The following is a 243,860-nucleotide window of genomic DNA, read 5'->3' as shown; positions in this document are numbered from 1 at the left end:
CAATTTTAAGCACCATGGCCAGGAAAGTCCTCTGACAGGTGACATGCGCATAGAGGCTGGAAGAATTTTAGTTTTAGTGGAGTAAATTAGTACATTTTTTTCCTTTGCTTGTAAAGTTTAGTTCTGTGATAAAGAGCCTCTTCTATACTTTTATATGGAAGAGGAGAAAATGCAAAATATCAGAAAAATAACAATTAGAGAAATAGTAATATATTTTACAGCACTATTTCCTCAAAGTACAAAGCAAAAAGAAACAAACAAAAAGGACTGGTGGTTGTTTTTTGGACTTATCTAGAAAATGAGCCAGGTTTTTTCAGAATACCTATTACTGCTTCTTCTCCATCAAGTTTTACTTGATGGTTGGACTTCATGATATTACATTGTTTAAGTGTCTGGATTTTTTGCTGTCTTTAAAAAGTACTGAAGTTTGTTTTGGCAGGCAGTTAAGTTACTTGCTTATCAACTTGATGGTTTTCAGGCTTGTTTTTTTTAAGTTCATTAGAGAGATTTTGGAGTATCCTTTACTCTGTACTTAGTTTAGCTTACTACCAAGGTGTGCCCGTTCTGGGTCTCTACTGAATACGCTGGGATGTTCAACAAGGTCTCTCCACTGTGGGCTGTCAGAACATGGAGGTCTCCTAGCCCTGTGCAAGTTCTTGGAGTTGTTCAGCTCAGCTTCCCTCCCTGGCTTTACCTGGCTTTATGGAGTTTAACCATAAATGTGCACAGCTTAGTGTTCAGTGGAAGACTCAAAAAGAATCCTTGTTCCAGTCTCTGCATCTCTTTCTCTGTGTAGCTCCCTTCTCTCTAGAACTTAGCCTCACAAATTCTAGGTACCTTAAGCTCGAATCTCTGTCTCCTCACTGTGGAGACTGCTGTGCTCTGCTTGGATCCCACTCCCTGCACTGTGGTCCAAAAAGTGCCTCCAGGCAGGAAGCTGGGGCAGTTGTAGGCACATCTTGTTTTGTTTCCCATTTCTCAGGGGTCAAAGTCTTATACTACCCGTGTCCAATATTTTGAAAACAGTCGTTTCCATACATTTTTGTCCTGTTTTTCTAGTTGTTTACAGCAGAAGTGCAAGTCTGGTACCACTTAGTCTGTCATTGCTGGAGGTTATTTACTTAGATTTTTTTTTCTACTATTCTTCTGTAGTAAGTAAAGGCAGAGATCTTGTCTCCATTTTTTATAAGTTAGATGACAGAGTTGCCAAGAGTGACTAAGAGGTTTGAGATCACACACTGAGTTGGCAGGATGGCAGGAACTGTGGACCACATTATCTGGCCCTGCCTCACTAAAACTACAGCCCGCCTGCAGACCTAAGCACCCCAGTGAGTGTTACTGGTTCCAACTGGCAGAGACAAAAGCAGCAGAGAAAAGAGAAGAGAAAACAGTAAAAAAGAAAAGTGGTAGAAGAATGGGGGTAGGAGAGAGCTCTACAGCTGTGTATCAGGAGAGAAATCTGGGGTTTGTTATAGTAACACCAAGAGCTGTATCAGATATCACTCACTGTCACCCATAATAATATAGAAATAATAGCCACCATTTACTGAGTTGAGATCCTTCAGTGTATTATCTCATTTTAATCTTCATTCTCTACCTAAAGAAGACTCTATTATCCCTATTTTATAGATCAGGAAACTGAGGCTTAGAAAGGCAAAAATTACCTCCCCACAGACACAGCTAATATTGCAGCAATGCTGAGATTTTGAACCCAGACCTGCAGACTCCAAAGCTCGTGCTCTTCATCGTAATGGTTTCACCAGCAGAGGTCGCCTTTCCCTGACTCATTTTTGCTGACTTGCCTAATATTTTTCCCCCTTTCACCTGATTCCACCCCTTCAGGAATACCATTCATTTTCTTCTGATTTTTAAAACCAATACATGCTAATTTTAGGACACTTTGAAAATACAGAACATTAGAAGGAAAAAAATCATCTATACTCTTACCTTTATCCATTATTTTCAATCTCAAACTTTGCTTGTTAACTGTAATGCTCACCTTTGTAACTGCTTTGTCTTCATTACATATAATAAGTACTCAATGAATGTTTATTGATTTCAGGCACCATAGCAACTCTATAAACTATTTAAATAGCAGGTAATTTGCTAAGAAAGTCACACGTTTGTGTTTATGCCTAAAGAACTACTGGATTCCAGTGGACACACATGGGGACCTGATAGTATTTTTCAGTGCCTCAGGTCTATGCCATGTTAAGTTTCATGGCCCTTACAGCTCCTTCCACCATGCTGTACCCATAGGTACTCAGCAGATACCCTTTGACTGATAGACCTTCAAAGATGGAAAGTAAATTCATAGTTGGTGAATAAATGCACTGTGCTAGCTCCTGGGGAGAAAGTGTGAACTAGATACAGTCTCTGCTGTCTTAGAATTTAAATTTACCCTTTAGTGATAGAAAACCCAAGCAACCCATTTCTGAAATGTCCAGATTAGAAGACATTTTCCCACAGTGATATATTTATCAGCAAACTCAGAGTTGTTTGTCACGGGTAGGTTTAAAAAAGAATGGCTGTGGAAGTCCAAGTAAAGTTCATAAAATAAAGAGAGGAAAATGTTACTGCAGGCTGATATTAAATGATCGCTTAGGCTGCTGTCATGCTGTCTCACAGGGGAAAGGTTTTATTTATGTCTCCTTTTGTCTTGTCTTCTTTTCATCTCTGGGTTTGATGGGTAAGCTTTAGCCTGGGCCTTTGATTTACCGTGTCCTGGAGAAAGGGACCAGGGATGACAAAGCCAGCCAGGCCATACCTAAGAACCTGATGTATTGTCCCAGATCCAGAGCCATCTGAGAGGCACATGGAGGATTTTAGCATCCTGCTGAGGGGGAGCCTGCTGGGAGGCAGCATCCTGAAAACCTTTATGAGAGAGTTTCCCAGTCCTACTTTGAAAGGCACAGTTTGCTCAGGTATTGGGTTATGGCAACAATCTGTAGTCCTTTGAAACATCTTTTACTATCAGAGTTTAATCAACTGAGAAAATAAGAAATTATGGGGACTTCTGGGTGGCTCATGGTTAAGAATCTGCCTGCCAATTCAGGGCACACGGTTCGAGCCCTGGTCTTGGAAGATCCTACATTCCCCTGAGCAACTAAGCCCGTGCGCCACAGCTACTGAAGCCCGCGTGCCTAGAGCCCGTGCTCCGCAGCAAGAGAAGCCACCGCAATGAGAAGCCCGCACACTGCAACGAAGAGTAGCCCCTGCTCGCCACAATTAGAGAAAGCCCGTGCACAGCAACAGAGACCCAGTGCAGACAAAAATAAACAAATAAAAATAAATAAATAAATTTATATAAAATAGACAACTAATAAGAACCTGCTGTATAAAAAATAAATAAAATAAAATTCAAAAAAAAATCTTGTGGAAGTCTGTGACCAACATTTCTTAACCTCTAAAATATAATTTGGTAAAAACTTTGTTGTAGCATACTGGGTATTGAGGGACAGTGATCTCAGTTATCTATTGGGAGTGATAAAAAATTACCCCAAAATTTAGCAGCTTAAAACAACAAACATTCATTACCTCACAGCTTCTGGGGGTCAAAAATCTGGGAGTGGCTTAGCTGGGGGCTTCTGACTCTAAGTCTCTCATGAGGTTTCAGTCAAGCCAAAGCCTTGACTGGAGCTGGAGGATCTGGTTCCAACAAGATTCACTCATGTCACTCCTGGCTGGAGTTTTCAGTTCTCCAGGCCCCTCCACAGGGCTGCTGAGTGTCCTCAAGACAAAGCAGGTGACTTCTCCCCAAGTGAGTTAAGAGAAAGAGAGAGAGAGGTGGAGGGTGCTCAAAACAGAAGCCACAGTGCCTTTTATAATCTAATATTGGAAGCAACAGACCATCACTTCTACCATGTTCTATGCGTCACACAGGCCTACCCCACTACAGCATGATAGGAGGCTATTCAAGAGTGTGAATACCAGGAGATGGGGATCATTAGGGGTCATCTTGGAGTCTTGGCAACCGTGTGGGCTATTGGTCAGGTGGTCATTTCATTTAAAAGTCCATCATGTTGGGTCAGGTGAATTGATGTTTACTGCTTCTGTTGTTCATCTTCTTGAGACATATAAAGTGAAAATCCAGAGCTGTGGGGCTGTGAATGTGTGTGTTCATGTGTGTGTCCTTAAATCCCAACAATGAGGCCAATTATATAGTTTCTTATCATACAGTAGGGCCAAAGAGCTGATACCTGAGAGGCACAGATTGATCACCAAGCAGACTTTTGGATTTGGATGAACAATCTCAACCTGAACAAGACCAGGGACCCAGTACAAGGGAAAAGCCCCTTCTCTTGTGTCCACTGAAGGGGGCACTGACCAGGCTCAAGGTGTGGGAAATCTGGAGGGAACCTATTTTCAGTGGAACATCCTGGGAACACCTTCTCAAAGCTATGGTGCCTTTTAGCCCTCATTTTCCAAAAAGGGAAAGAGAGATCCAGTACCAGGCTGCTGGTAGAGCCCTTCCTTTATTCTCCCCTATATGAGTTCCTGGTCTGGTCTTGAGCAAGTCACATGCTTGCTCTAGAACTTAAATTCTTCAACAGTAACAAAGTGGTTGTACTAGAAAGAAAGGTAATCAGCACAGGCCTTCCTTCCGGCTCAGTCATGTTGCAACTGCTGTTTCACCAGGTACTGATCCACTGAAGAGTTACCTGGGCATTCAGATGTGAAATCTACTGGTTTCTAAATGGCATTTTGTTTCCACTCAGAGACCTGTAACTAGCCAATCTTATGGCATGCAAGTGGAGGTACCTGACAGTACCCCAGTTTCTCCAATAACAAATAGAGGGAATTACCGAGGTCTCCCAGGCATTCTGAGCAGTGTGCAAATGATTTGCTTGTTTCCACTCAACGCTGCTTTTCTAAAGGTTCGTATTTGTTATAACGGTAATAGGTTAACATTGTAAAATACAAACAAACTTAAAGAAGAAAGCTTAGAAAGAAGAAACTCTAGGATGAAAAGGATGGAAAGAAGTTGGGATGGTCTTCAAATATATCTGATGACTTATTTTCTCATAACTGTTAACATCACTTAACTATGGTTGCTGGGTACATGGAGGTTTGCTGTTTTCAGTTTTGTATGTTTCCTGCTTGTTTGAGTATTTCATACATTTTTAAAAGCAATGCTGAGAAGAAAACCATCTCCTTTTAAAACCTGGTGATAATCCTTAATCATTGTCACCATTTTTGTGATTTACTTGTAGCTCTTTTTTTTTCTTTAACCAAATAAGGGTCATTCTCTATGTATAATTTTGCATGCTGCTTTTTTTCATTCTGTAGAATAGGTGCATAGAAGGTGGAATTACTGCATCAAAGGGCATGCACATTTCCAAATTTGTTACATAAGTACTGCTAACACTCCAAAAGCCTGTACCAAAAATGTCTGAGAGTGACTGTTTTCCCACATCCTTACTGATATGGGTGAAAAACAAGAACTCATTGTTCTAATTGGCATTTCTCTGATTACTAGTAAGGTTTGAGCATCATCCTATATAATTTTCTTAGATATTTTAATTTATTCTGTGAATTATCTGTCCATATCACTGGCTCTTTATTTTAAATTGGGTTATTTGCTTTTCTAAAAAATTATACCCTGCACTCATATTCTCCCATTGAGAATATTCTACCACATTTGCTTCATCATTCTCTTATTCATTTGAGAATTATATTATTTTTTCACTTAATCATTTGAGAGTAAGTGTAGACATAATGCTCCTTCACTCATAAATACTTTAGTACAGTGTGTACTTCCTAAAATGGGACATTCTCTTATACAACTACAGTACAATTATCAAAATCAGAAAAATCAACATTTATACAGAGCTCCACTGTGGATTATTCCACAGACCTGATTCAGTTTTTGCCAATTGTCTGTTTTCTTTAGACATTATACTATGAGCCTTTTCTGATATCATCTAAATTCAAAAATATCATTTTTAATTGCTGAAAAATATTGCATTATATAGATATGCCATAATTTATTAACCATTTTTGCCAGCTACTATTAATATTTTTACTCTTACAAATAATGTCACTGTGCACATCAGTGTCCCATGCTTTTCGTGTTGCATCCTGCTGACACACACCGGAGCTGGCAGCTCTGAGAAGGAACATGTTTATGGTGTGTGACAGGGGAGACCTGGCTCAACTCTACTGATCCCTTTAAATAATATCCAGACAGACCTCCTCCTCTTCCTTTCCCCACACTTTCTCCTTCCAGCTCCTTCTGCTCTTACTGCAGGATCATTTCAGATTCTGCTAGAAAACTCACTTTTTGCATTCCATTTTCTTTCAGCTGGTTGGGGTGTGGGTGTCCCGCACCTTTGAGTTTTATGGTCTATCTTGCCCATTGTGCTTTGTGTCTTCCAGACACTCCTCCAAGTTGTCATCCATTGGTGGTGCCCTCCTGGCCTTCCAGCATACAGTGGATGCATACATATGCACTTAGATATTCTGAGCCTGGCTACTGATGCTTTCTTTAGAATAGACTCTTGACAGCCAAATTACAGTGTCAAAGCATTTGAGTCCCATAGCCCGCTGGGAAAGTGACACTGCTTATCCTCCACCCAGCAAGCTGGGAGGGGGCTGGTCTACCTGCATCCTGGGTAACATCCACCTCTTCCACAGGGGTCTTACCCACCCGGTGACCTCACTGAGGATAGAGTATGGGTGCAAACTATCATCTCGGTTTTTTTTTGGTTTTTTTTTTTTTGGCTGCTTTGGGTCTTCGTTGCTGCACAGGCTTTCTCTAGTTGCGACGAGCGGGGGCTACTCTTCATTACGGTGCGCGGGCTTCTCATTGTGGTAGCTTCTCTTGTTGCGGAGCATGGAGCTCTAGGCACGTGGGCTTCAGTAGTTGAGGCACACGGGCTCCGTAGTTGTGGCTCGTGGGCTCTAGAGTGCAGGCTCAGTAGTTGTGGCACATGGGCTTAGTTGCTCCGTGGCATGTGGGATCTTCCTGAACCAGGGCTCAAACCCGTGTCCCCTGCATTAGCAGGTGGATTCTTAACCACTGCGCCACCAAGGGAGTCCCCATCTTGTTGTTTTAATTTGCATTTCTTTACCAATTAAATGCAAATTCTTTTTAACTTGTGGTATATAACATATAACATAAAATTTACCATATTAACCATTTTTTAAAATGTATAGTTTACTGGCAATAAGTACATTGTACCATCCAGGACTTTTTTTTTTTTTTTTTTTTTTTCCCAGTACGCGAGCCTCTCACTGTTGTGGCCTCTCCCGTTGCGGAGCACAGGCTCCGGACGCGTAGGCTCAGCGGCCATGATTCACGGGCCTAGCCGCTCCACGGCATGAGGGATCTTCCTGGACTGGGGCACGAACCTGTGCCCCCTGCATCGGCAGGCGGACTCTCAACCACTGCGCCACTAGGGAAGCCCATCCAGGACTTTTTATACCACCCAAATCCAGAATTTTTTTTATGTACTGTCCAAATCCAGAGCTTTTTCTTCTTCCCAATCTGAAACTCTGTACCTTTTAAACACTAACTCTCTATTTCCCTCACTCCCACCCCTGGCAACCACCATTCTACTTTCTGCCTCTATGGATGAAATGCAGTAATTGTTTCGTATGGATTGGCCATTCACGTTTTTTACCTATGAATTCTTTGTAAATGTCCTTAGCCTATTTTCCCTATTGGAACATAAGTATTTTTCTCACTAAGTAGGCAAGGTTCACTAGGGAAATTGAAAGCAAATGGATCAAATATTTTTAATTTTTTAAGTGTTGCTGAAGGATTAGTAGTTTTTCCCTGCCTGGTTTTGATTCCTCAGAGATTTGCCTTCTTTTGCCTTCTCCTGGCTGCTAAGTCAGATTCTCACAACTGTTTCCTCTTCTTAGAAATGGGCTCATCATTTTTTTTTTTACAGCTTTATTGAGGAATAAGTGACAATAATATAATTGTATATATTTAAAGTTTACAGTGTGATGGTTTGATATACTTATACACTGAAATGATTACCAAGATCAAAATAATTAACACATTCACTACATTACAGCATTAATTTAAATGTTATACACTGTATTATTTTGCTAAAACTAAATTGTAGCTCAGTTTACAACATGAGTAAACTCCGCAATGGGAATCAATCACCAAAAAAAAAAAGAGAGGGAGAGCGAGACAGAGAGAAAGAAAAAGAAACAAAGAAAAAGAATTGGGTTTGGCAGTTGGCAGTTCTCACGTGGGGAGCTGGGCTGCCCAGTGGGCTTTGGTGTCCCCATCGGACCATCGGCTGCTTGTTGCCTGGGTCTAGAGGAAGCAGGGTCATTTCGGCCTCTATTAAGGATCACCCTATGAGCAATAAACCTTGCTTCTTGCTTCTCATTTTACTGAGAAAATTCAAACAGCAGAAAAAGAACTCTCTCATCTCCTACCATCTGCCTCTGTCCCCAGAGGCCCATGTCTGTTACAGTGACTAAGTTTGTGCTCCTGTTTAAGGCCATTCTCTCCACTTGTACGCAATTCCCACTCCTCTCTCCTGGTCACGGACATCACACCTCCAATTATCTCCTCTCTCCTGCATTATTGATTTTCCCCTCTTGACTGGGTCATTCTTTCCAGCATAAAACCTCTCATCTTGAGAAAAAGAAATCCTCCCTTCACCCCATATTGCTCTTCGGCTACTGCCCCATTTCTCTGTTCCTTTTTATAGCAAAGGGCTGTGAAAGAGGAGTCTAGCTTGTCTGACACACTCTCTTCATTCTTCCTAATTTCTCTCCAACCCACTCAGTCGGGCTTTTGCCTCCCCTCCCCTACCTCCACACACTGCACCCCTGCTATTATTGTGTACTTGTGGTGCCTTTTGTCTCCCAGCTCCCATGGTCAGTTCTCAGTCCTCATCGTGTTTAACCAAACAGCACAGTTGATGCAGCTGGTCACCCCCTTCCTGGACACCTGTTCTTCACTTGGCTTCTGGGACACCCCTTCCTCTTGCTTCTCCCTCCTCTTCATTGGCTGCTCTTTCTCAGCTTCTTTTGTTGGGTTCTGGCTCTTCTAACTGATTTCCAACCCCTGGAGCATCTCAGGCTCAGACCTCAGGCCTCTTCCCTTCACCCTCTGCATCAGTCCCTCGGTGATCTCTTTTAACTTCTTTGATGTCAGCTCTCCCTGAGCACCAGACATGTACATTCAGCTACCTACTCAGTTGCTCTAGATGGCCATCTGATAAGCACCTCAAACTTAAGTTCAAATAGAACTCTTGATCCCCCTCAAACAAACAAACAACTCAGCCTCTCTTCTAATTTTCTTCTCTTCACCCAGTTCTTCAGGCCCCAAACCTATCCTCTGTGTCCAGCGCAAATAAGTCCCATAGGCTCTATCTCCAAGTTGTGTTCCAGGTATGGCAGTGTCTCACCACCTTCATCACTCCACCCAAGCCCAAGCTGCCATTTTGCACTAACTCTGTAGTAGCCTCCTAACTGGTCTCCAGTCACATTCTTGCCCTCTTTGATCTACTCTCCAGCAGCAGCCAGAGCAACCTCTTTGTAAACTTTCAGTTCTGCCACTTCACTCTCCTGCTTAAACCCCTCCAGTGTACTTAGGACACAATCCAAATCTCTTCCATTGGTCTCTGGGCTCCACGTGATCTGGCCCCTCCCTGCCTGGCTATGCCCCCTCCTCCTCACCCACTTCTCACCAGCCACACACAAGCTTATTCCCACCTCTGGGGTTTTGCACTTGCAGGTCCTTTAGCCTGGAATGTTCTTCCACTGGAACATTGTTTGTTCCCTCTCTTCCTTCAGATCTCTACTCAAATGTGACTCCCCAGAAGCCTTGTTGGCCTACCCCATCCAACCTGTCTTCCCCATCCGCATCATTCTCTATCGCCTTCCTCTACTTTATATTCATCATGGGATTTATCACTGTCTCTAGTTAAAGTCTCTATTTGTTTGTTTATTGTCTGTTTTACCAGTGGGAACATAAGCTCCATGAGAGCAAGCTGTTTGTTTCCCTTATTCACTGCTCTATCCTCAACATTTAGAATAATGCCTGACACATAACAGCTGCTCAAGAAATTTGTGTTAAACAATGAATGAATGAATTAATATTCCTCTTCCACCATAATTGAAGAACTATCGTTTAAACACTGCAGTAGAGATCTGGGATGAAATATTAACCTGTGTATCTACTTTTTGCCTTGATCTAAAGTTTTATTTCCCAAATGAAGCAGTAGCAATGTAGAATCTACAAGATTCAGCTCAAGTTACCATCTTGCACAAGGATCTAAAGCCTACAGCTATCTACTGTCTACTTTTACCCTTTAGTCAAGAGGACTAGAAGTGCTACTCTTTATGGTAGCTATCAAACATAGTTTAAAGTGGACTAGAATTTTGACTATGAATTTTACCCATGATCATGGTTTGAGTGAAGTGAACCTCTCCTTCTTGGAAAAAGGAGGGGGCTTAGGGAATTGAGTGAGCTGAAAGCAAATGGTAACAGGGAGAGAAATATTACCAGTCATTGGATAAATCATATTAAAAGAAATCTGGATTCAATGTTTTAAAATAGATCAGAAACATAAGAAATAGAACTAGTTAAAATTACATACATTTGTATATAAATTGACCATATCCAGGCTAAAAAATTTTATCTTTCCCAAACTGGCATTTTTAAGGGAAATATGTTCCCATGGAAGAATTTAATGATGAAATCTCCAGTTTTCTGCAATGTGGATTGAAGTCTGTGTCTTCCTAACTGCCACAGTCATCAGAGGCGTTAGCTTCCTTTTCAGAACCACCAGATTGCTTAGTGTGTTGAAAATGGGGAGCTAGTGCCCCTTGTGGGGTCCTTAAGGATGCTGTCAGCACAGCCGCACTTGGAGAAGCATACGAAGTGAGAGGGTTTATTATATTCACAGGTCCTAGAGGAGGGAGGCATGCAGGCTAGGCAGGGGGCCTCGTGGGAGGAGCACAGGAGGAACAGACTCAGCAAGAGGGTCAGGAGCTGAGAGAGAGTGAGCACCCAGGTTCAGGCACGATCCCCACACAAGCAAAAGGTGTGAAGGGATTTTTACTGGTGTGTTTGAATGTCACTCAGTCACAATCAGGGAAGGGCAAGAAGGGACCAGCCTCATCACACTGCGCATCTGGTCGCCTGGCGGGTGCTCACAGCCTCTGCTCAGGGGTGTTGAGATATCAAGAAAATAGGAGGTTTTAAAAATTGGCAATACACTCAGCTAAACCATATCCTTTTCAAAGTCCTTTATTGACTGTCTCCTGTTATACGGCAAATAGAGGGTGTCCTCCTATAAAACAAATTAGCAGTTTGAACCTGAAAGGATAAATATTCACAGTAGCGTAGGTTTTCTTGGCTCCTTTTAATATGAGTGTATGGAACAGTACTGATTAACAAATGTCATCTGCCAGCTGCCCCCTCTTGCAAAAAGAATTTAAGTGTACACACAGTCATGGCAACCTGCCCTGATGTCGAGGGAACAACCGCAGAAACGGACCATTCTCTGCAGCCCCCGTCTTTCCTGTACCTGGGACCCCACCTGAGGATGTTCAGGAAGAACAGAATAAGGCAGAGACCCTTCAGCACAGTCAGCAGCTAAGGTCAGCTATCGTCAGACACCCACCGTGCGGCTGCAACCCACCCCACCCCCCCGCGACATTTCTAAGAGCTCGTTGTTGCATTCCTCATTACAACCTTGCAGTGCACCGGGCAAATGAAAAATATACGAGTCTGGCTAGGGAGCATTTTCCCTTCCTCTCTTTCTCCTTAAGGAAAGGAAAGTTGTTGCTATGGAAGTTATTTGAGTTAAGGTAGTGAGTTGAGATGGTGAGATGCCGTTTAAAAGAAGTCACGGGACATGCCCTGCTGTAATTACACGTCACAGAGCCCTGTTGATTTCATGACTTTACCTGCTGCAGGAGACCCCACACAAACATTATTGACCAATATTTTCCTTACGGTGTAAGTTCATTCTGTGAACTGGTTATTATGCATCTGAGTGTGTTGGAAGCATGTTTTGCATTTTCTGGACCAGTAGGGGTTGTGATGTGAGTGCCCTCACAGGCTCCCCTGGGCTGGAGAAAGGAAGCGGCTGCCCGTGGAGCACAGGGCACTCGGCCGCACTATGTGAGTGGCCTGAGGCCCCTTTTCTTTGTCTTTGTTGGTTGTGAACTTGGATGCAGGTTATTTTTCTGTGCTGTTCAGGTTTTGCTTGTGGTTCTCTGTTGGTCTGTGATCAAGTCATTTATTCTTTTTAGATGGTAACAAAATATAATTAAACTTTATTGTCGAAGCTACTACAGGAAAAATTATCTAGTCTTGCCAGCTCTCACCACCATCCTCCTTTTTTTCCCATATTGAAATAACTATTTATGTGATATGTGTTTTGATAGTGTGAGGTTTCTTAGGAACATAATTATGGTTTTATGGTAAATCTGTGGGTTTTTTTGTTTCTGTTATTGGCCACACCTCGCAGCTTACAGGATCTCAGTTCCCCAACCAGGGGTTGAACCTGGGATCTCAGCAGTGAAAGCCCAGGATCCTAACCAGGGAATTCCCAACTGACTGTAATTTATTTGGACATAGTTTTTTTTTTTTTAGATTTCTGCACAAGATTCTACATTGTCACTAAGGCAGAGTTTGTATAGGGTAGCAAGGTTTTCTTCAAGTAGCCTTACTTCAGCAATCTACACAGATGGTTTTCCCCAGAGTTGTTGTCACCATTGCCTTGCCTCCTCCAAGATCTTGAATTCTGAAGGGCCCTTCTCTGCCCAGCCAGAGCGGTCAGGCTAGCACAGAGGTTTCAGGACATGACTCTGGTACTAGACTTCCCTGGGTTTAAATCTGAGCTTCACCACTTACTAGCTTGGGACCTTAATCAAGTCACTCATCCTCTCTGTGCCTCAGTTTCCTCATCTGTTCAACGGGATGCCTCATTAGGAAGCTGTAAGGGTTAAGTGAGTTTTGTTAGAGCCTGTGGCATAGTGCCTGGCACACGGCAGTTTTCACATAAGTGCTGTAGTCTGTGGCTAGTCTGGCATTCCACCTCCCCGATGACCCACTCTTCTCTGTCATCATGACCTTCCATCCCCCAGTTCCCTCCTTCTCCCACAGGCATCTCCCTCTCTGCATTTGCCTCTAATGCCTTCCTCAGCCACCTCCTGATTTCCTTGCTGCATGACTACATCAGTTCAGGTCTTGGTGGGGAACAGAGAACACAGTCCAACCAGGTAATTTGAGGGAAGCTTAATAAAGAGATTATGTACAAAGCTGTGAGCAAGAGTGAGAAAACCACAAGGGGAAGCATGGCCAGGGCCTGAGAGAGTGTGCTTCCAGGAGCTGTGGTGAGTGGGCTGCCTGACGGGAGTCGTGAGCTTGGAGGAGGGATGCAGTCATTCCCATGGCAACCACCCAGGAAGGGAGCCAGGGGAGTAGTCCCACCTTACCTTTCTCCCTCCTTGCATCTCCTGCAAGGCCTCTCTTTGGTTCTCAACCCCAAGAGAGAGGGCAGGGGTGCCCATCTGTGCAGTCCATGTGGTCAGCCTCCCAGGGCAGAGCAAGGTGGAGCCAGGTAAAGAGTGGATCTAGGTAAGAGGGTGGGTGGAAAATGTCTGCATAGTGCCCTGTGGTACCCCTGCTTTGCAGCCCCCACTCGGCCTTGAGTCATGGCCCCTTGTAGTCTGGCCCACACCCATCTCTCCACCCATAAGCCCTCCTGTCTCTGCCCTGGAATCCACCACTCTGGTCCCCTCCCCTGCCGCTCAGACAGTCTGCAGGCTGCCCATCAAACATGCCATGACCTGTGTACCACTTTAAGGTTTTTCATGCCCATTCCCTTTCCCAAGAGTGCCCTTCCCTCCTTCTAGGCCTGGAGAAGTGCTACATTTTCACAGGGTCCAGCCTGGATACCCTTGTTCTCTGCAGTCTTCCCCTGCCTTCAGTTAGATTCCCTCACAACTTCATTACAGTGCCTTTCATGTTGTGGTCTGGAGGGTTATTTGTGGGGCTGCTTCCTCTGTAGACTTGATCATCCACTCTTTGAAGAGAGACCTCACCATACTCAACTCTGTATTTATTTGTGGTTGAAATAAAAATAAGTGCCCCCCAAAAATAGTTATATTGAAACGACTAATGGAAAGATGCAGTAAATATTGATATCACTTACCTGGCTACAGATGGTGTTAGTTATGAATAATGGATTCAGCATATTTAACACTTGGTTGACACTTGGTATCACATGTCGTATGTAACTAAGTCACCCCCAACTGCCTCTCCCTAAAATATCCAGTATTTAGTTGCTGTCTGGGGCACCCTATATGTCACTTACTAGAATTTATCTGTGGAGTTATCTATTTCTTGTCTTACCTCCTCTTCTAGATCTTTAGCTCCATGAGGGCAGGGACCATAGCTGTGTTTTTCATCACAGAATCTCCAGACTGTAGAACAGTGTATGGTACATAATTGATCCTTCATAAATATTTGTTGAATGAATAAACATATTGGTCTGTGTCATGTCATAACCTCAGGAAGCCAGCAGAGTAGGGATTCTAGGTGCCATGGAAGGGCCCATGAAGTTCCTTTTCATGCCTTTCAAGTTATTCCTTACTGCTTTAAGGGGTCATTTCTTTATGACCCCACTCTCCCATCAGTAGAATAACCACCCTTTCTACTTGAATGGGAGTAGATCTTGTACCAAGGGCAAATTCTTTTTTCCTTCCATCTCCATAGGGGATATACTATTGGGGGAATTTTTTTCCCTGAAATTATTCTATTTCTCATTTCTCTTTCCTTATTGTGTTTATTTGTAGTTTCTTCATCTGATGGTGCCAAGCAAAATATATTTGATTGTTATTTGGATCATTTCAAACCTATTCAATAATATTGAAGATGTGTAATAAGCATTATTAGGTCTTATAATTGAAAATTGGCATCATTTTACATTATTCATTATTGTAATAGTCTAACCAGATTTTATTATGAATGAATGACTTCAGGGAGTTCTTTTTAAAGGTCACAAGTGATGTTTGATAACCTGAAAAAGATTACTTTTTGCAAACAGCAGCAACAACACAGCCTGAAAGCCTTAATTTGTTTCAGCCCTACCATTGCTCAATAATCTTGTCATCTGCTGTTTTTCTGAGGTTTAATATTATGAAAAAAATGTCCTGGAAAAGAAATTAAACTTGGAGTTTGAGATAACAGGGCTCATGTGAAGCTTATATACTGGAAATATTAAAAAAAAAAGACCCCGATCAAAAGCAAAACAAACAAAAAGCAATTAGTTTGGAGGGACTATCTAAGTAGGATTGTCTAAAGTGAAAACCTGAAAAAATTGGACAGATGGACTTCATAAATTTGGAAACTATTAACTCTGGAGCCACATTGTAACAGGTTTTTACTGACACATCTGTTACAAACTAATTGCCTCTTTTCTGCCTGATAACCGAAGTTTGGGTTTGGGGGTTTTGCAATAGAAGCAATTAAAAGCTCAACACTGTCATATTTTTCATTAATTTACCAGTGAGTCATTGGGTTTATACAGATAATTTGATTTATTTTGAAGATAATTGTAATTATAAGTTGTGTTTTACTAGACAACTTTTCCTTTATAATTTGCCTTTAATAACAATGTAATTTCTTCTGCCCTTCTTAGTTAACAGCCTTTTCTTTGGGAAAAAAATAAGCATAGGCAATGTCTATGAAGACAATATTTTTAAGGTAGATGAAAATAGAATGGTTTGGGGGCTCCCCATCTTTGGTGATAGATCAGATTTGGACCAGGCCTGATATAGGACTCCATCATTAGAGCCAGGAACAGGAAAAAGCAGAGATGGGCCCTTAATTCTCAGATAAGCTATGACACCTACTTGCAGGATTTCTAAAAACTGAACATTTGTGTACCCTGTATCCCATCAGTTAATGCACCCATATGTTCATGGAAAGGCATGCACTGAAATAGTCATAGCAGCACCAACTATAACATCCCTAAGTGGAAACCACCCACGTGCCCATGTTCAGTAGAATGGATAATTAAATGGTCATGTATTCATACAATGGTACACATACATCATTGAAGATGAACTAACTGCTACTCTCTACAACAACATGGATGAGTCTCACAAACAGAAGGTTGAGTGAAAGAAGGCAGATATCAAATGTATCTACTGTGTAATTCCATTTATATACACTATAAAAAAGACAAAGCAACCTAGGTGTTAGAAGTCAGAATGAGAGTAACACTTGGAAGGGTAGTAACTGGGAGGGGGCACAAGAAGGGCTTCTGGGGTTCTGGTGCTGTTCTGTTTCTTGATCTGGGTGCTGGTTATACCGGGTATGTTCAGTTTGTGAAGATTAATAGAGCTATGATTTAGGCACTTTCATATATATATAATTTATAAAAAGTTAAAAATATATCAATTTGAAAATATAACATTGCTATAATTTTCATGCCAGCTCATTAGAAATGGTAGAAGTTTACAGTGACACTTTGACAAAAGGTCCAGGCACACAAGCCCTGCATTGTCTTTAAACAGGACCATATTAATTAACTACCAAGAGAAAGCAGAGACACTTCAACCTAGCCTTGATCATTTTGTGGAGAACCACGGGAGTTTATCCAAATCCGCATTTCCTTTAGGAGCCAGGTCTGGGGTCCCAGTTCAGTGAACTCTTTATGGCATCTCTGACTCTGTTCTCTATAAGCTCTGAGTATAACTGTCATCAAAAGAACATGGTTTAGCATTTTATAGTGCTCTTGGTGTTTTATTTCTTTTGAGTCTTTCTTGACTGCAAGTTTGTTGAGGACAACACCCCCACCTTTCATTTCTCCATCCAGGGTCAGGCGTTTGGTGCACATTTAATAAATATTTGACAAATGACTGTTGTCCTTGAAGAAACAGGAAGATGAACAGAGACACTGCCTGAGACAGAGCAAGCATTTGCTTTTTTTTTTTTTTTTTTTTTGCGGTACGCGGGCCTCTCACTGTTGTGGCCTCTCCCGTTGCGGAGCACAGGCTCCGGACGCGCAGGCTCAGCGGCCATGGCTCACGGGCCCAGCCGCTCCGCGGCATGTGGGATCTTCCCGGACCGGGGCACGAACCCGTGTCCCCTGCATCGGCAGGCGGACTCTCAACCACTGCACCACCAGGGAAGCCCAGCATTTGCTTTTAAGTGGCAATAGTTGTGTCGCTTCCTTTGAGTTGTCTCAATTTGATTTCTCTAGTCCCTTTGATCTCTCTCTCTCTTTAAACATTTTCTTGTTTACATGTTTACTGTAGAAGATTGGAAAATATAAAAAAGCACAAGAAGAAAAAGATAAACACCCATAATCCTTCCACTCAGAGAGAAACTCTTACAATTTTGTTATATTTTCTTTTTCTTTTCTTACAATGCATTACTTTCATGTTCCTTGTCCTCCTCTCCCCCTATTGTTTTCTTTTTTTCATTTCGTAAGAGTAATGGAAGTGAGCCTAGGAGAGACTTCTCCACATTTTTGAAGGATTCTTGGGTAGAGTGGAAACTGCATGTGTTCCTGCCTTGGTTTCCTTTACTCTCCCTGTGTGAAGGGGGAGCTTAGATGGAGCTCTAGGCCGTAGAATAGTATTTCATGATATTTAACTGAAGCTTCTCTTATCCACTGCTTACATTTTTGAGATTAGCATGGCTGGTGGGTATATTATACTCCAAATCACTGAAAAGACTTAGAATTCTTCCAGCATAGAGCCATTCTGTTTACTAATAGTATTGTTCTCAGTCTCATCCTGAAAGCAGGATGAGATCTTTTAGATCTCTTAGACTTTAACATCTTTTAGACCGTAACATCCCATTAATCCTAGGTCTCTGCTCAAGAATCTTACAGAAGATCTGCTTCTCCAGGAGGAGGTTTCTGGGCAGCTGTCCAAGGCTGTGCTGTTCTTTACATTTCTGGAACAAGGTGGTCATTGCCTTCCTGCAGCAGTGCTATGTGGCTGATGGGTCTGTCCTCCTGTCACACCCGGAGCTCCCCATCTGTCGTGCCCTTGGGTGCACACACCTTACAGTGTTGTACTTTTGCTTTTTCCTCTTAAAGTAGTCCTAAAATAGGCTCCTCTGCTTCTCCTCTTCCTTTCTTCAGTTTTTTGCTCCAGATTCCTCTGAGTTTTGTCCCTAGTTTCTCTTTAGAGTCTTAAAGGATTTAAATGATACTCATTTAAATGAGATTTTTCATTGGTAAGAAGAAAAATCACCCCTGTAACCCTGAAAAACTGTTTCTCTTGATCTTTAAAATACCTTAATGGGAACATTGTTTGTTCAGCTCAGCTCTGGTTGGGGACCTCGTGACATCTGCATTATCTCTAGGCCTCTGCTTCACCATGTTATTATAAATGATTGTCCTGAACAGAGTCCATCTAATGCAGATCCTGTGCTGTGTGTGTGTGTGTGTGTGTGTGTGTGTGTGAGATATGAGAGAGAGATAGCGACAGAGAGAGAGAGAAATACACACACACATACACACACAGAATAGTTATATAAAAGCTAGCTGTACAAATAGTTATAGAAAAGAGAAAGAGGCTAAAGTTTGGATTTGCATCTTTATCATTTCCATTTTGTCTAAACCTTGGCCTATGTTCCGTTACCTGAGTGGTCCTATAATTCTCTTGCCTGGAACCCATTCATCTAAGAAGTGCCTGCTGTCCTTGGCATTGAGGAGACAAAACTTCACGTGTGTTTACATTTGATTCCCTTCATCTTTGTGACCCTTGGAATGCAGATATCTGCTTAAGCATGTGTTCATAGATGTGGTATTTATGCCCTCATTGTCAGGAACGCAGTGCCAGTTTTGGGGAAAGCAGATCGGGAGCTACCCTCTAAGCCCAAGCCTTCAGAAGGCCGGAACAGAGCTGCCTGCCAGGAGGAAGGTTTATGGTGGAGGCTTCCCGTACCCAGGGTGAGAGTTTCTCCTATCCTGTGAGTGCTTTTCTTCAAATATAACTTTCCAAAGTTAAAAAAAATTATTTTGATAGCGAAACTAATAGAGTGTAACTTTAGAAAAAGGGTCATTTCTATAATAATACAGGAAAAATAAATACAGGCTCATCCAACTAGGTTACATTCTAATTTGACTCATTATTTTAGTAAAATAGCTTTTTTTTAATGAAAAATAATCTATCGTCATTATGGGAAAAAAAAAATCTACAGAGTGTAGATGGATGAGAAGAGCAACAGTAATGAAAATGAGAATCAGTGTTTTCAGGGGCTTGGCCTGCTCCGCTTCCTTCCATCCTCCTCCAGGTGAGACACTATTGCACAAAGGCCTACGGTAAAAAGACCTGACTTATGCTTTTGACCCCACCATCTGGAACTTATTGGAAAACTGAGTCCCTTTTTCATGGAACACCTGCTACCATCTCTCAGGACACAGGAGGCGTTCTGCAGACTCAGTTTGGAAAATGAGAGAGGTTCAGTAGTCACACGGCTGGCCAGGGCCAGGGCCTGAGCTGGGGCCAGACACAGTTGCCTCCCTCTACCCTCCACCAGCTTTCCAGATTCTTCCCGCTACTTGTTGATGGTGTTTTGAGATTGTTCTTTAGCATTAAAATCTAGAGCAGTATATTAATTAATTCTGTCTCATTCGCTAAAACTACTTTCCCCAAGCTCGTGTTGGGCCCAGTGTCTCACTGTAGCTAGGACAGGGTCCCTGTCTCGAGGAAGCCACAATCAGATCTAAGAAAATAGCTGTGCACCGGCCTTCAGCAGGATGTGGAAGAGACACTGGGTGCCGTACACTGGACCCTGCGGGGCATGGGGTGAGCCAGTCAGCTCTGTCTGGGGACCTGCGGGGGCTTCATAGAGGAGGGGCCACAGGGACCCCAAGAAGCACTGGAGCCTCCAGGTGGAGAAAGCTGTCAAGGGGAGAGTCTGGACCGTGTTTGGCAGCCTGCGGGCGGCAGGGCTTTTAGCGGGGTGGCTGGTTGAGGAGCACAGATGGTGTTTAATGTCAGCTCTGAGTCACCCTTTGAAATTATACAGGTTCAAGGGGAAGGATCTGGAAATCCTCCAGCACATTATTTGACCTTCCACTCTCTCAATAACCATTTGGTGTCTAGCTCATAAGTGGAAGTTCTCTGCAAAATTGTGTCATACAGGAAAAGTCGCAGAATAATTTCAAGTAAAGAAGGTAGTTCTTATGCCTTAGCCTGTGAACCAGAGGGTTTATTCCCCTCCCCTTACAGTGCTTTTTACTAGTGTGTTGCCCACCCCCCAGCTTTGGCAGAGGCCTGGGTTCTGTGGATTCTCAATTCTTCCACCATCTCCGGAAATGACTGAATAAAGGTTAAATAAAACTTCGAAAGCAGGGCCAGAAGATACTCAGCTTTCGAATGTGATAGTGTTTGAGATGGAAAATTTATTTTCTGTCTAATTTTTTTTCTTGTTGCCTTGGCAACTGGTTGGTTTTTTTTTTTTAAGCTTTCGATTTTTCTCAACATGAACTGCTTCCTTTGATTTAGCTAAGATGTGTGGACAGATTTATATCTTATTCAGAGTCTCTAGTGTAAGTGTTTATGAGGTATAGATTTTTCATTTTTCACAATCTTCACAAGGTTGAACAAGGATAAACAATTTCACATAACTGTAAGCTTGCCTGATTAACCAAACAAAGGCAAGTTACCGTGATCTTTTTTGTCTGATGTCAAGTACCATAAACATGATTCAGATTTGTTTTTATAAACTGTCACTAAATATTTTGGTATTAGGCTTTTTAATGTCTCTGACAAGGTCTCTGTGAAAATTGTTTCCATAAATTATAAATGCACGTCGTTCCTTCTGTCTCCCCGTTGCTTCCTCTGCTCTAGCCACAGGGCCTCCTGGCTGGTCCTCATCCTTGCTAAACCTGTTTCTATCTCAGGGACTCTGCATTTGCCATTTCCTCTGCTGAAACCCGTCTGCCCCAGATATTCACACTGCTTCTTCCCTCGTTGCATTTAGGGCTTCCCAGTTAAATGCCATCTCCTCAAAGAGGACTGTCTGGACCTTTCTGTCTAAAACAGGATCCTCGTGCATCACTCCCTGGCCATTGTGGAGATGAGAGGATCCATCTCTGGAAAGCCTGAATGAAAATCAGTCACCCTATATGAAGTACACCAGCCACCAGTCTATAAGCCCTACCCATGGCAAGAGCTTCCAATTAGTGTTTTAATACCCCACCCTTAAATTATGAACTCATAGCCAAAGATCACCAGGTATTTGTGGAAATCCTCCATTGTAAAATGTAGAAACCAAGACTAATATGAAATAAAGAACTCAAAAGAGGGGCTTCCCTGGTGGCGCAGTGGTTGAGAGTCTGCCTGCCGATGCAGGGGACGCGGGTTCGTGCCCCAGTCCGGGAGGATCCCACATGCCGCGGAGAGGCTGGGCCCGTGAGCCATGGCCGCTGAGCCTGCGCGTCCGGAGCCTGTGCTCCGCAATGGGAGAGGCCGCAGCGGTGAGAGGCCCGCGTACCGTAAAAAAATAAATAAAAAAAAAAAAAAAAAAAAAAAGAACTCAAAAGAAACAGAGACAATGATGGAGCAGAAGAAATCTACAAAAAACAGAAGATGGCGGAAGAGTAAGACGCGGAGATCACGTTCCTCCCCACAGATACACCAGAAATACATCTACGCGTGGAACAACTCCTACAGAGCATCTACTGAACGCTGGCAGAAGACCTCAGACCTCCCAAAAGGCAAGAAACCCCCCACGTACCTGGGTAGGGCAAAAGAAAAAACTAAACAGAGACAAAAGGATAGGGACGGGTCCTGCACCAGCGGGAGAGAGCTGTGAAGGAGGAAAAGTGTCCACACACTAGGAAGCCCCTTCGCGGGTGGAGACTTCGGGAGGCGGAGTGGGGGAGCTTGGGAGCCGCGGAGGAGAGCACAGCAACAGGGGTGCGGAGGGCAAAGCGGGCAGATTCCAGCGCAGAGGATCGGGCCGACCGGAACTTGCCAGCCGAGAGGCTTGTCTGCTCGCCAGCCGGGGCGGGCGGGACTGGGAGCTGAGGCTCCGGCTTTTGTCGGAGCGCCGGGAGAGGACTGAGGTTGGCGGCGTGAACACAGCCTGCGGGGCGTTGGTGCACCGCGGCTGGCCGGGAGAGAGTCCGGGGAGAAGTCTGGAACTGCCGAAGAGGCAAGAGACTTTTACGTCCCTCTTTGTTTCCTGGTGCACGAGGAGAGGGGATTAAGAACGCTGCTTGAGAGAGCTCCAGGGACGGGCGCGAGCCGCGGCTAGGGGTGCGGAGCCCAGAGACGGACGTGGCTAGGGCCGCCCAGAGCGGCTAGGGCCGCTGCTGCCGCCACCGGGAGGCCTGTGTGCGAACACAGGTCACTGGCCACGCGCCCTTCCGGGGAGCCTGTGCAGCCCGCCACTGCCGGGTCCCGGGATCCAGGGACAACTCCCCCGGGAGAACGCACAGGCGCGCCTCAGGCTGCAACGTCTCGCCCGGCCTCTGCCGCCGCAGGCCCGCCCCACACTCCGTGCCCCTCCCTACCCCCGGGCCTGAGTGAGCCAGAGCCTCCGAATCAGCGGCTCCTTTAACCCCGTCCTGTCTGAGCAAAGAACAGACGCCCTCCGGCGACCTACACGCACAGGCGGGTCTAAATCCAAAGCTGAGCCCCTGGGAACTGTGAGAACAAAGAAGAGAAAGGGAAATCTCTCCCAGCAGCCTCAGAAGCAGCGGATTAAAGCTCCACAATCAACTTGATATACCCTGCATCTGTGGAATACCTGAATAGACAACCAATCATCCCAAATTAAGGAGCCCTGTGGATGAAAGGCTCTTGGGGCTGCAGCCAGGAGTCAGTGCTGTGCCTCTGAGGTGGGAGAGCCAACTTCAGGACACTGATCCACAAGAGACTTCCCAGCTGCACATAATATCAAACAGCAAAAATTTCCGAGAGATCTCCATCTCAACGCCAGCACCCAGCTTCACTCAACGACCAGCAAGCTACAGTGCTGGACATCCTATGCCAAACAACTAGCAAGACAGGAACACAACCCCACCCATTAGCAGAGAGGCGGCCCAAAATCATAATAAGTCTACAGACACCCCAAAACACACCACCAGACGTGGACCTGCACACCAGAAAGACAAGATCTAGCCTCATCCACCAGAACACAGGCACTAGTACCCTCCACCAGGAAGCCTACACAACCCACTGAACCAACCTTAGCCACTGGGGACAGACACAAAAAACAACAGGAACTACGAACCTTCAGCCTGCAAAAAAGGAGACCCCAAACACAGTAAGATAAGCAAAATGAAAAGACAGAAAAACACACCGCAGATGAAGGAGCAAGATAAAAACCCATCAGACCTAACAAATGAAGAGGAAATAGGCAGTCTACCTGAAAAAGAATTCAGAATAATGATAGTAAGGTTGATCCGAAATCTTGGAGATAGAATGGACAATAGAATGGACAAAATGCAAGAATCAGTTAACAAGGACCTAGAAGAACTAAAGATGAAACAAGCAACGATGAACAACACAATAAATGAAATTAAAAGTACTCTAGATGGGATCAATAGCAGAATAACTGAGGCAGAAGAACGGATAAGTGACCTGGAAGATAAAATAGTGGAAATAACTACTGCAGAGCAGAATAAAGAAAAAAGAATGAAAAGAACTGAGGACAGTCTCAGAGACCTCTGGGACAACATTAAACGTACCAACATTCGAATTATAGGGGTTCCAGAAGAAGAAGAGAAAAAGAAAGGGACTGAGAAAATATTTGAAGAGATTATAGTTGAAAACTTCCCTAATATGGGAAAGGAAATAGTTAATCAAGTCCAGGAAGCACAGAGAGTCCCATACAGGATAAATCCAAGGAGAAATACGCCAAGACACATATTAATCAAACTGTCAAAAATTAAATACAAAGAAAACATATTAAAAGCAGCAAGGGAAAAACAACAAATAACACACAAGGGAATCCCCATAAGGTTAACAGCTGATCTTTCAGCAGAAACTCTGCAAGCCAGAAGGGAGTGGCAGGACATATTGAAAGTGTTGAAGGAGAAAAACCTGCAACCAAGATTACTCTACCCAGCAAGGATCTCATTCAGATTTGATGGAGAAATTAAAACCTTTAGAGACAAGCAAAAGCTGAGAGAGTTCAGCACCACCAAACCAGCTCTACAACAACTGCTAAAGGAACTTCTCTAGGCAAGAAACACAAAAGAAGGAAAAGACCTACAATAACAAACCCAAAACAATTAAGAAAATGGGAATGGGAACACACATATTGATAATTACCTTAAATGTAAATGGACTAAATGCTCCCACCAAAAGACACAGATTGGCTGAATGGATACAAAAACAAGACCCATATATTTGCTGTCTACAAGAGACCCACTTCAGACCTAGAGACACATACAGACTGAAAGTAAGGGGATGGAAAAAGGTATTTCATGCAAATGGAAACCAAAAGAAAGCTGGAGTAGCAATTCTCATATCAGACAAAATAGACTTTAAAACAAAGACTATTAGAAGGGACAAAGAAGGACACTACATAATGATCAAGGGAGCGATCCAAGAGGAAGATATAACAATTGTAAATATTTATGCACCCAACATAGGTGCACCTCAATACATAAGGCAAATACTGACAACCATAAAAGGGGAAATCGACAGTAACACATTCATAGTAGGGGACTTTAACACCCCACTTTCACCAATGGACAGATCATCCAAAATGAAAATAAATAAGGAAACACAAGCTTTAAATGATACATTAAATGAGATGGAGTTAATTGATATTTATAGGACATTCCATCCAAAAACAACAGAATACACATTTTTCTCAAGTGCTCATGGAACATTCTCCAGGATAGATCATATCTTGGGTCACAAATCAAGCCTTGGTAAATTTAAGAAAATTGAAATTGTATCAAGTATCTTTTCCGACCACAACGCTATGAGACTCGATATCAATCACAGGAGAAGATCTGTAAAAAATACAAACACATGGAGGCTAAACAATACACTACTTAATAACGAAGTGATCACTGAAGAAATCAAAGGGGAAATCAAAAAATACCTAGAAACAAATGACAATGGAGACACGACGACTCAAAATCTATGGGATGCAGCAAAAGCAGTTCTAAGAGGGAAGTTTATAGCAATACAATCTTACCTTAAGAAACAGGAAACATCTCGAATAAACAACCTAACCTTGCACCTAAAGCAATTAGAGAAAGAAGAACAAAAAAACCCCAAAGTTAGCAGGAGGAAAGAAATCATAAAAATCAGATCAGAAATAAATGAAAAAGAAATGAAGGAAACGATAGCAAAGATCAATAAAACTAAAAGCTGGTTTTTTGAAAGGATAAACAAAATTGATAAACCATTAGCCAGACTCATCAAGAAAAAAAGGGAGAAGACTCAAATCAATAGAATTAGAAATGAAAAAGGAGAAGTAACGACTGACACTGCAGAAATACAAAAGATCATGAGAGATTACTACAAGCAACTCTATGCCAATAAAATGGACAACCTGGAAGAAATGGACAAATTCTTAGAAAGGCACAACCTGCCAAGACTGAATCAGGAAGAAATAGAAAATATGAACAGACCAATCACAAGCACTGAAATTGAAACTGTGATTAAAAATCTTCCAACAAACAAAAGCCCAGGACCAGATGGCTTCACAGGCGAATTCTATCAAACATTTAGAGAAGAGCTATCACCTATCCTTCTCAGACTCTTCCAGAATATAGCAGAGGGAGGAACACTCCCCAACTCATTCTACGAGGCCACCATCACCCTGATACCAAAACCAGACAAGGATGTCACAAAGAAAGAAAACTACAAGCCAATATCACTGATGAACATAGATGCAAAGATCCTCAACAAAATACTAGCAAACAGAATCCAACAGCACATTAAACGGATCATACACCATGATCAAGTGGGGTTTATTCCAGGAATGCAAGGATTCTTCAATATACGCAAATCAATCAACGTGATACACCATATTAACAAATTGAAGGAGAAAAACCATATGATCATCTCAATAGATGCAGAGAAAGCTTTTGACAAAATTCAACACCCATTTATGATAAAAACCCTGCAGAAAGTAGGCATAGAGGGAACTTTCCTCAACATAATAAAGGCCATATATGACAAACCCACAGCCAACATCGTCCTCAATGGTGAAAAACTGAAAGCATTTCCACTAAGATCAGGAACAAGACAAGGTTGCCCACTCTCACCACTCTTATTCAACATAGTTTTGGAAGTTTTAGCCAGAGCAATCAGAGAAGAAAAGGAAATAAAAGGAATCCAAATCGGAAAAGAAGAAGTAAAGCTGTCACTGTTTGCAGATGACATGATACTATACATACAGAACCCTAAAGATGCTACCAGAAAACTACTAGAGCTAATCAATGAATTTGGTAAAGTAGCAGGATACAAAATTAATGCACAGAAATCTCTGGCATTCCTATACACTAAGGATGAAAAATCTGAAAGTGAAATCAAGAAAACACTCCCATTTACCATTGCAACAAAAAGAATAAAATACCTAGGAATAAACCTACCTAAGGAGACAAAAGACCTGTATGCAGAAAATTATAAGACACTGATGAAAGAAATTAAAAATGATACAAATAGATGGAGAGATATACCATGTTCTTGGATTGGAAGAATCAACATTGTGAAAATGACTCTACTACCCAAAGCAATCTACAGATTCAATGCAATCCCTATGAAACTACCACTGGCATTTTTCACAGAACTAGAACAAAAAATCTCACAATTTGTATGGAAACACAAAAGACCCCGAATAGCCAAAGCAATTTTGAGAACGAAAAATGGAGCTGGAGGAATCAGGCTTCCTGACTTCAGACTATACTACAAAGCTACAGTAATCAAGACAGTATGGTACTGGCACAAAAACAGAAATATAGATCAATGGAACAGGATAGAAAGCCCAGAGATAAACCCACGCACATATGGTCACCTTATCTTTGACAAAGGAGGCAGAAATGTACAGTGGAGAAAGGACAGCCTATTCAATAAGTGGTGCTGGGAAAACTGGACAGCTACATGTAAAAGTATGAGATTAGATCACTCCCTAACACCATACACAAAAATAAGCTCAAAATGGATTAAAGTCCTAAATGTAAGGCCAGAAACTATCAAACTCTTAGAGGAAAACATAGGCAGAACACTCTATGACATAAATCACAGCAAGATCCTTTTTGACCCACCTCCTAGAGAAATGGAAATAAAAACAAAAGTAAACAAATGGGACCTAATGAAACTTCAAAGCTTTTGCGCAGCAAAGGAAACCATAAAGAAGACCAAAAGACAACCCTCAGAATGGGAGAAAATATTTGCAAATGAAGCAACTGACAAAGGATTAATCTCCAAAATTTATAAGCAGCTCATGCAGCTTAATAACAAAAGAACAAACAACCCAATCCAAAAATGGGCAGAAGACCTAAATAGACATTTCTCCAAAGAAGATATACAGACTGCCAACAAACACATGAAAGAATGGTCAACATCACTAATCATTAGAGAAATGCAAATCAAAACTACAATGAGATATCATCTCACACCAGTCAGAATGGCCATCATCAAAAAATCTAGAAACAATAAATGCTGGAGAGGGTGTGGAGAAAAGGGAACCCTCTTACACTGTTGGTGGGAATGTAAATTGATACAGCCACTGTGGAGAACAGTATGGAGGTTCCTTAAAAAGCTACAAATAGAACTACCATATGACCCAGCAATCCCACTACTGGGCATATACCCTGAGAAAACCATAATTCAAAAAGAGTCATGTACCAAAATGTTCATTGCAGCTCTATTTACAATAGCCCAGAGATGGAAACAACCTAAGTGTCCATCATCGGATGAATGGATAAAGAAGATGTGGCACATATATACAATGGAATATTACTCAGCCATAAAAAGAGACGAAATTGAGCTATTTGTAATGAGGTGGATAGACCTAGAGTCTGTCATACAGAGTGAAGTAAGTCAGAAAGAGAGAGACAAATACCGTATGCTAACACATATATATGGAATTTAAGAAAAAAAAAATGTCATGAAAAACCTAGGGGTGAAACAGGAATAAAGACACAGACTTACTAGAGAATGGACTTGAGGCTATGGGGAGGGGGAAGGGTAAACGGTGACAAAGCAATAAAGAGGCATGGACATGTATACACTACCAAACGTAAGGTAGATAGCTAGTGGGAAGCAGCCGCATAGCACAGGGAGATCAGCTCGGTGCTGTGTGATCGCCTGGAGGGGTGGGATAGGGAGGGTGGGAGGGAGGGTGACGCAAGCGGGAAGAGATATGGGAACATATGTATATATATAACTGATTCATTTTGTTGTGAAGCTGAAACTAACATACCATTGTAAAGCAATTATGCTCCAATAAAGATGTTTAAAAAAATAAATAAATAAATAAAATAAAATTTCTGGAAAGGAAAAAAAAAAGAAATCTACAAAAAACAAAACAAAAAGTGGGGCAGAGGAAGTCATCATAGAAATAATATAAAAAATTTAGGAGAGCAACAAAGGGGAGACCCGGGTCAACAGCCGTGGAGCAGGCCTGGAGCTGGAGGGTGGAGAGCTGCAGAGGCAAGTGCTCAGCAGGCTGGGGAACTGAAAGCCTGTTCTGCCAGGTGGACATGTGGACGTTACACTGAGAGGCTCTTGGGGGATGTGGGTAGAGTTAGGGATAGTTACAAAGCAAAGCAAGCAAATGCAAAAGAGAAATAACTATTAAGCACAGAAACAATAATATCGTACAATAAAGCAGTGATCAACTTTATATAGTTATAATAAGTTAAAAACCGAATGTTGATTTAATTTAAAAATGTGACATAATTGTATTTAGAGAACAGGGGAAGGTAAGTCTCTATGCACAGGGGCATGTGTAAGTGTATGTGATGAGGCCTAATGATATCAACATATAGTGTCTAAGACTGATAAGTTATCATACAGGACCATGGTCATTAGACATAAAAAGATTTTAAATCCAGGAGGAACAGCAAGTTGGAATGTAGACTCTGAGAAATGGGGAGGAGGATGGAGGAGGCAAGGAAGTATTGTGGGTTTTTTTTTTTAGTTTATTTATTTATTTATTTTTAGCTGCTTTGGGTCTTTGTTGCTGCGTGCGGGCTTTCTCTAGTTGCGGTGAGCGGGGCTACTCTTTGTTGCAGTGTGCGGGCTTCTCATCACAGTGGCTTCTCTTGTTGCGGAGCAACGGCTCTAGGCACACGGGCTTCAGTAGTTGCAGCACATGGGCTCAGTAGTTTTGGCTTGTGGGCTTAGAGCGCAGGCTCAGTAGTTGTGGCACACAGGCTTAGCTGCTCTGTGGCATGTGGGATCTTCCCGAAGCAAGGATCAAACCTGTGTCCCCTGCATTGGCAGGCGGATTATTAACCACTGCGCCACCAGGGATGGTCCAAAGTATTATTGCTCATTGTCAGACTTTTATCCTCATCTGACTTTTAAAAGCTCTGAGCACATATTACTTTTATAAACATAAAATTTAGTTAGGAATTATCAATAAAATATAAGTGTTGAGCAGTCCTACTTCTGTGCACGTCACTGATTCAGTCTGATGTACGTTTGATTAATAAATGAATTCAGTCCAGTATCTGGCTGATGTCTTTGGTGGGTAGGCTCATTTGTTTAACCAGATCCATTTGCACTTGCACATGGAGTAATTAATTCACACTCACTTTGTTGGAAGTCATGCTGAAAACATTTATCATTTCCTTCTGCACCGTGGAGATAGATTAGACTACAGCTCATGGTTATTGAGGCTGTGTGCTCATTAAAGATGGAGTATGTGTAACAAACTGAGCTTTTTAATCACTTTAGATTTAATGACGTACCTTTGCCATGTACTTAATCTTCAGCAAATATTTACCCTTCCCAAACTGACAGTTTTGTGATTTATAACTTGTCATGTCAGATGAAGCATTTCCTCTTTCCCCCACCCCAGAAGGGTCTCTGTTCCAAATTATAGTCTTTAAAAAGTAGCTGACACATTCTCCTCTGTGGGGAACTTTCAACATTTCCATCCTATGACTTGGAAGTGACCCTTCTCACTCCTCTCAGCCTTAGTCCGTACTTATTGATATATTTATTTTGGATACAGTTTAATGTTTTTATTCTGCTATCTGGGTCATTCTCATAGAGAGATGGATGGGTGGGTGAATAGATGGAGAGAGAGAGAGAGATAGGCAGACTGACAGATGGAACTGTGTTAAGGATGTGTGGAAATACAGTTCCAGATAACAGAGAATACACCACAGGTTTTAGTCTCAAGGTTTCCAGTCCATAAGAGCTGTATAATGGTCAGCTTTCCAAGCAGAAGCTAAACAACCATCATTCTACTGCATGCAATATAGTTTCTCAAAATTTTTGATGAAACTAGAATCAGTAAGATGTTCCATTAGAAAGTCCTAAATAACTTCAAGATACTTTTAAATGTTCTTTTAATTTGTACCATGGAAGTAATATGAGGAGCTGGAGTTGGAGGTGGTCATTGAAGCCTGAGTATGGATGTTTTCCATCACTAGTTGGTGCCATAACCTTTTTCAGCTTTCTCCCCTGCCCCCTCCCCACCCTGAAACACTTAAGAACACTTTCTAGACCAAAATTAAAATGCAAATAAATTAATGATATATTTTTGAATTTTGAAGATGAGAAACTACCAGACTTAAAATTCTAGAGGTGATGTCAGGATTAATAGGTATAGTAAATTAGAAGTTGCTCTTCTTTATAAGCAAAAAAGTTTGTATGTCAGGACTGGAAACCTCACACCCATGAGCCTGCCTGTGCACTGAATAATTATCATTTTCTCCAATGCCTTATTAGTCTTTGGGGCCACTTCCTGAGTTTGAATCCTGGCCCTGCCACTTACTAGCTATGTGTCTTTGACCAAGTTTCTTAATCTCTGTGCCTCAGTTTCATTATCTGTGAGTCTATTAATTAGCCCACTTAATGCCCATTCCTACCTCCTCCTAGCATCATTTCTTGTCTTACAGAGAGTGGCAGTTTTCATTTCTAGAACTTGTTGCAGCTAGTGTTCTGGATGTGAGTTAGATCTGCTAATCAAATGCATTCCCATAAACCTCTGAATTCAGGCTTAGATTATGTGGGAAGAGAGATGGGGCTGGGACCTTCATTTCTAGCTGGTGTGGATAATGGCAGAGGCAGCATGGTTCTGAAATTGGCAACTGTAGTAATAGCTTCCTGACTTGACAGGCAGCTTCCTGATTGAGAAGCTTGGAGCAGCATCTGTAGCAGCAGCTTCCTGGTTCTTTAGGTTCCAGCAGCCCCTTTGGCTGTTCAGTTCTACTTATTGATTTGAGGAGTAATTCCTAAAAGTTTAGCTTAGAGTCTGTCTCTGCAGTTCTCCTAACAGTGATGTGAATTATGTTATACTTCTTAATACCTCTCTTTCTGCTTAAGGTAGCCAAAGTGATTTATGTTGGCTGCAACTAAAGATCAGGAGCAGTAAACTTTGCTCACGGAGTTGTTGTGAGGAAAGATAAGGCATTTAAAGTGCTTAAAATATGTGGCATGCCTTTTTTTTTTTTTTTGGACATTCTTAGGGTTTTTTCTGGCCTCAATCAATGGTATACCTACAACCGTGAATAACATAGATATTTATTAGTTTGTTGGTTCATCATTCACTCATTCATACATTTATTGAAACAAATATTTGCGAATGGCTATTCTAATCAAGACATATTCCAGCTTTCTTAGGGCAGCTGATCCTAACTGAACATTAGATGAACATTAGAATCATCTGGGAATCTTTAAAAAAAAAAACTTAACGTCTATGCCACATTCAAGACTTATTGAAGACAGGGAGTGTGTGTGTGTGTGTGTGTGTGTGTGTGTGTGTGTGTGTTTGGTTTTTTTTTTTTTTTTTTTTTTGCGGTACGCGGGCCTCTCACTGCTGTGGCCTCCCCGTTGCGGAGCACAGGCTCCGGACGCGCAGGCTCAGCGGCCATGGCTCACGGGCCCAGCCGCAACGCGGCATGTGAGATCTTCCCGGACTGGGGCAGGAACCCGTGTCTCCTGCATCAGCAGGCGGACTCTCAACCACTGCGCCACCAGGGAAGCCCGTGTGTAGATATTTTTAACATTGAGATACAATTCTTATAAAGTGCACAAGTCTTATGTGTTACAGCTTGGTGGATTTTTACATATGTATACCCAATTATCTATGACCTAGGTCAGGGTATAGGAAAACAGAAATACGCATGGGGCTTCCCTGGTGGCGCAGTGGTTGAGAGTCCGCCTGTGGATACACGAGTTCGTGCCCCGGTCCGGGAAGATCCCACATGCCGCGGAGCGGCTAGGCCCGTGAGCCATGGCCGCTGAGCCTGCGCGTCCAGAGCCTGTTTTCCGCAATGGGAGAGGCCACAACAGTGAGAGGCCCGCGTACCGAAAAAAAAAAAAAAAGAAATATGCATGAAAGATTTATTGTGTGCATGGGGTTTGGGGGGCTCCTTTTAAAAGAGTTGAAGTTTCAAATGCATTTGAGGTTTTGCCACTCAGAGGTCAAAAAATTTTAGTTATCTGGAATGACCAGTATAACTAGGTCATTTTCCTCTTTTTCCTTCTTCATAGTCCCCTACAAATTTGTACCCCTTTCTAGGTTTATGCAAGAAAACGGTTTCATTTATATGTGAAATGAAATGAATTTAAGAAGGATCTTAGGTAACAAAAAATCAATAAGGCAGTAAATGTTACCGCTAATAAGTTTGTGAGTCATAACCTCTGTTCTGTTTATCTTCTTATGATTGGCATAGTTCATTGGCTAAAAGAAAGTTTGCTTTCTTAAAATTAAGCTATATTTCTTCTTTCATGTGATCTCTTCAAAGAGAGTGAATATCATGAGAGAGTAAAAATAATTATTTTCCTTTTTTTCCCAAAGAGTGTTTGGTCTGTAGGCCAATGTCTGCACAATTAATATTGCAATACTGAGGGCACTAGAGTAGCAGCATGAGCTGACTTAGGAAGATCAAGTTAGTAATTTTTGAAAAACATATGGAAACAGTTGATTACAGAGAGAAAATGACATCTGCAAAACATTAAAAGCATCTACATTTTTAATAAAACCAACTAGAACAACTTTGAAGTTGAATGATTTTGCATAATTAATTCATTACAGAATGAAACTTTTGGGAAACAAAATGTAGAATAAGCTACACTTTTAAGGTGATCACCTGTGATTTGGGATCAAAGTCTAGCATTGGAATACCATTTCAAGTATAGCTGAACTATATTAGTGAATCACCAAAAGGAATAGAAAACATGAAAATTCTATGTAGCTCGTTCCTCTGCCTTAAGATAAAACCTCCATAAATTGACTGAGGTGGTATGAATATTGTACATTTTAAGCACTCTTAGAGGATGAGCTTTGGATGTGAGGGAAGTCTGGCTATGACATTTATGATTTTGTTAAATGGCCAGTTAAATGTCTTAATTTCCTCATTTTTTCCTGAGTGGCCCTGGGTTGGCAGTTATTTTCTCTTAGAACTTTGAAGATATTATTTCACTGCCTTCTTGCTTGCATTGCTGCTATTGAGACATCAACAGTCAACTTAATTATCATTCATTTATAGGTAATCTGTCTTTTCTTTATGGCTGGTTTTAGGATTTTTATTTTTGCCTTTGATAATCTACAGTTTTATCTGGTACCTAGCCACAGAATTCTTTTTATTTATCCTGCTTGCAAAACACTGTGATTACTAAATTTGAGAATTCATGCTTTTATCAATTCTAAGAAATTCTCACTCATTAACTTATTGTCATTGCCTTTCCTACAGTCTCTCTATTATCTTTTTCTGAAATTCCCATTAGATGCACGTTAGAACATCTCACTTTGACTTACACATCTCAGTTTTGTTTTGTTTTGTTTTCTCCATCTCTGTTTCTGTGGTAAATTATGAGTAAATCTTCAAATCTGATTTCCATTTTCTAATTTTCTGTCCAGCAGTGTCTAATCTTCTGTTTTACCTATCTACTGAGGTATAAATACCTATTATTATAATTTGACATTTTTCTAAGCTTTTTTTCTCTTTTTCTAATTTACCTGTTTATTTTTTGTAGTCTCTTGTTCTTTAGTCAAACTTCTGAATCCCTATTTTATTTCGTTAACAAAAACACGTTTATTTTATATTCTATTAACTCCAATAATCTGTTTCTGTGAGTCTCATTCTAGTGCTGGTGCTTTTTCTTTACTCCCTCTCAACAAAGGTGCCTTGTTTAAATGGGTATTTTGTGAGTATTGTTTTCATTGTAAACTCATATTCCATGGAACTTTGTGTGTAGGGTTTCTTTTGAGATTTGGAGTGAGAGTACAATCTTCTAAAAATGGTTTGCATTTGCTTTCTCTAAACATATGAGAGCACATTAATCTGGAACCATATTAAAATAAATACCTGGCATAGAGGATTTTAGATCACAGAATAGTCTCAACTCAGGCCACAAATATATGTGAGGTTTGGCTCATGGTTATATTTCTGGAGAGATGGTTCTTTTTTTTCTCTCCACTCAGAGCAAAGCCAAGACAGACAAGTTTTTTTAGTGCAACCCTTTTCTTTATTTTTATTTTTTTTATTTTTTAAAAATATTTTTAGCCTCGCCACATGTCATGTGGGATCCTAGTTCCCCGACCAAGGATTGAACACATGCCCCCTGCAGTGGAAGCTTGGAGTCTTAACCACTGGACCACCAGGGAAGTTCCTACAACCCTTTCCAAGGCACATTTCTTTCTAGTCCATCTTTTCTCTAAGGGTGGAGCTACAGGGCTCTCGGCCTTGTGCAGTGAGTTTCCTTTCAAGCACCCCATCTGGCCATGACCTAGACTTTGTGTCCTGAATGCTGTGTGGCCATTAAAGCTGATATGCTAGGTTTAGGCACCAGCTCAGGATTCACTTACCTCTTGGAACACCCACTCTTGTTTTCCTTTTGGTCTCTGAGGACTTTCTTTACTTTATTCCAGCTTAGTCATGCACAGTAAGAGATTCTTAAAAAATATCTTAGCCAGCATTTTTAGATATTTGGTCACAGGGAGGATTTGTCGTATCCTTATAAAGGTGGAAATTTAAAATTCCATATTTGCACCCACTTCTAGCCCTTCTAGCTCATGTTTCCATGTTAGAAACATTTTCAACACAAATACATCCTAAACCCCTCACAGCCCATATTTTCTGTCATTCAGGCAGCCTTAGCTTTCACTTCTCTGCTGTTTATAGGCCTTTTCTGCATAGGTTGTATATTACTCTATTTAAAAATTTTGTTTATGGCTTTTTTCCCACTTCCACTGAGTTTTCTGTGTTCTCTGAGGTTATTTGTTACAGAAGAGAAGGTGCAAAGCTTTGCCTTTCTTCAGATTCAGCTGTTAGTGAGAGAAGGGAGAAGAGAGAAGGAAATTAAGAATTATCTACTATAATTGTTCTCATTGTATTTCCCAGTCTCATCTTGCCTTTTAAAATTTAACTCAGCACTACAATTCTGACTCAGCCAGCAGTCATTCTGTGAACCCAGATCTTTTCTTCCTAGTTTCTCAATCTTTTTTTTAATTTTTAATGTAACCTGTTTCTCTTTCATATGTATTTATTAACCTAAACTTTCCCTGAAGCTCTTCACTTGATCTCCATCTACTTCCAAAACAACCACCCCCACAGACTCCCTGGAGGTTGAGTCATTTCAGTCCCACCCACACTCTGGTGCTGGTGCTCCTTAGGGGGACAGATGAGGGCTCCACCAGCCTGGGCTTCTGTGTTTGACATGCCCACACGCTGAGGAATCTGCTGTTTCCACCCACAGTGGGATTGTGTTTGCTTTGCAGAGCATGCACTTGGGACCTCTCTGTAATCATAGTCCTACTGCTGTGAGATGGGCAATGTTCACTAATGATTCATCCCACTAACTCTGACACCAGGATGGAGCAGTAAGTAAAAGTGATGTTCCTTTCAGTCAGGAATGAATGCTTGTTCATCTAGACTTTGCTTATAATGTTAATTTATCACTGCAGAAAAGACCTACAGGAGCATTTACAATTCACTTTTTTAAATCCTGGATGCTGGGACTTCCCTGGCAGTCCAGTGGTTAAGACTTCGTGCTTCCAATGTAGGGGACTCAGGTTCAATCCCTGGTCAGGGAACTAAGATCCCACGTGCCGCATGGCGTGGCCAAAAAACAAAAAAATAGTTCTAGATGCTAAATGGCAAATAGTTTAATACCTACATGTAACAACTCTGCTTCTGGTACTACCCTTGTCACTGTGATAATTATAAAGTAGCTTATATTTGTTGAGCCCTTACTACATGCTAGGTTTTATACTAATAAATCATTTAATTCTTACAACAGTCCTATGAGGCAGAGCTATTATTCCCATTTTACAGATGAAGACATGGAGATTCAGAGATGTAAAGTAACTTGCCCATGGTCACATAGGCAGTAAGTGGCCATGGTAGGACTAAACTCAAGTCTTCTAAATACAAAGTCCACGCTCACCAACATCTTATCTGTCAGGACAAAAATATTCAGACTTCTAATCTATGACTATGAGCTTTTTTACAATAGTCAGAACTTAAATCCACATTAGCCTGTCCTTTAAGGTAGCAAATTTGAACATATATGTACATTGAAACCATGCTGCTTGCTATTGCATAGAACTGACTTTGGAATTCCTTTGTGAGAACTACTTTCAGAACCAGCATGCAAAACAAAAGAAAAGCAATTTCCTTTTGGAGATAAACCTTGCTTTTTAACCCATGCCCAGTTACCCTGCAGGATCACCTACATTATTTATCAGATTTCACTCCTAATGCCTCTTTTTTCCAAAAGGGTAATTCTGTCTTCTGTGGATGGAGATTTGCCACCAATGAGGACATCCAAAAGAAGTTTCCTTCAATTTGTTAATATGGTTGATTGTATAACATTGTATACATTGTATAACATTGTATACATTGTATAACAATGTATTACATTGATTGATTTGCGTATACTGAAGAATCCTTGCATTCCTGGGATAAACCCCACTTGATCATGGTGTATGATCCTTTTAGTGTGCTGTTGGATTAGCTAATTTCATCTCAATAGATGCAGAAAAAGCTTTCAACAAAATTCAACACCGATTTATAATAAAAACCCTCCAAAAAGTAGGCATAGAGGGAACTTACTTACCTCAACATAATAAGGAACATATATGACAAACCCACAGCCAACATGATTCTCAATGGTACAAAAATGAAACCATTTCCACTAAGATCAGGAACAAGACAAGGTTGAGCACTCTCACCATTATTATTCAACATAGTTTTGGAAGTTTTAGCCACAGCAATCAGAGAAGAAAAAGAAATTAAAAGAATCCAAATCAGAAAAGAAGAAGTAAAGCTGTCACTGTTTGCAGATGACGTGATACTATACATAGAGAATCCTAAAGATGCTACCAGAAAACTACTAGAGCTAATCAACGAATTTGGTAAAGTAGCAGGATACCAAAGTAATGCACAGAAATCTCTTGTATTCCTATACACTAATGATGAAAAATCTGAAAGAGAAATTAAGGAAACACTCCCATTTACCATTACAACAAAAAGAATAAAATACCTAGGAATAAACCTACCTAAGGAGACAAGAGACCTGTATGCAGAAAACTGTAAAACACTGATGAAAGAAATTAAAGATGATACCAAAAGATGGAGAGATATACCATGTTCACAGATTGGAAGAATCAACATTGTGAAAATGACTATACTACCCAAAGCAATCTACAGATTTAATGCAATCCCTATCAAACTACCAATGACATTTTTCACAGAACTAGAAAAAAAAAATTCACAATTTGTATGGAAACACAAAAGACCCCAAAACGCCAAAGCAATCTTGAGAAAGAAAAACGGAGCTGGAGGAATCAGGCTCCCTGACTTCAGACTATACTACAAAACTACAGTAATCAAGACAGTATGGTACTGGCACAAAAACAGAAATATAGATCAATGGAACAGGATAGAAAGCCCAGAGATAAACCCACACACATATGGTCACCTTATTTTTCATAAAGGAGGCAAGAATATACAATGGATAAAAGACAGCTTCTTCAATAAGTGGTGCTGGGAAAACTAGACAGCTACATGTAAAAGAATGAAATTAGAACACTCCCTAACACCATACACAAAAATAATCTCAAAATGGATTAAAGACCTAAATATAAGGCCAGACACTATAAAACTCTTAGAGGAAAACAGGCAGAACACTCTATGGCATACATCACAGCAAGATCCTTTTTGACCCACCTCCTAGAGAAATGAAATAAAAACAAAAATAAACAAGTGGGTCCTAATGAAACTTAAAAACTTTTGCACAGCAAAGGAAACCATAAACAAGATGAAAAGACAACCCTCAGAATAGGAGAAGATATTTGCTGATGAAGCAACTGATAAAGGATTAATCGCCAAAATTTACAAACAGCTCTTGCAGCTCAATATCAAAAAAAAAAACACCCAATCCAAAAATAGGCAGAAGACCTAAGTAGACATTTCTCCAAAGAAGATATACAGATTGCCAACAAACACATGGAAGGATGCTCAACATCACTAATCATTAGAGAAATGCAAATCAAAACTACAATGAGGTATCACCTCACACCAGTCAGAATGGCCATCATCAAAAAATCTACAAACAATAAATGCTGGAGAGGGTGTGGAGAAAAGGGAACTCTCCTGCACTACTGGTGGGAATGTAAATTGATACAGCCACTATGGAGAACAGTATGGAGGTTCCTTAAAAAACTAAAAATAAAACTACTGGACGACCCAGCAATCCCACTACTGGGCATATACCCTGAGAAAACCATAATTCAAAAAGAGTCATGCACCACAATGTTCACTGCAGCTCTATTTACAATAGCCAGGACATGGAAGCAACCTAAGTGTCCATCAACAGATGAATGGATAAAGAAGATGTGGCACATGTATACAGTTGAATATTACTCAGCAATAAAAAGAAACGAAATTGAGTTATTTGTAGTGAGGTGGCTGGACCTAGAGTCTGTCATACAGAGTGAAGTAAGTCAGAAAGAGAAAAACACATATATGTATGCTAACACATATATATGGAATCTAAAAAAAAAAAATGTTCTGAAGAACCTAGGGCCAGGACAGGAATAAAGATGCAGATGTAGAGAATGGACTTGAGGACACGGGGAAGGGGAAGGGTAAGCTGGGATGAAGTGAGAGAGTGGCATTGACTTATATACACTACCAAATATAAAATAGATAGCTGGTGGGAAGCAGCCACATAGCACGGGGAGATCAACTTGGTGCTTTGTGACCACGTAGAGGTGTGGGATAGGGAGGGTTGGAGGGAGACGCAAGAAGGAGATATGTGGATATATGTATATGTATAGCTGATTCACTTTGTTATAAAGCAGAAACTAACACACCATTGTAAAGCAATTATACTCCAATAAAGATGTTAAAAAAAATAAAGTTTCCAGAGCAAGCAAAGACACTTTCTAAGAGGCTCCAAAATGTTCTCAGCAACATCAACATTTTTAAAATAAGAGCTTGCCCCCCACTCCCCAGGGTGATTACTTTGAAGGGAGAACACTCAGCTATATATTTACATTCTGGTGTATTTGTTTCCAGTTCAGTCTGTCACTTCATAGATGTACTTAACTTTGATTTGATGTGGAGTGAAATCTGTTTACACAAATATGTGTCTAACAAAAATACTGCTATGTGTAGAGAAATATCAGACTTTCCTTGTCTGTCACTCTCAGAAAGTCTTACTGCTGGTGTCAACACTGGAACTGGCTCAGTTTTGACAGGAATTCTGTTTCTCTTTAAATCTTAAAAGTAGGAAATACTGGGGCTTCCCTGGTGGCGCAGTGTTTGAGAGTCCGCCTGCCGATGCCGGGTACACGGGTTCGTGCCTTGGTCCGGGAAGATCCCACATGATGCGGAGCCGCTAGGCCCGTGAGCCATGGCCGCTGAGCCTGCGCGTCCGGAGCCTGCGCTCCGGAACGGGAGAGGCCACAACAGTGAGAGGCCCGCGTACCACAAAAAAAAAAAAAAACTAGGAAATACTGACTTGTGGATTTGGACAGATTGTGAGTAGGCCCTCATTCTTCTTCAAGGAAAATGGATTGGGTTTCTGCTTCTCCAGCAAAGGGGAATGATCTTCTTGCTAAATATGTCTCCAGCAACACTTCAAGCATCATTTTTAAAGTGCTTACTTTTTTCTTACAGTGAAGGTTAAAGTTTCAAGCATGATCTTAATTAGCGGCTCACATTTAAATCAAGGCTGCTGAAGTAAACAGCCGTATTCAAAAATGGTAATGTTACCATAGCAACCCAAATCCAAATCATTTGCTTTTTCTGCTCACAATTGTTCCTTACTATCTAGGCCAGGATTTGAAGCAAATCTGCTGAAACATCCCATGTAAATGCGATTTTAAAAACCACCTGGGGGAAAAACACTTTAAAACACAGGCTTTAAATGTTACTGTGAAGCTCCTAATTTGCAATGGCTCCTGAAGGAGCTTAGGTCCCTTGTCTGATGGCCTCTCCTGGTCATCCCTTCTCAGGGCTCCTCGTACCCAGACATGGACGGGGTCAATGGATCACAGTTCTTTTTTTTAACAATCAGTGGATCACAGTTCTTTTTTTCTAACAATTTTTTAATTGAAAAAATTGATTTACAATGTTAATTTCTGTTGTACAGCAAAGTGATTCAGTTATACATATATATATATACATTTTAAAAATATTTTTTCCGTTATGGCTTATCTCAGGATATTAAATATAGTTCTCTGTGCTATACAGTAAGACCTTGTCGTTATCCATTCTATATGTAATAGTTTGCATCTGCTAACCCCAAACTCCCAGTTTATCCCTCCCCCACCCACCAGTCCCTTTGGCAACAAGTTTATTCTCTATGTCTGTGGGGACCACAGTTCTTGTTCCAACTGGAGCTAAACAGTTCTGGTCCAGAAAGTGAGAGAGTTGAACAAGGTAACTCCCCATGGATTTTCCAGCTGTGAAAGGGTCAGGTTCTCTGTCCCATTAAGTTGGGCTAATCCTCAGTCTCATAGTAAAAAAGGGAATTGTTATGCATTTCTAGGATCCAAGCCTGTGGTCTCTAAATGTCAATTATGAATCAGCTCGGGAGGCTCTTGAACCCCTTGCCTCACCAACCCCTCAGCAACGTGTAAAACCAGCAGCCATCCTCATTATGGCAAATGATAGTTACATGAAAATGATTTTAATTAAGAAAATTATTGAGCAGATTAACCTTTTTTTTGTGTTCTAGTTGCCAATCCCTGCATTAAATGACTCTGGAGACTTGGTCCTATCTTAATTTTCTTGCCTGGAAAATGAGACTCAATAAGCTGGATGTGATCCCTGCCCCTGGATCAGGCTTGGTGTATGACTTTATTATTAAATCAAGTAGAAACATAATATCACTTTTTGGTAGTGATAAGCTGACACCAAGAGAATTGTTTTGCTTTAGAAGGTTTGCCATTAAAACAAAAACAGAACTTGAGGCTTCTCATGAAGTCTTTATTTCATCCTCACATTTTTTTTGTTTAATCCCCTTCAGACTGGAAAAAAACTAGTCATGAGATTAATTGGAGAAAAGTCAGAGAAAGATATTGTTATCTTTATAATTCATTTTCTATGCCGTTAAAAAGAATATAGAAAAGAGACAAAAAACCAGAAAGAAAAATGGTAAAGAATATGAACAGGCAGTTCACAGTAAGGAAACTCAAGTGACCAATAAGTATATGAAGAGCAGCTCAGCCATGCAAGTAATCAGGGAAATGTGAACCCAATAATGAGATACCGCTGGAAATGTCTGACAATATCAGGGTTTGGCAAAGCTGTGGAGAAACAGGAAAATCTAGACAGTGCTGGTGGGACTGTAAATGCTGCAACCACTTTGGAGAGTGATCTGGCAGGATCTAGTGAAATTGAAAACACGTTTCCTTCAACTCAGCAATTCCACTCCTGTATGTATTTCCAGAGAAAGTCTCACAAGTGCTCAAGGGCTCACTAAGGCCTTGTTTGTGATAGTGAAAAATTAGGCACAACCTACATGTCCTTCAGCAAGAGAATGGATGAAAACTAATGCAGCCTGTCCCTACATTCATATATATATATATATATATATATATATATATATATATATATATATATATATATATATATCAATAATGGCTAGAAGTAAAACATCATAAGGTTGGGTGAAAAAAAGCAAAACTTTGTATATTGAAAATAAGATTAAAAAGATCATCACACATAAAGCAACACTCTGTCTTGCTTATGGATACATATATATGTAAGGTATAAAAATGGGCTGGAAGGAATCAATTTCTATGTAGGAATTTCTATTTCTATGTCAACTTTAATTGAATTGTTTAATTCTTCTTTAATAGGAAAAAGACTTGAAGCAAATATGACATATGTTAATTGTCAATCTGGAGTGGTGTGAACTTGGATATTATATAGATCCCTGTAATTTTCAGAACATTTTAATTTCTTTAGATAAAAACATAAAATGCCAAGGTAAAAGTAAGATAGCTTATGAATCAGACAGTAGAGATTGACCTTATTAATTGCCCTGGGCACCTACTATTAGGGCTGTTCACCTATCACACATATTTTTGTATTTTTCCAGCATTCATTTTATTTCTCACCAGTTGCCTTTTAGAGGTCTCTGTCCTCTGCCCATTGCATCTGTTCGTCATTAGGATGAAAGGTGACAGCATGGGTGATTCATCCAGTTTTTACTTTCAGATGTAAGTAAGTACAGACCTAGACTGTGGTTTCAAAAGCACCTGACCAGACCATCCATCCTTTGAGGTGTTAACTGGGATTAAATATCTTGATGTCCACACCTCCTTGGGCTCCCTTGTATGTGGTTTTTGTCCTTTAAAGGAACAGCTGCAAATTCTAAAGTGTATAAACCATCAGGCAAAAGGAGGCTTAAGCTGATTGATTTTTCTTATCATTAATTTTACATTATTAATAAGATAGGAAGTAAGTAACAGGGCTGGTGTTATACCTTAAGGGGAGGGGGACAGTCAGATGAAACCAGAAAGAGGAATCTAAGCAAGCTGCTGATGGGGTAGAGTGAACTGAGGCCCTTCACTTGCAGGGCAGTAATAAAAAGGTTCTTGGACAGCAGGGGGTAGGAGAAATACCAGGTATGAAAAAGAGGAGAAAGGAAAAGAGGATGGTCTTGGAGTACAGTAGAACAAATCCACAGAACGTTTAGCAAAAAAAAAGAAAGTCTGTAGGTACATTATTTATACCACAGACTGGGATTATTTCTGGCATCAAACTCAACCCCCCTGCCCCACCCCAGGTACGTGTGGTGGAACGTCTCACTGTTGACCAAGATATATCTGCCCCCTCCTTCAGCATCAGCTTATGTATGTAATTTATCATGATTCATGTATTCACACAGTGGATTGTGTAACCCAAGGCCCTTTAGAGAGTGAAAAAGGGTGCTATTAATAATTAATTGAGACAATAGGCACAAACTGGGGATTTCCTGGACAAACACCCCAGTCACGCTAGTGAATAGTGGTCACCCTAGTAATACACACATTTACATGTGCATTTGAAAGTAAAACTCATCAAATAAAACAAAGCATCAAAATTTTTAAAATGTATCTACCATGTGCTGGCCCTGGAGATACACCAGGTAACAAGAGAGACAAAAAACCTTGAGTAGGAGAAGATTGACAATAAACAAACAAATCATATATTATTAGGTACTAGTAGGTTTATATGGAAAGTATAAGGCAGACAAGGGAGATAAGGACAGCCAGGGTCTAGGGAGTGAAGGAAATGTAATTTTAAATAGTGTGCTCAAGGAAAGTATGGCAGACTGAATTATTGCTCACCAGTAATCTCTGCCTCTCCCTACAGGAGAATTTTTCTTCCTCATTCTTTTGAAATCAGGTTTGGCCATACAACTTAACATTGGCAATGATATGTGAACAGAAGTGACAGAGCTCTCCTGGTGACTGTCTGCTCCACCGTGCTCTTTTCCCTCTGCTATAGTCACTAAGCAATATTGAGGTAGTGGCTGCCCCAGTGGCCTGGCTTCCAGGGAAAGGGCAAGGATGATACAGATCCACTTGTAGTATGACACAGAGTGCAAGTAGTAAGAAACAATCCTTTGCTGTTTTATGAGGTTTGGGGCTTGCTTGTTAAGTAGTATACCCTAGCCCATCCTGACTAATATAGAAGGCCTCACTGAGAAGGTAACATCTGAGCAGAGAACTGAGGGTTGTACGGAAACCAACTGTGCAGATATGTGGAAAAGGCATGTTCCACAGGGAGGAACAGCAAGTGCAAAGGTTTTGAAGAGGGAACATTCTTGATACGTTCCAGGATCAGGAAAAAAGCCAGGATGCAGAGGTATCAGCATCCTGCAGCCTGTGGGGCTGGAGGTAGGACTTATTCTTGTCCATCCAGTGATCCTGTTCAATCCTCTATTCCTCCACAAAGTATGGAGTGGGGAGGCAGGAATGAGAGGCATAGGAGAGGATATGAAGGAAAGGTAGGTGAGATCTGGAGCAGGAAGATGCAGCCTAGCAGAGTGGTGCCCCACATCCTTGGACCACAAACCCTAATATACTAAAATTGGTAGCTCACCCATGTAGAGACCTTGGGAGGCCTCTGACTGCTGTCATGAAGAAGATGAGTCAGTGCATCCAAAGTGTGCCCTCCTCCCATTCACCTTGTTCTCATGCCCGTGACTTTTTCTTAGAGCCTCCAACAGACAAACCAAGGCAGCAGGGTCACCCTTAGGAGTGTGCCATGCAGTGCCCTGAGAAAGGGGCAGCTTCCCCTCCAAGCAACATAGAAGACCATACAAACCACATGTTCCTTCTTTCCTTGAATCCTGATAATTCACCATATTTTTATTGTCTTAGAGTAGATTTCTTTCAGCTGTGTACAGCCTTGAAGCCACAGATCCCCCCAATTAGCAGTTGCTGGTAAAAGAAAGTCTGGACAAATAGGCAGAGTGGGCGGCTATTGATGCTGCTGCCTGAAGGAGGCAGAGTTAAACGTCAAGCCCATTTAAAGGGAACCTGTTAAGGATGGAAGCTAAAATGTGCCGCAGAGGTCAAACCCCGCTGTGCACTTATCAGCCGCAGGAGTAGGCACAGAAGAGTCGCTGGAAGAAACCCCCATTAAATATCCGAGTTTCTGACGGCCAATGGCATTAATCTCAGAACACAGCCATTAATCTCAAATGCTCCATGCTAATTGACTGTCTCGGATTACTAAACTCAAATAACCTCTATAACTCCTCAAGATATAAAAATAGTTTTAGGTTTATAAGAATCTCAAATATCTATACGTTATCTCTTCTCTCCTTGGTCAAAAAAAAATTTAACAAATGGATGTTCTGGTGAATAGATGACCTGGAAGCAATGCATGCAAGAGCATTGTGGCGTCAAGCCCCATCCTTCTCTCTTCTTGCAAATCCTAAAGAAATCTATTCATGATGGAAAGCATATTGAAATAAAAAGGGAAATTCCACCCAATTTATATAATGCCAAAATCATTAGGACTGGGGCCCTTACTGAGAAAAAAAAAGCCATCTCAAGGTCTGAGAAGGAAGGAAAGCATGGTGCAAATAGGTGCCAGCAAGAAGGGCATTCACTATGCAGGGATCAGTAGCAAAGGTGCCTCGGGGAGCTCAAGGCAAATCAATCTATTACAATTCAGTGGGATTCAGCATTCACTTCCCACTCCTTCCAGAATCCTTTGAGCCAGTGTTGCTCTCTGGGGGTGGAGGGCACTACTGGCATTTGGGGGAAGGATGATTCTTTGATATATGGGACTGTTCTGTGCACTGTAGGATGTTTACATCCTTGATCCCACTCACTAAATGCAAGTAGCACTTTCCAATCACTGACAAAATAACGTCCCCAGTCTGTCCCTAGAGTAGAGTGCCCAGTTGAGAGCCCTACAGGTCTGAGCTCTAACAACAGGTAGAATAAAGTGGGGTTTGAATATAGCTGTGAGGATGCTCCACTGAGCAGGAACTGACCAAGTTATCAGAGATCCATCTTCTGTCCATGCGTAGGTGCATCAGGAAAAGAAGTGATTGGCTTTGTATACTGGTGAAGAAACATTTAATATGTTTGGGTAAATTTAAATATTTTTTTTCATGATATAATGTTTTTTATTTGTACTATAAATGTTAATTAGAAATTCTTTAATGAAACGTTTACCTTTTTTGGAGATGGGTCAAGGGAATGGTGGGTACAAATAGCTAAGAAATAGTATGAGCCAATGTAAAAATAAGGAGTTGTTTGAAAGCCAAAACTGATCCTTGAACTATCTGAGAAATGAAATATCAGGATCCCAATGTCAAGTGTGAGCCTCACTACTAACTAGCTGTGCAACTTTTTAAACCCCTGTATCTCTCTGCCTGTTTCTCATCTGTGAAATCATTGCAGCAGGTTTCTTTACACATAAATAAAAATCAAAGCAAAACAAAACCCTTCAACTGCAACAGCAACAGGATAGAGCTGACGGAAAAGTTCATGTCTTAGAGAACAAATGGATTACTTTATATTAGAATAAAAATATTTTAAAATGATTTGGATGCCTTCCTCCCAGGATGGAGTGAGGAAGACAGCCTAGATGCCTCAGAGCCTCATTCTTGGTTGGATTTACTCCACCAGGACCATGCTTCACACCCAGTGGGAGCACAGTAAATGCTGAGTGAGTGCTGACACCTGCTTTGTGCGGCATGCATGAATGGCAGTGCATTCCCTAGTAACTGAACAGCGTACAATAACTCTTAAGAATTTTTAGATTAAATTTACCCAAACATATTAAATGTTTAAATTTAACTTAAATGTTTTAAATTTAAATAATTTACCCAAACATTTAATATGCCCAAAAGGCCACAACAGCCACATAATTAGAGAGATGGCTTTGTAGTTGGAAGTAAAGCAAATTTTAAAAGGAAATCAAAGTCTGAAATGAACTGGAGGCAGTGTTCAAAAGAACTGATGTAGTAATTAACTCAATGCATATTGTCATTACTCTTCTGGAAAGGGGAAGGAGGGTTTCTTTGAAGATGAGCTGCTGTCTGCTTGACATTTGCATATAAAATAGAGGAGACAGGCCAGTTTTTTAGGTTCTTTCGTGGATACTGAATTTCAAAAATTAAATGAAATATAACAGTGAGACACAGATGAAAAATTTTAAATCTGCATATCAAAGTTATTGACCAGTTACTTAATAAGTACACGCCCTGCTACTTGGAGTGTCACTGCTGAGCTCTCCTTCTCTCTCCCACTCTTCCCATTGACATTTCTCAGCCTCTGGCTTCCTGCCTTACCCCCCAGGACCAGATCATCTGTGGGGAAGAAGGTGGGAAGGAACACCTCATCCTGCCATGGTGGGACCCTTCCCCTTCCCCTTTCCTCTCGCCTCTCTAATGGCAGTACATTCGTTAGGTGAGTACATTTGCCAAGCCCTGGACTAAGACTGTTTGGTTTGTTTTAATGTTCAAGTAGGCCACCCAAAGAAATTTTAACAATTATTCCTCCAGAGGTTTGTTTTAATTTTTTTTTTTTGAAACAATCTCAAACTCAGAAAACTTGCAAGTACAAGTAACATTTTTTTTCATGAATTATTTGAGAGTAAGCCACCAACCTGTTGCCCACCATCCTTGATTTTCCTACAAACAAGGACATTCTCCTACAAAGCTCAACGAAACCATCAAAATCAGGAAATTAACAGTGACACATTACTACCATCTCATCCCCAGACCCCATTCATGGGGCCCAAGAATGTTCTGTAGAGCAAAAGGAGCCAGAGGAAATCATGTGCTGCATTTAGTTGTCCTGTCTCTGTAGTCTCCTTCAGTCTGGAACAACTGCTTAGCCTTTCCTTGGTTTTCATGAACTTGGCACTTCTGAAGAGTACAGGCCATTTATTTCATAGAATGTCTCTTGATTTGGTTTTGTCTGCCGCTTCCCCATATTGGTTCAGGTGATGCACCTTTGGCAGGACTATCCGAGAAGTGATGCTGGGTCTTCCCATTACACCTGGTCAGGTGGCACATGATTTTGATTTGTCCCGTTACTGATGGTGCTCATTTAGATCACTTGTGGATGGTGATATTTGCCACGCTTCTCCACTATATTTAAAGTTATTCTTTCTCCCTTTGTAACTAATAAGTATCTTATGGGGAGGTACTCTGAGGCTGTAAGTATCCCATTCCTCTTCAAACTTTCAATTATTTTATGGATTCATGGTTTTCTGTTTTAATAAATGGGTTATAATCTGTTAACTCTCATTATTTTGATGCTCAAGTTGTTCTAGATTTGGCCAAGGGATCCCTTTTGAGCCAGCCTCAGCTCCCCCTTGCTGTGCCCCCATCATTCTTCGAGCATTAGAAAATGGTGAGATGTCCAGGCTCATCTTGTACTTTCCCATCACCAGCCTGGAATCAGCCATTCTTCAAGGTGGGCTAAGTGCTTTGCATATATTATCTTAGCTAATTCTCACAACATGAGAATCATGAGCTGATAACTGGTAGTGTCTCCATTTTGCACACCAGGTGACTGAGTCTCAGAGATGTTAAGTAACTTAGTGTTGCACAACTTGAATTTGGCAGAGCAGGGATTTGAACTTGGGTCTGCTTGACTTTGGAGACTGTGTTACAGATCACTCTGCTTTAGATGATCCCCAGCTTTCCACTCTGTCTATCCACATCACCTTCCACGTTGTAGAACCTATTGACCTATATGGATAAGAAAGTTGCTATTGGAAAGTGTGCTCAGCATTCCAAGTGAGGTGGCCAGGAAGTCCTCTCCTGCAGTTTCTCTGACACAAGAACTGGAAAGAGGCCAGCCTCTGCCTCCCTCACCCTATGCCCATCCAGGAGGCTGCAGTTCAGCAATGGGCTTGTTGGGAGGAACTTAGGCAGAACTAAGCAGAAGCTCTTGGCATAGCAGCAGCAAAGGAAATTTATTTTCCTTTTTTAAAAATTTTATTTTATTTTTTAGGCTTGAGGGGCCTGGGACATAAACTAGGCTTGCTGAAATCCAGTGTAATGGAAGCCATCCCTGCCACTGAATTGTTTAAAAAGCATGGTCGCTGTTGTCTGTCCCAGGAGCCTGTCTGGCCACTCTGTGAATTCTCTCTCCTTCTGCCTCCAGGCTGGGTCTTAGGCTGCTGAAGGTACAGCCAGCTGGTAGAGGGGGATAATGACAACCAGCCATGGAGTAGTTTAGTTTCTGCTTCTTCTTGCCACATGGCCTTGTTCATTAACCCTCCTGTTTCCACAGTTTCTGATTCTGGTCCCTTCCTAATAAGAGTGCACGTAGCCTTCTCCAAAGAGGCACTCCTCACTAATTCTGCTACATGCTGATCCTTCCCTTACTCTGCATTTGCCTTTGCATCCACACTGTCCCCAGTCAATGTCATCACATCTTTGTGTATTTATGTATATCCTGTGAGTATTTTCCAGTTGTTTGATGTCTAGAAGTATGTCTCCTCTTCCTAGTTAAGGTCTAACTATCTCAGGTGAAGAACATGGTCTTCAGCATCCTCTGTTTACCTTGTAGCAACTTGTAATGAATTACATTTATATCATCACCTTTCTGTAAATGTGTGTTGAGTCAATGAATGCTTGTCCACGTGTGGCCCTGCGTGTGTCTCACAGAACGTGTGTCCACATTTTTTTGGATACTCTAATGCTTTGGATTATACTTCTCCATTCCCTGTATTACCATAGAAGTTCTAGGCAAGAGATCATTTAGTAAAACTCCTGTTTTGTAGATGAGAAAGCCAAAGCTCAGAAAGGTGTCATATCTACCTGGTAGTAAAACTAGAGTCAAAACCCCAAATTCTGCCTCCTTTTCTAAAACTTCACCCACTGCATCATTCAACATTCTTCATCATTAGCAAGTACAAATATTTTTTATTATAACTACTTGTTGAATTAGCAAGGGTGGGGTGTGTGTGGAGTTAAAGTTGGTAATTTAATAAAGCTTATATCAGAGTGAAAAAAGGAAAATATACTTTGATTTAAAGTATGAAATTTTAAAGAATAAACCTGGTAGTTTTATAAGGAATTCTACAACTTGCAAATTAAAAAAATATACATATATATATATATATTTAAAGAACAAAGATATGATATTGTAAAGAATATGTAATGCTTTTTTTTTTTTTTTTTGTGGTACACGGGCCTCTCACTGTTGTGGCCTCTCCCGTTGTGGAGCACAGGCTCCGGACGCGCAAGCCCAGCGGCCAGGGCTCACAGGCCCAGCCGCTCCGCGGCACGTGGGATCTTCCCGGACCGGGGCACGAACCCGCGTCCCCTGCATCGGCAGGCGGACTCTCAACCACTGCGCCACCAGGGAAGCCCTGCAATGCTTTTTTATTAAGACTCACATAATAAGATCTAGTGTCAGAACTAATAACTATGGTGATTTCAGAGTAGTGTGTCTTAGGCTGCTCGGGCTGCCCTAACAAAGTACTGTAACCTGGGTGGCTCACACAACAGAAATGTATTTTCTCACAGTTCCAGAGGCTGAAAGTCTGAGATCAGGGTGCCACCATGGTCATGTTGTGGTTAGGACTGTCTTTCTGGCTTACAGAAGATCACTTTTTCATTGTGTCCTCACATGTTCACATGGCCTTTCCTTGGTTTTTTGCACATCTGGTGGGTAGTAGGAGGCAATAAGGAGAGAGAGGGGTCTCTTCCTCTTCTTATAAGGCCTTCAGTCCTATCTGATTAGGGCCACACCCTTATGACCTCATTTAACCTTAATAACCTCCTAAAAGCCCCATCTCCAATTATAGTCACATTAAGGATTAGGCCTTCAACATATGAATTTTGGAGGGACACAGTTTGTTCTATAGCATAATGATAAGCATAAATGGTATTTTAAAACATCTTCAACAAGCTCTAATATGAAATGAAAATAACTGTGATCTGTTGGCAACAGGATCACAGGTACTGCTGCTAATAAGTTTGTTGCCTACATTCATCATGGACGGAAATTCCTAATTTCAGGTAGAGGTTAATGAAAATAAGATAAGATTTTTCCCCCATACTAGTTCACAGCCACCCTGAATTTCTATATAAGGACTCCCAGGTTAAGAACCCCTGATACATGCAAGTATCTTACTTTGAGCAAACAAGTGGCATAATCCCAGGATAGTGGGAACAGGTTCTGAAATCAGCTGATTCTGTCCATTGCCAATTACCCAGGAATAGTGAGTGTGTTAAATTGAAAAGAAACATCATCTGCTCCTGCCTTGCTTTCTGATATTTTAAAATATGTGTTTGAGTATTGGAATGTGTTTTGTCTTGCAGACGCTAGTAACTTAAATACTGAACAAAATGATTCCTGGACCTCTGAGTACTCCTGGCTTGACCCTTCTGGGAAGGGCCCACCAGAGACAAACGCAGAGGATGCCGGACTTCGGAAATCTCTGGACACATTCTATGAAGTATTTGGCCATCCACAGCCAGCCTCTGGAAATTCACTCTCCACATCTGTCTACCAGTGCCTTTCTCAGAAAATCAATGAACTGAAGGGCAAGGAGAACCAAAAGTACACCCTCCGCAGTTTTCAAATGGCGCAGGTCATCTTCAACCGGGACGGCTGCTCCATCTTACAGAAGCATTCCAGGGATGCCCACTTTTACCCAACCAGAGAAGGAAGTGCGTCTCTGGAGGATGAAAAGCTGACCCCAGGACTTTCAAAAGAAATTATTCATTTCCTCTTGCAGCAGAACTTGAGGAAAGACCCATAACTGTTGCCTGGTGGTGAGAGCAAGCATATGGGGGGTAGCCCTGTGGCTGATACTGTTGGTGCATCACCCAGAACCCCTCAGGTGTCTTGCCAGCTCTGTGTGCCCAACCCCCAGCTAAGTGCTTTGCAGGCAAAGGCTGGCATCTGTGATCTGGTCCTGGAGCCAGTTCAGCCCAAATGGAGAGCCAGCAGTGTCTGGGGGTTTTATTGCCTCCATGGCCACCCCATCCTAAGGCTGGTGACCAACTGGTTTGCGAGTCTGAAAGTCCAGCTTCCTTGTCCCCAGGAAGGACATGCTCTGAGGCATGATTCAAGTTCCAGAGCTCTCCTCCTGATCAGGCCAAGGCTGGGGCTTCGCATGAAATCTCACTCTTGCCTGGCTCCTTCCTTCCCCTGTCCTTCTCTTACTCACTGGTGTCTCCTGGGAGCGTTTCCTTAATAAATCTCTTGCACCTGAACCCTTGACTCAGATTCTACTTCTGGAAGAAGCCGACCTAAGAGAATAGGCTTCCGTTCAATGAGGTTTTTTTCTTGTTTTTAATTTATTTATTTTATTTTTATTTATTTTTGGCTGTGTTGGGTCTTTCGTTGCTGCATGGGGTTTTTTCTCTAATTGCGGCGAGCGGGGGCTACTCTTTGTTGCGGTTCGCAGGCTTCTCATTGCGTTGTATTCTCTTGTTGTGGAGCATGGGCTCTAGGCACGCGGGCCTCAGTAGTTGTGGCACGCAGGCTCAGTAGTTGTGGCTCACGGGGTCTAGAGCGCAGGCTCAGTAGTTGTGGCGCATGGGCTTAGGTGCTCTGCGGCATGTGGGATTTTCCCGGACCAGGGCTCAAACCTGTGTCCCCTGCATTGGCGGGCGGATTCTTAACCACTGCACCACCAGGGAAGCCCTCAGTGAGTTTTTTTGAAGGGAACAAAGCCTTATGCTGAATCAAGTATAAGAATTTTACCAAATTGTAAAACTGTGGCCATGTGATTGGGAACGTATGTCCCCCAATAATACAAAGATTTAAATATGGTTCCAAAACGTGCATCACATCTTAATCATACCTTTGCCTCTCCAAAACCAGAGCTTCCTGTTTTATAACATTAACTGGGTATGGAAGGAACATTTGAGCCATCTAAAATAACAGCTAAGATTCGCACATTTTTTTTAAAAAAGGCTTTTCATCTCCACCAGATTGTAAACATGAAAGGTGAGAAAAAAAAAATGTGTACCACCCACCAAAGTATGTGTAAGATCACTTATGATAAGCTAGGCTGATGGATGCAAGCTTGTCAATTTGTGGTGGAAGAGAAAAAGGAATCCTTTGCCCAAGTGGACTCCTTCCTCTCATTATTTTTGTCTTCTGCCTGCCTGCTGCCAGCACCCTCTGTCACCCTCTGAATGGCTGGCCCCTCACCCCTGTCCTTCCCTTGCTTCGCCAGGGAGCAGCTTTATTTATTTATTTATTTTTAATTTAAAAAAAATTTTATTGGAGTATAGTTGATTTACAATGTTGTGTTAGTTTCAGGTGTACAACAAAGTGAATCAGTTATACATATACATATACTCCCTCTTTTTTAGATTCTTTTCCCATACAGGCCATTACAGAGTATTGAGTAGAGTTCCCTGTGCTGTATAGTAGTTCCTTTTTAGTTATCTATTTTATATATAGTAGTGTGTATATGTCAATCCCAATTTTCTAATTTATTCCTCCCCACCCTTACCCCCTGGTAACCATAAGTTTGTTTTCTACATCTGTAACTCTATTTCTGTTTTGTAGATAAGTTCATTTGTACCCTTTTTTTATATTTTTAATTTATTTTTAATTTTTTTATGTTTGGCTGCGTTGGGTCTTCATTGCTGCACTTGGGCTTTCTCTAGTTGAGGCGAGCTGGGGCTACTCTTCGTTGCGGTGCACAGGCTTCTCATTGGGGTGGCTTCTCTTGTTGTGGAGCATGGGCTCTAGGTGCACGGGCTTCAGTAGTTGTGGCACACGGACTTAGGTGCTCTGCGGCATGTGGGATCTTCCCGGACCAGGGATCAAACCTGTGTCCCCTGCATTGGCAGGCAGATTCTTAACCACCGTGCCACCAGGGAAGTCCCCTTACCCTTTTTTTAGATTCCACACATAAGTGATATCATATGATATTTGTCCTTCTCTGTCTAACTTCACTCAGTATGACAATCTCTAGGTCCATCCACGTTGCTGCAAATGGCATTATTTCATTCTTTTTTATGGAGTGCAGCTTTAAATAGCCTGAGCAGGCCTGTGCTGGCAGGTTCTCTGCTTCTCAGCTGTGTCCTGAATGTTCGTTTGAGATTTGTTTGGTAGAAGGACATCTCCTTGCACTGAGCTCCCTGAAATTGTAATCAGAAGCCTCGCACTAATCGCTGCGCTAATCCCTCTCTCGAAGGTCCTTCGAACAAATTGTACTGACAGAAAGGGCTCTATCACTTGACTGGGGAACAGTGAGAGAAGCTGGAAATACTGAAAAATTAGATTTTGAGAAACTCTGGATGAAATTTAATTGGCATAAGGCTCTGTAAGGTTTCCAGAAAGCAGATTATGCAAATAGATCAGCCTACATGTGTATGTTAAGAATGAGGGCACCCTCTCAGGCCAGGTCTCTTAGGGACTCTTGACTGGAGAGAGAAGCCCTTTTAAAAGTCAGGAATTACATAGTAAGGCTTCCAGCTTTGGATGATTAGAGGTAGGAAGAATATCCACCTCGAAGGGCAGGCACCACTGGAAGGAGACCTAACAGAAAGGAAAGAGGAAATGAACATGTCCTTGAGAAAACAAGACTCCAGATCTTCCTCTGACAAGCAATCATCTGCATTTTCTCCAATTCAATTGCCCCCCCCCCAATAATTTTGAAACCAGGGAGACTTATAATTGAAAATCTACAGGTTGAATTTTGAAGTTGCTAGTTTTATTGTTTATTGATGTGTAGCAAATCCATAGATGCCCTTGAATGCTGTAGTCTTTAGCATTATTCTGTCACCAAAATATTGGACTTTAGTTTCCATGGCTACCAACAGAAGGAAACTAGATTATTTTCTTCTGTTTTTGAAGGACAAAAGATACAAGCTATTTGAATTTCCATGCTGGGAAGCAGCAGCTTCTGTTTGGCAGTGAGATTTTAATATCAGCGAATTTGTAAACTTTATTAATATCAATGCTGTGGCTGTTCAGAAAAAAGGTAAACTCTGAAAGCAGAGTATTTAGAAGTCTAAAAACCAGAATCACCTTAAGGTAAAAAAAGACTGTGGTGTGTGTTTACTTGTTTCTGAGTAAGTGCTTGTGACAGGTCAGTACAAAATATTTGATTCCCTGCAATCTCACTCCTTAATTTGATCTTCATGCAGTTAGGATGGCATTTTCCATTTATCACTGTTTACCTTTAATGAAGACTAAGAGATAAGGATATTAAGGCTCTGGCCTCTGGCATCATTGTCTAATTCTGCCCTACAGATCACTTCACTGACATCATCCTCTGAACGTTCTATCTAAGATATCATCTGTGACCCATTTCAGAGATGTATGGGAGGATGGATTTGCTTGCAGGAACGTCAGAATTCTAAGGAAGAGAACTGCTACCAGTGTTTTAAGTCTGTGTAACTGTTATTCACTTCATTAATCTGTTTCTTTGCATGACCTATATATGTAATAGATTTTATTACCGGTAATTAGCACAAAACAATACAGTGATACTTTTAAAACTTTTAAAAACTTACTTTTTAAACTTTTTATTGGTTACAATCACACAGAAAAGTGTTTATAAGTGAACATCTTGAAGATTTTTGCAAACTGAACCCACCTGTTAACCAGCGTCCCGCTCAGGCAGCAGACACTATCAGCTAGCCCAGGCTGAGTGGAGATTTTCAAAGAACTGATCAGAATGGTTTGCTCAGATCAACGTTTCTCAAACCACTGGTTGTACACAAAAGAACTTTAGGTGCTAGATGGACAATGTTTATTTTCATTGTTATCTATTCATTTATAACTATAAAATATTATAACTACTATGTCTGATCTATGCTTTTACAGATATTACATAGGATGCACCTAATGTAAGTATGTAAAATTTTAAAATGAATTGAAGTAGTGAAAAATTAACTTAATAATAGTGTAGGTAACATTTAGATATATCAATAATTATGAAAGGTGGTATACTGGAAAATGATTAAAATTTGGAATACAATGGGGTAATCTATGGTAACTTCTGTGTTCTAATCTCTATTCTACCATCTCTCTCCTGGAATACTACAAGGAAGTTCCATCAGGTCAAGACACATCCACCTTTTCCATTCTCTTTACCCTGCAGCCATAGTGCAAATCATTTTATTTTATTTTTTAGCCATACCACGTGGCTTGTGGGATCTTATTTCCCTGACCAGGGATGGAATCTGGGCACCCCCACCCCAGCAGTGGAAGGGTGGAGTCCTAACCACTAGACCACCAGGGAATTCCCAGTGCAAATCCTTTTAAAAAGCAAAATATGCATCAATAGCTAGCAAATTAAAGAGAAGGAGCTAGCCTTGTCAAATGTGAAAATGTTTCTAACTCTACAGTGATTAAAGCAACTAGAAAAGAAAGATAGATGAAGAATAATAGTTCAGCCCATAAATAGATATAAATGTAGATGGAAACTGAATATATGATGAAGGTAGCATTTCAAATCCATGAGGAAAAGTGGATTTTTTAGCAAATGGTCTTAGCACATTTGGCTCCCCACCCTGGGGGAGGAAAGGAAAAAAGGTTAGATTCTTCACCTCACTCCTGATATCAAAATGAATTCCAGATGGATTAAAGATTTCAAAATTTAAAAATAAAATCATAAAAATGTTAGAATAAAAAATGAGTGTATACATATACATATATGGAAAGAGCTATCTAGATATCTTGGAATAGAGAAGATCTTTCTAAGAATGGCACAAAACCTGAAAATCCTAAAGGAAAAATGTGATAAATTTGACTTTTTAGAAATATTAAAATTCTGCAGGCAAAAAATATTTAAGGTCATAAACAAGATCAAAATGAGGAAAAATACTGGGAACACATGTAATAAAGAGACTTTTTTAATAAACAGAATTCTTACAAATTATTAGAAATAAACCAAATGAAAAACCTGACAAAGGATATGAACTGATAGTTAAGAAAAAAGTATATATAAATGGCTAATAAGCATAACAACCGTACTCAAACACGAAGAACTGCAATTTATGAGGTTAAATTTTAATTTATTTAAATAAGATACCCTTAGTTGTTTTGGGTTTGTCTGTTTTTGTTTCTTGATTTTTGTATTTTGGAGGTGGTAAAAAATTGGAAGGACTCTAGTTCTGGCAAGAGTACAGAGAGACAAGTGCTCTGATTGACTATCAAGGGGAAAGTAAAGTGGCAAAGCTTTTCTCAGGGCAATTTGGCAACTTCTATCAAAATGATGAAAGTCTACTTTCTTTGACCCAACAGCAGGGAACCAGACCTGGAAGGTCTCCTGCTGTCATGGAGTTTACCCTCTAGTGGGTGACGGAACAGGCAAGGTAACTTCAAATAGTGAGAGGTGCTTCGGGGCAATAAAAGGGATGTAGTAGTGCCTGGGGTGGGTGCTTAGACTGGGTGGTCTGAGAAGGACTCTGAAGAAGTGCCATTTGAACTAAGAGCTGCAAGGTTCCCCAGAGCCAGCCACATAGAGGCTGGAGCATCCAGGCAGAGGGAATGGCATGTGCGAAATCAGTGTGAAACAGCCTGGTATGAGCTCTGAGTGCCCAGATGGAAGAAGGTCCCTGGGGCTAGAGCACAGTCTGCAGAGGGCAGAGTGGTAGATGAGTTTCGTAAGCAGGGGGAGGCCTTTTAAGCCCAGATGAGGGATTAGAATTTTATTCTAAAGACAGTGGGACTTGAAGATTTTAAGCAAAATTAAGATAAGTTGCCATATTCATGGAAGTTTTTAAAATTAATTTATTTATTTGGCTGCATTGGGTCTTGGTTGCAGCATGTGGCATCCTTCCGTTGTGGCGCACGGGCTCTTCGTTGCGGTGCACAAGCTTCTCTAGTTGCAGCTCACGGGCTTCTCTCTAGTTGTGGCATGCAGGCACCAGAGCACACGGTCTCAGTAGTTGTGGCACGTGGGCTTAGTTGTCCCTCGGCATGTGGGATCTTAGTTCCCTAACCAGGGATCGAACCTGCATCCCCTGCACTGGAAGGCAGATTCTTAACCACTGGACCACCAGGGAAGTCCCCATGGGAATTTAGTCTGTGTTAAGGGCAACATTTCAAAACGCTGGTAAATGTTGAATCACCTAAATATTCTATAAATGGTGAGATCTCCACCTCACAATATACACAAAAATAAAGTCCAGATGATTAAAGATCTAAGTGCAAAAAAAAAAAAAAAACCTCTATAGAATTGCAGATGACAATAAAGATAAGTTTTTTAATAATCTTTGCATGAGAAAGCACTTCCTAAAACAGATAGCAATGCAAAACAATGAAAGACTGACAGTTATGACTACATAAAAGTAAAAAACTTTGAAAGATATCATAAATATGTGATAATGGTATTATGGTTTTGTAAAAAAAATAGAGATGTATACTGGAGGATTTAGGGTAAATGTCTTAATGTCTATAATTTTCTATTAAATAAAAAAAATTATAATACTTAAAATACTTTATCAGAAACAAGATAATGAAACAAATATGACAAAATGTTATCAGTTACCACATCTAGGTAATGAGTATACGGAGATTCACTAGTCTTTCTACTTTTCTATGTATGAAATCTTAATAATAGAAAAAAAAAGTTTATTTAAAAAAGAAGGAAAGAAAGGTTGAAAGACAAGAGACAGACTTGAGAAAAAATTTGCTCAGATATTAACAAACAAGAGTTTAATGTTGTAATATATGAAGAGTTTCTGTAAATAAATGCTAAAATGGCAAATGAATAGAAAGATGAACTAAGAGTATGAACAGGTACTTCACAGAAGAAATGCAAATTGTTAGTAAATATTGTGGGCAAAAAGCATTGCCTGGCATTTCAGTGAACAATGACTGTTGCAGCCATCACGCCCTCAGCCAAGGCAGCTGCCCTGATGGTGCACCCTGAGGGGAACTCAGTACAGAGAAAAACTAGATGCTGGCCCTTCATAGTTAAGGTGCATATCAAAGGAATAATTTCAATGAGCCCAGACTCTTGCATCTTCCCATACTAAAGCACTAAAATCATTAACTTGAAATGTCTGGTTTTGGGGATTAGCAGTAATCTTTTGATGTTCAACTACATGTTTTGTTTTGTGTTTTTCAGCAAAAACTCCTATATATCCTGGCTCCTCCCTTAGCTCTTTGGAACAGTTCCCCAGAGCTATCTGGGAGGCTGCCTTCCCAGGCTATAGTCCTCAGTAAGTTCCCTGAATAAAACATTAACTCGCAACTGTTAGGTTGTGCATTTTTTTCTCAGGGGACAGTATGAATAGCCGCTTGATGTAAGTTATCACAGAAGTGCAGTTTTTAGGGACTTCCCTGGTGGCACAGTGGTTAAGAATCCACCTGCCAATGCAGGGGACACAGGTTCCATCCCTGGTCTGGGAATATCCCACATTCCACAGAGCAACTAAGACTGTGAGCCACAACTACTGAGCCTGAGCTCTAGAGCCTGTGCACCAGAACTACTGAAGCCCATGCAGGGCAACTACTGAAGCCCGCGCGCCTAGAGCTCACGCTCCACAACAAGAGAAGCCACTGCAATGAGAAGCCCACACCTGCAACAAAGAGTAGTCCCTGCTCGCTGCAACTAGAGAAAGCCTGTGCACAGCAATGAAGACGCAATGCAGCCAAGAAAAAAGAAATGCAGTTTTTGGGCTTCCCTGGTGGCGCAGTGGTTGAGAGTCTGCTTGCCGATGCAGGGGACACGGGTTCGTGCCCCGGTCTGGGAAGATCCCACATGCCATGGAGCGGCTAGGCCCGTGAGCCATGGCCGCTGAGCCTGTGCGTCTGGAGCCTGTGCTCCGCAATGGGAGAGGCCACAGCAGTGAGCAAAAAAAAAAAAAAAAAAAAGAAATGCAGTTTTTACAAAGTGTTGCCATTTTAGAATATATATGATTGGTAAGAAATTGAAAAGATCAATCCCGTGAAGTGTTAACAAAGGTGTGGGGACATGGCAATCCAAAATGAAAGCATGTATTACCTTTGCAATGAAATAGATAACTGAAAAATTAAAAATATAGACCCAACCTTGCCACTTGCCTTCCATGCTTCTCGCTGCCCTTGGTCTAGCAGTTGGTCCTGCCCATCCCAGGGCTTCACCCTTACTCTCTTTGCTGCAGCCACAGTGGCTTCTCAGTTGCTCAACATGCCATCTCCTTAACCAACAGGTTTTGGGTAGGACTGTGGATGCCTTAATAAGTGTCAACCATCATTTCAAACACCCCTGTTACTGGCCCAATTTTACAGATGGGGAAACAGAGGCACAGAGAACTAATAGGTAGTGGAGGTGGTGTCAGAGCCCATACCTAACCCCAAGCTATCCTCTGCTCCCTGCTCCAGAATGCTGACCTTCCTCCCACCCCAGGGTCACCCACAGTGTGCCTTCCTCAGAGAAGCCTTCTGGGACAGCTCCCTCCCACCTTCCCTTATGGGAGGGGCTACCTTCCATAGGTGATGGATACAGCACAGAGCATCACCTTCATAACTTGATTACACCAAACAAATGTAACGATGTGGTACATGGTTTAAGTCTCTTCCCACCTCTCCATCTCCCACCCCCACCAAAGGAACATGAGCTGTATCTTGTTCACCCATGCCTAGCACGTCCAGGCTGGCAAACAGCGATACTTATTTATATTTATAAAATAAAATGTAGGAAATGTCTGTATTGTTTAGAGATGTGTACTGAAGGATTCAGCGGTAAAACATTTTGATGGTTGTAATTTACTTTAAAATACTTCAGTGGAAGCAAGATGAAGCAGATACGATCAATTTCATTCACATGTTGGTTTGTGTACATCCAAGTAAATGACAAGCCAGTTTGCTTTTGTCTGCATTTTTACTCAAAACATTTTTTTATTCCTTTCCTCTCTCTATTCCCATTCTCCCAGGTTACTTTGCAGTGGCTGACTCTCTCAGACTCTACTTTCTTTTCCAGGGGAAAACCACTTTCCCTATCTGTCAGAGAGCACAATCTCTATGAGCAAGTTTACATTCAGAGAAAGCCCATGTTTTTTGTTTTTTGTTTTTAATTTTTACTTTATACTGGAATATAGTTGACTTACCATCCACAATATATTTTTTAAAATGTATACAACTTAATAGAAAATTAAACAAACAACCCAATTAAAAAATGGAGAGAGGATCTGAATAGACATTTTTCCAAAGAAGACATACAAATGGCCAACAGGTACAGGAAAAGGTGCTCAACATCACTAATCATCAGGGAAATGCAAATCAAAACTACAATAAAATATCACCTCACACCTGTAAGAATGGCTATTATCAAAAAGACAAGAAATAACAAGTGTTGGCAAGGACGTGGAAAAAAGGGAACACTTATGTACTGCCAGAGGGAATGCAAATTAGTGCAGCCACCATGGAAAACAGTGAGGAGGTTCCTCAAAAAATTAAAACTAGAACTACTATATAACCCAGCAGTTCTACGTCTTGGTATCCAACCAAAGGAAACAAAATCCCTATCTTGAAAATATATCTATAACCCAGTGTTCAATGCAGCACCACCCACAAAGCCAAGACATGGAAACAACAAGAGTTCATCAAGAGATGAATGGGTTTTTTAAAATGTGGCATATATACAGTCAAATATTAGTCATAAAAAGAAGGAAATCCTGCCATTTGTGACAACATGGATGGATCTTGAGGGCATCACACTAAGTGAAGTCAGGCAGAGAAAGACAAATACCAATACTGTATGATCTCACTTATATGTGAAATCCAAAAAAAAAAAAAAACCCAGAAGTGAGACCAGAGCCTTAGATAGAGAACATATTGATGATTGCCAGAGGCAGTGGGTGAAATGGGTGAAGGTAGTCAAAAGCTACAAATTTCCAATTACAAAATAAGTCATGGGGATGTAACATACAACATGGTGAGCAGAGTTAATACTACTGTATTACATACTTGAAAGTTGCTGAGAGATCCTTTTTTTTTTTTTTTAACCAGTCATCTTTTATTGTTAATTTTCCATTAGGACATGAGAGGATTCAGGGCTGCCAGGCAAAGGTCATGGTCAGGAATGTAGAGTGTGCCCTCTTCAGTGGTAGTCATTTGGCTACTCATGTTTATGGAAGATTTCTTTTCTTTTTACCTTATTCCTTCATCTGCAGCATATTCCTCTGTCATCTCATTTTGTCTAATTTACTGTGTTTGTGGTCTCCCTTCTGCAGGCTGCAGGGTCATAGTTCCTCTTGCTTCTGGTCTCTGCCCCCAGTGGGTGAGATTGGTCCAAGGGCTTATGTAGGCTTCCTGGTGGGAGGGATTGGTGCCTGTGCTCTGGTGGGTGGAGCTGGGTCTTGTCCCTCTGGTGTGCAGGGCCGTGTCAAGGGGTGTGTTTTGAGGTGTCCATGAGCTTAGTACAACTTTAGGCTGATGGGTGATGGGTGGGGCTGTGTTCTTGTCTTGCTGGTTGTTTGGCATGAGGCGTCCTGCGCTGGAGCTTGCAGGCTGTTGGGTGGAGCTGGGTCTTGGTGCCGAGATGGGGACCTCCGGGAGAGCTCACGCCAATTAATATTCCCTGGGGCCAGGAATTCTCTGGTGGTCCAGCGGCCAGGACTGGCGCTCCCACCACAGGGGCTCAGATTTGACCCCCAGCTGGGGAACCAAGACCCAAAATCTGGGATTGTAGTTCCATGAGCAGAGATCGAACTCAGGCCCTAGCCAGTGAAAGTGTGGAGTCCTAACCGTGGGACTGCCAGGGAACTCACATGTTTAATTTCCTTGTAAGAATGGCAGTAGTTGAAAAGCACGTAAGCTGCCAGCACCATAGAAAGCCCAGCAACACTCCCCTTCTTCACGTTAAAATACTGTGGTAATACTGGTAATAACCTCTTTGAAATGCTCCAGCAATGTATTTAGGGATGAAATCCTGCATTAGTATCCAGTGTGGCAGCTCCCCTAATTTGACATCCAGGAACTTCTCCTTCAGTGGTACGACTGATGCCATCTTGGAGTCCTGGCTGTCTGCTCCAATATGAACTCTTCCGTGTTGAGCAAGGTTTGAGGCATAACTAAAGGCCTTCCCACATTCTTCATCTTCATAGAGTTTCTCACCACTATGAATTCTCTGATGCAGAAAGAGATGAACATTTTCCAGATATAAAAGTTTTTCTATCGCTGATTATTTTATAACTTGAATACAAATCTGTACTCCAGCTTCTTGTTTCTTCCCTCACAACCATCCAGGGTTCTTTCCCTGGCTCCAATAAAACAATTGTGTCTGGCTTATAAATGGGATGGCCCACTGAGACCAAGTTACTATAGTTCTCCATCATCACATCCCAGTACAACTTCTTCTGAACAGGGTCGAGAAATTCCCACTCATGCTGACAGAACTCTATGGCCACATCCCTGAATGTTATTGGTCCATGGGCCATGATTTTAGACCTTCCAGAGCTGATCAGTTCTCATGGTTCATTTACCAGAAAAACACAGTGTTCAGAAAACCCAAACTGTCCCTTGTGGGCTTGGGCTACCTCTGCACAGTCGTTTCTGTGGCGACCTATGCCAGTTTCTTGCTTGGGTGGAGAAAGTCCATGTTAAGGAGACCCAAATGACAGCCCCTTTGGGATAAATGATTCTCTCAGGAAATAGGCTTGTGGACCAGACTCAAGCCTGCTTACCTGCTTGCAACCCACTGGCCTTATTCTCTCATTGCTTTTTTCTTAAATACCTGAAAGCTGTGCATTGGAGAAAGTGGTTTTAACAGCAGCTGAAGCAAGAATTCTACAAATCCACCCAAGTGAATCCTTTCCAACTGCTGTCTCTCTGGGTAGTGCATTCACAGAAGACACAAGACTCAGGACCCCTCTGTCACTGTTATTTTTTCCTCGGCCTCCTTCAGCATTTGCAGCTTAATGTCAGATGCCTTAAGCACACTTTATTATTTTATGAGAATATAGTTCATGTGTATTCGAGCTGTGAAAGCGTTCTGGTTACCTTTGCCAGATACCCCTGGGATCCTGATTAATGCTTGCCCCACTGACTCTCTAGAAGGTGTGTGGCCCATTTGGGTATAAGGTGTGGAATTCTCAGATGCTCTGGTTCAAGAACTCCTGGCAGCAAGGATGCAGTGCCTAACCCTCCTGTGATTTTTCACATTCTCTCCCCACTGTCTTGTATCCTCAGCCTTCTCCCATTTCCTCTCACTTTTCCATCATGTATTTCCAGGTTTCCTTTATCTTAAAAAAAAGAATTACACACACACACACACACACACACACACACCCATACACACACACACACACACACACACACACACCCATACACACACAGCAAAAAAAGAACCCTTCATTTAATGATGCTAGCTCTGTCCAGCTCCTCTTCTTCCCTTTGCTTCCATCTTCTGGACCAAGGAAATAGCTAAGACACAGGTTGCTGGAATTTGGAAACAGAGAAGACCCTGAGATGGCTCTGCTGCTGTTCACCCCCAAGCATGTCACTTAACCTCTCTGGGCCTGAATTTACTTATCTGCAAATTGTGGATAATAGGTGATTGTTATGTCTCAAAGTCTTTATGAGGCTCTCATAAGTTAATGAATATTCAATATATGTTAATATAAAACATGCCTGAAAGCCCTTTGTAAATTATAGAGCACAGTGAAATTGTGAATTTGTAAGAATGGCAGTAATGTTCTGTGCTCACTAGTTCATCATCCCTTTCTAATCTGGCCTCTACCCTACTGCTGCTCAGTTGAAGCCCCTTTCAGCCATGACTGTGACTAGCACCCTCCCCCCTTGAAAGTAAGGCCATTTTTAATCACCCCCTCAAATCCCAGCGGAGGCTTTAATGTCCCATAGTAAGGAGTGGTTAGATAGATTATGGCATATCCACATTATGGACCACTATGCAGCTGTAAAAGAATGAGGAAGTTCTTTTTATTCTGATGTAGAAAGATCTCCAAACTCTATTATTAACTGGAAAACAAAAGCAAGGAGAAAAAGAGTCTATGCAGTAAATTACCATTTGTGTGGGGGAAATGGAGGCAAAAGAGAAATGTTTGTGGATGCGTAAAATATCTTTGGAGACATGCAGAAGAAACATAACTCTTGCTGCCTCTGTGAAGAAGAGCTGGGGAGCTGGGGAATCTATATCCAAAAGTACATCTATTAGCTTTGTAACAAACAGAAGACTGGTCCCCAAAGATGTCCATGACCTAATCCCTGAAACCTGGGAATATGTTACCTTATGTGGCAAAAAGGACTTTGCAGATATGATTGGTATGATTCAGTTAAGGATCTTGAAATGAAAAGGTCATCCTGGATTGTCCAGGTAGACCTGATATCATCACAAGTGCCCTTATATAGGGGAGGCAGGAGTTTGAGAGTCAGAGAAGGAGATGTGATGATGGAAGAAGAGGTCAAAGTGATGCCATTGCTGGAAGGGGACCACAGATAGCATTCTTTGGAAAGGCAAAGAATGGATTCTCCCCAGAGCCTCTGGAAGGAATGCAGCCCCAAGATAATATATTTGTGTTGTTTTAAGCCACTAAGGTTGTGGTAATTTATTACAGCAGCAGTCAGCAGCTAATACAGTGGCTTAAACAAACACATTTGCTCAAAATCCTGAGGCAGCTACCAGTTCCAGGAGAAGATGATATAGACTCATTTTTCCTGGCTCCTCCCCTCTAAAAACAGCCAAATGCCATGGAAAGAATTCGACAGACAATCCTACTCTGAAGGACTCTTAAAGATGGAAAGAAGAAAAAGGACTGGCTGGGGACCTCATGTCTTGAAGAACAACACCACGGTGAATTCTCTGAGTGTTCTTTTATCTTCCATAGATCCTGAGTACCAGCCAACCTGCAACCTGAAACCAACAACAGACAACAGATTTTAAAAAAAACAAAAACAATGGACAAAAAGAGAGAGAGAGAGCGAAAGAAAGAGCAAGAGAAAGCAAGCAAGAAAGAGACGGAAGGAAGGAAGGAAGGAAAGAAGGAGAGGAGGAAGGAAGAAAAGTCTGTTCTCTCTGGCTAAATGACCAGGAAAAGAGAATGATACCAAAGCCTTAGTGGGGAGACTCATACCCTGTGGTAGCAGCGGGACCAACCCGCTCACAGCAGCAGCAAGAAGCAGAAATGAATTTCCAACCCATCCCTCACCCCACAGTCACAGTCAGCAGCAGACTGATCTGCCCATAGTGGTGGTAACAGCAAAATGCAGGTTGGCCAACCCATCCCATGCCCTACCCTCCCACCCCAAACAACAGTCGACCCAATCTGCCCACATCGGTGGAAACAGAGAAACCCAGGAACCAAGCTCATCCACTGCCCCACACCAGATGACAACAGGCAAGTCCCTCCAAATTCACTAGTAGTGCCAGCAGGCTCAGTGTCTCCAGCCTTCTATGCAGTGACAGAAGGTAACCCAGGGCATCTCCCTTCATCTGCCTAATGACACCAAGCAGCCCAGGGAAGCACCTTTAACCCATGTAGGCATCATATGTAGGGATCCAGTTGGAGCTTAAGCAGAGCCAGAAGAACAAAGTGGATCAGAACAACATTGCAAGAGCTCAGAAAACTAAACTGTCATTGAAATGATAGCCTACAAAAGTAAGCCTTAAAAAAAAACTGAACAGAGTGGCTGCCCAGTAAAATAGAGGATTTATATAAGATCAAGAGTCTCCTAACATTATATGCAAAATGTCCAAATACTATTAAAAAAATCACTTGTCATACCAAGAAGCAGGAAAATCACAACTTGAATGAGAAAAGATAATCAACTGACACCACTAGTGAGATGAATCAGTTGTTGGAATTATCTGGCAAAGATTTTAAAGCAGCCACTCTAAAATGGTTTCAGCCAGCAATTATGAAATCCCCAGAAACATGAAAAAATAGAAAACCTCAGCAAAGAAATAGAAGTTACAAAAAAGAACCAAGTGAAAATTATAGAACTGAAAAGTACAACCACTAAAATAAAAAACTCACAGGATAGGCTTAATGGTAGATTGAAGATTACAAAAGATGGAATCACTGGACTTGAGGACTATTCAATCAAATTCACTCAATCTGAAAAACAGCTAAGAGAGATTAGGGAAAAAGAGGGACCTGTGGGACAGTAACAAAAGCTCTAACATATATATCATCAGAATCCCAGCAGGAGACAAGAGAGACTGTGGGACTAAACAAACATTCAAAGAAATAATGGCTGAAGTAATGGTGAAAGACAGAAACCTACAGATTCAAGAGCTAAATGAACCTGAAATAGGATAAATCTAAAAAACTCCTCGTCAAAACATATCATAATTAAACTTCTGAAAACTAAAGAAAAAAATCTTCAGAGCAACAAGAGAGAAATGATGCATTACTTACAGGCAAATATCAATTCAAATGACAGCAGATTTCTCATCTGAAATCATGGAGGTCAGAATGAAGTGGCACAACATTTTTCAAGCGCTGACAGAAAGAAACTAACAACCACATCTCTCCCGAGTTCCTGTCCTATAGTTCTAATTTCCCACAGGACATTCTACTCAGATGCAGCCTTGTCAACTTAAACAAAACATATAAAAAACCAAGTATATGTATCTGCTTTCCCGCAGGCTAATATTCTCATTTAATGTATCTAACTTGTCAATGGCATTAACAGTTTCTAAGTCACTTAGTCATGATGGAGTCATCATGACTTTAACCTCTAACACCTTTACTTCACTATAGCATGCAGTGGTGAAGAGCTGAGACGCAGCAGCCAAACTGCCTGGGTGTGATCTTGACTTTACCATTTATCAGTGTGTGTCCTTGGGCATGTGACTTAACCTTCCTGTGTCTCAGTTTCAGGAATAACAATAATACTAGTTCAGGGTGTTCAAATAAGTTCAGATTTGTATGGTATTAGAACAGCACCTGGCACATCACATAGTCTTGGGGGGATTTTTGGTGTTTTTTGGTTTTTTTTTTACTTAAAAGTCAAAGTTCTCACATCTGCCTTTTCTCTCTCTTCCCACTGCCATCACCTGCTCTACGCTTTCATCTCCTTAGGCCCTCGTCATGGTTCTCTCTGCTGCCAGACACTCCCACACACTGTTGCTACCATATTGGTCTTTCTAAATCCAGTCAGTGTTGGATCCCATCCTGTTCCCCACAGAAACCTCCCAAGCTCTTTAATACCAACAGGGTGAAGCAGAAACCCAGGTCTGTGTGATTCTAACCCTAGGATTCTTCCCTCTCCTTGGTTCTCTGACCTCATGCCCAAGCTCTATGGCCTCCAAGATATTCCTCCCTTCTCCAGCCCCACCCCCCACCCCCGGCTGTACCCAGCTACTCATTTATGCTTTAATCCTACACATCAGGACCATCCTCTATTAATATGTGTACATCTGCTTTCCCCAAATAGACAGAAAGTTCCTGAAGGCCAGAGGCACAGAGCAGTGCTGGGCAAATACTGACCATTACATGAACCTATTCTATAGTCGCACCTCTTGTTCAGCCTCCTGGTGGAGTCCGCTTGACAACTTCTTTCTCTTTCCTACAACTGAAACCATATAATTTTAAATGAGGAGCAAGGGGCAGGGGGTGGGAGGTGAACTTGTACGTTCTGAGAAACATCATGGCAGAAGGAACAGTCCAATTGTAGGCATCAGAGGCAACAGCACTGGCACTAACAAGCAGAATATCCAGTGAAGCTCATATAACTTCTCTGGCCCTCATTTCCATTTGCAAGATGAGGACATTAGCAAAGCTTGAAGTCCTCCTCAATCTCAAATGTTCCGTGACAAATCTCTGTGAGGGTGGATTCAGGAAACTGATTTTCAAATTGATTGATTGAGTGGTGTGTTGTTAGTGCATGGAGAGTTAAACCACTCTTCATAACAATTCAGTTCCTGAGTTTAGCCTATCAGCCAGGGTTTATTAGGGACCATTAACTCTGCAGTACCGTGGGTTGAGTGCTGTGGAGGAACAGAAGTGATATCTCACAGGATCCTTGGCCTCAAGGTGTTTATTATATAATCTGTTTATTATAATTATATAATAAAAGCTCACCAAGCTTATGATCCAGGAAATTACTTTGTTTACCTAAGATTTCTGTAAAATAAAGTTACATATGTTATGTAAGCTGTGTGAATTCTGTGTCATTTTTATATTATTTGAAATACACACATACATATATACTATATGTTTAGATATAAATATATGCATTGAAAATGTATGTATTTAAAATAGCTCCATTAACAGGCTGGGTGTTTAAAAACTATTTAATAAACCAAATGATGTAGATTTTCAAACCTTCACAAAAATAGAGAGAATTGTACTATGTGCCCATCACCTAGCTTCAACAGTCATCAACTTTCTGCCATTCTTTTTCATCTATCTCTACTCACCCCTGCCCCTCTTTGTGTGTGTGCTAAAGCAATTCTTCTTAAGCTATCAGTGGTGAAGAATCCTTCTGTTTAATTTCCAATCTGTCATGGACCACAGGCAGTTGGGCATGCAAGTTCAACAATACCCAACTGGGCTCTGCGCTGGTCAATGAGACAAGTCCACTCATAGCTGCTTGGATGCCATGACAATGCAAAGTGCTGTCACGGTTTCTAAACACTCATTGTCAATGTCTGCACTTACCACAGACTAATAGCACACAATTGGCAAACTGGCACTGATCCACAGACCACACTTTCAGTAATACTGTGCTACAATATTTTAAGGCAAATCCAAGACATTCTTTTATTTCATCCATAGATTCAGCATGTATGTCTAATGGATAAGGACTTGGGGAAAAAAACACACCACAATACCACTAATACCTCCAAGATAATCATCAATAACTCCTTAACATCATCTAATAGTCCATGTTCTTACAGTTTTAGCTGAATCAGGATTTAAACAAGGATCTACCATTGCTTTTGGCTGACATATCTCTTAAGCCTCTTTTAATCTATAATAGTCTCCCTTTCCTTCAAAAACTGTTTTGAACCACTCTCCAGATTGGTTTATCATTAACTACAAAAGTTTCCCTGATTCATAATGTTTCAAGTGGGTTTTCCCTGAAATTGTTATAGTGTGACCATGGGAAGGGCTTAAAAACAAATGACCTCTACTCTCCCAACCAAACTCCATGATCTATGCATGTTATGACCACACTGCCCACTCTCCAGACTGTTTTCATGGCTACAAAGTCATTCATATTACTGAGTACGTAAAAGTGTCAGTCACTCTCCCTGTCTTAACATCTCTGATTCTTTGTCTCCAGTGGGACCATTCATATAACAGACACCTGTGAACATTGTTAATTGAACTATGGGTTTCCTTTGCCTTGATATGCCCCAAACAATGTTTACCAGATACAATCATATGCACGATACAGAACTGAGATATTTGGGGACATATACATAGTATAGACTTGAGATACTCTTTGATTGTTTGATATGGGCCAGATTGGGTGATATGGGCAAAGCAAACCCAAACCACCACACAATGGCATTTATTTTTCCAGAAACCCTCTTCTTACCACTAAGGATACAGAAGTTCAAGTAGTTTTGTGTCTTCACTGTCCAACACTCCATGTAGAGTCATAGACTTTTAGAACAGGAAAGGAAACTTAACAATTATGCAATCAAGCCCCCTGCAGTGAAGGAGATAAGGCTCCTTTGACTAGTTATCTAGACATCTAGATGTCCCCTAGACAAGAGCTAGGTCTCTGACCTACAGGAGAGACTCTGTACACTTGGGGATATCACTCTCTGTGCCCCTCGGGGTTCTGGATGACACATAACAGGAGTAGACTCCAGCTAACTTTAGTAGAAGGATAATGGGGGCTAACAGAATTGACCAGAAGCCTGGATAACTAGGTTTTAAAGACAGGCAGGATCTGAGAGAGGCTGGGCCGCAGGAACACAGCTGAGGTCATGCTGCAGGGACAGCCTGATTTGAATGTCCCTAACCCTGGCCCTGATGCCTCTCTGGCCGATGGACACCACCACAGCTGAGGCCAAGAGCCCAAGTGCCTCTGCTGCCATGGAATTCTGAACTGTCCCTGAGTCTAAATTAAAAATCCAGGGTGGGAACACCTGAGTTGCTGAGGCTGGATAATGTGACTGTCCTCTTCAGCCAGGGGTCAGGGAAAGGGCCATCTGGCTTGGCTTGCTTCTACAGTAGGAAGTGAATCCTGCTTCCCACCATGACCCACATCATAGAGGAAAGAGCCTTAGGATGCTAATTATCCTCCCATGATAGCAGATGACACTTTATCTCCACGATTGAACTTCTGTTAGTGTAAGGACATAGACAACAGTAGTTATTTTAATTCTACGAAATATAGAGATATTTCCTACCACCTCCAGAAAATGGATTACATCCCCAGACAAACATCACTATTCTAAGTGCTGATTTTGCAAAGGATTTAACCTCATTGAAGGAGAAACAGTTTCTTTTGTGTCCTAGTAGTTCAGTGACTGTCTCCTGGCCTAATTTCTGGGGGAAAACTGAAGATCGATCTGTCCACCTGACTTTCACTCAGATGCTCAGTGTGAGCACAGTGACTTCCAAGGGCATTAAAACTTCTCCTACAAGGATTCCATTAGTGATTAGATTTGCATTTGAAAATATTTCATGTTGCTACATATCAGATTGGGGCAGAGATGAGCTGGAACATAGGAGGTTTGTTGAGGCAACAGCTAGGATTCTGTCACTGTTCTCTCAGTGTATTTCTGATGGCTCTCAAATTCTATAATGGAAGGTAGTATCGTGTGGGTACGTAATATGAAGCCAGAGCTGACACTGTGACAGCTGTTCCCAAAGGCAAAGAATTTTTTTGTTACCAGGAAAAGATGTCCTTGCATTTCCTGGGCTGAGGTAAGAGTGCTTGGCAGTCCCTGTCTTCTCTGTTTTCTGATCGTCTTAACACATTACAAGAGAGAAAATAATGAGCCAGAGGGATCTTCAAAGCATTTGTCCACTGCCTGTGTGTCTTAGTTTATGTTCCCTTAGAAGCAGACTCTGAGGCACAAGTTCAAGTGCAAGTAGTTTATTTGAGTAGGGGAGTGGGGAACTGAGACAGGAGGGACGGAAGCCAATAGGAGGTGCTTGCTTAAGGAAGATGCCACTGTGGACAATTGGAACTTAACCCTATTGGGGAACTCTGGGGGGCCAGTGCAGAATGTAAGCCTCAGTTATCCTGAACAAGGAGTTATGGAGCTGGGGTATAAAAACACCAATTCCACAGTGTTTGGTCGAAGGCTGCTGCTGGGAAGGCACTAACTCTCCGGCACTTCTGGCCTGCTGTGTGTCTAGGCAAAGCAAAACCAAACCACCAGAAAAAGCCCTCCGGCAGTTCGAAGTCAGGCTGCTATGCACAAAATGTCAAGGCCCAGGGTGATACGGGCAGGGTATCCTCAGCATCTGCTACACTGTGTTCTCTCATCCTCCAGACTAGTGGACAAACTTTCTGCTCCCCATCCATTCAGAGCCCAGAGTAAATCTTCCCAGAATCAACTGGTAGATGCACATCCTCTGCCTCCCCCAAACCAAATTTCCAATTGATACAGATTGCTTACTTCACTACTCATTGTTCAGTAGCTCTCCACCCATGTTACAGGGTCACTCTGTGGTTTAGTCCTCTTTCCTCCCTGTCTGGTAACACGCTAACAGCTCAGACCCTGACCACAGCCCTGGAATAACTGAATAAATCTCACTGACTGACTGACTCCAACCTCCATCCATTCAGTAACATCCTAGATGTTTGGAAATGCCACAGTCTACAGCCAATGCACTTTAGACAGGTCCCTGTCAGCTTTGATGTTTTGGAGAGATTTACTATTTGCTAAACATGGTAAGTTTGGGGTATATGATCTTGAGGGGATATAGTATTTCTCATCTCCAAAGGAAAAGATCAGTTTCTTTTAGGACTATGGATAGCATCAGTGTAAACTGTGGGCCAGCCAGCTGTGAGTTGACAACTTGGCGATGTCTGGGAAGAAAGGCTGGGGACCTCGGTGAGAGCAGAAACATTTACTCAGTTGTTGTCTGGTGTATGAACATCCTACCAAGATTCACTGAGTGAGTTGAAAGGCCATCTGAGGCTTGATGTATAATCTTATTTAATGAAGGGATAGCTTGAATTTGATGTCTTTCTGGTTTTCATCATTTTTTTTTTCTTCTTCCACCCTGATTATCAACCTTTAGTAAAGACTGGGAGATCTCAGTCAGTTGGCTCTAATGAAAAGGACCTTAATAGATCACCTGGGAAGTTTCTCTGCCTTCAGGCAACACTACACTAAACCATTCCTGACAGAAAGCTGCTTACCCTTGGTCTGAAAACTCTCCCAAAAGAGAGGTGGGAGAAATGCCATAGCCTCCCTGTTCTCGGTGTCTCTCCTTAATAAGCTCTGGGCTTATCCTTGCTTGAATTTCAGCTTCAAATTTTTAATAAATGTCATGGTGACCTTCTCAACACTACAAAGATTTATTCTGCAGAGTATCCCAAGTGACCTATGACCATCACAACTAAAATGATAGTATTTAAATATATGAAGTAAGTAGTTTTTCAGGAATTTAGTCTTCTAAGAAATCAATTAAAAACATAAGTAGGACTTGCTTTGAAATACATCAAGAAGTCAGATGAGGTGATGGATGGATGGATAGATGGTGTCTAGATGGATAGACATGAGATAAGTAAGGATAGTAAATGTTAATGGTAAAAGCTGGTAGGTATACAGCTCTTATTTGTAAATTTTTATTAAGAGACTTCCCTGGTGGTGCAGTGGTTAAGAATCTGCCTGCCAATGCAGGGAACACAGGTTCGATCCCTGGTCCAGGAAGGTCCCACATGCTGTGGAGCAACTAAGCCTGTGCGCCACAACTACTGAGCCCGCATGCCACAACCACTGAAGCCTGCACGCCTAGAGCCCGTGCTCCGCAACAAGAGAAGCCACCACAAATGAGAAGCCCACGCACCGCAACGAAGTGTAGCCCTCACTCGCCGCAACTAGAGAAAGCCCACGTGCAGCAATGAAGACCCAGTGCAACCAAAAATAAATAAATAAATAAAAACTTTTATCAAGTTTTCTGCATGTTTCAAATTTTTTCATAATAAAATGTTGGGAAAATATATGAAGGATATTTTTTAAGTGTATTAAATGTCTACCCACATACATTTGTTTATAAATTGGGGTTTTAAATTACCACAAACTTTCCTAAAGATAATCTTTTCTTAATAGAAAGCATACTTGAAATACTAAAGAGAACTCTATTGGCTCCTAAGTGGTAGAACTAGTTAAACAATCAACAGATCATTAATGAACACCTCCAAATTACTCTTGGAGATATGAATATATACCACCTTCAAAGAACTTAAATTCAAGTTGGGAAACTTACTTCTATATTGATCTGTCTAGATATCTATCTCATCACCTATACTTAATCTATGTCATCTGCATCATTAACACCTACATTTTCCTGCCCAGATCATAAAATTTATATTTATGCCATCTATCTATATCAAACACATCATCTACATCTATGTTTAGAGCTATATCATTCATATCTACTCTTACATCATCACCTACATCCATATTTATATACACTTTACCTACATCTGTGTTTACATCTATATCATCTACAGCTACATTTTCATGTTCATCATATGCATCATCTACACTGATGCTTAAATCTACATCAGTATCTACGTTGGCTACATCACTGGTTCTCAACCCAGGCAACTTTGCACCCAAGAGGCATTTAGCAACATCCAGAAACATTTTTGATTGTCACAACTTGTGGATGGGGGAGACAGTGCCCCTGGCAACTAGGACAATACCCAGAACAGCCCCTGACAGCAAAGAAATATCCAGCCCAAAATGTCAATAGTGCTGAGATTGAAAAAATTTAATCTACATCCATGTTTACAGCTATGCCATGCACATCTGCACCTATACTGAAATCTACTCTGTCTACATCTGTCTTTATATCTACAGCATTTACATCTATGTGATGGACAACAACATCTACAATACCTACATAAACCACATCATCTATATCAGCACCTGCATCTACGTAACCTACATCTTTTACATCTGCATCTACCTGTGCATCTAATTAGCAGCTCAGAGCATGTTTGTTACATTGGAATGAGTGATCCATTTAATCTAAAATTAAAATTTAATCTTAATTCTCCCCTCCTCTGACCATAAAGATTCTGATGAACCAATTCAAATGTGTGGAGTGGGGTGCAGTTTGGGGTTTCCCTAAACCACCAAGCAACTGTAAGACAGCAACTGGGAGTCTTACAAGTCAACTCAATTCTGACACTGTCAACCCAGAGATAGCATCAGATGCCATTGGTTGAGGGCTCAGTTCCACAAGACTGCCCTCCACTTCAGGTGCCAATCACAAGTCCAAGACTGACTGACTATAAATGAAGGGTTCCCATGACCCCCTCCTTGGATTTAATTAGCTTGCTAGAGTGGCTAACAAAACTCAGGAAAACAGTTTAGTCACTAGATCTCTGTTTTTTTACAAAGGATATTAAAAGACATGCATGAACTGCCAGATGAAAACATGCACAAGGCAAAGTCTCAGACAAAGGGGCTTCTGTTCTCATGGAGTTTGGGGCCCAGCATGATGGCACATGCAAGCACTTTGGTTCACCAACCAGGAAACTCTCCAAACCCCATCCTTTGGGATTTTTATGGAGGCTTCATTACATAGTCATGATTGATTAATGAATTCAACTTCCAGCCCCTCTCCCTTCCCCGGAGGTCAGGGGATGAGACTGAAAGTTCCAACTCTCCAATCATGTGGTTGGTTCCCCCAGCAACCAGCTCCCATCCTTAGGTGCTTTCAAAAGTCACCTTCTTAACATAAACTCAGTCAAAAGAGGCTTGTTCTGAATATCAAGGCAACTTTATCACTCTTAGGAAATTCCAAGGGTTTTAAGAGCTCTTTGCCAGAAACAGGGACAGAAACTAAATGTATATTTCTTGTCATGAATCACAATATCACAGGCCACATACAAAAACGTTACATCAGAATGAGTGGTCCATTTAATCTAAAATTAAAATTTAATTTTAATTCTTCCCTCCTCTAGCCACATACTAAAATGTGAGTGGAACAGAGCATGACCATTGTCGATGACACTTGCTAAAGTGTAAGAATTGTGAACTCTGCTGGCTTTGTCCTGGCTTCAAAGGACAACTTTGGCTCCTGATAGAAGAAGCCAAAGAGACTTCCATTTTGACTTGGATTGAGGTGAGAAGTTAAGCATGTGCTTGATGATTTTCATTCACGCCCTCTCTTTGCTTACCAGCCCTCAGGACCAGAGGGCATCTACTGCAGACACAATTGTCTCTACTATTGGGATAAAGAATAATTTACTCTCAAGAGAGCAGTCACTGCCCTTTGAGAATTTGATATGGTTGGATCACATCTTGCTCCACCTAAACTCATTTGGGCTGGAAAACATACAAGTTGGCACGTGGGAAGCCACAGATCTTGCAATTTCACCCTGGGTGCTTGGGCCTCAGCGTAGTTAAGAAACTGCTTATCCTACAACCAAACGGCAACTCAGGTTGCCACATTCTTTTAAGCCCCCATGGGCATATGAGCTGACTTGTCAGCCGTAGCAAAAGTAAAATGCTGTTTTAAATGAAATTGAGAACATGGGAGAGAAGACAAACAAAAGCAACTTTCTGTGGCTTCTTTAGCCTATGACATTTACTAAATATCTATGCTTCCGGTAGAAACACACACCTCTTGGAAACTGTTATTTGTCCTCCAGGAACAAGACTGACCCTGGGTAAAGTTTCAAAACAGATTCTCAGTAAACTTTTTGTATCCTCACTCATTGTAGTGTTTCTAAATTTTCAAAAAATATTAATTTTTAGAAACTGAAAGTGAAAAATTAGCAATTCTTTACTCATTATTATGGATTTCTTAAAATATTTCAATATATAAGAAACATACAGCTTAGCAGTATTTACAAAAAACTGTAGCCTATAGCAAATATCCAAACATTATAAATGCCAGTGAACATAATTGAATAGTTTTTAAAAATAATCTAACATTTGAATTTAACCCAGTAAATGCTACACAATGTCATAGTTTTAATGTTCTCAAAAGTAGACCACCCACCTTCCTATTGGTTGAATGTCCTCCCTAATAACGATTCCCACATTTGGTTGTTCATCAGTCATTCACTCAGCAGCATTCACTGAGCAGCCACAATGTACCAGGCCCTGTTCTAGGTGCCAGGAATAGAGTACAGAATGAAAAGGGCAAAAAACCCTGGCCTCATGGAGCTTGCAATCTAGTGGGAGATGTAGGCAGCAAACAAATAAGTAAAATAAATGTCTGTTTAACTAGCGGTAATAAGTACTTTGGAGAACAATAAATCTGGAGAAAGGATAAGGAAAGCTGGCCAAGTGGGAGAGGGGAGGTCTGGGAAGGCCTCACTGAAAAGGTGGCAATGAAGCCACAGAAAGTGCCAAGGATCTGAGGCAGAAGAATGCTTGGCATGTTTTAGGAGGAGCACAGAGGCCTGTGTGGCTGGAGCAGGGTGCATGAGAGGAGAAGTGAGAGGGGTAAAGGAAGCCAAATCATGAAAGGCCGGTTGTGAGTGAAATGGGAGCCACTGGAGCATTTTGAACAGAGCAGTGATATGACTAAACATTTCAGTCTCTGTCTGGCTGCTATATGGAGGATGGACTATAAAGAGACCAGAGTGGAGGCAGGGAGAGCAGTGAGGAGGCCATTCATTTAGCTAGCTGAGGGATGGTGGTGACTTGTAGTAGTGGTAGTGGTAGTTAGAGGTGGAAACCAGCAGTTAGATTCTGTACTTATTTTCAATTAAGAGTCTTCAGGATTTTCTAAAAGATCAGCTATTGGTGTGAGAGAATAGAGGAGTTGAGGATGACCCCAAGGCTTGTGGCAGAGCACCTGAAAATATGGAGACACCATTTACAGGAGTGAGGTCCCAAACTCTTAATCATACATTATATAATTTTGGGCTACAGTAGAGCTGGCTGAGGACAGGTCAAAGACGAATCAGAAATAAGACTAGTCATAAAAAGTCAGACTCCAGATTGAACCCAACCACATAGAAACGTGGCCTGATGCTAAACTCTGTGAATCTCTCCTAACAGAGGCTAAGAGGGGTCCTAAGATTCAGGCAAGGCTGAGCCCATAGGCACAGGGTAAAGTGTATTCGCTGTGGACAGTTGAAATCAGCAGAGGTAGTCAAGTGACACCCTGAGACAAAAACCTCCTTAACTCACTGAAGTTGGATCAAATGCCTTCAGGGGACAGAGATTTTAAAAGGCCTGCACCCTCCTCCCAGGAGTTCTGGAAAGGCTTCCCACCACCCACTTTGCAGTGTTCACAGAAATGTCCACTTCAGCAGCCCCACTCTCACCCCAAGAATATAATTATGGGAGTTATTGTTTCCGTGTGGAGCAAGAGCAGAGCTGGCCCACCAAGTGGGCCATAACTCACAGGTATGAGCTAAGAGATCCTGAGAAGGTCCCTAACTGAAGTGGGTCCCTGGGGAACCTCTCGCTGTGTGTGACATTGTACTCATGGATTCTCTCCCCTTGGAGGTCTCTAGGGACAGGTTGCTCTGAAATGCCTCCAGGAGTAATGTTGGCTTGGTTTGGAGCCTCCCAGCATTCATTAGCACTTTGTAATAGCACATTTTGTACAGATTACCACTTCACTTTTAGAACTGGTATGGTGGGATGTTAGCAGGTACTGAGACAGAAAGATGATGGAAGCTGGGTCATCTGGATGTTTACTCTAGAGCAGAATGACAAGGAGACAGAGCGTGGTCCCCAAGTTACTTCTTCCTCACCTCCCAAAGTTCTCTTGGTGTCTCCCTTTCGTCTAGAGGGCCCGGGAGAAATGGAAAAGAGAGTATGGAAACGAGAGGCTTGGGGGCCATTGACGGACTTGGCATTGCAATGCCTTCTCTGAGGCTTTCATTGCCTCTTTGTGCCCTTTTAAAATTTATTTATTTACTTATTTGGCTGAGCTGGGTCTTAGTTGTGGCATGTGGGATCTTCATTGCCACATGCAGGATCTTTAGCTGTGGCATGCGGGCTCTTAGTTGCAGCATGCGGGATCTAGTTCCCTGACCAGGGATTGAACCCAGGCCCCCTGCATTAGGAGCACAGAGTCTTAACCACTAGACCACCAGGGAAGTCCCTCTTTGTGCCCTTTTACCTCAAATCAAGAGGTAGCAGCATCCAAGAACACCCATGTGTGGGTTTACTTAGAGCAGGGGGTAGGAACTTGTGTGTATGACACTCTGTCTCTTACATACTCTTCTTGTTTTCTTTCCTGCTCTACATTCCCACTGTCAAAACAGTGTCCAGAGTATCACAATAAAACACTTACTTATTATGCAAACAAACCATTGCTCTAGCTTTGAAGAAATATTGTCTACCCATTTCATGGCGTTTTGGGTGAATTCAGGAGTGGGGGTAATTCAAGTTCACTTTTCAGTGACTCAACTATTTCCCTTGAAGCAACTGCTTTCCTTCGTGCTGCTCTGGCCTTTCTTCAACCTCTCCTTGGGCTATAGATTCAGTGGGGCCTTTTGGATGCCCCTTTACTTCCTCTTCCATCTCTAGGCTAGAAACTGGCCCAAGATTCAGGTCCGATGAACTCTGAGACTTTTGCTTTAGTCTGCAGGAGCCGGGTACCTCTTTGCCCCTTGGGACATATGCCTGCAAACGTTCTTTCTCCTTTCCTTAGTTAGCTATGAAGTCTGCCTTCACTTTACTTCTGGGGGGAAAAGACCAAATCCAGTAAGTCTTCCAATATTTATTTTCATATGTAATAGGATAATATGCCTTCTAAAAGACAAAAAAGTTGAGACTGGCCCATCCATTGGTAATTTAGTTTTAGGCAGTACTGAGTTTGTATGGCAGGATAATATTATTCGGTGCTGTTTTCTGAGCTTTGTGAGTGAATGCAAAAGAAAGGAAAGCAGCTAGGAAAGTGGGAGAAAGAGATGGAGAACAATCCTTTAATAAAACTGATAAGTGGCCCACTGTATATATACATGTTACCCAGAACAAAAATATGGGCAATTACAATCTTGGGAGGTTTCTGATTATGCATATTTACTTAATGGTAATGGCTCCTTGAGGACCATTATGAATTATTGAGAAATAAAATATTCATAGGTATAAAACTGTAATTAGCCTACATGGAGTTTTTCTGGAGTTTACATATACAGAATACATTTTTGTAAAGGAGAGGCCTGCCTGGGAGCTGGTATGCTCTAATCTTCGCCATAAATAATTTAAAATTCAGCACCACCAAAAGAATGCCTCCTCTCAGAGCAAAGAGTGCTTATTAAGTCCACCAGATCTCTCAGAATCACGAGATGGAACCAACTTACATTTCATGACTCCTGAGGATGAGCACAGAGAAAAAGGCCAGACAGAGTACACAAGGGAGACTTCAAAACAATCAGCACAGGACTGCTTCTGCTTTCCAGTATCAGACATGTTGGCCTGAAGTTACTGTGATTTCAAGGTCATGACCATTATTTCTGGCTTGTTGCTAGAAATTCCACAAATTGAGATACATACATTGGAATGAAACCAAACTTCAAAAATCCCTATGAAGAGTGTCATATAGAGAAGGAGTTTTCAGGAAAAGAGGAGAAATATGCCCCTGGACATCAAGGCATCAGAGATTGAAAGAGGTTGCTCCTAAGAGGTGGAAAGAACCCAACAGAACAGGATGCAGGTCTTGACATCTCTGCTACTCACTGCTTGGCACAAGTGCTGGAAGAGGGGAGGACCACACCATCTGTGTGTGCTTCCACTAGGGACCCCACTCAAACTCCTCAACATTCACACCCACATTCCTCCCCTGCTTCTGGGCTTGACAGAACTCCAAACTTCCTCTGATTTTTTGCATTAGTCCTATCTTAGGAGCTGTGATTTTTCTCCTTCACTCTCTACCTATCTGCTTTTATCTCTCAAGGACTCTTCATGATTTCTGGTCCTATTGGAGCATTTCCCCTTATACTACAGTACTCATATTTGTAAACAATATGCAAGCATTTTTCTATCCTATGTTACACATAACCCATTTGAACATGATGAACTTGGCAGGTACACTTAAGAAACAGCTTCAATCTTCTCTTACAACTGTCTGCAAGCATTTCTGTCAAAGCTCCTTTTCTGACCCTTGAACAATATCTCAGGCAAAACAGTAGCTTTTCATTAACTCTGGACTATTACAGTAGTCCAGACTTCTATTTTTCACCCAATTCAAAGCCCCTCTAACTCCCAGCTGCTGCCTGATCTGGAACAAGTCAAGTCATGGGGAAGAGGGAAGGGTTGGCCTCTCCTTTTGTTCCCTTGTTTCTTTCTTTCCTATCCTACCCCTCTCTTCAGTTCCTTCAGGTCTGGACCTGGAAGAGGAGGATGACAGAGATGGAGGAGGGTTCAGAGATGGCCAGTCATCTGTGGTCCTCTGTTGGTTTTCACTGCCCTCTATTGTGGCACACCTCCAGATGCTGGCTGGCCCTTTCACAAGGGACCTTTGTGGATTCTTTAGAGTACTCCGTGGGAACCTCTTCACTCCCCCAGTCTCTGACAAGAGTGATGCTCTCTGACCTCTCACAACACCTCTCAGCTACCATTATCAGCACATCTTGGGGATCCCCTTGCTCCTTCAAGCAGGGGCTTTTTGGGGTGACTTGAGACCAGTAGCATTCTGTGGAGGCCACTTAGCCCAGGGAAAACTCTGCACATGCAGATGTTCCAGCCACTGTCCTCTCCCCTCAACTTGCCATTGAGGCTGCTCCGGCTGATCTCCTGCCCACTTCCACCTTGCTCACTTCACTCTCAAACTCTTGGGGACACAAATTAAATTGTCTTGTGATCTCCTTCCCACTCTCTTCTATTGGCGTTGGAGCGAGTCTATGGGTTTCTGCAGCTCAGCAAGCATCTGGCAAGGAAATGAGGTATCAGTCTCCCTTCCTGCAGACAACTCCATAACAACTTTATGTTAGCTTCTTGCAGCCCCCAACTTGGCAGAGATAGGAAGAAGCATCATGAAACAGTACAGGGCTCCCTACAAACTCTCTTCAAAAAAGTTCTTTCTCCAACCAGTCCTTTTATAGTTTTGCATTTCTAGGTTTGTATCTGTAGTGTTCCCTTACACAGACCTGTGAGTAATACCCACTGTGCCAGTTTGGCCCCGTTAACAAGTCTTGTAGAAATGTGACTGGCTTCTCTCTTTGAAGCATGTGAGTACTTAAAACCCATGTTGCCTAGCTTTGAGGCTTCAGTCAAAAGTCAGACATAATAAGAAAAATTCTATTTAACATCCTGCTATATGTTTGTGAATGTATGTGTCATCGTTCAACTTTCCCAAAAAGCAGACCTTGAGACAAAGATTTGACTGTAAGTAATTTATCTGGAGATAATTCCAAGAAACAGCAGTGGGGAGTAGAGAAGAAAAACAGGAAAGAAAAGTCAGCCATAAAGAGCTTGCTATCAAGAAAATTTCCACTGTGTGTAACTAAGCTCAGTCTCGCTGGGAAATTCTCAGAGCCTATGTAGAATACATACCTCTGAGGGAGCTGTGAATCTGGGGTGTTTGTACACCTCATGTTCGGGTGAGGGCTGCTCCTGGGGGTCTTGATTCCTCAGCATTTCCAACTTGCCATTTGCACAGCTCTGTTTGCTCTGGTGACCAGAGAGAGATATCAGGCAAAGAAATGCAGATCTTGGCCATTGAAAATCAAGCCAGTGTGCTCCAAAATGGTAAGAATGAGGGAAATTAAGGAAATGGGCAGAAAACCAGTAGCATCTGCTGCAGTGTGTGTGTGTGTGTGTGTGTGTGTGTGTGTGTGTGTGTGTGTGTGTATGTTGGGAGGAGGAACATATGAGAGACCAGCAAGCAGCCTTCATTCTAGATCCTTACCATGTGATGTGTTGCTAACTATAATAGATTTTTCAAGCACCTAATGGTCTTATCAACCCATCAGACCCAAATCATAGTTATCTCCCCTAGTTCTCAATATCTATTTCTTGCTTTCTCTCCAGTATATAAACAAATAAGTGCACCTGTTCATCTAATTTTCTGCAAAACCCCAAACTGAAGAGGAAGATTCCCTGTTTTGTCACCCTGAATGGTTGTAGCTCTATCTCTTGACCTCTTTTTAATTTGGCTGTGTCGTGCAACATTCAGGATCTTAGTTCCCCAACCAGGGATCAAACCCGTGCCCTCTGCATTGGGAGCGAGGAATCTTAACCACTGGACCACCAGGGAAGTCCCATCTCTTGACCTCTTTTTAGAAATGTTAATTAATATCTTCTTGCAAGCTATATGGAGTTATATTACCCATAATTTAGTAGGTTAAAAAATAGTTTCTATCTTCTCTTAAGATGAAGATTTGATTTGTGATTTCTTAATTATGTCAAAGTGTATTAGGAATCTAACCTGACATAAGAAACCAGGTACTAAATGTATTGTAGGATCAAATTATCTAAGGAAAACTACTTATTGACATGGTCTTTATTAGGAAAAAACCTTAAAGTCACAGAGATAAATGTTTATCTTATTGGCCACAAACACAGAGAATTCTGTAGATGTACATCTGCAGGGCATCAGTTTCCATGGTAATGCCATTTTCCTGGCATGCCATGCTCTCTCACCCTCCTCTGTAGACCTGGAGTCTACCCTACACCTCTCCCATCTTTACTCTCTGACTAGTGAACTCTGCTAGAGCAGGGGGAGGAGTATATTTCCTTTAGCCATTAATGTTGGGATTAACCCTGTAATCTGCTATAGCCAGTGGAATATGTATCTACTACAGTGCTTGATAAGCATTTATATGTGCAAATGAAATGAATTCATAAATTTTGAGAGAAAAATCTAAATTCAGAACCTGTACTGCTAACCTGTGGTTTTGAACTACATGCCATTTTTTGGTCTGTTTGCTTCCTGATTCCTTCCTCTGTTCTGTATTGCTGGAGAGACTGGCCCTTGCAAACTAAATTTTACAGTCTTCCCTGTCAGTCTTTCCCAGGTATGTTCAGACACTAAGAGGTACTTGCACTGAAAGAAAGGAGAAGTTGGGTTTTTATCCCCCTTTCTTTTCTTGGGAGGAAGAGGATGCATCTCTAGCAGTGGCTGCTTCTCTTCTGTGGTTCTAGCTCCCTTCCTCCATGGCCCCATGGTCTTTGTAGCTTGTAAAGCTTCCCACTCCTACCAGGTGGTCCATGTTTCTGGGGTCCAGCGAAGATACATCCTTTCTTTACCCTACAACAATCTCTGGGTCTCCTCATTTTCTCCTATTTGCTTTTCAGCTTTTCTAATCCTTGAGTATTATTTCCTGTATTAAATTCCCTCTGGTAGTTTCATTTTCCTGACTGGGTCCTGATGGATTACCTATTTCAGGAGCCATGTGCAAAGCTATGTTTTTTTCTGAACCCTGGTTCCTAAGGGAGATATGCTTTCCTCCTTAATTCCTCTTTGAGAGCATTCCTGAGAAATGTTCTTCCCTATGGCTTCTTCTCTTTTCCTATAGTAATAGTATTCTGTACAACTTGAGATAAAATTATATCCAGAACAACATCAGCAATCAAAAAGCTAGGTCAGCCCACTATTCTAAAGATGTCATGTGTTCCCAAATTGATCCACAGATTAAAAATGTCAGCTGTTACCAAATTGATCTATAGAGTTGATGCAATTCCTATCAAAATCCTCAGAGTTTTTCATGAAAATTGAAAACTGATTCTAAAATTTATATGAAAATGCAAAGGGCCAAGAATAACCAATAACATCCTAAAGAAAAACAAGTTGAGAAGACCTTTTCCACCAGATATCAAGATTTATTTAAAAGCTATGGTGATAGAGAAAGTATGGTACTGCTCCAAGGATAAACAAATAGACCACCGAAATGGAATGGACTGATATTCTAGAACAGTCCAGACACATACCTGTACACATATGGACTCCAGGTTTTTTTCAAAGTTAAACTACAGAGCAGGTGGGAAATATGGTCATTTCAGGAAAAAAAAAAAAATTCCCAGAACACTTAGGTGGTGATATGGTTTTAAAAAAAATGACTATACCCCTATCTCATACCATGTTTATTCTAAAGCCCTGTTTCCTAAGGAAAATATTGATTTCCTCTGTCATCCTGCTTTGAGAGAATTCCTGAGAAATGTTCTTCCCAAAGGCTTCCCCCCCGCCTTCCTGTACATGCTGATCTGAAATAATAAAAAGATTATAAAATAATGAGAAAAAAGAAAAGTAAATCTGAATGTAGGAACTGGCTGTCGACCAACTGACAACAGTGAAAAGACATACACAGCCTCAAACACATGTTTCTAGATATGGAGGTTGGGGGGTGGTGCGGTGCGGGGGAGATGAGAAATAAGCTTGAACAATCTAAGCAGGACCTCGCTCCTCTCCCCCTGACTCATTTTAACTACCTCCCCTCACCCTTCCATCCCTTCTTCTGCCTAACTCCCCACCCCCGCTCAAGACCCAGAGCACCAAGGCGACTGGACTGGCGTAAATTTCTTCCTACTTGCGCCACCGCCCCGGGGCCGCCTCATGACGTCAGGGCTGAGCGAGGGGGCGCCGCCTCCTGGGTGCCCGCCCCTCCCGGCCCTGCGGCCCCGGCTTGCTCTTTAAAAGAGCGGGGCCTGCGCCAACCGCGCCACACCGCGGGGACCAAGATACAAGGCTATTTTCCCCGAGTATCTTCATCTCGCCTTCCGTCCACGTCTGCTCACCGTCAGCCGCCGCTCTCTTCTCCTGCGCAGATTCCGGCGAGCCGGGCCATGCAGCCTGCAGTGCTTCTCGGCCTCCTGGGAGCCACGATGATGGCGGGTGAGTGGGCACTGTGGGGAGTTCAGAACCGCGGACAGCGCCAGCCTCTGCCTCTCCGGCCGCTCTAGGCATCCTGACTGGCGGATACTGGAAGATGGGGAGGGTTGAGTGGATGGTGTCTCCCTCTTGCTTGAGGTTCTTACTTTCTTCTCTTCCCTGGGTATTTCCCTTCAACTCCCCGCCCCAACGTCTGACTTGGAAAAAGCCAGAGAGCTTCCTAGCCCAACCAAAAGAGTCTGTTTTAATCGATATAAAGAAGACGTGTCCGCGCCTCCAAGGAAACCCCACATTTTGTGCTCACTTCTAAAATGTCACATCCTCTTTACCTGTTTAGAGAGATACTGTGATAGTCTTATTCTGTATCTGTAATTAATTAATTAATCTGTGTTTGTTTGGCTTTTTAAAGCCAGATGACCACGGAGAGACAGGAATACATGTATTATATTAGTTGGCAACTGTATAATTTATTATTTTATTATTTAAACATGATTAGATAAAAGTAAGTCTCTTATGTATATATGTAGATAAGATATATCTTTTTTCTTAACACATTCATATATGTGTGTTCAGGTATATGTATGCACAGGTTTAGTGTAATATTTTTCTGTATTTTGTATTTCTGCCTCTGGGGAGAGGTAATTTCACATTCAAATTAATCCATCTTTAAGTTATAAATGGTAACTGCAAGAGATATTTTGACTTTTGTATTCCAGAAAAATAATGAGTATAAAATAACCACGAAAAATATTTTTAGAGTAGTAAAAAAAAAATCGTTTTAGTCAATTTGGGAGGATACAATTTTAAGTAGTAGATATTTGAGTGCCTCTTTATGTGTGGAAAATTGTGGGATTGATCTTTCAAACTACTCTGAATCTCAAAGAAATGATCTTTGGAGATTTGGGGAAAAAATGTGTGTGTGTGTGTGTGTGTGTGTGTGTGTGTGTGTGTGTGTGTGTGTGTGTTGAAGTAAAATCCATGAGTCCATTGAGAAGTAAATATGCCACCACCAGATTAAATTGGAGGGGTTCTTTTAGCTGTCTTAATGACCTCATAGAATATTGTTCTTATCTGAGATTGAGGTTCCTAACTAGAGTTGAGGCATCGCCATCCATGAATATGAGGGTTTCATTGACAGCAATTACGGGATCCCAAAGAGAAAATGAAAGCCACTGGTAATTTATTTTATTGCAAACTACATACATGCAGAATTTTCTAAAATTCTTGTCACTCTTACAAATTGCCTATAAATGTTCTCGATTTAATTAAAGGAAACCAAATGAATGTTTAGAGTCCTTCCTGGTCAAAAATATTTTCAGAAAGGAATTGCTTAACAAGATAAATCTGTGCTATACATTGTGCTATAGACCACAAAAACAATGTCTTTTATGAGACTTATTTAACTATAGTGGTAAAATATTTATGTCTCTTACGCAAGATAATATTTTAAGAAGGGTTTATATTTTAACAGCAACTAAAATCAAGATATTATATTCTTTAAAAATTTTTTTTACTGAGCTATAATTCACACACCATAAAATCCATACTTTTAAAGTGCATAATTCAGTGATTTTTAGTACATTCACAGATTATCACATTTCAGAACATTTTCATTGTGGTAGAAAGGAACTCCATATGCATTAGCAGTCATTCCCCATTCCCACCTCCCCCAAATGCTTGGATATTAGGTATGGTAGCCTTCAAGCAGAGTTTGTTCTTTAGCAAAATCACAGGAAACCTGCAGAAACCATCTGGCTCATTTCCTACCATTATGAGCTTCTGAAGGAGATCTACACCTTTCTACAGGAGTTGTTCACTCTAAAAATTAATATGAGTGAAGGAGCTACATGCTATTCATATATACTAGGTAAGATGGTTTCTGCATTCAAAAGCGTTAGCGGGGACTTCCCTGGTGGTGCAGTGGTTAAGAATCCGCCTGCCAATGCAGGGGACACGGGTTCGATCCCTGGTCCAGGAAGATCCCACATGCCGTGGAGCAACCAAGCCCGTGCGCCACAACTACTGAGCCTGCGCTCTAGAGCCCTTGAGCCACAACTACTGAGCCTGTGTGCCAGAACTACTGAAGCCCGTGCGCCTAGAGCCCGTGCTCTGCAACAGGAGAAGCTACCGCAATGAGAAGCCTGCAGACCGCAACGAAGAGTAGCCCCCGCTCGCCACAACTAGAGAAAGCCTGCACGCAGCAACAAAGACCCAACGCAGCCCAAAAAAAAAAAACAAAAAAACTACAGAGTTTGCGTACCATGTTATTTTATAGCTGTATTTTCATTCTGGGATGAAACCTTAGTTTGGTAGTCTTATGGAATATTAATACTTTGGAAGTTATTCTCAGATTTATCATATGATATTATTTGAAAATTTTTCTGCCATTTGACTACTTCACTTTTATCACAATTATTGGGTTTTCTTTTGTGCACCCTTAATGTTAACTTTTACAAAAATAAGTTAAACTACTTTAGGGGTATCAACATACCTTCGGTTATTACTTTGCTGCCACAGATTCTATTGGAAGAAATACAATGGAACTTAGATGTCTCACTAGATGCATAATATGCTTTCATAAGGAGACCTTAGTTCCTTTCCATCAAAAAGATGTCTGAAGAGCCTCAATTAGGAAAGAGAATTGTTCTGTAAAAACAAACATGAGCTACAAATTGTTCAGAGTCACAGAAGAAAAATATTCCTCTCCCCTCAAATCAAATGACTGTTACTACTTTAGCAATATCAGTAGTTAATAATAGCACCTATTAAACATTTGTGGAAAAAGAAAAGTTATTAGCAAGAAACTGCATTTACCAAAGAAAGTTTAGTAAAGCCAGAATTTTAAAAGGCACTTTCTAGTTTATGACAGAAGTAATTCTCTCAGTTATTTCTTTTCAGAGCATTTTACAGATCTCAGGTGGAAAGAGTAAGTGCCAAAGTGGGAATGTTCTCAAATAACAGCCATTTGGGGGATAAAATAATGGCCCAGCATATTGGACCCTGAGTACCAAAGGTGGCCATCCAGATCCTGTCTGAACTACATTTCAGGAAGATAGTGGGGACATACCTTGTTAATCACTTCTTAAATATTTTACCAGTGATTTTAACATGCTGCATAACTTTGGGCCTATTGAAACAATTGGAGTAGATCCCAGGCTGTGCTTTGAAAAGGAAAATTCAGTAAGGTGAGCAAATGAAATAGGAGTTTTATTTCTAGATTGAGCCCTATGATATGTAATTGATTGGGAGGAGGTAAAGAGATTGGAAAGCAAATATTTGGGGAGGAAAGGTCAGGTTGCTGGTAATAAGAAACAGCATTTGAGCAGCTTCCATCTCTGATGTCTGAGAGTTTTGCTCTTGCTCCAAGTAGCTCTTCACTTGTCTCAGAGACCTGGAAGAATCTTCTGCACTGAGCTCTCCAGCCATAATAGCAGTTTCTCTTCTAGGGAGTGTCAGGAGAACTGTAGAGATGGACCTATATGTAAATGCTTTGAGCTTCTCCAGTGGAAAGAGCTTAGACAAAACAAAGTCAAAGTGAAAGATAAAAGAATCAAAGCAACTTTGAAAAAGGAAAAAAAAAAAAAAAGCACTGTAAAATTAAAAACACCTGAAGCATTTCCTAAGATGACAAAGGCACTTCAATCACTGGTTGAAAATAAGCAGAATCTCATGAAATTTAATTTAAATAAATTAAAATTTATCTTTTTGCAATATCCTCATGAACTATTCATTAAACACCTATTTGCATATGATATTATAGATTCAACAATATCCTGGTAAAATTAGATACCTCCCATATTCTTTACATGGCTGCAGACAACATGGGGAAAGGGAAACAACACTGATACAGACACATAAGTGTGCTTGTCCAAGAAAAGGCTTGAGGGTAAAATGAGGTAATTAATTATATAAGATAATCATAACCACATTTTTGTAAATAAAGTGAGTTTCAGGGAGAATATTTTCTTGGGGACAGGAAAAGGCAAAGGGAATCACAGATCTTTACCCATTTTGAGTAGGCAGAGGGGTTGAGGAGGGCACCCCAGTTTCATTTAAACTAGGTTTATTTTAAACATTTTATTGACATATAATATATGTACAGAAAAATGCATATAGATCATAAGTATACAGCTTACAGAATTTTTCCCTCCTTAAGCGCAGCTGTGTAATCAGCACCCAGATCAAAAACAGAACATTGCCAGTATCCCAGAAGCTCCCCTTGTGTGGATTTATATTGGATATAAGATAGCATTCATTTTCAAATCATGTTTATGACATTGCTAGGGGAAACAGCTGTGTGTGTGTGTGCATGTGTGTGTGTGCGTGCAACTGGGGCAATTCTTGTCCCTGGGACAGACATCCGCAACTATCTCCACTCTGCTCAGCTCTGACTTTGCCCCTCCCTCCAAGTAACATGCTGGGGGTGGGGTGATTTTGTGAGTTTGGGGACACACAGCTTCCTAAAATCAACTCACTTCCCATTTGTTTTTTCTTTCAAAGCTGTCAGTTCTATGCCAGTGGACATCAGGAACCACAGTGAAGAAACGGTAAGTTGAAATGGAAGTCTAGAATCTAGACTTATATCTAGACTCTGGATTCTCCCACCCCTTATCTCATCAAACTAAACAAAATGAAAACCAAAAATAGACAAACAACAATGAGGAAATGGGAGCAAGTGATGTCCCTCCTTCCCTGGGCTTTTACCTCCTTCCTGGATGTTTTAGTGCCCCTGAGGATAGCTGTCATCACACTGTTTTCCTTTGAATCTGTTCAGAAATGGGTGTTTATTTCTTTTCTCTGGATAGTCTTGACCCAATGCCTTCTTGCATTGCTCTGTGGGGTGGCCTGGGAGGTTTCATTACAGTCCTATATGTAAGTCTACATTTCTGACCCAAGGGGTCTGCATCGGTACAGGTCACATAGCCAAGCCTCTTTTGACAGCAGCTCTGGCTTAAGTAGTCAGGCATCCCAGTGATACCAGCTTTGCCAGCCTGCTTTCCGGTTTCCCCCTAGGTGACTCGCTGCATCATCGAGGTCCTCTCAAATGCCTTGTCGAAGTCCAACACTCCACCCATCACCCCTGAGTGCCGACAAGTCCTGAAGAAGAGTAAGTATCCTCCACTTCAGGAGATCTTTGTCCCTTGAGTAGTTCTTTCTCTTGCTCCCTCTGTTTCGCCTTCCACTTTATCTCCATATGAACCAGGGGCATGATGCAGTGGGAAGACTACAGGCTAGATCAGTATCTGGGAAGATGACATATGGCTTCCAAACCTGCTCTGCCACTTAAACATATGGCTTCCAAACCCTGCTCTGCCACTTCATAGCCGTGTTACCATGGGGAAGACCCCTTGCCTCTCTGGGCTTATTTCCTCAAAGTAAAATGAGGGAGTTGAACTGAATGATAGTCTGTGAGCTGTCTATATAGTTCTTAAATTCCTTGGTTTGAGAGTTTGGAATTTTAAAACAGACTTTCATTTGGGTGGAGTGAGGTATGGGGAGTGCTCATTTGTGATTAGACAGGGAGGCGAAGTGTTCTGGAAGCAATGGAAGATGAAAGGATAGAAGGAGACAAAAATTATTCTTCTCTTTACCTTCTACTCTTCTGACAATGAGGAGCTAGAAGCTTGGAAAGGTGACTGGGAAACTTCTGGCCTGTTTACATGACAGATTGGTTAAGCCATTTTAATACATAGCTTGTTAGAATGAGAGGACTACCAAATGGTATCAGGAGTTCCAGCCCTGAGAACTGGAAGGGGTGGGGGTAGACTTAGAGCATCCAAGGAGTCAGAGCAATGCCCTTCTGGGTCTAGACTGGAATGTTCCTCTATACAAACAGCTTATGTTGAAAACAAAATTTAAACAGTGATATGAGCAGTATCCATTGGAAGTTGACATAAAGAGGTAAATTTTACAAAACTATGCATCTCTGGGACTTCCCTGGTGGTCCAGTGGTTAAGACTCTGTGCTCTCAGTGCAGGGGGCATGGGTTCGATCCCTGGTTGGGGAACTAAGATCCCGCATGCTGCACAGCATGGCCAAAACAAAAACAAAAACTATGCATCTCTTTTAGCATGAAGTCAAACTGATTCAAACAAATCCGAAAAGCTCTGTTCTCTTCAACACCTTTCTCTGCTTTTAAATTTTTAGTCAGGCTGAGAACAGTGGATTTTCTTTCTTCTTTTCACCTTCAAAATCTCCTATTGCAAGATAATACTCTCTTCCTGTCGCTGCACATGAGGTCCATGCATAAAATTATAACAAGTGTGAGTGACTAGCCAAAAGAGTAACCTGGGGGGACTCAATCCACTATTGGGGGCTTCAGGATAACCATAGTAGGTGTGGGGGCCTGAGACTGTAGGAGACCCATGCACAGTGGAAGGAAGCTTCTCTACCACTCCCAGCCTACATGCCTCTTTCATGAGCTTGTCAGAATGAGTTTATTAGCCATTGCAGGGAATGAGTGAGAGCAGGGTGGGTCTCCAGGCAGGGACTAAATGCTGCTACTTTGGGCAAACCCATCTCGTTATCTCCCTTCCCATTTCTTTGTTTACCAGACGGATGCAGAAGTTTTGGGTCTGTCATACTAGGTCATCAAAGAACCAAGATTGCTTAGGAAGAGTTGTTGATTGTAGGGCTTTGCTAACTGCCAAGATCAGATTCTTAGCTCTCAGGTAGGATTCTAGCCTCTGCTCATCACTGATTGTGCCCTGGGGTCTTTTGAGTCTCTTGAGAGAGCCCCAGGAAAACTGGTAAAAATCAAATGACCCATGTCTATCAGGACCTTGGAGACATCATACCCAGAGAGCCATTAAATACTGAGATCAGGGAGATTTGAGCTCCTCCGGGGTTGCAGACTCAAACACCAGCCAGGGCCAGGAAAATACGTAAGAGAAAGGAATAAAACAGGACAGGAAGTGACTCACGAACTGGAGGATACAGGCCACTTCTAAGGAGGAGTAGATTTTTCTCAGCTTGAAACCTATTGTGAGAGAAATATAGATTCTGTTACCAGATCTTGGGATTTTTCAAAAGAATTTAAAATTTGGATATCTAAGCAATATCTCCTAGTATTTAAGTATTGCCTCTGAATTCAAATTTACTAAAAATGTTATTTAGGCCAAATAGAATTCACCTTTGGGCTACCAGTTCATAACTTCTATCGACTAAAAAAAAAAAAAAAAAGAAGCACAACCTAAAATTTGAGATTTATATTTTATTCCATGGACATACTAAGGACTTAAGCCCAGGAGACAACCTCTCAGATACAGTCTGAGGGACTGTTTTGAAGAGGTAAGGGAGGAGGCAGGATATATAGGTGTTCTTGCAATAAAAACCAGATAGTCAGAACATTAAAATATTACAGTTAATTAAAGAAAACCAGACATCTTAAGTTAACAAATTTAGCACTTTTCTATGTATGGGAAGATGCAAGAGTCTGGGCTTACTGAAGTCATTCCTTTCATATGCACCTTAATTATCTTGTTTTTTCCATCCTGAATCCCCTCTGGGTACACAGTTAGGTGTGGCTGCAGTGCCTAGATGGCCAGGACACCCTTTGTTTACTGATTTGGCAGGCGACATTCTTTGTCCACACTTCTGTCCTATTCTGGTTTTCTCTCTCCTGCTGAAATGTCTTATGCTGGTCACAGGACTGGTGGAGCTTTCTGCCAACAAGTTGGATGAATTCCTTCATGTAGCCTCCCTCCCATCCCCAGCCCATCTCTGTCTCCACTCCCACTCTCTCCAGCACATCTCGGTTAGCACACGCTTACTGAGCAAACAAACATTTGGGGAGCAGGGAAGAATCATTGTTTCATGGCTTGAAGAGATCTTAGGGAATTCATAGTCCAATTTCTTAACAGGTATAACAATTTCTTTGATCAGGTCATCTCTGCAACATGATAGTTAGGGATGGAAGGTGCATTTTCTCCTTTTTACTTGAAGTAAGAGTGAGCTTCACACCTTGGTTTTACAGATTGACAAGACTGTATGCTGCTAATCACAGCCTTCCTCAGATCTCACCTGAGGGGACTTAAAGCTAAATTTAGGAGGAAGTGCTAAGCCTCAGGCAAGCTGCTACAAGCAGCACACATTTAACCTGGAAAAAATAAAAATGCTTCTCTTCTTGACCAGCAGGCAGTAGGAAAAGGGCCACACAGCCTCTGCCTCGGGAAGCTGAGATTCTGTCCAGATGACATCAGTATCTGCTCAAAGCCTCCCTGCTTACCTGTGCATACCTGGTCAGCCCTGCCTCAGTGCTGCACACACCACCACTGGCTCTTAAAAGGCAAAGGCACTGGTGAGGGGCCAGCCCTCAGGTGTCTGGGTGTGGAAGGTCAGGGACCTTTCAGTTGCCTCATAAAACATGAAAATATTATCATGCCAGGCTGGGCTTTTAAGCAGAGAGGAATAGACTGTCTGCTATTTCTTGGACATTTTTACAAAACAGACCATTTTTTTCTATTTTGCAAATATCAGTTCAAAATGACTCATCAAGAGCCATTCAATAGAAATATCATGTGAACCACAAATATAATTTCAAATTTTTCAGTAGCCACATTAAAAAAGTAGACAGGTGAAATTAATTTTAATAATATATTTAGTTTTGTCCAATTTATTTTATTCAATATACAATTTGTACATACAATATGTTTATAATACATATTATCTTGTACATCCAAAATATTATCATTCCAACATATAATCAATATGAAAATTTGAGGTATTTTACATTCTTGTTTTTCATCTGAAGTCTGAAATCTGGTGGTTTCTTACATTTACAACATGTCTCAGTCTGGACCAGCCACATTTCAAGTCCTCAGTAGCCACAAAGGTTTGGTGGCCCCCACCATGGATGGTGCAGACGTCAGCCTAGAGCTGTGAGCAGCCTTGGCTTCAGGTGTTCTATATGAACTCAGTGACATCAGTTGAAATCCAAGCCCTCCCAGCTAACAACTCAGACAGTGTTAACTGCATATCTTCTTTCACAGGATGCCCTTGAGTTAAGGAGGATTTAGTGAAGATGCTGTCAACATTTGGAAAAGATGAGAAAAAACAGCATTCAATTAAAATGTCGGTTATACTGTCTACTGTTGATTTGTGCAATACAAAGATAACTCAGTTTACTGAAGTTCATTCTCAACCTTTGAGAACATGTGGGGTGGATGGGACCTGAGTGAGGGAAGGACATGGTCCTTTCCACTGCTGTGCAGTTTTCTCAGGGAAGAAACAAACACCCTGCTTATCACCAATTACTAAGTTTTATTGTCACTTACTGCTAAGTTGCATCTACACAGTTGATTGGATAATAAAAATCTGGTAAACTAATTAAACACATTTTTAATCCTTTGTTGAATCTGATATTTCCCATTTTGGGCATTTAACTTCATTTAGCTGGATTCTAGTGGGAACCATTTACACAATGCTAACTTTTAAACCCCTACTTAGAGCAAACATGGAAATAATCGTCCTGAATTACACCTCTCTGAGCCTCAGTGTCTCTGTCCACAAAAAGAGGAGGTTGAAATACACAAATTCTAAGGTATCTTCTGGTTCTAAATTCTAGTATTTTATAAACCTATATTTGGATTTCAATTTGGTCATTGAAAGATGCTTGTTGGGTGTTATTAAAAAATAAATATGCAGAGAATTTATTATCAGATTTAAACACAGCTAAGGAGTTTTCATAACATTTCTTTCTTTCTTTTTTTTTAATATTTATTTATTTATTTGGCTGTGCTGGATCTTAGTTGCAGCGCATGGGATCTTGGTTGCAGCAGGCAGGATCTAGTTCCCTGACCAGGGATCGAACCCTGGCCCCCTGCACTGGGAGTGTGGAGTCTTAACCGCTGGACCACCAGGGAAGTCCCCATACCATTTCTTTTAAAAGTAATCTGAGTATATTCTTTATTAACTTAAAAAATTACCCAAGGACTTTCAGGATCTTTAGGATTTGTAGTGATCACTGAGGCTGTGCTTAGTGAACCACAAACAATTCTGAAGTATACTTACTCTTTTTTATTTTCATTATAGGTGGAAAACAGCTCAAAGATGAAGAGAAAAGTGAAAATGAAAACACAAGGTTTGAAGTGAGATTGTTAAGAGACCCAGCTGACGCCTCAGAAGCCCCCAGGACCTCCAGTAGGGAGGACGTAGGGGAGGAGGACGCCCAAGGCCAGACAGTGGCAGACACAGAGGGCGGTGGGCACAGCCGAGAGCGGGCAGGCGAGCCCCAAGGCAGCCAAGTGGCCAAAGAAGCAAAGGCACGCCATTCTGAGAAGAGCAAGGGACACGACAGGGAGGAAGAAGAGGCGGAGAAATATCAGAAAAGGGAGCGTGTGGAAGATGGCAGTGAGGAGAGACACCCTGGGGGGCCAGGAGAGGCACAAACTGCTCTTCCCAGCCACAGAAACCAGACTCCAGCTAAGAAAGAGGAGTTAGTGTCCAGATACGATACGCAGTCTGCAGGGGGCCTGGAGAAGTCGCACAGCCGGGAGAGGAGCAGCCAGGAGAGTGGAGAGGAGACCGGAAGCCAGGAGAATGGGCCCCGAGAACCGCAAAGCCACCCCGAGCGCCAGGAAGGACCTGAGGAGAGCGACGAGGATGTCAGCCCCGAGGCGGACAAGCGACGCTCGAGGCCAAGACACCACCATGGGAGGAGCAGGCCCGACAGGTCCTCTCAGGAAGGGAGTCCTCCCGCTGAGGGAAGGGGGTACTCCTCGGAGGAGCCACACGTGGGCACAGGCGGCTCAGGGGAAAAGAGAGCCCGCCATCCAACCCTTTCCAGGGCTTCGGAGGAAGAAGCCGAATACGGGGAGGAAGTGAGGAGTCACCTGGCTGCCCGGGCTCCCGGGGACCTGGAGGGGGCACGATATGGGGGCAAAGGAAGTGAAGAGCACCGGGCTCCCAGGCCTCGCAGTGAGGAGAGCCCAGAGGAGGAGGACAGGAGAAAAGGCCTCAGCCTAGAGCTGAATAGCATGGCGCACGGCTATGACGAGGAGAGCGAGGAAGAGAGAGGCCAGGAGGGGGGACCCCGCCACAGAGCCCGGGTAGGGGAGCCGGGAGCCTACTCCACTCTACACCAAACAGAAGAGAAACGATTCTTGGGTGAAGCGCACCACCGTGTTCAGGAAAGCCAGACGGACAAGGCGAGGCGGCATCCACCAGGCGAGGTGCGAAATTACCTCGACTATGATGAGGAAAGGGGTGAGGAAGGGGCCCGAGGGAAGTGGCCGCAGCTGGGGGACCCACAAGACGCTGAAGAGAACAGGGAAGAAGCGAGGCTTCGAGGCAAAGAGTATGCTCCCCCTCACATCACCGAAAAGGAGAGATTAGCGGAGCTTGTCAGTCCATACTACGACCCTCCCCAGTGGAAGAGCAGCCGGTTTGAGAGAAAAGACCACCTGGATGACAATTCTCTTGAGGGTGAAGAGGAGAACGGGCTGACCTTGAATGAGAAGAATTTCTTCCCAGAATACAACTATGACTGGTGGGAGAAAAAGCCCTTTGAGGAGGATGTAAACTGGGGGTATGAGAAGAGAAACCTGGCCCCCAAACTGGATCTGAAAAGGCAGTATGACAGAGTGGCCGAACTGGACCGGCTCCTTCACTACAGGAAGAAGTCAGCTGAGTTCCCGGACTTCTATGGCTCGGAGGAGCAGATGCACCGTCGCCACGCAGCAGAAAGTGAAGAGGAGAGAGCTGGCCAAGGAGTTCTGACAGAGGAAGAGGTATGCTGTGGGGCTTTTGCTTAAAACTAACTTCAGGTGGTTAATTTTAATATGTTATATACAAGACTATCTGATACTAGGGGGAGATATGGATGGGGATTAATCACCATGGGACTGTACGCCTAATAACAGAGCGGAGACAACCTCTGGGTTTGATTTCCACCTGGCATCTAGCCATTGTCCACAGACCTGTCCACTTCCTCCCACTGCAGTGCTGCAGTGCTTCTCAACCTCGGCGGCATGTTGTAATCCCCTGGAGAGCTTGAAAAATTACTGACATCTGGGACCCACACCCAGAGCTTCTGTTTGGTACTGGATGCTGCCTGGGCATCAGGATGTTTTAAAGCTCCCAGGTGGTTTCAATGTTCAGCGAAGGTTGAAAACCACTGGTCTAGTGTCTTCTCCTTGGTCATTTGACTTTTCATCACTATTTTCCAGGGTAGGAAAGAACAGGTGATACAGAAGTTAGTTGCTTAGTTCTATCTCTGTCACCTCTTGGCCTATAACAGTCAGACATCTACGTGTAGGAGAAGGAACATTACCAGAGCTTTACCTTCCTTAACAATGTTTTTTTTCCCCAATATTGATTATGTAGGTTGGTGCTTCTCAGGCTTGAATGTGCCTCAGAATCATGTGGGATTTCTAGCCTTAGAGTTTCTGATTCAGTAGGTAGGCCCCAGGTGGGGCCCAAGAACCTGTATTTCTGACGAGTTCCCTGGTGATACTGATGCTGCTGGTCAAGGAACCACACTTTGAAAACCACTGATGTCGGGTATCTCCTATAGCCTCTAACATATCAAAAATTCCCCCTTCTGTTCAGACTCCCTAGAACTGCAAAGAACTAAATTGATCTGGGACCTCATGCCTCTACTTTTCTGTATTTTCTAGGAAAAAGAACTTGAAAACTTGGCTGCGATGGATTTGGAACTACAGAAAATAGCTGAGAAATTCAGTGGTAACCGAAGGGGCTGATGGTCGTTGGAGCAAAGGGCAGATTTTAAAAGCAGCCTTCACATGATCTGTTTTCCACCACCTCACTGAAAGACCCCATTTATTTACCCAAAGGCAGAAAGTAGAATTTACTGTTCATCAAATGTTTGACATGATTGGAAATGTCCTTAATTTTTGCCAGAATGTTATTGAAAATATGAATAGCATGACTTGTAGCATATTCTTTATCAAATAATAGATATATTAACATGCTTGTGACAATGACTGTGCTACTGTCCTTGAAAAAATGTCTCAGTCTGAAGTAATAAAAGATTCACCTGAGGCCAAAAGTGTCATGTTCTCAGCTTCCTTTGGGCTAATAGGGAGGAGTGTGACTTTTAGATCCATTCTTCAAAGTAAATTCTAAAATATAGTACTAAGATTTGTTGGTTTGTTGGTGTTTGGATACAGAAATGAAAAAAAAAAAAAGGAAAAGAGCAAACATCTGAAATAAAAGAATGTGGAGGGGGCTTCCCTGGTGGCGCAGTGGTTAAGAATCCTCCTGTCAAGGCAGGGGACGCGGGTTCGAACCCTGGCCTGGGAAGATCCCACATGCCGCAGAGCAACTAAGCCTGTATGCCACAACTACTGAGCTCGCGTGCCTAGAGCCCGTGCTCCACAACAAGAGAAGCCACCACAATGAGAAGCCTGTGCACTGCAACGAAGAGTAGCCCCCACTCACGGCAACTAGAGAAAGCCCGCGCATAGCAACAAAGACCCAACACAGCCAAATAAATAAATAAATAAATAAATAAAAGAATGTGGAGGATATAAAGAGAAAGAGATCAGGAAAAGACATTGCTCCCCCAGGCTGGAGGAAGATTAAATAGGCTTGAAGAACCTGTTTCAAAAATTATTATAAGCCATTACTTTTAGAATCTGATTATCTGGAGAGCTCTGGGAATAGCTGGCCAAGGGTCATTTTTCAGGGCTGAGGAGAAAGCCTGGATAGTGGGAAGAACTCCAGACTGGGAATCACAACATCTGGGGTAGGCCAGACAGATCCTTGGACCTTCACGGCCTGTCTCATATCTGCTCTATAAGAAGACAGGGCTCTGACTCTAAGTAACTGTGTGACTTTGGGCAAGTTACTTTCCCTCTCTGGGCTTCAGATTCATCAGTAAAACAAGGATATCTGTTCCATTGGGTTGTTGTGAGGATGACTGAATTTAAGCAAAACACTCAGAGTAGTGCCCAGTGTAAGGCAATGGTGCAGAAAACAGTGGCTGCTACGATTTTTATGGCTGCAGTTTCTCACAGCAAGACCAACGGACAATAGCCCTTCTCCCTTCTTTTACTTGGCATTTCATTCCTCACAGATGGTGGCTTCTACTTGGTTGATTACTCCTGTTTTGGCAGTTCAGGTAAAGCATTGTCCTCTGGGCATCACCCATGGCTTTTATTCATCTGGAAGGCCTGGTTCTCCTCCTCTTAACTAAGTTAAGACTTGCCTGTGATAATTTAGCCAGATTCTTGTCAGGTTAACTCTTGGTGACACACTTCTCCAGGAGAGTGTCAGTTTATCATATGGAGAGCAAGCCAGTGTGATGAATCAGTGTGATGAATCTGACAGAAAATTGTTCTAAATCTGGGCACACACTTCTAAAAGGCTGCTTATTGTCTCTCTAGGTATTTTTTCCAGCCATGGGATCATGACGGGCTGCTCGCAAAGGTGAGTGGGAAGCGCTGGGGGTCATGGCTGCTGGAGGCAGTCCTCGTGGGACAAGGAGTTAGGATACAAATATCGTTCCGGTTTCTGGGGGCTGCCATAACAAAGTACCACAAACTGGGTAGTTTAAAACAATAGAATTTTACTCTCTCACAGTTCTGGAGCCCAGAAGTTCAAAATTAAGGTGTTGGCAGGGCTACACTCCCTCCAAAGTCAGTAGAAGAATGTCCTTCCTGCCTCTTCCAGCTTCTGGTGGCCCCAGGCGTTCCTTGGCTTGTGGCAGCATCATTCCAATCTCTGCCTCCATCTTCTCATGACCATCTTCTTTCTATGACCCTCTCCTCTTCACACAATGTTCCTTTTATATAGATACCAGTCATGCTGGATTAAGGGCCCACCCTACTCCAGTATGAGTAATTACCTCTGCATCAATCCTATTTCCTAATAAGGTCACATTTGGAGGAACTAGGGGTTGGAACTTCAACATATCTTTTTCTGGGGGCAAAATTCAACCCAAGCAGGCCAGCTCCCGCACCCCTCAGGTGGATTAACTCTGAGCCGCATATTCTGTGCCTCCTAGAACTCCCCAGGGGATTGAGCCCCAGGTGCCACAGGTGGCCTGCTCTCTAGTGCACCCTTTATGGGCTCTCTTTACCTCCCTGTCCTGCTCCTACTGGTGACCCTACTGGTGTTTCCTGGGATCACCTCCCAGATAAACCGATTGTCCTCAACTTCTCATCTCAGGGATTGCTTCTGGGAAAGCCCAACCTAAGAAACCATTCAACAGCAAGCTCAAACTCGTCTTATGGTAAATAATGTAACCACACGTTGTAATACATTGCAGTTATAATCTCTTGTGTTACTGTGTCTTGACAGAAGATACTGGGAAATGCTTAACACGTTACAATACATGCAAAGCAATATGTCTCTCCCCTTCTCTACTGCAGTCCAGTAGAAAACAAAATCATTTCCTAAATAAAGAGAATTCAAGGGGCTCAAAATGAATAGGGATTTACTTACTGGATGAGAGAAACACTGCAATGCATCAAATGCCAGCCTGGCAAGTCACACACACACTCACACACACACACACACGGTGGGCACTGCTCATGCGGAGAAGCTGCTGGCATATGGAGCACAGCTCTGTATGGTGCCCCAGGCTTGGAAATGGTTCACACAGCTTCCTCCTGGCCCACTGCCTGGTGAGGCCCTGTGCTCTAGCACAGCTTTTCATCTTAGTTTGCTGACACTTCAGGGCAGGGGAATGTGCAGGCATGAATGACCTATCAAAGTTGCAGGAGACACCCAAGAGAATCCCACCTGAGCTGTGGTGCCCAGCAGAGTGCAGTTAGGACCTCTGGGTGCCACCATTTCTTTGAGAAGGAGTCAAGGACTAACTGGGTTACTGTTTTTTCCCCCTTTAGTCAAAATAATATATGTTGATGGCAAAACATTGAGTGAGTGTTATGAGTTGAATTGTGTGCCTCAAAATGATATGTTGAAGTCCTAACCCCTGGCACCAGTGAATGTGACCTTATTTGGAAATAGAGCTTCTGCAGATGCGATCTATAATAGTTACGATGGGGTCATTAGGGTGGGCCCATATCCAATATGAAGAGGGAAATTTTGATACAGACACATACAGAGAAGAATGCCATGTGAAGACAGACATACAGGGAAGAAGTCCATGTGAAGACAGTGGCAGAGACTGGAATTATGCTGCCACCAGCCAAGAAATGCCTGGGGTCACCAGAAGCTGGAAGAGGCTAGGAAGGATTGCCCCCTAGAACTGTCAGGGGGAGTGTGGCCCTGCTGACACCTTGATTTGGAACTTCTGGCCTCTAGAATTGTGAAATAAATTTCTGTTTTAAGTCACCCACGTGTGGTACTTTGTTAGGGCACCCTATGTACCTGATATAATGAGAAACAAATGGCCTCTGCCCGTCCTCCCAAATCCTTCTGCAGATGCAGCCATCTATAGTTACTTTACAGTTTTTTTTCTTACTTGAGTATTTAATTGTCACAGTCTCTAATATTTTATCAAGTGATGGGACAGGAGGGGAGAAAGTGTCCTATCATTACAAAATGAAAATCCACAACATACCATTGTAACATATATATAATTGGGAGATCTCAGGTGCTAAATAATTAACTAAATGCAACAATTACTATTTTTAGCTCAGGAGCTAGTCACTTGGACACATAACAGGCCTCAATGAGAAAGTGAAGACCAAAAGGAAGCAGGATGAGCCACATGGACACCTGGGGAAGGACACTTCAGGCAGAGGGAACAGTAGATGCAAAGGCCCTGAAACAGGAATGTGGTTGGCACGTTTGAAGAAGAACAAGCAGGCAGCATGGGGGACAGTCATAGGGGATGAGGGTAGAGAGGGTGGAAGGGTCCAGATCATGCAGGGCTTTGTAGGTCCTGGTAAGGACTTTTGCTTTAGCTATCGGAGAGTTCTCTGGAGGACTGACATGATTTGCTTTACAGGATAAAAACACTGTGGCTGCTGGGTTGAGAGAAGGCTGTAGGGGAAGTGAGGGCAGAAACACAGAAACCAGCAAGAAGGCCACTGCAAAACATCCTGACGGGTCATCGTGATGGCTTGGACCAGGGTGGTGGCACTGGAGGTGGGGAAAAGTAGTCACACTCAGGATCTAGTTTGGAGGCAGATGACAGGGAGGGCCGATGGATTTGGTGTGGCAGGAGGGAAAGAGAGGCATCAAGGATGATTCCAAGGTTTCAGTCCTGAGCAACTGGGAAGAAGGGAGGTGGGGAAGGTTACAGGAGGGACTGGCTTAGAGGGGAGGTATGCGGAACTCAGGTTGGGATTTGTTAAGTTTGAGATGTGACTACACGCCCAGTGGAAGTGTTGAGTAGGTTGTATGGGCCTGGAGCTCAAGGAAGAGGGCGGCTAAAGACAGTGTGGGAGTCACCATCACAAAGATGGTGTATAAAGCCTCAAAATGGGGTGAGATCACCTAGTGTTATATAAATGAGCCAAAGATGGCCTCTGTATATCTGCCCCAAAGTTGTTTATTTCTTCACTGTAGGCTGAGAACTGTTAGCTCAAAAGCCTGTCAGTGCCAGACTCAAATTTTATACATCCATTCATTTTAAACATAGCCCAAAGGAGCACATTTTTGGACATTCAGGGCCCATCTGCTTTGCATACCTCTGCCAAACTATACTTAGCATCTGCTGGCCATTGATAAGATAGAGCCATGTGACTACAAGACAGACCTCAATCCTTATAAGCTGTGAGACTCCTGCCCCTTGGACCTCTCTGACTCAGTGACTCCCTGCCATGCCGAGCGGCATTACCTAGACACCAAAGGCACCACCCCAACTCCCCTCTCCCTGGGAGTTCTCTTGCCCTCCTCCCCTTGAGTAGCAACCCCCTTGGTGTAGCTTCTGGACAGATTCCTGCTATGAGGAACATCTCTCCCTCCCCGCCCTTGCAAACCTGTCAGAGCATTATCATCACCCAATAAAGTAGGTATGAGCTCCTGCCACCTCATGGTTCTATCTTTTTCTTTTATCAGTTCCCAAATCCCTTGAACATCCTACACCCAAGCAGCAAGTATAGACAAAAAAAAGGAAAAGGTGCAGTTGCTGAGCCCTGGGGCACACTGATATTTTCCTAAACATTCATCTCAGAGATGAAGAGGAACCAGCAACAGAGATGGAGGAAAAAAGGCTAAAAAGGAAGCAGGGAACCAGGAGAGGAAAACTGTCACACGGAGAGGAGTCAACTGCTGCCAATAGGTTTAGAGGACTGAGAAAGAGCTTTGGATTTCACTTTACATCTTTTTTTTTCCCTGTAAATTCACTTACTGCTTTAAAGTTTTTAACTGTTTCAGCAGTTACAGGAATTTTTTTTTAAATCAGAAAGAAAAATATTTACATTTTAAATACAAAAGAAAAATTTTATTCTTGGTTTACCTCTAAAACCCAACCACTTACATGCTCATGGTTTTGTTTTTTTTTTGTTTGGTTTTTTTTACTAACCTATTCTATCTATACAACGTGTGCATCCTGTGTGATTACTAAGCATTTATTACCCTTGGATTTTCTGTGTCAGGTTTACTTTGTTGTGGAGTTTCTTTAAAAAAGCTAAGTGAATTTGTCCAATAAAAAGTCTCACATTTTTTGGAAAACCAGTGATGCAACATTGTTTCCAGATCTGCCTCCAAAGCTGAACTTGGGTGTTGGTAGCTCTTTGAGAAGTTCAGATCCTTCACTGAATTCATTTAGCAATGATTCCTTGGTTAAATTATATTAGGTTATTAGAAAAGTCTTTCACTTTTCAACATTCTGGAAAGAGATTTCACTTAATGCTTCACCTTCTCAATTGCACTGTTAGGATTAAGGCTTATGGCATCAATAGTCCCTTTGGCAATACTAGTATGAAATCGAGGCAGCTTTGCAGAAAGATTCAAAAAGTCTTCTACCTTCAACTTAATAAACCTTCTTTCTCTATAATATTTCTGGAAAGCTGTATCAATTCCAGTAATGTTAGGGAAACCAAATTCTGCCATTTCCAGTTTCACTATCAAGTACTGAAGCATCCAGTAGAATCTTGTGTTTTTGTATCTACCTTAGTCAAGCTATACCCACTTCTACAAATGAGATTAATCCTGTATCTCCATATTCTTGGAGAGTTTGCAGTTCTCTCTCACAGATAATAGCATCCCAGTGCTCTTGAGTCCCCAGCCATTGGGACGAAGCCATCCCCTCTGGGACTGCCCCTCTGACTGTGCCTGGGGCCCCAGCGCCACTGCTCTGTTCGTTCCCACCACGCTCCGAAATGCTGCCCTCCTATTCCATTCATCGCTTCACTTAAATCTGTGGTCAGCACACTTTTCCTTAGAGGGCCAGATGGAACATATTTTAGGCTTCGAAGGCCATATGGTCTCTGTCACAACTATTCAGCTTGGCCATAGCAGAAAGCAGCCATGGACAGACAATACTTGAACAAATTAGCCTAGCTGTGTTCCAATAAAACTTCATTTATGGGCACTGCAATTTGAATTTCATGTAATTTTCACATATCACAAAATTATTCTTCTTTTGCCTCCATCCCAACATTTAAAAATGGAAAAAACTGTTTTTAGCTTTAGGCCATACAAAAAAACTGGCGGTGCACCAGATTGGGTCTGTGGGCTGTGGCTTGCTGACACTTGGTTTAAAGCAGGCATATTCTTTCTTATTTTTGTCTCCTCTATTCCTTGAGTCTGTCGCCTTACAGCTACTTTGTGTCACTCACAGGTGATGGAAAAGAACTGTGAGAGGCCACCTTACTTACACGTATTTGTTTGTGGAAAGTACTCCCAGAAAGCAAATAACTTTTCACTCTCACTTCCTCCGCCCTCTGGATTAATTTCTCTACTTTTCCAAGTGTGCTGGTTTAGAATGATAACAACATACAACATATTGAGGCCACCCACATTTTGAAACAAGTTTTCTTTAGTACCTTGTTAACTTTCTGGCAATGTGAAAATGAAATGTCTAAATCTTTCCAGTCCTGTTTTAATATCTCATTTAAATGCCAGAAGCCCAGGTTACTAATGAATTGTAAGAGGCAAAAATAAAAGGAGGGGGGAGTACATCACATTAATTTCCTATGCTTCGAAGATTTTGCACTTCCTCAGAAAGGGTCAAAAAACAGTGGGTGCCTAATAAATGTTAATGGGGGTAATTAACAGCTTATCAGTTGCTCTTCAGGTACTCACATTTCTTGCCATCTGACCTGTATTACATAAGGCCAAGAAAAATCTGTAATTTCTTTTACAAAAATTAATACTAGCCCAGAGGCAACATTCTATTTCTAGTAAAGATATCAGATGTAATTGGATCCTTTCTAGCACTAGTTAAATAGAGTCCAAAATCAGGACCATTTAGAACAACATGAATTTTAATAATCAGATTTTTAGGACATGCTTCTTAGTATTTACTATTGCTATTGTAATATTTACAATCAATGCTTTATTTTTTTAAATTAATTTTTATTGTAGCATAGTTGATTTACAATGTTGTGCCAGTTTCTGCTGCACAGCAAAGTGAACCAGTCACACATATACATATAAGCCACTCTTTTTTAGATTCTTTTCCCATATAGGTCACCACAGAGCACTGAGTAGAGTTCCCTGTGCCATAGAGTAGGTTCCTATTAGTCATCCACCTTATATATAGTAGTGTGCATGTCAGTCCCAATCTCCCAATTCACTCCCCCTTGCCATTTTCCCCCCTGGCAACCATGAGCTGGCCCCCTACGTCTGTGACTCTCTCTCTTGTCCTGCAAACAAGCTCACCTGTACCATTTTCTTAGATTCCACATACAAGCAACATCATATGATATTTGTCTTTCTCTGTCTGATTTATTTCACTCAGCATGACAATCTCCAACAACAAATGCTTTAAAACAAAATGTACACGCCCTTTTTCTTCAAAAGTTTATACATATTAAAAAAGAATATATTTTTGGCTTTTCCATATATAACCAATAAATGAATGATTACCCATTAAGATCTGGTTCATATGAGGGAATTCCCTGGTGGTCCAGTGGTTAGGGCTCCTAGCTTCCACTGCAGGGGGCCTGGGTTTGATCCCTGGTTGGTGAATTAAGATACCGCAAGCCACGCAGCGCGGCCAAAAAAACAAAAAACAAAAAACAAAAAACAAAAAAATCTGCTTCATATGAGAGGGGACCAAGATGGCAACATAGAAGGGTCCTGAACTCCCTCATCCCTCATTCGGATACAATGAATGTTCTCAACTTCATCCTTGCCACAGTACTGTACAGTTGAGAGGGAAATGCCAACCCCAACTCCCAGCCTCTCCCTGAGGGCCACAGGGTTTGGACCGCAACATAGCACCCCAACATTTAAGAGTCCCACTCAAGGAACCAACGGGCCTCCTAAAGACCTAGCTCTGAAAGCCAAGGCCATTTAGGTCCATGAGACCCACAGGACTGGAGCAAACAAAGTAGCAGTTCTTAATGGCAACCAAACACTTGCTGCTGTGGCCACCCCCCAGGGCTCAGTGCAGAAGTAGCAGAGAACAATACCCATCTCCCAGCCTTTCCCTGAGGGTGTGACTACACACTTTATAAGCTGCTGCTTGAGTGCTAGGCTTCAATTTAGCACACATTTAGGGACTGGCTGTGATCCAGGGCCACCGGAGTCTATGAGCACTTTCCCTACTTTCCACCTCTGGTTTGCCCCAACATTATCCGATTGCCAACCTCTCTGGAAGGAGCTTGTATGCATGTCTGGCATCCCAGCTGCCACCCAAGGAACAGAACCCCAAATCTAATAGCCAATGAGAACTGCATTCACGAGTCCCACAGGACTTTAGCAAAGAAGTTTTTATATGGGTGCAGGAGCACCCCCTGCAGCTATACATCTGGGTTCAGTGTAGAGGGAGCAGGCAAAAAATGCTCACCTCCCAGTTTCTCCCTGGAAAGGGCTTAACTACATACTTTCCCAGCTGCTGCCTGAGGATCCACTTCTAATCAGCCTGCATCTAGGTGCTGACAGCAATTCTACCCTTTGGGATATTGATGGGTCATGGCACACCCTCAATTATTGGGAGCCACTAAGAACAAAGTCAGGTGTACTTAACAGCTTATCAGTTACTCTTCAAGTAGCTTGGAGATCAGAAAGTCTTGAGAGACAACCAAGAGCTCAGATTGATGAGGTTTATCTCCTATATGAGATCATTCTGTCAAGACTGTGAGAGGTGGCTATTGTATCTAATGTGCAGGCACCAAGACTGAGAGTGAAAGAAAATAAACAGAGGAATATGTTCTAAACAAAAGAACACGCAAAATATCCAGAAACAGATCTTCATGAAAGAGATAAGTGATTTTACCTGATAGAGTTCAAAATAATGGTCATAAAGATGCCCACCAAGGTAAGGAGAGCAATTCATAAATAAAGTGAGAACTTCAAAACAGACAGAAAATATAACTACCAAACAGAATAATTGAATATTGAATAATACAATAACTAAACTGAAAAATTCAACAGAGGCAAACAGAAGAAAGGAGCAATGAACTCAAAGACAGTCCAGTGGAATTCATCCAGTCAGAGCAACAAAAAGAAAATAAGAATGAAAAAGAGTGAACATATCTTAGGAGACCTGAGATACCATCAAGTGGACCAACATACACATTATAGAGGTTCCAGGAGAAGAGAGAGAGAAAGGAGCAGAAAGCTTATTCAAAGAAATAATGGCTGAAAAGTTCCCTAACTTGGAGGAAAAAAAAAACAGACATCCAGATAAAGGAAACTCAAAGAGTACCAAATTAGATGAACCTATACTGACACACATTACGATTAAATTGTCAAAAGTTAAAGGCAAGGAGAGAGACTTAAAAGCAACAAGAGAAAAGCAACTTGTTACGTACAAGAGAACCCCCATAAGACTACAAGTAGATTTTTCAGCAGAAACTTTACAGGCCAGAAACAAGTGGGATGATATATTCAAAGTGCTGAAAGAAAAAACTGCCAACCAAGAATACTATATGCAGCAAAGTTGTCCTTCAGAATTGAAGGACAGAATTTTCCAAACAAACAAAAGCTGAAGTTTATCACCACTAGATCAGCCCTACAAGAAATGCTAAAGGGAGTTTTTCAAGCTGAAATGAAAGCTACTAATAAGCTATTTAGTAACATGAGAACATATGAAAGTATAAAATTCACTTACAAAGGTAAAATATAGAGTTAAATTCAGAATATGCTAATATTGTAATAGTGGTGGGTAAGTCACTTATAAAGACAAAAGTATTAAAATATAACTACAATAATTTATTAATGGACACACAACATGAAAAAGACAAAACATCAAAAATACAAAATGTAGGAGGAGTGTAAAAGCGTAGACTTTTTGTATGTGAATATATATCCAAAGAAAATGAAATCAGTATCTTGAAGAGATATTTGCACTCCCACGCTCATTGCAGCATTTTTCACAATAGACAAGATATGGAAACAACCTAAGTGTCCACCAACAGATGAATGGATAAAGATGTGGTATATATATACAATGGAATATTATTCAGCCACAAGAAAGAGGGAAATCCTGACACTTGTGACAACATGGATAGACTCTGAGGGCATGATGCTAAGTGAAATAAGCCAAATACTGTATGATGTCACTTATATGTGGAATCTAAAAAAATCAAACTCATAGAAACAAAGTAAAATGGTGACTGCCAGGGGCTGGGCGGTGGGGGAAATGGGGAGATACTGGTCACAAGGCACAAACTTTCAGTTATAAGATGAATACATTCTGGCGATTTAAGAATGTATACATTCTGGCGATTTAATGTAGAGCATAGTGATTATAATTAACCATAATTATATACTGGAAAGTTGCTAAGAGAGTACATTTTTAATGTTCTCGCCCCCAACCCAAATGGTATGTCACAGGTGGAGGTGTTAGCTAATTCTGCAATACAAAACTGCATAAAATCAACACTGAACACCTTAAATTTACACAATGTTATTATGTCAATTGCAACTCAATAAAACGTCATACAATTTTAATGTACCTTTATGCTAAAAAATCTTCTAACTGGCACCACTGTATATTTCCAAGTATCCTAATCCAGTGGAGAAGTAAGATGGACATTACATAATGATTTTGTCTTTACTTTTTGATGGCCACTCATTAAAGTGCTATTTCACATAGCTCTCCTGGTGACTGGATGTCTAGTAGTCATAGAATTACCCACTCATGTGCTCCAAAGGTGGATGTCCACTTTATAAACAAGACACTCTTGATATGTGTGTATACACAGAAGTGTTTCTCAAGGAGTGGGTTCCGGCCCAGCAGCACTAGTGTCACCTGGAAACTTAGAAATGCAAATTTCCCACCCCATTGCAGACTTAATACTTAGAAACTCGGTGGAGCCCAGCAATCAGTGTTTTAATAAGCCCCCCAGGGGATTCTGGTGCACACTAAATTTTCAAACCACTGAATTAAATCATCAGTACTCAAAGATGAAGTAAATTACATGAATGAGAAAACATTAACAAGTAAAGGTTAACTTTAAGTTAACCTGGTGCAAAAGTCCACAAGTCAACTCCAGGGGCAGCTATATGGGCGCACAGGTCCTTGGCAGTGCAGACCCCCACACTGAATGGAATGAGATGGGACTTGAAAACTGGTTGAGTTTCAAGTAGGAGATGGTTCTAACCACAGTGACCAGTGGAGACCAGCCACTACTGAATGTAGTCTGTGCATATATTGTGTTCTCTTCGACCAAACTTGACTGGTTGCATGTGAGTGACAACTGTTTGCAAGCACATGTTCAGTGACATGCCAATCCAGGCATGTTTTCTTACAAAGACCATGTGTCACAATCAGCTGAAAGCCAATGAATGCGGCATCACTGACAGCATCATTCATGTAAGTCAGATGGATCACAGTAGGAAATGCTTTTATTCTTTAAAAGCAATTGTTTTAAGAAAAAGGAATCAGAACTGTAGTTGTTGGTAAGGCCATTTTTAGAATAGTACATGCTATTAGGAAAAAGCAATTTTTTTTTTCTGAGATGCCCCTTGCTAGATGATTGCATCTATTCTATAACGACATGAACAATACACACGATGAGCATGTTTAGTGAGCAAGACTCAGACTCTCAATGGGCAAGAGCTGTGGCTTCCTCTAAACACTTTTCTTGGCTGCAGACGACCAAATAATTTAATTACACTTTTTCAGAGCTTAGAAAGGCTAACCACCTAGTCATGCCAGAGCTCAACAAACCAGCATTAATAATCACCAAAAAAAGGCACTTTAAAATACATTTGACAAGGAGTGACACTAATGCAATGAGGACTGGTCTAAGCCCTGCACTAAACTTTGTTAAAGTTCATATGGACAGTGTGTTCTGTCTCCATGTGGATGTGTGTGCACATATAAATATATGTATGTATGCGCATATACCAATATCCATATACATGCATCTATCTATCTCCGTAAGTCTCTGGGGAGGGAAAAAACCATTTCTGTTTCATTTAATAATACACAAAAATTCTAGTCACTTTATTTGGAACAAAGAATGAGAGGATTGGCAAATTAATTCAAAAAAGTACCCTACAACACCTTTCTACTGACAAAAACAGCAGTAAAATAAATACTCAGATCTTTTCTAGGTCATCAACTATTAAGATAATAAAATATAAAATTATTAAAAGTTTATTCCACTGGAGGGAAAAGGGTGGACATTTTTGGTACTGTAAGTCTCACACACATTCATATTGCTTAGGTTGAAGAGAACATAATGAACAGAGGAAATTTCTTCCACAAATTCCTTCGTTTCAGTACCCAAGTTTCACTGATGGTGTGTTATTCCACTTGGCTTAACATATAAACAAAGTTTTGTATAAATATATTTCTTTGATCTCTAAATTCTAAAGATATTTGCGCAGAGCACTAAAAGTACTTAGAGGATTTTTGTGAAATAAACACAACTGGCCATATACCAGTTTACTGCTTACCCCAGGCTTGGGTATTCTGGCTCGAGGTTTTGACAGACAGAACCAATCTGTGTCAGAGGTGGACAAAAGGCTTACTTGTCCTTCCCACGAACAGGGGTATAGACATGTTCTCATTCTTAGGATATGAAAACACAATTAGTAATGGCATTTAAAGTTTACTTACTAACTGCATAATGTCTGAGAACAAAAATCAAAGCAATTTTTGAAAGGTTGAGTCAGACTCTGGGCACTTCCGTTTTTTAGCTGCTGGCTCTTCAGTCTTGTGTGATTCTAAAGTGCTGGTGCTAGATTTGAGACTGGGGTCTGCTTTAAGGTTGTCCATGGCAACAGTGAAGCCTGAGAGAAGGTACCCCCCACCTCCGCTCATCAGTAGTTTGGGATGACTTCGATCTGGCAAAACCTAATCAAGACAGAAAGACAGACATTCATGTTTTCCTAAGCAGATAAAGCCACGTTAACAATACACATGCCAGAAATGAGAATTTAAACGACACAGATTCGCCTGAAGAGAGACCAATTTAATCAGACCAAGTCCTAAAGAGGTCCATCTTTCACATGACAGTGCAGATAAAAGCGTAGAAATTGGTTTAAGTGATTTTCTTTTGAAATATAAAACTGAAACCATTTCTCTTATACCTGAAGCAAGTTTCTGGTGGTGAAAGGGCAACTGGTTTGTGTAGTGCTCTGGGCCTGGTTTTTCACCCTCCTTTAATGGGCAATTTTTGCTCTGCGGTTCCTCGTCATCCTGGCTGAGACTTTCTCAGAGCAGCACTGCATGCTCTTCCTCCCCTCCTTCCTCCCACTTGTCACAGGCATCAGACCTGTATCATGGTCTGACAGCTCTCCCTGCCTAATCCTGCTCCCTCTTGTCTTATCTTTCACAGGCATTTCTCTTACACTTTTAATTCTATCTTCGCATATACGTTCCAGAGGACCTGAACTGACACAGAGCCCACCAGGAACTCTCGAACACTTGCTGCAAAGACATGCCAGCAGAAAGGAAAGGGTCACTTTCTTGTTAGCCTAGGGATTTTGCTATTATCAGTTATTCCCTCTACAGTGATCTCAAGGCCTTGGGGAAACACGAACCATAGTCGTTTGCATTTTAAATGTCTCTGGACTCGGGTATCTGAGTAATAGACCATGACGTGAAAAAAGAAAAAAGGGTCCGGAAAGGTCAGGGCACTTTCTCTGAGTTATAGACGTGAGACTCCACCATATCTATAGATAGAAACAGGGAGATCCCTATTTAACAGCTTCTGGTACTACTGTGCAGAGCCAGCGACCCAGGAGAGCAGCTCCCAGGGACTGGCTGTGAGAACACATACCTGGTAATTTCTGAGCCAGGTTTCAGACAGTCTGAGATTGATGACCCCTCCTCTTTCCCGCAGTTTTGTGTAGCATTCCAACAGAGGCTAAAGGCATAAACAGAGTTCTGTTAATAATTATTTTGAGGGTGCAATTTGAGAATCAACATTCAGATGCAAGAATTCCTGTCCACTCTGTTTCAGTATTACCTCTTTATATTGACAGTACACCACGAATGGCCTTGAAGGAGCCACAAAGTCCAGCAAAGACAGCAGCAGTGGAGTGGGATGGAAACGACTAGCTACAATTAAACTGCAAGGAAAATGTTAGACAAATTATTTCTCTATGTCCCCAAAGCAGAGCATAGGTTTTAAAATATCACGTATTTATTTGCATGACTCACACAAGGAAGCACTTTAAATACAACATTCTAGAGATTCCAACAATAAAATCACGAGCTATTACTTTCTAGGAAACACAAACTGGATTATAAACTCTCATGGTGACTGGCAACTCTATGCGGCCAACTTAGAGTTGGCAACTCTAATGACAGTCTTGATTTAAAAAAAAAAAATCTGGAAGAAAATCCAACATTGTAATACTGGCTTTGCAGATACCTGAATCTGCCTTTCCTGTCAGGTTTTCCTTAGCCCATGCCCTTAGTCAGTAACACATCAACTGGAATGCCCTCCAACCTGCACCTAGTGGGACTACACAGCCCAACTTGATGTGACATCATTGGAGAAATTTCAATTTCTTCTAAAACTTTGAAACCAGCATAATCAATTTCTCATCTCTGCCAGATGCAGCCTCCTTTCTTTAAAAACCCAAGACAGAATCATCATGTTTGCCCTCACTACAACCAAAATAGACAAGCAGACAGAGAATGCTAATCTGCTTGAAGCAGAGCCCACGAGCACCAAGATGTCTCCCATGTTCTTTCAGCAACACACCCGTCTGCGTTTCTTTCACTCAGCAGAGCAGCAGCCTCTAAATGTCTTTTCTTCTGCTCTTCTTGTCTCCTCTGCTTTTCCTGAATCTTCAAGAAGAAAAATAAGATACCAACATACTGAGGTCATTCAGTCGGGTTTATGGAAACACTGGTCTGTCAAAACATTTTAACAATATTTATCAACTTGGACTAAGGCAACAGAAGAAGATCATTTATAAGGAAGCTAAAAACACATAAGAGAGCCCTTTGGTTATAAAACCACCATGCAGCCACCTATACAATGCTTCTGTATCCTAAAGCTCCATCCCAAAGATTAAATCACACATGTGTACACTCACACACAGTTTTTATCTGTCTGTTTTGATATTTGTTATCTTGGGAGCTGATGCTCCAAAGCCAAATCAAATCTCAGGGCTTACATGAAGTTAAATGAAGCCTGAGGAAGATACTGAGGGTAGTGGGAACTCTTAACATTCTTACATAATCCTTTTTGCTTCCTCTCTCTTTAGGCTCCTTATAGTCTGGATCTTGAGAGACAATTTCCATTGTTTCTTGTTCTTCTGGGTGATTGCTCTCTGGGGCTTCTGGCATGCTGTCTTCGTTCTCTTGTTCTGAAGTCTGTTTTTCCTCCAGTGTGCCATTACTTTCTTCAACCGAAGCACTGTCTTTTGGCTCTGAAGATAACATCTCAGCAGAAAATGTTCCATTTAAAAGACTGTCCACTTGGTTGAGGGGGAATTCATAAAGACCACTGAGGAAAGATTTTGGAAATCCAAAACATGCTGTTGCTGCCCGAACAGGTCCACCTCCAGGGTACAGCTGAATAATGGAGCCAAAACCTGAACAGACAAAAGAAACAAATATCTGCTCAACGGAGGTGGCTCTAGACTATGCAACCCTCGGGGTACTACACAGTAAGGAGACTGAAGGTCTCTCTGCTTTACGCTGTTCAGAGGTTGAAGGTGATGCAGCTCCTCTGGGGTCCATCTGGAGTCCATGCATATTCCCAATGGGGGTAACAGAATTCCAAACAGGTACACAGGAAGTCTTAAAGAAGTGTACCCCCCTTGACACTACAGTAAAACCCTGTGATCATACAAATTTTGTATGTCACATGATTGGTGATTGGTTCTCAGCATCCCCCAAGTCCAATCTTTAAACAGGACAGTTAGAAGTTCTTATCTTCAACAGGGTCATAAAAAGGGCAGACAAATCAGGCTGTGTTGTACTCTTCTAGTACAGAATACATCCCTAGTATTCTTCCCACCCTATACTCTCAATTCAGGCCAATAAAATGAGCACCAACTATCCAAGAGTTTAACTGAAATCATGGTCCTGGAGGTCCTAGCCAGTCACAGGCTTCAGAACCATCCCCACTGACACAGAAGCTGGAAAGGACACTGTGTCGGGAGTGCCAGCACAGCTCAGGCTGGGAGATGTGGGCTATGGAGAAAGGTCCCAGAGACTGGAGCTGTGCAGGCACACCCAAGTCATTTCATTCGCTTCCAGTAACTCAAACTCACTTTCCATGAGTTTTGAGTTTTTTAGACCCCTCGACTCAAATCATGGTAGGGTTTTAATGAACTTGAAAACGTTAAATCTTACCTCCCATTCGTTCCATCATTGCACCCAGCACCAAGCCTGCACATGTTTCCATCACAATCATTTTATTGCCAGCACGGATATTTCCCAACGTCAGCATCTGGGCTAGCGTATCGTATCTCATGTGGCTAAGGAAAAAAAATGATTCATTCATTTATAGCTAAGCAAAGTCTGCTATTTTAATCATAATTTTTCAAGTTTTGTTTGTTTCATAAAAATGATGTTGATAAGATTATCGATTGCTTTGGAGGCAATAGTAAAAAAGGACTTACAATTTATGAAGTAGGAGGACACTTTATGCAGATGAGCAAGATTTTCATTTTACTTAAAATCATGACTTTCTTAAAGATACACTTTCCCCCAATTATACTTTTGAAAGGAAACAAAGCGTACTTAATTTTTCCAGGTTCTCTTGCATAATACATAACTGAAAGAATGCGGGTGGATGGCTTCACAACAGTAATCATGGCTTCATATCTGGGGGAAGGAAAAGCAGAACATCAATTTTAAAAAGCTAGTTTAAAAATATTTTATTTTTAATAATATATTTTATAAATCTATAAAAAGATTTTATATTTTCATCCTTTTAAAAACAAAAATTACTTACTTCTTTTTCTTCTTTTTTATATATTTATCTTGAGCAAATTCTGTCTTGTCTCGGAATGTTGTACTATTTTCAATTAATTGCTGAACTATTTCCTATAAGAAAAGGAGCAAGCAGATTTCCTGAAACTTTATTTTCACAGCACAGATAACTTCAAAGGTTTCTTACCCCAGAATGTATCCAAATGTCTGATTCTCCAGGCCCTTTTCCACAGAAGTCCAAATGGGTGAACTTTGTATTTTTATACTCTATCTAGAATTTGTATTAAAATGTAAGTACTTTAAACTCCATTTAAATCAAAGTAAAAGAACAGACATATACAATAAAGGAAGAAAAGAAGTAAAGAAAACTGTCAGTCCTGAAGACACTGGCTGAAAACATTACTGAAAATGAACAAACTTAAGCTCTGAGATGAACTAAGTTATCAAATTCCCTTTTGCTAACACTATTAGTAATGCTATTCACTTACATTCCTGCCTATAAGAAACAAAATCCTTGATATACTGAATTGCATATACACTTCAAGCTATTTTTAACAGAAGTGTACAGTATTTTTACATTTTACCTTAGGAGAAGTCTGCTTTAAAATGCAAGCAATTTCCTAAATACCAAATGAAAACAAAACAAAAAATCCTTTGAATTTTACCTCGCCTTTAATGCCTTTGTCCTTTAAAGCTTTTATGTCATCTTGAGTAAGTTTCTGAGATTTCCCATCATCAATTATATTTCGATTATCAGTGCCCGCTTCTTTGGTCTCTAAGGAAGAAAATTGCTCTATGACATGTATGATCTGAAATTATTTAAAAATCTTTCCTATTCTAAGTTCGTATCCACATCCAGCCCATCAGCCACTTAAATCTGGCCTTCCAGTTCCACTGCCCCCACCCCAATCCACTATCCTTTCTTGTCACGACTACTCCAAGCCACTCACTCATATTCTTGTTCCCACTCTTGTCCCCTTACAATCTACGTGACACCAAAGTTCTCTTTTTAAAATGCAAATTGGCTCATCTATTCCAACGCACAAAACCACAGTGGCTTCCAGTAGCAATTCAAAGACGACCCGCACGGTTGTTATATGACCTGGCCCCTGGCTACCTTTCCAGGGCTCATTTCTCAACCCCTGTACTCAGCCACATTGCCCTTCTTTCTGTTCCTTAGACACACAGCAGCATGGTCTCAATGCGAGGCTTTGGCACTTGCTGCTCCCTCTGTCTGGAATGCTCTGTGACACCTCCAAGTGGGTGGATCCTTTCCATCACTCAGGGCTGAGCTCACCATCTCAGCCAAGTTTCACATTTCAATCAGCCTTCAGTACACCTCCCTACTCTACCATCTGCACAGCACATATCACCATCTGAAATTATGCTGTTTGCTTATTTTTAGTGTTCCCCACTGCTAAATAAATTTTATGGGATAGTCTATCTAAGGAACTGCTGAAATTGCACTGCTTAATCATGTCTAGAACGTATCTGGTGCTTAATAAAAACATGAAGGTTGATTTAAAAGTATTTAATAAACTGGTTTGAACCAGAACTTCAATAGTGTTTTACTTATTTAATTTTAATAATTAAGTATTTTCATTTTATTAATATTTAAGCACATTTATTTTGATAAAAATTTAAGTATTTAATTTTAATAACAATAATACTAAAATTATGGGGTCGTTACTCTAACAGGCAAGGCACTGTTAAGAACTTCTCTGAGAGAAGACAACTACAGCTTGGGCATTAAATGTGTTTATGGCCCTATTTTACTGATGAGAATATAAAACTTAGAGAAACCAAATAACTAGGTCAAGGTTATAAAGTAAGTCATGAAGCTGGAACTTAAACCTAGTCAGTTGAATTCAAAGCCAGACCTATTATCCTTACCCTATATGCTAACTACCTCAAGAGCTGGTAACTTCTAGACACCAACAGGGCTCCACACCCACTCTTACAATGAAGCTGCAAGGATTCATGGCATCAAATACCTGGCCCAAGGTCGAAGAGCTGGTTAATGATGGGCAGGAGTCAGAACCCAGGTATCTCAAAGCCAAAGGCAGACCCTAATGCATTCCACCAAGCTACAGTTCTTAGATTATGAGTTTAGATTTCTTTGGGGACAGCCTGGGCTAGCATTCTAGAATTAATTCGAGTTGACAGGTTTCTGAGTAGCCAGCTCAAGAGCAACTATTTCATACATCCTAAGTAGTACAGTGCACCTGAAGTAGGCTCTTCCTTCTTCTTCTTAGGCTGAAGACTTCCTCCACTGGTCACTTCAAATGTGGTTCCATAACTATGGCCAATGACGTTATCCAGATAGAACCACTGTTTTTCAAAAGTTACTTTTCTGGGGAAGAAATGCAATCAATTAGCTGAATCTCATTTGTATTCAGTATAGGAAAGATTTATTCAATCTAGGTTATTTCATAATCAGTCTCCCTAAAGGATGATTAGCAGCATTATCTCTGACCATGAACCGACAAATGAACTAGAGAGGATTGGGTTGGGGTCAGAAACACAAAACACTGCACAAAATTAATAAAGAAGCCACAAAAACACTGAATTTGGAATGAGAAACAAGGACAGAAGACATTCCTCCTCTGAGGCATTGGTCTGGCTCCAATTTGCACTGTCTGACAGGATGTCCAAACTCGCAGACTTTGGATTTCCTGAGTAGCAAGACTGCCATGCCACTGAGACACACACTGTGACGCCTCTTGTAACTTACACAAGAAAATCTCAAAACTGAACAATCATTGAGATGACAGGGATTTAACAAATTCCCTGGCCTAACTGGCCATTTTCTTTGAAAATCATCCAGTAAAAGCAAATGATATTTACATAACATTATTGACAATCCACACATTTGTAAACAGTGCCTAACACTGATGAGGCTCTACTGAGGCCCAGGCAATCTTAGCTTTTCCCATTACCCAGATTTTTATCTTCTTAACAATGTAAAAGGGAAATCCCACAAAAACAAAAAACTTTCCTTTCAAAAGACAAAAACTAACACCCACTGAGTGTCGATCAGGGGTTAGGTAGTATGTGCCAGGTGTTTCATACTTCTTGATTTAATTCTCAACTAAGTAATCCTGGGACACAGCTCTTTCCAGGTGAGCAAACTTGAGACTGAGGGAAAAGTGTCTTGCCCAAGATTCAGTTACACAGTAGGAATTGGGATTCAAATCCAAGTCTGCCTGACTTAAAAGCCTGGTTCTTTCCACTGCACCACACGGTCTATCCAACAAAGAACAAATGGATCTCAGGAAGCCCTGCTTAGCTTCAGGACATGGCGCGTATCAACAGAACTCTGAATTCTGAAAGATGTACACTGGTTAATTTTCTTTATGCCCCATCCTACACCTTCTCTTTCTTTCTCTGTGCCCCAAGAGGCCAACCATGACAGAATGCACACACCACATCACACAGGCTCCCTTGCTGAAGGCTTCCCACAATTCTAGACCCTTGGATGCATCACCAGTCTCTACTGGTTCTCTAAACCTTGTCACATCTCTGTATGTGTATGTGTCACATCTTCATTAAGTCTCCTTACTTGAACCACCTGAGTGAATTTCTCCAAGATCCTAAGTATCCAGACAGGGCCAATTCTTGCTCGTTGCTGGGTCCTCAGTGATTAACACATAACAGACACTCTAAATATATGCTGACATGAATCGCCTCAGAGAAGATGAAACTCAGCTCAGCCCAGATGTGTACCCTCCCCCACCTCATCCTTTGAGTAGCCCAGTGCTAGCAAAACACTGTGTCTGAGCTGGGTTGGGTTTACCCCCTGGCAGCTGGTCTGATATGCAAAGAAGGGCGTGTCACTCAAACTGACTGGCCTGACAAGAGGTCACTGCCCTAGTCAGGAAAGTGGGACCCAGTCAGAAGGACATGGAGCCACACCTTCCTTGGGGAAGAGGGGGATGTGCAGAGTCTGCTCACAGAGGCAGGACTGCTTCTGCCTAACCAGATGAGTGCAGCCCCCAGGAAAGAGTGAAGGGAGATTCTGGCCTGCGATGTAGCTGAACTCAAAGGGTCATTTTCTAAACAAAATGGAAACTAATGCTATGGCTTCTGCCAAGAAAACTGATGAAAAGTGTTTCAAAATAAATGTCTAAAGAATACTTTTTAGAAATAAAGATGTTACTGTCTGTCTCCTTGGGAATGAAAAGCTCTTATCTAAAAAAGCACATTTGTAAGAAGCAAACTCAAACAACCACATCTCACGATCAAGCAACTTAAAAGGACAATAGTAGAAAGAAAAACCAAAGGTTCATCTGCACATGGAATCATTCATCGAACGTATAACCCTAAGGACTTCGCTGCACTGCTATACTTAAATTAAAAAGCTTAAATAATTAGTATTAGCACTTTACACATTTCTAATCAGAAATTCTGAAGAGAAAAGAGCACTGGTTTCAAGAATACAAAATAAAGTTGTGATGAGGGGGGCTCTGGGAGGCAAGAATGAGACTAGAGGGTGAAGGGTGGGTTCTGTGAGAAGACAGGAGAGAAGAACTCAAAACCTGGGGAAAGAACCACAGGACAGGGGGTGGGGTGGGGGCCTGGAGAGAGGGGCGGAGCACCTGAGGGCCAAGAATGGGAAAAGGACCCTGGAAAAAGTGAGATGCTTAAGATGGAGGGCCAGTATGAGATCACGGAGGGGAGTTCTGTAGGAAGACAGAAGGAGTGAGGGAGATCTCGAGGGCCAAGGATGGGATCCTGGGGGCAAAGGCCTCTGTGGGAAGATCCCAGAGGAGATAACGAGGGACAGGATTGGGAATCCAGAATGGATTGGGAATCCAGAATGGATTGGGAATCCAATAATGGTACCCTGGAGGGAGAGGGTGTCTAGAAGATGGGGGCGGAGAACCCCTAAGGCCAGCGACCCGACTTACTTTCTCCGCTGGACTTGCACTGCTTTAAACACGTCTTCCCGTTTCAGCACCACGAAGTCGCCGTCGCGGATGCGGTGGTCCCCGGGATGCGGTGGCCGTGGGCCCGGTTGCTCCTCAGAGCCCTCCATAACGCTCAGCCGGTCTCCGAGCTCCGCAGCGTCTCTCCAGTTCCCCGCGCTCTGCCCCTGGCCCTGGGCTGTAGCCGCTGGCAGCCTCACCTCCCACAAACCAAGACGACTCAAAGCCCTCTGACCGGCACCGCCCCCACGTGCTGCGCGCCGCTTCCGCTTTCCGATAAGAACCTCAGGACAGCTTCCGGGAGCCTCAGGGCTTCCGTCAGGCCGATCTCTTTGATTGGCTGCCCTCCGTCACGCCCCTCCGGTCTCGCCGCAGCTTCGGGCGGAAGTTGCGTCACAGAAGCGCCAAAAAAGAACTTGGAAAACTGGGATTTGGTTAGCCGTGCTGTTGTGGCGCCGTGCTCTAGACATTTTCCGGCTCCGCTGTGCGGCCTCGGTGGAGAAGCTGAGGTCCCCAAGCCGCTGCTACAGACGAGCTTCGATCCCGCGCGGGGACGTCAGGAGAGCTGAGGGTGAAGAGTCTGCGGGGCTTGGGCAGGGACACCTGTGGAGCTCGGACCGCGGAGTCTCCTCTCCGCCCCGTCGTGCTTCCCCCCGAGAGGAAGGGAGAACCAGCCCAGCCATGAACTAAGAGAGTTTTGGGACCTCCATCTTTTGCAAGTAAGAACTTAGTCTCGAGGAGACGTAAATGAAGTGAGGTATTTAACCAAGCATAGAAGCCCGACGGGTGGCGTTTACCCATTCTCCAGTCCTACCTCTTGCATTTATGTTGGAATTTTTACTAGTTGTTCTCACCATATTACCTCGTTTGAAAAAGATACGGCACGTAGCATTGTCGAAGGAGCACTTCAGGTTGGGAATGTGGAGATGAAGTTTGAGCTCAGTACTGTCAACAGACAAATTTGATCTTGATCAGTTCACTTAATTTCTCTGGTCTTCAGTTTCTTAACGTATGGTGTGGTCTAGATGATTACCAAAGCCCTGTTAGTGCCCATAACATGAACTTGTTATTAACTTATTTACTAATTTAAATCGCTTTAAATAAAGATGCGGATACGCTGTCTTGTAATGAATTGCACTACAGTCTATGGATATGTTCTTATTTATTTTTATTCTTAGGATATGAACTATTTTCTTTTATTGAGGTATAGTTGATTTATAATGTTATGTTAGTTACAGATGTACAACATAGTGATTCAATTTTTATAGGTTATACTTCATTTAAATTTTTTTTGGGGGGGGCTGTGTTGGGTCTTAGTTGCGGTGCGACGGCTCTTCGTTGTGGTGCGCAGGCTTCTCTCTAGTTGTGGCGTTCGTGTTTTCTCTTCTTTTCAGTTGGTGGCGCGCGGGTTCCAGAGCGTGTGGGCTGTGTAGTTCGTGGCATGCAGGCTCTCTAGTTGAGGTGTGTGAGCTCAGTAGTTGTGGCGTGGGGGCTTAGTTGCCCTGCGCCATGTGGAATCTTAGTTCCCTGACCAGGGATCGAACCCGCGTCCCCTGCCTTGGAAGGCAGATTCTTTACCACTGGGCCACCAGGGAAGTCCCTATTTTTAATTTCTTGAGGAAGCTCCACACTGTTTTCCATACTGGCTACACCAATTTACATTCCCACCAACAGTGTACTAGGGTTCCCTTTTCTCCACATCCTCCCCTACATTTATTATTTGTTGTGTTTTTGACGATAGCCATTATGACAGGTGTGAGGTGATATCTCAGTGTGGTTTTGATTTGCATTTCTCTGATGATTAACAATGTTGAGCATCTTTTCATGTGCCTCTTGGCCATCTCTAAGTCTTCTTTGGAAAAATGCCTGTTCAAGTCCTCTGTTCAGTTTTTGGATATTGAGTTGTACGAGTAAACTATTTTCTTCAGCAGACTTTATTTTTTAGAATAGTTGTAGGTTTACAACTATTGTTGTAAAAATTGCACAGAAAGTACAGAGTTCCCATATAGGTCCTCTTCCCTTCCCCCACCCCCATTTCCCCCATTATTAGCATATTGCATTAGTGTGATACATTTGTTGCAATTGATGGACCCAAATTGATACATTGTTATTAAAATCCATAGTTACATTAGGATTCACTCTTTTTGTTGTATAATTTCATGGAATTTGACAGATGCATGATTTCAATATCATACAGTATGGTTTCACTGCCCTGTGCTCTACTTATATGAATTATTTTAAAACCCATTTAAAAACTTTTTTAGGCTGTGTTGGGTCTTCGTTGCAGTGTGCAGGCATTCTCTAGTTGCAGCGACCGTTGTGGTGTGCAGGCTTCTCATTGCGGTGGCTTCTCTTGTAGAGCACAGGCTCTAGGTGCGTGGGCTTCACTACTTGTGGTGCACGGGCTCAGTAGTTGTGGCTTACGGGCTCCAGAGCGCAGGCTCAGTAGTTGTGGCACACAGGCTTAGTTGCTCCGCAGCAGGTGGGATCTTCCTGGACCAGGGCTTGAACTCGTGTCCCCTGCATTGGCAGGTGGACTCTCAACCACTGCGCTACCAGGGAAGCCCCTTAAAACCCATTTTAAAAGATCACATATATATTGATTTATTGCTTTTCAACCAGGAACTATTTTTATGGATTTGAGCTTAATAAAAATGAGTCTTGGGAATTCCCTGGTGGTCCAGTGGTTAGGACTCAGCGTTTTCACTGCTGTGGGCCCGGGTTCGATCCCTGATCAGGGAACTAAGATCCTGCAAGCTGCACGGTGTGGCAAAAAATAAAATAATTTTTTTTAAAATGAGTATCTCACCATGTACAAAGTAGAAAAAAGCAGGAAGGGATAATTAGCCCCAAAAATGATATTAACAAATATGGATATGCTTTCAGAAAAACTTTATTGCATTTTAACAAATTTATCTAAAAATTGCAAATAACCCATCTATCAGTATTGGCCTAGAAATGATCTTGCTTTCATTGTCGTTTTAACACAGTCATTCTAAATCTGGAAAATTAACTTCTTTTCCATTTTGGCCCCTACAGGACAAGAAAGGTTGAAACATGTATGTACCCATCCCACTCCTGTGCTTCCCCAGAAAGATCTGTCTTAGATACCTATGTAGGAATATCCAGGGAGTTCCCTGGTGGTCTAGTTGTTAGGATTTGGTCCTTTCACTGCCGTGGCCTGCGTCGGGAAACTGAAATCCCACAAGCCATGCAGTGTGGCCAAAATAAAAAAAATAAATTAATTTAAAAAAAAGGATATCCATGTATCCCTGATAAAAGTGGATATGGCACAGCTGGATTGTCTATATATAAGGAGCTATGATGATATATTCCTAATGTCACAGGTCAGGATAATGTTCAGACAGTGCTGCCCTGTAATAAGTCTCACCACACTACAGAGGTATCTTAGAGTTAATTACCTGTTTTATTTTCATTTCTATTGTGAGAGTTCCATGGAAACAGGTATGGTACCTTTTCTTATACCTTTTCTTATTTTTATCCCATGACAAATCCCATGACAAAAATAAGAAAAGGCATAAGCACTCAGTATACTTGGTTAAACATCTGTGGTAGGCCTTAAAAGGAGATGAGGATTAGAAGAATTACTGCAGAGTGTTTGGGGTTTGTACCATGCTGTGCAACATTGCTGATCTCAAACTAGAATATATATTAATTTTTCTTATTTTCTATGTTAATACATTTTTAGGAGCACTGTTTCTCCTACAGTTTTGATGAGGACTTCCTAATCTCTATCTTTTAAAAGACATGAATGGAGAGTACAGAGGCAGAGGATTTGGACGGGGAAGATTTCAAAGCTGGAAAAGAGGAAGAGGTGGTGGGAGCTTCTTAGGAAAATGGAGAGAACTAAAGCACAGACCTGACCTGAATAAAGCCACAGGAAAACATCCTGGTAGGGGAGGCCAACGGTAGTGCAATATTTTTTTCCTTCGTGAAGGAATCTGTTCGTGCCTGTCATGAAGAGCAGTTTAACTCAAATTTGTCTGTCTTTTATTTGACATTACCCTTAAGGTAATATTTGGATGTTAATATCCAAAATTCTTACTGAAATCTGTAACTTAGATATTCTGTTAATAACATGTCAGGGTCTCATTGTTATAAGGAGAAGCAAATAGGAAAAAAAAAATGTTCTGCTTCTATTAACCTAGTATTCTGTTTTTGTGGTTTTGTTTTTTTGTTTTTTCAGAACAAACCCCACAGTCTTTGCTACTACAATCAACGTTGGATCAATTCATACCATATAAAGGCTGGAAGCTTTATTTGTCAGAAGGTAGAGTTAAAAGTGCAAAAAGTACCATAAGTCTTATTTTCTTTAACATTTTTTGGATGCTACATCTCATATTACTGCTCATTTGGCTTATATATATATATATATATCTCCCCTCTTCTTTAATCTTAGTTCACTCAAACAATTGAATTATGTTTATGTTTCAAGAGCATAATTTTTTATTTTTCTATAAGTCAGAAAAACAAACCACACTAGGTATTTCAGAAAGAGGAGTTAATACAGGGAATTGGGTATACAGATAGAAGACTGAAAGAGCAAAAAGGGAACACTGAGGTAAACTCCCAGATAGTGTTAACTTTGGAAAGCAACAACCACCCTTTTGCCTAAGGGAACAAAAGATAAGTAGTGCTGAGGTTATCAGAACCTAAGAATTGAAAGGAGGAGCCACAGCATAGCTGTGGCTTTGACCTTTGAGGGGCACCCCACAAAGCTGTGCTTGGACCTCTGAAGGATATCTTTCAGAGCTGTGCTCAGACCACTGAGGTGAATTAAGCAGGTTGCTGCTGGTAATTCTGGCAGGAGAGTGGCATGGTTGGTGCTTAGAGCTGGAGGCCAGAACTTAGCTATCCTCTGTAGCTGGAGAGATGCTGAAAAGAATTGGAAACAAGAATAAATTCCTTCCTTCCTGCCACCTGCCAGTCTCTAAAGTTGCCTCTAATTGTCAGAATCTTACAGGAGTCTGGGAAGTTCCATGTGCAGATCTTGATCAAAGAATCACAAAGCTGAAAATAGAAGAATAGGCTTGGAATCAAGAGACAACAGCCAACACAGTTTGTGTAGAAACATAGTTAAGGAATCTCCTTTTTGTAATCCAGAACATCAGTTAACATCATACATCTGTCTGTATGGGTTTGGAGAATCATCTTTCCTGTGCTCTGATAGTATCATATGCTTGTTATGAGATATGGGTTTTGTGTTTATGTATATCTGTGTTTTTTTTACCCACTGGACCGTACTGCTTAAGGGCAAGGATCTTGCCCCATACCGGGCACTCAGTATTCATTTTGTGAATGAATGAAGTGCTTTACAAATGTTTGCTGTGTTGAGAGTCTGTTTTTCTCTGGTATATAGAAATGTTATGTTTCATAGTTGATGTATCTTTTGTTGCTTTAGGATACATTAGCCACCAACACCCACAGTGTTTCCCTAGCAGTTAGCTCAGAATACTAGAGAATACTAGAAGTGATCTTTGGACTGGTCCTAAAAATGGAGTTCACTAGTTGCCTTTGGCCAGTTGTACTTCCGAACTGCTTCATTGTACTGTTTCTCTGTGGGAGACCAATTCAAAAATGTTATAGAACTTTACAATGTGGAAGATAACTTTACAGTTTTGGGACCAGAGCCGAGTGGTAGTCTGCCTCTCCTGATCTCAGGAAGGGATTTGACAAATGGCTATTTGGGCTAGTAGGATTTTCTTTGCAAAGAAATAAGAGTTTAGGTAGTGTGCTAAGCTTTGGCTTTAAAAAATTTTTTTTAAACCTCAACGTATTTATTTATTTTTTAACGTCTTTGTTGGAGTATAGTTGCTTTACAACGTTGTGTTAGTTTCTGCTGTATAACAAACTGAATCAGCTATACGTATACATATATCACCATATCCCCTCCCTCTTACGTCTCCCTCCCACCCTCCCTATCCCACCCCTCTAGGTGGTCACAGAGCATGGAGCTGATCTCCCTGTGCTATGCGGCTTAAGTTTTTGCTTTATTATGTAAGCTGTTTGAACTAGTAGATCTTACTAGGTGTCACAGCTCAATGTAAAGATTTTCAGATATTGTTGCTTTTAGAGAGAGACACTTCCTATCTGCCTTTCAGATTATGCAGACCTAAACTTGTTTTAGAATCTTATGTTTACATTCTATACCAGTTCTTATCTAAATGTAATCAGAATGTACAGCAATTAGAAGTCATCTACCATGTATATAGTATTTCTTCTGTCTCATGAAAAATATGATTGTACATGTGTAATTTTTATTAGTGCTGATGCCATATTTGTTGGATTAGTTTACAGCGACAGCTCTCCTTTTATTGAGAAGATTCAAGCATTTGAAAATTTTTTTGCAAGGCGTATCGATTTATACGATAAGGTAAGGTTCTTGCATAACAAAGCTACTAGTCCACCTTTATGTGTCATCTTATTGAACAATGTATTTGAGGTGCTAGTGATTGTGATTATAGACATTGGACTGCCTTGGTCCAGCTGCTAGCTTCCCACTTACCAGCAATATGGACTTCGGTGAATTGCTTTCTTTTGTGTGTTTTCTCGTCTATCATTAGAGTATGAGAGTATTATTAATACCTACCACAAAGGGTTGTTAAGAGACATAAATAAGTTAATACATTTTAAATATTAGAACTGTGCTTGGCACAAAACTTATAGTACTTATTATCACCATATATATTTTTAATTTAATTTAATTTATTTTTTATATAGCAGGTTCTTATTAGTTATCTATTTTATACATATTAGTGTATACATGTCAATCCCAATCTCCCAATTCATCCCACCACCACCCCCACCCCCACCACCTTCCCTGCTTGGTGTCCATATGTTTGTTCTCTACATCTGTGTCTCTATTTCTGCCCTGCAAACTGGTTCATCTGTACCATTTTTCTGGGTTTCAAATGTATGCGTTAATATACGATATTTGTTTTTCTCTTTCTGACTTACTTTACTCTGTATGACAGTCTCTAAATTCATCCATGTCTCTACAAATGACCCAGTTTCATTCCTTTTTATGGCTGAGTAATATTCCATTGTATATATGTACCACATCTTCTTTATCCATTCATCTGTCAACAGGCATTTAGGTTACTTCCATGACCTGGCTATTGTAAATAGTGCTGCAGTGAACATTGGGGTGCATGTGTCTATTTGAATTATGGTTTTCTCTGGGTATATGCCCAGTAGTGGGATTGCTGGGTCATATGGTAATTCTATTTTATTTATTTATTTTTTTTTGCGTTACGTGGGCCTCTCACTGCTGTGGCCTCTCCCATTGCGGAGCACAGGCTCTGGACACGCAGGCTCAGTGGCCATGGCTCACGGGCCTAGCTGCTCCGTGGCATGTGGGATCTTCCCAGACTGGGACACAAACCCGTGTCCCCTGCATCGGCAGGCGGACTCTCAACCACTGCGCCACCAGGGAAGCCCTGGTAATTTTATTTTTAGTTTTTAAGCAACCTCCGTACTGTTCTCCATAGTGGCTGTATCAATTTACATTCCCACCAACAGTGCAAGAGGGTTCCCTTTTCTCCCCAGTCTCTCCAGCATTTGTTGTTTGTAGATTTTCTGATGATGCCCATTCTAACCGGTGTGAGGTGATACCTCACTGTAGTTTTGATTTGCATTTCTCTAATAATTAGTGATGTTGAGCAGCTTTTCACGTGCTTCTTGCCCATCTGTATGTCTTCTTTGGAGAAATGTCTATTTAGGTCTTATGCCCATTTTTTGATTAGGTTTATTTTTTTAATATTGAGCTGCATGAGCTGATATTATCACTATATTAACATTATATGCTTTCTCAAAGTATGTGATTGAATGCTCATATATGGTAAAAAAGCAATCATTATTTTCATACCGTAATATTTTGTAGGATGAAATAGAAAGAAAGGGAAGTATTTTGGTGGATTTTAAAGAACTGACAAAAGATGACGAAATAGCTAAATTGATACCAAATATAGCAAATGAATTAAGGGATACACCTGACAAAACCCTGGCTTGCATGGGTCTGGCAATACATCAGGTAAGTGTTGATTTTGTGAGACTTTTGTCAAAATTTTAAAGGAAGATTTCACAGTCACAGTACCTTCTCTAAAAGATTCTTAGTTTTTACCAACAGACCTTTGCTAGAAATGAAAGGTTGCTATCCTGTCAGAGGAAGACTTCATAGGCGTGGTGGGGTTTAGAGTGGGTCTTAAAGTGGTACTGAGGACTGGACATAGAGCAGAGGAGGTCAGGGTATCCAGGTGAGGGTTCATTAAAAAGATTCGTTGCAAAGATGTATACACTGCTAGTGACCCAAGGCTGGGAACCTTGGCTGTTGTCTTCAGACTCCTCTTGCTCATTAGTTCTTTTTTTTAATTAATTAATTAATTTATTTAGTTTTGGCTGTGTTGGGTCTTCTGTTCTGTGCACGGGCTTCCTCTAGTTGTGGTGAGCAGGGGCTACTCTTCGTTGCGGTGCGTGAACTTCTCACTGCGGTAGCTTCTCTTGTTGCGGAGCACAGGCTCTAGGCGCAAGGGCTTCAGTAGTTGTGGTGCACGGGCTCAGTACTTGTGGCTCACAGGCTCTAGAGCGCAGGTTCAGTAGTTGTGGCGCACAGGCTTAGTTGCTCCGCGGCGTGTGGGATCTTCCCAGACCAGGGCTTGAACCTGCGTCCCCTGCGTTGGCAGGTAGATTTTTAACCACTGTGCCACCAGGGAAGTCCCTCTCATTAGTTCTTCATGTCTAAATTACCACATCCTTTCACTTCTATTTCTAAAATATCTCTTAAATCCACCTCTTTTCCATCCTTACAGCCTCTGTCATAAGACTTCATTATCTTTCCTTAACTGTTGCCATACGTGGTAAAACACGATTTGTCCTTGGAAACTGTGGTGACTCTTTTCTGCCAAATGATATCCAAACCCTTTGTGTGGCATTGAAAGCCTTCCATAACCTGGTTCAACTTCCTCTCCCTGCTCTCCTGCCATCCAGCTAAACTAAGCTCCCTCTAGGATTCTTACACGTGCTGTCCATTTGGCATAGAATGCCCCTTGCCTCACATGTCCAAATGTCTTGGGCCTAACTCAGTTGTCACTCTGAAACCTTTCTCATGACCCCTTTTCAAAACTCACATGGTTTTTTTGTCTGTAAATCTTTATGGTAGCAATTATAGCTGCATATTTGCATCTCATTTTTTCAGACTGGCAGCATACTGCTTTGTACACAGGTAGATGTTAAATATTTATTTTACTTAATGTCAAATGCCAAGGAAGTAAATATTGGTTATTTCAAAAGTAATCTTTATTTTCTTTATCTTAATCACTGAATTTGGAGAAGTAGAAAATATTTTTTTTCCAGAATCCATCCAGAATATCTTTAAGGGGCTACTGTAAGGACTTTTAATACTAGGTTTAGTTGAGGCAGAAAGTAGCAGACAGGGATGCTGGAGTTTTCCAGCCCAAGGACAGCAGAACCCCAGGTAAAACATAACCCACTATAAAATAAGTAATCATAATAAAATATCAGAATTTTTTTTTTTTTTTTACGGTACGCGGGCCTCTCACTGTTGTGGCCTCTCCCGTTGTGGAGCACAGGCTCCGGACGCACAGGCTCAGCGGCCATGGCTCACGGGCCCAGCCGCTCTGCGGTATGTAGGATCTTCCCGGACTGGGGCACGAACCCGCGCCCCCTGCATTGGCAGGCGAACTCTCAACCACTGCACCACCAGGGAAGCCCTAAATATCAGAATTTTAAAGGGCAGTTAGAGTTCTGTTAATATGCTCTTCTGAACTGTTTATATTCTTAACTTCATATTCTCTATAAAAGAGTTCTGCTTCAAGAGGGTATCTTGTTTTCAAACTTTTGAGTAAATGTCTGTCTTGTCTAGGTGTTAACTAAGGATCTTGAAAGGCATGCAGCTGAGTTACAAGCCCAAGAAGGATTGTCTAGAAATGGGGAGACAATGGTAAATGTGCCACACATTCATACAAGGTGAGGAATTTTCTGGTATTGAAGTGTTATTCAGAAACAGGCATTAAAGACTATTTAAGAGTGAGAACCTTATTTTATAAAGCCAAAGAAATCAGTAAAAAGTATATGAGTTTCTTGCTAACTCATTGGTCATCACATCCAAGTGAACCTGCTGAATTTGAAGAGATCTTGATAGAAATAAGCTTTTTCTGCCTAAATAAGTTGATTTGTGAACCTGCAAATTTTTGTAAGCATTGATTTTGGATGTATGCTTATCAAGACCCTGCTATTTACATTTAATAATCCATGTGATACACTAAGTGGTGTGATTAAATTTTGTTAAAATTATTAGATTTCTATTAAACACAGAGAACAAATGGAATTTTTTCTTGAATTCAACTTTTTATTGTATTATAAGATTTTAAATTCTCATTAGAAGAGATGAATAAGGTAATCATCAAGGTTGTTTCTTTGTTTTTTTTTCCTTAGAATTTAAAAAAGACATTTCCTAACATTTCTTGAAAAAGAATTTGGAGACTCAGAAGTTGCTGAATTTGAGACTTTCCTTTTGGCATTATTTTTTTCCTTTTTCCCTAGAGAACAGCCAATGAGACAAGAGGAAAAGTGAAGATTTAACTTTTTTTTATTTTTAAGACTGATTTAATACTTGTAAAATTCCTGATATATATGGGGATGATATGGTTTGAGAATTCCATAGTTTCTTAAAGGGACTTGTGAAAATGCAGACAACCTCAGCTTTCTGCTCATTTTAAATGTATAGATAAATATGTTCCTGTTTTTGTTTTTAGGGTATACAACTATGAGCCCTTAACACAGCTCAAGAATGTCCGAGCAAATTACTATGGAAAATACATTGCTCTGAGAGGCACAGTGGTTCGCGTCAGTAATATAAAGCCTCTCTGTACCAAGATGGCTTTTCTTTGTGCTGCGTGTGGAGAAATTCAGAGTTTTTCTCTTCCAGATGGAAAATATAATCTTCCTACAAAGGTTATACCATGTTCTTTAACTACTTCCTTCTTTATCTTGGTAAAGAAGGCAAATCAATTTACAGAAAACATTTCCCAGTGTTTCTAAATACAGAGCTTATTTTTATTGTTTATTTTCAGTTTTTAAATTATAAAATACTTCAGGGTACAAAAAATAAACAAAACATCTCTATTCACCACTCAGAATTTACATTTTGCCAGCTCCAGCTGTATCTTGAAAGAGGTAAAGCATTACTGGTACAGCTTTTGTCTCTTTTTTACCCCTTGCTTGTACCATTCCCAGAGACAGTCATTATCCTGAAGTTAATTTGTATTCTTTCCGTTCATATTTTTATATTCTGGCTTAATAGGTACACATATTGTTTTCTTTCCTTTATTCTGCTGTTGGAAAGTGATGCATTCCTTTTTTAACTTTTTTTTAAAACTATAAATTTTAAAACTATAGAAAAGTGTAGAGAATAATGTAACTAATATCTGTGTACTACCATTATGGGTTGGCAAATATTTAGCTAATTTTTTTACAAAAAATATTAAGTGTTATAAAGGTAAAGTCTTTTTGTTTCCCTCCTCAGTTCCATTAACTTTGTTCCACCCCTAGAGCCACTATTCTGAAATCAGCATGTATTCCTCAAGTCTGCATTTTCATACTTGACTATATATGTAGGATTTGTTTTGTTTATGTTTACATAAATGATATACTGAATGTAACAAATTACAGCATTTTTTTCATTTGGTTATTTTGGAGTTCTACCTATCTTAATACATATCTAATTCTTTCATTTATTGTGTGGAGTAAATGAATAGCCACTGTTTATCCATAGTCTTGGCAGACATTGTGCTGTTTCCAGTTTTTCACAATTTCAAATAATGCTGCAGAGAACATTCTTGTACATGTCTCCTTAGCAGAGGAATTTCTCAGTTATATGCTATGCTTATTTTTAACATTTTTAGATGTTGCCAAAGTACTTTCCAGAATGTTGGTCCCAACTTACACCCCTGCTGGTGGTGTTAAGTGATTACCATTTCCCCATATTTTCATTAACACTTGGTATTGTTAGGTTTTTAAATTTTTGCCAAACTGATGGGTGTAAAATGGTATTTCATTTTTAATATGAATTTCTGTGATTTCTGTTATGTTTGAGCATCTTTTCACATCTTTATTGGCCATTCAGTTTCTTTATTGAATTTTCTGTTCATTTTTCTGTTTATACTATTGATAGGAGTTCTTTATGAATTCTAGATACTGAGCATTGATTTCTTACATTATAGATATTTTCTCCCAGTCTTTAGTTTATCTCTTAACTTTGTGGTACATTTTTTGCTTTAGAGTTTTATCAATACATTTTGACATGGTTAAATTGATCAGTCTTTTTCCTATGACTTTTACATTTTCTCCATGGCTTAAGAAGGCCTCCCTCACTCACTATTTATAAACATCTCTCTTACATTTTCTTTCAGTACTTTTAAGTCTTGTTTTTTCTATTTAGATCTTTGGTCCATCTGAAATTTAATTTTGTGAATGGCATAAAGCTAAGGATCTAATATTATTCTTTTAGGTGGAAAGCCAGTTGTCGCCATTTATTAATTAAGCCCTCTGTTTCTATTGATGTGTAATACATCATCTGTAGTACACTGTGCTCCTGTAGACATGTGAGTCTGTTTTATTTCACTGGTCCTGTACCAGGTCTACACAATCCTATTTACATTGACCTTATTAAAACTTTTGATAAGGTAGGAACACTTGCCATACCGATTCTTCTTTTCCAGAGTTGCCTTTATCATCCTTAGACTTTAATAAGTTTAACATTTAGTACATTTTTACTCACATTGAAATTCCTAAGGCTTCCTTCTCTTGTAGGAAGAACAGAGTATGTTAGATTCAGCTATTGGTTCTGAATAATCAATGGTGTTGGTAAATGGGTGTCACCTACTATTTGGGCTTAAGATTCAGGACTGCCTTTAGGTCAGAGAGGCCAGATTTTTTTTTTTTTTTTCCCCTTTGGCTCATTTTGTGGAATCTTAGTTCTCTGACCAGGGATTGAACCTGTGACCTCAGCAGTGAAAGCACAGTCTTAACAACTGGGCCTCCAGGGAATTCCCTGGAGAGGCCAGAATTTAAATCCTGATTTAAATTGGATATTTTCTGTAAACATTATTTTGTCAGGGTATTTCCATGCCCTCTAATACAGTAGGTAGTAACGCTGACTTCATTACTCATGTCTGAACTTCAGTGAATCAAAGTGATCAGAAAGACAGTTGTTCCAGCTGATCTCTGTTCCAGTCACTATTGCTGCATAACTAATCACCCTACAGCATAGTGGCTCAAAATAACAATAATCATTTTATTATTTCACATGGTGTCTGTGGGTCAGGAGTTTGGAAGAACTGGTTGGCTGGGTACTTCTGGCTCTTGATCTCTTAGGGAGCTGGAATAGCAAGTGACTGGACTCACTGGGCACTGGCCAGTATCTCTCTTCCACGTTGTCTTTCTGTGTGGTCTGGTTTTGGCTTCTTGCCCACAGTATGGCAGCTCAGGACACTCATTCTGCTCACATGACTGCCAATAGCTTCAAGAGACAGAGGTCCAGCTGACTGGCAGAAATGGCTTTGCCTCTTTTGAGGCAGCCTCAGAGGTCAGGCAGCATTACTTCTGTCACATTCGGTTGGTTACAAAGTGAGTCACAAGCCTGTCCACATCCCAGGAGGGGGAAATTAGACTCCAGCTCTTTATAGGGGAGTGGCAGGGTTCTAGAAAGGTTTGAAGGGTGATACAATTACAACCGTATTTGGAAAACACAGTCTGCCACAGTCTCTCTACTTATAAATGCATCTTGAGGTACAAACAGCAAACAAATGACTTACGAAAACTTGAACACAACTGACTTACATGTTGAGGACTGCCTGTGTGGTACAATAAACATTATACTATACAAGCAGTGCAAAAGGAGGTTAGATAGGAGAATTGGGGATTAAAGAAGACCCAGGAAAGGCTTTTGAAAAGGGGAGGATTGGAGCTGGGTATGTGGGACTGGATACAAGGAGATGTTCAAGGATTGGGAGACTACTTGGGCACAAAGGAAGGAATAAGTGCTTGGTGTGACAGGTGTGTAAAGAGACTTGCATACCCACAGCAGAAAGAATAAGAGCAGTCATCAAGTGGGACCAGCTGAAAAAGTGCCTCAAAAACAAAATCAATACAGAAGAAAATAGAAAGTCATTGCAGCTTTTAGTTCATCTTACTATAATACCATTCTGGGACCAACTTTTAAACCAATACTAAATGAAGCATTTTAACTTGAATTTTCCTGAGATATGATTGTAGTATATCAAAATTTAAGTGCGAATTAATCTTGTTGCAGTGTCCTGTGCCTGCATGTCGAGGGAAGTCATTTACTGCACTCCGAAGCTCTCCTCTCACAGTTACGATGGACTGGCAGTCAATCAAGTAAGCAATCAGACTATTAAATAAAAGGCAGGTTTTAGAGCCCTCATACTGCCAAGTAAATCTACAGTATTCCTGTATTATACTTTGATGCTTCTCTGTAGATTGTGATAAAGTATATAATAAAAGGTTTACTTGCTGCAGAGTTATGTGTTGGAGTGATAATTGTCTTCATTTGAGATTTGTTTTCTATCAGATTCCAGAAAGGATTTAACGTACAAGTATTATGTCATTTTGCTATTGAGAAATCATTTTATATCTCATTTATTTTACTCATTGAATTGGATGTATATATAAGCAAAGCTGTATGTTTCATTCCATAATGTGATATCCTAGAAATAATATTGTTATGAAGTTTTAAAATAGAGAATCCCTTAGAAATAGATACATTTCATTTTATGTTCACAATATCCATGAGGCATTTTCTATAGGTGATTAAAAAAAACTTTTTTTTTAAAGTCAGATAGTTTTCTCTATGTTTGTATATTTTTAACAATTTATTCCATTTTTTTCTGGCTGTAGTCCCATAACTCATCCCTAAATATAAAATAATGGGTAGTTTTGAAGTCAGGGTGCTATCCAGGAAACTTGGCTGAAACAAATGGTCTTTAAAAACTAAGAACATAGGGGAAAAGTGAAGTAGATTTCTACCAGGCCCTGTCCTAGCTTGACCTCCTAATGCCCTATAAAAACCAAGACCAATATATACAATAATTAACTGTGCACTATGCTGAGATCTTTACAGACACTCCATTTTATAAAAGATGAAATGTTTAAAACTCTTGAGTATGATCATGTGGGGGAGCCTGGTTTCCAGCCCATGTCTATAGCACTTTCACCACTGAAGGGGGTGGTGAGGGCCTCAAAGGTGCTATAAGGTTCACAGTATATGCATAGAAGATTCAGAGTGATTTAATTATTTGAACAAAATTTCTTTGTTTTCAGGTAAAAATAGACTAAAAATAGGCTTAAATATTTTAACTGGGTTTGAATGATCATCTCCTAATATTAGGAAATCAAACTTAGGGGTAGATGATTGAGAAAAGGAGGACATTTAAGTCCTTTTCTTGAGTTTTTAAAAGTAAGGTATTGCTCAGGTTCATTTTAAATGAGTTAGTTATAGTAAAACTTTGTTAATGCAATATTAGCTTACATAATTAATTGTCTTATTCTATTGCTCTGTAGGTACATAAAATGATTTTTTGCCCTAGAAGAAAGGCCTCCTTCCTGCCATATATAGTAAACTCAGTTTCAATTTTTTCTGAGCCTTAGCTTGGATGGCCATAAGGAATTAAGTAATTGTTTCTCAACTAGTGCATTGAAATGTTTGGATGAGTCAAGGTGACAGCTTTATTGTGTATATCAGAATCGAAGCCTTATAGTTGCAGCAGTCCCAGTTCTAGAAGTTCATCTGATGAAGACAGTCACAATATGTGCAGAAATAGCTCTCTGAAAGTATGTTTTCACAGTGTTGATAACCAAAAATGGAGAATAACCTAAACATCTGAAGAAAATATTATAAAAAGGATGATACTATGAACTATTGTGTAGCCACTAATTATGATGATGTAGGAGAGTGTTTTGAAATGACATCCAAAAATGTTTACAATGAATTTAGTGATAAAGCAGGTCACAGAATGTTCTCTACTGTACAATACTGACTTTATTAAAAAAAAAAAACACTGGTAAATACAAAAACATGTTAAGAGTATACTGTCTGGGAGGTCAGATGAAAGTAATTGTTATTTTTTTCTTTCTGTTTATCTGTGTTTTTAAATTTTTACAAAGGTGACACATAGAAATATGTGTTCTTTTAATAAGAAAAGTGTAAAAATATACTGTTTTTCTTTCTTTTTTTTGGGCTGCTTTGGGTCTTTGTTGCTGCATGCAGGCTTTCTCTAGTTCTGGCGAGTGGGGGCTACTCTTTGTTGCAGTGTGCCGGCTTCTTATTGCAGTGGCTTGTCTTGTTGTGGAGCACAGGCTCTAGGCATGCGGGCTTCAGTAGCTGTGGCTTGCAGGCTCTAGAGAGCAGGCTCAGTAGTTGTGGCGCACAGGCTTAGTTGCTCCACGGCACGTGGGATCTTCCCAGACCAGGGATCAAACCCGTGTCCCCTGCATTGGCAGGTGGATTCTTAACCACTGCGCCACCAGGGAAGTCCCAAAAAATATACTTTTTTAAAGCAAGGTGACCTTAGCATGTTGTGTCACTCTGACACTTCTCATTGCAGTTCGCCAGTGTTTAAATATGCATTGAGGGTGAAAGTAGTGGGTAACCATGGAGCAGGGTTTGTGCTTACTTTCATCATTTAAGTGATTAAATTAAAAAGTTTTAAAATAATGTGTATGTTTTTAAAAACTCAATCAGCATAGAAGGCCACAGTTCCCACAACTTCTTGTTGCCTTATACATAATTCTAGATAGCATTCTTATGTCTCTTCCTTCACTTTACTTATCCAGTCTGTGAGCTGAGAATGTTAGAGACATGGTACCTGCTGTCCCTTCTCCCTCTTCCACCTTTTTTCAGTATGATGTTACTTTTAAATTGTCAAGGTTTACTTCTGTTTTCTAATGAGAATTATCTTCCATGTTTTATTCATAGGTCATATCTAATGAAACCAACAAACAGCACTTACATTTTTATGATAACATAAATATTGTTCAACAGAGAATCAAGTCAGGTGATCAGATGCCAAGAGAAAGAAATGTAATTTGTGTCACTGGGTTGTTTTGTTTTGTTGGGGTTTTTTGCCCCTTAAAGGAAAATGATCCAAGCATCAAAATCAAAAAGGATTCTTTTCTTATACTCCACTGAGTTAGCCCATATTTTAATATGCTTCATATTTGGACTATAACTGTCGTTTAGCACTTTTCCTACTCTTCGTAATCTCTTTATCCATGGTGTTCTGAAAACGTCTGAGTCTATCTAACTGTGTCTTCATCTTGCTTGATACTGATTGGCCCTTTTCTTCTAGACTTGTCTTCAACTCTAGAATATCTATTTTCTATTTTCTCTCTTTGGGCTTCTTATCAGGTGTATCCATTCAATTGTTTGTCCTTCACCCTTTGTTTTCTTTATGCTCTTTTCTAGATTTCTTTGGCTTTTGCTTGTATCCTTTCTATAAGTGTTTGATTTTTATATACATATCTTTAATTTTTTGATCTCACACTTGTTTTCCAATAGTTTCTTTTTCATAGCAGCTCATTCTTGTTTTATGATGGTAACATTTTCTCAGAAACTCTTAAGTAGTTTTTTCTTTGTTTTTAATGCTTTTCTCCTTCTTTAATTATTGCCATTTCATCTTCAAATATCTGATGAGGAATGAGAAATTATTTGGAGTAGGTAGGATAAGTTTCCTTTGCTATTTTTTAGGTAGGAGCTTTTCTTCAAAAAGCCTCATCCCTAGATAGAGGGTAGGGTTTTGACAACCAGATTTTGCTTTATGAATGTTTTTTGAATTTGGCTTGGGCTCCTCAAATGCCAGAATGAGGAGGCTTATGCTGGAGCTCTGATATCCTCTCTCGGCACCTTAGTTCCCCTCACAGAGTAGATGGCTCTGTTTCCTTAAAACAGTGCTCTGGTTTTTGCCAGATGGGGAAGCCTGATGGCTTTCCTGGGATGCCCTCCTTCTTCTTCTACCCACCTATGCCCCCACCTTCCAAATAATTTCTGAACAGCTCTTCTGCGACTTGTCTTTCAGTTGATTATTCTGTTTTGTTTCAGCCATCTGCTCCCACTTGCCATTCCTGCCACCTCCAACTTACAAGCCTCTCTAGGGCTGAGAACATTGGCTCCCACTTCTCTTGTACCCTTGTAAATTTTTCCTGTGTGTATTCTGGAATTCATTTTATTTTATCCATCAGTACTTTCCCATTTGCTGTTTTATAAAATTTCATTAATATCTCTTATTTGATGATGGCACCTCTGCATGCCCCAAAACTTCTCTTCACTCTTTTAGTGACTGTTGTTTTGGTGGACACTTTAGAGGGAAGGTAGGCAAATGCATGTGCCCATTCTGCCATCTTTAATTGGAAATTGCTGAAGTAGTTTTAAATATACCATTGAACCTTTTCTTTTTTTTTTTAAACTAACTGCCCTTTATCTGTCTCAGCATCATGTGGACCCTGAATAGTTACTGTGTTGACCAAATAACCCAAAGTCAGTTTATGTACTGACTGAAAATTGTTTAACTTTTTAGAATCCAGGAGTCGATGTCTGATGATCAGCGAGAAGCAGGTCGGATTCCACGAACAATAGAATGTGAGCTTGTTCACGATCTTGTGGATAGCTGTGTCCCAGGAGACACAGTGACTATCACTGGAGTTGTCAAAGTCTCAAATGCTGAGGAAGGTGTGGTATAACTTTTCTTAATTCAATTGTCCCTCAATAGTTTGTCAGCATTCATCTTTTCCCTTTTTAAGATACTTCTGAATTTCCATTAATTTAAAGAACTTGATTCTTATATAGGTGAAACTTTTCCTCTAAAATAAAAGTTTATTTATAGCTCACCATGCCTTTCTTTTACAGTCTACTTGAATCTTTGTAGGGAAAATGAAAATACCAATTATTGTATATCATACTTTGAAATTTACAGGTTCTCGAAATAAGAATGACAAATGCATGTTCCTTTTGTACATTGAAGCAAATTCTGTTAGCAACAGCAAAGGACAGAAAACTAAGCCTTCCGAGGATGAGTATAAGCATGGAACATTGATGGAGTTCTCACTTAAGGACCTTTATGCCATCCAGGAGATTCAATCTGAAGAAAACCTGTTTAAACTCATTGTCAAGTATGTATGAGGTTATCTCAAGTTTTACTTTATCGTGTGCATGTTGGGGGTGCTCTTGGCTACCAATAACTGAAAACTAATCAAAATGTTTGCAAATTACAATTCATTAGACATCTTTAGACCTGTGCAGCCAAGTCATTGAAAGAAGGAGACTAAAGGGTGAACTGCATACATAATATTTAAAGAAGGGATAAAATTTCATTTTTTCAGTTCAATTCAAAGAATCAGAATAAATAAGGCCATATATGAATATATGAAGTATTATGTTGAATATAAAGAAGTATTTTACATTTGTCAATTGTATAAATAGGAACAAACAAAAAGGACAGAGTGGAAGAGATATAATCCAGCTAATCACCCATCTTTGTACAGCCCATAAGCTGAGTGGTTTTTACATTTTTTCATTGCTGAAAAAAATTAAAAAGAATATTTCATGACACACAAAACTACATGAAGTTCAAATTTTGCTATCCATAAGTAAACTTTTATTGGAACACAGCCACACTTGTTCATTTACATAGTATCTGACTGCTTTTGAGCTACAGGGGCAGAGTTGAGTAGATGCAATAGAGAATGGCTCACAGATATTTATGTGTTTGTACCTTTACAGATAAGTTTACTGATCTCTAGTTGAAACAATAAGGAAAATTTACTATATTACACAATCTAGTTACTCAACTGAAGAGTCATGGGACAGTGAATTACAAAGTCATTTCAACTACTTGTATGTAGGGTGTTGTTTGTTTACTTTTAAAAAGCAAGAAATAGATTCACATCGAAGTCACTTACTATTGATAAGTATTTCATAATATTTTTTTATTTCCGTGTTATTGCCCTGCAGTAGAGAAGAAGCAGTGTAGAGGCATTTTTGCTTTAGTGATTACGAGCCTTTTCTAGAAGATAAACCTGAGTTAGAATCTTGCTTCAGCCGCTTCCAATGTGATCTGGGGCATGTTAATTTCTCCTTCATTTTTATCTTCTTAAAGTAGAAATAATAATACCTGCCTCAGAATGTTGTTCTGAAGATTAAATGAGATTTCATTATGTACTTAACATAGTTAACACAATGTGCTGTTATTTTGAAGTATTTTGACAAATTTTTGGATAACTTTGAAGAAATAGGAGAAAATGTGAGAGACCGAATAGTAGCTGTACCAGAGGTAAAGAACTGAGGTTTTGAAGTGCATTGTATTAGAAAAATTGATCTTGTCACGCTTTTCTCTTCACCTAGGCTTTGGGCTCTAGGAGAATTTAACAGTTTTTCTTTCTGCCTTTAATATGTTAATTAGAAAGCTGGGAAAAGTATAGAGTTCCTCAGGAGTTCTTTGTCCTTAAACCCTTAGAGATGTCTTTTGAATAGATGGCCATCCAAACCCACCCTGGGAGAGAGGGTGCTCTGAGCTAGGGTGGCGATGTGATCTGGTGATAAATGTTGGGGTGGTGAGTGGTCTGTAGCAGGTGGCCAAGGAACACCCTGGTTGAGGACCAAAACACCTCTTTGATTGGTACCTCTTACCAGTTATAAATAAAAATGAACATTTGCAGTGGTCCTTCTTCTGTCATACTTAAGGAAGATAAGTTAGTATGAAAAACCTGGGTTTCCTTCCTACAGTTTGCTTTTACCTTTTAGTTCTAAGTTTGTGATTCCAACATCAAAACTTGAATTTTTCATGGTCCTCCATTTGTGAATCTTGCAGGGGTTGGCAAACTAGGCAGGCTGCTTGTTTTGGTAAAGTTTTTATTAGAGCACAGCCCCACCCATTTATTTACAAATTGTTGGCTTTGACAAAAGTTGGGTAGTTGTGACCCAGACAGTAAAACTGAAACTATTTACTTTCTGGCCCTTTAGGAAAAATGTCAACCCTTGCTAGATTAATTGAGGCCTATGAAAAGAGAATGGAGAAGACAATAGAAGGCTGTTTTAGTTTAGGTTCCTTCAGAAGCAATGATTTGCATAAATGTAGTTTCTTTGGGAGGTGATCCCCAGAAATACTGGGAGGAGAATGGGGAAGTGAGACAGAGAAGGGAGGGCAGTTAGTGTATGGTACCTTAATGGAGGCTTAATAAAGGCTTGATCCTTCTGAGGCCTCTGGGACACTTGACTATAGAGCTAGCCTCAGTATTTTTCCATCTAAGGGCCTAGATTTGGGGCTGCTCCTGAGAATATTAGACATCCGAGCACTTCTGGCCTGCCCAGCCTGCCTGCTGATGATGCTTCTGCAGCCACAGAAAGCCCTTTGGCAGACAGGTGCAGGTGCTTGGTAAGAGGCCAGCAGTGATCATGCAGGAGCACGCTGAACAATGATTGCCAAGGGGAAGTGGCAGGACACCAACTTCTGTGTTGACATGTATTAACAGGGATAATGATTCACAGTTAACTGATTATATCTCTTCCTCCCTGTCCTTTTTGTTCCTGTTTATATAATTGATAAATGGGAACTACTTCTTTATATTCAACATAATACTTTATATATTCATATATGGCCTTATTTATTCTGATTCTTTGAACTGAAATTTTATCCCTTTATTATGTACTCATTTCACCCTTTAGTCTCCTTCATTCAGTGACTTGGCTGCACAGGTCTAAAGATGTCTATTCATGTAAAATAGAATGTAATTTGATATCCTAAAGCCTAAAGTAGAAGACCATAATTATGATCTTTTTTTTTTTTTTTTTTTTTTTGTGGCGCTCCATGTGGCATGAGGGATCTTAGTTACCTGACCAGGGATAGAACCCTCGCCCCCTGCATTGGAAGCGTGGAGTCTTAACCACTGGACCACTAGGGAGGTCCCTATGATGCATTTTAAAGGCTAGTAATATAAATGCTTTACAAGTGTCCTGCCTCCCTTACACAGGCACACTTTTTCAAACATTCTTTCCTTTATAGATTCACCAAGAATTTTGATAAATTTACTGTTAGAATAAAATTTCTTGAGTTGTTTGAGGAGATGTAAATTTTTATTTTTTACTATTTTCTTTTGATGCTAAATAAAGCAAGTTAAGCAAATTGTAAAGTAGATCTTCTAGTGTATCACTGAAATGTAAGTTAGAATTTATAAGTCATATTCTGTTTTTCAGCTCGCTTTGCCCTGTCATTTTTGGTCATGAAGTAAGTACTTTACTTCCTCTTTGCTCAAAAATACATAAATTTGGCAAAAATAGTATATAGAGATATCACAAATAATAGTCATTTCTGTTGGACAGTTATTCATATTTTATTTATTTATTTAAAGCAATTAAGTTTAGTATTTTTCTTTAACATCTTTATTGGGGTATAATTGCTTTACAATGGTGTGTTAGTTTCTGCTTTATAACAAAGTGAATCAGTCATACATAAACATATGTTCCCATATGTCTTCCCTCTTGCGTCTCCCTCCCTCCCACCCTCCCTATCCCACCCCTCCAGGCTGTCACAAAGCACCGAGCCAATATCCCTGTGCCATGCGGCTGCTTCCCACTAGCTATCTACTTTACTGCGTTTGTTAGTGTGTATATGTCCATGACTCTCTCTCGCCCTGTCACAGCTCACCCTTCCCCCTCCCCATAACCTCAAGTCCGTTCTCTAAGAGGTCTGCGTCTTTATTCCTGCCTTACCCCTAGGTTCTTCATGACATTTTTTTTCTTAAATTCCATATATATGTGTTAGCATATGGTATTTGTCTTTTTCTTTCTGACTTACTTCACTCTGTATGACAGACTCTAGGTCTATCCACCTCATTACAAATAGCTCAATTTCGTTTCTTTTTATGGCTGAGTAATATTCCATTGTATATATGTGCCACATCTTCTTTATCCATTCATCCGATGATGGGCACTTAGGTTGTTTCCATCTCTGGGCTATTGTAAATAGAGCTGCAATGAACATTTTGGTACATGACTCTTTGAATTTTGGTTTTCTCAGGGTATATGCCCAGTAGTGGGATTGCTGGGTCATATGGTAGTTCTATTTGTAGTTTTTTAAGGAACCTCCATACTGTTCTCCATAGTGGCTGAACCAATTCACATTCCCACCAGCAGTGCAAGAGTGTTCCCTTTTCTCCACACCCTCTCCAGCATGTATTGTTTCTAGATTTTTTGATGATGGCCATTCTGACTGGTGTGAGATGATATCTCATTGTAGTTTTGATTTGCATTTCTCTAATGATTAATGATGTTGAGGATTCTTTCATGTGTTTGTTGGCAGTCTGTATATCTTCTTTGGAGAAATGTCTGTTTAGGTCTTCTGCCCATTTTTGGATTGGGTTGTTTGTTTTTTTGTTATTGAGCTGCATGAGCTGCTTGTAAATTTTGGAGATTAATCCTTTGTCGGTTGCTTCATTTGCAAATATTTTCTCCCTTTCTGAGGGCTGTCTTTTGGTCTTGTTTATAGTTTCCTTTGCTGTGCAAAAGCTTTGAAGTTTCATTAGGTCCCATTTGTTTATTTTTGTTTTTATTTCCATTTCTCTAGGAGGTGGGTCAGAAAGGATCTTGCTGTGATTTATGTCATAGAGTGTTCTGCCTATGTTTTCCTCTAAGAGTTTGATAGTTTCTTGCCTTACATTTAGGTCTTTAATCCATTTTGAGCTTATTTTTGTGTATGGTGTTAGGGAGTGATCTAATCTCATACTTTTACATGTACCTGTCCAGTTTTCCCAGCACCACTTATTGAAGAGGCTGTCCTTTCTCCACTGTACATTCCTGCCACCTTTATCAAAGATAAGGTGTCCATATATGCGTGGGTTTATCTCTGGGCTTTCTATCCTGTTCCATTGATCTATCTTTCTGTTTTTGTGCCAGTACCATACCGTCTTGATAACTGTAGCTTTGTAGAATAGTCTGAAGTCAGGGAGCCTGATCCCTCCAGTTCCTTTTTTCGTTCTCAAGATTGCTTTGGCTATTCGGGGTCTTTTGTGTTTCCATACAAATTGCAAAATTTTTTGTTCTAGTTCTGTGAAAAATGCCAGTGGTAGTTTGATAGGGATTGCATTGAATCTATAGATTGCTTTGGGTAGTAGAGTCATTTTCACAATGTTGATTCTTCCAATCCAAGAACATGGTATATCTCTCCATCTATTTGTATCATCTTTAATTTCTTTCATCAGTGTCTTATAATTTTCTGCATACAGGTCTTTTGTCTCCTTAGGTAGGTTTATTCCTAGATATTTTATTCTTTTTGTTGCAATGGTAAAGGGGAATGTTTTCTTGATTTCACTTTCAGATTTTTCATCATTAGTATATAGGAATGCCAGAGATTTCTGTGCATTAATTTTGTATCCTGCCACTTTACCAAATTCATTGATTAGCTCTAAGTATTTTTTTTTAATTAATTAATTTTCTTTGTCTCTGTTGGGTCTTCATTGATGTGCATGGGCTTTTCTCCGGTTGCGGCAAGCAGAGGCTACTCTTTGTTGCCGTGCGCGGGCTTCTCATTGCGGTGGCTTCTCCTGTTGCAGAGTGTGGGCTCTAGGTGCGCAGACTTCAGTAGTTGTGGCGTGTGGGCTCTGTAGTTGTTGCTTGCGGGCTCTGGAATGCAGGCTTATTAGTTGTGGCACACACGCTTAGTTGCTCCGTAGCATGTGGGATCTTCCCGGACCAGGGCTCAAACCTGTGTCCCCTGCATTGGCAGGTGGATTCTTAACCACTGTGCCACCAAGGAGGTCTCTCATATTTTAATATGAATCATTATATGAAAGATAAACTACAGTCCCTTGTAAGACAGAGCTGCTTACCAGTTAGAGTCAATAGGAATGACCTTTTTTTAAAGTGACTCTGGACACTGTAAATGTTAAAGCAGAAATTAACAAAGATTTCTCAGTTTTGTGGAATGGATTCAATGCCTGGCAAGGTAGGTCTTCACTCAGTGACTTTTAAGATAACCTGATTTTATATGCTTTCTAATTTAAGCTTTTTATTGTTTTTGTTTTTGTTTTGCGGTATGCGGGCCTCTCACCGTTGTGGCCTCTCCCGTTGCGGAGCACAGGCTCCGGACGCGCAGGCTCAGCGGCCATGGCTCACGGGCCCAGCCGCTCCACGGCATGTGGGATCTTCCTGGACCAGGGCACAAACCCATGTCCCCTGCATCGGCAGGCGGACTCACAACCACTGCGCCACCAGGGAAGCCCTAAGCTTTTTAATCATTTACATTAAAGAAGTTTATATTTTTAGACTTACTTTTCTTAGGAAAGGAAAAAAAAACAGAGTTCAATCATGCTTTAAAAAAAAAGAATCCACACACAAATGTTGTAAACATCGGAGGAGCACCCCTTTTGCTAGTCATCTTTATGTTTTTCTCACTTGTTTCTTCTCTCTCTTCCTTCACATCTGAGCTTGTTAAAGCAGGTTTGGCGTTAGCACTCTTTGGAGGAAGCCAGAAATATGTAGATGACAAAAACAGAATTCCAATTCGAGGAGACCCACATGTCCTTGTTGTTGGAGACCCAGGCTTGGGAAAGAGTCAGATGCTACAGGTAGGAAATCAGACATTTAGTATTTGACCTTTTGCTTATAAAATGCATGACTAATTCACAAGTGAATTTTCTTAAAACATACAGTGTTTGTGTTCCAGAGGGTATTATTTGTCAGGTAGTGTGAGTGAGTTGGGGTTTGTGTGAATAACATATAACTTGTATCTGGCCATCCTTTCAAATTGAGCCAGTCTCCTGTCACTCAGGCTGCACAAGCATGCTGCTCTGTTAAGATGTCAACTATTGTGAAATATTAACCATTTCCCTAACCCCCTTTTTTGTATCCAGCGTTGCTTTGCTAGTCTTTGTTGTTGTGACCTCACCTATGAAAAGAATAGTTCAAGAAAGTAAAGCAGGGTAAACCTGTTATCTCTTCATACAGCTACATAAACACTGTATTGGGCTTTAAGAATAGTCTGATAAAGGTAAGAGGTCTGTCCTATCCATCTCCACTGCTTCTTTCTGAGTCTAAAACAAGGAAACTTCTATGACCAGTCTGTTGTTGGTCCCCAAGATGATTTTGGCTGTGCCAATCAGAGCCTAGTAGTTCTCCCCTCCAGGGCTTATGCTGGCCCTAGAAAATGCAGCTGGTTGGAGTGCTTCTGGTTTCCTTGGAGTGATACCTGGTAAGCCAGCAATGCATATCACTATCACCTTTGGAGATTTTCGAAAATACCGTGGCCGTCCCCGGTATTAAGAATTAAGAATCTCTGGGTTAGGATCCTAGCATCTGCACGTTTATAAACACAGGTGATTCTGAAGTGCAGCCAGGATTGAAAACTCTTGATCTCATTGTATTATAAACCTACTGTCCTTCATGTCAGAGTCATTATTTATTCCCTATGGCTGAGCGTTAAATCACTTATCATTTTAATTCCTAATCTGATATTTATTTAATCCTGTGTTTCCCAGTTTTGTTCATTTTGGCCAATTGGGTCAACTTTTTTTTTTTAATTCTCTTCTGAACACATGCTATAAGCCTGACAACTGAGGCATAGAGTACCCAGTTATAGCTGAAACAGAGTTGATAGTAAAAATGAAAACAGTATATACTTAGGTAGAATATGCATGTAAAAGTGCATGTGGGGATCTGAATTGCATTTAAGTCTGCTAGCCCCACTAAGCCAAGGTTTTTAAAAATTAGGCTAACACTAACAGTTATGAGTTGTTTATATTTTTAAATTATGTTTTCCTTTGACCATTTAGCAAGCCATCATACTGTCAAACTAACAACTAAGGAATTACAAGTAACAAAAATAATGATAGCTACCATTTATTTAGCTAGGCACCGAAGCATCACTTGGGTTGTATGCTACGCAAGTCCAGAGCGCACTATTGACATAGATAGCAGTGTAAGTGCTGTCTCCTAAGGTTGTGGGGTGCACAGCTGTGTACAGCAGCCTTGCACAGGGCATGTATTGTATGCCAGGTACCAGGTTAAGTGCCTTGCATATACGATCTCATTTATTCCTCAAGGCAGTATGTGATAAAATATAAGGAAGCTGAGGCTCCGAGAGGTTCAAGAGCAGCACCACCAGTAGATGCATGGTAGAGCCAGGATTTAAACAGGTCTGTCTGACTCCAGAGATCCATACTTTTAGCTGTTGTGTCATTTAACTACTTTTCTGTCGTGCCGTATCTTATTTACTCAAAAGGTGAGCACTGTTGAGCCATTTTATTACCTGATGTTTAAAGAAGCATTGGAGTCTCTGAAACTAAACTTAGTACTTACATTTTTGCTATTTCAACTTGAAAATGAAGCATAAAATGGAATTGTGTAGAGTATTCACATGACCACAGACTTCAGAATCAGGCTGCCTGGGTTTGATTGAATCCTAACGTCACACCTTCATAGCTGTGTAAGTTACTCTTTTCAGACCTTAGTTTCTACATCAGTAATAGGAGTGTTACCTTCGTCTTACTGTGGTGGTGAAGATTGTACAGTAAAGCTCTTAGAAGAATACCTGGCATATAGCTAATATTTGTGAGCAACTACTATAGCTATTATTTCCCTTTTACTTTGGTTGATTCTCTTAAACTCTTTGTTTCATTAGGCAGTGTGCAATGTTGCTCCACGTGGCGTGTATGTTTGTGGTAATACCACAACCACCTCTGGTTTGACTGTAACTCTTTCAAAAGATAGTTCCTCTGGAGATTTTGCTTTGGAAGCTGGTGCCCTGGTACTTGGTGATCAAGGTAAGAGGCCAAAGCAAATAATAATTTTGGGGCTTTTTTTTTTTAAGCCCTTTCCTTTTCAGTTAATTTCTTTACAGTCTGTTCTAAGAGTCATTTGGACAACACCGTCCCAACCAGTGAGTTGAGAATGAGTGCCAGAAAAACTAGAAATGCACATCTCATCATTTTGTTTGTTTGTTTTTTTAGGATATGATGGATAGTTTATAACAAATCTAGTTGGAAGGCTCAGCAGGAAGAGATCGCCAGTTGGGCTTTGCTACCTAAATTTCTCTTTGTGATGCTTTAACCCGATTGGGAAAACATATTCCTGTGCATGTATCAGGCAGTGCCCAGGTTCCAGTCCAGCTGAGGTCATTCATTCCTTCCAGTTTGCCAGTGACATCACATTTCTAAATCTAGTACCTGTCAGCCATGTTTGACACAGCTGATCACTGCTGCCTCAGTGAATACTGTATCTCCTTGGTTTCAAGGACACTGCACTCTTCTGGTTTTCCTCTTACTTTTATTCACTGTTCAGTCTCAGTCTTTACTTGTTCTTCGTCTCCCCAACGTTTTAACTGGTTGGCTCCTCAGGATAACTTAGTTTTTGTACTATTTTCTTCTCAGTCTGTACTTACCTTCTTGATGATCTTATCTAGCTTCATAGCTCTTTACCTACTTATATCCTGAAATTTTCCAAATTTATGTTTCCTCCCCCTTGAACTCCAGGCACATATTTCCCCTTGCCTATGCAGTATCTCTACAGCTTTCTCAAACTTAGCGTGTCCAAAACCAAAATCTTGATCTTCCCCTTCAACCTATTCTTCTTACAGTGTTTCCCATCTTAGTAAATGACACTTCCATCCTTTTATTTGCTCATATCAGAAAACGTGAAGACATTCTTGACTTTTTCTCATACCTCACATCCAGTCTGTCAGCAAATCTTGTTGGCTCTACCTTCCAGATATAACCAGTATCCAACCACCTCTCCACTGCTGCTACCCCAATCCAAGACGCCATCATCTCTCACGTGGATTATTACTGTGATCTCCTAGTTGGCATACCTGTGACCACCTTTGCCCTTCCTATTGTTTTTAATAAGGCAGAGCAATCCCATTAAAACTTAGATCACATTATTCTTCTATTCAAAACCCTCCAGTGCCTTCCCATCTCACACAGTGAAAGCCCAAGTTTGATAGTGGCCCAGGCACCCTTTAATCACCTCTTTTGCCTCATTACCTGCTACTTTCCTCTTATTTCCTCTTCCCCAGCTACACTGGCCTCCTTGCTATACCTTGAATACCATCAGCACTCCAGGCACATCACATTCCTGCATCGCAGCCTTTGTACTTTGGAACCTTCTTACCCCAGATAGTCTGCAAGGCTTATTTCCTTTCCTCCTTCAAATTTTTGTTCAAAAGTCCTGACCCCAGCGAGGCCTTCCTTTAATACCACATTTTACACTGTAACCACCCCCACCACCACCACCAGCAGACCCTGTTCTCCTACCCTACTCTACCTTTCTTTCCAGAGCATTTCTTACCTTCTAATATACCATATGGTCTACTTTTTTAATTGTCTTCCTCCCAACACTGAATAGAATGTAACCTTCACAAGGACAGAGAATATTGTCTTCGCAGTGCTATATCCCGCATGCCTAGAACATAGTATTGATATGTAAAAAGCATTCAGTAAATATTTGATGAATGCATAAATTCAACAAACATATATCTGGTTATTATATAGCTCATTAGAAGTGACAGTATTTTTGCTAGGTTACCAGGTGAAGAAAATAATAAATAGGAAGAGGTTACTCATTATTAAGCTGTCAGACTTTCCATTAAATAGACGTTGAAGGTGATACAGGGTTTAGCTGTGCAGATAGCTAATGTGATTTAAGATGCACAGCGTTAAAAGTCCATGGCCGGGGCTTCCCTGGTGGCACAGTGGTTAAGAATCCGCCGGCCAATGCAGGGAACACGGCTTCGAGCCCTGGTCCAGGAAGATCCCACATGCCGCGGAGCAACTAAGCCCATGCACCACAACTACTGAGCCTGCGCTCTAGAGCCTGCGAGCCACAACTACTGAAGCCTGCGCTCCTAGAGCCCGTGCTCTGCAACAAGAGAAGCCACTGCAATGAGAAGCCTGTGAACTGCAACGAAGAGTAGCCCCCGCTTGCTGCAACCAGAGAAAAGCCCGCGTGCAGCAATGAAGACCCAACACAGCCAAAAATAATAAAATAAAGTTAAAAAAAAAAAAAAGCCGATGGCCTTCTCTTTCAAATCTATGTAGATGAGCCAAGCACTATGATGGTAAAAATATCACTGTTAAAATACAAAAGAATATTAGCCGAGACCAGATTCTAGAAACAAATAGAATCCTACTAAAAAATAGGATCCTACTAAAATCTTTACTGAAGACTTTCAGGGGAAAAAAAACGAGAAATAGAGCTGTTTTGTAATATTTCCCTTCTTCAATATCTAATGAAATGACCAAAAAGTTGTTTGAAAAAAAAGCAACAAGATATACCAATTGTAGCCAAACAAGAAAAAGAGTAAAATTTTCACAACTTAAACTATATGCTTTAAAACCAGGGGTTGGCAAAGTTTAGTGCACAAGTCAACCCACCCTTCAGCCTATTTTAGTGTAGTCCACAAGCTATTTTAAAGGATTGTAAAGGACAAACAAAAACCCAAGAATACGTGACAGACTATATGTGGCCCACAAAACATAAAAAATTTCATCTGCCCATTTATAGGAAAAGTTTGCCAGCTCCTGCGTTAAACTTTGAAAAGTGGCAAAGAGGTAGCCTGACTTTGTTCCTACCCTGTCCACACCTCTGAGGAACTGTACTAGTAATCTTGAGAATTTCCAATAATACCATCAATTCCAGAGAGTCCTGGACCTACTGATCATAAAGTAGATATAGAGACATTTAACCATAGCAAAGCCCTCAGGACATGACCACCAAATTGCTCATGGTATGGGGAGAAGTGGAGGAAAAATATTACAAGGTAATGTTAGAGGGCTTCCAGAAACCTGTGGTTTAGACGTAATATACCTGGCACATAAAATGTTTTATCGGGCTTCCCTGGTGGCGCAGTGGTTGAGAGTCCGCCTGCTGATGCGGGGGACACGGGTTCGTGCCCCGGTCCGGGAGGATTCCACATGCCGCGGAGTGGCTGGGCCCGTGAGCCATGGCCGCTGAGCCTGTGCTTCCGGAGCCTGTGCTCCGCAACGGGAGGGACCACAACAGTGAGAGGCCCGCGTACCGCAAAAAAAAAAAAAAAGTTTTATCTAGGATGGACCTAGGTACGATCATACTAAGTGACATAAGTCAGACAGAGAAGGAGACTTATCGTATGATCACTTATAGGTGGAATCTAAAAACTGATACTCCTTACCGCTGCTCCTCCCTGTTCAGTGGTGGGTCTTCATATGGTGTTTAAAGAGGTTAAGTGTACAGTTAACTCTACAGTTGTACAGTCAACACCTGGCATTGCTGAGAACTGCACTCTAGACAGATTCTGACTTTAGAGACTTTGTGTTCCTTCCCAAATCATGCTGTCCACTGTTCCCAAAGGACCCAGCTCAAATAGCACCTTTTTCTTGAAACCTTTCCAGATTCTCCTTCCTCTTTTAACTCCACCCCACCCCCAGAAAATTCATATGATTATGCATATATATTATAGTTGTTAAAATATACTATCTTAAATGTGTATATATATATTATCTGTTCAAATTTAAGCCTTTGAGCTTTTTGAGGGTCACTCTCATATCTTCATTTTTGTAACCCTCACCACATAGTGCCTTGCCCAAGGAAAATGCTAAATGACTAAATATTATATAACAGTTAAATAAGATAAATATTTTATTTGCTGTAAAACAAGCACAAAGTTTGTACTGTATGACATTTTATAATCTTAACTGTTGGAAACTAATGGAAATATGCTTTATTGTGGAATAATTTCTATCTTGTCAGGTTTGAAACTTGACGAAAGGAATATTTTTTGTCTGAATTATTTTACTGTGGTTGTAGGTATCTGTGGAATAGACGAATTTGATAAGATGGGGAATCAACATCAAGCCTTGTTAGAAGCCATGGAACAGCAATGTATTAGTCTCGCTAAGGCTGGCGTAGTTTGCAGCCTTCCTGCAAGAACTTCCATTATTGCTGCTGCCAATCCAGTAGGAGGACACTACAATAAAGCTAAAACAGTTTCTGAGAATTTAAAGTAAGCCTCTTCAAATATTTATACTTTAGTATATTGAATGCCTATAGATATGAAGAAGATAACTGAGGACATAAATGGAAAGTTCACAGAAGTTGCAAGTTTCCAATAAATGGACAAAAATGTATTAGAACACTGCACGTTAAAACAGTGAAGTGCTGGGACCTCCCTGGCAGTCCAATGGTTAAGACTCCACGCTCCCAATGCAGAGGGCACGGGTTCGATCCCTTATCAGGGAACTAAGATCCTGCATGCCACATGGCAAGCCCAAAATAAAATAAAAGAATAAAACAATGAAGTGCTATTGACATCTACCAGATTGGCAGATATTTTAAATATTAATCATTATTGGCAATGGGGTGGCGAAATGGGTTCTCACATACATAGTTTAGCATTTTGAAGGACAGCTTGACATGTTTATCACTATTTTAAATATATTCTGTTTGTTCCAGCCAATTCTTTTGGGAATTATACTCACAGAAATAGGCACAAGAGTGCACAAAGATATGTTGGCAGGGTGGGTCTTACGGCATTATTTATCACGCCAAAGATTGGAAATAACGTGAAGTGCCCCCATCGGTAGGGAAGTGCTTGAACTAGATAATAAGACTGTCCTGTGGAAAGTAGCAATTAGGAGAATGAAGGTAGCTTTGTATGTACTGTGATAGGGGAACATGTCTGTGCTTTATGGTTAAGTGACAGGAGCACATTACACACTTATCTGTATATGTGGATCCCACTTTTTTCCAAAACCAATGTTTATATCTGGGTGTGTGTATGCTTTCTCTTCTAATTTGTTCTGTACAGGTTGGACAAAATGTATGGGGAGGGGAAAATAGCCTCAAGTGATGCATAAGTGAGAAAAAGACAAAAAGATGCCTCATGTAAAAAATTGGAACTTTAAATTCTAGTGGGAAACAAAAAGCTAATTTTCTAATATTTAATAATAAATACTTTTATTGTAGGAATGGTACATAGTAAAAAACACAATTGTACTTTTAGATCCTGGGTATTTCTGTACTACCACCAAAAAAGCCGTCTGTTAGTGTTTCTTAATAAAATGACCAAGTCCTGTAATTGGAAAGATCAGAAAGATGTTATTGAACAAGGATCCAGGGAACTTGGATTCTGGTTTTTAGTGGTACCACTAGGATGTTGGTCCAATTCTTTAACCTCTCTGGATTTCAGTTTGTTGGTCTCAAATAAAGGAGTTATCTGGTTGGTAAATTTAGAAATGACTAAGTAAAACACAGCACTTTTACTATAATGATTAATAGACATATAAATGCCCCTTTAAGAAAAAGTGGTATTTTTGCTTCTAAATGGGCTTAGGTACTTTGAGAGACTCAATGTTTTGGTGAGACAGGAAATATAAAAGATTAAGAACTACTCATCCAGATAACCTTCCATGTATCATGTAGCATTCTAGCTTACAAGTTCAATGATCCTAAATCATAGGGAGTGATATAGAACATAGAGAAGAATTTAGTGGTTTTGCTGGTGTGAGAAAAGACTGCGTCCTCAACATACCGATATAGGTACATATAAGGCTGTGCACATGTGACCTGGTGTGTCTCTGGAGTTGGTGGGTATATTGAATCCAGAAGCTATTGCTTGTTTCTTTAACCTAAAGCTTCATTTTCTTTTTTTTAAGTTCTACCTGGAACTTGATTAGTAAGCAAGTGAGTAAACAGTTTTCTAGGTTTTCTGTTTGTTTTAATTCCGATCACTGTTTCTTCTTTCTTTCACACCTTTAGAATGGGGAGTGCCCTACTATCCAGATTTGATTTAGTCTTTATCCTGTTAGACACCCCAAATGAGGATCATGATCATTTACTCTCTGAACATGTGATTGCAATAAGGGCTGGAAAGCAGAGAGCTGTTAGCAGTGCCACAGTAGCTCGTATGAATAGTCAAGATTCAAATACTTCTATACTTGAAGTGGTTTCTGATAAACCACTATCAGAAAGACTAAAGGTATGCTTCTTCTTAATCATTCAGTTCAGTTTTGTTTGAATGTCAGAGTTCAGTGTGTTGCTTGTTGTAGAGCAGTAGTATGTAAACTTTCATAGCAAATACCTTTTATATTATAATACTAGAGTTTATATAAAGTTCAGTTGAAATAATCTGAGTCAACTAGACTGAGAGCTAGAACTACAGTGTTTGGCTTATTTGGTCTATTTATCTAAACAAGTTATTTTAGCAGAAAGATTTTATTTGCTACTTATCCTTGTAATCTTGGGCCTTTTTATCATGCTTTAGGTGGTTCCTGGAGAAACAATAGATCCAATTCCCCACCAGCTATTGAGAAAGTACATTGGTTATGCTCGGCAGTATGTCTCTCCAAGGCTATCCACAGAAGCTACTCAAATTCTTCAGGATTTTTACCTTGAGCTCCGGAAACAGAGCCAGCGGTTAAATAGCTCACCAATCACTACTAGGCAGCTGGAATCTTTGATTCGTCTAACAGAGGTTCGTTGATTTTAAGTTCACATTCTTTTGGCTTAAAAAGGAAGTAGAGGGTAATAAGATTTCTCTCAATTTTCTGTGTAATGATTTGCTTTTCTTCCTACTGAGAGACATTAGAAATGGGTAGATACATTTTTTTTAAAAGGGTTGTCATATACTTAACAATCAAAGTTTAACCACTTTTTTCGAAGCAGGACCAGTTACTTATGCAATGGGTTTTTTTTCCTTTAATGACACTTAGGAGACTTGAAGTTTGAAGATTGCTTAGGTTAACTAAGGATTTGGGAATTCAAAAGTGAGCATATAGGAACATGGAATGTGTCAAATATCTTAGGAGTATTTGATTTTATATACAACAGGTCTGTAAGTGCCTGTTTTTCTAACGGCAGTAACATCTATTCACAATTATGGAATGCTAAGAGAACTCTGGCAGTTAAAATTAACTGGATCAGAGTTTGAGCTTTTTTGCTCCTAGAATCTGAGTAACTCATCTTTGTTGTTTTAACAAATTAGTTAGGCATGATTTCCTGAAAGTACAAGGCAAGTCTATTTCATAATCAAATCTTCTAGAATGAGCATTCAGAAAGATGTTCAAAAAATTTTTATCTACTAAAATCTATTTTAGTAGATAACAATAGATTTTAAAATGAGTGATAATTTTCATACTCAAGTTTTCAGATAATTTTTTAAAATTGTGACTTTTCATACTACAGCCCCTCTTCCCAAAAAAGTTTTGTGTAAAATGAATAAATGAAATAAACTTAGACATATTATACCTGCTCAATCAGTGTTAAATATATTTATCTTTTGTTATCTGAAGATGGTTGTTTTCTTTAAAAGGCACGAGCAAGGTTGGAATTGAGAGAGGAAGCAACCAAAGAAGATGCTGAGGACATAGTTGAAATTATGAAATATAGGTAAGATTACATTTTAAATGCTGTTTTAAGTGAAATACCAGTCATCTTTCCATCTCAAATTATATATTTAACTGGGACAAGCAATATTATTTTTATTTAGCCCATTTGATCACTTATTTTCCTTGGAACAAATTGTACTTTACTGGTTTAAAATATTCCTGTGTAAATAATCTTTACATTAAAAAAAAAGGTTTTTTTGAATGGGTAATACATTCACATAGTTCTAAAATCAATTCAAAAACATACTTTGAGAAGGCTTGCCTCCATCCTGTTTACCATCCACCCTTCCTCTTTACCAGGACACCCATTACTTTCTTGTAAATAGCATATAACTTACTCTGTTCTGTACCTTTTTTTTTCAATTGAGATATAATTGACATATACCATTATTAGTTTCAGGTGTACAACATAATGATATTATATATATATGTGATATACGTATATCAAAATGATCACCACAGTAAGTCTAGGTAACATTCATCACTGCACAGTTACAATTTATTTTCTTGTGATGACAACTTTAAAGATCTCCTCTCTGGAGACTTCCCTGGTAGTCCAGTGGTTAAGACAGCTGCTAGTGCAAAGGGCGCAGGTTCCATCCCTGGTCAGGGAACTAAGATCCCACACGTTGCGTGGTGTGGCTAAAAAAAAAAAAAAAAGAATTGACAGCTTATAATTTTTTATTGCTGGCCCCAGAGTAACTAACTGCCTCATAATGAATAAAATTATTAACAATTAATGACTATCAATGCTTTCGACCAATTCCTAACATATTACCCTCTATATCTTAATATCTTACTGGTTTAGCATCACACAGCACTTGAACCATCAATTTTCTCTTTTACGTGACTCACTACTAGGGTTCGAGGGGTCTTGTAGGTGAAAATTTTACCAGGCTGGCTTCATTGTGCTGGAGACCCTCCAGTTGATCATTTATAAGCAAACAGATAGGAATTACTAGACTTTCTCATACAACATGCTGCCAGGGCTCAGTGTACCAGCACATGAAGTAAAGGAATGGCCACAAAAACCAGCTGCCTGCCTGACTTCTCGTAGGTCTAACTTCCTGGGAGACGAGACCAATAAGAAACTGAGAGTCCTAATAGAGATCCTTTTTTTCACTAGGAAAGTAAGTCACTGAACCCAACCAAAATTCTAGAAATCTTGGATTCTAAAATTTTTTCCTAATTGAAAACAAGCACCAACAACAGGGACTTCTCATTTAATGACAAGAAGCTGCCTCTTTGCTCACAATCTTGAGTGTGTGTATCTTTCTCTTTCTGTGCATTGTACCCTTAAGTGCTTCACCTTTGGAAGTGGAGCCAAGATTGCCGCTCCTGGTTTTCTTTTCTTTTTAATGCTCTCTCGCCCTTTCTTTGGGTTTTCTGGTGCCTGGCTCTACTGAAGAGTGTCATGTGCTTCTACTTCATAGACTGTTGGCAGTCAAGCAAATCAAGGGTCAGACTACCCCAGCCACTCTCCTTCACCTGTAGCATTTGGTTTTTGAGGCTTTACCCTTTGTCACTCTCCCAAGGCCTCAGACCCCAAACTTTGCCTCAAGCAGCCAATCTGGTGTTTCTCTACAGTAAATCCACAGGTCTGTGGACAACATGGATTAGTTCTCATATCTGAGCATTATACTTAAGCAAGGTATATTATGTTCTAATTGCCTTTTCAATAAAAATACTACAGTGCTCATTTATGAATAGTTATGCATGTCTGAATACTCATGTCAGACAGTATTTACATGGGCTTTTCCTTGTGGAACTTGTATTTGTTTCTACTTCTCAAAGTTGCCTTGCTGGTAAAACTGAATTAGCATCAGGCTGTCAGTTTTCTTCAGGGCTCCTGAAAAAAGAGTTCTCATTATTAAGTGTAAATAGCACCCACATGAGATTTCCAGTTTGTTTCCCTGAATTGCTTGAGTGTTTATTAACTTTTATAAAAATTTTCAGGGAAAAAAGAGGCTAGTTTGATTCCAAATGATTGGAGTTACCTGGCATTATTTCCATGGTAGAGATCAAGACCCAGTTAAACACGTTGAGACTAGATCGTGAATTACCTGCTTTGTGATACTTAACATGCTTTCTGTTCTCAGTCTAAACTCTGAGAGAAGGGACCTTATCTGTCGCATTTACCATGTACTCCCAGGGCCCAGACTGATGCCTAGCACACAGTAGGCCCTCAGTAAATGTACTGCATTAATGGTAAGGTTGATCTTAGTAATCATTTTTCATTCATTAAATCTTCCATTTGAGAGTTTCTTTTGTTTTTGTTTTGTTTTTTGGCTGCACTGTGTGGCATGTGGGATCTTAGTTCCCTGACCAGGGATGGAACATGTGCCACCTGCAGTGGAAGCATAGAGTCTTAACCCCTAGACCACCAGGGAAGTCCCCATTTCAGAGTTTCTGTCTCCTCAACTTTTGAATGTTTGCCCTTAACGTGGTTTGGAACCTGTAAAATTACATTTTAACTGGGAAGCAGAAGCCTAAATAATAAAAATCTAAACTGTGACAATACATCACAATTATCAGAGCACATAGCTATAAAAACCACATATTTATGGGCAACAGTTCACATAAGCTTTCTCTTAGAATTGGAAATAAACTAGGAAGCAGAAGAGAACAGAGCCACCTTCAAAGGTTAAGAGATCATTGTGAGAGTTTTTTCTATTTAAGGAAAGTAACTCATATTTTACATACTTTTCTTCAAATCACAGATATGCCACTCATTAGCTGTGTAACTTTGGCAAGTCACTTAACCCTCCAAGGCTTTGTTTCTTCATCTATAAAATGGGAATAAGAATAGTCCCTAAGTCTTAGGGTTGCTGGAAGGACTAAGTAGGATAGCACATGGTAAATAAATATAATTAAGGTAAATATTAGCTATTATAATTAACATAGTAGCCTAAAGCATTTGTGATAACTGTTTTATGAGAAATAAGTATATGGTAAATTATATGGTAAAGTAGTTAATCATAAATAAGATTATACTATATATCTAGGGGAAACACACATTCATCAAATTGTTTTATCAATTATTACAATCTTGGATGACTCATATTCCTATTTGTACAGTTCATTCTCTTTCATGTGAGCTCCTGTCTATTCAGGGAACAAAATGAAGCTGTGTTTTTAGTAACCCTTTAAACTCATTCCTGTGAGCTCCTTAAAGGCAGGGATTGCACCTATTTTGTTCACCACGATAAGCCTACTGCCTCGGAAGTGACCAATGTATATTTGATTAATTAATTCCTGATTAAATAACATCTTTGCCTATGAGCCTGGCTGTGAGACTACATATGTCTCATTTATAGGCAGAGAATTCAGGCAGGGAATCAGCAACAGGGCTGGCTAATTGTATGTCTAACCAGTACTATCAGACTTCTGACTAAAATTTACTGTCAAGTACATATTTCTTTCCTTAATGATACTGTGAAAATAGGAGGAAAGCAGCAGAGAGCTGGAGTAATAGGCATATCCTTTAATATCTATCATTACTGCAACTCAGCAGAACCTTTCTAGTTCATTATCCAGAGTATTTTTCAACACCTTTTATTTGCCAGGTGCTCCACTAGGAGCTGGAACACATCTTTACCAAGTGAAGCCTAAATTTAGTATATTTAGAATTTCTTTTTTCATGAATCAAAAAGCATGTTCCAGGACTTCTCTGGTGGCGCAGTGGTCGAGAGTCCTCCTGCCGATGCAGGGGACATGGGTTCGTGCCCCAGTCCGGGAGTATCTCACATGCCGCAGAGCGGCTGGGCCTGTGAGCCATGGCCGCTGAGCCTGCGCGTCCGGAGTGCTCCGCAGCTGGAAAAGCCACAGCAGTGAAAGGCCCGCGTACCGCAAAAAAAAAAAAGAATGTTCCAGGTATTTATATTGTAGCCTATCAACTTTGTATTTTTATGCATTTCTCTTTGCAAATATAGGGAGTTTCTTAAAAGTGGTAACTGTCCAAAATATTTTTATCCCCAAACTGTTAATACATAGTGAATTACACAGTGGCCACTCAATAAATAAACATGTTTAAATCTTTGTTATGTGAGCCTCAGGGCTACTTCCACAATTTTTTTTTGTTTGTTTTTTTTTGTTTTTGCGGTACGCGGGCCTCTCACTGTTGTGGCCTCTCCCGTTGCGGGGCACAGGCTCTGGACGCGCAGGCTCAGCGGCCATGGCTCACGGGCCCAGCCGCTCTGCGGCATGTGGGATCTTCCCGGAACGGGGCAGGAACCCGTGTCCCTCGCATCGGCAGGCGAACTCTCAATCACTGCGCCACCAGGGAAGCCCCATATTTTTCTTCTTATAACCTGGAGGCCTGGGACAAAAATTTCTTTAGCTGTGCCACACTGGGTAACTTTGTTTTTTCTTCCTTCCCATAAGCATGTTAGGAACTTACTCTGATGAATTTGGGAACCTAGATTTTGAACGATCCCAGCATGGTTCTGGAATGAGCAACAGGTCAACAGCAAAAAGATTTATTTCCGCTCTCAACAACATTGCTGAAAGAACTTACAATAATTTATTTCAATTTCATCAACTTCGGCAGATTGCCAAAGAGCTAAACATTCAGGTATGATAAACCAAATAATTAGTAAATCTTTTTATAATAATTTCAGGAGGCGTTTATTAATATAGTAGAATATTTAAATATTAAAAGATTTGGATTAAAAGAACAGAATAGGTGTCTTTGGAGTACTTAAAAATACAGGCTTGTTTTCTTTAAGATATAAAATTAGCTGCTCAGAGCTTCAGAAAAACAGTTTTTATCTAAAATTCATACCTACTAAAGAGTTTTCAACATCTTGATAGGGGAAAACATCATAGCAAGACTCAGTTTCCATGTTTTCCTGACAATCCTTGTGGGCAAGTCATCCTTATAAATCGTTGAACCTCAGTTTTCTCATTTGTTAAATAGACATGATTCCACCTGCTCTACCTACTTAAAAGTTTTAGTGAAAATAGGTGTAATAGCACTTTAAACACATAAAACAGTTTATACAGAAAATTGCTCACTCAATTGCAAAAGTTAGTCTGATTTTTGTTTTGAAGCTAAGCTAAAACAAATATAAAAGATTCTCTGCAAACTGGAGTTATTTATTTTTAAATGTACAGCCTGTAATCCTTTTTTTTTTTTTTAAGAAGATGTTGGGGGGCTTCCCTGGTGGCGCAGTGGTTGAGGGTCCGCCTGCTGATGCAGGGGACACGGATTCCTGCCCCGGTCCGGGAAGATCCCACATGCCGCGGAGCGGCTGGGCCCGTGAGCCATGGCCGCTGAGCCTGCGCGTCTGGAGCCTGTGCTCCGCAACAGGAGAGGCCACAACAGTGAGAGGCCCGCGTACCGCAAAAAAAAAAAAAAGAAGATGTTGGGGGTAGGAGTTTATTAATTAATTAATTTATTTTTGCTGTGTTGGGTCTTCGTTTCTGTGCGAGGGCTTTCTCTAGTTGTGGCAAGCCAGGGCCACTCTTCATCGCGGTGCGCGGGCCTCTCACTATCGCAGCCTCTATTGTTGCGGAGCACAGGCTCCAGACGCGCAGGCTCAGTAGTTGTGGCTCACGGGCCTAGTTGCTCCGCAACATGTGGGATCCTCCCAGATCAGGGCTCAAACCCGTGTCCCCTGCATTAGCAGGCAGATTCTTAACCACTGCGCCACCAGGGAAGCCCCACTGGAGTTATTTTTGACTAGCTAGGCATTATAGAATCCAAGATTTATATGTAGGCAGTTTTTTCTGTAAGAAGTACAAATAATTTTATTTGCATAAGAAACTTGACAATTGTATATTACTGTTTGAGAGATTCATTTTAAAAATCATATTTTTGTATATTACTTAATGAGCTAATAACTCTTTTGATATTTTCTTCCAGGTAGCTGATTTTGAAAGTTTTATTGGATCACTAAATGACCAAGGTTACCTCTTGAAAAAAGGCCCAAAGGTTTACCAGCTTCAAACTATGTAAAAGAGCTACCAAGCCAGGCCCTCCTGGGTTTATTATGAAGAATATGCACCCAAAAAAAAAAAAAAAAAAAAGTTATCTGAAAAATAACATCCCAAAAGTAATGCAATAGGAAAAGAGTGTTGAACTAATTTAAGAAGTGATAAAGTCATGTGTTAATTTTTTACTTCTCCAAAAGGCTAAAAATAAATTGTTTATATTTTATCTAAATGATGTAATTAGAAATTATTTATAGTTTTATTTTTGACCTGTCTTTCATTCTTATAAATATTTCATAGTCTTGCATATCACATGTGCATCTGGGTAAGCATTTACAAAGTTACATTTAAATGTTTAAATAATTCTTACACACAAAATTGAATATCTTTTAGAAATAAATTGAAACCAACTTTCAATTCCCAAAAAATTTGGAAATTTTTTTTTTCCTGCAGTACGCGGGCCTCTCACTGTTGTGGCCTCTCCCGTTGCGGAGCACAGGCTCCAGACGCACAGGTTCAGCAGCCATGGTTTACGGGCCCAGCCGCTCCGCGGCATATGGGATCTTCCCGGACCGGGGCACAAACTCGTGTCCTCTGCATCGACAGGTGGACTCTCAACCACTGCGCCACCAGGGAAGCCCATAGTTTGGAAATTTTTATATTGATTTTTTTTTGACTTTGGTTTATAACATTATATAAGTCTCATGTATATAATATTACAATTAGACTTCTGTATATACTACTGCAAGCTTACCAAAAGTCTAGTTTCCATCCTTATATTGACATACTAAGCTTAACATCTTAGCTACTGAAAAAAATTTTAAATAAATAGCTGTGCGAGACTAATAGTTTTTTCAAAGTATATTTTATTTATTTATTTATATTTTTTTTTAGTTGGTTTTTTTTGGCCATGCTGTGCATCTTGCGGGATCTTAGTTACCCTACCAGGGATCAAACTCATGCCCCCTGCAGTGGAAGCGTGGAGTCTTAACCACTGACCACTGGACTGCCAGGGATGTCTGTTGTGCAAGACTAATATTAAAACCTAGCAGCATCTGTTCCACTCTTCCACATTCCCTATTTTTCTGTTCAGTCTCAACTGTTCTCGCATTTACCTCCATTTTTCTAAAGGACACGCTAGTAATGCTAATTCTTTTTTTTTTTAATTGAAGTATAGCTGTTTTACAATGTTGTGTTAATTTCAGGTGTACAGCAAAGTGATTCGGTTATACATATATATGTATATATTCTTTTTTATTATTATATTCTTTTTTTCTATTCTTTTACATTATAGTATATTATAAGATACGAATATAGTTCCCTGTGCTATACAGTAAATTCTTGTTATCTATTTATAGTAATGCTCATTCTTGAGTTTTCAGTTTCAAAAATTATATTGACTTTTTACCTTAGAAGATAAGAACGTGGTTCTCTTAAATCCTTCTACATACATACATAAATACATACATACAGACTTCCCCATTTCTCTCCAATTTAGTTATATATCATAATTTTTAGTTAAATCTGTATTTGGCGTTAATCTTATTATGACTGTTGAATATATTCATCTCCTTTCTTGTACAAATTTTGTTTTCCTTAGAATTAATAATTTGTTTCTCAACCACTTAGCTTTGACCCCAAGGCTCCACTGTAAATCTGAATCTCCTCGCAGAATACACAGACAAATCAAATAGTCTATTTTAACTTCTTGGAGACATCTCTTTTGGAGTTCTCCAGCCTTTTCCATTCTGAACTACACATCTGTCATCATGAGATGTCTCATTTTCTCTCCCATTTCCTGGCTCCTATGTCTTTCTCTTTCTTGTTTTACTCCTTTATTTTGGTGGAATCCATTTTCTAGTAGCTTCCTGAGGAAGATTTTATAAGGCACATTCTATCCTTAGTCATGGATTGATAGTTTGGGCATAGAATTTTAGTTTGGAAATCATTTTCACTCAGAATTTTAGATATTACTCTGTTGCTTTTAGTTTTCAGTTTTTCTGTTTGGAAATCCAAAGCCATTCTGATTTTGATTCTTGGTATGTGACCTTTACTTTCTCTGACAGGCTATTTGTACCTTCCCTTTTCCATGGTGTTCTGAAATTTTATAGTGTTTAAAAACTCTATGCTGCTGGTTTCTTATGCCAAAAATGTTGGAGTTATCTTAACTCTCTCTCTTATCCCCTAATCAATCCATCAACAAATCCTCTCAGCACTATCTTCAAAATGCCTGAAATCTGATTACTTTTCTTTACTTCCAGTTCCACTATTCTGGCCCAAGCCATCATCTGTTGTTCAGCTTCATAAGGACAAGGACTTTGCTTTATTCACCACTACTGCCCTAGCATGTAAAACAGATTTTGACCACATACCCCTGTGAGGTAAACACACATGAAGTGGGTGATTATACCACTTATAAATAAGGACACAGAGTGATACAGAACTTAATCAGAGTGGTTAAGCAACTTGATTTAAGAATATAGAAAAAGAATAAGAGAATAAATGAGAAAGGAGTTTCTAGTTACAAGGAGGCATTCTCCTCTGTTTCTCTCTGGGAAGTTGCTCAAAAGCAATGAGGAAACTGAAGAACAAAAATATATAGTCCAGGGCTTCCCTGGTGGTGCAGTGGTTGAGAGTCCGCCTGTCGATGCAGGGGACACGGGTTCGTGCCCCGGTCCGGGAAGATCCCACATGGCCGCGGAGCGGCTGGGCCCCTGAGCCATGGCCGCTGAGCCTGCGCGTCCAGAGCCTGTGCTCTGCAACGGGAGAGGCCACAACAGTGAGAGGCCCGCGTGCCGCAAAAAAAAAAAAAATATATATATATATATATTTATATATATATATATATTTATATTTATATAGTTCATCTTCTGTGAACTAGGAAACAACTTGAGACCCAAACCCCAACACTAGGAAGGACTCTCAAGAGCTGTCAGGATGACCCAAGCAGCCTTGCATGAGGGAGGAGGCAGAGATGATGCTATGGCTGAAGATTTCCAAAGGAAGCAACGAGGTGTTTCTCAGAGTGTACTTTGCAAACCTCTTGGAGAAAAATGTAAAACCCCACCGTTGCAATAGTGTGAATATGGCATACAGATTGGCGGCAGCACCTTCTAAGGAGAGGTTAAATGAGAAGTTATACAGATGCCACTTTGAAGGAGAAAAAAAAATCTGGCTGTCCTCAGATTTCCCCAAAACAACACTCATCATTGAAACATGTAGAGCAATGCCCACAAAAAAAATTTTTTTTTTTTTTTTAAATTCTGGCTGCATTGGGTCTTTGTTGCTGCACGCAGGCTTTCTCTGGTTGCGGTGAGAGGTGGCTACTCTTCATTGCGGCGCACGGGCTTCATTGCAGTGGCTTCTCTTGTGGAGCACAGGCTCTAGGCACACGGGCTTCAGTAGTTGCAGCACGTGGGCTCAGTAGTTGTGGCTTGCGGGCTCTAGAGCGCAGGCTCAGTAGTTGTGGTGCACGGGCTTAGTTGCTCCGTGGCATGTGGGATCTTCCCGGACCAGGGCTCGAACCCGTGTCCCCTGCATTGGCAGGCGGATTCTTAACCACTGCGCCACCAGGGAAGCCCACAAAAACTTTTTAAAAATAATTTTATACCCAGATGTTTAGATCAGGTTTCTTAGTTGCAAACCAGGAGTCAACAAACTTTTTCTGTAAGGGGCCAGATAGGAAAAACTTTAGGCTTTCTGGGTCATATGACCTCTGTCACAGCTATTCAGCTCTGCCATTGTTACACTACATAAACAAATGAGTGTGGCTGTGTGCCAATAAAACTTTATTAATAGACACTGACATTTTAATTTCATAAAATTTTCATGTGTCTAGAATGATAATCTTTAATTTTTTTAATCCATTGAATAATGACAGATAGCGGGTCCAATTTGGCCCATGAACTGTGGTTTGCAGACTCTTGGTTGCAAACAGTAGAAACTGACTCACTTGATTAAGCAGAAAAAGGAGATTTTTGAAAGAATTTTCGTTAGCTCACAGGATTGTTGGAAGGCTGGTGAGTTAAGAGGATAAGCTTCAAGGAGCAATTTCTGAAATTGGCCTTAAGAGGAAGCTGCTACCACCCTACTGCCTCACAAGGCACATGTTGCCTTCATGTCCCATGGATGTCACTTCTGTACCAGGGACATGGGGAAACCAAAACACAACTTACAGCAAACTAGATGACTGGAAAATTAAAACCAAAAAAAAAAAAAAGGCAATGTACACTGAACGTTTAACTGTAGGACCAATAAATGTGATTATTGCCATAGAACAGAATGTAAATATTAAGTCCTGATTTTAAAAAAGGAAGGAAGGAAAAGGTAGATAGTAGTGTAAATATGATGTCTTTGTGGGATAGAGGGTTAAAAGGTATTTAAAGATGATAAATCTATTAATAGTATAAAAAGTACATTTCACAAAAGTCAGCACAGATAACATCAAAGTAAGGTGATAGACGAGAGAGAGAAGGAAGAGGAAATATACTACATAAATAGTATACACATCTACTATATGTTTATATAATATATACTTATGTAGTATAAATATACTATGTTAACATACATTGTTCAAAGAGGAAAATAACAGATACTGTTTAAAAGGTCAGATGTTAAAACTATTAGATGAAATTATAAACCTAAATTATCAGAAGAAACTCTTCTGTGTTTCTTAGATCCTCTGTTGTCTACTTGGCATCCATTAATCGCAAGGCCAAACTAATGTCCAAAGTTGTTTACATCTCTGCTGGGATCCAGCTTTCTCTGATTACAAACCTTCCAACAACAAATGCCAGTATCTATGTTTCACTTCTTGCCCAATAGGGGACATCCTCACCTCACCAGTTCCCACAACCACAGCAATAAACACTTAGGCTTCCCCCTTGCTCCCGCCTTCTGACCAGCCTTGATGCTAACCCCTGTGGCCCTTTGTGGTGTGGTATTGCCCACTTCTCTTGGAAAGTGTAAGTAATAAATTCTTTCAAAGGCAGTTGCCTCATGTCTCTTAGCTTACCATTCCTGATTAAAATAAATCCCAGGTACAAATTTTAGAACAGAAACATACAAAGCAAAACAAGAAAACATATCGTGGAAAGTTTTAGAAGTAAGAAAAGAGCCTAACATATTCATGACAGAAGTAAACCTAAACCTAAATATGTCAAATCAATAAACGCAAATGGGCTAAACTCGCCTATTGAAACAAAAGTCTTTCAGATGGGATCACAAACTCTTGTATGCAAGATGCACTTAAAGTCAACTAGAAAGTTGAAAATAAAAGTATGGAAAAAGGTGTACCAGGAAAATACAAACAGAAAGCAAGGGTGTCATCTTAATATAAAAGGAGACTGAAGTCAAGGCAAAGATTTATTAAACAAAGAATATTTTCTATAATTCTAGGCAGAGCAGTTCATAAAATTATATAATAATTATGGATATGTTGCAAATAGCGTTAGGAAGCAGAAACTATAAGAGAGACCAGGAAATGCAGAAGTCAAGTAGTAAGAGACTGGTTTACTTCTCTCAGTTCATGGTAGTCAAGTGGATAAAAATTAAGAATAAAGAAGACATTCTCTAATAACACCATATACAAAAATAAACTCAAAATGGATTAAAGACCTAAATATAAGACTGGAAACCATAAAACTCCTAGAAGAAAACACAGGCAGTACACTCTGACATAAATCGTAGTGGTATTTTTTTTTGGATCTGTTTCCTAAAGCAAAGGAAATAAAAGAACAAATAAATAAATGGGACCTAGGGACTTCCCTGGTGGTCCAGTAGTTAAGACTCCACACTCCCAATGCAGGTATCACAGGTTCAATCCCTGGTCAGGAAACTAAGATCCCGCATGTGGTGCAGTGTGGCCAAAAATATATATATATATAAATAATTAAATAAAAATAGGGACTTCCCTGGCAGCCCAGTTGTTGGGACTCCATGTTCCCAGTGCAGGGAGCGGGAATGCGGGTTCAATCCCTGATCAGGGAAATGGGATCCTGCATGCCCCATGGGGAGGCCAAAAATATATATGTATATATAATGGAATACTACCTAGCCATAAAAAAGAATGAAAATTTGCCATTTGCAACAAAATGGATGAACTTCGAGGATATTGAGCAGAATATCACTGTAGATTACAGTTGAGTGGAGGGTGGGGTATAGCTATTGGAGTCAGGTAATAAATAGATTTTGGGCCCAAGTCCATCTTACAGTGGACCAACGGGTCCCTGAACCTACCCTATAGTTACTTCAGTTCCTGAATGCCTAATTGGAGCAGACATACTTAACTTAAAAAATCTCCACTTGGCTCCCTAATTTGTGGATCAAGGCTATTCTGATAGGAAGGCCATATATTATTATCATAGTATCGTAAGGCCAAAATAGTAAACCAAAGGCAATGCTGCATTGCTGGAGGAATCACAGAGATTACTGCCACCATTTCTTTTGGAAGATAAAGTGCACTATTTAATTCATTTTATTATAGAAGATGTCTTAGAAAGACAGCAGTAGAATGTTTTAAATTACTCTAATTGCAGCTGCAATTCCACTTGTATCCTCTTTACTAGAGCAAATCAGCGTAGCCCCTAGAACTTGGCAGGAAACTATACATTTGGCAAATGCTATTTTCTCTCTCTCATTAATAAGAGAACACTGGCAGCAGTTTGCTTTCACCTGTCAAGAACAATATTTCTTCATTGTCTTATCTCAGGTCCGTGACAGCTATGACTCTCTGTCATAATTTAGTGTACAGAGACTTGGACCATCTCCCCATCCCATGGGATGCCAATTCTTGTCCATACACTGATGACATCATGCTGATAGAATGATAAGTGAGCAGACTATACTGGCTACCCTAGATACCTTGGCAGGTCATCCATACCATAACCTTGGAGGTAAATCCCACAAAAATTTAGGGGTCTGTCTCCTCAGTGAAGCTTCTGGATTCCAGTACTTAGGAGCATATCAGAATATACCCTGCAAAGTGAAAGACAAGTTGCTGTACTTTGCACCCCGTTACACTCTGAAAGAGTCACAATACTTGTCCTGCTTCTTTGGATTTTGGAAGCCAGATACAACACACTAGGTGTGCTACTTATACAATAAGTATAATCCATAATACTTTTAGTTTTGAGTGTGGCTCAGGGATACTGTGATTTATGAATTATATATTCATCCCTGTTTCTGGCACAGAGTTTCCCAACCTTTGGAATTTCCTGAGCAATAAGCAAAAAAATGGGAGCATTTTTTTTGTCATAATACTTGGTCTCTTGTCCTCAGTTCCCGAAATCACTTCAGAGCCATAAAAGTGAAATGGGTGTCTTATCACCTTTCCATCACTACGGGGTTTATGTTACTGAAGGGACTTTTGGAAAGCACCTAAGGGTTACTAGGGAAGCAACTACACAATCGGGGGTTGGAACTTTCAGTCCTACCCCCTGATTTCCAAAGAGGGGAGGGAGACTGGCGGTTGAATCAATGGCCAATGGCTAATGATTTAATCAATCACGACTATGTAATGAAGCCTATAAAAGTCCAAAAGGAGAGGGTTAGGGGCGCTTCTGGATTGGTGGACATGTGGAGATTTGGGGTGAGGACATGGAAGCTCCACATCCTTTCACCGTACCTTGCCCTATGCATCTCGTCCATCTGGCTGTCCCTGAGTTATATCCTTTTACAATAAACCAGTTATCTAGTGAGTAAATGGGTTTCTGGAGTTCTGTGAGCAGCTTTAGCTAATTATTCACACCCAAGGAAGGGATTTGAGGGAACCTCTGATTTATAGCCAACTAGAGGCACAGGTAACAACCTGGGCTTGGGATTTGTATCTGAGGTAGAGGGCAGTCTTATGGGACTTCACCTGTGGAATCTGATACTATCTCCAGGTTGATAGTGTCAGAATTGAGCCAAATTGTAGGATACCCAGCTGGTGTCCAGAGACTTGCTTGGTTGTGTGGGAAAATTCCACCCCCCACACTGGAATTTGATCCAGGACCCAAATAGGCTCAGAGCAAGAGTAGGCTCGCCAGTTGGTTCAGGCTGCAGTGCAAACATCTTAGTGATGTTGGTGCTGTAAGTTTCTGTGTCAGATTACTCGATGGAACCTGGTCCCGGCAGGTCCTCATAGGCCAATCACGACATAGGCCTCCAGAATTGGCAGAAGTCCTGGTTCTCTTCAGCCAATAACTACTCCTCCTCTTCAGAAACAGCTCCAAGCCCTCTACTGAGCCCTCATCTACTGGCCACAGGACACTAAGAGGTATTCTCCGATCCACCAAGCCGTAATGTTGAGTGGGTGTAGTGGCATTCATCATAAAGTGAAAGGGGTGTATGGAAGAACAGGCTTGAGTTGGTCCCAAAGGCCCAGTATGTTTTCAGGAATGTGACTCACACTCCCAGTGAGTCTGGTCCTGTCATACTGCTCTCTCCCTTCCATATCTGAGGCCTCACAGGGTAGTTCAGCTGAGAAAGAAACATTTTGAACCTGGCTTATAGGTGGTTCTGCATGACATCTGGCACTAGCCAAAAGTGGCGTGCTGCTATATTACAGAATCTCTAAGGAGAACACAGTGTTCTGAAGAACACTGGGAAAAGGATTTTTTCCCCAGTGGGCATAACTTCAAGCATACATCATGTGGCTTAGCCAGTCAGGATGTATAAGAAACAAGATGGTCAAGCCTGTGCTTAACTTAGAATAAAAGCAAAAATACATGAAATGGCTTACAATGCCTTTCATATCTTGCCCCATGTTCACACTCTAACCTCAACTCCTACTGCGCTCATTCCTCTCACTCACTCTGTTGCAGCCGCACTGGTCTCCTTGCTGGCCCTTGTACAAACCAGGCACATTCTACCAGAGAGTCTTTGCACATGCTGTTTCTCCTCTCTGATCTGCTTTTCAGTCAAAGGGCCACATGGGTCATCCCCTCAACTCCTTTGGGTCATTACTCAAGTATCACCTTCTTAGTGACATCTTCCCTGGACATTGTTTAAAATTGCACTTCCCCAACCCTATCTTCCATCTCTGTTTCTCTGTTGACAATCTAATATACTATATAGTTTATTCATCTTGTTTATGTCTGTTTCCTCATCCCACTAGAATGTAAGTTCCATGGGGATAGGAATTTTTAACTATTATCTTCACTGTTAAGTCCCCTTTTCCTATAATAGTACCTGGCACTGACAGGCACTCAATAAGTATTTGCTGAATGAATGAACATCAGTCTGGGGAAGAGGCTTGTGAATAAGTTTCTAAGAATGTACTCTGAGTCTGGGTGTACTCTGTACACCTGGGTCCACATGAATGCGCACCAAAGGAGCTTTGCAACTAAACAGATATCACCTATTCCGTGGATGTCAGCTAGTCTCTTTCTACAGCCACCTCAGCCCTTGGCCAATGAGTTCATGAACAAAGTGACCACGGGGCCTGGGGTTGCAGTTAGGCATGTGCTCAACAACATGAACTTCACCAAGACTGACCTAGACTATCACCATTGCTGAGGGTCTAAGTTGACAGCAGAGCAACTTATCTGAGACAACACAGTGCCAAACTTCAGGGGGATGAGCTTGCCACTTGGTGGCAGATCAATTACTTTGGGCCGCAAGAGGGCAGCAATTTGTTTTCTCTGGAAGAAGGGAGCTTATTTTGGATAGGTCTGCTCTTGCTGCCTTACTTCTTTCAGCAATGCCATATGTGAATTTATTAAACTTATTTACTGTCACGATATCCCACGTATTACTTCTCACTAAGGAAGTCATTTTACAACTGAAGAAGTAAGGCAATGGGTTGAAGTTCATGGGTACTGTCTTTACCATGTACCCCATCACCTAAGAGCATCTGGCCTGAGGGAACACTGCAATGGACAATGAAAAATCAGTTATGATGCCAGCTAGTTGATAATATCTAGCAAGTCTGGGGTACTGTCCTACAGGATGAATTATTTTCTCCAAGCCAGTGACCACTTTATGGTGCTGTTTCTTACACAGCCAGAACACATTGGTCTAGGAACCAAGGTCTAGGAACACCATGTCACTGTTACTTCTAATGATCCCTTCATAAAGTTTTTGCTTTGCATGCCCATAAAATTGGGCTTTACTAGCTAGAGGTCTTACTATCCAAAGGAGGAATACTTCTACCAGAAGACAGGACAATGAATCCATTGAACTGGATGTTGAAACTACCACCTAAACATTTTGGCTCTTGTGCCTATGATGTAGAAAACATAAAGAGGATTAGTGGGCTTCCACTTGATAATTAGGAGAAAACTGGGTCACTGATATAAATTGGGGCATGGAAGACATTTCCAGAACTTAGAGGGTCTTCTAGGGCAGTTCCTAATATGTTCACATCCACTAATAGAAGGTGGTAGAAACTATAGGCAGGATCATTATGGGCTCAGACACCTCAGGATGAAGCTTTGAGTCATCCTACCAGGTAGAGAATCCAGACCAGCTGAGATGCTGACCGAGTAAAAAGGGAATACAGAGTGGGAATGGAGAAAGGTAGTTCTAAATATTAACTGGAACCTCAAGACCAGTTGCAGAAAGAAGGCCTGTATTTGTACATTAAGCAACTTGCCTCCCCCCTTACTTCCCCTATTATTTGAAATAAAATGTATTGGTAGTAGTCAACTTGATAATTTAGTCCTTTGGATAGAGGTTATCAAGCAGAGTGTAGGAATAAACACCACACAGTGAGTGATAGATCTTTATAGCTTCCTTTTATAAAGAAGGGAAATATGTTTTTTACGTTGTCATGTTAAGTTGCCGTTGTTATACAGATGTTTATGAATGGGTAGAATGAACATGTATGCATAGTGACTAGCCAAAGAGATGAATGGTAGTAAATAAAGTGATTTTGATACCCGACACCCAATCCATCCTCCTAGTGTGCCTTCCTATAATACAGAGGTTGGAAAGCAAAGAAACGTTTCCCAAAGTTTTTTTTTTTTTTGGCTGTGCCGCGTGGCTTTTGGGATCTTAGTTTTCCCACCAGGGATGGAACCCCAGGCCCATGGCAGTGAAAGTACGGAGTCCTAACCACTGGACCGCCAGGGAATTCCCTCCCAAAGTCCTTTTGCCACTTGAATTCTGAGTGTGAATTGGAGTCCACTCATTAGATTTGGAAGGTAGAATTGGAGAGCCATCTTCCTCCTTCTTGCTGTTTTCTGCTGGCACATGTAGTTGAGGAGACATTTAATTTAACTTCTCTGCAGCAACATTCTAGCAGTTGTTAAGAGGCAGTTGTGTGATGTTGGCAGGCCCCAATTCTCCACCTTTCTTGTTGTGGGGGTAGAAGCTCCCCTGGCAAGCCAGGCCTGTAGTGTTTTTCTGGGAGTCAGCCCTGGAGACCCAGCATGCAGCCCATTCCTCCAGCCCTTCCAACAATATTACAATCATCTCTGTTTTACAATCCTTCTTTTTAATGTGCCGAGAATGGTCTGCATTTCCCGTAACTAAATCCTCACTGATATACCTTTATCCAAAGCACTCTACCCAGCTCACCTACTACATACTTAAAAAGTTATGAGGCAATATTAATTCATAAAAACTACATACTAGTTTTATTTGAAGTTATAGAGGTCAGTATCAGAAGAATTAAAAAAAGCTATACCAGGTTTGCTCTGGAGCATGGGCCTAGGGGTGGAAAGGTAGAGTGTACATATTTGTTTTCATCATCAGCTTTTCTACACAATGGAATTAGTTACCGTATATATATATATATATAACTATATATATATATAACTTGATAAGATAGACATAAAAATAAATGAAAAGGTTAAAAAAATTGAGTGAGATTTTGACATTTAACTTGAAACTATTTTTAATACACAGACTTGCAAAGTCACTGAATAATTCATTAAGACGAGAACCTTAGGCTTACTTCCATATACAAATAATAATTTCAACAGACTTCTTCTAGATATATTGAAAACACTGGATAGCCTGAAAACTTCTCTTTCTCAAAGAAGGTCTATTATCTAAAGTATTGAAAATGGCTCTCCTTCTCAGTCCTGAGAAGCACTGTATTCACAGGTTTGGCAGGCAAAATGTCATCCCCCCTCCGATGACATCCACATCCTAGTCCCCAAAATCTGTGAATATGTTAGGTTATACAGCAAAGGAAAATTAAGATTGTTAATCAGCTGGTCTTAAAATTGGGAGATTGATTATTCTGAATTATTTAGGTAGGCTCAACATAATCAGAAGGAATTTAAAAGTAGAAGAAGGAGGCAGATGGAGTCAGTCAGAGGAAGATGTGACTATGGAGAAAAGGCACAAAGAGAAGCAATCCTGATGGCTTTTTAGATGGAGGAAGAGGGGCATCAGGCAAGGAATGTGGGTGGCCTCTAGAATCTGGGAAAGGCAAGGAAACAGATGCTACCCAGAGCCTCTAGAAAGGACCATAGCCCTGTCAATGCCTTGATTTTAGCCCAGTGAGATCCGTGTTAGACTTCTGATCTTCAGACCTGTAAGATAATAGATTTGTGTTAAGGCACTAAGTTTGTGGTAAGGTGTTGCAATAGCAATAGGACAGCGATACAACATCGTATAAACAGTATTCTAGCAAAAGGAGCTGATATCTAGTCATGACACTGAAAACCAGCTGTAAAAAAAAAAAAGAGGCAAGTCATCCATTTGACTCTGAATGTTCGGAGAACCTCTCAGTGAAAAAGACTCTTAGCTAACATTTCGGTTGTGGAAGTTTTTCACATTTTGTCATTGACACCTTCACTGTGAGACAGTAAGAAAGATGCCTTTTTTGCTATAGTTTCTGTATCATCAGAGGTTACCCAAACAGCAGCTGGACTATGAGAGGTTCTCAGTGAAGGGTCTGGGATGAAGGACACACCCCTTCACCAAGGTGATGAATAAAGAAGAGTGAGGCACTGAAATTTCTTGGTTGCTAGGTTGACACCTTTAAAAGCTGAGGTGTTATCCCCATTTCTTCTCTGCTTAATATGTTAAATTAGGGGCCATAGAGAACAAGCACAAGATGTGAACGTGGCAAAGAGTTCACATCTGAACTCACAACCTGAGCTCTGAACACAGAAGTGTGAGTGAGCATTGCCCACAATGGTTATGACCATGAGGTTGGTGAGTGGGTCTCCTGGGCTATAGAAATCCCTTGAAATTTTACCAAAATTTGTATTGCTTATTTTTTATAGCTTTCATTGGATTATATAGGAAGTCTGCAAAACATTCCATGGAAGATGCTTTTGATCTTTTAGGGGCTGGAGTCCAGACAGCTTGCAATGTAAGCTCTCTGAGAACAGAGACATGTAGATTCCCTACAATCTAAACATGAGTGGTATAGAAGAATTTTCTAATTGTGGAAGAAAGGAAATAATATGTTTAGTTTAATTTGCTTCCTGGGAAATGGGCTTGGAATTGACAAAACATAGAAGAGGTGGCGGTAGCCAAATATCAGAGGGTGGTTTTAGTATCAGAAAACCTATTCCAAACTGTGGCTGATTTGTATACAAGTTGATATACTTTGGTAACAGCCAGTTTTACTGGGTAAAAATCTCAGTTTTAGTGAGTGGGTAAAGACTGAAGAATATTTCAAAAGGGATCTAGCCCTGTATTTTGTTCAAAATATAAGAAGAGTCATAGTTTAACTCAAATTTCGTCAAGAAACACAACTGTTTTCTCTACTAGTACTGAGCCTCTCAGCCCTACACCACCTTTTCCTAGATATGAACACGTGCTCCAGAATTAAAGTTATTAAACAACCTGATTTAACTGAAAAAAAAAAATTAATGCTGGGAATTCCCTGGTGATCCAGGGATTAGGACTTGGTGCTTTCACTGCCAGAGCCCAGGGTTCCATCCCTGGTCAGGGAATTAAGCTTCTGCAAGCTGCGCAGTACAGCCAAAAGAAAAAAAAAAATAATAATGCTGAGTTGTGTGGAGATGTGGCTTCTAAAAATATGAGGACTAACAAACTATTAAGTTTTCGAGGAATATGAGGTACGTATAGGAAATCAGTAGCTGAAGAATATTTATTACATTCAAAAACACTTTAAAAAACAAAATTCTCAAGTTTGTATTCACTTTGCAGGTATTATATAACCCCTTTAAAATTAACTAAAGTGCTGAGTATTCTATGGAGGAAAAAAATTATCTTGTGCTCACATTTGAAGGTTTCTCTCAGAAGTAAACCACTGAAAGAATCCACAGTATTGCTTTAAATTTTTTCCATTGGGGAGGGGGGTGTGAAGGTGTTTATCATCTTTCAAATTCAGTCACTTGTCCTGAAATGGATTGGATAGTTAGATGATAACATTAAAATAGGTCTCTCTAAGCTATAGAAAACAAGATTCTTAAATTTTTGACAAGGAGAAATGGAACAAAAAATAAAGCAAGTCATACACTAAATAATGTTAAAAATCCTGCTGTTACTTTAAAAATATTTTACTACTGGGAATTCCCTGGTGGTCCAGTGGTTAGGACTCGGTGCTTTCACTTCTGTGGGACCAGGTTCAATCCCTGGTCAGGGAACTAAGGTCCCACAGGATGTGTGGCACGGCCAAAAAAAAATTTTTTTTTATTACTAAGGGAAAATAGGACAAAAGTATTAAACCCAACTCTTTCACTTCCTTGTTTGTAGATAATGCCTGCCTATGTGACTGTTTTTACTTCCTTTGAAGCTTCCTACAAGAAATGAACCATTTATATGAGTTTTTATAAACTCTTAGCTAAAGACTTGTTCACATATTCTCAGAAAGGAATAATCAAAGGCTGGCACTAGAAATTGACAAAAAAAAGAATTTAGTTTAGATCTCTTAATAATTTAAAGAGCAATCTAAATTATAGAATTTATATAGAGTTCATCTCTGCAGGCCCTGAAGAGCTTGACCCTACCACTAATGCCCTCTCTTGGGTACACGTGTTTCAAATCTAAACCCGATCACTTTATTCCTTCCTGTTTAGACTGTTAGTTCATGTAGTTATTACAATGGTTTAAACCTGTACCTTATTTGTGTTACTAAGTATTCAAAATACCTTTGGGGTTAGGATGAGTAATTAAAGCTCACTCCTACAAAACTTAACTCTCCTTGATTCCTGAGGAGAGAAATAATTTCATTTTCCTGATTTGGCTTTAACTTCCAATTATTATTTATATAAGACCCATCCACTTGCAGAGCTATTTTCTTTGCACTATAATTATTTTCTTCTGGTCCCAGGAAACAGAAAGTGACTCAAGTTTATTGTATCCCAGATCGAACAACTTAATATAAGTAACAAACACTATACCTTATTGTATGTCTAATATAAGAAGAGGGTAAACATATCTCTATGTTTATCAATAGACTATTAACAGAAAATATTAACGAATAGATTTGGGATAGTTTTCTTTTCAAAAAGCTTATGCTTCAAATAGAAGTGACAAGTGGGAAAGAATGAGTGGGTTGCAGAATTTTCAAAAGCCTAAAACCAGGATCCAGGAATCTTTAGCAGAGGTAGGATGTGCCTATTTTCAGCACAGCCCGACCTGCACCGCTTTGCAACTAACCAAGGAAAGCCTGAGTGGCGAGACAATACTACCCTCTAGGGGCAACATTTTTACTTTCACAACTTCCACAGCAAAGGATCAATCAAAAGATAAGAAGCCATACACAGGGGCTTCCCTGGTGGCCCAGTGGTTGGGAATCCGCCTGGCAGTGCGGGGGACACGGATTCGAGCCCTGGTCCGGGAATATCCCACATGTCGTGGAGCAACTGTGTGCCACAGTTGCCACGGGCTGTGTTCCACAACTGCTGAGCCTGTGAGCCACAACTGAGCCCACATGCCACAGCTGGTGAGGCCCGTGTGCCTGGAGCCCGTGCTCCGCAACAGAAGAGGCCAACGCAATGAGAGGCCTGTGCACCGCAATGAAGAGTGGACCCCGCTCACCGCAACTAGAGAAAGCCCGCGTGCAGCAACAGAGACCAACACAGCCAAAAATAAATAAATAAATTTATTAAAAAAAAAAAAAAGCCATACACGGTATAGCTCCATAGCTCCGCTGTGACTGCACAGTAGATATTAGTAGCTATTGTTGTTAGCATTGATGCTTTCAAAGAAGTAACTTAAGCACACTGTCAACTGGCTAATTATTCAAGGTTATTTACAATCCTTTCTTTTCCTGTTTTGTTCTGTTAGAATTTACATGATTGACTACAGAAGTTGGGATAAGACACCTGACTAGTTTTTAAAAAAAATAATTCTAATAAAAAGGGTGAAGAGATAAAAATTGGAATTAATCTCAAGCAAGAGACTTAGGGCTCATAGACGGATACTTACTTGGATTCTTGTTACAGGCTTACTTTTCCAATTATTTTTTCCTAATTTTGGTAAAAAGTCCAGTGACAGAGATTCCCAATCCCTCAGACATATGAGCTGCCCACCTATTTAGTTAATCTTATTAGATAGAAATTAACTTATACAATTTATAAAACAGGGAATTAACTTATTATAAATCAAATACTAACCGTAGAACTTTTAGGTTTCCTCTGCCCCCTGCCCTCCCCTAGCTGAGTATGTTAGCAAATATGCTTCACTACTACTTTCTATGTGTATCCTAACAGCTTATATCTGGGATTGTTGTTTTACTGGGTTTCTGCATTTTCTCCACCCTTCATCCCAGATTAATCTGTTCATTTGTTGACAACTGTCATGTTCTAGAAAATGAGATCAAAGACTGATAGCTGCATGTTCTCCTGTCTTAAAATGTTAAGGAAATGGTCTGCTGGAAGCACTGTTACTTTTTAGTTCTATGTATTGAGCTGTCATTGACCTTTAGGCCAAAATGCCAGACACTTAACTGCCCTACTTTATAAAGACTTAGTAGTAATATCAGTAGTCCGTAGTAAAGCTGACTTTCTGTATTACATATATATACATATATATAATAGTTTCCTATATTTTATTTTATTAAACATTTTCCAGCTTTATTGAGATATAATTGACATATAACATTGTGTAAATTTAATATGATGATTTGATACATGTATATATTGGGAATTGTTTACCACAGTAAGGTTAGTTAACACCTCCATCACCACACATAATTATTTGTGTATGTGGTGAGAATATTTAAGCTCTACTCTCTGAGTAACTTTGAAGTATATAATACAGTACTGTTAACTATAGTCACCATGCTGTATATTAGTGCCCCAGAACTTATAACTGGAAATTTGTACCATTTAACCAACACCTCCCCATTTCCTAGTTTACTATATTTAAAGTGTGAGTTTTGTTTTAGTTGGGGGTTAATTTTTTCTCTAATTTTATATTGAAGTGAGAAACAGAAGAACATAATGAAATCACTACACAGACAACAGACAAAAGTTTTATTTTAAAAATTTACAGTTTAGTATAATGTAATTCCATACACAGAAATATACAAAAAATACATACGACTAAAATTGTATTTTAAACAGAAAACCATAAATTATATTTCATGGTTTAATTTCTGTGACTATTTTTTGCCTATGAGCCAAAAGGCTATCTCCAAACAATAAAGCAACTAAGTGAAGAGCTCAGGTGTTATTCTCGATGGTATCATTCTTGATGGCCCTGGATAAAACTAGATTACCATAAATTGATAGTACATAAATTGAATAAATAATTAAACATTAAATTAGAATTTAGAAAAAACAAGATTAAATACCATAAGGAATAGAAATAAAAACTATCAGAGCAAGAAATGAAAAAAACATGAAGAGAAAAGCAAGTAAGATCATGCCCTCATAGCAGGAGGCAGATGCAGCAGGACTGACAGCTTATGGAGCACAGAGAAGAAAAAATCCCAAGAGACAATGAGAAAGTGTCCTAAATTAGGAGAAGGTGGAAAGAGTGAGTAAACGGAAAGAGTAAACGCAGGTCCTTGAGTGTAAGGGATAAGAGACTGAAATACTGCCCACTCCCCCCTGACAGGATTATCCAGAAAGTCTATGTATCAGTTGTAGGTATTTGATTCCAATATCATTGTTTTTTAAAAGAATTATCCTTTTTACATTGCTAGTACAAACACTTAATTTTTCTCTCAATATCAGCATTTCAATATGTGTGCAAGAAGTTGAAGATTTCTTTTGATAAATACTCAGCTCTACAATGACGTTCAAATTCAATTGGTCTTTCCTAAGCTACCTGAACTAAGTTTAAGATCAACTTCAATGTGGGTCTGTCAGCACAGACACGGCTGAGGGGGATGGTGCAGAGGCCACAAGAACCATTCAAATTCACTGACATAGACTCTACAAGAAAACAGGTCTGCAACATTAATAAATATTAATAACAACAATATAGCAATAATCAATATAATTTATAACTTCTATATTAATCATTAATGTATAAAATTTGTCAGTTAATTAACGATTCTTATTTTGGATATTCCTCTAATAAACACGTTTCTTAACCTCTCTAAGCCTAAATTTCCTTATCTGTAAAAGTAAGATACTAATGGAACCCATCCGAGAGTTGCTGGGAAGATTAAACGGGATGATGCACTCTAGCCTGGCTACAGTAAACACTTTTTTCAGGTAAACGATCAGTAATTGCTAGTACTGACATTTTCTAACACCCATATTTTTGGGCATATGCAACGCTCAAAAGAGGGAAAAGAACAGAGAGCTAGTATTAAATACTTCTTCTGTATCAGACATTTTAGTAATATGTAAAACTCTCGCGATTGTGCCCAGAGCCGCGCATACCTCGGGTTTCCGGCCGGGGCGCGAGATGTCTTCCGCCCTCTCCCGGCCACAGCCGCCGCGCCGTAGTCCTGCCCTGCGCGTTCCTCTCCTCGCCTCCCCACGGAGCCCGGAGCCCGCCTGTGGGCGGACTGCGGCGCCGTGCCGGACCGCTACCCCGCAGCCCACTGGGCCTAACGGCACGTGACTCCCGCCACCTGCGCCGTCGCCGCCGGCGCTGGGAAGGCCAGCGGCGACGGTGTCGCAAAAGCGTCGCGACGGCGTCCGTTCTTGGCGGCCCAGGCCACTGGTATAACCGAACGTGCTGAGGTTTGAGAACCAGTATGGAGGCTGTCGAGGTTCTCCGATATTGCTGGGCTTCGATGGGGCAGCTACTCGCCGGTGCCCCGGGCTGCTGAGCTCTCGCCGCCTGCGTCCCCGCGGCTCGCCCGCAGGGCCATGCTGGCCTCGCGGGTGGCGCGCACCTCGTGGGGTGCCTTGCGCGTAGCCGTGTGGGCCCCGGGAGCGCGGCCGGGCAAGGGGCGCGCCCGCGGGGCCTTGCTGCCGCCAGTGCCGTGCTGCCTGGGGTGCCTGGCGGAGCGCTGGTGGCTGCGCCCGGCTGCGCTCGGCCTGCGGCTGCCTGGGGCCAGCCCGCGGGCCCACTGCTCGGGCGCGGGGAAGGCAGCCCCCGGGCCCGCAGTGCAAGAGGACGCCGCCACCGAGGCCCGGGGCGGCCGGTGGGGCCCGGCGAGCGCCGCCAGCCTGGTACGTACCGAGGAGAAGGCGGAGGGGCGACTCTGGGTCGGGGTCGACTGCTGCGGCGGCGCTCGGTCCCGAACGCAAATAACGTGCCGTGGCCGGTGAGGTCCGATGCTTCCGTTTCAGAACTTTTAAAGCGTTCCCCGAAGAGAAGTTATGGGCAGATCATTCGGTCGGGGTGAGTGTCAGGGGTACCAGCCGCGTCCTCCTGTCTCGGTGGTCAAGTTAGAGCCCTCTCCTTCCCGTCTATCCGCACCGGTAGCTGGACGCGCCTCTGGATATTGCATTGGTAAAAATACCCTTCACCTGTCTTATTAAAAGCCCATTTTAAATTTTTTGAAGCGAATCCCCAATGTTTAGGGCAAGTCTCTGGGCGTCTTCAGAATGATATACAGGCCTTTCTGTTTGCTTGTGCAGGTTTGGTTAACTATCATTTGACCTTTGGTGACTTTACATATTGTAGGATGAAGGATAGCTAAGTAATTTAAATCGTAATTAAAAGATCCTTTAACCTTTAATTATAGGAAAAGATTAAACCTCTCTTCCTGAGGTAACGGAGGAAAATATTTGTCTGCTTACCTGTTGAAATACTGACCAAACAGAAGACATGAGAGCATGAGTGTGGGAGAGCTTTTGATGTCATGTAGCAAGACTCATGCAATTATTACATCTTCAATTGTTATGTCTTCAGTGGGCCCCTGTGCTGCTTTCATCAGTTATACAGCATGGGTTGGGGTGGCTACATCCTGGCAGGAGTCTCGGCCACATTAATAGCTAGAGCATGTTGGGGTTTGAATGAATGCTGGATGCTTTGAGGTTGCCATATCCTGGCTGAAGTCCTTCCAAGAACGGCAGTAGTTGGTCGAGTATGCCACAGGTTATCTGGTTGGGTAATCTGAGATTAGCTCTCTTAATTTTAACTTAGAAACGTTCACAAATTTAATGATTATAAATTGAGGTATTTTATTTTAACTGAAATATGTGGAGCTAAAAGGAATCCCTTTAATTGTTCTAAGAACATTCAGTCTGGTTTATTAATTCACCAAATGAAATGCTCTGGCTGTTTACAACTGTGTCTTTAATTTTTCCCCATGGGCCTCTGAGTTTAATTTTGGGCCTCTGTATTCTGACCTTTTGCTTTGTTTTTCCTTTCTCTCAATCATGAACTGTACCTCCTCACCCCCCTCAATGAGGCACTGTAATGCTGGATCAGTATTTGACTTACTCTGTATTGCAGTATGGTCAACAGACTTTTTTTTTCCTCTGGACTCTGAAACACTTGGACCTTTGAACTTGAATTTGGAATATGTTCCAAGAATGATTCCATTTAATTAATATAATGTGGATTAGTTCAACAGAAGGTCCTTGAGTAGAGGTTTGGAGTGCTGCTTGTTTGGTGATTGTTTCCTGCAGAATTTGAATTTTTCTGTATCTTTAATGACAGTATTCTGCCACTGGGCCCCAATAACTTCATTATTCCTTCAAACTGAGGTGAACATTTCTTGCTGGGTTCTGTTTATAAACACAAACTTAGTATCTTTAGAGAACTGGCTTTTCTTACAGAATGGCTGAAGGTATTTTAAAAGAGGTATTTAGAAGTGGAAATGTCAAAATTAAGGTTCAGGCAAATAGGTTACTGATTGATAAAGAGGTTAAGTAGGGTTATCTTGTGAGGAGATAGTCCCATGGGGTAGAGCTGGCAGTCTTGACTCAGTGGAGAAAAAAAATCCGGCCTTTAGGGAATGACATTTTTCTCTGTATTATTTCTGTACCCTGTTCTGTGCAGTGTATCTTAGTTCCACTAGGCTGAGGCTTTTTAAAGTTGAAACACCCTCTCATGAAACAGACTTTGGCCAGGAAGGAATGGTTTTCAGAGCAGCTGCTGAGGTGCCCTTTTGTTGGTGCCAACTTCAAACACCTTGGCTCCAAATGAAGTTTCAAGGAATCATAAAGCCCCCACAGGGGAGCTGTGAAAGCCCTCAGCTTCTGGTTGGGGATCTTAACATTTCTGTGGCTATTTTGAACAAATTTACAAAATCTCTTTATTTCCTAAGTATCTCAATACCTTTTCCTTGTTCCATTTTCTTCTAGCAGTTCTCCAGTTTAGTGATGAGCTTATGGAATTAAATGTTTTATTCCTCTTCATTCGTATCTCCAACACTGTGTATGGCATTTAGCATTCTTTTGATGGGTATGTGTAGAGGAGTGAGGAGAGGTTATTTTGCAATAAATGTTTTTTAGCCAAAATGCCCATGGTTGATAATTCGGCTTTTTTCTGACACTTTCTAGACCGTTTGTCTACTTGAGGTATAAGATCTTCCTGAAGATCTTTTTTTTTAATTTTGTATAATGGGAAAGTAATTCTTTTTTAAAAAAAAATTTTATTGGATATAGTTGATTTACAGTGTTGTTGAATTTTCACTTTTAAAAGCAGTATGTTTTTAGTTTTGAATTCTGATGGTGAAGTAATACATTAAAGGCTTGACTTATATGATAGATAATACATGTTTATTCCTTCTCTCTTTAGTGAGAAAACCTACTCTATATACAACCAACATTTTAGTCTGTGATTTGGTATATGACATATCTTCATCTGCATTCTTAACAGTTTTAGATGTGTGTAAAAATAACGGAATGGATTTTAAAACTGAAAGTACTAATTTTAAGGTTTATGTAGCTTCTAACCTTTAAGTTGATGGAGTGTATTTTTCCAATGTATATAGTTATTTAAAGTATGAATTTATAGTATTTAAATTTTGTTGTCTTTATGTTTCAGTATGAAAACCCGTGGACAATCCCAAATATGTTGTCAATGACGAGAATTGGCTTGGCCCCAGTTTTGGGCTATTTGATTATTGAAGAAGATTTTAATATTGCACTAGGAGTTTTTGCTTTAGCTGGGCTAACTGATTTGGTAAGTTGTACCGGCACTCCCCCTGTTTTGCTCCCCTTCTAAATCCCAGGGTCTCTACTACACTGAAATAGCACAGACTCAGTCTGCTTTTCTTTGGAAGGAAATCCTCAAGATGAATTTCACCTAGTGCTTTGTGTAAAGGCTTGTCTTTAACATCTATATGGGACTCTGTTATTCTTTATATGATCTAAGGAAGGAAGTGGAGGTTGTAGGGAGGCATGGGAGAGGGAGCTCTTTACTCTTGGTTTTTAACTTCTTCATAGAAGAAAAAACCTTAGAAATTCTCAAAGGGCCAAGTACTTGCTTTAGGGATAGAAATAAAGGAGAGAAGCTGTGAGACTTTTTTTTACTTATATAGTAGAGAGAAATATCTGATCTGCAACAACAGTTGGTTTTACTGGTGGAGAGGGAAACAGTGGGCCAGTTGTTGTGACCAGGGAGCTTTCAGAGGCCGGATCTCTGCTCAGGTTTATGCTGGCAGGAGGCCATAGGCACCCCACAGATTTGGTCCTTGATTCCTTCTCTACACCCCTCTGACCACCTTCCAGAAGACCCTGCCCTAGGTGGGCATTAGACATCCTTCCTTCTTCCACTCTCCCAGCAGATGGACCAAGGAGAAAAGAGCACCTTGACACCACTGTGTCAGTTTATAGGGAGGGAAAGATTTATTCAGGTTATCTCCAATTAGAACTTGGAAAATAATTTTCTAACAGAAAGCCACACTATGTGTTATATAGGCTTTTGTGGACTGGCCAGTCATCATCATGTGTGACATTATTTGTATTTATCACCCACCCTGTTGCATAAAGGATTTGAAATGGCTTGTAAAACTATATGTCCTGCAAAAACACAATTGAAGGAAGTGGGGGAAAGGTAGAGGAAAGATTTTAAATCAGGACAAAAGCATGTAGAAATAGACATTATGTATATAAATTGTATATTCTTGTACAAGGTTGGTCTGAGATCCAAGTGAGTACCCAGACAGGCAATAATAATTTGGTGCCTCTTTAAACTGATGTATGTTTGAAAAGCTTTGCTCAGTATTCAGTGAGAATAAAGAGAAACTAATTTTCTGTTAATAAAAGTCACATAGCATCTTTCTTTGTAACATCAGCTGTTCCCTTTGAGGTTCATAGAAACAAAATTACACCTGCCCAGTAGCATTGTTGAGCAATACAGAGTTAGCTGAAAATTCTGCAGGATAAATAATGAGGACATTTGCACTGTTATATGGCATTTCTAAATATGCATCAAATACAGTTTCTTGAAGTGGTTACTGCCTCTTTTTCCCGAGTTTAGCTCCTGTTTGTCACAACTTCTCATTCTCACAATCTCTTCTTTTCTCCCTGCTTTTATCTGTGAAGCCTGAAGCCCTCCATTTATTAATATAGTCTCCAAGTCTGTCAAAGGCCATTATATTGATAATGGAATTTTTTTTTCATAATAGGCAAGATGTTTTTCAGTTACTGGATTTGCTCTTTTTTGGTTTGTAGGTTTTTTTAGTTGCCACATGAGATTGCAATATTCATCAAAAGGGAGAGGTCTCATTTACACTTTTCTAAATATGTAAGACAATGTGTACAGAAACCTGAGTTAACTGGCATCATATTACGTTTACTTCATGTAGGTTTTGATGCCTCTAGAATGGCTGCTGGGCAGATGGCTGGACTCATGGAGGGTTTAAGTAGGGGAATGTTGTATGTGGGAAATGGATTACAGGAATGCAAGAATAGAAGCAGAGAGGCTGGTTATGAGGCTTATAGTAATCTAGGGAAGAGGGTTGGGAAATATGTTTTGAAGATAGAGTTGATATGTTAATGGATTGGATATGTGGGGTGAGAGAAAGGAATTAAATAGGAGTGCTAGGCTGTTACTTTTTTCCTTTTCAACAAGCAGATGCATGGAGGTTTACATTTTCTGTGATGGTCAACACTCAGGGTAGGACAGGGTTTGTGGGAAAGAGTTGTTATGCCTGTTCAGATAGAGGTAACATTGGGTAGTTGAATACAGTAGTTTGGAGTTGGAGGAAATCATGGTTAGAGATAGATTTAAGAGTTATCATCATATAGATGGTCAAGTCTGGATGAAATCATCTAGGCTGTGGTAAAAGAAGAGAAGAGGTCAGAGAAAAGAACAATAATGGAGCAATGGAGAAGGAGCCAAAAAAGGACACTGAGAAGGAATAGCTGGTGAGAAAGAAAGAAAATTGGGCAATAAGGTGTCCCAGATGTTAAGTGAAGAAAGTGCTTTAATTGTGTTGGGGTCAAGTAAGCTAAGAATGTAGAATTCATTGGTGACTTTTATGGGTACAATCTCTAGAGGGTGGGGCAGTCAAAATGGGTTGGCGAGCATAAATGAGGTGATGCATGGCGAGCATAAATGACAATAGATGTCACATTGGGGAAGTTTTGCTTCATAGGGGGATAGAGAGATAGTCAAGGAAGGGTAGTTTATAAAGAGATACATACTGGGGAAATTTTTGTTGTTAATTAACTAATTAATTAAATGACTGGGTAGGAAGAGAGAGATTGATGATGCAGGGGAGGTGGGGAAAACTCAGAAGGTAAGAGGACTTGGGATCAGGGACCGCAGAGAGAATGTGCATGGACACTAGTAGGTGGTGGACTTGGAGGTGGGAATACAAGGGAGGACTGACACTCTGTTTCTGTTTTTTGAGCAAATATAGACATGGTCATGAGCTAGAGAGAGAGGCTTTGGGAAGGATGAGCAGACTATGAATAGGGAAGGTAAGCACAGTAAGCAGGTGTGGGTTTGCCAGGCAGTATTGAGTGCCCACAGGAGATTTGTGGTCATGAAAAAGTGAGATCAATCAGCCCATTTATGTGTTTTTCTTGATCAGTGTTCAGCTGCTTGGGTGCAGGCCTATAGTACATGGTAGTTGTATTTAAGCAGGGTTGAGGGAGAGTGGAGTAGGGAGTTATAGAGGTTTACAAAGAAGAGATGATGTTGATGACCTTGGAATCCAGTGTGAGTAGAGGAAAAATGAGGACAAGAGGGTGATGATGGTGATAAAATGGGAGGTTAAGTTCCCCGAGATCAGAAACTGAACTGACACCTGAATCTTCCAAGGCCCCAACTCCCAGTTCTAGGCACTTTCTGTTAGTGTTACCTATAGTATACTTAAGAAAATAGATATTTTCAGTTGAGGTAGTAATAGCTAGTAACTGCTTTTTTTGAGGATTTACTAAGCGCTGAGTGCTAAACAAGTATTAATCACATTATGTACTGAGACAACCCACCCTGCGAGGTAGGTAGCACTATCTCTGGTTTACAGATGAGGAAACTGAGGCTTAGGCCAAATAACTTGCCCAGAGTCACACAGTTAAGTGAGTGGGAGAGCCAGTGCTTGAACCACTTATGCTCTGCTACGAAGAGTAAGTTCTTAACCATTGTCCTGTACGACTGCTCTAAGTCATTGGAATACTTGAGATATGGAGGACTTATTTATCCTTTAAAATGTACCATGTTAAATTACGTCTAGATTAATTTGATCTTTTTCCTTGGAACTAGGACTGGAAAATTCAAATATTTGTTGAAGTTTGAAGTTAAATAAAATGAGTAAAAGCCGGGGTAGGGACTTGGAAAACCAGAAAATATCTGCCTCGTTTAATGAAAATAGGCAGTACTTGGTTTCAGTCAATTTTGTGGCCCCAGGGTGGCCAGATCTTCCCATTTCTCAAGTGAGCCTGGAGATCTGGATTTTTTTGAGTTAAGACTTTGAATATTTAAATATTGGCAACTAATTTATATTTAAAAAATCACTGGGCAGGTCAAACAAAACCAGCCTGCAGGCCTCTTTGGCCCCCTGGTAACCCAAGTATGACCTCTGCTTTAAAATATAATTTGTTTCCAAGAGTAGTGAATAAGTAATTTTCATATCAAAAATTTTAAGTAGGCCAGGTACAGAGGACTGAGTTTTGTATTCAAATACAGGTCATGCAATACAGTCAGACATGGAATTAACAGTGGCACTAGATAAAAAATATTGATAATAACAGTTAAAATAGAATAAAATAAAAATAATAACAGCTAAAACATAGGGAGTTGGGTCATATTATAGAAAAGTAGGTAGGAATGGAAGTTAGAAAATCTCGCAGTTAAACGGTAGTCCTTGCAAGTAAAAGCAGCTATTTTGGCTGTAGTGAAATAGCTCAGGGCTCAAGGGGTGGGGGATGGGAGGGGTGGGTTGGGGTGGGGTGCCTAGTCCAAGCTCTGTCAGTCCTGCTTTCTTTGAGTTTTATTTGGGTTCTTTACATCTCTAAATTTGTGTCTGGGTTCATCCCACAAAGGGGCATTGTGAAAACATTGCAAAATAGCTGAAGGCCTTGAGAAAGAAAAGTGAAAACTTTTTTCTGTAGAAAAGTGAAATCATTTTCTGACCAGTTGGTAATTTAAAAGTTAAGTGTATACCAGTAAAACAGAAGGTTTGGGGGTAAGAGACAGAAGAGGTTTTATCTACATTTTATGCAAGTATAGCGGTTATTCTGGTATCTCTTAACCTTCAAGATATCTACTCTGTACCTATTATGACATTTATTAAAAAAAAAAAAACTTCTATTTTCAGTTGGATGGATTTATTGCTCGAAACTGGGCCAATCAAAAATCAGCTTTGGGAAGTGCTCTTGATCCACTTGCTGATAAAATACTTATCAGCATCTTATATGTTAGCTTGACCTATGCAGATCTTATTCCAGGTAAGAACGCGTCATGCGTACTTTTAAATAGTACAGGGAAGAATCACATTTATCAGCTTAGGATTTCTCTTGATTGAGAGACAAATAATTTTTGTTCCAAAAATATGTTTTCAACTTTAAAGTGTTTCCCTAAATTTAAACTATTGAACTGTTTTGCTTTCCAAGCTATTTGTTTTACTTTAGAATTTATGACCTTGTATATACTATAGAATGCATTGTTTTCTTAGTAAAATTGTTTAAAATTAAACAAATATTTCAAAAAAATTGAGCTAATTCATATTATCCTAGAATCTTTTGAAACTATTATTTTCTTTGTGCCTAGCTTTTGAAAGCAATTTAAAATTTTCCTAAGTCTTATTATTTATTAAGTACAATTTAATAAGTGAGAGCTCTGAAATCCTAAAGATGTCTATAAAATTTCACATTGTTATTATTATTACTTAGATGGTATTACGCAATTTTAAATTATACACATAGTTTGTACATTGTCTGAATACTCTTTTTTTTAATTAATTATTTTTGGCTGCGTTGGGTCTTTGTTGCTGTGCGTGGGCTTTCTCTAGTTGTGGTGAGCTGGGGCTACTCTTTGTTGCAGTGTGCAGGCTTCTCATTTCAGTGGCTTCTCTTGTTGGGGAGCACGGGCTCTAGGTGCACGGCCTTCAGTAGTTGTGGCTCGTGGGCTGTAGAGTGCAGGCTCAGTAGTTGTGGTGCATGGGCTTAGTTGCTCCGTGGCACGTGGGATCTTCCCGACCAGGGCTCGAACCCGTGTCCCCTGCATTGGCAGGCGGATTCTCAACCACTGCACCACCAGGGAAGCCCCTGCATACTCTTTGTAACAAAATTTTATGATCTTTTGTATTTTGTATGTGCTTTTTGGTTGTTCATTTTCTACTTCCGCTGTGTTTCTCAGTTTTTAATCCTTTGGTTCAGATTAAACTGTTTATTTCCAAGAGTTAGAATCTGAGAACAAAGAAGCTGGTACTTGGTCCTTCAATACCATGTTATTACTGACATTTGATAGGAAGAAGTTTACTGGTGTTTCAGTCTAGTATAGTCTCCCAATCTAGAGATTCTTTTTCTCCTCTACCTTTAGGCTTGTTTTTTTTTTTTTAATAAATTTATTTATTTATTTTTATTTTTGGCTGCGTTGGGTCTTTGTTGCTGTGCGCGGGCTTTCTCTAGTTGCGGCGAGCGGGGGCTACTACTCTTCGTTGCGGTGTGGGGGCTTCTCATTGCGGTGGCTTCTCTAGAGCGCAGGCTCAGTAGTTGTGGCACATGGGCTTAGTTGCTCCACGGCATGTGGGATCTTCCCGGACCGGGGCACGAACCCGTGTCCCCTGCATCGGCAGGCGGACTCTCAACCACTGCGCCACCAGGGAAGCCCCGGCAAGCGGATTCTTAACCACTGCGCCACCAGGGAGGTCCCTACCTTTAGGCTTTTAAATCCACATACCAAATTTAAAAATGAATTAGACTACTGTTCATGTGCTTCTTTGAAAGTCAGAATTATGGTGTGTGAATGGTTGGGGGTATTGAAGGGGCAGGGGTATGCTATAAGTAATATAGATAATTTGTAGGAGAAAAGATCCTAAGGAGCATTCTGTTAACATTCACAATTAAAATTTGTGTGTGTGTGTGTGTGTGTGTGTCTGTGTGTATTTTCATGCTTCTCATTTTTCAGAGTTATTTTGTATTTTGTTGTATTGTTTTACAAAGGTTGGCCAGCCCAGGTATTTCCGTGGTGAACACAGAAATTGTTTCCAGGTTTTGGTATTATGGATATTGTTGATACAATTGATGTAGGTCGCTTTTGGAACTGCAACTTCCCTTAATTATCATTCTGGGAACTTCCATTGTCTCTCTTCTGTGTTGGGTTTGTTTTTCCAGGCTCCCATGGCTTCCTTGTTAGGGTCCTCCTTTTTGTGGAGTAGAATCTCCAGTTGTTTCCTAGCTAGGATGCAGCCTGGCAGCAAGGTTTTTAGAGGTGTACAATGTCTTTATTCTACAGACATCTAAAATGTATTTGTTCTACCCTCCATACTTGATTGGGGCATAATTTTCAATTGCAGGTTATTTTCACTCAGAATTTTCAAGACCCTGATTATAGATTTCCAGATTCCATCTTGCCGTTGAGAAGTCTCATGCCATTCTGATATCTTTTCCTTTACGTGTGATTATGTTTTGTATTAGAAAGCTTTTAAAATTTCTTTGCATAATTCCTAGTTGATGGTTTAAAAAATTCTCTCTCTTAAAAGTTAATTTTCTAACTGCTTCTTTGGACACCCAATTATCCCAGCACTTTTTATTGAAAATTCTATACTTTCCAGACTCACTGCCATGTTCATATATACATGGGTTATTTCTGGGTTGTCTAGTTTATTCCCCATTGATTTGTCTATCTTTGCACCAGTACCATCCCTAATTATTATTACTTTGCCAAAAGTCTTTTTTTTTTTAATTTATTTTATTATTTATTTATTTATTTTTGGCTGCGTTGGGTCTTTGTTGCTGTGCATGGGCTTTCTCTGGTTGCGGTAAGCGGAGGCTACTCTTCGTTGTGCGCAGGCTTCTCGTTGCAGAGCACGGGCTCTAGATGCACGGGCTTCAGTAGTTGTGGCACGTGGGCTCATTAGTTTTGGCTCATGGGTTCTGGAGCGCAGGCTCAGTAGTTGTGGCGCACGGGCTTAGTTGCTCAGCTGCATGTGGGATCTTCCCAGATGAGGGCTCGAACCCATGTCCCCTGCATTGGCAGGCGGATTCTTAACCACTGCGCCACCAGGCAAGTCCCCCAAAAGTCTTGATACATGATAGAGCACATTCTTCCACTTTGATATTCTTACCTGTTTTCATTTGTGTGTGAATTTTAGAATCAGCTTTCAAGTTCCCCAGAAAAACCTGTTGGGATTTTATTGGAGTTGCACTGAATTTACAGATTTATTTGGAAGAATTGGTATTTTTACAATATTGTCTTCCAATCCACATACATCTTGTATTTACTCTATTTAGGTCTGTTAAAATGTCAAAATGTTACAGTTTTCTCTAGAGAGGTAATAAAACTTTTTTATTAGATTTATTCCTAGGTGACTGATAGTTCTTGATGCTTTTGTAAATGGTAGCTTTTTTAATATTTCATTTTGTAGTAGCTGATGTTGATTGGATGAAATCAGTTCCATCTCTGACAGTGGTTTTTGTGTCTAGCAAAACTTGCTGAACTCTTATGCTAATAATATAAATGTATATTCTCTTGGATTTTCTGTATCCTTGATTATGTATTATCTATAATTAATGACAGTGTGTTTCTTCTTCTCCAGTCCTTTTACCTTTTTAAAAATTTGCCTCACAATAGTGCACAGTGCAATGTTGAATAGGAGTGGTATCTGTGTCTTATTTCCAGTCTAAGAAGGAAAGCTTTCAGTCTTTCAGTATTAAATATGACATTTCCTGTAGGGTTTTATAGATACCCCTTTTTCAGATTAAAGAAGTTCACTTCCACTGGCAGTTTGCGCAGAAATTTTTTTACATCGGATATGGAATTTTATGAAAATTTTTTTCTTCATGTATTATGATAGTCATATTTTTTCCCTTTAAGCTTAATGTGTGGTGAATTACGTTATTGATTTTCTAAGTTAAATGAACCTGATGACATTCCTGTTACAAATCTAACTTGGTCATGATATATTATGAAGATATTGCTATTTGGTTTACTGATATTTTGTTGAAGATTTCACATCTAGATTCAGAAGATTGGCCTGGAATTCTTTTCTACAAATACCCTTGTTAGGTTTTTTTTTTTTAATATTTATTTATTTGGCTGCGCTGGGTCTTAGTTGCAGCATGCGGCATCTTTAGTTGTGTCATGTGAATTCTTAGTTGCAGCATGTGGGATCTAGTTCCCTGACTAGGGATCGAACCCAGGCCCCCTGCATTGGGAGCGTGGAGTCTTAGCCACTGGACCACCAAGGAAGTCCCCTACCTTTGTTAGGTTTTAATATCAAGTTTATAATAATCTCATAAAATGAATTTAGGGAGTGCACACACACCCCACCCCATTCTTGGGAGATGTTTGTGTGAGATTGCAATTACTCCTTCTTGGAATGTTGGTAGAACTTGTTGAAGCCATTGAAGCCTGGAGTTTTCTTTGGGAAAAAGTTTTAAAATAGTTGATTCATTTTTTAAAAAAATGGTTACAGGGTGATTCAGTTTTTCTGGTTCATCTTTTGTCTGTTTTGTGAGTTGTGATGTTTTTCTAGGGACTTGTCCATTTCAGCTACATTTTAAAAAAATTTACCATAAGCTATTTATAGTATCCACATTAACGTTTTGATGTCTGTAGACTATGTAGCGATGTCCCCCTTTTCATCCTAATTATTAGTTATTTGTCCCTTTTTTTCTTTGACTTGTCTTGCCAGAGGTTTGTCTGTTTTATGAATCTTTTCAAAGAACCAACTTTGAACTTTGCCAAACTTCTCTGATATGTTTACTACTTCATTAAATCTTGCTCTTTTGTTGTTTCTGTCTCCTCCTTTGGTTTTTTTCTGCTGTTCTTTTTCTAAATTCTATAGATCAGTCCTGTCTAGTAGAAATATAATGGGAACCATAGATCTAATTTAAATTTTTCTAGTAGTTATGTTCAAAGTGAGAAGAAACAGGTGAAGTGTGTGTGTGTGCTTGCACTTCTGCTACAGTGGAGACTGAGTGCTCTGTGCATGCACTGCTGCCTGTGCCAGGCCACCCCCCATTTTAATAACATTTTATTTAACCCACTAGATGGAAAATATTGTCATTTCATTATATAATCAATAAAAAATCATTAATGAGATTGTTTTTTCATACTCTGTCTTCAAAAGCCAGTGTGCTGTTTGCACTTACAGCACCTCTCACTTCAGACTAGCCACATTTCAAGTGCTTTATCTTTACATGTTGCTCATGGCTATTGTATTGAACAACACAGCTGTAGATGAATGTTTAACTCGTTCCTTTTTTTGTTTGTTTTTTTGGCTGTGCCGTTGTGGGATCTTAGTTCTTCAACCAGGGATTGAACCTGTGCCCCCTGCAGTGGAAGCACGAAGTTGTAACCACTGGACCACCAGGGAATTCCCTCAGCTTTTCTTCTTTAAAGTTTGCATTTAAGGCTATATATTTCCTCTAAGTATCCCTTTCACTGTATCTCATATGTTGGTATTAGTGTTCTTGTCATTATCGAGTTCAAAGTAATCTGTTTCCATTATGATATTTCTTTGGCCTATGGTGTTAATAAAAATTTATTTCTTAATTTGTGGGATTTTCTAGGTATCTTTTTGTTATTGATTTCAAGCATAATTACCTTGTGTTCAGAGAACATGCTCTGTGATTTTAGCCCTTCAGCCCAGTATACAGTCAAATTTTATAAACATTTTATGCGTTTTTCAAATGAATATGTATTCTGCAGTCATTGGGTATGATGTTCTACATATGTCCATTTGGTCAATTTTTTTTTTTTTAAGTAAATTATTTCTTTATCTTGGGCTGTGTTGGGTCTTCATTGCTGCATGCAGCCTTTCTCTAGTTGTGGCGAGCAGGGGTTACTCTTCGTTGTGGTGCATGGGTTTCTCATTGCGGTAGCTTCTCTTTTTGCAGAGCATGGGTTCTAGGCACGTGGGCTTCAGTAGTTGTGGCATGAAGGCTCAGTAGTTGTGGCTTGTTCGTGGGCTCTAGAGCGCAGGCTCAGTAGTTTTGGTGCACAGGCTTAGTTGCTCCGCGGCATGTGGAACCTTCCTGGACCAGGGATTGAACCTGTGTCCCCTGCATTGGCAGGCAGATTCTTAACTACTGTGCCACCAGGGAAGTCCCTGGTCAAGTTTTTAATCCTGGTGGCTAAATCTCCTTCTTTACGGACTTATTTTTTACATTTGGTCTGCTTTTCTGTCAGTTACTGAGAGAGTAAAGTTTCCTGCTGTGTCCAATTTTCCATTATTTTTTCTTTTTAGCTCTGATTTTTGCTTCATGTCTTTTGAAGTCATGCTATTAATAAGTGCATATAAAGTAGAATTGTTATGTCTTTTTGGTGAATTGAATGATTTATTTTGAAGTGACCCTCTATATCTTTAGAAATGATTTTTGCCTTGAAGTCTCTCTCTCTCTCTCTTTTTTTTTTGACCACACCATCTGGCATGTGAGATCTTAGTTCCCTGACCAGGGATTGAACCTGTGGCCCCTGCAGTGGAAAGGCAGAGTCTTAAACCACTGGACTGCCAGGGAAGTTCCTGCCTTGAAGTCTCTTTTGTTGACTATTACTATAGCTACACTAGCTTACTTTTGGTCAGTGCTTACATGATAAACCAATCTTTTACTTTCAACTTGTCCACATCTTTATATTTTAGATATTCCTTAAAAATAACATATAGATAGATGGTTTTTCTTTACTTTATCTAGTCTAAAAATATTTTATCTTTCAGCTGGAACATTTAATCCATTTACTATGATTACTAGTATTTGTGTAGCAGTCTTCTATTTTATTTTGTGTTTTATTTGGCCTGTATGTTCTATTCTACTTTTGTCTATATTCTATATTCTATAATTATCACTGTTTTCCTGTACCAATTGGAAAGTTTTACACTCTGTTAACATTTAGCTAGTCTCAAAATTATAATTCATCTTTACCTTATCAAAGTTTAATGTTAACAAATCTATACATTTGGCCTTCTGTATCTGGGAGTTCTCCATCCACGGATTCAACCAACCTCAGATTGGGGGGAAGAAAATCTAGAAAGTTCCAACCAAACTTTGCTGCAAACTGGAAACTGAGGGTATTTACATTGTATTAGGTATTAAGTAATATAGAGATGACTTAAAGCATATGGGAAGGTGTGCATTGGTTATATGCAAATACTCCACCATTTTATATAAGGGACTTGAGAATTTGTGGATTTTGGTGTATGTTGGGGGAAGCAGGGTGGATCCTCAGACCAACCCCCCATGGATACCGAGGGATGCCTATATGCCTTCTGGGCACTGGAAGGGCCTTAGAATACTTTAACTCCATTTATTCCTTTCTCAATTTAGGTTATTCTCATACTTTAATTTTATTTATGTGTTCAACCCACATGATATTGTTTATTAAGTCAGTGTTCATTTAGATGTATCTTCATACTTTTTTCTGGTTTATGTTTGGTGTATTTCAGACCTTCCACCTGGAATCATTTTCCTTTTCTCTAAAGTATATCTTTAGAAATTCTATTAATACAGGTCTACTGGTGGTACATTCTTTTCTTTGTTTCTCTGAAAATATTTTTATGTTGCCTTTATTCTTTGTGCGAGGACATTTAAATTCTACTCTCTTAGCAGATTTTAATTATACAATGCAGTGTTACCAACTAGTCAGTGTGTTATACATTAGATCCTCAGACCTTATTCATCTTTTGTTTCATCTTAAAATTGAAAGTTTGTGTCTTTTTACCAGCCTCTTTCTATCTCTCTTTTTTTTTTTTTAGATTCTACATATAAGTGATATCACGCAGTATTTGTCTTTCTCTGTCTGATTTTGCTTTTATTCTTGAAGGATATTTTTGTTAGGTATAGAATTCTGGGCTGGTAGTTAATTTTCTTTCAGTACATTTAAAGTACCATGCAATTGTCTACTCACTTCCATTTTTGGTAATAAGAAATTGTTAACCCATTTCTTTTTCAAAGGTACTTTTACTCTGTCTGCTTTTAAGATTTACTCTTTCTCTTTGGTTTTCTGTAGTTTCACAATATTTGGTGTGATTTTCTTTTTTATTTATCCTGCTTGTGATTTGTTGGGCTTTTTAATCTGTGGATTGATATCTTTAATCAGTTCTAGAAAATTCTGAGCCACAATCTTCAAGTATTGTTGTCTGTGTTTCTCCTTCTTTTGGGACTGCAGTATACCTGTGTTAGATTTCACTGTATCCTTTAAGTGTCTGAGCCTCTTTTCTGCATGATACCTCATTTTATCTTTCTGCACTCCATTCTAGATGATTACTAATGAAGCTTGCTCTTTCATTTCACTAATTCTCTCTTCAGCTGTGCCAAATTCATTTAAGTCTTCTATTATATTTTCTAGTTATAAAATTTCTATTTCATTCTTCTGCAAACTTAGTAAATCAACTTTTATAGTTTGCAGTTCCCTGCTGAAATTTTCAATCTTGATTTTTGTATCCCTTTGAACATAGTAAGCTTTAGTTGTTTTATAAACACTGGTAATTCTGAAATATCTTTTGAGGGTCTCTTTCATGTGTCTGTTTCTATTGAGTCTCACTCATGGTATCTTATGTCTTTGGTTATTTTTGACTGTTTAGACACTGTACTAATATTTAAAAAATAATTTGGAGGAATATCTTGATGTGTAGGATGATGGCATCACTCTCCAGAGGAGATTTTTTGTTCAGTTCTGCCAGGTATCTAGGCATGCTAACAGTCTGGGACCACCTAGATGGCCAGATGATAAGACATTCTTTTTTAAGGCTTAGTTTGCATAGGGCCATCTCCTCTCCCAACCCTGTGGAAATAGTTGTTCAGATCCCAGCTTAAAGCTAGGAGGTGGTTTGTCACTGCCCAACCTGAGGGCTCTGGGCTTTGACTACTGTTTCCCCACCCTTTAAGGCGGCCAAAACCCCTATTCAGCTTTGTGGCTTACTTCCCTAGGGTTAGGGACAGTGGCTTTGAGTGGCTTTGAGTACCTAGGCTTATTTTCCTGAGTTCTCATTCTGATACTTTCTTAGCATCTTACAAGCTTTTCACTTTCAAGATTTTTTTGTTTAATGTTCTTCTTTAACTGTCTTAGCAGGAGAATTATTACCTACTCAGATATTAATGGAGCTGAACCTGAGGATCTTTTCATTTACCTATAGGTCTGAAATTTTGCAGTGTTATATGTTCTAGATCCTACTAGAGTTTGTAGTAAATCTTTCTTCCATTGTGCTGGGTACTAAGAAGGCCCCTTCAGTCTGAAAACTTATCCATCAGTTCTAAACATTTTTCCCTAGGTTCTTTTCTTACTGGAAACACTTTTTGTTCTCTTTCTGGGAAATTTCCCCAACTTTGTCATTTACCCCTTCTACTGACATTTTAGTTAATTTATTTATTTAATTAAAAAAATTGGTTTTTGGCTGTGCCACGTGGCATGTGGGATCTTAGTTCCCTGACCAGGGATTGAACCCTCAATCCCTGTAGTGGAAGCGTGCAATCTTAACCACTGGACTGCCAAGGAAGTCCCTCGATTGACATTTTTATTGCTATCATTTTTAATTTCCAAGAGGAAATAAAGAGCTCTTGTTCTGTATGTTCTTTCAAAACAAAACAAGGGGCTTCCCTGGTGGTGCAGTGGTTAAGAATCTGCCCGCCAATGCAAGGGACATGGGTTCGAGCCCTGGCCGGGGAAGATCCCACATGCCGCGGAGCAACTAAGCCCGTGTGCCACAACTACTGAACGTGCGCTCAAGAGCCTGCAAGCCACAACTACTGAGCCCATGTGCCACAACTACTGAAGCCTGTGTGCCTAGAGCCCATGCTACACAACAAGAGAATACACTGCAATGAGAAGCCTGTGCACTGCAACGAAGAGTAGCCCCCGCTCACTGCAACTAGAGAAAGCCCGTGCACAGCAGTGACAACCCAACACAACCAAAAAATAAATAAATAAAACAAATAAATAAAAAAATTTTTAAAAATGTCTTTTTCTTACTTCATAGGTGAGTATCATCATTTCAGGACATCTTCTATCTGTTTTTGTATGTGTGTTTGTGGGGGGGTGGTTTTAAACCCCTGTATTGTATCTATTTCTTTTCTTCTTTTTTTTTTTTCTGTTTGTTTTGGTCTCTCTTTCATGATGGAGACTTTGCTAAAATGTCTGGTGATTCTTGGCTGCTTACTTCATAAATGTTTAACTGGGTGCTCCCTGGGCATTGGTGGAATTTGTTGGGTGGTATACTACCCTCTAGGGTGAACAGACAGTGAGAGACAAGGCGTGGCCCTGAATTCTCAGTACCTTTAGCTCTATTTTGTAGGTAAGAGCTCTCCATTTGCTCCTTAGAGATTGCAGAGGTCCTGGTTTAGAGATTAACATGTAGAACAAGGGTTGGCAGACTTCTTCTGTAAAGGCCAGAATGGTAAATGTTTCTGACTTTATGGGCCATGTGGTCTTTGTTGTAACTACTCAAGTCTGCTATTGTAGTGTGAAAACAGCCATAGAAAATATATAACAAATGACTATGGCTGTGTGTTAACTTTATTATTTTCAATGCAAACTTCTACTATGTAAAAGTGACTTGATTTTATTATTTCCCTTTAACACTAATAAATTTGCCCATGATGTACTTCTTTGTTGCAGAAACTGTATTTCAGACAGAGTTAGCAAATAGGAAAACCTTGGAGCACTCCCTGACACATTTTACACCTCCCTAACACACTATCATACTCTAATAGACAAAGGAAAGCTGCTTTAGCCCTGGAAGAAAAGGGAAAGGAAGGCCAGGAGAGAAAGCAGGAACAGTTAGAAGATTCAAAAGCCAGGGAACTGGACAAAATTGCCCCCCAAATCACAGTAAGAACATGTATGTATACAGGCTCTCAGTTGGCAGAGGCTTTAGAGATCACCCAGTGCAGCCTGGTCCCAGTCTGGCTGTGCTTGTGAACCCCCAGGGAGCATTCACCTTTGCTTTTATGAAGCTTTCACGAGGTGATTCTGTGATGAGTAGTCAGTTTGGGGAACACTGGATTTTGTAAACAGTCCTGTCTTCCACCAGACTGTTAACAGATGGTAAACTGAGCCCAGAGATGCATTCTGCAGTAGTACTGACTAACTGGTGACCTTGGCCAGGTTTTATAATCTGCCTGAGGCTTGTTTTCAATATTTGTAAAACGGGGTAATGATGGTTCCCATATCATGGAGTTGATATGTAGATTAAATGACATAATATGTATAAAATACTTAAATGGTGCCAGATGCCCAATAAATGGTAATTTTAGTAGTTAATAGAACTAGAGCCCAAGGCTTTGCAGTGTATTGAATTGCTTCATCTGTTCTTCTGCAGAAACTTTATTTAGAATTAAATTATATTCTTTTTCCCCTGTGGTGATGAACTACAATAACAGGTGTTTATTTTCCTCTACTGTTGTGTTTACTGTATATAATCCACATGAGTTTGCTGCATTTTAAAATCTGATTTAAAAATAAATAAAATCTGATAGTTATTTGATTTTGCCAGCTGATTATTACTATAGAAAAGTTTGGTTTACAGGCACAAAAATCCTCCTAAAAATCATGACTGCCTTGTTTTGTTACTTGGTTCATACGGTCGAGTCTTCTTTGTGCTCCAAATGCCATGACTTGAGTGGATAAGCGTTTTCTCTTTGGAATCGTCTTGTCATTGAGTACTAGGCCAAGGATCAACACTTACATCACAGCCACAACCAGCAGAGATTTAAATTTTAAATCTGTAATTAATTACTGAGATTTTTCATAAGTTTCTGAACCAATAGAGGACCCTAAGTATGGCCTTAAAAGTAATTCACAAAGAACTGTTTGAAAGTATTATGGAAGGGATGTGCATGATTCTTTTATTTTAGTAATTGAAACAATTTGAAATGAGTGTTAGCCTCAAGATTTTTTCCTTTTTAAATAAATATTTTTTTCTAATAACATGACATATATTCATGGTTAAAACTTCCTTCAACGTGGAAGGATGTAAAATGAAACAGGACCTCTGCCCTCCCATTCTCATTCGACAAGGGAGCAGGAGTTCCTTGGGTATCCACTTAAAATGTCCTTCTGCTGGCACTGGGACCGTCCTGTAGGATCTTAGGAATAATGAGAAAACTATCAACAAGTTGAATTCATGTTTAACTAGAATTCATTGAATGAATGAGCAGAAGAAAAAATAGCAATTGCCTGGATAGGAACTGGCCAGGCAAAAATGAAGATATTTTGGCTCTCCACAAGTGGTACACATAGCAAATTTTACTGTTCATAAAATAATCTAGAATGCAGAAGCAAGCAGTCAGAGTTCTTAAAAGTCAGAAGGGCTTGAGTTAGGACTTCCCTGGTGGCACAGTGGTTAAGAATCCACCTGCCAATGCAGGGGACACGGGTTTGAGCCCTGGTCCCAGGAGATCCCACGTGCCACGGAGCAAGTAAGCTCATGCGCCACAACTACTGAGCCTGTGCTCTAGAGCCAGCGAGCCACAAATACTGAGCCCACGTGCCTAGAGCCCGTGCTCCACAACAAGAGAATCCACTGCAATGAGAAGCCTGTGCACCACAACAAAGAGTAGCCCCCGCTCGCCGCAACTAGAGAAAGCCCGCGTGAGCAATGAAGACCCGACACAGCCAAAAATAAATAAATAAATTTATTAAAAAAAAAAAAAAAGAATGCCTTGAGTCCCGGCATCCTTTCCAACCTTTTTACCATCTCATTCCGTGTAATTATAGTGAGCTTGGTGATCTTTTTTCTAAATTTACAAAGCTGGGAAGTAACAAAGGAAATAGGATTGAGTAGAGCTGACACTGATTAACTGCAATTTAAAAACGTATGCAAGGAAAAAAAAATACAGAAAGGGGTGAGAGGATCAACATTCTGAAATGTGACTTTAAAAGCCATAGTCTGTCTTTCACCTTGTTTTGAAGGCAGGTTAAAAAAACATAAAAATCAGTGGTTCACTGTAGGGACCCTAAACAGGCATCAATAAGTGTTTATTTTAAAATTTTTGCTTAGATGAAACACCAGTTTATGGTAAGGCTTCATTGTATGTATAATGTCTTAATAATTTTCAAAATCCCAATCAAAATTATTTTATATTTGATTTTCAGTTCCACTTACTTATATGATAATTTCAAGAGATGTAATGTTGATTGCTGCTGTTTTTTATATCAGATATCGAACTCTTCCAACACCGGTGAGTTTGTTTCAAAAAAATGTTCTTTTAGTATTACTGTAACTTAAGGCAAAAGAAAAAAATCATTATTGCATACTGAGTTTCACTTTATGGGAATAATTTATGACTATTATGTATTCAATCCATTTATTAGGAATTTAAAGAAAACAGACATAACTGTCATCTTGCTATTTGAATCACCCATTATGGTAGCTGTTCAGTGAAAATATGAATGATCAATTTTTAAAAGGATGTTTTTGTTATAAGTCAACATTGTTTTAGTTGATAGTCCATAAAACTCAGGCCAGCTAGCCCCATCCCTAGCAGCAAACTCTGTTTAGGAGTGTTTTGTATAACTAAGCACCCTTCCCTGTCTAATTTAGCTTCTACTATGGATTATCTAGAACTGGTTTTTAAAATCACAGTTTTATGAGCATGGAGTGGTTTGTTCACACATTTGTTCATTGGTTCTACAAATATTTGAGCACATAAGCATAGCATAGCTTATAGCCACCTCATGAACATAACAACCTCATCTTTTGATTCCCAGCCTGGTGAAAATGGCAGTATTTTATTCATTTTGGTTCTTTTTAGCCTATAAAGAAAACAGTGATGAGGGAGATTTGTTGAATCTATTTAGTAGAAAGACATAGTTAAGCAGACTTTATGATAGTTATTGTGTTAGAAATTTATAGAAATTGAGAAATCTATAAATTAAAAAATCTATTTTCAATAAACTGTAGGTGATTTATGAAGAATGTAGATGTTGCTTATATAGTATAATAAAAGAAGATGCAGATAAAGGGTTTATCTAGCATATAGCCAGGCGTGTGTTATACACTCAGTAACTGTTGCATATAATAACAAAATATTTATTTTAAACTTGAATGATGAATAAACTTTGTTTTTTTTGTCCTCTGCCAGAGAACACTTTCTAAGTATTTCAATCCTTGTTATGCCACTGCTAGGTTAAAACCAACCTTCATCAGCAAGGTAAGAGACACACAACATCCTTTTAAGTTAAAAACCGTTGAGGATTTTATTTTGATGACTATAAACCTCAGTCTGGAGCAGCTGAAAATGAGACACATTTTAATGTATTGACCATAGAGAATAGAGAGTGGGGTCATTAGCCCAGTTCTTTTGTCCTCCAGGCTTTCTGGATCTTTAGTATATATGTTGTGTTTTGTGTTGGTGGTGTAAGAATTTAAGTCTCCAAATGAGGTATTAGGGCCACCACTTAGGGGAGGTGGCAATGTAATTGCATATTGACACAAAGAGAGTATGAAAATTTCTTTCTGGTTTCACTACCCACCCCTCCCTGTAGTGAAAACACCATATAACAAGGTCCTTTCATTTGCAAGATCGATTGTTAACATGGAAAGGGACATGAGAAAGTTTTATTCACTAATAAACAACTCCTACTCTTAGTTGTCCATCTGTTTTCCTGAGCCCTCTTCAGGATAATAACTGTATGCCAGTCTTTGCACACAGAGAGGACACTATTAATGTCTCTGAAGGCAGATTTGTTTTACTAGTAACCTTGGTAAGTTTGCTGTAATTATTCTTTTGCTCCATGCCTTGTGACAGAGGTTTAACAGGTTAGGGATGCTGATCATCTTTGGGACAGAGGGATGATTACTCTTAAACCAGAGACTCCCTGGGGTGAATTTTTACCTACAAATATGCGTTATTTATTTATCTGTCTATTTATTTTATCTATTTATTTTTGTGACTTACATATGTATCAAGTACAGTAATTGGAGTATAGCACTGTACAGAAGGTGGCTTAAAGAGGTACCAGGGACAAATGCCTTAATTCCTTGGGCTTGCAGGGAGTTCTCCAGACAATTTTTATTACTTATTTTTAAAACGGAGTCGAATCCTTGTAATTTGGCTGCACAATGGATGAGAGAACATAGGTGCTTCTCTAGACACATCACCCACGGATTCATACATCACCCGCTTCCCCAGAATGCTTCTCTCAATGAGTACAGGAAGTCTCCAGTGGTTTTGTTGTCTTCCTTTTCTCCACCACGCTGTCTTTTAGGGTAGGGAAACCTACTCATTTCCGAACTTAGAGCCTCTCTCATGGAGATTAGTGCATTTCAGTTTTCTAACTTCATAGGTTTGACAGGTGGTAGGCAAGTGAAAGGAGCATTGAATGGAGTACTGGGAAATGTGGGTTCTGGGTTTGGATCTGTAACCTGCTATGACTGCAGGCAATTCACTTAACTCATTACCTTTTTACCTGTGAAGAGTATCTTCATTATTTCCATATTCACAGGGCTGTTTTAATAGGCAACTGAGAAAAAGGCAGAGAACTTTGCAACATTATTGCTATGGAAATTCAAGATAGTGGTGTTTTCTGATAGTTGCCCTTCCCCTCACTAGATAGGGCAGCTGTGGAGACAGATGGGCCTGTTAGTGAAATTCAGCCTTTTGTGTGAATGCCAGCTTCTTTGGCAGGGATATTACAGCATCCCTGAGGGTCTGTTGTGTTATACTGTGATGGGTTATGCCTTTCTCTTGTGAGCTTGAAACATAATTGGGTTGGCACTGTTCATTTATGACTTCTTATTTTTAGGTTAACACAGCAGTCCAGTTAATCTTGGTGGCAGCTTCTTTGGCAGCTCCGGTTTTCAATTATGCTGACAGCATTTATCTTCAGATCCTGTGGTAAGCTAAACTTAGAATTACTCTCTGAGAATGTCAACAAAATGGCTTATTTTGACAATCCTAGAATTACTTTGTTCTTAATCATGTTTATTAAGCACTTGGGTAAAGCTGTGGGCTATATTTTTTGATTGATACCATTTTTAAGAAGCTTACTATCAAGTGTAGAATATAGAAGTTATAGGGGGTTTCATGCAAATTAGAAGGGATGAGAGGTACAGATAATGTGTTGGGGTTTTGGAGTAGAGAAAAATACTTCCAGGTAGGAAGAAGAGGGAAAGCTTCAGGGAAGAAGTAGCATTTGAGCCATGAGGTCTAGGTGGAGAGAGACTGAGGGGAGGCCATTCTGGTGAAGGGCAGACCCTGAGCAAAGTCAGACGTGCAGGAGAGTGGATAGGGGGAAAGTGCACCCAGCCTAGTGAAGGGGGCAGAGTGGGAGAGAAACTTGGAGAAAGGAGTTTGAGTTTTATTTTATTAAGGTTATGTATAGCCTTGAAAATGTGTCACATTCATACTTTATGCCACACTGATACTAAAGCACTGTATTTTTACTCTACTTTTAACTCGATAATTAAAACATTGCTTGATGCAGTCTGAGCCAGAAAATAGTTGGTTAACTAAAGTCAGTTAAGCTAAAAAGCTTTAAAAATGATACACACGCTAGACATTTTATTTTCTAAAATATATAATCGTACATTCATTCTGATTTGTCCTACGTCTTCTGATAAAGGCTCAATGCCTTTTCTTTGATTATAGGCTCATCAGTGGGATTTTTTTCTTTCTTGCAAAAAACTGCATCCATAATACAACCTCTCTGATTTTCATGTTCTGCTTTTAAAGTGATATAAGAATGTAAGACATTTATGAAGCAATCAGAGTATAGAAACTTTCTAGATTTTTACCATTTTCTCTAGTATTTTAACAATTACATTGTCTACTTACTTTGACAGTAATTTTTAGCAACTTGCTGTGATATCAAGCCTTTCCAAAGCCTCCAGCTTAGTTCTCAGAAATAGCGACTCTTCCTACCTGTACGTTTCATTATGTGTGAATTTAGGATATCAAACTGGCATAAACAGGTTTGAGATCAAACAGATTCTTGATGAGCCTACACCTCACCTGGTGGAAACAGAAGTACATGTGTGCACCAAAAAGGAACGTGTTAGCTGCGAGCGCTCAGCAAGCCCTGAGTGTCACTCGTGTCATTTCAAAGAGAATCTGATTAATTCTCCTTAATTTTAAGGAAATATCAGTAAAGAAAGCTGAATTTTATTTAAAATGACTCAGATATTAGAATTCCCAAGATCTGTAAGAAATAGCTTCTAAAACTAACACTCTAAGCAGCGTGGAACAGTGGGAGGAGCACAAGGGCTCTAGAGTTGGAACCAAGCCAGACTCATAGTTCTGTGGCCCTGAGCAAACTCTGGGGCACTGTTTCCTCTGTAAGATGAGGTTGCTGTGAAAATAAAACTACCTAGAATAATGTCTGGGTAAAAAATGACAATTGCTATTATTATTTTTTTCAGACTGATTAGATTAATTCTGTTTGACATTACTGATTCAAATGAAGTCTTAAAGAAAAGCAGTATATTTAAATTCTTGTTAAAAAAAAATTACACCAACACAGGCTTTTTTACTTTGAAACAACTCCTTTAAATGTATTCTTTATGGTTCTTATAGTTAGCATTTTTTAGAGTTTAGACTAAATTTTCTTTCTTTCCTTCCATAAAAGGTGTCTTACAGCTTTTACCACAGCTGCATCAGCTTACAGTTATTATCATTATGGTCGGAAAACTGTTCAGGTGATAAAAGGCAGATGAAAGTCATCCATCATCATTAGCAAGGAAGCAATATACATCGTCGGCGGCAGGGCCAGTGGAAATCTTAGGGAGTTTCCTTTTTTGGTGTTCAGCTTGAAAAAGGACTTGTCAGAACAAACCATGTCATCAAAATTTAAGTAATGTGCATTGAAAATAAGCTTGATCATGGGCATATGCAGAATTTCCAATGTATTTTTAAATACAAATAAAACTATAATTTAGAATTTTTTTATCTTAGGTTTCTTGATTAATTTATAAGTAGCAATTATTGTCAGTCATTTTTTGATATGTAAAACAAAAAACAGTCTAGAGCATGGAAACTGAAGAGTTGTCACTTTAATAGAATTTAGATTGCTCACAAAGCACTAGGGAATTTCCTGGGTTTAAATATACATCCTGTACAACTTGGCTGCACAGTTGTTTGTTTGACTTTTAGATCTGTGCACACATTAACAGTACATGTGGTTAATATTTGATTGTTCAGGATAATGACTATAAAGGTGGCTTAGTTGTGGATGAATTAAACTTGTAAAGAGATTTAAAATGCAGTAAATTTTGAAAATAATAAATAAGATCAAAATAGAAGGTACTGAAGTTCATGTTCAGAAGTCTTCCAACCTCTCAGGTGCCTAATAGTTTATGCATCAGGATAATAAGTGACAAAGGTAGTTGGAAAATGAAAATATGTCTGTTACCCTAGCCATCCAAGAGGCAGTGAGTTACATCATGCCTTCCCACTGTATCTCTAACATAACAATGTTTGTATGATATTGGGACCTGTACTCATATGTTATGTAAATAATATGAAATTATATTTTTCAAAGGTTTTTTTAAGCTTTGGGGAATCTTCTTTTGTTAAGATGTTAAAGGAATAAAAGAGCCGGAAAAAAGTGACCTTCAATTTGGGTTGTCTGTGTTCCACGGTCGTCTGCTGTTGTGGAAGTTTTCTGATTCATAAAGTCCATTCAGGTATATCACTTGCACTTAACATTGTAAAAATAATTGGTTTGTGATCATCTGACTTAAAAGCCCTATTCTTGCTACACTGTCATGTTTAAGAGAATGCAAGATGCAGGGAGAGGGGAGAGGAAGACAAGTGGCTGGTGCCGGTTGCCTCCTCTTAACAGTGGAGGCCTGTTGCTGCTCATTGTCCCGAGGTCTAACCTAAGTGTAACATGGACTCATACAGTGAGATTATCTAAACATAGCCTATTGAGCTGTGTTAAAATGAGAAGTTATAAGCAAAATTCATGCCTCTTGGTTGTGACATCCTTGGATCAGTGTGCCCCTTGTTGCCTGCTGGTCCTGGCTTCCTTGTTCCCAGATTAGCTGCTGAGCCATCCTTGGCTTGGAAAACACTGAAGCCTGCGGCCAGGGACACTGCTAAGGAATCCAGTGGAAGGGGGTGAGAGAAGGGTGGTGTGAGGCTGGCCATTCTCCCCTTTGGGAACCTCCTGTAATGTCTCATAACGGCCTGGGGTGCAGTGAGGCTTGAGGTGGAAGTCCCATTGCTGGACCACCCAAGAGGCACGTTGACCATGTCTCAGCACTAGCAAAGTATGAGCACACAAAAATGATGTTTAAAAAAGGGAGAACTTGAAATAAAGTAGGGGAAAAATTAGAATTTTGTGTCTTGTTATGCTTATTTATGGTCTAGTGTTGATACTATTTGGAGTGACTTACGGGTTGGGTCCCTAGTCTCTTTAGTATCAAAGTCTTAATCTGGTTCTGGTTAATAGACTTTTTCCACGTCAACCTGTATGTTTTTGGATACTGAATTGCTATAAGACATAAATTCTGCTGGTCTATAAAACTTTGAAATTGTATTAGGTATGTTTGAGTGTATATTCATGCATACAGACTCCAAGCAAGACAAATTCATTTTGATGCCTCCACATAACAGACTCAATCTTTTTTTTTTAAGGAATATTGTTTAAATTAATTAATTAATTAATTCTGTTTTCGGTCTTCCTTGCGCTGCACAGGCTCTCTGGATGCGGCTCGCAGGCTTCTCTAGTTGCAGTACTCAGGCAACTAGAGCGCATGGGCTCAGAAGTTGCGGCATGCGGGCTTAGTTGCGGTATGTGGGATCATAGTTCGCCGACCAGGGATCGAACCTGGGCCCCCTGCATTGGGAGTGTGGAGTCTTAACCACTGGACCACAAGGGAAGGTCCCTCAATCTTGATATTAAACTAAAAAAGGCATTGGGATAATATAACTACATTCCTGAGGGCTTTTATGTTTAGGACTTCTGCCTTGCAATTTTAAATTTGGAGCTGGTAGGTATCTTTTAAATCAGTCTTATTTCTCTTGGTTACATATTTGATGAAACTAGGGATCCACCTCAGAATTTTGGGAAGCCTTTTCAAAACTTCACCTAGAAATACAGTTCAGTTATTCAGGTCAAACTTGGATATGCTTAGTTTCTGCAGCATGGTTTTTGTGCTGCAGCATGTCATGGAAACAAAAGATACATGGGAATCAAACTTGATTTTTTTTCTTGGAATAGAAGTAAAATGCTGTTGTGGGTTGAATTGTGCTTCAAAGATATTGTTCAAGTTCTAACCCCAATACCTGTGAATGTGACCTTATTTGGATATAGGGTCTTTGCAGACGTAATCAAGTTAGGATGGTCATACTGGATTTGGGTGAGCCTTAAGCCACTGCCTAGTGTCCTTATATGAAGAGGGAAATTTGACTTCTGGGTACATATCCAAAGGAAATAAGATCATTATCTTGAAGAGATATTTTCACCTCCATGTTCATTGTAGCATTATTTACAGTAATCAAGACATGGAAACAACCTAAGTGTCACTGGATGAATGGATAAAGAAAAAATAAATATACAATGGAATATTATTCAACCATAAAAAAGAAAGAGATCTTGCAATTTGGAACAACATGGATGGACCCTGAGGGCATTATACTAACGGAAAAAAGAGAAAGACAAATTCAGTAGGATCTCATGTGTGAAATCTAAAAAAAGCAACTCAGAGTTGATTGGTGGTCCCTAAGGGTAGGGGGTGGGGTGGGGAATGAGTGAAGGTGGTCAAATGGTACAAACTTCCAGTTACAAGTTCATGATAACTACAGTTAACAATACCGTACTATTAGAAAGTAGCTAAGATCTTAAAAGTTCTCACCACACATACACTCATATACACACACAAGATAACTATATGAGGTGACAGACATGTTCACTAACCTTATTTTAATTATTTCTCGATATATAGGAGTATCAAATCATTGCATTGTATACCTTAAACAATGTTATATGTCAATTATATATCAGTAAGCCTGGAGAAAAGAATGGAAAAAGGGGGGAGGTGTTTAGACACATGAGACAGAGACTGTCACAAGACAAGGAGGCATGGATGAGTGATGCACCTGTAAGCCCAGGAACCCAAGGATTGCTGGCTTCCACCAGACACGGGTGGAGGGGTGGGGGCAGTGGGGGGAGGGGGGCCGGCGTGGAATAGTTCTCCCTCAGTCTCCAGAAGGAACCAACCCTGCTAATACCTTGACTGCGGATTTCTGGCCTGACCAGTAGGAGAATTAACTTATGTTGTTTTAAGCCACCCAGTTTGTGGTAACCTGTTACGGTGGCCACAGGAAACTTACATAAATGCTAACGTAGAAAATTAAAATCTAGGTATATGACCCCCATTTTAATTTAATAAAGTCACTTTCCCCCCTAAGTTTGTATAGAAGTAAAAAAAAAGGTGTAGTGAGACATAGCCCACAGTCAGATACGAATCATACAAAAAAGGTTTGATGCAATTTGAGCAGAGAAATGCTTTGGCCTCTTGCCAGAGCCTTGAGGTTTTCCTTTTATTTCTTCTCTCTCTTAAAAAAAAAAGTTTCCTGGGGCCTCCCTGGTGGCGCAGTGGTTGAGAGTCCGCCTGCCGATGCAGGGGACGCGGGTTCGTGCCCCGGTCCGGGAAGATCCCACATGCCGCGGAGCGGCTGGGCCCGTGAGCCATGGCCGCTGAGCCTGCGCGTCCAGAGCCTGTGCTCCGCAACTGGAGAGGCCACAACAGTGAGAGGCCTGCGTACCGGAAAAAAAAAAAAGTTTCCTGAAAGTGAGATTATTAATTATTATGCTTCCTTAAAAAAGGAGTTCACATAGGTGAAATGCAGCAAAAACCGAGTTTGAAAGGACAGCCTTCCCCGTGTTTCACAGATGTTCCCTAAAGACTGCAGTTTAAAGCTAGAAGCACACCTGCTACTGTACCCTGAAATGAACTAATGAACTCACAAAGCCTCAGGGAACATAACCGGTTCTCAGGTTGAGAATCCACTGGAGTCGTTCCCTTTAATAACAGGACCCTTACCAGAGCTTGACCATGAGGGAACTTCTCTGAAATGACCTGAGGATGTCGCTTCCAATATGAGAAAAGCGGCCGCATTGCGCCATTTGTTTTCTCTCTTCCTACTTCCACACACAATTCTAATTATTCTACCGGACGTTGAGGGGCACTGACTGCTGAAAAACCCCAATAAAACCACACACAGGGATGCCCGGCAGCATGAACCATCACGTTTCTCGGAACAGAGAGAAGCAGCAGGAAGGGAAGGCAGAGAGGTTCCCGGGAATGAGGAACTCAGCGCGGGGAGTGCCACGTGTGCCTGAGGAGCGCGGGCCTCGCCCGAGGGAGAGACGCTCGGGGCCGACCGGCCGTTCGGGACCGGGTACCGCCTTCTCCTCGCGCACGCGGCGGGTGCTCAGCGATCGCGCGCCCGCGGGAGCGAGGCCAGGGTCGGCGGCGCGGGTTCGGCGGCGAAGGCGGGGTTGCGGTAGGCCAGCAGCTGCGTACGGCGGTTCGGGGAGCGTGGCGTCCGGCCCCGGCGGCAGAGGCCGGCGGCCAGCAGCGCGGTGCTGACTAGCAGCAGGCCGCCCGCGGCACCCAGCCCGGCCACGAGGAGCGCTGGGCTGCGCCCGGTGCTGAAGGCGGCGCACGCCCCGCGCCGGCTCAGGCCCGCGCCGTTGGCCGCCAGGACGCACACGCGATAGGCGGTGGCCGGCGACAGCCCGTGCAGGGCGTGCTGGCGCGCGGTGGCGCAGACGTCCCCCACCACCGACTGGTTCCCTGGCCGGCCCTCGGGCGCGTAGCGAATCTGGTAGGCGCGCACCACCGAGTTGGGGGCGCACCAGCGCACTAGCGCCGACGTGTCAGTGGTCTCGGCCACCACCTGCAGCTTGGGGGGGTCCGGGAGGGTGTCTTCCCCGCTGAGGCCGGGGCACCGGCACCGCCAGCGCCGCTGCAGCTCTGCGCACGGCGTCTGGAGGTGCCTGCAGGGGTGGTAATCGCAGGGCTCGTCCCGGGCCGGCGCCCCCACCTCCTCCTTCTCGCTCTCTTCCTCCTCCTCACTGGAGTCGTCCAGCAGCAGGACCGGAATCCCGCCCTCGGAAGGAGGCGGGTGGGGAGCCCGCGGGGTGGCCCGTGTCCCCCGGGCGGGCTGAGGCGTGCTCCCTGGGTTCCGGGAGATAGGGGAGAGACCAGGGTGTTTGCTGGCCCATGGGGTGGAGGCAGCTGAGATAGTAGGTTCCAGGACAAGCTGAGCAGCATGTTCTTCTTGGTGCTCTGTCCCGGCTGTGCTCGCAGCCCTAGGTGGGTTGCCAGAGTTGCTGGAACTTGCTGGAGAGACAGTAGTGGAGGGAACGGCCCCGTCCTCGGCAAGGCTGTGCCGTGGCCCCGCCGCTTGTGTGGGGGAATCCACAGGGAGGGAGGGCAGCTTGGTGACACTCTGTCGGCCTCCTGCACATTGGGTAGAGGGGACTGTTCTCCGCAGGGTGGAGGGACCCTGTGTAGATGGTGTGTGGGTGGAGAAGACTGAGGAGGGTGGGTTGGAATCAAGGAAGGTGGTGTTTTGGTCCGAATGGCACACACTTGGCAGCTGGGACAGCAAAAGAGGGGCTGAGAAGGTGCCACTGGATCCTGCAGCTGGTGTGCACACAGTGTCTGCTGCCCTAGAGGGGAGGCCAATTGGTTAGAAGGTATTTGGCATCAGGGCTGCTTCTGTGCTGGGCTTTGAGTCCTCAGTGCAGATAATCCCTCTCCTAAGCCTTGTGACACATCTGACAGGTACCATGTGGTACACATGCAACGTGGGTCACGCCAGTGACCTTCAGGGCAACCTGTGTAGGAGGCTCCCCTCATCACTCCCATTGTGCAGAGAAGAAAATGGGAACTCAGAAAGAGGGACTAACTGCCCAAGATAGCGTGGCTAGTAAATGCAGAGCCAAAACCCAGGGTGAGCCCGGTGAAGGGCAGTCCAGATGCTCTAAGTGTGGTCTGCCATTTTATTCTCACCTGTCTGCTTCCTAGTGGTGAGTACTAGTAACAATACTCATACTAGCTAACATTTTTTGAGTGCTTGCTGCATGCTAGGGACTATTGCTAACACTTCACTGTATAAACCAATCTAGTCTGCACTACCTCATGAGGTAGGCACTATTATCCCCATTTTACAGATGAGGAGGTAGAAACACAAAGAGGTTAAGTAACAGCCAGAATCAACAGTAGTAAGTACTCTCAACCTTTTCATTCATACCAGAGCAAGACCCTTCACTGCAAAGGGCCTGGGTGCCAGAGGCAACATGAAGGGGTCACGGGGGCAGACTGAGCCCCACTTGATATCCAGGCTTGTGTGAGAGGTGAGAAAAGAACCCCACAGGACAGGGCTCTCAAAGTGAGCTGCAAGGAGAACAGATTAGCTGGTGGAGGTGGTTTGAGGGTGCTCAAGACCAGAGGTGTCCCTAGTCCCCATCCTCTCCTGGTGGCCAGCCTGGGCATGGCTCCCCATTGCAAAACAACTCTTCCAGCCAGCAGCCAATGGGAAGTCTCCATAGGAATTCTTTTTCTCCTGTCTCACAAGAGAGCTCTATAAGCCCACTGGCCCTGGACTTAGAGGCCAGGCCCCGTTTTGGGGACTCAGTGGGGCCCAGTGGTTAAGAGCACAGTTTTGGAAGACGGTATAGATCCTGCCTCCTCCACCCAGCGGCTACGTGAATCTAAGCAAGTACCTCTCTTCCTTGGGCCCCAATTCGCTCGTTTGTAAAATAAGCAATGATAACTCCGCTTTAGCAGAGACAAGCTAGCTCTTTACTTCTCCTACTTGCTTTTCCTAGCGGGCACACAGCTAGACTACATTTCCCAGCCTCCCTTGTAGTAGGCGTGACCTGCTAAGTGACATCTGGCCAATGGGATGTGAGTGACGGTAGTGAGCTCCACCTCCTGGCCTGGCCCATTAAAACCTCCTGAGTCGGGGGTCCTCCACGCTCTCTGCCCCTCTGGCTGACTGGAAGGGAAGTAGAGCCTCTATGTCCTGGGTTCTTGAGTGTGACTACACGGGGAATGGCTGCCCCACCCAGCACTGCCAACCTGTCCAGCATGGTTACGTGAGCAAGATATGAGCTGTGAGAACTTCAGCTCCGGAGGGCAGGCCCTCACCCCTCAGTCATCTGCTTTGTAAATGTGTTACCTGCTTAGGACAATCCTCTTTGCATCCATGAGGAGCCAGGACAACTCACAGCTGCAAGTGAGGGGATTACCAAAGAGGTTGATGGACAGGACCTGGGAGGAATGCAGGTTCCAAGGAGGGAAGGAACTCAAGTTGCAGCTGAAATGCACAAAAATCTATTAAGTCAGTCTTTTACAATCAGGTCAAAACTATACCCAGAGAGCCACGGTGGTGTTATGGGAAATCCATTCTGTTAGGTGCTAGATGATATTGCTTTGAGCAAACTCTTAATAACCTTGGATTTTTTTTTTTTTTCATCTGTAGGGATACAAACCTAACCCAGTCAGTATCACCCCTCATAACAAATGAAGACAATCCTCCCTGCTGGTTATATCAAAAAGAGTCTGTGATGATGAAAGTGTTTATAAATATAAATCTCTACACAAGTAAGATATTGTTGGATTTCCCTGGTGGCACAGTGGTTAAGAATCTGCCTGCCAATGCAGGGGACACTGGTTTGAGCCCTGGTCCAGGGAGATCCCACATGCTGCAGAGTAACTAAGCCCGTGCGCCACAACTACTGAGCCTGTGCTCTAGAGCCCGTGCTCCACAACAAGAGAAGCCACCACAATGAGAAGCCCACACACTGCAAGGAAGAGCAGCCCTGCTGGCCGCAACTAGAGAAAGCCCGCCCACAGCAACAAAGACCCAACACAGCCAAAATAAATAAGTAATAAAATAAAATATGTATTTTTTTAAAAAGTAAGATATTGTTATCATAGACCAGTCACAAGTTCTTAATTAGTGAGAGCACTTTTTTTGTGTGTGTGTGGTACGAGGGCCTTTCACTGTTGTGGCCTCTCCCGTTGCGGAGCACGGGCTCCAGACGCGCAGGCTCAGCGGCCATGGCTCACGGGCCCAGCCGCTCTGTGGCATGTGGGATCTTCCCGGACCGGGGCACAAACCCGTGTCCCCTGCATCGGCAGGCGGACTCTCACCCACTGCCCCACCAGGGAAGCCCAGTGAGAACACTCTTGAACGTATACTATTGCAGTTGAACTGCATCTGATGGCACTCAACACCAGTCCTTTGGAAGATGCCTCACTGAAGTGTATCAGTTAGCGCTTGCTAACTTAGCTTAAAATAATAAATATTTATTCTTTTTCATGATTCTGTGGGTTGACTCAGTGATTTTTATGGTCTGGGCCAGCTCAGCTGGGCCCGAAAGATCTAGGATGGCCTCCCATATATGGAGCCTCAGCTGGGTTTGCTGGGACCACTCTCCATGTGTCTCTCATCACCCAGGAGGCTAGCTCAGGCTTGTGCACATGGTGGTGGACCAGTCCCCACCAGCAAGAGAGGGCGAGCCCCAACTTGCTCATCTGCTTTTGTTTCTGCTTATATAACATTTGCTAATGTCCCTCTGGCCTAAAGAAGTCACATGGCCACGCCCAGCTTCAAGGGGTGGAGAACAGACTCTACTTCCTGATGGGAGGAGCTGTAAAGTACATTGCAAAGGGGTGTGTCTACAGGGATGGGAGGAATTATCACGGCCATTTTTGCAAACAATGTACCACACCTAGCAGTGGCAGGTCCTCTCCTGGTTTTCTGCGTTTTCTGCCCAGAGCCTCACTGAGCGTTTGGCCTCAACTGTCTCAACTCCTGGAGTCTCCTGGCCTCTTGTACATGTTCTCAGTTATAATCTGAGCATCATGAGCAACAGGAGTTACACTCTATCTACAGGCCTCTTCTGATCAAAGGCTGGCTTTTCTCCATCTGCCTGGGAAACATCCACCTTCTCCTCCTGCTCTGGGGGAGATGCAGATGTTCTGGGCAAGGAAGGACCTACCACCCAGATCTGCTCTAACACTCCTGGCCAGTGGGCACCTGACAGTTGTCCCCTGTGGAGCACTGAATATATGTGTGTGCCATTTATACTGAAACTTAAGCTGTGCCCACATATATGTGTATATATATATATATATATATATATGCAAATGCTTGCTTTTAGCAGGATTCACAGAGATAGAGTAGAAATCTTAGGATGGGAGTTTACTTAGCACTTCATCTTTCAAAAGAAATATTTTTCTTTTTGCCTGAAGGGGAAAGGAAAAGGATTACCATATTTTGGGGGAAGTAACATTGCTTAGTGGTTCAGGTAACATTATCTCATTGATCATGAGGTAGATAATATTTCACTCTTTTTTTTTTGGCTGCACTTGCGGGATCTTAGCTCCCTGACCAGGAATTGAACCTGGGCCCCGGCAGTGAGAGCGCCAACTCCTAACCACTGGACCACCAGGGAATTCCCAATATTTCACTCATTTTATAAATAAGGAAAAGGAGTCTTTTCCTTATCTGACAGCCCTTTCTGCCATCCAGTGCAACCTGCATATGATAAAGACAAGCTGCATTTGCCATCCGCATGCTGAGGGAGACCCTGCATCATGTCCTGACGCATGATGGCACCTAGGTGTTCTCTGCATCTGAACTGACAGAGCCCTAGTGTGGAAGAAGTTTCCCCTCGCCCTCTAAACAATCCCTTTTCTCTTTTTTTGCTGCTATATTGCCAAAGGTGTCTCCCTCCTGCATGTAGTGTTGTCGGAGAGGACTATGGATGGCGTTGGGCATGCTGGGTTGGCAGAGCAGCCAGGAGGGTGCCACCCCCTCTTCAGAGGGTGCTGGCTGTGCCAGGGCACGCACACGTCCCCCAGCATCTATCACAGATAGCCTCCCAGGGGAGGCTGTGGGTGAGCTAAGGAGAGCCAGAAGCAAGGTGGGCTGAGAAGGGAAGAAGGTCCAGCAGGGGAGCGGGCATTTAATGAGCTTCAGAGGCTTGAGAGCTCCCAGCCTTCTGGGAGTGGCTCCTCCCCCAGCTGGAGCACAGTGGGGGTACAGTGGGGGCCTGGGCTGAGCCAGCCAGAGAGTTAAACCTTTCCCTCCAGCCACGGAAAGCATGGAAAGGTTTTCATTTGGCTTAAGACTCAATCAGATTACAATTTAGACAGACCTCTTGGCTGAATATGGTGACTGGGTTACAAGGGTTCTTAACCTGAAGTCCTTGGAGACAGGGTCTGTGAACTTGGATGGAGAATATTACTTCTTTACTTTCACAAACCTCTAACTGAAATTTACCATTTGCTACAGTGGCAAAAGAAGGCAGCAAATCACAGGTGAATCACCAACAAATCACAGATATTTCCATATCACTTTTCAGTAGTTTTCTGTCATTTATAATCATCAAAATTATGGAAGTTATTGGACGTGCTGCTGGATTTTGTTATTTATGGTGTTAAATAAAGAAGCACACCCCACACACATATATTCCTAAAACACACATTTAAAAATATTTTGTTAACTATAATTGGTTTCTTTGGAATCCTACGTACATACCCTACTTTATGTATATCAGAACATTCTTCTGGCCCATAGGCTTCACAGAATGCCACAGGAGTCCACGGCACAGAAACGTTTGAGACTTCCTGCACTAACATGTGGGCCTCTGAAGGTGGAGTCACCGATTAGAAGGCTCTCGGTTATTGGGGTAGGGAATGAGGAGAACTTGATATCCAGCTGCCCTGCAGGGCAGGTAGGAAGGGCTGGCACAGGAGCTATTGGGAATGGAGACCAGACTGGACCTGGTAACTGGGGAGCCAACCTTAAGATCCATCTACACCTGCACTGACTCTTCAACCCATTCCCATCTGGCTCCACTGAGAACGAATGTCACCAACACCCCACATTTTGCCAAATCCTACGGCATCAGACAAGGGGGTGGGGACAATGCTAGAGGAAGCATGTAGGGTGAGAAATGACATGCCAAAAAGTTGTAAGAAGTGGAAATAGCCAATGACCTTAAGAAGGCCTATCCAGAAAGGATGGAGAAGCACCAGGGCAACATCCTGAGGACAAGGAGAGCGTGTCAAGAGGGGGAAAGACTCAACAAGGGGCTCAATGGATAGAGAAGTGTCCACTGGATGTAGAAGCTGAAATGCCACTGGTCCCATTCAATCATGAAGCTGAAGTGGGTGGTCAGATTGCAGCGAACTGAGAAGCGTAGGGAGAGGAAGCAGCCACCACTTCTGACCCAGGTATGCCTGCTTTTCTTGGGGTCTAGGTTGCCTTTTCCACCTGGTGAGTTTGGACTCACCGTTGAAGATATGGATCAATTATGTTTTTCCAGTCTGCTGGAGCTGATCGTTAACCCCATTTGCCTTATAGCACGGTACATGGTGTGTGCCTCTGTTACTGATCCCAGCATATCATGACAATTGGCAGATGTCCGCTGCCTACAGAACTGTGCACTCCCTGAAAGCAAGGGCCATGCTGTCATCATCAACACCACCATCGCCCTCAACAGCATCATTGTTACTGGTGCCTTCACCACTATCCCCATCAGCAGCCACCGTCATCACCTGATGCTTCCTCCACCATCTCTGTGCTGAAGGTGCTCAGTTAGGGATCTCCAGCGCAGGCCTTCCATGATTTCCAGGCTCATGTATCTAGTTGTGTGCTAGATCCTGAAAGACCTATGAGACATCCAGTGGAGATGCCCAGTAGTAATAATACAAACCTCCTGTTCTGTGCCAGGTGCTGTTATAGGCACATATCAAAACATTTCCTCTCACAACAATGCAGTGGGGGAGGATTTGATCATTATCCCCATTTCACAGATGAGGAAACTGAGCCACAGAAGCATTAGGTAACTTGCCCCAACTCACATAGCTAGTAAGTGGTGGGTGAAGTCAGGATTGAGCCCAGGCAGTTTGGTTCCGTATCTGATAACCTTAAATAATGCTGCATCAGTCTGAAGCTCAAAAGAGGAGTCTGAGCCAGAGATGATATCACTCTCATCCACATCATCACCACTGCCACCATCGTCATCACCATTACCATCCTATCACCAGTTCACCATCATCAGAGTTACCATTACCACCATCACTGTCATCATTATATCACCTTCATCACAACCACCATGATGGTCTTAGCTAATGTTATAGAGCACACACAATGTGCCAGGCACTGAGCTAAGTGCTCTGCATGTTCTATGTCCTTTTCCCTTGTGATAAGCCCCAAAGTGAGTACTCTGGAGCTAGCAGAGAAAAAAGAGAAGTAGCTACATTGAGAGTGATGGTGGGGCAACAGTGCTTGCTTCCCAGGGCCCAGTTGTGGGCCCACAGGAAAGGAGGTGGCCTGGGATCATCTTCAAAGGGACATTGCCCTTCCTGCTAGAAGTCAGAACAGTAGTTGCTCTTGGGAAGGAGGGTGGATATAGACACTTGGGACATCCACTGGGCCAGACGGCACCATCCCCAGGTCCCAATGCAAGTAGGACCTGCTCAAGCCCTGGAAGGGGCTGCTGACTTGCATAAACACATGGGGAAGCAGGTGGTTGGAGAAATAGAGAAGACCCTGATGCCCTCAACTCCTCTTCCCACTGCAAGTTTCTCATCCTGGGCTTAAAGGAAACTTAACATGCATGAGAGTTTGAAGTTTTAACATTACTCTGGACAGGACTGATTTGCTTGAATTTTAGGCTGGATGGACTCTCTAGGATGTGCCCACCATATCACCCGAAGGATGCGGAGGAACAAGACCCCAGCGAGGCCTTGAAGGAGCAGTGGAAGGCAAAGTAAGGTCTGGTTTATCCTATAAAATAGTTATGCCTACTCAACTTAGTGTAATGGCAAAAATCAGTCACGTGCTTCAGGAACACTTACTTCTGGAAATGAAGGACCTGTAGGAGAGGCGTGTCTTGAAAGATGTGTGTATGGACAGAGGTAAGTGCTGGTGAATCTTGACAATCCAGCTGCTGCAGGTCAGGGGTCACCTTGAAAATGTCCCCCTCCAGGCTGTTCAGCCTGGGCATCTTCCTTAGGTAGAGGGACGTGAGCTTCGGCAGGTCTCTGATCCATCCTGACTGAACTGAAACACAGAGGGGAAACTGCCCGCTACCTGGGAAGGCATAAACCCAGGAGGCCGGCACGGGATTAAGGAAACAATGAGAGTGACAAGGTGAGTGGTGAAGGTCATTGCAGAGCATGGGTACAGTGGGCAGCTTTGGGAATCTCAGAAGCATGAGCCATTTCAGCTGGAAGGGCCCTCGGAGATGACCAGTTATTCCTTTTCCAGCCCCAGGTGGCTGAGGCCCCAGAGGACAATGCCTGGCGAAAGGCCACACAGTGGGGAAGGGACAGGGTGGGGCTTGACCCCAGGACACTGTCTCCAAGTCCACTGTTGCCCCACCCTCTTGTTAAACCCCTCACAGAAGTACCCCAGCCTTTACTCTGATGGCTACTAGGAGCAAGGGAAATCTTTGAGGAATGTAAGGAAGGAGAGGAGGAGTGAGGTAGGAGGAGGCCCATGGGTTCTCCATTTACTAGGGTGCCCCTTCTTCTGTTTCCTGTTCTTTGTTCTCTTGTCGGTGGTGGAACAGGTGATTACAGTAAGTCCCCTACATACGAACATTCAAGTTGTGAACTTTCAAAGATGCGAACATGCATTCGCATGTCCAATCATGTAAGTTAGTTCTATTTGAGGAGGCGCTGTTAGTTTTTGAGGCACAGGACTGGAATGTAGAACAGTACATGAAGGTTGCAGCAGCCGTTCAGAATGCAATCCAGTGCTACCGTGTCATCTATGATAAGAAAAAAAGAGCTAATACCCAGATATCACTGGATTTTTGTTTTAAGAGGGTAGATAGAATTGAATCCAGCAAGGAACCAGAACCTGTGCCATCAACGTCAGGCGTGAGTGAAATTGCAGCTCACCCTCCATCTCCTATTGCTGATGATTCTCCAGCTCTACCATCTCCCACCTCCTCTCCCTCCTCCAGTCAGTAACTCTTCTTGCCTGTTCACTCGGTGCCAGCCCCTGTGTGCCAGCTGTTGTACTGTACTACTGTACTTTTCAAGGTAGTGTACTGTAAGATTAAAAATGTTTTATTTTTTGTGTTTTATGTATTATTTATGTGAAAAGTATTATAAACCTATCACAGTACAGTACTATATAGCCAATTGTGTTAGTTGGGTACCTAGACTGACTTTGTTGGGCTTACCAACAAATTGGACTTACGAGCATGTTCTAGGAACAGAACTCCTTCGTATGTAGGGGACTTACTGTGTAGATGAGAAGTGTTTTTTTAAAAATAACACCAACCTTGTGAATCAGAGTCAGAACATGCCAAGTACAGGAAAACAGGTATTCTCACCTCCCTCCTGTGTCTTATTGAAGGATTCAACATTCACAGAAAGAGTTTTAGCCAACTGAATAGAAATCAATGAATGCATCCTCTGAGCATCAGGTGCTTCACGTTAACTAAAGTTAAAGTTAACTAAAGTTCTTCCATTCATCAGCCCCAAAGCGCTGCATCCACTCCCCATTCTACAAGCATTGACCAGCTCTGCTGGGGAGCAGAACAGAGAGGCTAAAAGTGTGGGCTCTGGACCCAGAACGCTTGGATTCGGATGTGGAGGCACCGCTAATGACCTGGGAGTCTGCGGGCCAGCCATTCCTCTTTCTCTGTGCCCTGGTTCCCTCACATGCAGAACGGAGATAATAGTCCCCACCTCTTGGAACTCAAGGAATGAAGCCTGGTGCGGCGCTTCGAACAGGGTGCCCTCGGCTCGGGGCGGGTCTTTTTGAGTGGTCTTGTGAGCAGGCGCCAGGGGCAGCGCCCCTCGAGGAAGTTCACAGCCCTTTCTCCCCAGATCGCCAGCCCCTCGGGCTCGACACCCGGCGCCCGCACTCACCGCGCCGGAGGAACGTGCCGCTGAGATCCAGGACCTCGAGCGCAGCCAGGGGCGCGCCACCAGCCCCCGCGAAGGCAGCGTCGGCGATGCCAGCGTGGTCGCCGCGGCCCAGCGCGGTGCAGGACAGGTTGAGCAGGCGCAGCGCGGGGAAGCAGGCGAAGGCTCCGGTCTGCAGCGCCCGCAGCGGGTTCCCGGCCAGCGCCAGCGTTCGGAGGCCGGGCAGCACGGGCCCGGAGCACGGCGGCAGGGCTTCCAGCAGGTTGTAGCTGAGGTCGAGCGTGTGCAGTCCCGCGGGCGCGCCGGGGCCCCAGCGCAGCGCGGCGATGCGGTTGTGGCGCAGCGTCAGCACCTGCAGCCGCGGCAGGTGACCGAGCTCGGGCGCGCTCAGGGCGCGCAGCAGGTTGTGGCTGCCGTCGAGACTGTGCAGCGCGCGCGGCAGGCAGCCCGGCAGGCGCTCCAGGCTGCGGTTCGTGAGGGTCAGGGTCGTGACTCCCGCGGCGGGGAGCCCTTCGCAGGGCGAGACCGTGGCGTTGCCGGCCCCGCTCCCCCAGGGGCCCTGGTGAGTGAGCTGGAAAACTGGGGCCTTCTGGAGGGGCCCCGCCCGGCTCGGGCGCGGTGCCGTCCACGGCAGCAGCAGCAGCACCAGCAGATCCCACCACATGGCGCTTAGCTGCAGACAGAAGAGCGGACCAACCCATTAAATGCATTGGAAACGCCGAACGAGGGGGCAAATGCGCCGCCCCCACCCCCCGCCGCCTCTTCCCCAGGAAGAGCCTGGATGTTCCCTGAAGGGCGAGAGCTGTTTCCCCGCGTCACCAGATGTGCGGTGACTTGGTCCCTGCCTGCTTTGCCCCATCATCTCCCGCATGTACCCCGCGGCACCTCCTGCCCTTCCTTCCCCTAGCTCTGCCTTTCCCTCTCATTCACTCGAGGATTTCCACCCACAGGTGACCTCTTGAGGAAGGCCTCCCTTATCTGCCCCTGAACTTTCCAGTAACCCTCTCCCTTTGCTTGTCCCCATCCCATGAGTTTCTGGGGGGAAGGGAACATGACCTTTCTCTTTGCAAATTCTCCCCAGGTGTGCAGACGCTGCTGCATAAACGTATATTAGTAACACGCCAGTGGATGGCCTCAGTCTGGAGGGAGCTCTGCTGGGGTATAATAAACATGGGACTTAAGGAAGACTTTATTTGTTCCAACGACACTCAGTTGCCCCAATTTTCCCCCTTAGACTACGGAGCCACAGGTGAGTCCAGTTTGCCTGTAAACTAGTTTGCAAGTCACACTTTAAATTCTGGGATCTCTTTCTTGGGAGGACACTCAGGGTTGCCTTCAGGGAAGAAGGGAGCCCACAGACCACTGTGGGGCTTGGGAACCTGGAGTCAAGTATTTCCTCATCCCATGTTGGTCCCAACAAAAGCTAGGGTTCCTGAGGTCAGCCCTGCCCAGAAGGGATGACTGAGGGCTGCTAGAAGTGGAGTTTCTGGAGTGCCCAGGATTGCACAGGGCAGCTGGGAGATCAGGTAGGGATAGATCAGGCAGCCACGGGCTGCTGTGGATGTGTCAGAGCTACTTCCAACTAGGTCCTGACCTTGAGGTCACTGCTTGACATCCCCTCATTTTTGCAGGTGTGCATTCCTGCTCCAGCTCTCTCTGCTGACTGCTAAGTCCCTGAGCAACCACCCTGGCTCCAGGGAAAGGGCCTCCCTCTTGCTAGCTGGGGGGTCAAGGCAGTGAAAAAGATCCTGGAAACTGAGGCTAGGAGTCCATGTGTCCAGCAGTGTGTCATACTCACCTGGAAGCTGTCCTTTCAGAGTGTGGCAGCCTTGGATGCCGGTCTACAGTCTTCAGTTTTGTCTTACAGATTCCAGGAGCCAGTAGCTTAGCAGCTCAACTTTGAATTTCAGAAGGAGGTCTGTTTCCCAGACGCCCCTGGCCCTGGCCCCACCCACCCAGGGATCCTCAGATACCCCAGCCCCTGCAGCCCCTCCTTCCCTACCGAGATATTGTGGTCTTTAGCCAATAACTCTCACTGCCTGTCTCCTGGGCCTGCCCCTGCCCCTTTCCGGGCATGGCACCTCCCCCCAACCCTCCCCCATCTTCACCTGGCCTTTCTCCAGCCAGAAAGCCAGCCAGCCAGCTGCCTTTCCCAGGCCTGAGAGATGGAGGGAGTCCGCTCTTCCAGGACAAGGTGAGCACTGAGGGATAATGGGGGCAGTGGGGCAGAGTCAGCCCCATCACTTCCCAGGAATCTGATCCTCCTGCCAGGTGGTTCCCATTTCCTGGGATGGTTGGAGGCTGAATGGTGAGCTGGTATGAGGAGGAAGCCCCCTTCCCCAAAAGTGGAAGGTACCCCAGTCTATAGGAAGGAAAAAGCGGCAGGAGTGGGGGGTCCTCAGTGGAATGTGAGAGCAGAGGCAGGCATGGACCAGATCCAGGAGCCCCAAGAAGGATGGGTTTGGTTTCTCTGGGACTCAGTTCAGTGACAGCGTGGATGTTTGTCTCTCGTAAGGGGTGGGAATCAATAAAGAGGGCAGAAATGCAGAAAGATCATTCCTGCCCCGTGGCTGGGGTGATCCATCCTGGTTACCAAAAGCCCCAGGTCTCCCTGAAACCCTGGGGATGCTAAATGTGCTTTGCTTAGAGCACATTTGTTTAGAGCAGTCAGTGCCTTTCTCCCCCAGAATTCCAAGACTGTTCATTCATCTGAGGGCCTTTGATCTGCACACCCTAGCTCCCACCCCAGGCCAGGGGTTAATCATCCCCAGCATTGTGTACACAGACCTCTGAGACCACAACTTCATCCTTCCTCTTGTCAGTTCTTATCTGAGCAGCGCTGAGGAACTCCAGGACCTCTGGGAATTGGCATGTTTAATTGGTTAGTTGCAAATCCCCGGGGATCTCTTTTGAGGCCTTCTCCACCCAAAGCCTCAAAAATATCCTTTCAGCCTAATTGCTAGCCCCGGGCCTTGCTGCTCAGAAGTATACCTTCATCAGCCCCACATGGGGGTGGGGAGAGGTCTGTTCTGTGCAGCCCTGTTTGGGGCAGTGCATTTGCTACCAGGGAGCCTGAGGCGCAGGCCACAGAGGTAGAAACGCTGTGCCATAAACAACAGGGAGGTCAAGAGGGATGCAGGAGTCAGGGAAAGGTGGGAAGGTGAGAGGACCAATGTGGGGGGTCAGTGGGCGGCCTCAGGTAAGGCCCTTACCTCTGCCTTCACTTGGTTCACGGGCAGAAGAGCCCCCAGCAGGTCAACTGAAGCCTCAGCTTCTCTCAGAGTGTAACAGCTGGGACTGCCCTGGAGGTGACTGACAGCCTGAGGCCAGCAGAGGTTTGGGGTGTTCAGGCAGGGGTGCCAGATGAGAGGGAGCCGAACCCACTGAAACATGCCCATTTGAACTGAGACTGAGGAGGAAGTGGCTCTCCATGGAGGCCTACAAAGGGACTTCCCCTGGTGGTCCAGTGGTTAGGACTCGGCGCTCCCAATGCAGGGGGCAGGGGTTCCATCCCTGGTTGGGGAACTAAGATACTGTGTGCCTCATGGCATGGCCAAAAACAAGAAAACATGGAGGCCTATGAAGAGGACACCAGAGAGCGATGTCAGTGTGCTCCTCTGTACACTAGAGGGGTAAGAGGTCTGGACAGGCCCTGGCTGAGGTCATCACCTGGCCAGCGTCATTGCCAGAGCCCCAGGCCCTCTGAGCTAGCTTCTTGTCCCTGCTGCTTGCTGGCTAGCTCACCAGTGTCAGCAAGGGCCTGGCCTGGACAGGCGGACCCGACGTCTGAGCTCGGCCCTTGGACTGCTCTGTTGCTCTGGTCATACCCAACCCAAGCAGACACCCTCTCAGGGGGCTGCCCAGTTGGGCCTTAGAGCCGGGGAGTCTGGTGGCAGATCCTGCACGGCAGTGTTTGCTTTGTGATCTCACCCAGGTGACAGGTGGGCCTTGCCCCAGGGGTGCACTCTGCTTGTCACCAGCATCCTCCCACCTTTTAAAACCGAGCACTTACTATACTCAGAGCCTAATGCCATATGCATTATCTTATTGAATGCTCACCAGGTACGATTTTTCCCATGCTACAGGTAAGGAAACTGAGGCCCCCAGAGGCTGGCTAGGCTCTGGAGCACACTACCAGTTAGTCTGTCTGGCTTACCCACTGCTTTCTATTGCCTTCCACAGGCCTCAGCATTTGACGCTGTAATATCCCTGTAATCACAAAAGAAACTCTTCCAAATATTTAGATAGATCCAAATCACTCAGGAAGCCAGGACAGTTGGGATATTTCCTTTCATAGCTGAGCAGCTCATTCTCCAAAGAAACAGAGCCGACTTCCTGGTTCCCTGTGGACCCAGGACTGAGGCAGATGGCTGGGCAGGGCCACCGGGCACCTCTCAGGAAAGCCCTGGCTGTCTTCTCCAGCCGCTTCTCCTCTTCCAGCCGCATCTGGAAAAGATGACTGAAGTGTTTGTCCCCTTTGGACAAGGGTGCTAAGGTCCCACAACAGAGTCCTGGGGTCAAGTGTGTCCTCCACATGCTGCCCCATACCGAATGCCATGCCTCGTCCCACCCTCCAGCGCTCTTCCCAAGCAGCTCCTCTCCCTGGGTGCCCTCCCCCCGAACACCTTACTCTCCAATCCAGCTCACTCTTCCAGACCTACTGTGGCTTCCCTCAAAAGTCAGCCCTGATGTAAAGACATGAATCCATGTAGTTTATTCCAGAGACCATCCTAAGAAACATGGAGAGGGAGTAAGGAAGGGAGCCCGGGAAGGGCAGGCACTGCAGGTGTGTTAATGAGCAGGTCACTCAGTCCCCCTGGGATCCTCTGGGAGGCTGTGGCCAGGCGCCTTGGGATTATTTCATCACATGGCCAGGTGGTGGGGTATTTACCCGCTAGTCTCTGCTGCTTGCTGGCTCAAGGCTTCTTCCTGTGGCTCTAACTGCCTGGCACATCTGGTTTGCCCTGAGGACTCTAAGGAGGGCTAGGGGGTGGGTGGGCACTGGCGGCATCTGCTGTAGCACCTTCAAGGTTTCGCTCAGGCAGGTCCTCACTTGGTGTTCTCTCCCAGGTGACCTGGGGTTAACTGCTGTCACTTGGACTGATGCGGCTCCTCCCCAATTTAAGACTCAACTTCCTGAGAACGGGCCACATTGTTCTTCTAGGCATCCCAGGTGCTCAGAGTAGAGTCTGGCACTTGGGAGAAACATTCAACAGATGGATGGGAAAAGAGTACATGGTGAGTTAGAATGTCCTCCGAGGTGCCCAGGAGTGGATAGGGCAGGACACAAAACAGCAAACATTAAATGCAAGTGCCTGAGATTTGCATCCAAGGTCTGCCAGCATCCCAGCTTTGAGAAGGGCTCAGGTAAGGGTTGAAATGGGCATGGCGGGTGCGGGTGGGGGTAGGAATGGAAGGAGAGAACTGAGTCACAAAGAAGTCTCCAATCCATTTTCCCAGTACTCCCATGGATCTTTGGGGGGAAGGCCTCTTGGAAGAAGATCACAAGGTTAGAGTGTTAGTAAACCCATAGCCTGCAGGAGAAAAACAATGAGCCAGTAATTAGACACCTGGCCACAGTTCTTTTCTGGATTTAGATCAAAATCAGAGTCATGGGTCCTTAGCCTTAGACGTGACTTTAGAACTTGTCTGATTCCACCCCTCCTTGTCCATTTTAGAGGGAGAGAACTGAGCACCACTGAGGGAAATTGGCTTGTCTGGGGTCACATAGTTGTGTCCGAATAGTCCAGTGAGAAGGAAGGGTGACCTAATTCTCACTGTTCTGTTCTGGGCTCTGGGCTCATTTGCACAGTCAGCCGGGTCTCACCTGCACTGGCATTAGCATTGTGGGTCTTTCCCCATAGTTTCCCATGACTAAACACATCTGACTCATCAGGTGACCGGGCAGAGTTTCTAGGGGTTCTGACACCTGCTGTCCTGATGCCACCCCCAGAACCCCAGAAATAAATACCCCTAATACAGGCTGCCCCAGAGACCCAGAATTTGTGCTTTCCAAGGGGGTCCTGTCTGGCTCTGTTCACAGTTCTGGCAGCCTGAGTGGGGTGAGGGGCCTGGCCTAGATGACAGGTGACTGGGCAGCCAGCTCCCCTGCTCTGCCGTCCAGATGCCAGATAACTGTGCTGAGGGTTCTTCCCCCAAGTGCTGGAACTGGAATGTACAAACTTGAAGGCTCATTCTTCTCTGACACCAGAGATAAGCTGGAGGAATGGGAGGGTGATTGTGGGAGGAGATGGTACCAGGTTGTCAAGTCTCCAGGCATCAGCTCTCATGGAATGGTATGCAGAGCAGAGGTGGGGCCCAAGACATCTGAGTGGGCTCCACTGATGTGGCCGATCTGCCTGTGAGGAAATGACCTTGAGGGAATGAAATAGTAACGGGTTGAGACTCATTTATTTTTCTATTGAGGCGTCACTCAGTGGCAGTAAAATTTTAGCATGAGGATTTGTAGGATGCTTAGAAATAAAAATATATATATACCATTTGGGGTCTTGTTAAAATCTGTAGTGGAAAATATTAAAACTGAAAAGTCAGAATATGCCACTTTATTCTGCATGTGGCTGTAGGGAGATAAGATAGCATATAGGCTGTTCTTATAAACTACATTCTCGAATTTACCACAGCCCAGAGGCAGCGTACAAGTGAAAATTTCCTTAAATTGGGACAGGATACTGGGTTCGCATCCTAACAGTGCTAATATTTTATTGGGTACAATGTATCCTTAAACTTCTATCTGTCTCATATTTTTAAGTAAATGAATTGGTTCAGGCTTAGCAATTGAGCACATGTATCCTCAGAACATGCCAGCACCTGCCCCAGGTTCTCAGTATATAAAAGAGGGACCCCGTCCTCAAGCAGTTCCCAGTCTAGAAGGGGCAGAAGACAGAAAACAATCTCGCACAGTGTGAGTGCACTGTTGCGTTACAAAGGGCTGAACCGTGAGCTCTGTTAGCCCCAGGGGGCGTCTAGCCCATGCACTGCTGTTTCCAGGGTCTGGCTGTACCTGCATACAGTACGTACTTAAGAAATATTTGCTGAATGAATAAGTGTCTATTAACTGTGTCCTCCGCTTATGTTTCTGATCAGTTATATTTCCTAATTTGGGATTTTACATAGAAGAACAGTCAGGGTTTGCCTGTATATTTATTTAGATTTTTAATATGTTGAATAAAATTCTTCCAAAATCAGCAGTTTGAGTTGCACAAAAAAGGCAATGATTTGGAATTTCATGGAGCTTGAATGTTATTTATTCCCATTGCTATAGCCACATGCACATGCAATGTGGACGTTTGATAACATTTTGTGGGATGAAGGAATGCATGCCATCCAATAGACATACAAGCATGTGCTCAATGTCAATACTCACCATGGAAATGCAAATTTAAACCACAGTAGGATACTAATATGCACCCACCAGAATGGCCAAAATGAAAAAGACTGACAGTGCCATGTTTTGGGGAAGATGTGGAGCAGCTAGAACTCTTATACTCTGCAGATGAGAGTGTCAGGGGGTACAACTGCTTTGGAAAACTGGTAGTATCCATCCATGAATGCCAAGCATACATCTACCTAGTGACCCAGCAATTGAACTCTTGGGTTTCTTCTCAAGAGAAATGAGTGCATATATCCACCAAAAGAATGTTTATAACAGCTTTATTCAAAGATTGCAGGAGCCATGGAGGAGGAGTGGAGGGAGAGAGAATGGGAAGGTTTCTTGGGCCATTTTGTAAAAGACCCTGTGGTCATCATTTGTGCTATTTGCTGCATATTTCAGGTTCTTTCCCTCTGGCCACTTGGTGAGACTGTACTCCTGGCCCTTTGTGGTTGAGTGGGACCATGTTTCCATGTTTTGTTCCAGCCAATGAGTTGTAACAGGAAGTGGTGTGTGCCACTTCCAGGCAATGCATTTAATTGCTGTATGAGACCCTTCAGGGATCTCTCTTCCCCTCTTGCAATTGGCACTGTTTGGGATAGTGGCTGCTCCATCAGCCTGGTCCCTAGGAAGACCAGAACTCCCCTGAGGCTGAACACAGGCATATATAGTGTGAGAAATAAACCTTGTAGTTTTAGGTTGCTTGTTACTGCAGCATATCCTTGTCTATTCGCATTGATACAGGTCTTGATTATGGTGTCAAGTTCATTTACTCATTTATTCATTCACTCACTAATTCATTAATTCATTCATTAATTCATTCAACACACTGAGCTTCTGCTCTGCACTAACCAGTGTTCTAAATGCTGGAGAAGATTTAGTTTCTTCTTTCAGAAGCTTTCATTCTGTCGGGGAATACAGACAACATGCAAACACATGAATAATTCACAATCTGACTTACAGATTGCAGTAAGAATTATAAAGGAAATAAGCAGGCTGATATGATGTAATGGAATTGGGGAGGAGAGAAGATGGTCATCAAGAGGGGTTGCTTCATTTGAACTGAGACACAAGTGGGGGATGGAGCTGTCATGCCAAGAGCATGGGAATAATGTCCCAGGGAACAGCAGCGAAGAGCCTGCAGGGAAGGGCCTGCTGTGTTTGAGTCACAGAAAGCAGATCTTTGTGTCTAGAGGAATGTGGGGGAGCAGAGGCAGAGGCAGGTATGCTATCTTTTTTTTTTTTTTTTTAGGGACGCTATCTTGCAAGTAAGTTGTGCATGGCCTGCTTGGTGTGTTAAAAGGTCACTCTTTTTCTATGTCTGTTGTAGGCAAGAGCAAAGCTAAGGAGTTATATTAGGAAGCTGTTGAATGTGTCCAAGGGGGAGGTGATGGTATTGGCTTGAGAGTGATGACAATAAAAGATGAGACAAGTATACACATTTGAAATATGTTTTGAAAGTAGAATCCACAGAATTTGTCAATGGATTAAAAGTGAGGTATGGTAGGCTAAATAATGGCCCCCGAAGATATCCATGTCTTAATCCTTGGGACCTGTAGATGCTACTTTATATAGCAAAAGGAACTTTGCATGTGTGATTAAGTTGATGATCTTGAGATGGGGACATTATCGTGGATTATCTGGATGTAATCACAAGTATCTTTAGAAGAGGGAGGCAGAGGCAGATTTTACTGCAGAGAAGAAGAAGGCAAAGTGGAGACTGAAGGAAGATGCTCGACTGCTGGAGTAAGGAATGCAGCTTTAGAGGCTGGAAAAGGCAAGGATGTGGAATCTCCCTTAAACCCTCTGGAGGGAGCGTGGTCCAGCTGACACTTTGATTCTGGCCCAGTGAATCTGATTTCAGAATTCTCACCTCAAGAACTCTTAAGAGAACACATGTCTATGCTACTGTTGTTGTTTTTATTGTGGTAAAATATACATAACATAATATTTAACATTTTAACCATTCATTAAGTGTTCAAGCCAGTGACATTAAACACATTCACAATGTTGTGTAACTATTACCATTATTTTTGCCTTAAAGACTTTATCATCTGCAATAAAAACGCTGAACCCATTAATAACCCCTCCTTCCCCCCTATCCCCAACTCCTGGTAACCTCTATTCTACTTTCTGTCTCTATATTTGTCTATTCTAGATACTTCCTATAAGTGGAGTCATATAATATTTACCCTTCTATGTCTGGCTTATTTCACTAAGCATAATGTTTTCAAGGTCCACTGAGTTGTAACATATATCAAGTTTTCATTTCTTTTTTTTTTTTTTTTTGCGGTACGTGGGCCTCTCGCTGTTGTGGCCTCTCCCGTTGCGGAGCACAGGCTCCGGACCCGCAGGCTCAGCGGTCATGGCTCATGGGCCCAGCTGCTCCGCAGCATGTGGGATCTTCCCGGACCGGGGCTTGAACCCATGTCCCCTGCCTCGGCAGGCGGACTCTCAACCACAGCACCACCAGGGAAGCCCCTCATTTCTTTTTATGGCTGAATAATATTATGTGTTGTTTTAAGTCACTGAGGTTGTGGCAATTTGTTATAGCAGCCATAGGAAACTAATACATGAGGGAGGAGAGAAAAGAAGGTATGAAGGATGATCCCTAGGCTTTTGGGCCTGTGGACTGGATGGATTGAGATGCCATTTACTGGGAAAGAGAAGTCTCAGATAGCAACAGATTCAGGGTAGGAAAATCACAGGCTCTGTTCAGGCCATATTAAATTTGAGATGTTTGCTGGACTTCAGAGGAGATGTTGAGGAAATAACTAGACTGTGGAATTCTGGGGGGGAGGTCGGAGCTGGAGAGCTACACTTGGGAGGCGTCACCACATAGATGGTACTTAAAGCCAATAGCTTGGTTGAGACTTCCCAGGGAAAGTGGGGAGAGAGAAAAGGAGGGGGCTGAGCCAGCATCTGCGGGTAGAGCCGAGGAGGAGGAGTCAGCCTAGCTGGCTGAGAAGGAGCAGCAAGGGAGGGGGAAGAAAACTCAGGAAAGTTCTGTATCATGAGAGTTTCGGTGAGGAGGGCACAGCCAACCAGGCTTTGAGAGACCGAATAAGGGGAGGACACTTATGACCTGGATGAGAGCAGAGTTTGGCGTAGGAGGAAGGGACAGAAGCCAGAGAAGGAGGAGTTAAGGACGTGAGAAACGGGGAAGTATTAGCCTTCTTAACTCTTTGAAGAAATTTTGCTGTGAGAAGGAGCAGAAAAATGGGATAAGGTGAAGTTCGAAACTTTTTAAGGTTGGAAATATTGTTGTAGTTATCTATGGCTGCCTAACAAGTACCCTAAAACTTAGTGGCTTAAAGCAATAGTCATTATATTCTTTTCCATGATTTTTGTGGGCCAGGAATTTGGTGATAGCTTGGCTGGGTGATTCTTTTGCTCCACGTTGCATCAACTGGAGTCACTGGTAGTATTCAGCTGTTGAACGGGCTGGTTTTGAGGGTTCAGGATGGCTTCACTCATAGGTCTGGCACCTTGGTGAGCATGGCTGGAAGGCTGGGCTCCACTGGGACTGTCGACTGGAGTGCCTTCCTGTGGCGTCTCTAGCATGGTGGTTTCAGGGCTCCAAGTGTCCTGTGACAAGACAGAAGCTACATGGCCTTTTATGACTGACGGTTAGGCATCACAGAATATCACTTCTGCTGTATTCTATTGGTCAATCCAGCCAGAAGCCCACCCAGATTTAAGGGAGGGGACATAGCCCCCACCTCTTGATGGGAGGACAGTCAGAGAATTTGCAGCTATGTTTTAAACTCCTACAGATACAGAACATGTTTGCAGGCTGGATGGGAATGCACCATGAGATGGAAAGAGGTGAATGATGTGGAAGAGAGAAGAGGAAACTTCAGGAATCAACAAGTCCTTCAGAGGTCACGAGGGGACAATACTCAAAGGCTGGAGACTGAGCACTATTCTCTCTGGGGCAGGAGGGAAGGACATTGTGAGGACGGATGCAGAGTGAAAGGATGAGGCTGTTCCCTTCTGATGATTTCACTATGCCCAATAATGTACAGGTCATTACATTACAAATCATCAGCGGAGGGTAGGTGTTGAGGAGGGTTAAGAAGAAAAGAAGGTGTACGTCATAGTAATTTTAGAGAGTAGGAACATTAGGTATTTGTTTGAAAGACAGAGTTTAACAGTGATGGCTTTCTGTTATTGTTGAAAAGAATATAGATCATAAGTACATGATTATTTTTTCTTTTTTTTTTTTTTTTGTGGTATGCGGGCCTCTCACTATTGTGGCCTCTCCCGTTGCGGAGCACAGACTCTGGACACGCAGGCTCAGCGGCCATGGCTCACGGGCCCAGCCACTCCGCGGCATGTGGGATCTTCCCGGACCAGGACACGAACCCGTGTCCCGTGCATCGGCAGGCGGACTCTCAACCACTGTGCCACCAGGGAAGCCCAGTACATGATTATTAATCCTCAAGAGTATATTAACAACAAAATCAGTTTATTGGTGAATGTTAATTATGCCAAGTATTTATGGAACATATGAGAGATGCTCCAAATTCTAGGAAGTTGACGACAAATTCTTGCTCACCACACTCCTTTAGATGGGAGGTATGTGCTGTTATTTCAGCTTTATCGCTTGGAGGAACTAGAGTAACTTCATAAAGTAAGTCTGAGAAAGAACCCAGGATTAGAACTCTGAGATAATTTCTTTTTTTTTAGGAGTACTGAGGACATGGAAAATAACTGCCTGTTTTACTTGAGAGGATATTTGGATCATCAACTCCTGAGAGTAATTTAAAAAACTCTTTGGCAAGAGTTGGTCGTGAGCAGAGTTACTTGGTAGGTGGTATCCTTTTGCAAATGATGCTTTTAGTGTTGAAAATATATTTGTAATTCTTGTTCTGGAATTGCTTTTAGAAGGAGTTTATGATTTGCACACAAAACAATCAACAGGATTACTTTTATTTATTAGAGCATTCACCAAAATATTTTATCACAATCTTGTTCTAGGGGCTTCCCTGGTGGCACAGTGGTTAAGAATCTGCCTGCCAATGCAGGAGACACGGGTTTGAGCCCTGGTCCAGGAAGATCCCACATACCGCAGAGAAACAAAGCTTGCGAGCCACAACTACTGAAGCCCGCGGGCCTAGAGCCCGTGCTCTGCAACAAGAGAAGCCACCGCAGTGAGAAACCCACACACCAGAAAAGCAGCCCCTGCTCAATGCAACTAGAGAGAGCCCGCGTGCAGCAACGAAGACCCAACACAGCCAAAAATAAAATAAATTTATAAAAAAAATTATCACAGTCTCATAACTCACCTTATTTAGTTTTAAATATTTCCAAAAACTGTATCCCCCATGAAAGTAATGAATATTCATCTACAGCCAGGATATCCCAAATAAGGGGAATGAGGGTTTGCTGAGAATTTCCAAAGGGGAGTCTGAGGATACACCTTTGCCAAAGTCCACACATACTTCATAGAATTACATCATGTCAGGAATGATAGAGATATCAGACTCACCCAAAACAAACTCATTGTCTATGTCCACTGATTATTATCTATGCCTCCTTTCCCTCCGGTATCCTTTATATTTATCAACTGGGTTTCCATCCACCCAACTAGCCAAGTTAGAAACTGTAGGTAAAGCTCAACCCTCTGCTCCATTACTCTACAAATTCACTTGTTTACTGTTAACTACAATCAGCTGGGAATACATTCAGCCGAAAGTTATAGAAAACCTACATAATAGTGGCTTAAACACATTTGTTTATTTTTCTCACATAACAGAAAGTCCAGAATTAGGCAGCTGTTGGTGTCCCTTCAGTTGTCCCATGATGACATGGACTCCTGTTTTTAGGCTCCACAATCAAAGGGGATCCTTTCATCCTCAGGTTTGTTGCCTTTGGGTTGTAAGAGGGCTGCTGTACCTCCAGGCAACACATCCACATTCAAGGCAGGAAAAATGGGAAAGGTGAAGCCAGCTGCATATCCCTTTTATCAGTATAGAAAAAGCTTTCCCAGAAATCTCCACAGTGTACTTTCGCTTAGGCTTCATTGGTCAGAACCGGTCACGTGGACACCCCTACCTACAAAGGGAACTGGGAAGTGTGGAACAAGATTGTCAGATTGGTCCAGACCAATAAAGATCCATGCCTGGGGCTAGCCACATTCCCTCAGCCAAATTCCAATTCTGTTAGCAAGGAAGAAGGGAAAATTGTGTTGGTAGGTAAAACTGTGTTGGTGGGTAAATAATAGTGTTGGTCACAGTTGCAAAGTCTGCTGATTTTAGCTCTGAGATAGCTCTCACATTTCCTATCTCTCTCTCCACTGTCTTAGCTCCAGTCCTCAGTGTCTTTTGACTTGTCCATCACAGAAGCCTCTGAACTGACCCTCCAACTTCCAATGTAGCCCTCCTACAACCATCCTCCATCAGCTGCCAGACTTATGTTTCTAAAATGCAAATCTGATTATGGCCCCTCAAATATAAGAACATTCAGTGGCTCTCTCTACTAGTGGCTGCTCTGGCAAGCTTGGCCTAATTCCCATCCATCTCCTCACTTGGCAAACTCTTACTCTTCCTTCGAAGCCAAGTCTAAATGTCCCCTCCTCTGGGAAATCCTTCCTACTTTGCTCCTGATCTAACAAAACTATTCTCTCCTTTTTTTTTCTCATATGTCTGTTTTATATATCAAGAATAAGGGGCTTCCCTGGTGGCGCAGTGGTTGAGAGTCCGCCTGCCAATGCAGGGGACGCGGGTTCGTGCCCCGGTCTGGGAGGATCCCACGTGTCGTGGAGCCCATGGCCGCTGAGCCTGTGCGTCCAGAGCCTGTGCTCCGCAACGGGAGACGCCACAGCAGTGAGAAGCCCGCGTACATAAAAAAAAAAAGGAATAGTACATGTTATACAGTATTACAAAGTTATTTTTTCAGAGGCCTGTCTCTTGCTAGATTATAAACTCTGTTCAGTAGATTCTCCTTTGCAGCTGGCATAGTGTGTAGCATGTAACAGGAGCTTATGGCAGAGGGAGCTCCTCGTCTCCCAACAACTATTCTCACCTTTATCAGAAAAAGAGTGCTGGTTTTTAATTGAGTTCATGTTACTTTGAATAAAGACCAAATATTTCAATCTGCCTTGTAGCTAAATGAAGCCATGTGACATAATGCCTGGAGATAAAGCAGCCACATTAGAGATGACATCAAAGTCACACAATGAGATGGCAGAGTAAAAAGCTAAAAGGATGTGGGTCCCTGACATGGTATATAATGTCTTTTTGGCCTAGGCTTGCCTTAGCTTTAGGTGGAAGAGAAAAAAACTTTCTTGTTTTTGAGCCACTATTATTTTGGGTTTTCTGTCACTTGTAGCTAAACAATTCTAACTGAAATGTGTAAAAATTGTGTGTGTGTGTATTTAACTAAATTGGTTGAATTATAATTGGCTGAACCCTAGCATGGCTTGAAAACTCTTGGCCCATAGGCTGCATTACGTTCTCAGATATATTGGATATATAATCACATATTTTAAAGATATGCGAATACTAGGCTTGGCATGCCTCACGAATCCCTGTGGTCTCATAACTGACTTACTGTGCCCATGCACACTGCCTACCCCTGAATGCATTTGCATTTACAGTGCTTTAGCCTAGAGTGGACTCTGCTAGGTTATAAGCAATGGATTATTCAACAGCTTGCAAAGTGTTTGCCCATTTGTTCTCCTGATGTTTACCCATTTCAAAGAACCATTTACAAAGGGCAGAAAAGGAAGAATAAACACATTTCACTCAGCCTCTGAAAACAGAGCTCAGTCCATGAAGAAGAGTCACCTCTCCCTGGTTGAATTGTCATCAATCATTTATATGCAATGGCAGGAGCTAGGCCAACCCTTTGTCGGGGCCGGGGGTGGGGGTGGTGGGGGTGGTTGTGTGGTGGGAAGGGTTGCCTCCTGTCATGGTTTGGTGTTTGCTCTTCTGGGAAGAAGGCAGAACTCTTTCCCCCTCCTAAACCCCACCTCTGACCCAGATTTGCAGTCAAATGTCATATTGGACAGGTAGACCAGCTGTTGGGGTCTAAAGATTTTTTTAGAGGAAATTTTCACCATTTTGATATTTGAAATCTGATGTAATGTAATTGGGGGGAAAATGTCTATGGAGTTTTGTAGTCCTGATCTAATATGTTCTGGGAAAAGTCACCTCAGTGGTATATTATCACGTATAAAGACAGTCTAGGGCTCTTGGCTCACAAGGCCTTGCCGTTCACATGGGAATATCAAGAGCTGTGCTAAAGTCAGAGGTCTGGGTTCACATCCTCACTTCCCACATTTTAGCTGGGTGATCTTGACTAGTTGCTTGACCTCTCTGTATACAGTTCCAGTGTGTGCTGGAGTCAGGTCAGCCCTGTCAGAGAGCCAGGTGTTTGAATCTCTTCCCAACTCTGTGTTCACTGATGTCCTCTTGGGGTCACGTTGGCTGTAGTAGGAGTCTTTATACCAGGGAAACTGGCAAATCAGGGCTCCCTCCTGCCCATGGAGTTATTAAAAATTTACCAGGACTCCACTGCACTTTCCAGATCTGTACAATGGAGCTGATAATACCTATCTCACCTAGAGGATGAATTGAAAGACCTGGTGGGAAGCACAAGTGATAGCCCTTAATACGTGTTAGCTTCCTAATTCTTTTAGCTGTGGTCTGTTAACTATATTATTGTTGAGACTGTTCTTTGGGGAAGCAGGAGCTGACTTCAGCGGCTTTAAAATGGCACAACCATTTAACCCCTCAGTATCCCTTTTGCCCCTGGGGCATATTTGACTGCCATGGCAGGCTGTCAACCTGTCCTGATAGTTGAGTCATCTATGTGGCCTGACACAGATAACAGGGTCCTGTTGGGAGAGTGATGCCAGAGCTTTGAGAGAAAAGCAAATGCGTGGTAGAAAGGCCCGGAGTGTTACAGCAGAGTAGGGGATGCAACTTGGCCTGATTGGGTGGGGGGGGGGGGGAGGAATGGACTGTAATCACTGAATGCTGGGACGTAAGGGGCTACAAGAAACCACACAGTGCCAAACCCTTGCCTTACAGCTGAGGAGACAAACACTCTCAGACCGAGGCTTGATCTTCCTTTACTGTTATTTTTCCAGTTTCATTTTTGACCAGGCTGTTGCTCTTAGCTTTTGATTATGGTGAAAACCAGATCAAGTTCAGAATCTGTAAGAGAATTTTCTGAATGGAATCAGAAAAGCAAGCGAGAAAATATCTTAAAATGGGAATGTAAATTGGTGCAGCCACTGTGGAAAACAGTATGGAGGTTCCTCAAAAAGTTAAAAATAGAGTTACCATATATGATCCAGCAATTCCACTTCTGGGTATTTATCTGAAGGAAATGAAATCACTCTCTTGAAGAGGTATCTGTACCCCCATGTTCACTGCAGCATTATTCACAATAGCCAAGATGTGGAAAAAAACTCAAGTGTCCATTGACAGATGAATGGGTAAAAAAAATGTGGTACATCCACACAATGGAATATTATTTAATCATAGAAAAAAAGGAAATGCTGCCATTTGTAACAACATGATGGACCTGGAGGGTTTTATGCTAAGTGAAGTAAGTCAGACAGAAAAAGACTAATACTGTATAATCTCACTTATATGTGGATCTAAAAAACCTGAACTCACAGAAACAGAGAACAAATTGGTGGTTGCCAGAGGTGGGGAATGGAAGGTGGGAGAAATTGGTGAAGGTGGGAAAAAAAAGAAAAAAAAAAGAAAGATAATGTCTTAAAAGATGAAGCATTATGTTTCCACATCAGAAGTTGTAAGCTTAGGGCAGGATCATAGCCCCACAATGTGCATTCAGACAGCACTCAAATAGCTACTTTTTTTCCCCCCAATGAATTTCTTATCAATTAATTAACCAATTTCCACGAGTCTGTAATACCTTAATAGATACTATATTGAAATATAAAAAAACAAAAACAAAAGCAAAAACAAACCAGGGTACAGGATAGTATAAAGACTGGAAAGACACTCAAAAATGCCAACAGAGTATGTCTTTGGATAGCGTTAGGGTGGATAGATAGATAGAGGATCGATTTTTTTTCTACTCTTCGTGATACTTTATTCTGTGTTAGCTATTCCACAATAATGCTGCTGAACAAATGACCCCAAAACTCAGTTTCAATAGCAAGAACTGATTCCCATACTAATAGTCTGAGGGTCAGCTGATCTAGCTTGGGTCCAACTTGTGGATTAGGTTCTGACCTGCTGCATGTGTCTCATGCAGCATCTGTGGCCCAGGTGATTACTTAGGGAGCCTGTTCTCACAGCCGGTGACAGGAGTGCAAGAGGCCAGTCAGATTGTACAAGCACATGGAGGCCTCTACTCACATCAACCACTAACATCCCATTGGCCAAAGGAAGTGATATGGCCAAGCCCGTACAATGGGGCAGGAGGTATGCACTACCCACACTGGGAGGGGAGCAAGTATCCAAATTATCATGTGAACTTCTTTGAAAATAAGTACGTAAATACTTTTATAACTGAAAGTATGTCCTCATTAAAAATAACGATACTTTACCTTTGTATTGCATTTTATAGTTTTTAAAACATCTTTGCTGTCATTCCGTCCTATATTCTTTCCAGTAGCCCAGTGATATGGTGGGGAAAGCAGCAACCCCATTTTTAAAGATGTGAAAATTCTGGCTATGTTATTTTCCTTGAACTGCCATAAAAGATTATCATAGGCCTGGTGGCTTCAAACAGAAATTTGTTCTCTCACAGTTCTGGAATCTAAAAATCTAAAATTAAGATGTCAGCTGGACTGTGATCTCTCTGAAGGTTCTTGGGAAGAACACTTCCTTGCTCTGGTGCTTGCCAGCATTCCTTGGCTTGCAGCTACGCCGCACTAATGTCTGCCTCTGTCATCACATGGCCTTCTTTCTCTTTGTCTCTGTGTGTCTCTTCTCTTATAAGGACACTGGATTTAGGGTCCACCCTAATTTAGTACACCTCATCCTAACTTGATTACATCTGCAAAGACTATTTCCAATTAAGGTCACATTCACTGGTTCTGGGTGAACATGAAGTTTTGGGGGACACTAGTCAACCCACACACTGGCATGCAGAGTTTATGGCATTTATGCTCATAATTCCTCCAGTGTTTTGTGTCCTCTCCACCAAATCCACGCCACGTGTCTTAGGCCAGAGCTTCTCAAACTTAATTGTGTACACATAGCACCTGAGAGTCTTGCTAAAATGCAGAGTCTGATTCAGAAGTTTGGGGTGGGCCTTGGAGCTGGGACTAGGGTGAGGTAAGGAGGCCCTGATAGTAGGATCTCCTTAAATGTTGTGCCCTGGGTAACTTGCTAGTCCCGGCCCTGTGAGATTCGGCATTTCTGACCAATGCTGTGGATTCAAGCAACACACTTTGAGTAGCAAGGTCTCAAGTTGCAGTCTATGGGGGTTTAATGCTCGGTATCTGACCCTCAATAGTGAAGAGGATGCTTTCCATTTTGAAGCTGGGTGCGTGGGCTTTGTAAGTCGTAGAAAAGAACACTGGTTCTGCTATGTTTTTAATGCTGGGTCTTGTGGGCTGACCTGGCTGCCAATATTGGTGCTTTGGGAACATTGCAGGGAGTTAAGTGGTAGCATGGATATCTAGGGCCCCTTTGTAAGCCCCTCATCAGACCTCCATCCCAAAGCCTGACTGGTTCCTGGGATACCTGACTATTCCAGAGCTGGCTCCCCCACTTTCCATTGTGTTGCCTGCAAGAGCATACTTGTTCTCTCCCAATAGCCACAGTGGGCACAAGTGGGGGCTTCCTTTCCCAGCCAGGTGGTGGGCTCAAACCAGCCATCCCATCACCAACCCCTACTGTTGAGCCCGGGCCCCCCAGGCTCTGTTGCATTCCCCGCCCCCTCTTTTCTCAAGGAGATATATATACATGATTTTTTTCCCTTCTGGAACCTCATTTGCCTTCCCTGCTTCTCTGTCATGGGCCCTGCTTGTGGTCATCAAGGACCCTGATGACACATCCTTTGAGTCAGAGGACACAGGCTTGGGCTTTGGACCCTCCCCTCCCCTGAGGCCCTGGGTCACCTCACAAAGGGCTTCGCGTCTTCCCTGGGCAGTTCCTGCATCCCAGGGATCTCAGAGAGCAGCCAGGGGCCCCGCCTCCCAACTCACTGGCCCAAGAAGAGAAACAACATCCTGCTGGGTTCCCGGACAGGAAAGCACCATCAGTGGGGGTCCCCTAAGAAGGAGGGGCTGTGGGATTTTTCCTCTGTAACGACTGGAGAAACCGAGACCTGCTGGGGAATTATGGGTCTTCAAGGTCACATGTCAAGTCAGAAGGAAGTAAATTCATTTAGTTGAAAATCTCTTCAACAGTCCTTAGTGAGGAGCATTAGTGAGCCTGAAGAGAAACCTCACATTCCCATTCTGCTTATGTGCGTTCATAGGGCCTCTTCTGAGGGAACTGGGTCTTCATGCAACACGGATGTTTGGGCAAATGTGGGTAGGCTCCCGGAGGCTGTTTCTAAATCGTCCGATCTGGTGTTATGTGAAGTGGCTCCCGTGGAGCTCTGGGCTCAAGGGTGGCTTAATTCATTGGGATCCGACCTTTTACTCAGTAAAAGTGTTCAGCTCTGAAGAAGTCTGAGAACCCATCACCCCAAGGCCGGTGGGAGCTCCAGGGCAGCACAGGCATTTGTGAGGAGGGAGAATGTGCAGGCTGGTTTTGTTCTCTTTGATGGAGCTCAGTAACTCCACTCGGCTTCAGGAAGGTACCTACTGTTGAGAAAGGGGACAGGAAAACTTGAACACAAGGAAGGGCCACGTGCTGACCTTCAGATTTTCCAGGATTTCCAGGGTTCAATGGCTCTTGAAGGAAGGGGGCATGAAGGGGAAAAAGGGGTGAAACAGAACAGGAGGCGGCTCCCTCCTACCCCTGCCATCTAGAGAGATTCTCGGGTGATAGTGGGGCGGCGGGGAGAGGAGGAAGCAGGAAAACCACATGTTTGTGTGGGAAAATAATGAAAAAAATTCATATATATAGCATTATTTCACATGATCATATCTCCTGTGATTTCATAAAAATCATGTGTTTGTGTGGGAAAATGAAAGAATATAGTTCATATGTATTTCATTATTTCACATGATTTTCCTGCCTTTTCCCCTTCCTCCTGTCACCGCAGAATCTCTCAGGGAGGTTGGAGGTGTGGAAGGGAGCCTCCCTTTCTATTTTACTCTTTGCTGAATGTACTGAAGTGAAAAAGAAGTCTTTACTTACAAGTGAATTACATTTTTTTTTTTTAGCAATTTCAGAAAACGAATATTGCAGGATGTCTTGGCTTCAAGTGCCTACAACTCAAAGACGAGTTTTGAAATGAAAGACTCATTTGTTTATTTTTCTACCATGGGACTGAAAATGGAAACTTGCCCAGAATCAAAATACTCACTTCTCTGACTCCCAGACCTTTTTTTTAAAAAATTAATTTATTTATTTTTGGCTGCGTTGGGTCTTCATTGCTGCACATGGGCTTTCTCTAGTTGTGGCAAGTGGGCGCTACTCTTCGTTGCAGAGCACGGGCTCTAGGCACGTGGGCTTCAGTAGTTGTGGCACATGGGCTCAGTAGTTGTGGCTCATGGGCTCTCAAGCGCAGGCTCAGTAGTTGTGGTGCATGGGCTTGGTTGCTCCACGGCATGTGGGATCTTCCCGGACCAGGGCTTGGACCCATGTCGCCTGCATTGTCAGGCAGATTCTTAACCACTGTGCCACCAGGGAAGTCCCTTCCAGAACTTTTTGATCCACCTGTACCTCCCCAGCTCCTCTGGGGCAGCCAATCCTCTGACTTCTCTGGCCCTCCCCCACCGGTGTGTGACATGGGGACACTGAGCTCGGGAGAGGCCTGCCTTGGGGCTGGGAGTGGGGCAGGCAGTTCAAGGCTGAGCAGGGCTGGAAATGGAAGGGTGGGGTTTGCTGGGTTAAGCTCAGTAGTCTCTGGAGTTAAGACCTGGCTCTGAATCTTGGTTCCACTGCTTACTCTTGGTGTGACCTTGGGCACGTTACTTCACCTTCGGAGCCTGGTTTCTCCTTTGTGAAATGAGAAGGCAAGCCGTTTCTGCTCCCTGTGGGTTGATGTGAGAATTGCACAAAGGGTTATATAGCACGTGGAACTATATTCAATGTCTTGTAATAACCAATAATGGATAAGAATCTGTACACCTGAAGCTAATACAATATTGTAAATCAACTGTAGTTAAATTAAAAAAAAAAGAATTGCATGAAGGGATATCTAAACACTACACATTCCTAACCCTTATGGACCATCTATCACTAAATCAGATGTGCCCGTGACATTGGG

At 41.7% G+C, this 243,860-nt stretch overlaps 6 protein-coding genes and 1 pseudogene across 19 annotated transcripts in view; 4 read left to right on the top strand and 3 right to left on the bottom strand.

Annotated features, from left to right (window-relative positions):
* SHLD1 (shieldin complex subunit 1) overlaps window positions 1–55,943 on the top strand; it is a 101,730-nt gene extending 45,787 nt beyond the window's left edge. For 6 of the 10 annotated variants that reach the window (XM_082670213.1, XM_082670212.1, XM_082670209.1 and 3 more), the window contains one exon: window positions 51,385–52,269. In XM_082670213.1, the coding sequence (XP_082526339.1) occupies window positions 51,385–51,827 (443 nt within the window). In that variant the 3' untranslated portion in view covers window positions 51,828–52,269. Of the gene's footprint in view, window positions 1–2,792; window positions 2,974–3,055; window positions 3,312–7,221; window positions 7,371–51,384; window positions 52,270–55,288 lie in introns of those variants that run through there. The other 4 variants (XM_082670211.1, XM_082670218.1, XM_082670219.1 and 1 more) reach the window with 4 other exon arrangements.
* A 29,847-nt stretch (window positions 55,944–85,790) lies between these two features.
* On the top strand, window positions 85,791–98,537 carry CHGB (chromogranin B; the record flags this gene model as incomplete). Its single annotated transcript, XM_082671384.1, has 5 exons — window positions 85,791–85,839; window positions 90,337–90,383; window positions 90,850–90,943; window positions 95,869–97,565; window positions 98,454–98,537. The coding sequence occupies 5 exons, from the start codon at window positions 85,791–85,793 to the stop codon at window positions 98,535–98,537; spliced, it is 1,971 nt and encodes a 656-aa protein (XP_082527510.1).
* Window positions 98,538–104,371: 5,834 nt separating this feature from the next.
* LOC309832736 (EEF1A lysine methyltransferase 2-like) lies at window positions 104,372–105,062 on the bottom strand (annotated as a pseudogene). The gene is made up of 2 exons: window positions 104,855–105,062; window positions 104,372–104,824 (listed from the first exon to the last, which is right to left on the bottom strand). The product of its transcript is annotated as an EEF1A lysine methyltransferase 2-like (transcript).
* A 5,417-nt stretch (window positions 105,063–110,479) lies between these two features.
* TRMT6 (tRNA methyltransferase 6 non-catalytic subunit) lies at window positions 110,480–121,324 on the bottom strand. 2 transcript variants are annotated; one of them, XM_082669770.1, is made up of 11 exons: window positions 121,096–121,324; window positions 118,411–118,538; window positions 116,851–116,960; window positions 116,208–116,299; window positions 115,994–116,077; window positions 115,604–115,728; window positions 114,479–114,837; window positions 114,000–114,085; window positions 113,256–113,358; window positions 113,067–113,153; window positions 110,480–112,138 (listed from the first exon to the last, which is right to left on the bottom strand). In XM_082669770.1, the coding sequence occupies exons 1-11, from the start codon at window positions 121,221–121,223 to the stop codon at window positions 111,929–111,931; spliced, it is 1,512 nt and encodes a 503-aa protein (XP_082525896.1). In that variant the 5' UTR covers window positions 121,224–121,324; the 3' UTR covers window positions 110,480–111,928. The 2 variants fall into 2 exon arrangements, with proteins under 2 accessions (XP_082525896.1, XP_082525897.1); XM_082669771.1 differs by lacking the exons at window positions 115,994–116,077; window positions 116,208–116,299; window positions 116,851–116,960; window positions 118,411–118,538; window positions 121,096–121,324 and adding an exon at window positions 115,873–115,955.
* A 215-nt stretch (window positions 121,325–121,539) lies between these two features.
* Window positions 121,540–162,701, top strand: MCM8 (minichromosome maintenance 8 homologous recombination repair factor). Of its 3 annotated transcripts, XM_082669766.1 has the most exons (19): window positions 121,540–121,832; window positions 124,823–125,026; window positions 125,321–125,404; window positions 127,425–127,507; window positions 129,017–129,166; window positions 131,015–131,118; window positions 131,907–132,105; window positions 135,464–135,549; window positions 139,743–139,894; window positions 140,139–140,334; window positions 143,414–143,444; window positions 146,641–146,781; window positions 148,833–148,974; window positions 152,993–153,188; window positions 154,943–155,162; window positions 155,448–155,657; window positions 156,495–156,571; window positions 160,954–161,143; window positions 162,437–162,701. In XM_082669766.1, the coding sequence occupies exons 2-19, from the start codon at window positions 124,882–124,884 to the stop codon at window positions 162,527–162,529; spliced, it is 2,499 nt and encodes an 832-aa protein (XP_082525892.1). In that variant the 5' UTR covers window positions 121,540–121,832; window positions 124,823–124,881; the 3' UTR covers window positions 162,530–162,701. The 3 variants fall into 3 exon arrangements, with proteins under 3 accessions (XP_082525892.1, XP_082525893.1, XP_082525894.1); XM_082669767.1 differs by lacking the exon at window positions 129,017–129,166; XM_082669768.1 differs by lacking the exon at window positions 160,954–161,143 and having other exon boundaries at window positions 162,437–162,459.
* Window positions 162,702–181,508: 18,807 nt separating this feature from the next.
* On the top strand, window positions 181,509–207,833 carry CRLS1 (cardiolipin synthase 1). The gene is made up of 7 exons (XM_082669769.1): window positions 181,509–181,943; window positions 184,714–184,851; window positions 189,437–189,566; window positions 202,372–202,457; window positions 203,361–203,429; window positions 205,024–205,115; window positions 206,845–207,833. The coding sequence occupies exons 1-7, from the start codon at window positions 181,638–181,640 to the stop codon at window positions 206,930–206,932; spliced, it is 909 nt and encodes a 302-aa protein (XP_082525895.1). The 5' UTR covers window positions 181,509–181,637; the 3' UTR covers window positions 206,933–207,833.
* Window positions 207,834–211,658: 3,825 nt separating this feature from the next.
* Window positions 211,659–222,809, bottom strand: LRRN4 (leucine rich repeat neuronal 4; the record flags this gene model as incomplete). Its single annotated transcript, XM_082670714.1, has 4 exons — window positions 211,659–212,904; window positions 214,419–214,556; window positions 220,118–220,322; window positions 222,149–222,809. The coding sequence occupies 4 exons, from the start codon at window positions 222,807–222,809 to the stop codon at window positions 211,659–211,661; spliced, it is 2,250 nt and encodes a 749-aa protein (XP_082526840.1).
* Window positions 222,810–243,860: the final 21,051 nt, after the last annotated feature.

The sequence above is a fragment of the Grampus griseus genome (genome assembly GCF_964374135.1).
Source record: "Grampus griseus genome assembly, chromosome: 14".
NCBI classification, from domain to species: Eukaryota; Metazoa; Chordata; class Mammalia; order Artiodactyla; family Delphinidae; genus Grampus; species Grampus griseus.
Note: the sequence above shows the minus strand (reverse complement) of the source record. Positions and strands in the feature narration are given on the sequence as shown.

Coding starts and splice junctions, on each gene's coding strand:
- MCM8 (XM_082669766.1), top strand. CDS start 124,882: ATGAATGGAGAGTACAGAGGCAGAGGATTTGGACGGGGAAGATTTCAA. Junction 139,895..140,138: donor AGTCTCAAATGCTGAGGAAG/GTGTGGTATAAC, acceptor TGAAATTTACAG/GTTCTCGAAATAAGAATGAC. Junction 140,335..143,413: donor CTGTTTAAACTCATTGTCAA/GTATGTATGAGG, acceptor TCTGTTTTTCAG/CTCGCTTTGCCCTGTCATTT.
- TRMT6 (XM_082669770.1), bottom strand. CDS start 121,223: ATGGAGGGCTCTGAGGAGCAACCGGGCCCACGGCCACCGCATCCCGGG. Junction 113,359..113,999: donor AGTGAAAGAAACGCAGACGG/GTGTGTTGCTGA, acceptor TTTTCCTTGCAG/TTTAATTGTAGCTAGTCGTT. Junction 112,139..113,066: donor CCTGGCTCAGAAATTACCAG/GTATGTGTTCTC, acceptor TGTCTTGATTAG/GTTTTGCCAGATCGAAGTCA.
- CRLS1 (XM_082669769.1), top strand. CDS start 181,638: ATGCTGGCCTCGCGGGTGGCGCGCACCTCGTGGGGTGCCTTGCGCGTA. Junction 181,944..184,713: donor CGGCGAGCGCCGCCAGCCTG/GTACGTACCGAG, acceptor TTTATGTTTCAG/TATGAAAACCCGTGGACAAT. Junction 189,567..202,371: donor CTATGCAGATCTTATTCCAG/GTAAGAACGCGT, acceptor TTTGATTTTCAG/TTCCACTTACTTATATGATA.